The sequence below is a fragment of the Narcine bancroftii genome, chromosome 3 (assembly GCF_036971445.1).
Source record: "Narcine bancroftii isolate sNarBan1 chromosome 3, sNarBan1.hap1, whole genome shotgun sequence".
Lineage (NCBI taxonomy): Eukaryota > Metazoa > Chordata > Chondrichthyes > Torpediniformes > Narcinidae > Narcine > Narcine bancroftii.
In genome coordinates this window covers 197,225,118-197,513,475 of record NC_091471.1, presented here as the reverse complement: position 1 = coordinate 197,513,475, position 288,358 = coordinate 197,225,118, and the positions used below count along the sequence as shown (strand labels likewise).

The 288,358-nt window shown below is 40.4% G+C and overlaps 4 protein-coding genes, 1 long non-coding RNA gene and 2 other non-coding genes across 14 annotated transcripts in view; 5 read left to right on the top strand and 2 right to left on the bottom strand.

Annotated features, from left to right (window-relative positions):
* The window catches only part of ppid (peptidylprolyl isomerase D), a 35,749-nt gene extending 17,631 nt beyond the window's left edge, over positions 1-18,118 (top strand). The window contains exons 5-10 of the mRNA XM_069926239.1: positions 7,315-7,437; positions 9,532-9,638; positions 14,406-14,565; positions 16,366-16,452; positions 16,596-16,638; positions 16,753-18,118. Of these exons, the coding sequence (XP_069782340.1) occupies positions 7,315-7,437; positions 9,532-9,638; positions 14,406-14,565; positions 16,366-16,452; positions 16,596-16,638; positions 16,753-16,841 (609 nt within the window). The 3' untranslated portion in view covers positions 16,842-18,118. The remainder of the gene's footprint in view (positions 1-7,314; positions 7,438-9,531; positions 9,639-14,405; positions 14,566-16,365; positions 16,453-16,595; positions 16,639-16,752) is intronic.
* On the bottom strand, positions 17,364-119,386 carry etfdh (electron transfer flavoprotein dehydrogenase). 3 transcript variants are annotated; one of them, XM_069926237.1, is made up of 13 exons: positions 119,165-119,385; positions 114,650-114,799; positions 94,010-94,239; positions 92,137-92,218; positions 91,037-91,155; positions 88,117-88,194; positions 68,057-68,203; positions 56,402-56,542; positions 55,517-55,660; positions 48,769-48,937; positions 48,385-48,567; positions 45,710-45,931; positions 17,365-17,512 (listed from the first exon to the last, which is right to left on the bottom strand). In XM_069926237.1, exons 1-13 carry the CDS (start codon positions 119,196-119,198, stop codon positions 17,415-17,417), a joined length of 1,797 nt encoding a protein of 598 aa, XP_069782338.1. In that variant the 5' UTR covers positions 119,199-119,385; the 3' UTR covers positions 17,365-17,414. The 3 variants fall into 3 exon arrangements, with proteins under 3 accessions (XP_069782339.1, XP_069782338.1, XP_069782337.1); XM_069926236.1 differs by lacking the exon at positions 17,365-17,512 and adding an exon at positions 40,556-40,837 and having other exon boundaries at positions 119,165-119,383; XM_069926238.1 differs by lacking the exon at positions 45,710-45,931 and having other exon boundaries at positions 17,364-17,512; positions 119,165-119,386.
* Positions 119,387-125,152: 5,766 nt separating this feature from the next.
* Positions 125,153-141,091, top strand: LOC138757996 (uncharacterized). 2 transcript variants are annotated; one of them, XR_011354024.1, is made up of 3 exons: positions 125,153-125,338; positions 128,228-128,397; positions 140,763-141,091. It is a non-coding gene; the product is annotated as an uncharacterized lncRNA (long non-coding RNA). The 2 variants fall into 2 exon arrangements; XR_011354025.1 differs by lacking the exon at positions 140,763-141,091 and adding an exon at positions 131,503-131,668.
* On the bottom strand, positions 133,556-207,218 carry tmem144b (transmembrane protein 144b). Of its 5 annotated transcripts, XM_069926226.1 has the most exons (14): positions 207,130-207,172; positions 205,950-206,007; positions 205,219-205,352; positions 197,213-197,410; positions 195,117-195,239; positions 191,577-191,676; positions 182,004-182,084; positions 180,927-181,008; positions 171,970-172,049; positions 169,602-169,720; positions 163,098-163,217; positions 158,419-158,516; positions 142,485-142,538; positions 133,556-134,466 (listed from the first exon to the last, which is right to left on the bottom strand). In XM_069926226.1, exons 3-14 carry the CDS (start codon positions 205,313-205,315, stop codon positions 134,383-134,385), a joined length of 1,236 nt encoding a protein of 411 aa, XP_069782327.1. In that variant the 5' UTR covers positions 205,316-205,352; positions 205,950-206,007; positions 207,130-207,172; the 3' UTR covers positions 133,556-134,382. The 5 variants fall into 5 exon arrangements, with proteins under 5 accessions (XP_069782327.1, XP_069782326.1, XP_069782328.1 ...); XM_069926225.1 differs by lacking the exon at positions 205,950-206,007 and having other exon boundaries at positions 207,130-207,218; XM_069926227.1 differs by lacking the exons at positions 205,950-206,007; positions 207,130-207,172 and adding an exon at positions 205,441-205,589.
* Positions 207,219-207,466: 248 nt separating this feature from the next.
* Positions 207,467-207,537, top strand: trnag-gcc (transfer RNA glycine (anticodon GCC)). Its single transcript has one exon. It is a non-coding gene; the product is annotated as a tRNA-Gly (tRNA).
* A 3,411-nt stretch (positions 207,538-210,948) lies between these two features.
* On the top strand, positions 210,949-211,020 carry trnad-guc (transfer RNA aspartic acid (anticodon GUC)). The gene has a single exon. It is a non-coding gene; the product is annotated as a tRNA-Asp (tRNA).
* Positions 211,021-212,305: 1,285 nt separating this feature from the next.
* gask1b (golgi associated kinase 1B) lies at positions 212,306-260,089 on the top strand. The gene is made up of 4 exons (XM_069926224.1): positions 212,306-213,360; positions 239,698-239,912; positions 250,341-250,567; positions 259,365-260,089. The coding sequence occupies exons 1-4, from the start codon at positions 212,505-212,507 to the stop codon at positions 259,570-259,572; spliced, it is 1,506 nt and encodes a 501-aa protein (XP_069782325.1). The 5' UTR covers positions 212,306-212,504; the 3' UTR covers positions 259,573-260,089.
* The last annotated feature ends 28,269 nt before the right edge of the window (positions 260,090-288,358 follow it).

Sequence of the window (288,358 nt, the reverse complement as noted above, 5' to 3'; positions counted from 1 at the left end):
AAATTTTTTTTATTTTTCTCACTATGAACCATATTAATCAAAATACACACAAACATTTCCCTCTTGAATATACACAGTGTCATTTTCCCTCCCCTTTCCTCCTTCCCACCCCTTTCCAAACCCATTAAACGTTCAACTTATACAATACAATAAACCCATTAAACAATGTCCTCACACAATGAAAATAAACAAGAAAATTGTGTCATTTACTTTTACACACTGGGTCAGTTCATTTTGTCGTCTTCTCATTCTATCATTTTAGGGGGTGGAGGTCTGCGGTAGGCCCTCTCTGTTGTGTTCCATGTATGGTTCCCAAATTTGTTCGAAAACTGTGACTTTATTTTTTAAATTATATGTTATTTTTTCCAATGGAATACATTTATTCATTTCTATGTACCATTGCTGTACTCTCAGGCTCTCTTCTAATTTCCAAGTTGACATTATCCATTTATTTGCTACAGCTAAGGCTGTCATAAGAGGATGACTAGAGTGAGGTTAGGATCACGCAGGATAGAAAGGGAAATGTATTTCTGGAGGCGGAGGAGGTAGGGGAGGTCCTTGCTTCAATGCTTACTGGGAAGAGGGACTTTGATGAATGTGAAGTCTGCATTGACCAGGAGCATGTTGAGGTTAAGAAGTAGTTTTGGAGATAGGAACCTTTGTCCACTCCACCTAGCTGTGTACAAGGGTGAAATCCTTCTCTGAAGACCTGGGGGACACTCTTGAAAAAAAATTACCAAGGTGGATTTTCCACAGGATCCGGAGTTGTACCTTCTAGGGGATATTGGAGAAGCACAGTTCAGACTTGTGAAGGTCGCCTTGTCAGTAGGCAGGAAATGTATAGTGGTTACGTGGAAATCCAGCTCCCAGCTAAATATCGCAAGATGGAATATGGAAAGGCAGAGTTGCGTTCCCCTGCAGAAAATAACCGACAATTTACAGAAGAGATATGGCACATTAGTTGAAGTGGTACTGAGGTACATAGGTGCACAAGATAAAATTTACAACCCTCTCTTTCCCCCCCCCCCCCCTCCCCACAAAAAGGAAAGAAAGAAACAATCTGTCCCAGCAGGTAAAGGTTTAAGACTATGAAATGAGGAATATGGTACAGACGACGTGTGGTTTTGCCCTCCTATGTTTTTATTTAATATCTGTGGTCCTCTAGTTTCAGGGAAGATAATTATCTTTGCAGATATTTTGGTGGTTTTTGTATGTCTGTATTTTTATATTTTGGTATTTGTATAATTTAAGAGATAGGGAGGCGAGGGTGTAAGAAGTGAAAAATAAGGACTCTAAATCATATTATGCGGAAAGAGAATGCAAAATTTAATTTATTTGATTGGCATGAGTGAAAAATCAAAAATATAATGTTCAAAACAAAAAGTAGTAGTCTTGGAGCTTCTGAAAAATATTAGGATCAACAAGTCTCCAGGGGTAGATGCGATGGACCCCAGGTTACGACAGGAAGCGAGGGGAGAGATTGCTGGGGTGTTGATGATGATTCTTGCATCCTCCCCGGCCACAGGAATGTGCCGTAATATTGGAGGATGGCATGTTTTGTTCAAGAAAGGTACTGGGGATATTCCTGGGAAAAATAGATCAGTGAGTCTTGCATCAATGGTGGACAAGTTATTGGAGGGGATGGTAGGCTCATCTAGAAAGTTATGAGGCATGGGATCCATGGAAATGTGGCTGAATGGATTTGTAATAGGCTTGCCCACTGGAGGTAGAGGGTGTTCATAGATAGAATGTATTCTTCCTGGAACTTGTGATTAGTGGTGTTCTGCAGGGTTCAGTTTTAGAACCCCAGCTCTTTGTGATTTTTATAAATGACTTGAATAAGTGAAGGACTGGGTTAATAAGACTGTAGATGATTAAAAAAAAAATGTTTGATGTGTTTGATAGTGTTGTCGTGGTTGTATACTTACCTGCGTCGGGAATGCTGCCAATCCTTGCTGATGGCTTAAGTGACATGTGGGAGTAATAGTGCCCATGTGCAGGTATGTTATTCAGTAGTATACGAGTGATGGATCTCGGATACAGGAGGAGAATAGTGAGAGAGTCAGAATTACCCATGTAGCAGTGAGCCAATGAGAAGATAAAGGGTGGCGTCCGGAGGCTGCACAAGTTCTGTCTCTTTCAGTGCGCATGCGCTATTGACTGGAGTTGTTGGCACATGTGTGGGGGTTGCGTGCAGTTGAAGTGGTCACTTGCCCACATTGAGTGGTATGGCGGGATAGATGGTGGGTATGTAAGGCTCCATATTTTCTGTTGACCGTGACTGAAGAGACTGGTTGTTACTGATCGTCATATTATCAAGGACATTATCGTTACCACATTACAATGATCATTACCACGTTATGAGTCCTTTTGTGTTCACTAATGAACAATTAACAGTTTATTTGAACACTTAGCCTCCAAATGGCTTTTTTATGGATAGTAGTTGTTACAGAGGGGTTTGGCTGGGGAGTGTTTAGGGACCTGAAAGATGCAATATTGTATCTGAAGAGAAATAAAGAAAGTTGACTCCATTTTTTCCTGAAAGAAACGAATGAGTGTATTCTTTAATTGTGTGTAAACTGGGGCAAATCAGTGCAACAGTGTAGATAATGGGATATAGACAGTATGCAGAATTGGGTGGAGAAGTGGCAGATGGAGTTCATTCTGTAAAAGTGGGAAGTAGAAGGTGGAGTCCAAGATTACTGGCAGGGTTCATAGCAGTGTGGAAGAACAGAGAGATCCAACAAGATTCCAGCACCGAAACATCTTGGCATTTCAAAAGGATTGCTCCCTTCACGATAATAATATACATACCAACAAATAGCCATCCTATATGCTTTTCCATGCAATTGGAGGAGTTGGCACATCTTCCCATTTACCACTTTCATTCCTGCCATTTGTGACCAAAACAGCCTTTACTCGTAAAAAAAAAATTAGCCCCTTTCACACTGGCACCTTATCCTAGTCATGAACAGCCAGAGTGAATGCTCGCGAATCGGCACGCAGACATCAAATCACCTGAGGGATGGGCCCTCTAGGTAGGCTGTATCATCCCCAGGGTCATCTGACGCCTGCCTGCCAATTAGTCCAGTGTAAAAGGGACATGGACTATCCAGGGACAAAGAAGTGATGCGTTGACGTTTTTGTGTGAATGCAGGAACGTGAAGGAAACAAAAGATGAAAAATATATTAAGTTTGTATTCAATTTATGAAATTCTGATCAATGTATTATGATCTTGTATTTAAACAAAATTAACCATGCCTAATTATAACATAATTAAGCATTATGTACAGCACAGTATGAGCCCTAAAGCCCCTGTGGTGTGTCAACCTCTATAAACCTTTATAAATGTATGAAGGAAAGTGGTAGCGGCAATAAAACGCATAGGCTCACAATTTATAAAGACCGTGGAAAGTTGCAGAGAGAGTGTGCGATGACAGACCTGCCCTCCCAGAATTCTGTGCTGCAGAGAAACCCCTCCATGAGTGCTCCTGCATATAGTCCTTTCTCAGCCTAGGTAGGTTGTATCATCCCCAGAGTCAACAGATGCCTGTATGCCATTAGCCCAGTGTGAAAGGGACATGTGCTATCCAGGGATAAAATAGTGACATGTTGATGCCGTTTTTTGCATGAAGTGCAGGAATATGAAGGAAACAAAAGATTAAAATGAAGGTATAAATTTTGCCGACCTGTATAAACTTTTATTAATTTCTAAAGGACCATGGGAAAGTCGCAGCAGGAGAGGGAGAGAGCAATGGCGAATCTGCCCTGCCAGAATTCTGTGCGGCAGATAAACCCCTCCATGAATGTTCCGTGCATACAGCCCTTGCTCTGCCACACAAAATTCTGGGAGGGCAGGCCTGCCATTGCTCTTTCCCATGGACTTTATAAAATGTATGGCTGTGTGTTTTATACCACTTTTCCATGCTTTTTTAGAAAGGTTTATATAGGTCAGCAAAATAGCAGGGGCTGAAGGGCTCATACTATGCTGTACATAATGCTTAATTATGTGATAATTAAATATGGTTAATTTTGTTTAAATACAGGATAATAATGTTACCATTGGAGGATAGACTCCCCCATCCCTGGGAATGCCTTGTTATGAGTGTGAAAGGACACAGAAGTGGTTTATAGTGGTCCAGTGTGAAAGGCAAAAACTGCTTCCTTAACCAGTTCACTGAACAGCCAATCTACTGGTTAGCCAGTGTGAAAAGGGCTAATTGTTTCACAGCCATATCAGAAGGGGCTATTTGTACTGAAAGTCATCTGTCTGTTACTGATCCAGTTTCTTTCCTTCTCCATTAGATCACCTTGGCCTGTATTTGCAACATATATGCTTCTTTGTCAGGCTACTGCTGTTCTATTAACAACCTGTCCTCTCAACATCTCTTGACTATGTAGCATAGATATTATCTACGTCCTATTTCATCCTGTACTTTCCTTTTCTGCAAAATAAATCTTTTTTCTCTTTCCCAGTTCTGAGAAAAAGCCTTTGACCTGAACTATTAGATTTGTTTTATTTTATGAGGCTGCCTGACCTGAGTGTTTCTAGAATTAAAAAAAAATCTTTGTTTCAGTTTTCTAGCATCATCTCTAAAGCAATGTAATAACTAAACTAGATCAATCCACATTGAGTTTCATGATCTCTATTTGGAGAAATTAAGAAAAAGTTTAAAAATGAAAGCTATTTTCAAACAACCCTGGGTGACTCCTTTGCCCCAACCAGCAGTTCTCAACCTTCCCCCCCCCCCCCCCCTTACACTCGCACACCATCTTTGAGTAATCCCTTACTCACCACAGAACACCTATGGCATAGGATACCAATGGGTGCTCTGTGGTGAGTAAAGGATTATTTAAGGTGGTATATGAGTATATGAGTGGGGGGAAAATTCCCCTAAACAGTGTAATTCTAGTTCTAGAAAATTCAGGTACTTCGGCACCTAAGCATACTGGGCACAAGTCTAGATTGATAGCTAGGTGTGATGTGAAGGAGTGCTGTACTTACAGAGGTACTCCTGTTAGAATAGACTTGAAACCTAGATCCTATCTGAAATGGATGTTGAAGATTACATGACAATTTCAAAACAATCTTAACCAATATCCCTCATTCCAGGTGACTGAAACAAATAATCTCATTATTGTATCACCATCCATGGACTTTTGTGGTGAGCATTTAGTTGGCAACAATGAATACAGTTCAAGATTATTTTACATGCGTTAACACACTAGAACAGGGGTGTCAAACTCAAATTCACAGAGGGTCAAAATTAAAAACTTGGACTAAGTCATGGGCCAAACTAAATATTTATTGAAAATTTTCAACAACATCTGCATGTTTTCTCTTCTTTCAACATATGTAATGTTAAACTTTTTCTTATTAAAATAAATGTTTAATAATAGTTTTGGTTAAACTCTTTCCAGAAGAAGCATTAACAAATGAGAAATAAAATATTCAATAAATAATATTTCTCTATAGCCTTGAAGCTCTTTTAAATGTATTTTTTTTCACAAGCCAACAAGTCAAAAAAATAACAACCTGCTTCAATGAAAATCCAATCTTTCAACTATGAACAGTCCAAAGTTAACCAAAGAAAATATTAATCCAAGCTTAGCTTGCTCCACTGTGATTTACTCTGATGCACCTGGGTCTAAACCAGATACTTGGCATCTCTTCTTAAATGCAAGTTCATCAAACTCTGGGGTCAGAGTCTTGAAAGGTCCTGTTTTCTGTCTTTTGTTTGGCCATTTTTCGTAAGGGGTTTATTACATGTGAGTTAGGCAACAGGTCGCAGATGCAAATGAAAGTAAAGAGAGGAGGTGGGGGCGATTAGTGGGCTGACGCCAATGCATTTGCAAAGTATTCTGGGATTTGTAGTATTAGCTGTGCATGTGCTATAATGGCACGGCGGCAAGCGGGCCAGCTCTAATACATATGTGATATGATCTTGCGGTCCAAATATAATTATATCACGGGCCATATTTGGCCCGCGGGCCTGAGTTTGATGTGTGGACTAGAATATCCTGAGAGCACATAAGGCACAATTTAAGTACAACTCTTTTGTTAAGTTATTTTGGTGTACATGCAAGCTTTCAAAGCTTAAGAGAAAAATAACTATGTTAAGTTATCAAAATGAATACATTTTTATAAAAAAAGGAAAGGTTGCAATTTTGGACAAAGTAATATAAAGTAGCACCTGGCCTTTCTTTTGACCAAAATGTCATCATGCCATGTTGGGATTGAAGTTCATTTACTCGCATTGCATCCCTGTTGCATGTTCACCTGTATTTTACTCATGCATCTTGAAATTGTAAGCCTTGATTTAATAAACCTGAAAACTGGAAATTGTGGGTCCAGATCCTAAATTGTTTATATGCATGGTGAACTGCAGGGGTCCTAGCACTGATCTTTGGGAAACACCATTTTCTTGTTTTGCAAGTTTGAACATTTACTTTCTCTCATTTTTGTTGCAACTCTGCAAAAAGCTGTGGTTACAAATTGTCATTTTAGCATTGTCAGAGGGTAAGGAGAGGGTTCAGAATGATCTCATTAAACATTGAGAATTGTACAATGGATAGTGTCTGCTATTGGTTTTTCTAGGGGAACTATCTTCACTTTTAGTAATTAGAATAGAATTCCATAATTGTGTGCTGAAAAGTCAATCCTCTGAGGCCTTCAGTGCATTTTTTTAAAAATCTTCAATTTTCTGTTTAGGAACTAGCTCTTGTTAGTTACTTAATTGAAGTATGTTTGTACAGATGCATAACTTCCAGTAACTGTACAACCCCTGTAATAAACATTGTAGCATCTACTTTGGTAGAGCTACTAAATCAACACACCAAAACCGGGTTCGTCAACATAAGACTGTTTAGTTGAGTTTTACATGCTTCATTTATATCCCTCCCGTCCCGGGCTCCATGGGATGGGCTGGCAGGTTTAAATTAAACACAGTGGGGGCCCTGTGCCCTCTAGAAGGAGGTACAGCAAACCAATATGCCGTTACTCGGCACACAGCACTGCGCATGTGCAGTCCATTAACCAGTGAAGTACTTAGTGGTCTGGCCTGCGGCTCCACATGTTTGCTGAAGAGCTGCGCTAGTGCGGTTCATGATACCGCGCTGTGAGCATGCTCGGCCTGCTACACGGCCGCTACAACATCTTATTTTGTGATGTTCTGCAGGAAACAAAACAATATTTTAGGTTATAATAAAAGTGAATGTTTTCATTTGCCAAATGTTCTTCACACAGTAAAGTTTACATCTGCACAAGGTTTCTTTGCAAGGCTGTTTAACAAAGTTGTATTGCATTTCTACAGCAATGCATAATAATGAACTGTGGAGAACTTAAAGAAGGAGATGATTTAGGTCTAGCTCCTGCTGATGGATCGGGAGATGCATACCCAGACTTTCCAGAGGATATTGATGGAGAAATAAATAATGTAAGTAGTTTTGAGTTCTTTCCAAGTAGATTTGCTAGGAAACTTGTATATTTTCATTTTTTTTCCCCCAATGACTCCAACTCTTTACCTAAAAGAACATTGGAATTCCATTCCATAGGTGGTTCTTCCCCACTGTCTCATCCCCATAGATATCTCTCTATGGAAGTTTAGTCCAGAAGAAAGTATTAATAGGTTAAATTCACATTTGGTCATTCTATTGTTCATTGTTAAGGTTATCAGATAACAACTCTGCATAGTAATCTTAACACCCTACCGTAACCAAAGATCATTAATTGTTCTCCTTCATATTTTGTTTGAAAAAAAAATCAATAATTAAGCAGATTAAATCCACATAGCTCAGTTAAATACTTTTTACTTCTTGAGGGGATCCTGAGCATTCTTCCTGTTGTATTGTTGAAGATCAATGAAATCCATTTCAGTTGCATAAATTTGAGGTTGAATGTATGTTTTTTGCCCTAAAACATCCCATTTAAAATTTTTATTTTTTAAAGAAATTTAGACATATAGCTCAGTAACAGGCTCCTTCAGCCCATGATTCTGTGCCACCCAAATACCCCCAATTAACCTACAATCCAGGTACATTTTTGAATGGGGTGGGCGAACGAACAAACTCTTTACAAACAGTTCCAATTACCGGGACTGTAATAGCATTGCACCAACTGCTTTGCCAACCGTGTCATTGTCATTTCTTGACCAAGGATAGCAAGAAAGGAAATGGCAGGGTTGGCTCCTGATTTTTGCTCTTTGCACGAATCCTTGAGTCAGCTGCGATGTCATGTTGGGAAAAAAAGGAAACCCTTGGTCTTTGTGTGTTAGCGGACATAACTATGTGTTGAAATATAACCAGATTTGTCACTTGATAAAAGTTACCGTGTTATCAATTCAGGATAAATTGATAGCTTTGATGACTACAGCGCACATTTGGTGTACAGATTCATTATGTATAAATAGAGGAACCATTTTGATTTCAATCAAACAAGAGGTTTACCTATGGTCCCTGACATATGTCTGAGTTCCATTCTGATCGACCAATCGGATCTCAAAATGGGCGTATGTTAGACCTTTGTTACTCCAGGCCAACGTGTTCTTAAACTGGAGCCTCAACACTTCAACCAAGGCGTTGCCCGGTGCTGGAAAGACCCATTGTCCACCACCACCAGTCCTGTGGTCACCTCCCCCACCTCAAACATTGGGCCTACCATCACCTTCGTGTCCCAAAAATAGAACACATTCAGTGGCAGTGGAATCTCAGTGCCTTCCCAGCCCATGGCCGCTGCCATGTTGGTCTGTCAAAATAAACAGCCTCAAGATCCCCAGATCCTGGTGCGTAATTTTTATATTTTTTGTTTATTTTTTTTTTAAATTGTGGTTTTTTTTCAGTCATATGTACCGGTTGTAAGTCACATAAGTTCTAAGTAGGGAACCACCTGTACTTCATAATTTAAGGATTGCAGTGTAAAATGACTATTTTAATTTTAACCATACAGTATTCAGATTAAATCTTGCTTTAGGGCAGCATTGAACTGATTTTAAGATTTCATTAATTGATCAATATTGAAAATCGAAACCTTTCTTGTGTCCAGATTTTAGGAATTTATATCAGTAGTTTGATCAGTAGTTTTGGGAATGCCTATATTATTAACTGCAATTTTAGGACTGCATGCAACACTGTAAGATCATTGATACACAGTAGACAGCTGCATGTGACATCTCTACTTTTGAAAATGACTTCGATAATGTTGATTTATATTTTGAATTTTTAACCATGAATAATAATGTAGCGGAACCAGAAGAAAAATAGATGTAAATCCACGTCACTGAGGGAGAGTGTGCTCAAAACTACAGGAGCCTCTGAACTATATTTTCCGTCAACAGCCAGAAGTTGTAGCTTAATCAGGTATTCTGGTTGTGGCCAGCTTTCTCTCTGTTAATGAGGTGACCCAGCAGTTGAGAAGGGATGTAAGAGAAAGAAGGGGGGGAAAAAAACAAAGCAATCATTTGAAATGGTTGGGATAGCACTCTTATTATTTTCATGGAATGACCAAGCATTTTTAATATAAATTATTTAAACAGGTTGACACTGTTTTTCGGATTGCAGAAGACTTGAAAAATCTTGGAAATAATTTCTTTAAATCCCAGAACTGGATCATGGCAGACAAGAAGTACTCCAAGGCTTTAAGGTAGTGATATTGGGCTAGCATGTGCTGACAGATTTGATTATACTTGATTACCATTGGCTGTGATCATACTGAATGTGGCCTGCTGCTCAGAACAGCTGCCTGCAATCCCCACTCACCCAAGCCAGATGAAGAAAGGTGACACTGCCCTTTGCTTACAAATCAGACAGCAGGCTCACGTGGGCCTTGAGTCCTGTGGCTCAGCTTCTCGAATGTCTTGATCTTTGAGGAGGTAAAACTGGGAGAAATTTTTTTCAAGCCTAAATGACTTTTACTGATTTGGTAAATGTCAATTAAGAAACAGTCTTTGCATGTACTGTTACAATCATGGTCTTATTTCTTTGAATTTTGAATCTCAGATTTTAAAAATGTGACATCTTCATCTTAAGTTATCTTGTTTTTTTTTTCTTCTCACAATTCACTTTTCATTTTTATTCATGCTCCAGACTGAATTTGTCTGACTTTAAATTGCACTGCTCGTCTGGTTTAACCTCCAATCCAACAATGGATTTTCTTGAAAAAAAATTATTGGGTGCTATAGTTGCTACACTTTGTGGTATAAAATTCTCAATTGCTTTTATTGACTTCCAAGAATTTGCACAGCAATGAGGCGGTGAAAAATTGTATTCCGAGTTAGGAAGATGTGTGGGTTGGCAGTGAGGAAATGGGATACCCATTGGATATATTCTTTGTTATGCATGAAATTGAGGTTGGTATTGGAGTTGCATGCTGTCAACCAAAGTATCTGGTTAATTAAGGAGCTCACCTGTTAACTCCTGGCTGAGATGTGCTGTTTCCTCGTCCACACCCTGTTGTCTGCAACAACCTTTTGCATAAAACCTTTAAAGTCAAATTGTGCAAGTTTGAACAGCAGAATCTAGTTCATTATGCTTTAAAACAACTGCAACGAGGGAGGGGGGAAATTGTCTCCATTAACCAATAAATTATAAATAGCAAAGTTCTTGAATTTCAAATCATTTTAGATCTGCTGCTAACATGGATTCTCAAATCCATTGAATTCTTTCTTTGACCACCCTCATGTTATGTATGTCAATGCTTTGGAAGCTAGTTCTATGGCATGTGCACTAGAATTTGAGTAAGAGTGCAATTTGAAACTTATTACAGTAGATGTGCATGAGGGGCTCCATTTTTTTAGGCATTGACTTTCTTTACTTTGACAAGACATGATATCAGTTAGTGATATAGTACGCAATCAGCAGTTTGGTGCCCTTGGTATTTCTATCAGATTTCAATGTTAAATATGTGGCTTTGTTATCATACATTGTCACGGGTTGCTGGAAGGTCAGTAAAGCCCAAGTGTAGTACAAGAAGTTATGGAGAAACGCAGCAGGCCACCCAGTGTCCATAGGAAGCAAAGCTGAAGCTCATGTTTGCCTTTTGCATTATTTCAAGTTCATTCTTTGTCAGATATTACTAACATAACTTGATCAGTGAGATCTTTCTTTTAAGAGTAGGGTCTTTGAAGTTTTCCATTTTATCCTGGATTTGGTACAGTGAGTTTGTGTGTAATGTTCATAAGATGGACCAGTAATCCTTTTGATGTTCAGTGTCTTGTTTTTTTTTGGGGAGTTCACTGCATTGGATCTGAACAGTTTCCACCAACAATATCTGTGATATAAACAGAAAATACTGCAAGTACACGACAGCAGTTGTGTCTGCAGGACTTCAAATTTGCCTGGTTTTGAAAGGATACAATGAATGTAATTGTATTAGGCAGACATGTGCAATCTTCATGACTTTTGGAGTGATCTGTGTCTGTCCTATTTCCCCTTTCAAATGTTCCTGCTTAGCCGTTCCAATCAGTAGCCTTTTGTATAGTCTAATGAGAGGTTATTGACTTGAATTAAAACATTAACCATTAACTATCTGATTTGAGTTTTTAATGGGATTTTCTGTTTTCATTTTAGATTTCCTGTATCTGCAGTGCTTTACTATAATCTAAGAAATATATACACCGATGAAGTTGTCATAGTTGGCCATAAAATAGGTGCTAAAATTGGAACAGATACTGAGAGATAATATTAAACCTATCACTGATTACTTCCACAAACGGAACATGCAATTTAGCTTCAGTAAATCTGTATTGTAACTCTTCAATCTCTTCATTTACATTGAAGTTTCATTATCTGACTATCACCCAGAAATTGCTGATTCAGCCATGCCAGTGTGAAATGTGACAATCTTAGCTGTGGCATTTTTCAGATAACTGGAATAAAAAGTGCTGACTGAATTTATTGATGCTTTAAAAAAAAATCTTGCTCATTGATATCCTTCAGAGGAGGTAAGGTGCCTTTCTTGCCTTGTATGGCCTACAGACAACTTCAATTTAACCAATATGGTTGAACTTTAACTCTCCACAGAACCATAGAACAGCACAGAAACAGGCTCAATGGCCCTTCTAGTCTATGCTGACTTACTTTTCTGCCTGGTCGCACTGCTTCCATAGTGCTCCACAACCCTCCCATCCATGTCCCTATCCAAATGCTTCTTGATTGTTAAAATTGAGCCCACATTCACCACTTCAGTTGGTATCTCACTCCACACTCCCACCACTCTGTGTGAAGAAGTGCCCCCCTAAATTTTGCTCCATTCACCCTTAACCCATGTCCTCTGGTTTGTCCCTCACCTACCCTCAGTGGAAAAAGACTATCTACATTACTCTGATCCTAACCCTAATAATTAAAAAAAGTCCTCTATCAAATCTTCCCTCATTCTTCTATGCTCCAGGGAATAAAGTCCTAATCTTTCCCTGTAACACAGTTCCTGAAGTCCCAGCTACACTCTAGTAAAATCTTCTTTGCACCCTTTCAATCTTGTATCTTTCCTGTAGTTCGGTGACCAAAACTGCACACAATCCTGTAAATGTCTTATACAATTTTATCATAACATTCCAACTTCTCTAATCAATAATTTGATTTATTAAGGCCAATATGCCAAACACTTTCTTTACAACCCTATCGACCTGTGATGCCACTTTCAGGGAATTGTGGATTTGTATTCACAGATCCTTCTATTCTATCCCATTCCTCAGTACCCTACCATTTACTGTGTTGTCCTTTTCTGGTTTGTCCTTCTAAAATGCAACACCTCGCATTTGTCTGCATTAAATTGCATCAATTTTCAGCCATCTTTCCAACTGGTGCCGATCTCTGCAAGCTTTGAAACCCTTCCTCGTTGTCCACCACCCCTCCATTCTTTGTATCATTTACAAACTTGCTGATCTAATTTGCCACATTATCATCCAGATCACTGACATTCATGACAAACAAAAATGGTCCCAGCACCAATCCCTGAGGCACACGACTAGTCATAGGCCTCCAGTCTGAGAATCATCCACCCCCACTCTCTGGATTTTCCCATATAGTCAAATGTTGAATCCAGTTTACTACCTCACCATGAATGCTGAGAGTCTGATCCTTCCTGACTAACCTCAAAGACCTTACAAAAGTTCAAGTAGACAACATCCACAGTCTTTTCCTTTATCAGCTTTCCTGGTATTCTCCTCAAAAAAAATCTATCAGATAGGTTAAACTACCCACCACGCATAAAACCGTTGACTATCCCTTATCAGTCCCTGGCTATCCAAATACTTGTATATCCAATCTCTTAGAATACAGAATTTTCAAGGCCTTTCCCTTCAGGGGAAACTTGGGATGGGTAATAAATGCCAGCGATATCCATATTCATAAAAGTGTAATCATCATCTTCAAAAGCACTGAGTATTAGAGTAGGGAATTACAACTTTTCCACTGAGAGTATTTCAGTTTACATATCAGAGTGTGAATACAAGATCATCCCCTTGCTTGTAAAAGTTACACTCCAAAAATCAGTGTACTTGGTAGTTGTCATAACATATCTAACCACTATGACATTGGAGTTCTGACCTTGTTATGCTGAGTTTAACCATGCTAGACATTGTATATAGCTCTTGTCCAAAAGTTAACGCACTGAAAATTTTAACACCATGTAAACAGACTCAGCAGCAGGCATTCAGCACTTTTCACAAATAGGCTTGTCCTTTGTGTACTCTTGGGTTCCAAGCTCGCTGATCTAAAATGATGGATTCTAACTAGCAATGAAAGAAAGCCCATGAAATTCTCTTTTTCTAATAATTGAATCTTGAGGACCTAAGCAGCAGATTCTAGAAGAGATTAAGATGCTCAACCAGATTTACAATGAATTAACTCATGGAAATTTAGATCATATCCTGTGGAATTAGATCACAGCAGCAAATATATCCGTCTCCATTCTGGGGGAAAGTGATGTCAAAACATGGGTGGTTAGTCAAATTCATGTTATCATCACAGAACAGACCAATTAGGATCCTGTGTGAATGTTGGGTCCACCAAGCAGTGATGCACATCAAGAAGACTGCAGCCCCTGCAAATTTTCAAATCAGGGAGATGGAATTTATGCATTGAGCAATAATATCATAGCACTTGTTGTTTCTTGATATCAGGTTGAATGATCATAGTTTCTGTTTTTGCAATATTTTCATTTAACCCATATTCCTGCTGACAGGAAAGGGAATATGTTTTCAGAGATGTAGTGCATGGAAGGCACATTACAGAATAGGTTAAACAGGAAATTAAATGGAGTAATACAGAAAATTGCAGATAAATTTAAAAGCTGGTAGCTTACTAGGGAGGAGGAATGACAATACAAATGGTTCTGACAGGACCCTGTTTTGAATTTGTTAGAATTTCGCAAAATTACAATGATTTTGACCTTGAGATGTTTCCCTTTAAGATATATAAATACATTAAGAGATGAAATTAATCAAGAATCAACAGAGAAGACAGACCTGATTAAAAAACTTGTTCCTGTTGCACTGAGCTGTCGCCTGAACATCGCTGCATGCAAGTTGAAACTCGGTGACTGGGATGGAACAATCGAAAGCTGTGATGAGGTTTGTTTTCACTTTGATCTCTGATCCAAGAGGGTTTTTGATTTGAACATTGCTAGGATTTTTAGTGTGAAATTAACCTTGGATTTGTAGGGGTCATTTCTAAATACGTTTTAGAATAAAATTTTTAAAAATTGCATGAGCTGGAAAAACTAAAATGCATCTCAAGAAAGCTCATGGATAAACTGTTTTCAGCAGACTGAAAACAGAGTTTACTAAACAACATGTCTCCCTCTCTCATTGTGAATTATTCAGAGGTTCCTGTACAGGCAAGGGAATCTCTGGTGCTTTATTATCTTCCAGAGCGACCAGATAATTTAGGGACAGTGGTTTGGAAAGGGAACTTTTGCCCTGAACAGAGAGAAGGATGAATAGAAAGGAATTTATTGTATGAGGAAAAAAATATAGTTTGGGTGAAATTGTTCATTCACTGCTTTTGGTGAGAATAAAAACAGCCTTGATTTGCATGAATACTTTGGACTTCACTTTCCAGAAAATCTGTGGCGACATAAAGTCAGTATCAATTTCTATTCACACTCGAGAACCACAAGGACAGTAATGGTGCAAGATCGTGTCATATGGCGAGCTCTCCACTGGCCACCGTGACAGAGGTGCACCAAAGAAGAGGTACAAGGACTGCCTAAAGAAAGCTCTTGGTGCCTGCCCCATTGACCACTGCCTGTGAGCTGATCTCACCTCAAACAGTGCATCTTGGCGCCTCACAGTTCGGCGGGCAGCAACCTCCTTTGAAGAAGACCGCAGAGCCCACCTCACTGTCAAAAGACAAAGGAGGAAAAACCCAACACCCAACCCCAACCCACCACTTTTCCCTTGCAACCGCTGCAACCGTGTCTGCCTGTCCCGCATCGGACTTGTCAGCCACAAACGAGCCTGCAGCTGACGTGGACATTACCCCTCCATAAATCTTCGACCGCGAAGCCAAGCCAAAGAAAAATAAGTTTTACAGGAATGACCAGTGATGCCCAATCTAAGGGGATGTCTGCCAGTGTAACAGTTGTGGGAAGTAAAGAGGAAAATGGACCAGCTTTTGGTGCTATTGTATTTGCTCAGATACTAATATATTTTGGAATACTCGTCAAATTTAAACATCGTATAAATTTAAAGATCTTAGAAAGGGAAAGTTGGATGCATATATTTTTGTAATAAATAGAAATTGCTTATTAGAACAAAATAATATACAGAAGTTTTGATGATTGAAAGAGAAATCAGGTTTTCATTACCTTTTTAGGTATTTTAAAAGTAGATTTGTTCCATTTTTCTTGATAGTCGACCAAATAGTTGTTCTGAAGTCTGGCACTACACCGATACTGTATGAAGATGTAGTACACAATGGTGCTGGTTAAACTTAGCAGGTCCTGCAGCATCCAAAGGCAGATGATGTTTTAGGGCTAGGCCCTTCATCTAAAATTATTTCTGATGAAAGACTTGGGCTTGAATTGTCAACTGCCTTTGACTTCCCATGTGTGACCTGCTGTGTTTCTCCAGCACTTGTGAACTGCCCTCGACTCCAGCATCAGCAGATTTTTTTTGTCTTCCTTACTTATATGAAGATAATTTCTTGTCTTCTGACTTTTTCCCCCCATTTGCAATGATGGGATGAAAATTTAAATAGCTTCTTATTTTGTCTACCTGAGTCACATTCCTACTGCAGTCAGTTTCTATGGATGAAATGGTATAGGATGGAATTAAATACTTTTAACCTGCCTTGATTTTTGTCACTGCTTAGCTAAAGATATACTAAGTCACAAGGAACAGATGTGATATCTACATTTCCTTTCAAAGGCTCTGACGATTAATCAATCAAACACTAAGGCACTTTACAGAAGGGCTCAGGCTTGGCAAGCAAAGAAGGATTATGACAAGGCAATGGTAAAAGTGCTACCTTAATTGATCGTAATTGGCATAATTTTCTTTAATCTCTTGAACACAGAATTTTACAAAAGACTGTTGAGAAGATTTTTTTTAAGAAGTACCAGTGTAACATTGATTAATTTTTTTTTGTTTTTGTATAGGACGATCTTAAAAAGGCTCAGGAAGTAACACCCGAAGACAAAGGCAAGTGATAAAAATTATTTACAGATTTGTTTCTGGTACCTATAAGAATAACAGAAAATAATTTGGATTTCTCCTTGGCTCACATAGTAAGTGTGCTTTGTTGAATTTTCACAGCTATCAACAACGAAATACTCCGAGTGAAACAAAAGAAAAAGGAAGAGAGGGACAAAGAAAAGGCAACTTATGCAAAAATGTTTGTTTGAAAATTTGCTTTTGTTTTACAGTTCAAAACCTCCCCAGGTGTTTTTGGTCTTAATCTTCTTGAGGCTGGTGTTGTTTGAGTCTGCAGTCTTACAACGTGCATTATGTAAGGAAGACAATGGAAAATAGATGGTGGTTAAACATTTGAGTATTAGCTGCTTGACTTGTAATAGAACTGTTAAAAATATTAAAATAAATTTTGAACACAAAGTCAAAACCACTTTTCATGCCATAGTTGTTCACGTTTAAGGCTCTCTTCACGTTAATTGTATGGAAGAAATAATATGGCAGAATTGTTCTGTCATTAACTTACCATTGTCATTTGAAAGGGCTGAGAGGTTTACAAAGCTTAGTATATTGACTTGAACCCATTAACCAAATAAATACAAATAAACTTGGCTTAAGTTTAAAAATTATATTTTTTTAAATTACCCCAGAATTTGTGTCAGAGTTGATTTGACCTAACTGGATTATAAATCGAATATTAAAGATGACTTGCAATTCAAGTACAGCATTCTAGTTTTAGTGGAGCCCTTTTTATTGAAAAACTGACCACATTTTGTACTGGCAAATGTTCATCTGCTGTCAATTTTACTCTCTTTGAAAATGGCATTTTGTTGAATAGGGATCCAGTTGCCACTCAACTCCCGTAACTTTTCACTTTTTCTTTTCCCTGCAAAAGCATACAAAACATCAACATTTTCTAATAATCACATTAAAACCAGTAGCTATTGTACTTCTCAATATTTCAACAGATTGATTAATCCAGGCATGGCCAACCTTTTAATTTAGCCATACAGCACGGTAACAGGCCATTTCAGCTCATGAGTACATTAACTCATGTAGGTTCATTGGGTGGCATGGACTCTTGGGCCAAAATGGCCTGTTACCATGCTGCTTGTCTAAATTAAAAATTAAAATGTTGGCCACCCCTGAACTAATCATTTTTCATTGGTGCTGCTACATTGTACCTCTGGCAAGTGATAACTAATGTATATCTATATATCCTTCTGACAGGTTGGTATTCTGGCCATCAGTATTTATAAACTCAATAAATTGCATATGAATTGTACTTTCCTTAAATACAATTGAAGCACGTTGAAGTATCTGTGTTTTTGCCTTTTGGTAGAGGTATGCTGTTTAATAATTTAAAAGTTAAAATGAAAATGCTTATTACAAACAGCACATGACAGAACCAAACTTAATGGTTAGCAGCCTTCTAACTTATCTGTTAAATATGTGCATAGAATCTAATAAATTTTGTATTTGAATAAAAATATCCTTAGAATTTTTAATTTTGACATTTGAATAATCCAAGGAAATGATGTTTGATTAAATTTATCCATGTAAACTTTAATGGCACATTCTCAGCATTTGACCGTCTTCCTTTTATCCAGTATTTTTTTCTTCAACCTATACAGTGCACAACAGAGTGAGTTAACAATGAATTTGGTAACCAATATTAGGAGTGGCACTTAGAACCTCATCCTCACACCATAAGACTGACTTCTTTTAGCACCACCTAGTGGGTTTGAAATAATTTTTTTTGTATTACTTCCTATTCATTTCCCACACTTATGTACTAATTCCACCGAGTAGTTTTCAGGGTAGAAAAAGAGCATGAACAATATGCAGCATTAAGAATAATGCTTGTATTTTTATGAATTAATAGGGACCTTGGGATGTGGTTCTGGGAAGGTATGGTGAATCACTATCCTGTTTTGCTTTACATATTTTGGATGGAAAAGACACTCGGGCACAGAATAAAATGATGCTTTGAGTTTTGCCCAGTTAGCCTCAATAATAGTTGGAACTTTTTTCATTTTCTTTTGAACTGACAGCTAATATTGCTCTTTTATCATGAATAGCCACAAGGAAGATTCTTGCCTTTTACTCTAATTTATCTCTTCATTAATAAGACTATGTCGATGGTTACCTAAAGAAATTGACTCACTAATGTCTCTAATATTACCACCCACTTCAAAATATAACCACCTGGTGAGAATCTTTTTGCCCCTTACCTGTGCCCTCTAGTTTCCTACTCTACCTTGCCTTTTCCCCTCATAATTGTGCCAATTACTATAATTTAGTCCTCTACTTGCTATACTCTAAGGAAACTATCCCAGCTTATCTTGTCTCCACATAACCAAGATGTCCAACCCAGGCAATATCCTGGTGAATTCCCCTGTGCACTCTCTCCAGTGCTATAATTTCCAAACTATTGTGCGAGTATCAGAACTGTGCATTGCAAACCTATGCATTGAGATGGTAAAATTAGCAATCTTGTAGTTAGGCATCCTCTTGGAAAGAGTGATCACAGAATGATTAAGTTTCTCATACAAATGGAGGGTACAATAGTTCAGTCAAAAACCAGTTTATTATGCCTAAACAAAGGAAATTACAAAGGAATGAGGAGGAGTTGGCCAGGATAGACTGGGAAAGCAGGCTATATGGAGGGATGGTGGAGGAACAGTGGAAGACTTTCAGGGGATTTTTCAAGGTACTCAACAAAAGTATATTCCAATTGAAACACAGCCAGCCTTGGATAATAAAGGCATCAAATTAAAAGCTCGTGTGTATAAAGTTGCCAGGAGCAGTGGGAAACTGGAAGATTGGGAAAACTTTAAAATGCAATGAAGAACCACAAAGCAAGCGGAAAAGAGTGGGAAGGTAGATGATGAAAAAAGATTAGCACAAAATATAAAAAAGAACAGTAAAAGTTTTTATAATTATATAAAATGGAAAAAGTTGGCTAAAATGAAGGTTGGTTCCTTGGAGGATGAGGAAAGGAGAATTGATCTGGGTAATTAGGAAGTGGCTGAGGCTTTGAATAATGATTTTGTGCTGGTCTTCATGGGGGAGGACACGTCTACCATGCCAAAGACAGATGTTAATGAATGTGATGGGAAGTGAGGACCTAGATGCAATAGCTATCACTAAAGAGCAAACTTGCGGGTCTAAAGATGGATAGGTCCCCTGGTCCTGATGGAATGCATCCCAGGATACTGAAAGAAATATAGTCGAGGCTTTAATTATTTACTAAAATTCTCTGAACTCTAGGTAGGTCCTGGTGGATTGGAAGACGGTGAATGTTTCACCACTATTTAAAAAAAAGGATGTAGACAAAAGGCAGGGATCTATAGGCTAGTTAATTATGATGCTTGAAACTATTATTAAAGAAGAAATAGCAAGGCATCTGGAGCAAAATGGATCCATCAGGCATGGATTCAGCAAACACAGGTCCTGTTTGACAAACTTACTGGAGTTCTTTGAGGATATAATGATCATGGTAGATAGAGGGGAGCAGATGGATTTTGTTTACTTGAATTTCCAGAACGCGTTCAATGAGGTGCTGCATAAAAGACGTATATATAAAATAAGGATGCACAGGTTTGTGGGTGATATATTGGCATGGATAGAGGATTGGTTAATCAATAGAAAGCAGAATGCTGGGATAGAGGGGAGTTTTTCAGGTTGGCAATCAGTAGTGAGCAGTGTGCTGCAGGGATCAGTGCTGGGCCAGCAACTGTTCACAATATATATTAATGTGATCTGGAAGAGGGAACAGTGTAGTGTGTTTAAGTTTGCACTAAATTGAGAGGTAAAGCAAATGCGAGGTTATCCACTTTGGATAGAAAAATGGAAGATCAAATTATTATTTAAATGGCAAATGATTGCAGCATGCTGCTGTGCTGAAGGACTTGTGAAAGAATCTCAAATGTTAGTTTGCAGATACAGCAGTCTATCAAGAAGGCAAATATATTGCTAGAGGGACTGAATTTAGGAACAGATAGGTATGCTGAAACAACAAGGTACTGGTGAGGCTGCATCTGGAGTACTGCATGCAATTCTGGCCTCCTTACATGAGGAAGAATGTACTGGCTTTGGAGGTGATCTAGAGGAGATTCACCAGGTTGATTCGAGAGGTGAGGGGGTTAGCCTATGAGGAGAGATTGAGTTGTCTGGACAGTGCTCGCTTGAATTTAGATGAGAGAATCTTACAGAAAATTATGAAAGATAAGATAGAGATAGGTAAGTTGTTTCCATTGGTTGGGGAGACTCGAACTCTGGGACATAGCCTCAAGATCCAAGGTGGTAGATTCAGGATGGAGATGAGGAGGAACTGCTTTTCCCAGAGGGTGGTGAATCTATGTAATTCACTGCCCATTGAAGCAGTGGAAGCTGCCTCAGTAAATATATTTAAGACAAGGTTGGATGGATTTTTACAAAATAGGGGAATTAAGTGACATGGGGGTAAAAGGCAGGTCGGTGGAGATGAGCCTGTCATTAGATCAGCCATGATTTCATTAAATGGAAGAGCAGGCTCAATGGGCCAGATGGCCTAATCTTGTTCCTATTTCTTATGTTCTAATCAAATGCCTTGTTGAAGTCCATATAAGCAACATATACAGCCCTGTTCGAGCTCACTGCACCTAATCTGACTGTCCATTTAAGTGCATGTATATCTTCTCACTCAGTATACTCTCTAATAACTTACCAACCACAGATGTTAGGCTCACTGGCCTGTTATTCCCAGGATTTTCCCTACAGCCTTTCTAGAATAGAGGCACATCATTTGCCACCCTCGAGTCTTCTGGCACTTAACCTGTATTTAATGACAACTCAAAAATCTCAGCCCGGGTGCCTGCAGTTTCCTCTCTAGCTTCCCCCTCTATCTGTTCATGCCCAGCAGAATTGTCTATCTTCATATGTATCAGGTACTTTGACACCTCAACCGTAATGATGGTTGTTCTCAAGGTACTACCATTGACTGCCCTAAATTCCCCAGTCATCGTGTCTTTCTCCACAGTAAAAACAGTAGAGAAGCATTGGCTGAGGACCTTGCTCATCTGTCGCTTCACACAAAGTTGACCACATTAATTCCTGAGGGGTCCCTATTTTTTCCCTCTCGTTACCTTTTTTCCCATTCTTCTTTGGCTTGGCTTCGCGGACGAAGATTTATGGAGGGGGGTAAATGTCCACGTCAGCTGCAGGCTCGTTTCTGGCTGACAAGTCCGATGCGGGACAGGCAGACACGGTTGCAGCGGTTGCAGGGGAAAATTAGTTGGTTGGTGTTGGGTTTTTCCTCCTTTGCCTTTTGTCAGTGAGGTGGGCTCTGCGGTCTTCTTCAAAGGAGGTTGCTGCCCACCAAACTGTGAGGCGCCAAGATGCACGGTTTGAGGCGATATCAGCCCACTGGCAGTGGTCAATGTGGCAGGCACCAAGAGATTTCTTTAGGCAGTCCTTGTACCTTTTCTTTGGTGCACCTCTGTCTCGGTGGCCAGTGGAGAGCTCGCCATATAACACGATCTTGGGAAGGCGATGGTCCTCCATTCTGGAGACGTGACCCATCCAGCGCAGCTGGATCTTCAGCAGCGTGGACTCGATGCTGTCGACCTCTGCCATCTCGAGTACTTCGACGTTAGGGACGAAAGCGCTCCAATGGATGTTGAGGATGGAGCGGAGACAACGCTGGTGGAAGCGTTCTAGGAGCTGTAGGTGATGCCGGTAGAGGACCCATGATTCGGAGCCGAACAGGAGTGTGGGTATGACAACGGCTCTGTATACGCTTATCTTTGTGAGGTTTTTCAGTTGGTTGTTTTTCCAGACTCTTGTGTAGTCTTCCAAAGGTGTTATTTGCCTTGGCGAGTCTGTTGTCTATCTCGTTATAAAATAGTCATTGTACTACTATTGATAGTCACTTTTACAGCACAGAACATCAGCCCAACTTCATGCTAACCAAGTTGTCTTCTCGTGAGCCCCCTATCCATCTACACCTTCTATGCACCTGCATGAATGCCTTAAATCTTGCAGTTGTGTTATCTACCATTTCCTCTGTCATTTAAACTACATTCCGACCCCCCACACGTGTGTCTCAGGTTCCTTTTAAATCTTTTTCTTCTCACCTACTGTGCCCTTGAATTTTAGACTCTCTTACCCTGCAGGAGAAAAACTGAATATTTTCTGTTTCCTTAACTTCCTACATTCCAGAGAGAAAAGTTCCAGCCTCTGATTATACCTCAGGCCCACCTGCATCCTTTTCAGTGTGTTGACATTTTTTTCAACAGCTGGGTGACCAAACCAATGCTCAATACTCAGAAACATTTTGTACAATTGTAACAATGCCCTGACCGATGAAGGCCACTGAGCCAAAGGCTTTCTTCACCACCCTAACTGAATTTCCACTTTTATGAACTCTGTACTTGCACCCACTTCCCCCAACCTTGTTGATATTTAAGTGGCCTTATTCTTTCTGTAGTTAGTCTTGTCTTAAATAATACTTGTAGAGTCTTTTGTAAGCCTTCTTGTCCATATTTGCCTGAGCCATCTCCTTATTTCCTTTTGAACTGAGTTCTTACATCCCATATACCGGTCAAACAAGTCTCATGATTTCAACTGTCTCTGATTGGCCAGGTGCTTCCCTTGACCAGATCTGCAATATCCTTTTAGTCATCCAGAGTTCCTTCATCTTGCCAGACATGCCCTTCATTCTAACAGGAACATGCTTTCCCTGAACTTTCGCCCTCCCCTGCCCTCTCTAACTCCCTATCACCCATGTTTCCTTCTCCAACTTCCCAACCCTTTCCCTTCCACCTATCAGAGTGCATCTTCCTAAGCCCTCGGCCTCTTCCTCCTTTCACCTTCTACCTTCTTGCATTTTTTTTTCTCCATACCTTCCCTGTCACCTGTGCTTCCCCCTCCTGCCTATTTATTTGAGCATCTGCCCGTTGCTTGGTATTCTTGATGAAGGATTGTGGCCCAAATCTTCAACTATCCTTTGCCTTCACAAATGTTGCACCACCCACTGAGTTCCTCCAGCATTTTATGCACTTCTATAACTGACATATGCCTCCTTCCAGAGCCTCAATATTCTGGTCCTCTAGGGTATCCTAAACTTGTCAGCCTTAGACTTCACTCTTACAAGGACATGCTTTCCCTGAATATTCTCTCTTTCAACAGCTCACTTTTGCCCACAAACAGCCTTGTTTAATCAACATTTGAAAGATCCTAATGCCATGAAAATTTGCCTTGCCCCAATTAAGGACTTTAATTTGTGAATCATTCCTATCTTTCTCCATAACTATTTTTGTGAAATGTGAAAGATAGTGAAGGGATATAATTCTTAATTTGGGTTTGGAATGATTATAGCCATTTTCTAGCAAGCCCAACAAGAAGGAATGCAATTCTACATTTAGTTCGGGAATGAAGCTGATATTTAAGTGGCCTTATTCTTTCTGTAGTTAGTCTTGTCTTAAATAATACTTGTAGAGTCTGGTGGAAAATAAATTTCAGTGAATTTTAAGCTAGTTTCGTTAACCTAGTTTGTTTTTAAATTTTGAGAGAGAGCACAGTAACAGACCCTTCCAGCCAACAAGCTCACCACCCAAATATATCATGTAACTATTAAATTACTAACCTTGAATGTGTTTGAAATGTGGGAGGAAACACAGGGAGAACGTACAAACTCCTTACAGACAGCAGTGAAATTGAACACGATATAAATAATGTTGTGCTAACTGTGCAGCCCAAGACAACAAAGATAAAACAGGAGGTAAAGTCATCAAGTCTAATTTTACCAATTGAGTAATTTAACAAAACAAAGTGGAAACAGCTACTGGAACCTAAAACAGTCTTGAAGTAATGTGAGTTATTTTAAAAGTCCCAACAAAGTAATGGTTAGCATAGAGTGCCTTTACAGTGACAATGATGGGGGCTGGACTGGGGTTCAAATCCCACACTGACTGTAAGGAGTTTGTACATTTTCTTCTTGTCTGAGTGGGTTTTTTCTGGGGACTCCGGTTTCCTCCCACCGTTCAAAATGTACTAGCGGAGTAGGTTACTGGGGTGTAAATTGGGCGGCAGACTTCTGGGCAGAAATGGCCTGCTGTATGTTTAAATTTTAAAAGGGTAGGACTATAAAACCTCGAGCTCCTGGATGACAAACAGCAATGAGGGTAGGGTACAGCAAAAGTAAAACCAGATCTTAATGCAGCAAAAGAGCATAAAATGTACAGGAGCAAAATTAAAAGTTAAATTGGGAATGCTAAAAGAGGATATGAAAAGATATTGGCAAGTAGCATCAAAGTCCAATGATATTTTATAAATATTACAAGAAAGTTAATACAAGGGCAGGCTCTATAAAAGTTGGTTAGGTAACCTGGGTGTTGAGACAGAGAATGATGCTTAATATTTTGTTACTATCTCGTAAGGGGAATGGTGCTGATGTAAAGGAGGAAGCACAGTGGGTTTAGTGTCATTGAAATGGATAATAATTCACCAGGCCCAAATGAAAGATGCCTTTATCTGTTAAAAGGAAGCAGGAGCAAAAATTGCAGTGTGCTGTTACTAAAATATTTGATCCCTTGGGGTAATCAGTGGTGTCAAAAGATTAGAAGATTGACAACATTGTTTATTGAAAAAGAACATGGGGGGGAAAATCAAGAGATCACAGACGAATTAGTTTAATATTGAACTGGAAATAATGAGAGTCCATATTTCGGGACAGTGCAAGGCATTTAGAAAAGCCAAGGTTAATTCATAAATGGAAGGTTATATGTGAATGACACTTTTGAGGTTATTGGCAAAGAGGGTCAGTGAGGGCTTGCTCCTCATCCTGAAGGACAAGATTGAGGAACAACACCCACTGTCTGGATATGTTGCACCCTTCAGGATTAGATTTGAATTCTTCAACTTTAGATAACACTGGACTTTTTTTTTTAAAGGTTTGCTTCCTGAAAAATAATTGGGAATCATGATGGACAACTTCAAGCTGAACACAAAGATAATTGCAGATTTGCTGTATCACGTAGGAAGTTGGAGAAACATTAAATTAACTTTTATTGAATTTGGCATGTTTAATCGCATAGTGCTAACCTGAAAAAGTATGCCCAAAAGTTTTCAGGAAGAAGAATCTTTGTTGTCCAGTGTAATTCACTCTTTCTGTTTATATAAGAATTGGTTACTTCAACCTGGCATCAGGGGAGAAGGGAATGGGTGAGGCAGAGAGAATCTCTTCCAGGATGATACTGGAATGTGACAGATATGGGGGAAATCAAGATTTGCCTGTGTAATATGTAGCTAATGGTAAGAGTGTGCAACATACCCAAAAGGGCATATACCTGTCACATTTCAGTATCATCCTGGAAGAGATTCTCTGCCCCACCCATTCCCTTCTCCCACCTATTCTGTTTCCTGAAACTATTTTTCCGCTGTAATTCTCAGTTCTGATGAAGTGTACTGGACTTACAACAGGAACTGATTCTCTGCACAGATGATGCCTGATCTGGTTAGTGAAAAATGGAAAGGAGGATAACAAATAATAAGTTGGCCTTTGTGGCATGGGGGGGGGGGGGGTTACAACAGTAAAGCTGTTTTACAGAGTTATATACAGAGCTTTGTTGAGACTGGAATAGGTCTGGTGCAGATGTCTGATCTGTTTAAGGAAGGGTATATTTCAATAGATTGCAGCCGGTTGATATCTGGGATAACAGGTTTGTCATGTGAAACAGAGTTTAGGCAGACTGGCTAAAATTGAATTATCTTGAATTCATGAGGCTGTGACAGTGAAACATAGAAATTGCACATAGGGATGACAGAATAGATGTGGCTGATTATTATTTAGATTCTAGAACCAGCGGTTATAATGAGAAATTTCTTGATCCAAGAGAAGTGAATTTTTAGAATTTGCTATTTATGTGGAGGTTCAGTCACTAAATGTATTTAAGTCAAAGATTGGTTAATTTTTGGTACTAATAATATAGAACATCAGGTTAGTGTAGTAAGGTTATACTCTGCTAAAATAAATATCTTGTGCATTGAATTCCAGAGCAGGCTTTATTTCTTATGTTGTTAAATTTTTTTTTTAACTGAGTACTGCCATGGAGTCTTTATGGAATCGGTAGTGTTTTGCTTACAACCCGATTAAAATTTCTTTCCATTTATTGTTGTGGGGATTCTACTTAAAATACCAACCCAGTTTGTGTGGATATCTGAGCATAAAAAAAGTCTCCCTTGTTGTTTATAACATCCCAACAACTACAGTGGTGTAACAAGCAGCCAACATTGATCTTGTTTTGGGATTGATCAGTTAAAAAAATGACCAATGTATGGCAGAGAAATTGGCCCTTATGGTTCACCTCATCCATTGCTAAAACCAGTGCCCATCTATTTGCCCATATCCCTCTACTCTTTTTTCCTATCAAAGTACCTGTTAAAATGCCCTTTAAATGTTATAGGATCTGCCTCCTCTACATCTGGCAGCTTGTTCCAAATATTCACCATCCTCTGTGGAAAAACCTCCCCCGCAAGATCTCCCTCAAACCTGTACTTTCTCATTCTAGATTCCCCTGCTCTGGGGAAAAAGATTCTGACCATCTGATCTGTAGTACTGAATGTTTTTAAAACCTCTATGAAGTCACTCTTCAGCATTAAATAAGAATGATTTAAACTTATCCTATCTCCTTATAACTACAGTTATGTTTCAAGCAACATCCTGATGAATCTCTGATGCACACACTTTCTACCACACCCAGTCATGTGTTCATATTGGAACAAATGAAATAAATGGTATCACTTCATGGATAAGGTAGGTTATTCCACACAGAAATATTGCCCCAATCTTTCATTGGTTGTATTCTATGGAGTGTAGTGCTGGACACAGCCAAGAAAGACTCAGCCACCACACTGAAAGTCGTTAATAACTGTTTATATTCAAATTCAGCACGTGCCCTTTTAAGAGCAGCATGAGCTCAGTCACCTCATGCATTGTGATGTCATAATCGCTGCCCCACCACGTGGCGTTACATGTGGGTCCGCTCCGCCATGAGAGAGTGCGCCGCCACAGGAGTATTTTTTTTGGACATATGGAGACAAAAAAAATCCATTTTAAGAATGAAATCTTGTTTAGTTCTCAATCACCAAGTGAACTCTCAAGCATCTCATCCTTCTGCGATGTATACCAGAATGCCGTACGGAATACCAGCAGCACCTGCAATATTTCAATCGATAATGGATAAGTTGTTGCACAGAATTGTGACAAAGCTGAGCACTTGGCAAACCTGGGAAAAAAAAACCTGACTGAAGGAAGCCAAGGTCAGATGACATCAAAACAAATGTATGTTTATGGTTCCCTAAGTAACATTTGGGATTTACAATCGACAGTCAGAGGGGGAGAACAGAGGATTTTAAACTGAAACTACAATGACCTTGAGCAGCCAAAGTTCATCCACAGTGAAACAAAGGAGACTCCAAAAAATGCAGAAGGACGTTTTGAAGAGTACAAGGAATTAGAAAACTGGGACGAGTCTGCTGAAAGATTCAATTTGTTCTGTACCACCTGGGGAATAAGAGATACAGAGAGCAAATTTAAGAAACAGGTAACATTTCTAAGTGAGGTGGGAAGCAGGACATACAGCCTGATGAAATGCCTAGTGGTGTCGTATACCACTTTGTGGCCCTAGTGGGAGGAAATTTGTCCCCAAGACCAATAGTGATGGCAGAAAGTTAGCAGTTTTGGACTAGAAAGCAGAAACCAGGCAAACCTGCATGTGGCTGAATTGCACAGGTTATTGAAAACCTGTGAGTATGGAATATTCTTAAATGAAGCCTTAAAGGACATGCTGGTCATCGATTTGGCTGACTGCAACACTCAACGACGATTACAGAGTAAACGCCAATTAGACACTGACGCTACGTATGAAATAGCACTGAGTTGGTGGGGTTGGGGGTGGCCATGCAGAAGATCTGAGCAGATATGTTTTGAAAGAGCTCTCCATAAAAAATATTACAAACTGTTTAAAATCTCAAAAATCAGAATTTTGTCAAAAATGGATAAAACTAGTTCTAATCAACCAAGGCAACCAAAAACCGAAACTGACGAAGCAATAGTTCAGCAGAAATATCGAATGACAGCCAAATGAGTGGCACAGGAGGGGCCTTGGGACTGGCTCAACCTAGCAGAGCTTGGGTGGGGGTGGGGGGGGGGGGGGTCAGCCCAAGATATCCTGAATAAGATGGGATCTTTGTGAACTCGCTTTACAACTGTTGAATCAGCAATGACACATGTAGGAAATCCAAAATTACAGAAATTGTGGAAGATTTAACGGAATGAATAAACTCAGCTGGACAAAAGACAGGCTCTAGAAAAAAAAAGCAAAAAACATGGGACACAAACAGAAAAGGAATGATGGACAAATCAATCATATGGAAAATTTTAGGAGATGCAACAATGTAAGAATCATTGGACTGAGAGAAGGAATTGAGGGGAAAGAGCTTCTTTAAAACATACATCCCACAAATGCTGGGACAAAACAAGTTAAATGCAAAGCTGAAAATTGAAAGGGCTCACCGGACCCTTGGACCCAGGAAAACCAGCAAACAGCGATGATGATCAGGCTTGGTAAGACTTAAATTATCAGGAGAGAGATGGGATCTTGGGGACAGCATAGAAAAAATCAAAAAATTACAATGAAAAAGCCTTGCCTTGGTCAAACAAAGAAAAGAATTTGATGAGGTAAAGAGACAATTGTGATCCAAAAACTTAAAATATTCATTGATTTTCCCAATGACGCTGAGGGTTGATGTCCAACAAGGTCATTGACAAATTTTGAAGAATAAAGAAGTGGAAGAATTTTTATGAAAGTTGTTAAGAGATTTGAGTTGCTAGGTAAAAAGATTGAAATGACCATTTCGGAGTGGGACTAACTGAAGGATGTTTCTTTTTCTAGTTTGTAGTTCAGAGCCATTTTGTTTCTGCTGCTAAAAGAAAAATCATTGCAATATGCACGGAGAGCTCTGGAAAGAAAGGAAGGTGGTGAGGAAAATGGCAGGGCGGGACCTCGATTTAAGGGGGAAAATGGCACCAGAGAGGAGCGGTTTTAAAAGATGGCGCAAAAGGGAGGGGTTCTTCTTTAGAAGATTCTGTGGGCTTTTTTATTGTGGGCTTCTGGGTTCTATTGTTTACGTCACTGTCATAGCTAGGGATGTGTGGTTTTCTTAAAAGAAAAATGTTACAGTATTTTTAAAAAATTGGAAAGATTTTATTGTTATACAATATTTGTTTGAAAAATGGTTTTTAATTTTAGTCTTAATATTAAGAGGTTAAACGGGATGGTGAAAAGGAAAAGGATCTTGGCTTTGGTATTTATACAGGAAATTGGCATAGTGACCAAGGATGGAGGGGAAACAAATAGTGTCATGGAACATATGGAGTTTGAGGAAAAGGAGGTGATTGCTGCCTTATAATGAATAAAGGTAGACAAATCTCTGATATTCCCCTGCACTTTGAGGGAGACAAGTGCTGAAATTGCAGGGCCCCTGGCAGATATATTCAAAATGTCTTTAGTCACAGGGGAGGTGCCGGAGGAATGGAGACCAGGTCATGTTGTCCTGCTGTTTAAGAATGGCTGCAAAATTAAACCAGGCAATGATAGCCAGTGAGCCTGACATCAGTAGTATATAAATTATTTGAAGGATTTCTGAGAGAATGTATAGATAATTGAATGGTCATCAGCTGATTAATGACAGTCAACATGTCATGTGCAGTAAGTCATGTTTAAAAAATCTTGTAGAGTTTTGTGAGAAAGTTACCAAGAAGGTTGATGAGGGAAAGGCTGTGTATGTTGTTTATATGGACATTGGCGACTTCAGGGGTTTCTATGAGACACTAAAGGCTGTGTACAGCCCCTCACCCCAAGTCCAAAGCCCTCTGCGCAGCTCAGACGGCGAAGTCCTCCTCAGCGACAAGATCTCCATCCTCAATCGATGGTCAGAACACTTCCAAATCTCTTTTCAGTGCCAACCGCTCAGTCCAAGAATCCGCCCTGCTCCAACTTCCTCAACAGCCCTTGAGACTAGAGCTGGATGAGGTCCTTACCCGGGAAGAGACATATAAGGCAATTGAACAACTGAAAAGTGGCAAAGCAGCAGGTATGGATGGAATCCCCCCCAGAGGTCTGGAAGGCTGGCGGCAAAACTCTGCATACCAAACTGCATGAGTTTTTCTTGCTCTGCTGGGTCCAAGGAAAGCTGCCTCAGGACCGTTGTGATGCCATCATCATCACCCTGTACAAAAACAAAAGCGAGAAATCAGACTGCTCAAACTACAGGGGAATCACGCTGCTCTCCATTGCAGGCAAAATCTTCGCTAGGATTCTCCTTAATAGACTAATACCTAGTGTCGCCGAAAATGTCCTCCCAGAATCACAGTGTGGCTTTCACGCTAACAGAGGAACTACTGACATGGTCTTTGCCCTCAGACAGCTCCAAGAAAAGTGCAGAGAACAAAACAAAGGACTCTATATCATCTTTGTTGACCTCACCAAAGCTTTCGACACCGTGAGCAGGAAAGGGCTTTGGCAAATACTACAGCACCTCTGATGCCCCCCCCCCCCCCAAGTTCCTCAACATGGTTATCCAACTGCACGAAAACCAACAAGGTCGGGTCAGATACAGCAATGAGCTCTCCGAACCCTTCCCCATTGACAATGGCGTGAAGCAAGGCTGCGTCCTCGCACCATCCCTCTTTACTATCTTCTTCAGCATGATTCTGAAACAAGCCATGAAAGACCTCAACAATGAAGACGCTGTTTACATCCGGTACCGCACGGATGGCAGTCTCTTCAATCTGAGGCGCCTGCAAGCTCACACCAAGTCACAAGAGCAAGTTGTCCGTGAACTACTCTTTGCAGACAATGTCGCTTTAGTTGCCTATTCAGAGCCAGCTCTCCAGCACATGACGTCCTGTTTTGCGGAAACTGCCAAAATGTTTGGCCTGGAAGTCAGCCTGAAGAAAACTGAGGTCCTCCATCAGCCAGCTCCCCACCATGACTACCAGCCCCCCCCCCCCCCCCCCCCCACATCTCTATCAGGCACACAGAACTCAAAACGGTCAACCAGTTTACCTACCTCGGCTGTACCATTTCATCTGATGGAAGGATTGACAACGAGATAGACAACAGACTCACCAAGGCAAATAGCGCCTTTGGAAGACTACACAAAAGAGTCTGGAAAAACAACCACCTGAAGAAACACACAAAGATCAGTGTGTACAGAGCCGTTGTCATACCCACGCTCCTGTTTGGCTCCGAATCATGGGTCCTCTACCGGCATCACCTATGGCTCCTAGAACCATCAGTGCTGTCTCCACTCCATCCTCAACATTCATTGGAATGACTTCATCACCAATATCGAAGTACTCAAGCTAGCAGAGTCCACAAGCATAGAATCCATGTTGCTGAAGACCCAGCTGGGCTGGGTGGGTCACGTCTCCAGAATGGAGGACCATCGCCTTCCCAAGATCGTGTTATATGGCGAGCTCTCCACTGGCCACCGAGACAGAGGTGCACCAAAGAAGAAGTACAAGGACTGCTTAAAGAAATCTCTTGGTGCCTGCCACATTGACCACCGCCAGTGGCCTCCAACTGTGCATCTTGGCGCCTCACAGTTCAGCGGGCAGCAACCTCCTTTGAAGAAGACCGCAGAGCCCACTTCACTGACAAAAGACAAAGGAGGAAAAACCCAACACCCAACCCCAACCAACCAATTTTCCCTTGCAACCGCTGCAACCGTGCCTGCCTGTCCCGCATCGGACTTATCAGTCACCAACGAGCCTGCAGCAGACGTGGACATACCCCTCCATAAATGTTTGTCCGCGAAGCCAAGCCAAAGAAAGAAAGTAAGGCCTTTGACAGGGTTCCACATGAGGTTAGTTCAAAAGATTAAGACACTAGGTATACATAGAGAGGTTGCAAACTGGATTTAGTAATTGGCTTGATGGTAAAAAGTGATGGATGGTTGCTTCTCAGGCTGGAGGTCAGTGTTGAGTGGTGTGCCTCAGATCTCTGTTGGAACCATTATTGTTTGTTATCTATATAAATGACCTGGATAATAACTTGGTGAGTTGCATCAGCAAATTTGCTAATGACACAGAGATAGGAGGCATAGTGGACAGTGAGGAAGATTTTCAAAGCTTGCAGAGGGATCTGAACCAGCTTGGAAATTGGGCCAGTAAATGGCTGATGGAATTTAATGCTGATAAGTGTGAAGTGTGGCACTTAGTAACTTTATTTATCATGCGATGAACTGTATCAACAAAAATATGTACAAATGTTTTTCATTAAATATACAGTGACATTTTCTCTCTTTTCTCCCCCATACCCACCCCCCTCTAAAACCAATAACTATTAAACATATAAAATACAAGAAAACAACATCTTTATACAAAAAAAAGCCGTGTCGTCTACTTTTGCGCATTAAATCTAATCATTTTAATCTTATCATTTTAGGAGATGGAGGTCCGAAGCCGGCATTTTCTGTCATATTTCATATATGGTCCCCAAATTTATTTGAACAATGTATATTTGTCTTTTAAATTATACATATTTTTTTCCAATTACTCATTTCCAATTACTATTGTTGTATTTTTAGGTTCTCTTCCATTTTCCAGGTTGTCATTATACATTTTTTTGCTACTACTAGGGCTATCATAATGAATCTTTTTTGGGCTCTATCCAATTTGAGACTTAGTTCTTTACCTCTTATATTATTTAAAGGTTTTTTTTGGTTTATTTATTTTTGTAATTTTGCTTAATATCTGACTTTGTTCTTCCCAGAAAATATTCTTTTGTACATGCCCAAATTGCGTGTATTGTTGTTTCAATTTCTTGTTTACAGCGAAAGCATCTATCTGACATTGTTGTCCCATTCTTTTAATTTCTGAGGGGTGATATATAGCCTGTGTAACCAATTATATTGTATCATACGTAGTCTTGTGTTTATTGTGTTCTTCACAGTTCCTGGACATAGCTCTTCCCATGTTTCGTTCGTTTGTATTTTTCCCAGCTTTGCTAAGGTTTATACCTTATTTCATCATTTTCTTTGCATTGCAGTTAAATGTACATGTTTGTTAAAAATCTTTTAATTATCATTGTATCTGTATATATTCAAAGCTGCTTCCTTCTGATAGTCTCAGTCTGCTTCCCAATTTGTCCTTTAAACAAGGTTTCAACTGATGGTATGCAAACATTGTGCCGTGAGTTCTCTCCTAGTCCAATCCGGTTTTTCTCCCATCTGGTAAAAATCTGATAAGTACCTTAGTTGCACAGCTCTGTAATAGTTTTTGAAGTTTGCTAACTATAACCCACCTTGCTTATATCTCTCTGTTAATTTGTCCAGCGCTACCCTCGACTTTTTTTCCTCCTTCCATAAGAACTTGCTTATTATTTTCCTTAGTCCTACAAAGAATTTCTCTGTCAAGGGAATTGGTAACGTTTGAAATAAGTATTGTATCCATGGAAATATGTTCATTTTAATACAGTTCACCCTCCCTATCAACGTAAGTGGCAATTCTTTCCATTTTCCAAGTCTTCCTGTATTTTCCCTATTAACCTCCATTTATATGTTCTTGGTGGGCTGTCCTCCAGTTCTATTGCTAATAGCAGGGGGGGGAATGATCAGAATGTAGTCTAGCTTTATACTCAGTTTTCCTTAAATTTGGGTCGACAACAAGAACATATCTATCCTTGAGTATGTCCTGTGCCTACTGGAGTAGTATGAATATTCCCTCTCTTTTGGATGTTGCCTCCATATATCAATTGGTTTAATTTCTTGCATCAATTTAAACATGAATTTGGCTACTTTCTTCTTTTTATTTGTTATCTTTCTAGTTTTATCTAACACTGGATCCAATTTAAGGTTGAAAGCCACCCCTCCCCCCCCCCCCAACAGAATGTTTCTCTGCATATCTGCTATCTTCAAAAATATATCTTGCAAAAACTCTTGATCTTCTACATTTGGTGTGTAAATATAGAGCAAATTCCAAAATTCTGAGTATATCTGACACTTTATCATTACATACCTTCCCACTGGGTCTGCTATTTCCTCCTTTATCTTGATTGGTACATTTTTATTAACTAGAATGGCTACACCTCTAGCTTTTGACTTATATGCTGCTGCTATTATGTGTCCTACCCAGTCTCTCTTTAATTTGTAATGTTCCACTTCAGTTAGATGCGTTTCCTGTACAAATGCTATATTTTTTTTCCTTTTCGATTTGTGTTCGTAGCATCTTCCTTTTAATTTGGTTATGTATTCCATTAATGCTTATGGTCATATTGTTCAACATAGCCATCTTATACCTTTGTTTTCACTTCTTTTTCACTTCCTCGGCTCCCCCACCTCCTTTCTTCCATTATTGTTTTTTTAAGTTTTCCTTGTTTTCCTCAATCAACGACAACATGCTTAAAACACAAAGTACCCCAAAAATCCCCACACTAAATAACACAAAGTATGCTTTAACCCCAAATGACATTAAATCCCCCCCCTTAACTTTGAGTTGCCCCTAGTCCCTTGCCAGGCAACCACAACTCCCCTTTCCATTTGGTTTGCGATAATACTCGCAAGTGTCAACCGATCTCGCAGTGACGGTTTTCCCTCCTCCCCAGCCCCCCTGAGAAAGACTATTTATTTTCTATACATATAACAAAGCTCTTTTTTTTCCTCCCTTTCCCTTCTCTTTTTCAACTTTAAACCTCAGTATTTACATAGTCTCTCTCTTACATTACTATGTATTTTTATACATTTTCTTGCCAGTCTTCTTTCTTGTTACTCCTCCTCATTTCTTTTCCTGTCCTGAAAACATTTTGCAAATCCTTGTGCCTTCTTTGGATCCGAGAACAGTCTATTCTGTATCCCAGGGATGAATATGTATTGCTGAGTGTCGCAGCACAAAGTTTAGCCTTTCTTCCACAAAATCGTTTTTGACGTATTAAACTCCTTTAAAAGTTCAAAACTTATGTCTAAGTAAAAAATTAATTTTTGTCCCTTCTATTCCAATGGCTGTTTGTTTTCTCTTACTTTATTCTTTGTCCGCTCCAATATGGACTCTCTTGTGTATCTTAGAAGTTTTTTAAAAATGGATCTTGGCTTTTGGTGTGGTTGCAGTTTCGGTACCTGCGCTCTGTGTGCCCTTTATATTTCTTCTTGTAGGTCTGTTGCTCCCAACATCTTTGGGATCCATCTTTTTATAAATTCCTTCATGTGTGTCCCTTTGCCTTATTTCAGGTGCGCTATTTTTTATATTATTGCACCTACTGTATTTTTCCAACATGTCAATTATCTGAGATAACAAATCTTGTGTCTCCTTGATTTCTGTCTCTTTCTTCCTATTTTCCTCTTAGTTCATTTATTTCCATTTCTACAGCTGTTTCTCATTCTTCCACATTTTCTACTCTTTTCCCTATTTCTGCAATGGCCAACTCTAAACTTTGCATTTTGTCTTCTGTTCTTTCCATTTTTCTTTTAATGACCTCATATGGTCTTCAAAAAAAGGTCTTTATCTATAGTTAGTCTGTCTATTTCGTTTACCACCTTCTTTCCTGTGTGGACTTTGGTCTTCTTCCTTTACTTTTTCTGTGTCTCTCTCTTCTTCCTCTCTTCTATGTCTCTTCTTTCCTCACTGAAGTTTTCTCTTCATCTTTCGGGTGAGCCACTCCTGTCCCGTTGTTGAGTCTCCAACTGTAGGGCCTCTCTTTGCTGGGTCCCCTGCCACAGGACATCCCGTTGCTGGATGCCCTGCCGCTGATCACCCCCTTCCTGCTCCTCATATAGTTGTTCGCCCCTCTTCTGTTCCTCCCAACTCTGGGTGTCACCCAGCTGAGCGCCCCATTACTGGGCCTCCCTCCCGTCGGCATCGTCTTTTGTACGTGCACTGCGCATCTTTGTCTGGCTCTGAGAGCCATTTTTGTAGTCTGCCGGTCAGGAGGTCATCGTCCTCCTGGCACCTACCAGCTTCGGGGGTCGGACGATCCTCTTCATGGTGGCTCCCTGCACCCGTGTGCAGGTAAGGCAATTTTCTTTCTTTTCCGGGGATTTTTTCTTATTTTTGGCTTTCTCTCTTTTTGGCACCAACTCCTGGCTCTTCCTTGTTACTTTATCCTCTTTTTCTTGTGTTTGGCTCTGTTTTTTTTTCAGATTTTTTTTCCTTTTCTCTGGAGAGGGCTGGTTCTACTCGACCGGCCACTATTCCATCACGTGACTTCTTCCCAGGTGTTGCACTTTGGATGAGTAAATCAGGGTAGGACATACTCAGTAAATGGTAAGCTGTTGAAGAGTGCAGAGGAGCAGAGGGACCTGGAAATACATATACATTATTTCTTTATACAAGGAGAGCAGCAGGAACAAAGAAAATAGCACGCTGAGTGTTTCCGCTGTGAGAAAATAAAGTAATCACAGTCTGGATAATTTTCTTACAAAAAGCCAAATATTACCTATGCTCCAAAGAGAAAATAAGCAAAGGAAATCAGGAAGCAAGAAATAAAACACACAAGGTGAGGAACCTCGAGGAGGAGGAGGAGGAAAGATCTGACGGGAGGCGGCGGCCCCAGTCCGGGCACAGGGAGAGCAGCGGCGGCCCCGGCCCCGGTCCGGGCGAAGGGTAGACGGCGGCGGCCCCGATACGGGCAGGAGCAGACGGCGGCGGCCCCGATACGGGCAGGAGCAAGGGGGAGGCGGCGGCCCCAGTCCGGGCACAGGGAGAGCAGCGGCGGCCCCGGCCCCGGTCCGGGCGAAGGGTAGACGGCGGCGGCCCCGATACGGGCAGGAGCAGACGGCGGCGGCCCCGATACGGGCAGGAGCAAGGGGGAGGCGGCGGCCCCAGTCCGGGCACAGGGAGAGCAGCGGCGGCCCCGGCCCCGGTCCGGGCGAAGGGTAGACGGCGGCGGCCCCGATACGGGCAGGAGCAAGGGGGAGACGGCGGCCCCGGCCTCGGTCGAGTGAGGCAGACGGAGGCCCCGGTCCGGGCAGAGAGTGGGAGGCGGCGGCCCCAGTCCAGGCAGTATGGACCGACCTAGGAGGGGAGGCAGGCCCCTCCAGCCCGGGTAAGAAACCTGCATAGGAGAAGGCCACTCCGATATAAAACCTACGACCCAAGGACCTCGCTGCCACGTCCCAGCTTGCTTGGCCACGGCACACGAACCAGTAATGTATGTTAATACTGTGGCAAACCGCAGTTTGGAAATCTTGATTCCCGTTAACATTAACAAGTTTGGATGGAACTAGACACTCGGGCTGCAGTGTCCTTAATGCCAAAGATCTTAAAAACAAGAGTATTACCCAATCTCAAGGTGGGACAATCCAACATGGTGTTGAAAACAAGTCATAGGAGAGAAAAATTAAAAGTACCGGGAAAATGCAAGGTAGATGCAAAATATAAGGGACAGACATCTAAAAGGTTACCCCATTACATCATGGACACAAAGGGACCCGCTTTGTTTGGAAAGACATTGGGGCAATAAAAAAAGATGCTCAGACTGAGTGAGAATAAAAATCAAACTGCAGTAAGTTCTCCAAAAGTACCAGATAGTATTTGGAAATGACCTGGGGAAATTCTGAGGAGTCCAGGCCAGACTGCACTTGAAACTGGAGGCCAACCCTAAATTCTTCAAACCAAGGACAGTTTCTTCTGCAACGAAGGGAATCAAAGCTGAACTCGGCAGACTGGAAAACTAAGGAATTATTGAGAAACTGCAATACAGCGATTGGGCCACCCTGATGGTTCCTGTTAGAAAATCCAGTGGTGAAATTCAAATTTGTGGTGACTATAAGGTCATCATTAATCAAGCTCTGCAAGGACCCCAACGTCCAATTCTCAGAACAGAAGACTTGTTTCAAACATTGAATGGTGTTAAGTTCACAAAATTGGATTTATTACAAGCATATCAGGAAGTTGAATTAGATTCTGAGTTGAGAAAATATGTGGCAATCAATACTCACTTAGGAGTGTTCACATATGACCACAATATTCAAGACTTGCGTTCAGGTCACAGAATTTACAAGGTCTGAGTCTTGGAGAAGCCCAAAGACCAGTGCATGTTGGTTTAAGAACAATCAGGCTCTTGAACATCCCCAACACCACAAAAATATCCGTCTGCATTATTGTAACAACACTTTTTTCTTGCACTATGGTAACTGAAAATTTATTATCAAAGAACAGTACAGCATAGGCCCTCTGGCCTACAATGCTGTGTCGACCCATATAAACCTAACCTACGATCAATCTATTTTTTCTTCCCTTCCCCCCCACAGTTCATAACTCCTTATTTTTCTTGCATCTGTGTGCTTAAGATAGATAACCATATTCATGAACCATCTTTAACACTTATTATCTCTTTAATTTAAGGTATACTTTTTTATGAAGAACCTGTTCAGCTTCAGTAAGCAAACATTTTGGTGAATATGTACATTTTACAATGTTTCTGACCAATTTACGTAGCTTACCTTGTTTGTAGTAATACAGCATACCGAAGTTCAGCCTGATTGTTCAGCCATGAGCCCATGCTGCCAAATTAACTTACAATCCCTGTACATTTTGAAGGGTGGGAGGAAACCCATGCAGACATAGACAGAATGTACAAACTCTGTACAATGACAGATTTAACCTGGCTTGCTGACGCTGTAACAGCGGTGCGCTCACTGTGCCACCGTAGTTTCCAAATAATATAGAAATTAGGCACAAGTATTGTCATTTTGAGATTAAACAACAGAAATAACTAAAAGCAAGTGAGAGTGTAGAAAAACAAGAAGGGCTGATTTGATTTTACTTCTTAAATGAGAGAGGAATACAAAAAAGGGAAAAGCTAAGAAATGGTACAACCACCAGGATTAAGACAGGGGAGGTTGTGGAACAGTGGACAAAAAGTGGAGAAGGCAATAATCAGGAGGGTGAGCAAGAGGCCTCAGAGGAAAACTCAAATGCTATCAGGTTCTCCTAACAGTGTGTGTATCTCGGGGCTGGGGAGTGGGTATTGGAGAGGAAGAGCAGAAAAGGTTATAATCATCCATGGAAGAAATGGACAGTTGACCTTTCCCATCACAACCCTGGTTCAGGACTGTCGGTCTTATTTTGTTTTATATTCCATCATCATCAATAGCTTCTCCATTTTAAACAAATGGGCCAGTACAAAAAATGATATTCCAAAAATATCTTGCGCAAATTATTTTATTACAGAAATTGAATATTTACAAGTTTATATTTACACTCTAAACAACACATCATCTATTAAATTAATTACTTGAAATGATGGTTGTATGTTATCAACTCAAAACACTTATTAAAATCATTACATGGGAGCAGTGTCCAAATTTTGTATTTATAATGTCCATCTTCAAAATATACCATAAAGATATTTATGCTTTGGATTACAATGGTCTTTCTCCTTCAAATTTTAAGCAAAATTAATTTAAAATTAAAATAACTTTGCTAAAAAAAATCATAGCTTGCAATATATTAATGTCACATTGTTTTGTCATCTGGTATATATTTGAAGATAAAAGCACAATTGAATTGTTTAAGTCAATTTTATTCTATTTTACTGCAGTTGATCTTAGTGTTGAAATAATTTTATGGCGGCGCTTCCTTTGAAAGAAATTTTTTCAAGTAATAAGCAGTCCTCAGCATCAAGGACAACAAAGCAATTTCAGCCAACACACTTCAAATTAAACTTCAATTTGTCACTCGTTTAAAAGACTTAATATTTTGAGGTATTGATTAACTGTCATCAAAATTACAACTGAGTCTGGTTGATCACAGATGATTAATTACTAAAGAATACTGGGCATAATTTTCTTTTCATCGGAATGAAATTTCTCCTGAGCTAATAATAGATACCTGTTTATATTGACCCAGTGAAATCAGAATGAACCACATATTAGAAAAATGCAATTCAACTTCAAATTTACATTTGAACAATTAAGATGAAAATTGAGTTCTGAGTTAACAATTCAATTAATATTGTTTGTCACAACAATACTGTAGCTACAGTCTTGGAACAGTTGATTGTTCACATTCCATTATAAGCTGGGCCACCACCTCCTTCCGGTACCACCCAGTTGATATTCTGGCTGGGATCCTTAATATCACATGTCTTGCAGTGAACACAATTCTGAGCATTAATCTGCAACCTCTTTCCATTACCACTTTCCAAAGGGACATACTCATAGACACCTATGAGTGGGAGAAAGAAATTATGCATATCGTAAAAATATGCAATAAATATGGAAGATGAGCAATAAAAATTATAGGCACAAAAATACAGAGAAATCTTCAAGACTGGCTAAAGTACAGATGGAACTGGAAAAATATAAAAAATGAGTTTACTCAGAACTCCCACAGCTTTCTCTTCAACTGCTAAGGATGAAGAGAAATATAACATCAATTATCAAGCAATTTTCAAGAATATGAACAGCAGAAAGAGAAATTATTTTAATTAATGGTAATTATGAAGATAATTGTTTCAGAGTAACTGAAAGAAAAACCAATCGGCCACCTCCTTTGATGGCAGCATCTGATGCTCTGACTGGAAGATAGATGTTCATTTGACCATCTTCCAATTAGAAGCCAATTCACTCGGGCCTCAATGGAGCTTAGTGTTCAATCAGAGTCTCTTTGCTCCAGTATCAACAGCCTATAGAATGCAGGGCAATTTCATGCTTCAGAGAAACTCTGAAATCAGAGCAGGAAGCGGTTTCCATATCTGATTTAAGGGTTGAGGGCACGGACGTGTTGGAGAAACATAAGTTGGCATTGTTAACTAGCCTGGTTAATCACAGATGACTAAGAATTTTAAGCTTTGAGTGGAAATGTCATTCAGAATGGAATTAGGCCATTTAGCCCATCGCATCCATGCTGATCTCTGGGAACTCATCACATTAATCCAATTTTCTAGTGTTTGGTCTGTAGTCTTCATGCCTAGGCAATTCAAGTGCTCATCTAAACTCTTATTAAGTGCTATCAACAACTTCACTCCCACAGACACTGTATTCCATGTAGTCCTCACTCTCTGGGTGAAAATAACTCTCCAGAGATCCCCATTCTGCAACATCATCGAACACTTAGTCATAGTGTTGAAACAGACGCTTCAGCCCAACTTGCTCATACTGATCAAAATATCTCACCCACATTAGTCCCACCTGCCTGGATTTGGCCTTGATCCCTATCAAATGTATTTGTCCAAATTTTTCTTAAATGCTACAATAGTACCTGTCTCATCCACCTTCTGTGTTCCATACACTCATCATCCACTGTGTTTTTAAAAAAAAAGTTACCCTCAGATTTTATTAAGTCTCTCCCCTATCACCCAAGCCCATGTATTTTGATTATTGCTTCCCCTAATCTGGTTCACCCAATCTATTCCTCTCATAATTTTCTATACCTCAATGAGATCACCCCTCATTCCAATAACTCAGACCTGGCAACATCTTCATCAATCTTCTCTGTTCCCTCTCCAGCTTGATAACATCTTTCCAGTGACCAAAACTGAACACAATACTCCAAATGGGGCCTTGCCAACATCTTATACAACTCCAACATGTTCTCCCAACTTCATTTAATACTCTTGACTGATGAAAGCAAATTTGTCGAAAGTTTTTTTGACCACCCTATGAACCTGTGATTACCATCTTTACTATCTACAATACCAGGCACTTTGATGTCATCTGCAAACTTCCTAATCACGCCATGCAAGTTTTCATTTACATCATTGATATAGATGACAAACAGTTATGGTCACAGGCCTCCAGTCAGAAAAACAACCTTTTACCATCACTGTGGCTTCCCCTCTACCACCATCAACTTAGCCCTTAACCACATCTCTATATCCCACTCATCTACCCTGGCCCCCTCTGTCACACCTACCAATACAACAACCTCTGGATACAGCATATAATCCACCACAATTTCCGTCATCTACATGATCCCACGACCAGACACATCTTCCCTTTTCTGCATTCTGTTCTCTCCGTGAATATCTTGTCTACTCATCCTTTCCCACTAATCACCTTGGCACCTTCCACAATGACTGCAGAAAGTGTCACACTTGTGCCCGCACATCCTCCCTCACCACCATTCAGGGCCCCAAACAGTCTGTCCAAGTGAAGCAACACTTCACTTGTGAATTTGTGGGAGTCATCTACTGCATCTGGTGCTCCCGTTGTGGCCTTCTCAACATCAGAGAGAATGGACATAGACTGGAAGATCACATTGCTGAGCATTTTTGCTCTGTCCATATCAATGACAGGAATCTCCCAGTGGCCAATCATTTCAATTCTGCACCCCACTCCTGAGCTGACAAGTCAGTCTGTGGCCTCGTGCACTGTCAAACCACGACCACATGTAAATTGGAGGAGCAACACCTAATATTCCATTTGGGCACTCTCCAACTGGATGGCATTAACATCGACTTCTCTGCTACCACTCCCAATTCTCCCTCTCTTCCCCATCCCTCTATCTCCTTTCCTCCAGCTCTTCATCTCCTTCCCTGTCCATTCACAGAGCCATCCCACCTCCCCCTGTTCTCTCATGCACCTATTACCTCTTGCAAAAGGGCTTGTGCTCCTCCCCCTTACCCCATTCCACCCCACCCCTCCACCATTTTATTCAGGTGCCTGCCTCCATTTTGATTACACACTGATGAAGGGCTCAGGCCCTAAAAACTGGTTATGTATCATCTTTGCTATGTAAAATACGCTGTTTGACCTGCTGAGTTTCTCCATCATCGTGTTTTACTTCAAACATAGCAGCTGCAGACTTTAGTGTTTTATTCTTTTTTAAAAAACTGTCACCCTCTGCTTTCTTCCGTGAAGACAATTTTCTATCCATTCTGCTCTTTCTCTTTGGATCCCATGTGATTTAATCTTTCAGAGCAGCCTACTTGTGAAATCTTATCAAATTTAAATTAAACATTCAGCACGGTAACAGGACCACGAGCACGTGCCACCCAAATTGGCCAACCTAGATCCCTTGTATGTTTTGAAAGGTGGGAGGAAACCCATGCAGACACAGGGAGAGTGTACAAACTCTTCACAGACAGCATCAGATTCGAACCCAGGTCACTGGTACTGTAATAATGTGTTAATTACTCTGCTAACCAGACCACTGAAAACATCTGCAAGTCTACCCAGTCAACCTTTTTGGTCACATCTTCAAAAAACTCAGATTTGTGAGATGCAATCTCCCACTTACAAAACTGTGCTGACTATCCCCTAATCAGTCCTTGTCCATCTAAGTGCATGTCTCCAGTAATTTGCCACTCTCCAGTTTTATGCCCCCTTACCCTGTACTTACTGACGGCTCATAAATCTCATAAGATGAGAAGTTGAATATTGCTTTATTTATCAAGTGGTTATGCAGCTTCACCTTAAATAAAGTTTTAAAGCAATGCGTGCAGATTAAAGCTCTGGAATGGAATACGAATCCACTGACTTCTAACATAAGAGAGCAATTAATTGCATTTTATTTATGTAGATATCATAAAGTTGTATTAGTGAATCAAATATCATGGCAGCTTAAGAATTTGAATTCAATTTTTAAAATCTGAGAAATCACAAAGCTGAAAATGGCCATGAAATTGGTTGCCTATTTATTTGGAAAGGGAATCTTTTGTGTTAATCTGGTCTTAGACAATAGATGATTCAATGAGGTATTCAGGAAATTATTTACTTAAAATATATTGCAAATGGACCTTTAAGCAGTCACTAAAGTTTACCTGTGCCTGAGCAGCCCTTAAAAGAGCTTGCCACGTCCACTAACACAGCAGGACATCTTGTCAGCAACATGCACTGCATAATATTAAGTGTCGAGTTACCATAAATAACAGTATTACGGTTTGGATTAAAAAAAAAATTGAATTATTATTTTATACTTAAATCATTCTATCAGTGGTGCCTCCTTTCCAGGGACAAGTTATTGAATACTCTTTCTTTTCTTTAAACCTTTATTGATTATCACAACTTAAGGTTATTCAAGAGAGTTTTATAGCTTATAAAATATTACGGAGTGATCAATGTAGGAAACCAATGTGGTTGATTTCTAACTTTCCATCCCACTACACAATATCCAATTAAGAATTTCCTTTGCATCAGGATGCTTTGTTTTACCACAACAAATAACATACCACATTCATGTCCTTATAAAACTTTGTAATACAAGCTTCTTTTCAGCCTTTGAAGATTAATTTTGTTTCTAGATGATTTTACAAAATGCAATGACAAAGACTCAACCCTGCATTAAGTATTCAATGTTGAAATAGCTCTTTAGGAGTTCATCACCAGGATATGCAAAGTCTGGTCATGTGGACTAAGAAGGCATGTGGCGAGTAGGAAATATTAATGACAATTCGATAATGGGAAGATCTGTTCCATTATTCCAGAATAATCCTATACTTTTCTTTCCCGGATAATAAAATTATAGCAAGTTATAACCCAGGGTAATGGATTCTAAAACTAATGGCATAGGTTTAAGGTGAGAGGAGATTAGTGGGGTAAATTTTTCCGCACATAGGATGGTGGATATATGGAATAAGGTGTCGCAGGACCTGGGAGAAATGTGTGCAATCACAAGTTTAAAACTCATTTGGTCAGGTACAAGGATAGCAAGGGTTTAGAGGGAGATGGTCGAAGCACAGGCAAATGGGTCCAGTTCAAATAGGTAATTTGGTCAGCATGGACAAGTTGAGCTGAAAAAACTGTTCTTACGCTGTGTAACTCTATAAATCTACAATATATACACTATCAGTTGAATACTGATGACTTAGCAAGACTTGCCATGAAGTTATTAAACAACTTATCCAATCCATTCTTGTTTAAGGGATGGGTTCACCAAAAGCAACTGGGTTTAAATTCATCGAGGTTAATGTCAGCTCCTCTATTCCCTCCTTGATCCCCAAATAGGTAGTGCTGAGGTGTTTATGACTTGAATACAAATACAACCCCCCCTAAACAAAAATCTGCATTAGTTTTTCCATTGGCTGTATGATTACTCCAAACCAGTGAGATATCCCAACATCAGAAGACAATGACAAAACATATTTGTTCACATTACCTGCAGGACAAAATCTTTGCTCTGGTCCATCAAACTCAGCCAAATTCCTGTTTACTGGTACACTGTCATCCAGTAGTGTTAAATGTGCTGGCTGGTCAGCTTCATGATGGGTTCCACTAAGGGCCACAGAGGACAGTAGGTCAAAGCTGATTTTCCCATCTGGTTTGGGGTATTCGATGGGTGTGCAATCCTTGGCTGGCTTTAACTGAGAAAAATCTGCACCTGTAGTTTGATAGAGGAGGTTTTTTTTTTGGCTGTCAAAGCACTGCATCAGCCCTTTGTCCCACTGAAAAAAATTCACAACTTTGTAGCAATGAAGCAGTATCCTAATCGTGAAGTCCTGGCTCAGACCAGGTTTGAATCCGTAGAAGATTGAAAAAAAAATCTGGTTCCTAATGTCAAAGACCCAGTGATGTCTGCAGAACGGATTTCATTTTTTCTGCACTGTTGTGTTATCAGACATCAGTTGATAACAAACCCCAACATACAACAGTTGTTATGTTATCAGGGTAACCGAATACCCAATCAGTTCTTGATTTTTCTTGGAGTCACAAGAGACTGCAGGTGCTGTAATCTGAATCACAAACTGTCAGAGGAACTCAGCAGGTTGAACAGCATCTCTGGAGGAGGAGTGGGGCACTGTTGACTTTCCAGGTCGAGACATTGGCAGTTAGGACTGAGAGATTAATATAAAGAGATGTGCAGATGGAGGCAGAAGGGATGGAGTTGAAGGCAGAGAAGGTAGTTGATTGGTGAAAGCAGATGGAGCCGACATTAGGAAGAGGAAAGGAGAAATGTTGAGACAGCTGCTGGAGGGCGATAAACATTGACAACAACCAGAGGTACTTGGACTCTGATAAGTAAGGAAGAATAATGGGAACAATTAAGGGGGAGATGAAGGGCTCATGGAAGTAGATGGAGGTGACAAATCAGTGGATGAAATATGTGGAAGTAGATGGATGGAGGTAGATGGGGAGCATGGGAAAGGCAACAAAAAATGAGAAGAGTGGAAAGACAGACATTACGCTGGCACTGGAGGGAGTTGAGGATGAACAAGTTGGTGTGGGAATGGGAAAATAAGTTGAAATGGAATGCAGCCTGGAGCTTGGGATGGTCATTGCACAGGTGTTCTGCAAATCTGTCATCTGGTCTGAGGTTGGTCTCTCCGATACAAGGGAAGCCATATTAGGAGCATCATGATGAGTTTGGAGGAGCTACAATCATTCCCTCACCTGAAAGAACTGTACTTTTAAGTCCCAGTGTGATGGTGATGAAGATAAGTGCAGGAATAAGTGGTGCACCACCTGCAATGGTGGGGGGCAGGGAAGGGCGGGTAGGAGGGATAAATGGACCCATGGAGCAGCCTCTGGAAAATAGAAAAATGTAGGGAGAGAAAAGTGGGGCTAGAAGTGGGATCCTGAACCAGATGGTAGTCTTTTATCCTGCAATGGGATGCTATCATCTGCCTTTTCCAATTTCTGAAGGGACTTTTCTCTCCCATCAGTTATCAGCGTCCTCTCCCTCTTTCCCTGCACCTCCTCATTCAACCACAGAAGATACAACACCTGGCCTTCTTCCTTTTCCCTTCCCAATATCCAAATAGTTTCCAAGTTGACATTCATTTCTACAATGTGATATCTTCTTAAATGGAGTAACCAATGGCAGAATAGGTAATTGCTTTGATGAACCCAATTGCTTGTCACTTTTTAAACTCCAGCCCACTTAGTCCTTGGCCTTTTACATCATTCGAAAGCCCAGTGTAAGTTTGGGGAACAAAATTTCATCTGCAGAACAGACACATGCCAATTCTCAGGATACCTTTGGCTTCAGATCACCAATTTGCGGAGTTACTGGCTTAGTCTGATAAAGGGTCAAAAACATGGAATGTTAACTCAAGTTGCTCCTGCTTTCCAAAGGTAGCATGGGCTGTTGGCATTTACAGCATTCTCTTTCATTTTACATTACTGGTAACTACAGTGTCCTGTAAATCGTAGTACCAGGACTTTTCTCTCGTGTCCTTCTTCCTCTCCCTCTATTTACAATTTATCTAGGTGGGTCAGCAGCGACTAACAGTCCTCACCCTGTACCCTCCCTCGACTGTATGAGCACAATTTACTTCATTTAATCCCTATTGGTCTCAATTGTATGACAATTTCCATTCATTCTCTCCACCTTTAACAATTCTGTGCTACTATTATTTTTCTAATTCTGATAAAAGATCATGCATATGAAAGATTAAGTTTATTTCCTTCCCTCTCCACAGTTACTGCCTGACCAACTGAATTTATAGAATATTATTTAAACAATCAAGATTAATTTCAAATTATTGGTAGAGCAGTTGTACATGAACCAAAACAATTGTTTAATTTCTTGAGAGAAAAGCTGCAGATGTTAGAAATCTGAAATGGAGACAGAAAATTCTAAAGAAGTCATCATCTATGGAAAGTGAAGTGGATCATGTTTATTCTAATATTGATTTTCTAGTACCTATGTATTAATTATTACCTTATAGAAATTAATGGTTTCTGCTTCAAGTTTCTTCAGGATGAAGAGGCTGAGAGTTTGTGCCAAGATAAAATGACCAGAGTCAGGTGTAACACTGCCCTTTGCCTTCACCATCTCCACACAAATATCCCAAATGTTCATTTTGTAAGTTTATCCTACTGTTAAATCACCTTTGTGTTTCAGTGTCCAAGGCTCCAATCCTCGAAAGATCCAATAAAATATTCCAGTATAAATCATTCCTCCATAAATACCCAAAGGTCCATGGCAAGAGGGTCGGATATTCCTCACGGAATGTAGTTCCTTCCAAACCCATGAGTTTCTTAGATCCACATCATACTCCGGTACATGAAGGCCTAAGTTCAGGTGAAAATAATATTTTAATTTTGGAAAAGGATACAACTTAAAAATGAACAATGACAAAATATTGTCAACAACACGTCAAGATCTACTTTTATTAAAACATTGTAAATAAAAAGCTATAAATCAATGTTATGTGTCTTGTACAGACAGGGATTGTTATCAAGAAATATGAATCAAAGGCTACTAAAATATACCTTGAGTCACAGGCTTGAGATCATCTTCAAATAATTTCTTAAAGACAGCATCTGCAGCAATCATCCCACTCTTCATAGCAGTATGTGTTCCTTTAATTTTTGGGACATTCATCAATCCTGGACTGCAGCCAATCAGCAGTCCTCCAGGGAAGGAAAGCCTAGGTACAGACTACAGCACAATATTGCTTCAGTTTCTTGCGCAACACATTAACATAAATGATGGGGATCTATGACAGTATTTCCCAGTCATTCATTTCTCCAAGCTGATTTATCAGCTTTGCATGGTTAGAACTAGCAAATAGGACTGTGGCTTGAAGCTGGTGCTGTCTGTAAGGAGTTTATACATTCTCCCAGTGTCCGTGTGGGTTTCCTCCTACCCTTCAAAATGTATGGGGAGTTGTAGATCATTTGGGTCTAATTGGGCGGCATGGGCACATGGGCCAAAAGGGTAATTGAAAATATTAAATTTATAAAATAGTTATATTTCAATGTTCTGATTAACCTTTCTCCATTATTTTCCATGATCTGGAAATAATAGGGTAACAGGATGAGAGGAAAACAGTTAATTATGAATCAAATTTATTGTCATGGAACATGTGCCACAAAATTTGTTGCTTTTGCAGCAGTATGGTTTTATTTTTTATTTCTACAGTAAACCCCCCCCTCCCCCCACGTTATACAGCACAAATGGGGATTGGTTGATGCCAGATAAGTGAATTTGCTAGTTGTTCAAGATTGCACATTGCATGGCTTGGTGAACAGATTGCTAGGAGGTGCCAATTTTAAAATTGAGGTTTTTTTTAACCTATTTATTTTCTGCTTTTTTTTACCAATTGCTTGAATTCCAGACAATGGTGTTTTTACTGTATCAATATACAAATTAATTTAACTGTGTAGTGGGACCTACAGTGAAGAAATTCACAGCCACCACGTTGGATTAATTCAACGACTGTTTTATTCAAATCCCGTGCGCGCCCCTTTAAGGGCAGTCTGAGCTCGGCCATTGTGTGCGTAGTGACGTCATAACGACTGCCCAGGGCGCACGCTGGGCTGAAAACACGAGGTAAGGGAGAACTCCTGATGGCACCATCTTCTCATGGATGCCCCGCCACACGGTGGTACAAGCAGGGCTGATTTGCCACGAGAGAGTGCACTTCCAACACAACCTCCCCCCCCCCCCCCACCCCAGAACCAGTTTGCATGTTCTGCTGCTTGGGCAGACGACCTTGGAGTTTGGGTTTGGCTGTTTGCACTGGCTGAGAGAGGTCCAAGTGTGCTGCCTTCAGGAGGTCTATGATGAATAGTTCATTTTTACCCCCAATGTCCAATGTTTTGCCGGACCGCTGGAGGACTTTGTACGGGCCCTCGTACAGGCGTTGCAAAGGTGCAGTGTTAGGTCCGCGCCGAACAAAATGAATTCCAGAGTCCAGCTCTTTGGGAAGATGGGTTGGTCGGGCGCTGTGATGCGTGGGGGGTGGGGCTGTCGAGGCTAGCTTGCTGCGGAGATCCACCAACAGGTTCGGGTGCTCGGGCGTCGAGCCGGGTTCCGGGGCGAAGAACTCACCGGGCAACGAGAGAGGCACGCTGTACACCAGCTTTGCAGGTAACACCTGTAGATCATCCTTGGGCGCTCTTCTGATGCCTTAGAGGACCCATGGTAGTTCATCCACCCAACCGGAAGCCTGTGAGGTGAGCCATGAGGGCCGACTTCAGGTGGCGGTGAAATTTCTCCACCAGACTGTTTGCTTGTGGATGGTAGGCTGTGGTGTGGTGGAGTTTGACCCCCAGAAGATTCGCCAGTTGAGACCCGAGGGCGGAGGTGAACTGGGTCCACTTCTCTCGCTAGTGATGTGCGCCGGAACTCCGAACCTGGCAATCCAGTGGTCGACTAAAGTCCTGGCGCACATCTCGGCGAAGCTTCCTTGATGGGGATGGCTTCCGGCCATCTCGTGGTCCGGTAGACCACCGTGAGCAGGTAGCGTGCCTCCCTGGACACCGGCAGGGGCCCACGATGTCGATGTGTATATGCTGGAATTTCTTTACCGTCGAGTTGAACTGCTGAACTGGGTCCTGCGTATGCCAGTGTACCTTGGAGGCCTGCCACTGAGTGCAGCTCCTCGCCATCTTGGCCACCTCCTTGAGCCCGAGCCATACGAACCGCTCCGCCACCATACGCACCAAGGGGTGTGCTAGATCGTGGACCATGCTGAAGACCCGTGACCTCCATGGCAGCGGGACTACAGAGCGTGGTGAACCGGTGGAAACGTCGCAGAGCAGTGTGTCCGGGCTGTTCAGCAACTGAATGTCCTGGAGGTAGAGCCCTGAAATGGTGGTCTGAGGGCCTGCGTCTCCACGTCTTCTTTTTGTGCCTGCGCAAGTTGGGTGTAGTCGAGGACGGGAGCAAGGGTGCTGATTGCTGGCTGGGAGAGCACGTCCGCCACGTTGTCTCTACTTGCCCTGTGCTGGATGTTGGTGGTGAACTCCAACACGAAGGAGAGATGGCATTGCTGGTGGGCCGACCACGGATCCTTGGCCATCGCGAGGGCCTGCGTTCGGGGCTTGTGGTCAGTGAATGGCCTGCCCTCCAGGAAGTACCGAAGGCCAGGTACGGTGCCAGGAGCACCTGGTCGAAGGTGCTGTACTTGAGCTCCGGTGGGTGAAGGTGCCTGTTGAAGAAGGCCAGAGTGCGCCACTGTCCATCAACCCACTGCTCAAGCACTCCTCCCATGGTGTGGCTGAGGTGTCTTCTGAGAGCGCTGTATGTGCCTCTGGGCACAAGTGAACCAGTAAGGTGGCGCTGGCCAGAGCATCCTTCGCTGCCACGAAAGCGCCCTCTGCCTCTTTCGACCAGACCAGGACTTTATCATTAGCGGCGATCAATGTGAAAAGCTGCCGCCTGATGTGGGCGGCACTGGGGATGAACCATATCTACGAATTCTTGAAGGCCCTCGACAGTGGTGGGTTTGGGAAACTGCCGAACGGCCACAATTTTTTCTGGCGCTGGGGTGGCTCCTGCTGCCGAGATGGTGTGCCCCAGAAACTGCAGCATCTGCTTGCCGAACTGGCACTTGGCCACGTTGACTGTGAAGCCGAATTCCGCCAGGCGGGTAAACAGGGTGTGGAGGTGGGCCTTGTGCTCCTCGTGGTCATGACTGGCGATAAGGATATTGTTGAGGTAAATAAACACAAAGTCCAGGTCGCTGCCCACTGCATCCATGAAGCACTGAAAAGTCTGGGCCGCGTTCTTAAGCCTGAAGGGCATGCGCAAAAATTCGAAAAGCCCGAATGGGGTGATGATCCCTGTCTTACCAATGTCCTTGGGGTGGACTGGGATTTGATGATAACCCCACATCAGGTCGACTTTTGAGAAGACCTGGGCACCATGGAGGTTGGCCGTAAAGTCCTGGATGAGTATTGGGTACCTGTCCAGAGTGGTCGTGTCGTTCAGGTATCGATAATCCCTGCAGGGTCTCCAGCAACAGAGGATTTGGGGACCATGTGAAGAGGGGATACCCAGGGGTTGTCCAAATGGCAGACGATACTTAACTCCTGCAGACGCGAGAACTCCTCTTTGGCTAGCTGCACCTTCTCAGACGGTAGTCATTGGGCTTTGGCGTGCAGCGGGGGGCCTTGTGTGGAGATGTGATGGTGTACCTCATGCTGGGGTAAGACGGAGTTGAACCGTGGTTGAAGGATGGAGGGGAACTCATCGAGTATCCTGGAGTACTCGACCCTGGGAGCGGCAATTTCAGGCGTCCGTGGGATCGAGGCGAACAAAGTGGAACGTGCAGGCGTTGACCAGTCTTTTGCCTTTCATATCTACTAGTAGGCTGTGCGCCCTGACGAAGTTGGCCCCCAACAGCACGGTAACTACTGAGACTAGCACAAACCTCCAGTGGAATTTCTCCTTCCAGATCTGGATCTGCGCCTTGTGGGTGCTGAAGGTTTTGATGGAACCGTTGGCTGCCCGCAGGGACCAGGAGGTTGGGTGCTCATCTCGAGGGTGGTTGGGGGGAAAAACACTCAACTCCACTCCAGGAAATGCCGGCTGGAGAACTTATCAGTCACATGCAGGAGGCTGTTCGCGTGGCCAGCCGTCGCAGCCATCAATGGTGGCTGGCCGTGTCGTTTTCCTGGTAGGTAAAAGGTTGCCTGCACTTACGAGCTTGTGCCCCCTAGCACTGATGATAGAAACACCAAGTGGAACGGTGCTTTTCTAGCTTGTGCTTGGGGGGAGGCTGTGGCCGGCTGGTTCTTGGACAGGTGACTTGGCTGAAAGCGGCTTCGTTCTCTCTCGTGGTGCGCCAGAGGGTGTTCGCTCGGGCTGCAACTCACCGTGGGTCTGTGAAGTCCTCGTCTGCCACCAGGAGCTAAATGTCCTCAGGCATCTGCTCCAGGAAGATCTGGCTGAATAAGAAGCAGGGCTTGTGATCTTCCGCCAGCATCTTGTCCATTAGGGCTGATGGCGTCCAGTCTCCCAACCCGTCCAGATGCAGGAGTCTGGAGGCCTGCTGTTGTTGGGAGAGACCGAATGTGCCCAGGAAAAGGTTCTTAAGGGTGGGATATTTACCCTCAGCCGGTGGGTTGTGGATGAGATCGTCTACCCTGGCTGCAGTTTCCTCGTCCAGCGCGCTCATGACATGGTGAAACATCGTGGCGTCTGTGGAAATGTTCCTGAGGCGAAATTGCGCCTCTGCCTGCCCAAACCACGTATGTGGGCAGTGGGTCCAGAAGGGGGGCAGTTTGATAGCAATGGCATTGATCTCGGCGGGATCCATGTTCTGAGACCCGAAAACCGTCTGGGCTCGTCGGGGTCACCAATGTCGCAGGAGCTACAGCGATGAAATTCACAGCCACCACGTTGGATGCACTCAACGACTGTTGTATTCAAATCCCTCGTGTGCTTCTCTAAGGGCAGAGTGAGCTCGGCCACCACATATGTGGTGACATCATAACGGCTGCCCAGGGCGCATGCTGGGCAGAAAACATGAGGTAATGGAGAATCCCTGACGGCATCATCTTCTCATGGCTGCCCTGTCACGCGGCGGTACAAGTGGGGCCAGTTCGCCACGAGAGAGTGCGCCGCCACAACTGAATGATTACTGTATATGCTGTCCTATTGGATGATCCTTGAATCTTAAAAAAATCACCTTAAAATCAGGAGTCGTTCTATATGCCTGGTCTAAAATTTGTAGCTCGATGGCAAAATCCCAACACCACTACAGGTACTATCTTCGCGCTGGCTCTGCATTCTTCTGTGGGGTTCATCCGCCCAGTCTGGCATGTGTTGGCTCTGTACAGGCTTTAAATGGCCTGTTTCAGGAGTTGAGTGGTTTATTGTAAAATATCCAAATAAAACTGAAACATTTATATGGTAATTTGTAATTAAAATATTGTGGTTTGTATTTAACAGCATCTATTAGTCACCCATAAGTATCAGATTTGGTGGGGGGTGAGGTGGGTGTCTTATACAAAGGGTATTGCTCAAAACCAACATATTAGGTGGCAATTCCAGAGGTCGTCCTCTACGGTACATCATGAGAAATAATGTGCGAATCGACAAAATCACCTCCTCAACGCTGGCCATCAACAAAGCACTTCAAGTCTGCCTACTTAATCCCCAACTCTATTTCCTGTACAGTCATAACAGGATACCCAGGTTTGGCTCCAACTCAATCTACAAATTTCCTGGTGACACCACTGTTGCTGGCCGAATAACAGGAAATGATGAGTCAGAATACAGTTTAGAGATCAAGAATCTGGTTGGGTGGTGCCAAACAGCAATCTTGGTCTCAACATCATCAAGTCCAAGGAATTTATTGTTGATTTTAGGAAGCGTGGCTGAGGGATCTTGCACCTGTCCACATTGAAGGGACAGAGCCAATATTTCAAAAGACATCTACTGGAGCTAGGACATTGAGGCAATAGCGAAGAAGGCACTCCAACTTTAAGCAGTCTGAGAAGATTTGGCATGCCATCACATACTCTATCAAACCTCTACAGCTGCATTGTGGAATGTACAGTGGCTGGTTTGGGAACTCCATTGGGTAACAAACATGGCTTGGAACATCACAGGCTCAGAAGAGAATGAAGCACGAAAGTCTGCAGATGCTATGATTGTAGAAGAAACACAGAAATGCTACTCTGAAGAAGGGCTCAGGCTCTACACATCAGTTATATATGGATCCTGCAAAACCTGTCAAGTTCCTCCAGCATTTCTGTCTTGCTATGTCACAGGCTCAAACATTTTGTTCATTCAAGGTAGCCAAAATCATGAAGAACACTAATCGCCATGGTCACAACCTCTTCTAACTGATACCTTCAGCCAGAAGGTACAGAAGACTTAAGACTAGCACTTCTAGGTTCAAGAATAGTTTCTTTCCAACAGCTACAAGACACTTGCACCCCTCTCCCCACCTTGTTACACTAATCAGTGTCTGCTTTGAAACGCTAAAAGAATTAGGCTAGTGCAGTCACTTTTTTATGAACTCATAATTGAATATTTATGATCTCTTTTGTATTTTTTGTCTGTTAATTCAATTATGATTTTTTTTCTTCCTTTTTTTGTCTTTAAATGGAGTACTTGTGCAGCTGCAGCAAGAATTATACTGCACATGTACATTGTACAAAGTATATGGCAATAAACTCATTATAATTATAGCAAAGATTAATCTCTTCAATGAAGTACTGTACCTGCATAGGTTAAAATTGCACACAACTCAGGTATTAAATTGGCATTGTGCCATACCTGAAAACCACCTTCATTTAAGGCACGAGCTCCATATGCGATCCTTTTTCCTCCCTCTAGAGTTGGTGATATTGAAGGATGATGTTTCCACCTCTGGAACTCTTTAAATGGATTCAGAAACGGATTTTGATAATCCAAACCTACCTAAGAATAGAACAAATATAAACTATTTCATAATCTTGAAAAATGGAAAATTAAAATGCAAAAGCCCTCAGAAAAATGTGCCAACGGTGCAATAAATCTGACCGCAAAAAAAAAGTTTTATTTATATGCTTTCAGAACAAGGGCAGCCTTTAAACAGTACAAGTAATGACATAAACATGATGGACTTCAGTTCAAGATGATGTAGTTTAAAAATAAAATACCAAGCCCCAGATAGTTCAAGGCACAGATAAAAGAAAATTGTGAAAGTGAAAGAGACCAAACATGTAGTGGGTTACAAAGCTATGCAGCATAGCTTGAAAAGCAAAAGGTGAGGATTTTATATTTGAAGCATTTCAGGTCAACGAGCTCATGGGTAATGTGAATGAGAATAAGGGGACCAGAGTTTTGGAATGGCTCATACTTATGGAGTGTTGGCCAGGACAGCATGGTACCACATGGAACATAAAAGTTAGAAAGTGTAGATGATGACTTCAGGAACAAATAAACACTGACAGAGGTTGAGTTAAGTAATATTACAGAGGCAGTTTTAGTACTAGACAATGTGAGGCTGGAAGCTGAATAGAATTTAAAATCAAATGTCACAACAGATTAATCTGTGCTTACACTTATGTAATGATTCCAGCACGTTAACAAAATTTACAGAAAAAAACAGACAAATCCAACTTTAGTAAATATACTGATAGGCACTGTTACGAATGCAGTCGTAATTAACATACTTACCACAAGGCCTAAAGCCACCAGGGGTTCCCCTTCATTTAAATGATAGAGGAATGAGCCACCATATGTATTCCTATCCAGAGGCCACCCTACAGTGTGTTCCACTCTGCCTGGTCGCCACTTCTTTTCATCAATAACCCAAATCTGCCAGTAAAATACAAACAACAAATTACATTTTACAATGTGAACATTTAATACCCCCATGATAACTGCTTCTGTTAGGAGGTAAAGTTTTGTACAAAAAACTAGAGTCAGACCGAAATAAAACAGAATTATGGAGTTTTATGGCACAGAAAGAGGCCCTTTGGCTAAACCTATGCATGCCAGTCCCATTTGCATTCATTCAGCCCATATCCCTTTAAATCTTTCCTATCCATGTACCTGTTTACATGACATTTGAATGTTACAATTGTCCCTGCTTCTACCACTTCCTCTGGTAGCTCATTCCATATTCCATATACCCACCATTCCCATCTCACTTTAATTCTATGTTCTTTAGTTTTGGGCTCCTCTACTAAGGGGTTGGGGTGGGGGGGGGGGGGGGGGGAGTTATGACTGTTCATCTTATCTATGTCTTTCATGATCTTGTAAACCTACACTTAGTCTCAAACACTCCAGGGAGAAAAGTCCCAAGCTATCCAGCCAGTTCTTATAATTCATCCAACCAGTCCCAGCAACACTGTCATGAATCTTTTCTTCATTCTTTTTAGCTTAATGATATCTTTCCTATAACTGTGTGACCAAAGCAGCACACAACACTCCAAGTGCAATCTCACCAACATCCTGTACAGTTGTAAAATGGCATCTTGCTCTTCTACTCAATACCCTGACCAATGAAAGCAAGCATGCCAAACCCTTCACCACTGTCTTCCTGCAATGCCACTTTCATGGAACTATATACCTGTATCCCCAAGTCATATTGTTCTACAACAATCCTCAGGACCCTATCATTGACAGTGCAAATCCTGCCTTAATTTCACCTACCAATTGCAACACCTCAAACATAACTAATTCCGACTGCCATTCCTTGGCTCACTTACCCATTTCTTCTAGATCCTGTTGTAATTGAAGATAACTTTCTTCACAGTCCACTATACATCAATTTTGGTGGTATCTGCAAACTTATTAACCATGCTCACAACGTGGTCATCCAGGTCATAAATTATAGATGTCAAACAACAGTAGATCGAGCACTGATCTCTGTGGCACACAGTAGTCACAGGCCTCCACTCTGATTAACAATGCTCCACTACCACCCAATCTCCCAGTTTCAAGCTAATTCTGTACCCAGTTGGTCACCTCAAACTGGATCCCATGCAATCTGACCTTCTGGATCAGCCAACTACGCAGGACTTTGTCAAAGGTCTTGCTAAAATTAATTTGGACAATATCTACTGCCCTGCCCTCAGATTTTCTTGGTCTCCTATTCAAAAATCTCAATTGTAATTTCTTATGCACAAACCCATGCTGAATATCACTAAATAGTCATCAAATTTTCAAATGCAAATAGATCCAGTCTCTGAGAATCTCTTCCAGTAAATTACCCATGACTGATACCAACCTCAACAACCTGTAGTTCCATAGCTTGTCTTTGCAGCCATTTTTAAGTCTTCCAGCACCAAACTTGTGCTTAATGATGATGCAAATATCTGTTCATGGTTCCTGAACTTTCTTCCACAGTTTCCCAACCTGTCCAGGGGTCACTTGATTGATCATCCCTGGGGATTTATCTAACTTAATGCATTTGAAACCTCCAGCACCCCAATTTCTGTATAGGGACTTTATTGAGAACATCAGTATTTTACTTTCCCCAATTTCCTTTGCCTCCATATCTTTCTCCACAGTAAATTCAGACGAGAAGTATTCAAAGGACCTCACCCACCTCCTGTGGTTCTGCACACACAGATGATATTAAAGGGGCCCTATTCTTTCCTTAGTTCCTCTTATCGAAACTCTGGATTGTCCTCAAGCTTTTCTGAGGAGCCATCTTATAACCCTTCCTTAATTCCTGCTTTACTGAACGTCTACATCCACTTACTGTTCAAATGATTCAGTTGATTTCAATTGTAATTTTCCATTCCAGGAGATCAGAGATATTATCCTTCTTCAGTAAATGTGGCATCTCCTCCACTACAATCAAGCCAATTCTCGCCATCATTTCCTCCATCGCCCGCACATCTGCCCTCACCCTATCTTCCCAGACAGACTTCTTGGCCTCACCTTTCACCCAATCAACCTCTACAGCCAACATATTATTCTCTGCAATTTCTGCCACTTATAATGGAATCCTGTCACCAGATACATCTTTGCCAACCCCCCTCACCCCCCCCCCCCCAAGTCTCTCTGCTTTCCCAAGGGATCAATCCCATGACTCCCTTATATGCTCATCCTTCTTGGACCGATCCACAAAATGGGCATTCCTGAACCATAGAACACTACAGCACAGAAAACAGGCCATTTAGCCCTTCTAGACTGTACCAAAATATATTCCACTAGTCTCACTGACCTGCACCCAGTCCATAACCCTCCAAACTTCTCCCATCCATGTATCTATCCACTTTATTCTTAAAACTTAAGAGTGAGTCTGCATTTACCACGACAGATGGCAGCTCATTCCACACACCCACCACTCTCTGAGTGAAGAAATTCCCCTTAATGTTTCCTCTTTGCTTTTCCCCCTTCACCCACATCCTCTCGCATTTATCTCTCCTAATCTCAGTGGAAAGAGCCTACTCACATTTACTCTGTCTATATCCTCATATTTTGTAAACCTCTGTCAAATCTCCCCTCATTCTTGTATGCTCCAAGGAATAAAGTCCTAACCTGTTAATCTTTCCCGGTAATTCAACTCCTGAAGACTCAGCTACATCCTAGTAAATCTTCTCTGCACCCTTTCAATTTTAGCGAGTTCTTTCCTGTAGTTAGGAGACCAGAACTGCACACAGTACTCCAAATTTGGCTTCACCAATGTCTTATACAACCTCACCATAACGTCCCAACTCCTGTACTCAATGGTTTGATTTATGAAGGTCAAGATGCCAACAGCTTTCTTTACAACCCTATCTACCTGTGACACCACTTTCGGCAAATGATGTACCTGTGTTCCCAGATCATTTTGTTCGTCCACCCTCCTCACTATCATTTATAGTGTATGTCCTACCTTGGTTTGTCTTTCCAAAATGCAACACCTCATACTTATCTGCTTTAAATGCCACCTGCCATTTTTTTGTCCCATTTTTCCAGTTGGTTCAGATCCCTCTGCAAGTTTTGAAAGCTTTCCTCACTGTCCACAACGCCTCTAATTTTAATTTAATCAGATAACTTGCTGATCCAATTTCCTACATTATCATCCAGATCATTGCTATAGACAACAATGATCCCAGCATTGATCCCAGAAGCACACCACTAATCACAGGCTTCCATCTGAGAAGCAATCATTCACTACTAAACCTTCTGAACTAACCTTCCATGTGGGACCTTGTCAAAGGCCTTACTAAAGTCCATTTAGACAACATCCACAGCTTTTCCTTCATCTACTTCCTTGATAAACTCTAAGATTCGTTAAACACGACCAACCCTGCACAAAGCCATTCTGACTATCCTTAATCAGCCCTTGGCTGTCCAAATAACTATAAATCTGATCTCTCAGTCCTACTTCTGACGTCAGGCTCACCAGCCTGACCAGCCCAGAATTTCCTCCAATTCTCTGGCACCTCACCTGTGGCTAAGGATATTTAAAATATTTCTGCCAGGGCCCTGCAATGTCTACACTAGTCTCTCTCAAAGTCCAAGGAAATATAATTTCAGGCCTGGCGGATTTATCTACCTTTATTTGCTGTAAGGCAGCAAGCACCTCCTCCTCTTTAATGTCTATATGTTCCATGACACTATTGCCTGCTTCCCTTCCTTTTTTATACCTTATGCCAGTTTCCTGAGTAAATACTGAGGCAAAAAAAAACCCATCTCATGAGGTGCCACACATAGATGACCACTTTGCTCTTCTTGGGGATCAATTTTGTCCCTTGTAATATACCTGTAGAAACCCTTCGGGTTTAGCTTCATATTTATTTATGCATCAAATAACCAGACAACACAAAGTGGAAACCTCTAATGAATGCTTTACTGTTAAATTTAACAATATAATGTATAACAGGAGCCCCTAGAAATGGCATATGCCACCAGCCAAGCTTTGTCTCTTTTTTTTAAAACTAGTGCACTTTGTGGGGACGTGCATGTGCAATTGCGTCGTGGCTAGAACAGCGGGAGCAGACAGCACATCCCCTTTCTTGGGCAACCCCCTTCACATACCACAATCCATGTACGTGTCATACATTACAATAATTATAGTTCAGCAGTGAACACTCAGCCCAGTTTAATCCTGATATTTTGGTTTGTGCTTACAAGTGCGCCCGAAGTGAGGAATGTCGTAGCCATTGGTGGAAGTGGATACCTGGGGTGCTTAAGCTTGAAAAGATGTGCTATCAATGGTCTCGGGGTTGAGGCCATCGGTTTTATGGGTTGTTACCGATGAGCTCCGCCAAGCCGATCTCATGTTCCAGATCCTGGTTAATAGTTCCATCAGGAATGATTTTGAATGGGGGTGGCTGGTCTGTAGTTTCATCAGGAATGGTTTGGGATGGGGTGGCTCCCTTATGGGTAGGATGTGTCAACGGTTTCTCTGATACACCCTTCTGATTTCACCAGGTATGACCTGGGCTCCTGGCAGCTCTTTTTGATTATGCCCATATGGTTGTAGCCCCGTAGAGATTGCATCCTTATGACTTCCCTTCTGCTAATAGTATGAGTGGTCAGCCGTTTCTGTCATAGTACCTTTTCTGCATTAGTCTTCTGTCCAGAGGTTGGGATTTAATTTCTCCTTAGCTGAGGCTCCAAGAGTCTCCTTGCCACAGACAGAGTTGTCTGTGTCTGCCTGGACATGAGCCGTTGTGCTGGAGAGCACAATATGATGTTGCCGGGGACGCTCCTTAGATTCCGCAGGTTTAGGAACGCATCCGTATTTTCCCTGTGGGACTTCCCCACGAGTTGCTTCGTGCTCATCATGGCTCCTTCAGCCAACCCATTTGACTATGGGTAGTCCGGGCTGCTAGTGATGTGGTTGAAATCCCATGTTGTTGCAAAGTGTCTGATTTCTCACTGGTGAACTGGGTGCCATTGTCCGATAACAGAGTATGGGGTGCCCCATGCACTGAAAAGTGTCTTTTTAACTTGATAATGACTGCTGAGGAGGTGACATTGGGGAAAAGGTCCATTTCAAACCATCCAGAGTATGAATCGACAAGAACCAAATACTGTTGACCATGCCATTTGAAGATGTCTGTTGCCATGGTTGACCAGGGGAGGTCCAGCACTGCGTGAAGCTGCAGCGACTCTTTCTGTTGGTGTGGCCTGGTGCTATTGCACACTGAACAAGCTTGTACCTCCTTGTCTATGTTCTCGGTCATCCTTAGAGAAAAAAAACAATGTCTCTAGCCCACCTGGGTGCTCTCTGTGCAGGATGTTGACATAAATGTTTTCCAGTGAACTTGAAACTACTGCTCTAAGGCCTTTCATTATGATTCTGTCATTGATAAGTAATTCATCCCAGAATGGAAGTAGGGTTGCAATTCAGGTGGTAGGCTGTCCTGCTTGTTGGGCCAGCCGCCCTTAATAAAAGTGCTCAGGGTCCTTAAAGTTGTATCTTCAGCCGTGTGCTGTCTCAGTTCCTCCAACCGGGAGGAGGAGATGTGCATTACTGTCATTATATCAAACGTGTTCCCTTCCTCAGCTTGTCGAATCATGCATATCCTGGGAGCATGAGACAGCACATCGGCTAAGTGCATTTCTTTTCCGCACTTGTCAACTGAAGTCACGTTGTATTTCTGAACCCTGAACATCATTCTCCGTAATCGTGCAGGGGCTGCATGGATTTTGACCAGAGGTATGTGGTCCGTATCTATGGTCACTGCTTTGCTGTAAATGTAGTTGTTGAATTTTGACCAGGCAAAAACTACTGCCAACAACTCCTTCTCTATTTGAGTATATCTGCTCTTTGTAGTGGTGAGTGACCTGGATGCGTCGGCCACTGGTTTTCCATCCTGCAGGCATGCTGCACCCAGACTGAACTGTGATGCATCACAGGTTAGCATGACTGGTCTTCGTACGTCGCAGTACGATAGAACAGGTGAGCATGACACATGCCTTCTTAATTCATGGAATGCATTCTGTTGTTGCTCTTGCCAGGACCAAACCATGTCTTTATGCGTCAACTGCCTTGGTGGTGTGGTAAGATCACTAGTGTTCAGAATGAACTTGCTCAGACAGTTGACCATGCTCAGGAAACGTTGTAGCGCTGTCACGTCTGTTGGTACTGGCATTTCACTGGTTGCTCTGGTCTTTGAAGGGTCTGCCTTCAGGCCTTCTGCTGTGAAAACATGGGCTACATAACCAACCTGGTTTAGCTGAAACCTGCACTTGTGGGGGTTGAGCTTAAGATTAACCTTCCATAAAAAGGTCACTGTACTTGGAAAAGATTCTGTGCGTCAGATTATCATCTTTGGCCAGACTTATCTGGTGACATCTCTGCTGACTGAAATAAGATCCATGTCCATGAGTGCGCTCAGGTCCAGCAGAGGCAGGACATCTTCTTGGACTACGAAAAAAGTTAGTATGTGCTGTGATAGAGTATATAGAAATGTTTTGGGGAGATAAATTGGGAAAGGTTTGTTAGAGAAAGTCACATGCAAACACTTTAAAACAGATCTTATTTGAAATACTGGAGACACAGTGGCTTCTCACACCTTTTTGGAAGAGCTTTGAAGCATGCTCCAGAGACGTCACTAATGGATTGGGATGAGAGAGAGCAGAGACTCTAACAGTGTCAGCCAGCAGAATTTACTGGAATTGAAACAGGACAAGCTGGCAAGCTTCTGGAAGACAGCCTGGACAAAGCCCTTGTGGTTCATGCAAGAGGAGAGGACTGGCTGTCTAATGTTTCACCTGGAATAAGTGAAACAGAAAGGAACTCTGTGATGACCTGAAAGAAAGTCATCATCTGGAGAACCCCGATGGAGCAAGATTCGTCAGCAAGACACTGAGGTGACTGATGGAAGTACCTCAGTTGTGGATGCCCTGGAACATCACATCTCTCTCTGAAAACGACTAGAACCTTCCTGAGCAGTAACCATTTACCTTTCGAGCACCAAAGCCTGGTGAACTTTATACATGTTAAATTCTATGCACAGTATAAGAACTGCCTGCAACCAGTGAACTTGGGAGGAATGAGAAGTGAGATTGGACTGTGAACCAAATAACTTTTCTGAACTTACACACACACACACATCACATACACGTGTGCTTAGAAAGGGGTTAAGTTGGGTAAAGTAAGTTAATAGTGATAAATTAAAGTGTAATTCTGTTTTCATGTTTAAAGATAATTAAGTTTAAGTAACCATTTGTCTTGGTGAATATCTATTAATGCTGGATTGTGGGGTCCTCTGGGCTCATAACAGTGCAGCTGTTCTTGAACGTAGCACTGTAGTCACACTGTGCCATTGATTCTAATTTTGCTGCCCCTGTATGCTACTAGACTTGTGGACTTAGAGCACAGTATGACCTATTCTGAATTCCTCAGTAGATTAAACGTTCTTCGTGACATGACATTGGATTTGGCTCCAGTGTCAAATTTCACGTCTGTTGCTTTACCATTGATCTTCGTTATTCCTTCTGATTCTTGTTGGGTCTCCTGCCATCTGCAGAGTCAATCCATCAACGTAATACATCATCCAAGTTGGTTTGTCCTTGCTCAGGCTCCAACTGGTTAATCGTCCTTCTGTATCTGGGTCTTGGGGTCAGTGACTGTCTAGCTCTGCAGCATCTGCTGAAATAGTTCAATTTCCGGCAGGCTCTGCACTGCTGGCCAAACTCCGGGCACATATCTTGTCTTGGTGTATGGTCAGTGCTGCAGTTGCCGCACTCCATCCTGGGTGAAAGTGTAGCAGAGCTTGGTTGGCTTCATCTTCTTCTGGCTTCCGGCCACTGCCTGTTCACAGGTCCTGCTTGGACTCCGTCTATGGTTGTGCTTTGCTGCGGGGGGGGGGGGGGGGGGCGGCTTTCTGCTGTTCTCTTCCATGGCTTCGTAAACCAGACATGTAGAGATGGCCTTTCTGACTGTTAGCTCTTTGTCATGCAGCAGTGCTTTTCTCATGCCTTCATCGCAGATGACGCAGACCATCCTGTCTTTAATCAACTCTTCACAGAGCACTCCGAAGTCACAGGTCCTTGCCCTCATTTTTAGGTCGCTGACATACAATTGAATCGACTTGCCAGGCCTCTGGTTTCTGGTATTAAATTTATGCCTTTGCATCATTAAGTTCTTTTGTGGAGTGCACATTTCTCAAAATGTTCTTTTTAAACATTCAGGGTCCTCTCTTGATGCACCAGGGCTGATAACGATACTCCCTTCATGCACCTCGTTTGCATCTATGAATGGCCTTTTCCTTTCGATGGCCTCAGAGCTCGCTAAATTTAGTAAAATGTATGGTTTTACTTGGACAGACATCACTATGCGCTGCTGCGATGAATATATCATATTCTTGTTCGAATACATGACAATTCTCGCCACATTCCCTTCAAACACGAGTGTGTCAGGCCTTCTGAATCTGTCTGCCATTATGGCACAGTTACATGGCGTTTGTTACTCACTTTTCACTTGAAGGCTTCAGGTTCAGACTTCTGACACCATGTTTGTTGATGCTTTGAATAACCAGACACGCAAAGTGGCAACCTCTGCCGAATGTTTTACTGCTAAATTCAACAATACAATGTATAACGGGAGCCCACGGAAATGGCATCCACCACCATCCATATCTTTTTTAACTAGCGCATTTTGCAGGGACTCACACATGTGCAATAGCGTCGTGGTGAGTACAGTGGTTGTAGTGGGTGCAGACAGCCAATTGAAGCAGCTGTCTACACTTCACATTATCTGCCAAAGCAACCTTATGTCTTCTTTTTGTCTTCCTGATTTCCTTCTTCGAGTATTTTCTTGAATTTTCTATACTCCTCTAGTACCTCATTTGCTCCTTGTTGCCTGTACCTGCTAGACCAGATCTTCTTCTTAACCAGATCGCCAATATCCCTTGAAAATCAAGGTTCCCTATGTCTGTTAACTTTACCTTTTAATCCTGACAAGAACATGCAAACTCTGCACTCACAAAATTTTGCTTTTGAAGGCCTTCCACTTGCTTAATCAACAATTCCTTGGCAGAAAACAACATCCAAATCCACTTTCCTTGATCCTTTCTTATTTCCATAAAATTGGCCCTTCTCCAATTAAAATAGGTGGGGGGGATCTAGTGGAGTTGTTTGAGTGAACCGGCGTGGACTTGAAGGGCCGAGATGGCCTGTTTCCTTGCCATAGACTGTTATACGGTTATAACTTGAAGACCAAACCTATCCTTATCCATAATTAACTTGAATTAAATTTGGTCACTGTCACCTGACCAGTCCCTAATAGGAGATCAAGTATTGCATCCTCTCTTGTTGGTATCTCTATATACTGATTAAGAAAATTTTCCTGAACACATTTGACAAACTCTAAACCATCCAGCCCTTTTTACAGTATGGGAATCCCAGTCACTAAGTGGAAAATTAAAATCTCCTACTATCACAACTTTCTGTTTCTTACATCAGTCTGCTATCTCTTTCAATTCTCTCTGACAATTTTGCCTGCGCACATGCAGTACTGAAGTCTTAAAGCAAACTTTTAAAATCAAATGTTGTATGTGACAAACAATAAGAGGGATACGAAACATGTAAGAGCCAAAATGTGTACACAGTGGAACCCCGTTACAATGCAATGGTTTGGGTCCAAAAAACCGTATCGTGAAAAAACCGGGGTCGCACTAAATCTGGGTTTCACTGTATAAACATGATCATTCGCAGGCACTGTCCCCACCAAACAAGGACTATTGTCATCTCCCACCCAACCCAGTATATTTGTACGCTGTTTTTTTTTATTTCTAGGAACAATGCCATTCTCCCTGTTTATCTCTGGCTCGCGATATGCTTTGAGGGTGCCATTGACAGCTTCATTTGATTGGACATGTGGGGGCTGCAGCAAGCGTTGCACTTGATCCAAACTGATGGTCCCTTGACCTTGAGCTGCATTCTCCGGCTCTAAACCTCTCAGGTTCTAAGTTCCCACACCAAGCTCGTGTGCTGGTGGGCATTCTCAGGGTTATCCCTCAACAGTGTCTATGGAGACTTCCCTGGATTCTCCCCAGAGCTGCCTCCCTCTTCCACCTGATGTGGTAGCCTCGGAACAAAGCCTGGATCTTGGCCACAGCCTGCAGCTGCCCAGCAATTTCTCACTAACCTAGGTGACCTCTCCAAGCCACTTGGATGGTGGCAGCTCTAGATCTCTCCTGAAGCTGTCGCCTGGTCCGTAGGCAGCGTCAAGCTCAGTGGGTGATGTGATTCGGACGACCATCCCTACAAGGGATGGAGACTGTTGGCCCGTGCACCAGGACTCCATGGCTGCAGAGCCGTGCAAGGTCAGGCAACTCCTGTGGCAGGGAACCTGGGTGATGTTACCTGTCCTCTCCCGCTGCCTCAGTGTTGTGACAGCCTCAGGAATGGGTAGCAAGGTGTAGAGGTATTGTAACTCGTATCTCACACCACCATTTGCCCATTCTTTGTCGTTAATACATGGGCACTCCCGCTCCTGCCCATAAGCCCAATAACTCATTGTCTCAATGTGTTGTATCCAAATTTGCGTTAAATCGGGGTTCCACTGTACTTACTTTGTTAGTTGGTGTCCTAGGGTCCATAGGCTGGGTGTGTGCTGTGTATCCCTGTTATAGGTTGTCAAATACAACATAACCATGTAAATTTTATATTTTTTCATATATGTGGATGGTTGCAAGTCACCTATGTCGCAAGTTGGGGAGTACCTGTACTTATTGCTGATGGGGACGGCCACAGGGGTGCTCTGCTTTGTCTAATCCCATTCCCTCTCCTGACAGTCACCCAGCATCTGCCTCCTAACTTTTGGGGGAGTGACTGTCATCACCCCCTCTGCTTCTCGAATAATCCAGAGTTCATTCAGCTCCAATTTCCTAACTCAATTGGTCAGGAACTGCAGCTGGATGTACCTTTAACAGGTGTAGTTATCAGGGACAATTATGATGTCCCAGATTTCCCACAATCGGAACAGTCCACTGCCCCAGCTGACTTCATTAACTACTCCTAATTTAATTAAAGGATTAAATTAGCTCACTTGACCTTACCTCAGCTCATTGAAGCCTCTTGAGCCAGAGGCTCAAAGCTCCACTCCTACACTGGGCACCTCTACACTGGTTTCCCCCCTTTTATTTGTCTCTGCCACATCTCAAGGACTCACTCCCACAAATCAACACTGTTTAACCCTTCAGTTTCTCTCCATGCTCTTTTAAATTCCTTCTCTGCATTTTTCTGCCAGGTTTCTCCTTGAAAGTTCTAAATATCTATGCTTAAAAGGACCACTATCAAGGTTTGCTAAAGGTTCTCCAATCTAGCATGATGAGCAGTTTTAACAAATTAATCAAATTCTTATTTCAGGTCTGTAAAAGCTCAAAGTTGCCAATAATACAATGGGAAAGGAATTCAAAGCATACTTACCTCTTTCAAACCTATACCATAGGTCTGTGGTTCACAGTTCTCCCTTAATTTGAAATGTTTATACAATTGCTTCGCAAGATGGCCATGGCAACCCTCACCAAATATTGTCACTTTAGCATGAAGTTCCATTCCTCTTTCAAATGTATCCTTTTAAAAAACAGAAAAAGTATTTAAAGTATTAAAGAAAAATATAGAGAATCTTGGAGTCCAGTTTTTCATTCATTCAATCAATCAATAACATCAACAACTCTACAGAATCTTATCCAAATAAACCACTTTATTTGAAATTTTTGCATTTAAAGCATTTTAATATAACCAAATAGCAAGTTAGATTATTTATAAAAGCTCATAAACTGTAAAAAATTTTTTTTAAATCTCTCAACTTTATGCAGCCACTGTCTCCTAACTCTACCTCCCCTCACCTACCTGGCTTACATCAATCCATCCACACCTGGTTCCACCTATTGCCTGACAGCTCCCAACTCTCCCCACCCCCTCTTTGTGCTTGCTATCTCCTCTCTCCACTCTCAGTCTGGATGCAGAGTCTCAACCTGAAATGCTGACTATCCCTTTCCTGCCTGATCCATTGAGTTCCTCCAGCAGTTTAAAAAAAAACTTATTCTTTAAACCTGCTGTTTTAACAAGACTTCAAAGTAGCATTTATAATGGAAGTGTCACGTGATGCCATAGAGTCAGGAAGCAGGAACCCAACCCTCCAAGGAAATTGATTAAAAAGTTATTTAAGTAAAGTTTGAAAAGTCAACTGTGAAGAAAAACTACATTTAAACACTCCAAGAACATCACCAAAGAAAAACAAATTTATTGTAGGATCCTCTGAAGTTCAGTGAACAGAAGATCAGGAGCAAAGGCCTCTTACACAACAGAGGCTGCGGGCTGGAGTTTGATCTTCCCTCCTTGCATGAGTGGTCCTCCCACTGAGGCAGTTGGAGGCGCCTGTTCAACACTGGGAGATGGCAAAGAAGACCATTGGCGCATGTGCAAAATAGATCAGCCCTCAACTGCAGTTGGCATAATTAGTGCTTTTGCTAGCACTGAGAGATTTCAGCTGTTACAACAGGACTTGGAGGAGGAGGAAGAAGTCATAGCAGACATACAAGACAGTGATAGAGATGGAGAAGAGATAGTGATACAGAAGGAAGTTTTAATATCTGCTAAAGGTAAAAAGCCAAAAGCATCAAAAAGAGAAGTGCATCAGTGAAGACTTAATGAGGGAATTGAAGAATACAAATAAATAAATTTAAAAATATTTTGCCATTGAGAATAATTTGCAAGTTATTATGGGTAACTTGGATGAAAGAGTTAAGACTGTGGAAGATGTAAAGAGTAGGAAAAGTAGAGATTGATACAGATGCGGTGGTTGTTGAGAGGGACAAAATGTGGGGAAAAACTGGATAGACTGGAAAACTTTAGCAGAAGAAACAAAATTGTTGAACTTAAGGTAGTGAAGATCAAGATCCTATACATTTTTTCCCCCAAGATTGGATACTCGAAGTTCTGTGAGCAGAGAAAGTCAAATCAAAAGCCATGTTCTATATTGATTAAGTGTCTAAAACATCAGGACAGGGAAAAGATACTGATCGCAGCAGTGGAAGGAGCAAAAGAAAGAGGTGGTCTGCTTGATTCTGAAGGAAGCAGAGTACTGCAGCTTTATTGAAGCGGAGACGAGAATTTAATCCGGTTAAAAACTCCGTTTGGCAGAAAGGATACAAATTTGTGTTGCATCATCCAGCAACTTTCAAGATAATTCTGCTAAATTATGAAATAAAATTCTTTTCAGACTACAAATGTGCAGCTGAGTTTGTGGAAACATTGCTGAGTATTAGACCAGTGGAGTGGTTAATTCGAGATAATGTATTTTTTCTTATTTTTTTAATATACTCAGATACAACTCCAGCATACAAAGAACGATTAACTATTATATCGTGAACATTCCAGGGGATAATGGGAGTCTGATTTCTATTGTACCGTGTATTTTTGAGGCAACTGCCACAATCTATACAATGGAGGGAGTAATGTTGTGTATTACATTAACAACGCTGGAGGTGGGAGGGGGTGGTGTTATTAACTTCTTTGTATGTCATATATGCTATATTATATATATTCTATTGCTTTTCTTTCCATTTTGTTTGGACTGTTAGAGGGTGTGTGCCATATCATGGAAGATAAAGATTGAGCAACTTATTGGAGACATGTGGGGAGAGGCAAAGGGGGAAGATGTAGACATTGTGATGAACCTCTGTACAGATGAATAATACAGTGAAATATATTTTAATATTAAAAGGCTAAATTGGCTGAAGAGAAAGAGATTATTCTTTTTATTCAAATAAACACAACTCCTATGCTAGGATAATTTATTTGTAGTTTCAGCTCAATTACAAGGCGTAATTATGGACGCTTAATATATATCAAGAATTTTATTAGATCAGTCTCCTTTGATATTGATGATCATGATGCCAGATAATAAATTATTACATTAAAAAAAATCAGTCTATGGATGGTGTTTTAGCTCTTTATTGTTGAAAAGATTAGAATATTGTAATTTTATTAAAAACAAATTCAGATATTTTGAAACCAAATACAATATGCTTTGAAAGTCTATCTAAGAGGATAAATTATGTTATACTTTTAAGATTAAAAAGAATATACAAGTGGAACAATTGGAAAAAGAGATAATTAACAGAAAAAGACCTCCAAATGAAAAGCTCTGAAGAAAAGCATAGACAATTTTTTAAATTAAAAAACTTGAATACATTATAAACATTTCAAATGGAAAAAGTGATAATATGAACTAAACACAAGTTTAGTTGGGTGAAAGAGCTCATAGGTATTTTCTTGGCAGTTGAAAGCAGAAAAGGTTTCAAGAACAATTAATGCGATGAAAACAAAAATGAACATGACAAGAAATGAATGAGGTTTTTAAGACAATTTTATTCTAAATTATATCAATCAGAATCTCAAGGAGATGTCAATAAAATAAAATAATTTTTAACATAAATAAGGATTCCAAGGTTAGATTCAGAAGAACAGGTAGAATTGAAATGCTCCCTTTACTCAGGAGGTAAGGGAAGCATTAAGTTCATTGCAAAATAATAAATTTGTTGATCCATTATGGAGAAATTGGATCAGAAACACATACTCTCTCAGAATCATTCTCAACTGCTAAAGTCTTGGTAAACAGACTGGCAAAATATTTGCCGAAATTGATAAAAATGGTCCAAACAGGCTTTGTGAAAAAATAGACAATCTGCTGATAATGTAAGCAGGTTGCTTAGTACAATTCATTTGGCACAAAAGAAAGGCTATCTAAGTGTTGTTGTGGCATTAGATGCAGAAAAAGCATTCAATAGACTGGAATAGGATTTTTTTATTTAAAGTGCTGGAAAAAATTGGACTAAGTCAAATTTTCACAAATTGGATTAAGACATTATACAATAAGCCTAAAGCCAAAGTGGTTACCAATGGACAAATTTCTACATCGTTCCAGTTGACAAAATTTAGTAGACAAGAATGTCTACTATCTTCAGCTCTATTAATTTTAGCAATAGAACCACTTGCAGAAGCAATCCATCGAGACCCAGACATTAGGGATTTAAGGTCAACCAAGAGGAATATGATTAATTTATTTGCTGATGATTTATTGATATATTTGACCGAACCAGCAACTTCATTACAGAAACTGTACCCTAAACTGGAAGACTATGGGAACATTTCGGGTTCTAAAATAAATTGGTATAAGAGTGAAATTATGCCCTTTACTGAAGACACTCAGTGTCAAAGAGATAGCCCATTTAAATGGTCAGTAAATGGGATAAAATATGTAGGAATATGTAGAGATAATAACTTAAAAAATGTATACAAACTGAATTATTTACTTTTATTTAAAAGGTTGAAGAAGATCTGAATAAGATTTGACAGAAAAGGAACATTTGAAACTTAAAAGTGATTCTGTTGGCCACGTCTTGGTATCTTCTTTTAATTCTAAGCTAAAGGAGTAGCAATTTTGATTAATAAAAAGGTGCCTTTTGTTTTAGAATCTTTTTCTGAAAATGCCGGAAGAGTTTTGAAGGTTAATTGTAAGTTGTTTTCGGAAGCTTGTATTTTGTTGAATTTGTATGCACCAAATGAAGATGATGTACAATTTGTTACAGATTTTTTTTATATTTGAATCAATCAAATCAGGATATGATGGTTGGAGGGGATTTTAATTGTTGTTTGGATCCATTATTGGATAAATCTCCAAAAATTGTTTAAAAAGGTAAGATGGTGAAAAGGATAACTGAGTTGATGGGGGATTTAAATTTAGTTGACATATGGTGAAGAATTCACACAACAGAGAAAGATTATTCTTTTTATTATGCATGTCATGAGTTACTTTCAAGAATAGACCTTTTTTGGGTATCTGCTCATTTACAAGATAGAGTTGATTATGTGGAGTACAAGAGCAGAATTATGTCAGACCATTCATTGTTGATTTCTTGTGAGGTTGTTGAGAAGGTGGGAGTAAATTATCGTTGGAGATTTAATGAGATGTTAAAAAGGCCTGAATTTGTTGTATATTTGAGAGATCAGATGAAGCTTTTATTAAAGAAATGAATGAGGGATCAGTTCAGAGTAGTTTTACGATGTGGTAAGCTTTGAAAACTTATTTGCGAGGTCAAATTATTAGTTATGCAGTTAAAGTGAAAAAGCAGTATAAGGCGGAACTTTTGGAATTAGAAAAAAGAAATTGCAGTATTGGAAAAAACATTTCAGCGTAATGCAACAGAAGAGAATAAGGTACAGTTAGCTAATTTGAAGCTTCGTTATAATACAAAACAAACTTATTATGAGAAAGTTTTTGAGATCAAAGCAGCATTATTACGAGTTAGGGGAGAGGGCGCATAAGGTACTGGCATGGCTGTTGAAGACTAAACTAGTTTCTAGAACAATTAATGCAATTATGGGAAATTTAGGACTTACATAAACTGCAGGAGATTAATGAGGAATTTCGGGTTTTTTTTTACAGGGATTTGTATATATCTGAAGGAACTGTAGATATGGAGCAGATTGATTCTTATCAAATTTGAATTTGTCTTTATTGGAAAATTGTTAGACAGTCCTTTTATGGAGTTTGAACTTAAAGAGGCATGACAATCTATGCCAAGTGTAGAATCACCTGGTGAGGATGGTTTTACGACAGAATTTTATAAAGAATTTCATCTCCTGTTACTTCCGGTGTATACAGATGTACTTAAGCTACAGAAACAGGTTTATTTCCTGAGTAGTTTTCAAGGGCATTGATAATGGTTATAAAGTTAGGTTAGGCAGCAAAAGTAAAAAATCAGAAAGAACAAGGAGGGTGAAAAAAGCAAATCTGAAGGCTTTATATCTTAATGCAAGAAGCATTCCGAACAAGGTAGATGAATTAGCTGTGGAAATTAAGATAAACAAATATGATTTGATTGGGATTACAGAAACATGGCTGCAGGGTGGGCAAGCCTGAGAACTTAACATCCCGGGGTATACGATATTTAGGAGGGATCGGCAAGAAAGAAAAGGGGGTGGGGTAGTATTGATGGTGAGAGAAGGGACCGACACGATTGATAGAAAGGATATCAACTCAGAAGATGCGGAATCTATATGGGTAGAACTGAGGAATAGCAAGGGGCGTAAAACGTTAGTGGGGGTGGTATATAGGCCTCCAAATAGTAGTGTAGAGGTGAGGGAAGGCATTAAAAGAGAAATTAGAAAAGCGTGCAATAAGCAGCTGTCATCATGGAGACTTTAATTTATATATAGATTGGACTAGCCAAATTAGTAAAAATACTGAGGAGGAGGAATTCCTTGAATGTTTACGGGACGGTTATCTAGACCAATATGTCGAGGAACCAACTCGGGAGCAGGCCATTTTAGATTGGGTCTTAGGCAATGATAAGGGGCTAATCAACCATCTTGTTGTACAAGGCCCTTTGGGTAGGAGCGATCACAATACGATCGAATTCTCACTCGACATGGAGAGTGATGAAATTAAAACTGAGACTAAGGTCCTGAATTTAAATAAAGGGAATTATGATGGTATGAGATGGGAGTTGAGTAAGATTGATTGGGTGGTGTTTATGGGGGAGTTGACTGTGGATAGACAATGGAAAGCATTCACAGATCTAATGGAGAAATTTGCAAAAATCGTTTGGCATAAAAATAAACCAAAAAAGGTGACTCAACCGTGGATAACAAGGGAAATTAGAGACAGCATTAGGTCCAAAGAGAGAGCATATCAATTGGCCAAAAAAAGAACCACAACCAAAGACTGGGAGCAGTTCAAGATGCACCAAAGGAGGACAAAGGGATTAATCAAGAGAGCAAAAATAAATTACGAAAGTAAGCTTGCGGCAAATATAAAAACCAACTGCAAAAGCTTTTATAAATACGTCAAGAGGAAAAGATTGGTGAAATCCAGAGTAGGTCCTTTGTAGTCGGAATCAGGGGAATATATAATGGGGAATAAGGAAATGGCAGACCAATTAAATTCTTACTTTAGTTCTGTTTTTACAAGAGAGGATACAAATAACCTCCCAAGGATGTTGGGAAACAGAGACTAATGCAAACATAGAAACATAGAAGATAGGAGCAGGAGTAGGTCATTCGACCCTTCGAGCCTGCTCCGCCAATCAACGAGATCATGGCTGTGATCAAGGGAGGAACTGAAAGAAATCAGTATCTCTAAGGACATGGTCTTGGGGAAATTGATGGGATTGAAGGCAGATAAATCCCAAGGGCCTGATAATCTACATCCTAGGGTACTTAAGGAAGTGGCCATTCAGATAGCAGATGCTTTAAGAATTATTTTCCAGAACTCGATAGACTCAGGATTAGTACCCATGGATTAGAGGGTAGCTAATGTTACCCCACTATTTAAAAAGGGGGGTAGAGAAAAAGCAGGGAATTATCAGTAGTGGGCAAAATGATGGAATCCATTATTAAGGATGTAATAGCGGAGCATATGACTAGCAGAGAAGGGATCGGACAGAGTCAACATGGATTTACAAAAGGTAAATCGTGCTTGACAAATCTATTGGAATTCTTTGAGATGGTGACAGGTAAAATAGATGGGGGAGAGCCAGTGGATGTGGTGTACCTGGACTTCCAAAAGGCCTTCGATAAGGTCCTGCATAAACGATTGGCTTCCAAAATCAAGGCTCATGGGATTGGGGGCAAAGTATTGATATGGATTGAGAACTGGCTGGCAGGTAGAAGACAGAGTTGGGATAAATGGCTCATTTTCTGAGTGGCAGGTGGTGACCAGTGGGGTGCCACAGGGATCTGTACTGGGACCCCAGCTGTTCACAATTTACCCCTGGATGAGGGGATTGGATGTAATATCTCCAAATTTGCAGATGACACTAAGCTAGGAGGGGTTGTGTGCATGGAAGAGGGGGTCAGGAAGCTCCAATGTGATTTGGATAAATTGAGGGACTGGGCAGATACATGCCAAATGCACTACAATGTGGATAAATGTGAGGTTATCCACTTTGGTAATACAAACTGGAGGGCAGATTATTATTTGAATGGCAATAGATTAAGAGATGGGGAAGTGCAGAGAGACCTAGGGGTACTTGTACACCAGTCTCTGAAGGCGAGCATGCAGGTACCACAGGCGGTTAAAAAGGCAAATGGTATGTTGGCCTTCATATCAAGAGGGTTTGAGTATAGGAACAAGGATACCTTATTGCAGCTGTACAGGGCCTTGGTGAGACCCCACCTGGAGTATTGTGTGCAGTTTTGGTCACCTTATCTAAGGAAGGATGTTCTTGCAATGGAGGGAGTGCAGAGGCGATTCACCAGGCTGATACCTGGAATGGCAGGAATGACTTATGAGGAAAGATTGCGCAAATTGGGATTGTATTCGCTGGAGTTTAAAAGATTGAGAGGGGATCTCATAGGGACATATAAAATTCTGGCAGGACTGAACAGAATGGATGCAGATGGGATGTTTCCAATGATGGGAAAATCCAGAACCCGGGGCCATGGTTTGAGGATAATAGGCAAACCATTTAGGACCGAGATGAGGAGGAATTTCTTTACCCAGAGGGTGGTGAATCTGTGGAATTCATTGCCACAGAGGGCAGTAGAGGCAGGTTCATTAAATATATTTAAGAGGGAATTAGATATATTTCTAAGGGTATTAAAGGTTATGGAGAGAAGGCAGGGATGGGGTACAGAACTTTAAGATCAGCCATGATCTCGTTGAATGGCGGAGCAGGCTCGAAGGGTCGAATGACCTACTCCTGCTCCTATCTTCTATGTTTCTATGTTTAGGATAGAGATCCATTAAAGGTAGCACCATATAGACCTATATCTTTATTAAATGTAGATTATAAATTGTAGCAAAAGTTTTAGCAAATAGGTTGGCTAATTTTTTTTTAATTTTTTTTTTATATATAATTGAAATTAGTTCATATAGATCAGGCAGGATTTAAGAACAGGTTTTCAGCTGACAATATTACCAAATTGATCACAATAATCAATGCATCAAGACAGCAACTCAACCAACCATTGCTACTGGTGCTAGACGCAGAAAAGGCCTTCGACCGTGTGGAGTGGGAATTTTTATTTAAAGTGTTGGAAAGATTTCAATTTGGGCCACTCTCTATTGGTTGGGTTAAGGCACTTCTGCTCGGGTGGTGATGAATGGACAGGTTTCGCGGGTCTTTAATTTGTTTAGATCAACTAGACAGGGCTGCCCATTGTCACCAGCCTTATTTGCATTCGTTATAGAACCTTTGGCACAAGCTATTAGACAGAATGAGAATATTAAGGGAATTACTATTTATAAGAGGGAATATAAAAATAATTTATTTGCAGATGATGTGTTCATATATTTGTCTCAACCTAAGAAGTCCTTAGAACTGTTACAAGACTTACTGAAGTGTTATGGATCAATGACAGGTTATGGTAAATTGGGACAAAAGTGAGATATTACCAATATCACATTAGATTATTTGGATTGTATGCAAATACCAAATTTAAATGGTCTGATAAAATTAAGTATTTGGGTGTAATTGTCGATAAGGAGTATCAAAATTTATATGGTCTGAATTACTTACCATTGTTAAATAAGATTAAGTCTGATTTGGATAGATGGAAAGATTTGCCATTAGCATTGATTGGATGGGTAAATTGCATTAAAATGAATATATATCCAAGTATTCAATATTTGTTTCAATCTATTCCCAGTCCTATACTGGGAAAGTTTTTTTAAGGAATCGAATAAAACAGTACATTTGTTTTTGTGGAAAAGTAAGTTAGCTAGAGTATCTTTGTGAAAATTGACATCCTTACTTGAAGGATTGGGATTCAAAGGGGATGGTATTAGTGAAAGACTGTTTCAAAGCAGGTTTATTTCTTTCATTTGACAGACTTAGAGAGAAGTTTGGTATATTACGGAATACATTATTTGCTTATTATCAAGTATGTGATTTATTAATGAAGTGTTATGGGCAAGAGTTAATATTACCTAGTTTGTGGAAATTTGAGAAATTAATTACGGATAAAGGGAAGAAAGGGTTTGTTTCAGAAATGTATATGTTGATACAAGCAAATATGAAAAAGGTAGATGTTTTTAGGGTAAGGGATAAATGGGAGCAAAAGTTATCTATTCCTGAACAACAATGCTCAGATTTGTGTTTGGAGGGTGTTACAAAATTAATTAATGTATGTTATAGTTTAGTTAATTATAATTTTTTTTTTACATCAGCTACATTTAACCCCTGAAAAGTTAAAGAGATATGGTTTTAGTGGGTCTGATTTGTGTTTCTGATGTGGCGATCAGAGTGGTATGCTTATGCATTTGGTCTGGGAATGTATCAAGGTGAAGCCTTTTTGGGAGAAAGTTATTAAATTTTTGCAAGATTTATTCCAAACAGAATTATATGTGGATCCATAGATGTGTCTATTGGGCTATATGAACCCAGTTACAGTGCGTATGGAAATCCCCAAATTGCATTTATTAAATTGGGCTTGGCCATGGGCAGAAAATGTATAGCAGTAACTTGGAAAAATGATGTTAAGTATACAAAGATGGCATAAGAAATTCAATCTTGTTTGAACAGAGAAGATAATGTATAATTTACAAAATAATTACTCTTTTTTTGTTAAAATGTGGTCTTCATATTTGGAATGAAAGCATTTAAATGTAAAGTAGATACTTTATTTATATTTAAAGAAGTAGATTGACAGGTAGATTGACACTTTAACCTACCTTGATTTTGTATAATTTTTATATATACAAGCTCCAAGGGGGGTAGGTATAAGGGGTGGGATAGTTGGGAGGGGGGTGGGGGAGGGTTATAGGGGGTAGATATAGCTTTGCTTTGTGTTTTATGTTTGTATTCCTTTTTATAAACTTTAAATAAAATTTTCAAAAATAAATGAACTGTCCTACCTATAACAGTGGGAAGAGTCAATTGTATCAAAATGAATACATTTCCAAGAGTTCAATATCTCTTTCAAACACTGTCGATACCATTATCTCAGAGGTTCTTAAAAATGTCAGAAAATTTCTTTGGAAGGGTAAGATGTCAAGGATCTCCATAGAAAAATTAACATGCAAATATGAACTGGGAGGTTTACAACTCCCTAATTTAAAAAAAAATTACTATTGAGTAGCTCAGATGAGATTTCTTATTTTCTTTTTTTGAGGAAGGAGATAAACCTGCATGGGTGCAAAAGGAATTGGATAAAATAGAGGAGAGAGAACAGCAGAAGATATAAATGGGATGTGAAATGAGTAACTGGTGAGAAAGAAACCCCTTTGCTAAATCATTTAATCAATACTTGATAAAAAAAATAAAGTGACATTGGAACAAGGGGGTGGGGCTTTTCTCCTTTGACTCATAACAGACTTGTATCTTGTCCAATGGGTGACCAAATCTTGGAAATTTGGTCTCAAAGAGATGACATACTTCGAAGATTGTTATGAGCTGATAAACTGATGTAATTTTAACAATTAAAAAATAAGTATGGAATTCTTAATCTTTGGCTATTTTCAAATAAGAGTGTATCTAAGGGACAAACTGGGCCCAACAATGTTTTTACCCAAACTATAGTGATGAGGAGACTCTGACTTGAAAGAGAAATACAAAGAAATTTACTTTAGCAATGTATCTCTTACTTCAAATGGGGGGTTCCTAAGTCCAGACAGAGATGGGAATCAGATTTAAATGTAAGAATTGGCAAGCAAAATTGGTCTGAATTACATCAGGATAGTATGGCTAATACGATAAATGTAAGATATGGATTAGTACAATATAATTTTTTGTATCAATCATATCTCCCGTCATAGAAAATAAATTAAAATCAGACCGAAGTTTTAGATGTGGTGACGAGGTAAGAATCTTTCTACATTCAACTTGGTTATGTCCCAAAGTGAGACCTTTTTGGGTAGATCTAGGAAATTTCTTAGAGCAGATTACAGGAATTCAATTTCTACAAAACCCAGATTTTTTTTTACTGGGTAATAATACAGGGATAAGACCTAAACTGAAACTATCCAAACATCAAACAGAATTTGTTAAAATTGCATTTGCAGTGGCCAGAAAATGTATAGCAGTTATTTGGAAGTCTGATTCACAACCAGGCATGGCACGTTGGAACGTGGAAATGTATAGCTGTATTTCTCTGGAGAAGATTACCTACAGCTTAAAAAATAATTACAACATATTTTTACAAGTTTGGCACCCTTATTTACAATTTTCAGGTGTAAATCTTTAATTCTGTCCTTCTTAGCCCTCTAGACCTGCGTTGATCTACTCCAAAGAAAATTTAAATAGAATATGAACTTATGATTCGTGCAGTGTGCTGCACTTTTGAGCAGTCCATTCTGCTTTTACTTTCTTTTCTATTTCTTTTTCTTACTTTTCTTTTTCTGTATCTACATATTTTTCTTTGGGGTCTTTCTTGGCTGGTGGGGGGGGGGGGAAATTCGGCTATAAAACCATCATGGAATAAATACTGGATTTACTTTTGTACTTGTATTCTTTTCCTTCGTACTTGACTGCATGTATAGTTAAAATTTTTTAATATATTAAAAAAGGACCTTTATAATAATGTATCAAAGGACAAAATAATTTTCCAAAACTATTCAGATTTTTCTGAAAATTACCATACTTTCTATTTTATCCATCTGCTTTATTTTCTTTTTAAAATATCTTTGAGTTTAATAAAAAAACAACTCATATAGATCAAATATATTTACTAAAGTATGAAAAAAAATTGCTTTCTGATCAATATCAATTCTCAATTGTGCCTCGTTCCATTTTCTTGGAAGGGCTTATTGAAACTTGGAAACATTTTCAGTTCCTGTGAAAGCTAGCGCAATTATATAAAAATGAAAATAAATACCTGGGAAAATGTATAGTTTACTTTCATTGCTAAAATGGTTATTCTCCTGGGGTTTAAAACTTCAGTGGTGAACATTTTGATTCATATATTTAACATATAAAATGCTTCTGTATAAATTTGTTAATAGTTGTACTGGACAGCAAGACAGCATTTAATAAGATTGGGCACACTGAAGTCCATTTTAACCTGCAATCAATAAGAGATCGACAGAGAAAAAAAAAACTTTTGCCTAGCTAACAAAAGATAATAGTTGTTGGAAATTCTCTGCTGCCCGATTATTTTGAACAGCTTCAATGACTTCCTCTCCATGGTGGGTTGTTCGCTGATAATTGCAGTGTTCTGTTCACAACTGCTGCAATAATGCAATATACAAGTGCTGGAAAAAAAATCCACAGTTTTCTCAAGTTCGTCCAGCACATTGGTGTACTGCGCTCGATCCTAGCATCTGTAGTCTTGCTTGAATAATGCTAGCCTACACACTACCTGGAAAAGAGTCAGATTTCACCTATCTTTAGAATTACTCCTTCCAAATGAATAAATTCTATCAGATAAGCACGTTTTGCTGAAGTGTCACCGATACTAAGGAGCTGATTGTACACGTTAGGAAGGTGCAAGATCCATAGGGGGAGAAAAAACAGACATGGAGACGGTGAGTAAATTTAAATTTCTGGGAGTCACCATCTCACATGATCTTTCCTGGACCCAACACATGTTCAGACCTCTACTTCAGAGTTTGCAGATGTTTGGTGGAAGGTATGCTGACAACTTGCATTGTGGCCTGGTATGGAAGCACTAATATCTCCAAGTGGAAAGCCCTGCAAAAGGTAGTGGATAGAGCCCAGTACATCGCAGGCAATCATTGAGGATCCACACCACCCAAGACATGCTCCGTTCTCGCTGTTACCATCAGGAGAAAGGCATACCACAAGACTCATTACAACAGATTCAGGAACAGTTACTACCCCATATCAAACTCCAAAACACTAATTCAGGGACTAATTTAAGGTCTCTTACTTTGCTCATTATTTATTGCTGAATATTTATTTTTCTGTATTTCCACAGTTTATATTCATTTTTAGTATTTCCACACATCTTCTCTAGTATAGTTAGTTACCAATAAGCAAAAATTCTGCCAAAGTGGTGAGAAAAGAATCTCAGGGTTGTATGTGACATCATGTATGCACTGATAATATATTTGAATTTTGAACATGCATGATCCCAATCAACTTATTCTAGCTTTCTACTTGCATTTGTAGGCATTTGTAAATATTTTTAATAATTTGAGTGGAAGCTTATTTGGAGACGTCAAGGAAGTACCAAAAAGCAAGGGAGTGTAGCAGTGCGCTAGTCAAAAGAAGACACACATACGAAGTGTTGACAGGATAAGCTCTGAGTTTTATTAGGGCTCAGGCCCGACTTTTATACTTGTACTGTTCCTGCTGTGGTTGACATCACAACATGCATAACAAAAGCTGGTTTTCCGTGCGTGGGTACTTTCCTGCATAACAATGCCCTTCTTCCCCGCGTGCTGTCCCTGTCTGCTGGCTGTGCAGCAAGGCCAGCACCATTTTGGGTCACTAGCCTTTAAGCTGCCCTTGCCGTTCACCCACTGATTCACTTGTTGGGGCCAGTGCCACTGCGTGGGCTGCTGGCTTTTGGTTGCGCTTGCCGCCTGGAGCACTGGCTCGATTGCCCTGCTGTAGGCAGCCACATGATCCCACCCCCCCAGAACTGGCGGTATTGTCCTTGTTATTGTCCTTGGGGCCTACAGGCAAAGTCTCTGCAGACTTTGGTGGCCTGCCTCTTCGACGTGGTGCTGGTGTCTTGACCTGGTGCGCCAGGTCCAGGTATACAGTCTTCAGCCTATGGTGAAGACCTCCATCTTGGCTCCGACCTTCAGCTTGAAAGTGGCCCCATTGTTGCGGAAGGCCCAGAATGGACCACCACGTGGCCTCTGAAGCAGTGGACGATGTGGACCCCTGTGAATGAAAACATACTCACAGTCCTGCAGGACTTTGGGTATGTTAGCCCTTGCGTGTCCATGCCTGGAAGGCGGAATCGAGGCCAGGTTGCTGACTCTTTCCCTTAGCCTGCTGAGGAACGGTGCAAAGTCATCCTGGTGTCTGCCTGGGGATGGTACTCATTCTTCCGGGACCAGCAGTGGAGCTCTATAGATGAGTTCAGCTGAAGAGGTGTTGAGGTCCTCCATGGATGCCCAACAGTGTCCATGGTAGCTTGTCTACCCAGTTGGGTCCTTGGAGTCTGGTCACGAGCATGGTTTTGAGGTGCCCGTGGAAGCGCTCCACCAACCCATTGGACTGTGGGTGGTAAGCTGCTGCGTGATGCAGCTGGGCACCCCACAGGCTGGTGAGGTCAGACCACAGACTGGAGGTGAACTGGGCCCCTCTGTCGGATGTGATTTGGGATGGTAACCTGAACCGTGGACAAGGTGAAGGCCCTGGCGCACAAGGTTGTGGACGTGTCTGCCAGCAGGACTGCTTCTGGCCACCTGGAAACCTTGGAATACCGGCAAGAGTCCTTCTATGTCCACGCGGATGTGGTCGAACCTTCATTCTGCGGGCTCAAAGTGCTGACCTGGAGTCTTTGTGTGCTGCTGTACCTTGGTTGTTTGACACTGAGTGCACGCCTTCACCCACCCGCTGACCTATTTCCCCAATCCATGCTCCACGTATTTGCTGGCCACCAGCTGGACCGTGTTCCTGATGGATGGGTGAACCAGTCAGTGGATAGAGTAGAAAATCTTCGTCTCCAAGTTGCCAGGACGATGGGTCTGACCTGACTGGTGGCCGTAATTGCACAGGAGGGTGGTGTTATCTGTGCCGACTGGGATGTCCTGGAGCTGCAGTCCCGACACGGCAGTCCTGTCTTGGGACATCTCCTCATCTTTCTGCTGCACCTCTGTGAGGGCCACAAAGTCCACTCCCCTTGATAGTACGTGGATACTTTGTCTGCACAGTGCATCGCCCACCACGTTGTCCTTGCCAGAGACATGCCTCACATCTATGGTGTACTCCAAGATGTAAGACAGATGTCATTGCTGGCGGGCCATCCAGGGATCCGAGATCTTAGCCAAGGTGAAAGTCAGGGGCTTGTGATCTGTGAAAGCCATGAAGGACCTGCCCTCTTGGAAGTACCTGAAGTGGTGGATGGCTAAATGTAGCACCAGTAGCTTGCTGTCGAAAGCATTGTACTTCAGTTCTGGAGGCTGCAGACATTTGCTGAGGAAAGCCAGCGGCTACCAACTTCCTTCAATCTACTACTCCAAAACTCCGCTGATCACCATTCTTGAGGCATCCACCATTAGGATCGTTGGAGCATTTGACCTGGGATGTGCCAGGAGAGCGGTGTCCACCAGGGCTTCCTTGGCCTTCACAAAGGCTTCCACTGACTCCTGTCCAAGGTCATGTCCTTCGCCTTGCCTGCATCCAGGCGAACAAGGGCCACATGATCCTGGCAGCTGAGGGGATGAACCTATGATAGAAATTGATCATCTCCATGAACTCATGTAGTCCCTTGGTCATGTTGGGTCTGGGGAACTTCCAGATGGCTTCCACTTTACTGGGTAGCAGTGTGGCTCCTTCCCTGGTTATCCTGTGGCCCAGGAAGTTGATGGCCTCCAATCCGAACTGGCATTTGACTGGGTTGATCATCAGGTTGAACTTGCTCAGTCGGGTGTAGAGGTTGCAGAGGTGCGCCATATGCTCCTGTTGTTTCCTGCTTGCCACCAGGATGTTGTCCAGTTACATGAAGGTACCATCCAGGTCTCGACCCACTATGTCCATGGGTTTCGACCCACTGTGTCCATGAGTCACTGGAAGGCTTTGCAGCATTCTTTAACCTTAACGGCATTCAGAGGCATTCGAAGAGGCTGAACATGGTGATGATGGTGGTCTTGGGGATATCATCGGGGTGTACCGGGATCTGATGGTATCCCTGCAAAAAGTCCACCTTGAAGAAGATCCTTGCCCTGTGCAGGTTGGCTGCAAAGTCCTGGATGTGCGGCAAGGGGTACCAATCCAGTATTGCAGCCTCATTGAGCAGTCGGTAGTCACTGCATGGACTCCAGCCCCCCCAGTTGCTTTGGATATCATGTGCAGGGGAGAAGCCCATGGGTTGTCTGACCGCCATACAATGCTGAGCTCCTCCAGCTTCCTGAATTCCTCTTTCGCCAGCTGGAGCTTCTCCAGAGGAAGGAGTCTTGCCCTTGCGCGGAGTGGTACACACTGTCCAATCTCTGTATGGAGTCCAGGTGGAGTGATGGGAACCTGGCGTCTTTGAGGGGGAAGATTTGAAAAGTCTTGGTGTGGACCAATCTTCTTCCCTTGTGGTCCACTAGCATGCTGTGGGTGAGCAGGAAATCTGCTCAGAGGAGCGTTTGTTACACTGTGGCCAGCGTGAACACCCACAAGAAGAGACTGCTTCCCAACTGCAGTTGGACATTTTGGGTACCAAAGGTCCAAATCATGCTGTTTGTTGGCAGCCTTCAGCATGGGCCCAACTGCCTGTTCCTGGTGTCCATTAGGAAATGTCATCCGGACTAGCAGTCTTAAATGTAAAGGAGGCTGTCTTGGTGGCCAACCATCATAGTCATTAGTGATGGCTGGTCCCAGCATTTCCTTGAAACATGCATGGCGGACTGCACCGGCAGGCTCTGGTGCCCCATCTCTGGTGGTAGAAACACCACTAGTCGTCTGGATCACTTCCTCTGGGGTGCTGCTGTTCACTTGGCAGCTCTGCACGGGTCTGGCTGTGGAGTTTAGTGATGAGCCCCACAGGCGCCGAGCTCTCTCTTTTCCGTTTCCACAGAATGTCTCCTCATGCTGTGACTTTCCGGATTTTGAAGGGGGGGGGGTGGGGGTGGTCGCTGAAATCCGTGTCAGCTAGAGCAATTGGACGTCCTCCAGCAGTTGCTCTAGGAATGCCTGCTCAAACATGATGCAGGGCTTGTACTTTCCCAGGAAGGCCAGCATCTCATTTATGAGGGCTGTTGGGGGCCTGTCCCCTAGCCTGTCCAGGTGGAGCAGACGTGCCCCTCCCTCATGCCACGAGAGCTCAAAGGTCTCAATCAGCAAGTCCTTGAAGGCCTTCTGATGGGGGCTCCTGATGAAGTTGGCCACCCGGCCTGCTGTGTCCTGGTCCAGGGAGCTCACCACGTGGTAGTACTGGGTGGACTCTGCTGTGATCTGCCACATCTTGATCAGTGCCTCAGCTTGGTCAAACCACATGCATGGTTGATTTGTCCAGAAGGTCAGTAGCTTGAGAGCGACTGTATTGATTGCTGCCTGTCCGCTCACTACTGGGTTTAAATGCAGTCTAAACTGTTGGGGGTCACCAATTGTAGCTGCGTGCTACTCGAAAGAAGACACACGTATAGTGTAGTCAGGCTAAGCTCTAAGTTTTATTAGGACTCAGGCCCAACTTTCATACTTGCACTGTTCCCATTGTGGCCCCACTTGGCTGACATCACAACATACATAACAAAAGTGGGTTTCCCATGTGCGGGTACTTTCCTGCATAACAATGCCCTTCTTCTCTGTACACTGTCCCTGCCTGTTGGCTGCGCAGCAAGGGCAGCGCCATTTGCTGGTCTTTAAGCTGCCCTTGCTGTTCACCCACCGGTTCGCTTGTTGGGGCCAATGTCGCTGCGTGGGGCTGCTGGCCTTTGGTTGCGCTCGCTGCCCAGAGCACTGGCTTGATCACCATGAAGGCAGGCTGACACAGGAGAATGAATACTATGCATGAAACCCTAAATCAGGCAAGTTGAATGGATTAATTCAGCAACAATACCCAAAAAGCTCAACAATCCATGTCAAGATAATCTGTTAACTGGGATCCCTACTAATTTCTAGCATCCATCCTCTATCGATAGGGACTTCCGCTTGCAGTGTACAAATGTCAAGACGGAATTTATTATGTAAATTCCATCCCATAATTTTTCCACCAGGATCACTATACATTTTTACTGAGCGGCTGCAGTCTAAATTGACCACAGCCACTCCGCAAAAATGGGCTCTTAGCTCCTACCATCTTGCTCCTAGCTTCACCTCCCCCCCACCATCTAATTCCAAGCGCAGCAGCAAGGGAGCAGTGCTGCCGAGCCCAGAGTTCACCCGAGTGCCACACCAGCTCGCGGTGAGAAGCAGGCGGTGCCAGCTCAATGTGAGAGCAATGGCTGTCTTCCTTACTGCTCTGCCAGAGCCAGGGATACACATATCTTCTACCATGTATTCTAATTACCACATGAACAGCACAATGTTTACTTCAGCAGCACTTCTCAAACCCACCGCCCACAATGGGAACACCATAATCTTCAAGTTAATACAACCACCCAGCACTGGATGCCAAGTTAAATTTTAATGGGATAAAATTTTGGAATTACTTAATTAATACCACTATTAGGACAACAGTAGTGCAAGCTTTTCACTACTAAGTTCTGAGGACAATTCATGAAAGGCATTAAAAAAAATGGTATTCTGACAGTTGTTATGGGCTCAGAGGGCCCTAAAACCCAGCAGCAATAGAAATTCAATAAGACAAATGATTACTTAAGCAAAAGTTACTTTTAAATTTGTTTAAACATAGGATCAAATTTAACTTATTACTATTAACTTAATCTAAGAACCCCCTTGTAATTTTCAGCACATATGTAATGTATCTAAGTTCAGAAAAGTTCTTTGATTCACAGTCCAATTTCATTTCTCATTCCTCAAGTTTATCAGTATCAGGCAATTCTTATACTGTGCAAAGAATTTAACATTTATGAATCTTCACCAGGCTTTGGTGCTTGAAAGGTAAATGGTTACTGATCAGAAAGGTTCTTGTCGGTCTTCATGGAGAGATTTGTTACTTGTTGGACACAAACTGATTCCTTTCAATCAGCCACTTCAGTGTCTTGCCAAAGAAATTTGCTCCATCAGGGTTTTCTAGATGATAACCTCTTTCCTCCAGGTCACCACAGAGTTCCTTTATTTCCTCCCTTATTTCAAGTGAAACAGTAGACAGCTAGCCATCTCCTCTTGTATAGACCACAAGAGATTTGAACAGACCGAACCAAGAACTCACAACTCGTTTTCAAAATGGGTTTTTCCTACAAGCTTGCCAACTTGTCAGTTCCAGTACCAGGCGCTGCTGCACTGTAGAAATGAATTCTCCGTCTCTCTCGCAGAGAAAACCACATGACCCTCTTAGAACAGCAAACTGCATTCAGATAGACTAAGGCACCAGACCCAGTTCATCTGTTGCTTTCCAAAACAATAATCCACTACTCCACAGCATGTCCAATTAACATCTACTTGTGAAGTCTCTATAGGCATTCTTCAAAGTTTTTGCAAAGGCACTCGGAGCCTGGACTGTCTGGCTTGAGCAGAGCTCCAGCATTTTAAATAGGATCTGTTTTGAAGTGTTTGTATCTGTGTGTGATATAACTAAAAACCCCACAATCTATCTCCTTTAAAACATATCAATATACAATATAAAATATAACAATCTGTCACACAGTATATCCTGCTAAACATTTGCTAAACCTTACAAAATAAAATATTTGGAACAAAAAGGAGAAATTGCACCTTGTAAAAAAATATATTCAAGTTAGAAGATGTTCTATTTTTGAACAATAGCAGACATTAATTTGGTAACCCTACCTTTGGTGAGCCATCTTTATGAATACCCACATCATTAGTGGAAATTCCTTTAACACTTCCATCTTCATGGAATAATATCTAGATTTTTGGAAAAAAAAATTACTAATACAATCATTTTAATCAGTAGAGCATAGAACATGATCAAAAATGATGTTTTTGGTAACATAAAATATAAATAAAAGCAGTACGGTACTCAGACTTCATTCAGTATGAGCTCTGTGAAATTCAAATGTACACCCAAACTTACAATTCTTTAGATTGTCTTAATGTCCACAAATTTATCAATTGCAATTGAAATACACCGTTGACATTTACAGATAGGTTGGGTAACGAACTTCAAAGATTTGTACCTCATCCCTCCCAAGTGAAAACAATCTTAATCTCAGACTCAAGTGGTCAACGTCATAAATTGAAATTTTATCCATGTTGGTGGTAGACTTCCCTTTGAAGGTTTGTAGACTCCAAACATCCATCTTAAGCCCTTTAGAAATATTATGTTTCAATAAGACCACTCATCATAGTTTGAGTCCTTCTGGCAAGCAAATTGTAGTCCCTGCATGGATCAGTAAATTGTAACAATTCATTTTAAGGATATCCTGCAGCAATAAGAGTTTGTATTTCTTTTCTTATTATCAGCATCCTCTAATAAAAGATACTCTAAATACATCATACATTAATGTGATCATCTTTCCGTCACCAATACAATATGCATGATGTAATACAGTAAAAACCTCATCAGAACGCGGGGCAGCCGGCGTGGGACGTTAGGGCAGGGATGTACCGCACCGGGGTGGCTGTCAGGTGCTGGGAATTTGGTCGCTGGTTGACTTTCATCTGCCCCCCACCACCCTTAGCGGTTTGGGGTCCATAGACACCCACGCTACAAGGAATTCTGCGGATTAATGAATTGTGTTCTAACGAGATTTCTCTGTACAATTACAAGATGTGGTAACAGATGTAGGCCGTTCAAGCCACTCAGCATTTATTGTGTGAAATGGCCAACTCCCATAAGAATTTTGTATGTTTCATTCTCCTACATTCCAATGAGTAGGAACCTAACCAGTTAAATTTTCCTCTAAGGAAAACTATCCATACCTAGGATATTACCATAAGCCTTTTCAGAACAGTCTGCTATCCAACAATATTTTTCTTAAATAAGGGACCAAAGTTGTTCACAGCATTCTCGATGTGATCCCACCAAATGGAGTAAGACCTCCCTAATTTTATATTCAAACTTCTTGAAGTAAGGGCCAACATTCCACTAACTTTCCCCAATACCTGCTGCAATTGTCTCCCATGGTCTGTGCACAAGGATCTCTAAATCAGTTTGCTACAGGTTACTTTTTCAGTTTTTGTCTATTTAAATAAAGTCTTTCCTTTTAAAAAAATGAACAAATTCACATTTTCCAACCAATTCCTGTGTTGTCTGCAAATCTGGCTACCAAACATTTGCTTCTTTCCTCTAGATCAGGGGTGTCAAACTCAAATTCACAGAGGGCCAAAATTAAAAACTTGGACTGTCGTGGGCCAAACTAAATATTTATTGAAAATTTTCAACAACATCTGCATGTTTTCTCTTCTTTCAACATATGTAATGTTAAACTTTTTCTTATTAAAATAAATGTTTAATAATAGTTTTGGTTAAACTCTTTCCAGAAGAAGCATTAACAAATGAGAAATAAAATATTCAATAAATAATATTTCTCTATAGCCTTTAAGCTCCTTTTAAATGTTTTTTTTCCCAAGCCAACAAGTCAAAAAAATAACAACTTGCTTCAATGAAAATCCAATCTTTCAACTATGAACAGTCCAAAGTGAACCAAAGAAAATATTAATCCAAGCTTAGCTTGCTACACTGTGATTTACTCTGATGCACCTGGGTCTAAACCAGATACTTGGCATCTCTTCTTAGATGCAAGTTCATCAAACTCTGGGGTCAGAGTTTGCCTCCCACCTGTCTTGAAAGGTCCTGTTTTCTGTCTTTCGTTTGGCCATTTTCCGTAAGGGGTTTATTACATGTGAGTTAGGCGACAGGTCGCAGATGCTAACGAAAGTAAAGAGAGGAGGTGGGGGCGATTAGCGGGCTGACGCCAACGCATTTGCAAAGCATTCTGGGATTTGTAGTATCAGCTGTGCATGCGCTATACTGGTGCGGCGGCCAGCGGGCCAGCTCTAATACATATTTGATATGATCTTGCAGGCCAAATATAATTATATCATGGGCCAAATTTGGCCCGCAGGCCTGAGTTTGACATGTGTGCTCTAGATCATCAATAGAAAGAGTAAATAGATATGATCCCAGCACTTTTACTCAGATTTTTGTGATATCCCATTAGTTATGAAAAAGACCTCATTGCCACCTGTCAGCCAATCATCTATCCCTGCCAGTATATTAGCTCCAACACCATCTTGCAACTAAAACCCTTTTAATGCATTTTGTTTAATGCTTCTGGAAATCCAACTACACCTATTGATTTCTTTCTATCCACTCTGGTCAAAACATCCTTAACAAACTAATAAATTTGTCAGACATCATTTCTATTTCATGAAGTTATGCTACCTCCACCTGATTAGATTACAACTTTCCAGATGTGTCACTATTGCTTCCTTAATAATTGATTCTTACAAATGATAGACCAATTGGTCGAACAGCTGATGATAAAGTAACATTTAATTACTCTGAAAATATCTAATAAAACATCAATTCATTACTACCTTAGATGGGTCTTTGAATGAATGATGAAATTTCAAAATCAAATTAGGGAAATGAATTTGGGATTTTTCATCTATTTTCAGAAAGTTTTGCTTGGACAGTTTAAAAATTCAATGAAGAAAACACATCAACAAATCATTCTTGATGCAAAACTTCTTTAGGCAGACAAATCCAAGAGTAGCATGATAGTAAATAATTGTTCGTCACCTCTGAAGCAGCATACCCTGGATACAATTCCACACCAAGTTCTTCTGCTTGCTCACCTAACCACCTCACCACGTGACCCAAACGGACAATATAATTTCCATGATTTCTCATGGGAAGACCTGCATAGAAACAAATTCTGATAAAAAACATAATTTTAATTTCACATGCATGTGAGGTGGTGCAGTAAACACTATCTGAAAAATGAAATGGCAGCACTGCCACAGCTGCTGTAATGGCCACGCTGCTGCTGGTGCAAACCCACAGAGAGCGAGGAACGAAAATAACACTCCCGTGGGGTCCAACCTCTCAGTCTCATTGCCATTATCTCCATACACACTTTGAAGGGCCTGTTAAAGGAGCTGACAGTAGTTTTATTTAAAATCCCACGACTACAGGGTCTGTGCCCAAGATGGTTTGCAGACTCTAGGGAAGAGGAGGACTGGTGCAGGATACCAGAATATAGACAGAGTCCCCCACCCCCACAACCATCTGAGAAGGATAAGCAGAGGAAATGACCTACAGGACAGTCAATATGGCAGCAGACCAGCGAGGAGTTCTGCAGCTGAAGGATATTGGTGACTCAAGGCAAGGAACCCACGCAGGCTGTGGGCTGCTGGAGACTGCAATCAAGGGACTCGCACCAAACTGAAGGAAACTGGCTAAAGGACTACCAAGTATTGGAAGCAAGATGAGAGAGGGTGCTGAAGGGTTCCTAATTATATTGAACATTTGGATCTGGAGCAGTTTGCCGATGATTTGGACTGGACTCTTTGTGATAGCGGAGGCTGCGGGAGAGCAAGAGGAGAATCCACAGCCACTTGGTGACTTAGGGGATCTCTCTTTTGCTTCTCTTTCTCTGACTTTAAGAAGCGCTTGAGGCAAATTCTGCTGAAGGTGAATCTGTTCTGCCTTATAGCAGACAAAAGGCAATTTTGTGTAATGGGACACTTTTTATTACATGACAATAAATCAAATCTTGAATTGTATGTATTTGAACAAGGAATACGGTATTTGTTTCTGAAATTATTTACATTCAATTTGAAATAAAGATATTATTCTTCAGCTCTGCAAGCTGTAAATCTTATGATTATTTACTATACCTGGTAGCAATGGAACAGGAATTCGGAATTTCTCTGTTAAAATACCAAATACATCTTCCTTTACTGGAGTGTTCAGTGGAGTCTATTAGGTAATGTATAGAAAATAACATTAATGTTTCAATACAATTCTAAATACATAATCACTACATGAAAAAGATTCTTGGGTATTTCACCAGAATCCAATGTCAAGAGATGCTCTAATCATTTGTCATAGAGCATATTCAATTTAATATTGGGATTATTGTCAAGTAATGAAGATTTATATTCACCCAACTGAATTTACTGAGTTTTAAAAAATGGCATTGAAAGGTGAAAACCGAAGACAATTCCAGTATCTGGTTGGTCAACTTCCGAGAACAAATTAGCACGTTAAAAATTTGAGCAAAGCCAAACTGCTGGAGGAACTCAGCAGGTCCAAGTAGAATCTTTTTTTTTTGAGGGGGGTGGGAAGGGAAGGTGGATGAAAGGAATTGTTGAGAGTGGAGAGGGAGGATTGACATTATCAAAGGAGTGAAGAGGAGAGATGAACCAAGGGCAAGGGATGATGGGTAGGAGTCAGGTCAGCAAGGAATGGAGTTAAAGAGAAGTTGGAGGGAATCGATGAATCAGGCAGACTTCATGAAAGGAAAATGTCAGCATTTGGCGTAGTAGAATATCAAATATTCAGAACTGCATCCATTTTCTTCCAAACTGCCAAAAGAAACAACGGATCACCTCATAATATTTAATATTGAATCTCAATTGATTCATGTCACTTTTTTCAATGCTTCTATAGTGTGAATTTAATAAACTGCAGGCAGTTTATCAAAAGCAAACTAACTTGAAGGTGCTCCGAAAGGAATGGGCAAAGCTTGATAGCTATAAATAGTGCATGGAGTTAGGTTATTTCACAACATCCTGACAACAACATTATTGGTACAATGTCGAGATGTGAAGCAGCCAATCTGTACACAGAAGTGTCGCAAACAAAAATGAATCTATTAACTTTAAATTGTTGTAAATAATGATCAGAACAACAAAAATGCCTGATTTTCCTCAAAATGTGGTCTTTTACATCTTTTAAAAGGGATGTGTTAAGGTTCAATTGCTAAAGGTTCAATTATGGAGTTGCATCAAAATTAGAGTTCTATTTGGTTTGAAAATATCGAAGATATGATTGGAAAAGAATGGTTGTGGTATTGTTTACATATTTTAACCACATAGGAACTGTATGCCAACCCTTTTGTTGCAGAGAAACCTTATTTTCATAACAATTATGAATGAATTGCTGCATAGACGATGATTTAAACTGGACAAAGATTTCAGTTCCTGAACACTTCTGATGGATTTTGGGCTTCTGATCTCAAAAAATAATCTTAAAATTTTGCCATAATGTACATCCTATTTTTGTGATTTCCTGTCATATTTTAAGTCTACTACAAGCATTAAAAAGCATAAAGGGCAACATGACAGTCAAAATTCATTTTCTGCATTTGCACTTGGACTCCTCTGCTGATCTTGCTGCAGTCTGCGACTAACTTGGTTATCAGAGCAACAGAAATACACTTATGAAAGGCTGACTATTGTTGGACACTGACGAGAGGCATCAGATGCTGAGTACAAACGAAAATCAGAGACAAGGCCTTTTAGGTCAGTTGAACTAATGCAACATGTCAGCATTATCATTATGTGATTAAACATGCTAAATTCAATAAAAGTTAATTTAATGTTTCTCCAATTTCCTATGTGATACAGCAAATCAGAAATTATATTTGTTTTCAGCTGGATGTTGTCTATCATAATCCCTCATTTTATTTCAGGAAGCAAACCTTTTGAAAAAATATTGTCCAGTGTTATAACAAAGTAGCTCACAGCAAATAAACAATTTTCTCACCCCTCTGTCCTTCCAATCTGGGAATAACTCCTCCAGAGCTTTTGGATCGAGGCATGCTCCTGAAAGGATATGTCCACCAATCTGTGCAGCTTTCTCCACCAAACATACTCTTATTTCCTTGCAATCCTTCTCAGCCAGCTGTTTAAGGTGAATTGCTGCAGATAGGCCAGCGGGACCTCCACCAACTATCACTACATCAGCTTCATCAGTGAATCGTTCCATGTTAACACCTGGGGTGGGGAGGAATGCAATATTATAATATAAAACGGGTTCTAAAAGTTGTCATAGCCTAAAGGTGGCAGTGGGGACAAACTCTCACTGCTATGCATCTCAAACAGCCTCTGACAACTCCTAGCGTTCACATGTGGCATAGTTCTTATGACCGGTGGAATGCTCCGGGCAGATGGGGCTCATTGACCACAGGTGGCAACTCATCTAGAAGAGGGAAAATTCTGATTTCAAACCTCTGCTGCCTTGTGGCTATAGCCGCGCACAGGAAAGGCTTTGCGAGTAAACCCCGAGGAAAAATCCAGAGTCGGAGTCCCAAAAGCAGCTGACTGCTACACCCAGCACCAGCACGGCAACTCCTGCAATGCAGCAGGCACCAAACTGTATAGACTGTCAGGTCAAAAGCAACAATAGGAGGGTGTCCCACTGTATGGACAATGGCGAGATCTCCACATCAACTCTGCTCTGACTTGTGCACTGGACAACCACTGACTACCAGATGCTCAGTACCCATGGTCAACCACAAAAAAAAATACAAAACGTGAACTGGGGACATGCTTTTTCTGCATCAAGCGCAACTACCATTGGTTGGTTGGGATGCTGTCTCGATGCATTGATCAATGTTATCAATCTAAGAATATTATCAGATGCACATCTATTCTTAATAAAAACCTGCTTGATCCATATGCACTAACTGAGATAAATGTTTAGCAAGTCTATTTGTCAATACTTTAACTATTATTTTGTAGTCCTCATTTAATAAAGAAATTGGTCGATACGAAGCTACATTCAACGGATCTCTATCTTTTTTGGAATCACAGTAATTAACGCACTCGAACAAGATTCTGGTAATGACTGTTCATCTGTTATTTGCTGAAGCACATCTATAAATATAGAAGACAAATCCTCATAAAACACCTTATAAAATTCTACCGAAAATCCATCATTACCTGGCGACTTTCCATTTGGCATCTCCTGAATAGCTTTTTTTTTAAAAATCTCAAAGTGTTGGAGAAGTTTAACTTCGGCCCTCTTTTTACTGGTTGGGCTAAAGCATTATATAAAAATCCGATTGCTAGGGTGGTGACAAATGGCCAAACTTCTTTGCCATTTAAATTAACACAATCAAAATGTCAAGGTTGTCCATTGTCACCCGCCTTGTTTGCGTTGGTCATTGAACCATTAGCTCAGGTAATTCAACAGAATGATAATATTAAAGAGTAAGAATTGCAAATGATGAATATAAGATTAATTTATTTGCTGATGATGTATTGATTTATTTGACATATCCAGAACAATCTTCGAAATATTTACAAGAATGTTTAGTTCAGTGTGGGGTGTTATCTGGGTACAAGGTGAACTGGGATAAGAGTGAAACATTGCCAGTTTTGGAGGGGAGTTATGAAGTGTGTAAACACATTATAAAATTAAGATGGTCTGAAAAAATTAAATACCTAGGAGTAATTGTGGATGTGAATTATTAATCTTTATATAAATTATGTACCATTATTGAAAGAGATTAAAATGGATTTGATTAAATGGAAGGATCTTCCATTAACATTAATAGGCCGAGTAAATTGTATCAAAATGAATATTTTCCCCATATTTAGTATTTATTTCAGTCAATTCCATGTTTACTTCCAAAGGGCTTTTTTCAAGATTTGAATACGGCGGTGAGGAAATTTTTATGGAAGGGAAAATTAGCTCGAGTAGCTTTACAGAAGTTGACGTGGAAGTATGCGTTAGGAGGACTTCATTTTCAAAATTATTATGAAGCTGCACTGTTAAAGTTTGTTAGAAGAATGATGGATACTAAACAGCCTCCTAGTTGGGCTAAGGTGGAATTAGCTTGTATTTTTGAACCTGATGCTCATCAGTTTATACATAAATGGAATTTGCGTTTATTGCAGGGATATGATATGCCGGTATTAAATAATTTACTAAGGATATGGATTAATAGAAATGCTGTTATAGGTACGAAGGGTAAATTATCAATTCAAACTCCGTTATATCAAAATCAGCTCATTTCTTTTTCAATGTTTAACAGGTATTTAAAGGCATGGCATTCTGAGGGTATAAAAGTGATTCAGGATTGTTTTGAAGAGGGACAGATCCTTTCTTTTAATGGATTGAGGGAGAAATTTGGAATACAAGTAAATTCTTTGTTTGTGTATTATCAACTTAGAGCTTTGATAAAGGATAATTATGGAAACGATATGAGATTACCTGAGTCAACGAAGTTTGAGTCTTTGATTTCTCTATACCAAGAAGGGGTTTTATTTCAGATATGTATAGGTTATTACAAAAGGGTATGGATAAACCAAATTTGGAGAAATCTAGAAATAAATGGGAAAGTGATTTAACTTATGACATACCTCAGGAGGATTGGGAGGTTACGTGTCATGAAGGGGTAACCAAATTGACTAATGTAAGGTATGGTTTGGTTAATTATAATTTTTTGCATCAGTTAGATTTGACTCCTGAGAAATTGAATTTTTTTTTTAGCAATTCAGATTGTGTTTTAGATATGGGTTGAATACTGGAACTTTTCTTGATGTAGTTTTGGGAAAAAATTAGGGTAATTTTGGAGAAATTATTTAAAATTAAATTACCATTAGACCCAGAGATTTTTCTGTTGGGTTATATGGTTTCTTTGACTGGTTTGGGGTTGGATAAGTTTCAGATAGCTTTTGTTCGTTTAGTGTTATCAGTGGCACGGAAATGTGCAGCAATTACTTGGAACGATAATGTAGAGATTAATATAGCTTGTTGGCATAATGAATTGAGATCTTGTATTTTTAATGGAAAAAATAATAATTTACATGATAATTATTCTTTTTTGTTAAAATGTGGTCACCTTATTTGGAATGTATTTAGAAAATCTTAAAAATGTATTCTTTTTAAATTTGTAATTATTTGAAATGGTTTTTTTTTGGCTCCCCTTGCGGGGGCTGGCTGAGTGGAGGGAGGGGGAGGGGGGGGGGAGGGTTGTTTGTTGATTTGCTTATTGTAATTTTTTTAATGTAATGTTTTCATATTATCTTTAAAAGTTTTAAATAAAGTTTAAAAAAAACTGGGGACATTTGACATTAACTTGGGAAACAAACACTGGAAGCTTGACTAAACCACACATCACTGATTCAGATGCATCAATATTATTGTTAGACGTTTCTGACATAATTACATGGAAATTGCTGCTTTTCAGTGCAATAAAAACAAATTAGTGTGAAACCCCATTATAACGTGCCCCGATTTTACGCAAATTTGGATTATAATGTGATGCTCTTCCTGGGAAAAAAACTTAATTATCAAAATGGAACATTGCTTCTCTCTTAGAAGAAGATGGCTGCAAGATGATCCCAGACCATACACTGTCAAGTAAAGAGGATGCCCATCGACTTGAGGGGTTCAAACAATGTAAAGATCGCATGAGGTTGTTGCTTTGTGTAAACAAGACTGGAACACAGGTTAAAATTGCTCATGATTGGCAAATTTCGCTCACCCTGATGTATCCACCATATCAACATTAAGTTGTTACTGTTCAAATACACGCAAAGCAGCAATGCTTTGATTACCAGTGTCATCTTTGAGGATTGGTTTTACAAAACTTTTGTCACTGCTGCCCGCACTCATTTGTGTAAACAAAAGCTAATACTCAAAGCTCTTCTTTTACTTGACAAATGACCCACACCTGCCAGCCTAATAAGCCGTGACAGAAAGATCCTAGTTTCTTACCTCTCAAAGAATACTAAATCTAAGATACAACCCCTAAACAGGGAATTATCTCTGTGTTCAAGCAGGATTACAGGCGTGAATTAATTCATAGAATTGTGGACAATTCAACATTGCTGGAAGACTATCTGAAAAGCCTAAACGTTAAGGAAGTTTGCCTCTTAGGTGGGAATGTCTGGGCAGGAGCCAGCTCGTCAGGTGTAGAAAAAAATGCTAGGAGAATGGACTGGGTCCAGCCTTTTCATCACGCTAATCCATCAAGGAAGATGAAGATGATGATGATGAGCAAGATTTCTATGGCTCCACAGATGAAGAGATGCATGAGGGTGTTTGAAATGAGCAAAGAAGAATTACACTAGTGGTACTCTGCTAACAACGAATACCCAACATATGAGCACCTGAAAGACTCAGAGATTGTCTGTAACATAACTATAGGACCGGTGGAAGCAAATGCACCAGTTCGCTAACACACGAGGATGATAATGAAGAGCCTCCACCATCACCCCCCAAAAGTGTCTGAAGCCATTGAACACCTCAAGGCTAGCTGCCATTGGCTGGAGACCCAGGAGGTGGACCACATAAAAATCCTCCAGCTAAGAAGCATTCTAGATTTCGCTCACGGCCAGTGACGTGCTCAGTTCAAGCAAGAAACACGATCACTTTTTTAAGAAACAAAATGATGATTGCTAATACACGCATTTTTGAAAACACTGATTTTCTTGAACCTCGATTGAGCACCTCTGCTTTTTTCACTATTACATTTTTTTTGTACCCAAACAATTGCGTTATAACGGGGTTTCACTTTAAAATTGCAACACAGTGTTCTGATAATTATCTGAACAGCAATTCTGAAGTGCAAATGTCATGGAAAATTCAGCAAGTTTGGAAGGTGAAAAGTTTAATACACATTCCAAACCCATTGGATACATTGTCCATCAAGCAGAGAGAATAAAAATTCCTAATCTTAACCACAGATCCCATCCGTCCAGTCATTTTTTTCTGCACGATGCTATACACTGAAATTTTGCAGTTTCTTCATTTTCTTCTTGTTGGAATTAGACTTCAATATTGTCCTTTTCACTAACTTCAAATATAACTGACAAAAAAGCTAAATATTAATTTTATATCACTTCATATTATTATTACTGGACAAGGACAAATTTAATAAAATATTCTCTTTAAGAGAAATATAACATAATATTACAGCACAGTACAGGCCCTTCACCCATGATGTTATGTTGACTCATATATACCCACCAAAAATAAACTAAAGTCTATTTTATAACTCTCTATTTCTCTTTCATACATGTGTCTCAGAGACTCTTAAATGCCCCTATTGTTCCAGCCTCTAGTTCCACCCCAGCAATGCATTCCGGGCATCCATAACACAGTGTAAAATAAACTCACCCCTGATGTCTCACCTGAACTTTCCTCCCTTCACTTTATAAAGATGCCCTCTAGTGTTTACTATTCCCAGCCTGGGGAAAATGTGCTGACTGTCTACATTATCTATGCCTCTCACAATTTGTAGATCTCTATTAAGTCACCTCTCATGGGGGGGCGTGGCAAGATGGCGTAGAGGGCGGACGTGCGGTCCTAATCCTCGCCAGCCAGTTCTTTAAACACCCGTTTTTAAACTTTAATTTAAGTACACAAACATTTTATTTTTATTTCTAAGAACACTATTTGTTAACAATGGTGGCTAATATTAAAAAAACCTAAGACTCAATTACAGAAAAAATTAATTTTTAAAAGTGCTGAAGAACTGAGGCCTACCTGTCCAGTTGGAACCACGGAGTCGTCGTCTGGAACCTCCAAGCCACAGAGAATTCCAGCTAGGTTAAGTATTATGCCGGCTCCGGTCTTGTCTCCACAAGATGGTGCCGGCTTGTTGACGAGTTCAGCCGACGTTGGGCCGCGTGTTTGCGATGTCGGGCGCCCAGGTGACCCAACTGAGAGGAGGGCTCTCGAGTCCACTCTGCCATCGAGGGAGCCGAGGACGTGCAGGATGGCGGTGGAGACCGCCCCTGCGCGACCCCTGGTCTTGCCGGGCATGTGTGGTGCCTCTAGGGTCCGCGATTTGCTGGAACGTGTGTGGTCTGTGGGCGGGGGGCCCGAGTGGCAGCGTCCCAATGTGGTCAGGGTGCCGCCGTCGGGTGTGCAGACCTGCAGCCCCACGGGAAAAGGCCCGACAATAGTGGAGCAAGAAGACTTACCTGCATTGACCAGTTCGCAGGAACAATTGGAGGAGGAGTTTGCAGAAGGTGGGCCTCAAGATGTGGGCCTCAAGATGTGGAACTGGAACCTGGATTGGATTCTATTTTTACTGTCCTGGAAGGGATTGCCTATCATATGGATAACATATCTCAACAAATGACTCAAGTGACAACTAAAATCTCTAATATGTCTGAAGATATGTCTACACCTAAGAGGGATGTCAATAAATGCCTTACATCATCAGTGGATATAGTACAAGAAAATAAAAAAAAATTGAGACAGCTTTTTCTGAATGCAAGGATCAAATTGTGTGTAATAAGGACAAAATAGATAAAGTGGAAGATTCGTTCGTGGATTGGGGAACCCAGAAGAGAGATTTACTGAAAAATATTGATTCATTGGAAAATCAAAGTCGGAGAAATAATGTAAAAATTGTGGGTCTTCCAGAGGATATTGAAGGATCTGATCCAATAAAATTTTTTAAGAACTGGATCCCCGAGATGCTGGGTAAAGTGTTTTTCCTCAGGAGGTTTAGTATTGGAGAGGGCATATAGAGCGTTACAGAAGAAACCGTTACCGGACAACCACCAGGAGCAGTTTTAATTCGGTGCCTGAATTATCAAGATACAGAAATGATTTTGCGGTTGGCGGTACAGAAGGCCGGACAAAGTCAAGCTCCAATGATGAGTCAGAACAATAGAGTTATTTTTTAATGCAGATACGAGTCAAGAAATTATTAGGCATCGACGGGAGTTTAATTCGGCTAAAGATGTGTTATGGCGGAAGGGATATAAATTTGCTTTTCGATACCCTGCTGCATTGAAGGTCTTCTACGGCAATTTTCAATCTCAATTTTTTGAGAATGATCACGATGCATTGGTTTTTGCTAATTCATTACCAGACTTGCGTGGCCAGGGAAGAGTCTCACCGCCATCGCCTAAAAGGAGGGCTAATGGAAATGAACAGAATGGGAAAATGGGAAAGACGGTGGTTTTGACACACAGTCTTATTGACATTGAAGGCCAGAACCAGTCATTGGGAATGGAGTCATTGGGCTGAATATTTTTATAATACTGAATTGTATCATTATATATATTGTATTTCTGGCTGGGGGGTAGTGGATGGCACTGAAATCTTTGATAGTCATCTGCCACTGGTGGGGTTCACCACACCCAGTTTTTTTTTTTTTTAGGGTGTTACTACCTTTAGTTCCCAAAAAAAACCACCCAATTATATTTCTTTTTCTATATAAACTTTCTTTAAAATATTAGGGGAGGGAGAGAGAATTTTGTTTATTAGTAGGGGAGCGATATTTTGTATTAAGTGATTATATTGTTAGCTTGTTAAGATGTCTAGTTTGAAATTTGCAACTTTTAATGTCAGGGACTAAATAATCCAATTAAGCGAAAGCGAGTTCTAGCTTGTATTAAGAAAATGAAAATTGATATTGCTTTTTTACAAGAAACACATTTGACTGAAAAAGAGCATTTGAAATTGAAAAGAGATTGGGTTAGTCATGTGGTTTTTTTTTCTTCATTTAACTCTAAGTCAAAGGGTGTAGTGATTTTAGTTCATAAGAATTTGTCTTTTGAGTTGCACCCTATGGAGGGGAATGCTGGGAGGTTTTAAAAGTGGTTTGTAAAATCTTTAATGAACTTTGGACTCTACTTAATATCTATGCACCTAATGTGGATTAAGTCAAGCTAATGAAAATATTTTTGTTGGGGGAGGGGGGGGTACTTCAACTGTGTTTTGGATCCTTTGATGGATAGATCTCCAAAATGTATAAGGAAATCAAAGATGGCAATACAAATTGGGGCCTTAATGAAAGATTTAAATTTAGTAGATAATTGGAGAAAAGTTAATCCTGCAGAGAAAGATTTTTCTTTTCATTCTTCTCGACATGATTCATTTTCTCGAATAGATTTTTTAAAAATTTACAAGGAAAGGTATTGCAGGCAGAATATAAGAGTAGAGTTATATCAGATCACTCTTTATTTTTTTTTACTATGAAAGTTCATCCTATAGATGGAAATTTAATACAATGTGGTGAAAAAAACCTGAGTTTATTACTTTTGTTAAGGAACAGATTGTTTTTTTCTTAACCGAAAATGCTAATTCAGTTAAAAGTCGTTTTGTGTTATGGGATGCGTTAAAAGCTTACTTAAGAGGGCAGGTAATTAGTTATACTACTAAAGTTAAGAAAGGGTATATGGCTGAAAGCAAATGAGAAGCAAATTGATGATTTGGAGAAGGAATTTCAGAAGAAAGTGACAGAAGACCAGAAAATAGCTTTGACAAGATTGAAGCTGTGTTATAATACATTGAAGACTTATCATTTTGAATGTTTAATTAATTGATGATCTAAGCAATGATATTATGAGTTGGGTGAGAGGGCACATAAAGTACTAGCATGGCAGTTAAAGAAGGAACAGGCTTCACAGGTTATTAATGCTGTTAAAAAGAATTCAACTGTTAACCTATAAACCTCAGGAAATTAATGACCAGCTTTATTCATTTTATAAAAAAATTATATACCTCTGAGGGGAGACAGGACAATAGGTCTATTGATTCCTATTTATCTACATTAACGTTATCAGCATGAGAAGAGGATATTATAGATTTGGAAGCTCAGTTTACAGATTTAGAAATTAAAACTGCTATGTTGGAAATGCTTAATGGCATCTTCTACACCAGGCGATGACGGGTTTTCGGTGGAATTTTATAAAGTTTTTTATGAAGATTTATCTTTGGTGTATTACTCTAGTGTTCTAATTACTGTAATTCCAAAGAAAGATAGAGATCCATTAAAGGTGTTTTTTTCATATAGACCTATTTCTTTACTGAATGTGGATTATAAAATAATAACCAAAATGTTAGCAAATAGACTTGCTAAATATTTGCCTAAATTGATACACGTAGACCAAACAGGTTTTATTAAAAATAGAAATGCATCAGATAATATTCTTTGATTAATTAGTTTGGACAGTGCATATCAACAGCAACCCAACCATCCAATGGTGGTGGCACTTGATGCGGATTAAGCTTTTGACAGGGTCGAATGGGATTTTTTTAATTTAAAGTTTTGGAGAAGTTTAAATTTGACCCTTTTTTTTATTGGTTGGGTTAAAGCTTTATATACGAACCAGACTGCTAGGGTGGTGACAAATGGTTAAGTTTCACCGTCGTTTAAATTGACATGTTCAACCTGACAAGGTTGTCCATTGTCGCCAGCTCTGTTTGCATTGGCTATTGAACCATTAGCTCAATTAATAAGGCAGAACGAACAGATATGAGGGATGAGAGTTATGGAGTATACGATTAATTTGTTTGCAGACGACGTTTTGATATATTTAACAAACCCAGAACAATCATTGCCACATTTATGGGAATGATTATTACAGTATGGAATTTTGTCTGGATAAAGTTAATTGGGATAAAAGTTAAATTTTACCGGTCGGTGAAGGAGAATATTCAGTATATAAAAATATTATTAACTTGAAATGGTCGGATAAAATTAAATATTTAGGAATAATTGTGAACACTGAGTAGCAATCTTTATATAAATTTAATTATGTTCCATTATTGAAAAATATCAAAGCAGATTTAATTAAGTGGATGGACCTTCCGTTAACTCTAATTGGTCGGGTTAATTGCATTAAGATGAAAATTTTTCCTCACATTCAATACTTGTTTCAATCAATACCATGTTTTCTTACAAAGAACTTTTTTCAGGACTTAAATAAAGTCACTAGGGAATTTTTATGGAAAGGTAAATTACCACGGGTAGCATTAAGTAAACTTACTTGGAAGTATGCATTAGGTGGGTTGCAATTACCTCATTTTCAGAACTATTATGAAGCAGCCCAGTTCAAATTCATTAGTGATTTGATGGATTTGGATCGGCCTCAAGTTGGGCTAAAGTCGAGATGGTATGTATTTCTGAAATTGCAGTGCATCAATTTATATTTCGGTGGAATGTAAATTTGTTACAGGAGTATAATATGCCGATATTAAAACATTTATTGATGTTATGGACAAAAAAAATCTATAGGATCAAAAGGTAAATTGTCCATTTTAACACCATCATATAATAATCAGCTTATTCCTTTTTCAATATTTAATAGTCATTTAAAGAGTTGGGATTCTAAGGGTATAAAAACATTACAGGCTTGCTTTGTAGAAAGACAGTTTCTTTCTTTTAATCAATTGAAGGAATGTTTTGATATTGCTGAAAATTCTTTGTCTATTATCAACCGATCTTTGGTGAAAAATATGTATGGTAGAGAGATGATTTTACCTATATTGTCGGAATTTGAGTCTTTGATTTCTTCTATACCAAAAAAGGGCTATATTTCTGTTATGTATCAAGTATGACAAGATAATATGGATAAGCTGGAATGGGAGAAATCTGTTTTAATGGGAAAATGACTTAACTTTTGTTTTTCCTGAAGAATATTGGGAGTGGGGGTGGGGCGGAATACGTGTTATGATGGTGTTACTAGATTGACGAATGCGCGGTATGGAATGGCTAATTATTTTTATTTTTTTTTTTATTTTACATCAGTTATATTTAACTCCTGAGAAATTGAAAAAATATGGTTTTAGTAATTCGAATTCCTGTTTTCTATGCGGTATGTGTGTGGGAACTTTTTTTACATGCTGTTTGGTCCTGTATGTATGTGCAACCATTTTGGGTAGAAGTCAAATTAATTTTGGAAAAATTGTATAATTTTAAGTTACCATTAGAACCATCCATTTTTTTACTGGGTTATATGATTCCTTTAAGGGGATTAGGATTGGATAAATTTCAAATTGCATTTGTATATCTAGCATTGTCCATTGCTCAAAAATGTGTAGCAACTACTTGGAAAGATAATGTGGTGATTAATATAATGCGATGACATAACTATTTGAAAACTTGTATTATTAGGAAAAAAATACACATGTTTTGCATGATAATGACTTTTTTGTTAACAAGTGGCTACCATATTTGGAATATTTCCATTTAGATGTATTTTGAACTAGTATACTGTTAGTTTTTGTTCATATCTTTTTGGCTCTCCTTAAGAGAGCTGGCTGATGGGAGGGGAGGGTGGGTGGGAATTTAATTTGATTTTATTTTAAAATATTTTTTTATTATTAACATATTTTTTGTTTTTTATATATTTATATATACTTATAAAAATGTTGTTATTGACTGTACTTTGTATTATTATTCATGGTTTCTCAAATAAATAACGTTTTAAAAAAGTCACCTCTCATTTTTCTACACTCCAAAGAGAAAGCCCCAACTCTTCTAACCATGCTTCATAAGAGACATTTTCCAATCCAGACAACATCCTGGTACATCTCACAGGAATCCTCGCCACTGCTTCCACATCTTTACTGTAATGAGGTCTTTACTGTAAGTAAGGTCTCACCAGAGATTTACTGAGTTGCGACTCCTGAACTCAATCCCCAAATTAATGGCTGAACCTACAAGTGCAACGATTAAATAGTCATGTTTTACCTGTCTTAATCCCTACTAGAAGGGCAACACATCAAAAGATTGTTCAAATAATAGTACAGATTAACTGAATATACAACTAGAATATGTTCAAATCAGAATAGGTATTTAATATTATAGAAGAATGACCTGATACAATATATCAGTAGTGATATGGAATTTGAACAAGAAGCAGAGCAGGATGGGCAAATTCCAAAAATAATGCTGACTACAGATACACATTGAAACAGGAATGTATTTACAACTTGTGGACAGTGAAGATGTGGTTGTGTGAAAGCTCCAAATCATCCTCAGTCTGAGGATGGAGCAGATCTTATTAATAATTAATAAAACAAAGATGTACAATGGAACCCTGATTTAATGTAACCCGATTTAATGTGAACCCGGATATAAAGTGATCAGCCACCAAATCCCCTTCTTTATCCCCCCATATTTCCGGAATTTAAATGGTTTTCAGATCAAAATGGAATCCACCATTAAAACAAATAAATATTTTTCAATGAAAGATAATCTTCACCCCCTTGACGCAATCAAGAATAAAAGTCAAACCCAAGTTGCACGTGACCTCAGTATACCTAAATTTTGCTTTTCTCAGAATTAAAGCATCGCTTTGGAAAGATGAGGGAGAGGTAGAACTAAAGGCCAAACTGAAAATAGCTAAAGATGTCAGCCTTGATGACTCCCTGTACGAGTAGTTCATTTAAGCACGTTCAGAAGGCCTTCCAATTTCCAGACCTATTCTCAAAGATCAAGCTGAGAAGTTTGACCAGCTGATCAATGGAGAAACCTCACATTTCAAAGCTAGCAATACATGGCTAGACCAGTTTAAACACTATCACGGGATTTCACAAGTGTTAGTGCCTGGAGAAATTCGCTCAGATGACAGTGCCGCTGCCAGCGAATACTTGGCAGAACTAGAATCTCTTGGAAGAAGGTGGCTACCTCGAAGAATAAGTGTATAACTGTGAGAAAACAGGCCTCTGCTACAAGATAATCCCAGACCACACGCTGCCCAGCAAGGTGAAGGGGGTTCAAACAATACAAAGATCGCATGGCATTCTTGCTTTGTGTTAACAAGACTGGGACACAAAAAACACTGATTGGCAAATTTTATTCCCCCTACTGTTTCCACCAGGTCAATGTGAAGTCATTACCGTTCGAGTACATGCATAGTAGAAATGTTTGGATGATCCAGCGTTACCTTTGAGGATTGGTTTTAGAAAACTTTTGTTGCTGCTGTCCATGCTCATTTGAATAAGCAAAAGCTAGAGCTCAAAGCTCTTCTTTTGCTTGACAACTGTCCCACACATCCAACAGCTGCCAACCTAGTAAGCCACAAAGATCAGAGTTTCTTACCTCAAAGAATACTACATCTAAGATCCAGCCCCTAGATCAGAGGATTATCTCTGTGTTCAAGCAGAACATAGGTGTGAATTAATTTGTAGAATTGCAGACAAATCAACAATGCTATAAAATTATATGAAAAGCACGAACATTAAGGAAGTTTGCCACTTAGGTGGGAAGGTCTGGGCAGGAGTCAGCTCAGAGTGTGTGGGGGAAAAATGCTGGAGAAGGTCCAAGTCCAGCCTTTTCATCATGACAATCCACCAAGGAAAATGATGTTGACCAAGATATCTACAGCTTCACAGATGAAGAGGTGGGTGAGGCATGGAGGCTGTTGCAAATTAGCAAGGAGGATTTTCACAACCGGTGTTCTGCCGATGACACAATCCTGACACATGAGCATCTGACGGACTCCGAGATAGTCCATAATGTTACTATAGCATCGGTTCCCAAACCACAGAAGGATGACAATGAGGAGCCTCCACCCCAACCCTAAAAGTGTCTGAAGTCATTGAGCAACGTAGGCTATGTCTGGAGACCCAGGATGTGGATCACATAAAAATCCTCCAGCTCAGAGGCATTTTGGATTTTGCTCGCAGCCAGCATCATGCTGTGTTCAGGAAACAAACATTCAATCGCTTGTTAAAGAAATAAAACGATTGTAAGAAATTTAAAATAGATGATTTCAAATACAGGTATTGTACATGTGTTCTTTTTTTTTGAAAACACTGTTTCTTGTGACCCTGATTTAGTGCAACCCTGCTTTTTTTTGGGTGATTCAATTTTTTTGGACTTGAACCATCACATTATAATGGGGTTCCACTGTAACCTTGAATGATGGGATAATGTAACATACAAGATCAAAATAAAAATGGGTAAAGAATTCTGAGAAATCATAACCTAGAGATCCAATAAACTGCATTCAATAGAATGTAGCAAGTAGATCCTGCTTCACAGTCACTCTGAAGACAATCCATCAAAATTCCAAGGAACCTTGCAACAATCATTGTTAGATACACGATAAAACGAAAGGAGTATCATATCAAGTCAAGTTTACTGTCATCTCATTGTACAAGCACAACCTGACTAAACAGCATTTTCTGGTCCTCGGTGCAAATCACGCAGACATACAACACATACAGAAAATCAATACAAATGCAGGACAAGTATACATTTGTATAATAAATGTTATTTCATGAATACAAGTCTCAGATGGTTAGTGTGAGCATTTCCTTTGGTCAATCAGCATTCTCAATGCCAGTGGGAAGAAGCTGTTCCTCACACTGGTGGTGCCAGACCTGATACTTCTGTATTTCTTTTCCCACAAGAGCAGGTGAAAGATGCTGTGTGCAGGGGCCCTCATTGATTTTGTGCACCCTATTCAGACAATGATCCCAGTAGATCACGTCAATGGGAGGGGAGGAAGATTCCAGTGATCCCCCTCTGCCACTCTTATAATCCTGTGATTAACGTCTCATCTATTTCTCTGCAGTGACCGTAAAACATTGTGATGCAGCTGGCCAGATGTACTCAATAGAGCACCTATAGAAAGTTACATAATAGTGGCCGGTAGTCTTGCCATGTTTTAGTCTTTTCAGGAAGTGTAGTCGCAGTGGCACCTTCCTGAGAAGTGAGGAGATGTGTGTCCATGATAGGTCACTACTTAAGTGAATGCCAAGGAACTTGGTGCTCTCCACTCTCTCTCTCTCTCCAACAGAAATGTTGATGTGCAGTGGAGGGTGGTTGTTCCTGATCCTCCTGAAGTCCACAATCATCTTCTTCATCTTGTCCATGATGAGACTCCGATTGTTACTCTCGCACCATTTCACGAGATTTTTCATCTTATCTGTGTAGTGCTGCCTCGGAGGCTAACTACTGTTGTATAATCTGCAAATTTGATGATGCCATTGGAGAGGAATCTGCCAATGCAGTCGGGGGCCAGAAGCGTGAACAGATTGAGGATGGGGAGGTGCGCCAGTGCTCAGCATATGAGGAGCATTTAACAGCTCTTAGCTTGTACTCGTTGGAATTTAGGAAAATGAGGGGGAATCTTGTTGAACAAAAAGAACTAGGAGCAGAAGTAGGGAATCTAGCCCCTCCAGCCTGCTCTGCCATTCAATGAGATCATGGCTGATCTGATGATAGGCTCATCTTTACCTATCTGCCTTTTCCCCACATTCTTTAATTAGATAGTGAAGAAAGCAACAGATGATATCCAGGTCAGATTAGATCCCCCAAACCCTCATGGTCACCAATGGCTTATACATTCCTCGAGTAGGGGCCTTCCAATTCATGAAGCCTTTCAGATCCTGAAGAGAGCTGCAAGTGCAACACAAGTTCTAATTTCTTTTCCACATTCAATTTTTCACTCAATTCCCAGCATATGTTTGCAATCAGAATAAGCCACTTTGGGTACAGTTAAGACCACAAGACATAGGAGCAGATGTAGGCTATTCAGCCCTTGGAGTTTAGGGATCTAATCTGACCTGGATATCATCTGTTGCTTTCTTCACTATCTAACTAACAGAACATCTGGCCTGGGGCCTCCAGCAGGAGAAAGATAATGAGGAATAAAAGCATGCACCACCAGTGGCATTAAGATGGTCTTTTCTGTATACAGGTAGTCCCTGACTATGACCATCTGCACATATGACCAATTTTTAAAAATTTAAATAGGGATATGGGAGATGCAAGAGCCAAAATGCGCATACTTACCTTGTTTGTCGGCATTCCAGGATCCCAGGCTGGGTGCGGCCATCTTGATTCCTGTGCGTATGCGTGAGAGTTAAGGATGCGATTTCAAGATCATTAGAGTGCTTAACTCTTGCACATGCGCCAACCAAACTCCAATACGTGAATCCTCCGAAGGCCCGTGCATGCGCACAGGAATCAAGATGGCGGCACCAAAGTTCTGGACTCTGGAATGCCAAATAACAAGGCAAGCATGGACCAGAATGTGGAAAGATTTGTCAAGATTGATTGACAAATTTGGGAAGCTTTAAGTTATTATTGTCAAATGTACAATGAAAAAAAGATTCAATTAAAAAGTTTGCTTTAAGACTTTGGTACTCCATGCAAACACAATTCCAAATTACATTCATTCTGAGCTATGACTGATACTTTGGTCCCCATTACAGTCATAAGCTGGGGACTATCTGTATACAGTCAGAGACAACCTAATTAACTTCAGATTATTCTAAAGCAGGGGTCTCAAGCTTGCGGCCCGCGGGCCAACTGCGGCCCTCGGGACGATAGTTTGTGGCCCCGCCTTAATATGAAAGTTTAATGTTAGTGCGGCCCGCGAGTTTGATATGATTGGCACTTTTCAGTGTTGTGTGCGGAGCTGAACGAACCTACCAATCATGGTGGGGTATACTGCTCTCGGGGGCGGGACATCGGATGGGCTTATTGCGAATATAAGCATATTTGTGTGCATTTTCTATTTGTCATTATATGCACGCGGCACATGCGCAACTTCCACGGCCGCTTCACGCGCTTCGGCGTCCAGTCTGAACCCAGAAGTTGTTGCTCAGCGGGACAGAAAAAGAAGCGGAAAAGACGCAGCGGCTAAACACTGAAACTTCAACGCAACAGTGACACCAAGTGGAATTATATATATTATACAGCCCCAAACATGTCTTTTTCAAAGCCTGCAGTGAAGAGAAAGGTTGGTGATGAGCACAGACAATTTCAGGAAAAGTGGGAAGTGCAATATTTCTTTGTTGAGCACAGGGGTATCCCGACGTGTCTTATTTGCACAGAGAAAGTTGCAGTGCACAAAGAATACAATTTGAAATATCATTACCCAGCTAGACATGCTAAGGAGTATGCAAAATACCAAGGAGATGAGAGAGCCAACCGGGTTGCTAATCTTAAAACATGTCTAGTGAGGCAACAAGATTTCTTTAAGAAAGCAACGAAAGAGAATGATGCAGCAGTCGAAGCTAGCTACGTGGTTAGTGAGATGATTGTTAAAGCAGGAAAGCCATTCACAGAAGGTGAATTTGTCAAAAAGTGCATATTATAGGCTGCAAGTATTGTCTGTCCAGAAAAGAAAGGTCAGTTTAGCAACATCAGCCTTTCTGCCAACACCGTGGCGGAGCGCATTTCTGACCTGTCAAGTGACGTTTATGATCAACTGTGTGAGAAAGCAAAATGTTTCAGTGTATACTCAGTCGCTCTTGATGAGACCACAGACATCACCGACAATGCCCAGCTCGCAATCTATGTTCGTGGTGTTGATGACAATTTTGAAGTCACAGAGGAGTTGCTCACAGTAATTCCAATGCATGGCCAGACCACCGCTCAGGAGATATTTTACCAGCTATGTGATGCCATTGAGAATGCTGGTTTGCCATGGAAGAGGTTTGTTGGAATAACAACCGATGGAGCGCATTCAATGACAGGGAGGAAAAATGGACTGGTGGCACTTGTTAAAAAAAAAACTGGAAGAGGAGAGTGTGGCGGAGGCCATTGCTCTGCACTGCATTATCCATCAGCAGGCTCTTTGCAGCAAATGCCTGAAGTTTGACAATGTGATGTCTGTCGTTGTGAAATGCATCAACCAAATCAGATCCAGGAGCTTAAAGCACAGAAGTTTCCGTGCTTTTTTAGAGGAAATGGAGTCAGATTATGGGAATGTGCTCTACTTCACCGAGGTACGTTGGCTCAGCAGGGGAAACATATTGAAGAGGTTTTTTGAGTTGAGAGCGGAAGTGAAAGCCTTCATGGAGAAAGATGGGGTTGCTGTTCCCGTGCTAAGTGATCCCAAATGGCTCATGGACTTAGCTTTTCTTGTTGATACTACACATGAGCTTAATGTACTGAACAAGAAGTTACAAGGCCAGGGGCAACTTGTCAGTGCTGCCTATGACAACGTGAGAGCATTCCCTGCGAAACTTATGTTATGGAAAGCCCAGCTTTCTCAGACAAACCTTTGCCATTTCCCAGCATGCGAGGCACTCATGGATTCAGGCACACCATTCAGTGGTGAGAAGTATGTGGATGTCATTTTGAAGCTACAGGAGGAATTTGATCACAGACTTGCAGACTTCAAGATGCACAGAGCCACATTTCAAATTTTTGCGGACCCCTTCTCCTTTGATGTGCAAGATGCCCCTCCTGTGCTTCATTTACCTGCAGTGCAACTCTGAACTCAAAACCAAGTTCAGGGAGGTGAGTGGAAAAGCAAACAAGCTTGGGCAATTTTTGAGAGAATTGCTCCCCAGTTTCCCTGAGCTTTCCCGAATGTTCAAGCAGACCATGTGTCTTTTTGGGAGCACATACTTGTGCGAAAAGCTCTTCTCTACCTTGAACTTCAATAAGTCCAAGTACAGGTCCAGACTTACTGACGAGCATCTTCAAGCCCTACTGAGGGTCTCAACTGCCTCCTCCCTTAAGCCAAATGTGGCTCGGCTATACAAGAGGAAGCGCTGCCAGATCTCTAGCAGTAAGAAGTAGGCAGAAGAAGACATGTTCATAACAGTTTATGTTCAATGTTCCATTCATGTTCAGAAAGTTAAAGGTTAAAGAACTGTTAATACAGACATTTGAAACTGAATAATAATAATTACATTTCTCCAGTCAGCAACTATGTGGTTTCTTCAGTCTTCTATATCTGCTGTATTATTATTATTTTCATTTTATTTATTTATTACAGATTGATTTTATTTTTTTTCTTATGAATTGTTAATTTATTTATTTTTTCATCTTATTTTGTGTTAAAAAATAAAAATAAAGACATTTGATAACATTGGAATGTTTTTGTAAGAGCTTTTCTTGTGGAAAACCTGATGCGGCCCAGTGGCCCCCGGGTAAATTGAGTTTGAGACCCCTGTTCTAAAGCCTCTACTCTATAACAATCTGAATGATTGGACAGGAATTTTCAGATGTAAATCAATGAAACAATGTTCAAAGTGCCAATCCTGAACATCAGCAAAAGGTCCAGACAGGTTTATGTGGCACTGCCATTCAGGATCGACCACACACTACAGAACGCCTTCATCAAACTTGTCTGAGAGGTGTTCAGCATGAATTATACAAGCTGAACCTCAATGGGAAGGATAATTAACTATCAGGCACCCAGTGCAACCAAATAAACAAAAAGGGACTACATATTCCTAGTACTTCGTGTCTCATGATACTGGTTTATGATCATCTATCATGTGCAACAAGCACAAAAGTCACATTTTGTTTCAATTACATCAGTGGTTTTCATACCTTTTCTTTCCACTCACATATCAGGGTTCGAGGTTAATATTTCTATCACCTGTTTCAATATTGGAAAAGCAAGCTAAATTCTGGATGGCGTTAAACAAGAAAATTTGTACTCGCTGTGTTTTACTGGATTCTGGATGGTAGAGTGATAAAATGTAAAATCTTAAATGCTGAAATGAAACATGACTAAATTTCCTATCATAATTAGTAAGAGATTACTTAACATGGTAAGTGAGTGGGAAAGGAAGGTTGAAAACCACTGCTCTAGATCCAATTGTTACTGAAATCTTTGGCCCATTTCCTTTCGAGTTAATGGAACCGTGACTCAATTAGGTATGATTGAAACAATGGCTTTCAAACTTTTTTTCCCCCCACCCACATACCACCTTAAGCAATTCCTTACTAATCAGAGCATCTATGGCATAGGGATTACTTAAGGTGGTATGTGAGTGGAAAGAAAAAGGTTGAGAAAAAGGTTTATAGCTATGGTGATTTCTATGGGATTGAAGAACTCATGTGACTCTGTTAAAGGTTCTTAAAGATTACAACAGAGGATCATTTCAGTGATTGATATATCAATTCTATGGACACAATGCATCTGGCAATAACAATCCATGAAAATTATTTTCTGTGCCAGTTTGAATATGATTGCTAACATCTCCAGATCTTGACCAGAGAAATCTGATGGAAAATTAAGCTGTGGGTTTTGTGCTATTGAAGTAGTTATGGATAGCTGTGGTATTATATGTATTAGCAGACCTTATGTCCAAAGCAGGAAATCAGACAATACATAGGATTTAGTTTATAAATAGTTACAGCACCTTATAAATTAGTTTAAAATGATTTCTATGACTAAAGAAAACTAGTACCTCCTATCTCTGCGAGAAGGATTTATTGATCAAACTGTCAAGTTTAAGGCTCCAATTTCATTCTGTTCTTGATCAAAGCAAAGGTTACAAATAAACATTCAATAACTATGTTCAATCATTTAAGGCATTGTTTTCCTATATTAACACGTACAGTATAAGCAAACATTCTAATCATATATAATAGCCATCGTTAGCTATTCTGCCACTGTGAGATGTCACATGATAAGAATTCTAAAATGCACGTTGTCTCTCTTCAAAACAAACCAACTTCCAGTGGGGTCTGTCTGAAGCCTTTTGGAGAGGGTGGAGAAAAGCAAAGGCAAGGGTTCGAGGTTAATATTTCTATCACCTGTTTCAATATTGGAAAAGCAAGCTAAATTCTGGATGGCGTTAAACAAGAAAATTTGTACTCGCTGTGTTTTACTGGATTCTGGATGGTAGAGTGATAAAATGTAAAATCTTAAATGCTGAAATGAAACATGACTAAATTTCCCATCATAAAAATCACAACTCCATGACAGTTACCTTCCCAACGTGCATCTTTATCGCGTGGATGAATTGTGTAGTGTGTTGTGATACGGGAAACTGAAGAGGAAGAAACACATCTTGCTGCATGCACAAAGGACCGAAGAGAACCCCTCTGTACTGTGTTGAAAGAACATAGCCACCTATGTACTGCAGAAGGAAAAGACATTAAAATACATACGTTCATGCAATTTGTTGTTTCAAAATATTAGACCCCGCCACACCATTAGCAATTTAAAATCCATCAAAATTCTAAAATAAAACTTTCAACATTGTTAAATGTTGCTAACTTCAAGTAGATATTATCTTGCTATCAATTTACTTATACATATCTGCATACGAACACTAATCACAGTTTTCTGAAGTGGAGGCTCCAAGTCAAACTGCAAGTGTTCACATAACACAAAGTAGACATTTATTCACAACTCCAAGATAATGGTGAGAGTTCACTTACTCAATGAAATGAACTCTAGATATATTTTTCATCAAAAATATTTTAAATCTTTTGGTCAAATGGCACTTTTTATTCCTACAATAAGTTACAGTGGGAACTACAGAATGATCAAACTATGCATTAGTATTTATTTTTAACCTGAAATAGGTTTGTAGGCTCAAGGTCTTTAGCAGACCCTCAGAATTAAGAATGACTTAATTCCACCAGTTTTGTGGATTGAGGTAGCTAATGAGGCCAACAAGGAAACAACCAATTGCGCAAGTTGTTTTTTTTTTGTTTAAGGGGATAACTCACTTCTGCCGCAAGGCCTCTGTGTTCTCCTGATGGATGGACTCAAGGATCTCAATTCTCCTACTCCAGAATGAGTGATCAGGAGCAGGTGGGGATGCTACTTTTCTTCAAGGAGACTTTGAGGACATCTTTGAACCTTTATTCCTATCCACCCGATAATCTCCTTGCTCACCAGAACTCAGAATAGCACATCGGTTTTTAGAATCTGCAGTCGGGCATGTGACTAACGCAGCGTGCCCCATGTAGCCAAAGGAACGTTGCTCGGCCAACAACACCGAGGACATTGATCTTGAAAGGGCAATTCAAGTGAATTTGGATCATTTTAGAAGCAAAGTTGGTGTTGTTTTTTCCAAGTGTATTGAGTGCCTGCAGTGGGTGGTTTAGGTCTTGAAATAGGAAGGCAGAGTTCCCCATGATAATGAGTTTATCATACACATTGTACATATGCACCAAAATTCTTACTTTCGGCAGCTGAATTGGTGAACTTGTAAAGAAAAATGAATTGGATTCAATTAAAAGAAACAATAACTAAACAAATATGCAACGAACCAGGAGTTTTGTGTACTTGTAAGGTTTTTGTCTTCAAATACTCTTTTCCTTATTTGGCCAAAGGCTGAACTTTAAATTATGAATTTCATAATTCATGTTTCCCTTTGCTGAGAGGTGTTTTCCAAGATATGAAAAATTGTCCCTTTTTTTCCATATTCTTGCAGTCAACTATTATTGTCAGGGAGCAGTATAGTACTGCAGTGAAGGTTAATAGACCATTTGTGTTGCAGATGTTGATTGCAAGGGCAATCCTCTTGTATGCTTCAGTGAAAGCACCAGCGATGTCTTAGAAGTTGGCCTCTTGGCATGTGCAAATACAAGTGTTATACCTTATTGGTTAAAGTATGCAATGAGATTTGGCTATCTTCGATCCTCAAGTATAGTCACCATCGGGTGAATAATTTCCCATTAATTCTGAAGATTAGCCTTATTCCCACTGGAAGCAAAATCCAAAACTGTAGCACGGAAAATCTAGTTAAATTTTGTGACAACAAACCAGCCCTATTTGACACATTTTTCCAATTAGAGTATATCTGTTGAAGACCCATTGATCAATATGCCATCATGGAATTTCTGCAAACAGTTAAATTTGAGGGAATCGTTCCAGTCTCCCCTAGATGACAGTCAAATTATTGTGAGGTTGAAAAGGGCCACATATGATGGTATTACTCCTTCCATTTGTTTTTGGAGTTTTGCAGTGGAGATCATGCCCATTATGAATCAGTGAAAAGAAAATTTGCAATTGGATTTGCAGTGCAGCTATTTGACCATTAAGAGACAACTATTGATGAGACTCTGGTAATGGCTTCCTGCAGGGACTGCAAGAAAACCCATCTGCAATTGTCAAAAATTAGACTAACTTTCACCATTTAAGGTTCCATGGAAAATGCCCCTCTTCCTAGCCAGAATCAGTCAGTGAGATTTGTGAATCAATGTAGTTTTACAATTTCAGTAGCAATAGCTTCTGTTCCAAATGCTTTATGTTTGAATTGGAATACAGTCTTCTCCATTTTAGTGTCAGAAGTGGCAATAAGCCTGGCACAAATAAACTGCTGTGGGATGGAGTGAAGGATGCACATCAAGGACAGAATTACAATTGAAAGGTCGTCCAATTACTACCACTTGCAGATGTTGACTACCTCTCTGTCCATGACATCTAGAACATAGGACCACACAGGAATAGATCCTTCAGCTAACAGGTCTGTACACAACATGATGTCCAAATCAAATTAAATCTCTGCTTCTTACACTTTATAGATATCCCTCCATCTCCTTTATATTCATGTATTTTCTCTGTGGATTGTCGCCTTGTGGTGGAACAGCTTGTGTGGTTCTGAGATCCTGAGAGTGATGCCGTTTGGAGCTATTCTCCTCATAGGACCACCCATGGCAGTAAGGTCAAGGGTGAGGTTCCTGACAAAGAACAATCCAACCAAGACCTCATTCCAGGCACCTACCACTCTGAGTGTAAAATATTTGCCCTGCATATTCTACCTTAAACTGCCCCCCCCACCCCTTTAATTAAGACATAGATCCTCTAGAGTGGGATGCTTTTAATCTGGGGAAATTATTCTGAGTGTCCACCCTACCAATCCCTCAATCAAGGTCTCCCATCACCCACCTATACTTCAGAAAAAAACCCAAGCAAATCCAAGGAAAGCATCCACTACCCAACTAGGTACTGAAAACCTATGCTGACATCTTACTCTGACGGCATGTTTCTCTTTCAACCTTTTTTATTGAATTTTAAAGAACAACAGAGAGTACTGGATTTGAACCCAGCGTCACTGGTATTATTATATTGTTGCATCAACTATATTTTAAATGTTATAATTGTAACAACTTCTTACTTCCTCTGGAAACTTGTTCCATGTACCCACCAGCCTCTGGTTTAAAAAGGCATCCATCAAATCCCCTTTTAAATCTCTCCCCTCACCTTAAATCTGTGCTTTCTCATTTTAGATACCCCTACCTTCAGAAAAAAAAGATTTTGACTAGTTACCTTATCATATGGACATCATAATTTTGTACAATCTGCCATTCCTACATCCACTTTCCTGCTTCATCCAGATTCTGTTGTAATCTCAGATAACCTTCACTGTCCATTCTACGAATAATTCTCAGTTCCACTTTCAGTGTCTTTTGCTTCAATGCAAGCTTGAGGGATAATACTTCATCTTCCAACCTACTGCAGGTTTCGGGATTCATGTTCAATAATTTCAGATAAATTTGTTTGTATCCCATGCATACAAAGTATTTTCCTTTGGTAATTTGATAATTCTTTCTCCCCGATATACTGCCTCCACACCAACTTTGTTATCACCTTGTTTCTTGTGTCATCACCACCATCTTTCACCGTTTGGTAACAATTTATCCATCATGTAATTTCTTCTGCCTTCCACTCTTCTCCTTGGATTGCTTCAGTCCCAACAAACCAAATCTAACACCATTTACTTTTTCCCATCTTATCTCCAAATTCTGATGGCAGAATTTAATTCAATTTTTTTTTTAGACATAGCAACAGATGTAGAGGGATTTGCAGACCTATCCATAGGAGACAGTGAAATTGTCTGTTCATACTTACATCATTAAAAAAAACCCTTAAAAAGTAATGATAACAGGGTGGGCAGAACATTGCTTTTCCCCAAAGCCCACTTTGCAAGTCTCAGTACTGATGAAGTCAGGGAGTCATTCAACTCTGGAATTATTTTACTTGAGTATATTTTAAAGTGATTTAAAACCCACCTTAATAAATTAAAACATCTCTTGTTCTTGAACTCGGTGTGAATCAAAGCACACCCAACCCAGCAAATGAGTATTAACTTAAATCACATAATTGATAAGTCTGGTTGTACCATCAACCTTTGACACACTTCCAACTTGAGCTTTCATATATTACACGTGTACGAGTTTTACACAACAACATAATATAAAACAATTGCTTCAGGATTTAAATGTTTTGATCGGTATATGGTTTTTCAATCTATACGATTATTAGATAATAGACATTGATTGGCTTGTTTATTATGGATATTATTACTGACATTGCCTCTATCTCGATTTTGGAAGAGGAATCAGATTTTTAGCCATTTCACTGTTCATGAACTTTTCCTACCAATCTCGAGTTTAGCTTCCTTTATAAACAATATTCCAATCGTGAGCGGCGAGACTTTGCTACCCAGGTGCCGATTTGGTTTTTAAAGAAAGTAGGAGACTCTTACCCCGCGTTGTAAACCTGTGACCTGCACACCACATCCTGGAGATCACCGGAGCCAACTGACTGCCAGCAGCCGACCACGCAAGCAAGCGTCGCTTCCACGTCACCGAGCCCTGGATGGACCCTGCACTTGTCCCAAGGTCTCCGGCGCACCGTTTGGGAAATACAGTCGCTCGCGGAAAGGGTGCGAATCACGTCCTGCGGACCCCGACGGGCTTCAGCGCAGCCGCAAATATGCCTGACGTCAGCGTTCACCCTCCCCATGGTGACGTCACCCTGGCCGCCGTTGCGTCCAGCCGTTGAGTGCATAGTCTCCCGCTTCCCCACAACAACATCCAGATAGCGCTGGCGGCTCCCACTTCCATCCTGCCTGCCTGATTGGGTGTCAGTTTGATAATTACTTATGAAGCACCTCCAAAGTTTGTTTGGAGAAATAGAAACTTATCCCATACAAGAGTCAATCACTGGGGAGGTTCGAGGCCGGTTCCCTGAGAAGCCCCCAGTCCAAATTAAACGGCGACTCACAAGAGCCAGCAAACTAAAGATGGCCATAATAATTGTGTGTGTGAGAGAGCTGATTTTAATTTAATCTGTTTTTAAACGAACACTCTCAGCCTTCGTGATCGGCGCCCCTCCTAACGTTGGTGCAGGCGCGGAGTTGGGCAAGCGGGAGTGGGGTCCTCGTTGGGCGCGCAGTTTGACGGCGGAGCGGGCTGCGGGGAGATGTCGGCCGGCGGCGCGAGCGAGGCGGGGGACGCGCAGCTGCTGCGAGAGCTCGAGGGGCAGATCGACCAGGTTGGGGGATGGCGCCTCGCGGACGATCAGCAAAGAGAGGAGTGGCGAGGCACTGTGTCCACCCTCCCTCCCCCGGGAGCGGCTGGAGCCCCCGTTGCCCTCCCTCCTCCCCCCCCCCCCCCGGGTGCGGCTGGAGCCCCCGTTGCCCTCCCCCCTCCCCCCCACCGGGTGCGGCTGGAGCCCCCGTTGCCCTCCCTCCTTCCCCCCCTCCCCCGGGAGCGGCTGGAGCCCCCGTTGCCCTCCCTCCTTCCCCCCCTCCCCCGGGAGCGGCTGGAGCCCCCGTTGCCCTCCCTCCTTCCCCTCCCTCCCCCGGGAGCGGCTGGAGCCCCCGTTGCCCTTCCCTCCTATGGGAGCGGCTGGACTCCTATTTGCACTCCCCCCCCCCCCCCCCGAAACGGCTGTAAACCCTGTTGCTTTCCATTCCTCCCCCACCAGGATAGCATCTGGTCGAGAAGTCCAGAGCATCCAGATTACTTACACTTTTGAGATTTGCGTCTTTCAAACGGCGAAATTACTGGTGGAGTTCTTTAGAACTGCAAAATGCACCCGATTCTATTCATTTTTTATTTATTTTTTATACTGGTCTTCACATCTTCACTCTTTCCTATAAACCTTGCATATTTGCAAATAGTCTTAAAATGTTGCAAAAGCAATAGTGAGAAAAGTTTGATGCATGCTGATCAGTAGGCTGCTGCCTGGAATGATATGATTTTCAGATTTATTGTCAAAGCAGATATATGACATCACATACAACCTGCCTCCTGCTGGCAAAAAACAAACTAGGTGCTTTCAAACTGCCTTGTAAAATTTGCCCGGTTAGTGCCCCTCTTAAAAGGCAACTTGAAAGGGTCCGACCCGGTTAGTGTCGTCCAAAGTCAACTGGGTCCCTGTCCTACCTTGGAGGTAGTCAGAAAACCCAGTTAAACTTACCCAGGATCCGTCAACTGGCGGTCTGAAAAGCAAAATGGCTGACCCGGTTACTCCTGTGATGTCACAGGGAAACCCCGGCTAAAGTATCTGCGGTGATTGGGGGGAGGGAGGGGTTGCTGCCAGAACCCGGGATGGAGAGCTGAGAGGTTACGGCCATGGGGGGAGAGGAGAGGAGTTGCTACTGCGGAGGAGAGGAGAGGGGTTGCTATCGCGGAGGAGAGGAGAGGGGTTGCTACCGCGGAGGAGGAGAGGGGCCGGCTGCTGCAGGTTGGGGGGAGGCTAACAGCTGGTGGGGGGACGGGGAGACTAGTTTGTGTGATGTGTGACCGCATCATGACGGGGGCGGGATTCCCCCTTAAATCACTGTGTTGGCCATTTACTGGGGCAATCACCCCTCAGCTTAAAAGGTGCTGAAGGCACCTGGGTCCCAGGAGAGCAACCCAGGTGCTGCAGTTTAAAAACACCTACTGACTCAACGTACATACACCTGTAAACATAAAACTGTAAACAAATTGACTGCAATACAGAGAGAAAAAAAAAACAATAAAGTGCACAAGAGTCCTTAAGTGAGTCCCTGATTGATTTTGTTGTTGAGGGGTCTGATGGTGGAGGGGCAGCAGCTGTTCTTGAACCTGGTGATGTGAGTTGTGGCATCTGTCCCTCTTTCCTGATGGCACTAGTGAGAACAAAGCATGTCCTGGATGATGTGGATCCTTGATGATTGCTGCCGCTCCTCCCTGACAGCAGCCTTCCCTATAGATGTTCTCAATGTCCTGGGCTGTGTCCACTTTGCAGGACTTTCCACTCAGGTGTATTTGTTTCCTCATACCAGACCATGATGCAGCCAGTCAGCACACATTCCATCACATCTGTAAAAATTTGCCAAGGTATCCAATGTCATACCAAACCTCCGCAAACTCCTGAGGAAGTGGAGGTGCTGATGTACTTTCTTCACAATGTAATTCATGTGTTGGGTCCAGGAAAAATCCTGAGATAGTGACTTTCAAAAACTTAAATGTGCTCACCCTCTCCACCTCTGATTCCCCCAGTAATGACTGGATTGTAATTCAGATTTTTTTTAAAATAATTTTTACTTTTGTTTTTACTTTGTTTAGACTGCTTTGTATTTAACAAAAGTTTGGGAAATTACATCATCTCTTTCGGCTCAAGTGGAAGACCTGACTGCAAAATGTTCAGCAAATGCTCAATTTCTGAAGGCGTGGAGAGATCTACTCAAGGAGGGGCATGAATCCCTGAAGCCTAAAAATTGATTTGAAAGATGAAAAATATTATCCTTTCTGTTTGATGAAGAAAGAACCTGAAGTCAAAGAAATGGTCGTGAAAAGTAAACTGGAGCCAAAATTACACTGCTACTTAAAGCTGAGTGTTGAGAAGTATATTGGATAAGATGGGAATTAATTATTTGATCCAAAGTATATAGTTTCTTTGTATCTAGAATTAGAAGAAAAAGGAGTTAAATCAAGAACATTATTATTTGGAACAGGTCATTTTTAAAAATTAATGTATTGGCATTGCTCATGAATTAATTTAGTTAAAACTTGATTCTTCTTTATGGTCTTCTGAGCAAAGTATGGAGTAGTTTTTAAATTTCTTTTATGTATGTTCCCTGTGATGAGTTCAGTTTTGGAAATGCAATTGGTGAAGGCTTGCTGAAGCTTCTTTGAATATTATTCTTCTAATGGATCTTCATGCTTTGGTTCTGACTAATAAGAATACATGGGCAATGAACCCTAAAGCTTAGCATTTGGATACAAGTGCCTCTGCCTAGTTGCATAATTGTGACTATGTTGTTTCTTACCATATCTGTTTCACAGCTAATTGGCATGAAAAGCAGTGTTGGTTGTACTGTATATGTTTAGGGAAAGTGCCTTTTAATCGCAGGTTTCTATTACAGTTACCTTGGGAATTGTTACGATTATTTGTTAGAATAAATGTGGAAAAAGTTAAATTGTCTAATCTTACAAGCTTAATGGACAATATATCAGAAAAGAATTTTATTTTGAATTATTAAAAGAAAGGGTACACATTATAACCACAGCCTTTTCTAAAATATATATCTTCTACATATAGTAATGTATTTAATGTTTGTTTAGAATAGGTATTTTATGTGTTTGATTTGCATCTATTAAACAGTAGAACCCTTTTAGAAGAATTATATTTGTTTATTTATACTCTGTACCAACACTGCCAATTTATTAAAATGTTTCATCTTGTGCAATTAATTGAAATGCACAATATAGTTTTAACATTTTGATTTTTGGGACAACTTATTAATGATCTATGTTTTGTCCATTCAACTTTATAAAATCTATTATTTTGCAATAAAGTTGAGTCAACATGTGTAATGAGCTGTTAATGCCACAGGTTTTCTTTTTTGATTTCAAAGACTTGAGAATCAAAGTTTTGAAGGTTCTAACATCAAATTTGTTATTTTCCTGGCCTTCCTTCTAAGTTTATTGATTGCATTTCTATTATGTTTGCTGTATTTTGGCATGTGCTCAGCATTGCCTGAATACACCTGAGATTGTCTGATCTCAGAACCTAAGCAAGCTGAAGCCTGGTCAGTACTTGGAAGGGAGACCACATAGGAACACCAAGTGCTGCAGGTTTCTATGAGGGGCGCTGGACAAAGTGGTGACTCTATCTTTTTATGGTAGTCAAACGTTAAAGAATTTCATGTATGTTACATTCTAAATGTAGTATTACATTACAATAATGAACCTTTACTGTCTGCTCAAACCCAAGTGGCAAAGGAGTTACCTTACTGATTGGAAATGGCCCATGGCCCAACAACTAAGCCTAAGATTTGGTAGAACTTTAAAAGAGGAGGGTGAAGTTCAAGCCCCAAAACTACCCAATGCTTTGACAACTGGAAAAATCCTGCACTCTGCCAGGATTTTTAAATGTTTGGCAAAAAAAAAATGCTTGTTTTTTTTTTAAAAAAGGGTTCAATAGTCTTGATGAAAATCAAAATCCAACATTGAAGTACAATTAGGAAATGCTCTGAGAGCATAAGTGTAGAAGTTTGGAATTTTCACATTTGTGTTTATTTGCCCTGCACTTCCACACTATTACAGAGTTAAAATATGACAGCTCTAAAGGGATTTTCTGGCTTTTTAATATGAACTTCAGACTTACAGGGGAGTCATCCTGATTCATGGCAGATTACAGTGAGATCTCTCTCATGTCACTGTGATTATGATACGTTGAAATATATATGTATTTCAGAGTATATAGTAAAATAGTATATTACAAAGTCCTGTTTTTTTGTGAGTGTTACTTTGGGGGTTGGTGCAGGGTGAAAAACATTCATAGATTTCACATTTTTACAGACTGCATGGCACCATTGAGTCTTGACTATAAACAAAGTAATGCTCTGGCAGAAGAATCAAGAACAATGGTTGTTTATCCAAAGGAAAAAACATGGGAAACTTACACAGAGTCATGATTATGAATCATATGTGTTTGAGACACTTAAAGAAACAGTTTATCTAATAAAACAGTTGGAATGGTTGTGAAATAGACATTTCTGCTAATTCTCTTTGTCAAGGGATTTATTGTTGAACCATTGTGACCATTGTAATGGTCATTTTGATTAACCCATATCTGGGTAAAGGAAGCAGGATCATTTCTGCATTTGAATTGTGACCATTTGATGGTCATTTTGTCTGACCTGTGTCTGGGTTTTGGAAGCATTGTGGAAGTCATAAGTTTTTCCCCTATGCAAGGAAGAGGAGAGTTGTGACAACCATTCGTATGAAAGCACATTTCTCTGGAAGCAATATGACAAGAATTTATGAGTGTTTGGCAATCTGATCACTCAGTATCTCACCTCCTTCATAATTACTTCTGAGCATCAGTTTCAAAGTTTGAGTTTCACCACAGGATTTCTAACACACGCACACACAAACAAACACAGGTATATTTGCATGTTGTTGCAGTTAAGTTTAAATTTAGTTTAAGCTTAATATATTGGTTTTTTTTAAAACATTGTCTTGGTGAATTTTTGTTACTGTTGCTTTGCGATGTAACAAGTACAATAGTTAAATCCATGATATCACATGAAAAGTTATGAAGAGTTTCCAATATTTTCTGTAATGTTACAAAGTATTCTTTTTCTAATATATTATGATTAAAGTGCTTTATTATTATTATGGATTAGGTGCAGAGTAAACAAGGTTTAATATACTGTTGGAAGGGTGGCCTGATGAGTGCTGAAATGTGGCAGGGGCAGTACTGAGGAAGGACTGCACTGCAGGCAGGCAATACTGAGGGAGTTGAATTTTCTGAGGGGCTGCACTTTCAAACTTCCAACTTTTTAATGAATCATTAAACCAAAGAATGCACTATGGACCACAAAGACCATGAGAGGTGCTACTTGTTCATAGATACTCCAAAAGCCAAAACACAGAAGGATATAGACCAAATGCAGGTAAATGGGATTAGTAAAGACGGGCAAAAGGAACAGTATCTGTGCTGTTCTGAATGATGCTGAAATGGCAATTTATACAAGTGTGGTTCAAATCACTTTAATTATGTTAAGGTAAAATTTTGGTAAAGTACATTTGACAACACACCAAAGAGCTGTTCTCATATATCTCGTGTAAAAGGTATTCAAAAAGGCAACTCTTGTCTTACTTACGGTAGACAAAGTTAAAGAATTTCATGTTTGTTACATTCTACATGTAGTATTATGTGATAATAATGGAACCTAAAATGCATGGAAAAGATCTGTTTAAATTATCACAAGACAAAATATAATTCAAATTCAAGACATGAGAGACTGCAGATACTGGAATCAGACAATGTCAGTCAGCTGCAGGAAATTAGTGTAACGAGCAGCATCAGTGGAAGAAAAAGGATGGTTGAAGGTTTGGAATGAATAAACCCAATAATGTATTTTATTGAATTTTAGGGTCATGTTAGATTCTTTACATCATTAAACAGGAGTTATGGTAAAGGCTTTGCACTGATGAAGAAGAACTTTGTTTTCACAGTGATACCAAGTTAGATATTCATTGATTTGATGTAACTGACAATTGCAGGATTTAGTTAGGCTCAAATTGGATTTCCCTTTTGCAGGTGCCATTCTTTATGAAGCGACAGTTCATGTTAATCATGGGAGAGGAAAATTCTTATTGTATGTCATGTAAAAGAATGGGAAAATTAAACATTGGAATTACAAAATGATACAATATTGGAAATGCTTAGAGACTCAAAGAGTTGCAAGAAGCCTGAATGAGGCAAAATAGGACACCGAACAAGCACAAATGCAAACAAAAGTGATAATTTTAACATCCAGGGTGATTGGGAGAAGATAGCAACAAAATACTCTTCCTTTGAGTCCCACTTTGACATCCTACCACAATTTAATTTCCAGCTCTGGACAACTGAATTAATGCATCCTGCACTTCTGACTGTTACAAGCCCAGAGGACCCCAAAACCCAGCAGCAATAGAAATTCACTAAGACAAATGGTTACTTAAACAAAAGTTGCTTTTAATTATCTTTAAACATGAAAACAGGATCAAACTTTAACTTATTATTATTTAACATATTACTATTAACTTAACCTAAATTAACCCCCTTCTAAGTGCATGTGTATGTAATGTGTATATGTTCAGGAAAGTTCTTTGCTTTAATAGTCCAATCATTCACTTCTCACTTCTCCAAGTTCACTGGTATCAGGCAATTCTTATAATGTGCACAGAATTTTAAATTGATGTATTTTCACCAGGCTCTGGTGCTGAAAGGAAAATTGTTACCGCTCAGGAAGGTTCTTTTTGGTTTCAGAGAGAAACTTGTCGCTTATTGGACACACACAAACTGATTTCCTCCAATCAGGCACTTCAGTGTCTTTCTGAAGAAACTTGGCCCATTATGGGTTTTTCAAATGATAACCTCTTCTTCCAGGTCACCACAGAGTTCCTCATGTTTCCCTTATTTCAGGAGAAACACTCTAGCCAGCCATTTCCTCTTGTAAGGACTACAAGGGTTTTGAACAGGCTGAATTCAGAACTCACAACCCGTCTTCAAAATGGGGTTTTCAACAAGCCTGCCAGCTTTCCATGTTGCAGCCTCAAAAGCAACTGCAGAACTGACCTCTCTCTCTCTCTCTCTCTCTGCTTGTAAAAACCAAGCTTTTTCCCAAGATTCCAAACTCAATCCTTGAAAGATCTTTATCATCACTTGAGTCCGGACTTTTCATTTGCACCTGCTTTTGAAAATCTTTCCAAAACAGTTCCATTATCTTTGCAAAAATCACTGGAGTTTGAATGTCTAGCTTCAGCAAAGCTCTTGCATTTTAAATGAGATGTGAGATGTTACTCTGTGAAATTACCTACACTGAACCCCCACAATCTATCTCTTTTAAAGACATATTCATATATAATATATAACCCATAACAATCACAAACTCAAAAGTTTCATCACCTTCACTGACAATTGCAACCTGGCCCCACCTTCACACAGTCCATCACTGACTTCCCTTTTCTAAATCTCTCTACCTCCATTTCAGAGATGGTCTAGTCACAAACATTACAGACACAGCTAACTTGATTACATTTTCTTCCATCCTGCCTCCCTTTGGGACATTATTCTATTCTTCCAATTCTGGTAAAAAATTCTGTAAAGATGCCTTTGAAATGTCCACCTCTTTCCTGACTGTTTCTTACCATCTACCAGAATGGACAGAGGCCTTGATTGCTTCTTATTTATTTCTAGCCCCTTGGCTCTTAGCCCTCTCTTCTGGACAGCACAAGAGCAGAATCCCTTGGTCCTCATCGAGAACCTTGATGCCTCTGGATCATGCAGAAGCCCACCAAGAAGGGCAGAAGGGACACATCACAAACTCCCCACTACCCTGTTTCATATGTGTACTTTCCACACAGACCTCATCAACCACTTCAAACCCCACAACTCCAAACAAGCAAGTCATCCACAGTTCTAAAGGATTGCACATGAATCTTTCATCCAGAAAAACACAGGTAATGCAGATGAAGTAAAACATAAAAGTCTGCAGATGCTGTGATTGAAGTTAAAAACAATGCTGGAGAAATTCAGCAGATGAAACATCGCACTTTATGTAGCATAAAGATACATAAACATCATTTCAGGCCTGAGGCCTTCATTAAAATGTCTTTATCCATCATACCTTGTTGAAGGGTTCAGACCCAAAACATTGGTTATGTATCTTTATCTTTGTTATATAAAATATGCTGTTTGACCAGCATTGTTCTGGCTAGTGGAAGTGGCTTCAGGACAGAGAGGTCGACTGTTTGCTCCTTTATCCTTAATACTCCTGCGTCTATAATTCCAATAGGACCTTTGAAGTTATCATCATCCAGTTATCCCAAGAAAGATGGTGCAGTCTGAGGCTGAGCCAGCTAAACCCAGAGCTTGCCATCCAACTTGAAAACCTGCAACCTCCATCAGAAAGATGAGGTACCAGCCTGTCCTCAAACTCTGAGGAAGCAGTATCTAGGATTGGAGGTAAGTGCTAAGGATAACGAATCAATTATTGAATGGTTTTACTATTGACTAGGTGTATAAAATGGGTTGTCCTTTTGATTGCTCTCTGTAATTATAACCAGAATTCAAGCTGTAAAATTGGGCCACAATGATTTTTGTTTTTTTTTCTTTTTAATGACTCTCGGAAGGTCAGCATTTAGCGAGTGAGCCTTCTTACTCAGTCAATACACTGATTATGGTGAAGGAACTCCCAAAGTGTTGATAGAGGTCAGCTCCACCAAAGCACACAAGGATGGTTATAAAATTAATATATAAACCAATGCATACATTGGAGGTGTTAGAAGGCCAAGGGATTGCTGGCCTTGTTATTCTAGGTAATAAAGTTTGAGACTTTTTACATTCTGGTATGGAAGCCTAAATCAGTGGTTGCCTGCCATTATGCAGATGGTTCACACTGTGGGCATTGTAGACTGCTGTGAGTGTTAATTGATTGGGGAACAGTAGCAAAGCAGCTGCCAGGTAAAATAGTAATTGTTTTCTAAACCCTAATCGGTGGTCTGTAAATGTTGGAGTACAACTATTAAAAAATTGCAGATGTTTTAGCAACCTGTGGTGTTTTACATTCTAACATTATTCAATGCATCAATAGCTCAGTTCAGAATTTTAGCCATCTCCTGTTTTTCAGATTCTTTGTTTCACACAAAATCTATGACTGCTCAGTAATTTTTTCAACATATTTATTATTCAATATTTTAACACATAATTAAGTGTGTTGAATCCACTGAAAGATTGTTATGTTATTGAGCTCATGATAGAACTGTCAAACACCGATCACTAGCATTACCTTTCACATTATAAGATTTGAAAATTTAAAATAGGTGTGTATAGAAAATCATTGTGTTTTGTTTAGTTTCATTTTATTTCTCAAATAAGAACAGCTTATTTTAATTTGAACTATACTCTATTCTAAATAGTCAAGGAGAAAGGATTAGCCTTATCTAACCAACCAATTTTTAAAAAAAAAGTTTCATATTTGCAGAAGGTGCGTGATTAATCCAGAACTTTGTGAACAGTTGCTGACAAACTGAAGTTTTTAAATAGTGACACCCATGATCAATTATGGCAGTACTGAAAAAGAGACTGGGAGCAGATTTGAGACTCCCTCAACAAAGTCAATTTGAAGGATATAACAACAGATACATCTGTTGTTAAGAAATTTATTGCTAACACGTGTATAAAATTACAAGAAACTACAAAGAAAAAAGATATAAATCAAAAATGCGATGGGAGAAAGATTTAAATATACAAATTCAGGAGGAGTTTGGTCAAACTATGTCATGAAAGTGTTACAAATATAGCTATCAAATGGTTCAATAAAATTTTCTTCAATAATATTATACTCCATATAAGATAAATGGACTTAATTCTAATTATTCAAATAAATGTTTTCGATGTGTGAAAAAAATAGGGACTTTTTTTGCATTCAGTGTGGTCTTGTGAAAAAGTGGAAAGGTTTTGGAATGAACTGGGTTTATCATTAGGACCAATTATGAAGATAACAATACCAAAGGATCCAAGAATATTTTTACTTGGAGATATATATGAAAAGGATACAAAATTAAAATTGGATAAAAATCAAGAAAAATTTTAAAGTATTGCAATTGCAACTGCGTAGTGATGTCAGGTAAAGATGATGAAGGATCTTGCAATTAAGGATAAAGATAAATGCCAGCCTTGCTAACATTATCCATGTCTTGTGAACAAACAATAGAGACTCAAGAGAAGACACAATTTTGAGTCTGAGAGCAGATTATGGAGTCATAAAGTTATGCAGCATGGACACTGACATTGAGAAGATTTTCCTTTCACACTAGACACTTTAAAGGCTGATTGGCTGTTAATTCCTGGGACGACTTGCAAATGTGAAAGGGGCTATATTCTCATCAATCCACCCTCCTCCCCCCCCCCCCTGCAATGATTTAACATTTTGCCATCAGCAATTACGGAAAACATTGAAAAATTATAGTTTTCATCAGACTCAGTAATATTTCAGATCCATTTTTTTGTGGATACTGTTTACTTCTTGAATCATTAAAAAATCTCTTCATATACTTAATATCTGTAAAGTATGAAACCCGCACATTTCTGATTGCTAATGTCTATTCTAGAATCCAATTTCTCATCAGTTTTAGGATCCATACTCTCCTGTTCCTGAGTGATCCCACGCAAGTTGTTTTTAATATCCTTATATATTGTAGTGCACTGATTTGTAAATATTTCCTTCCTTCCTCAATTCAATTGCTTGAGTGTACCTGGACAGATACTCAATTTGAGTCAGCAAGACTTTCAACAACCATGAGATTCTATTTTGAAATGTGTTCACTCATCTTTGTACTAGGCACTCACTTATTCAAAGTAGTCCATCGAGCACACTTTACTAAAGTTCATTTAGCTAAATTTTATCCTAATATTACCTCTAAAATGAATAACTGTTGTATCATTTGTTTTGGCTATGTCCTTCTCTCTTTCATTTTTAGCAAGGGGTATTTTGTACTTTATCATTAGTTCTTAATATTAATTTGTCTCCTAGCCGCCATTTTGTTGTTACTTTTGGAGTGAGTAGGCCAATGGATTTAATACTGACTTCCTCACAATCCCATGCAGTAATTTTTGCTTCCCTCAGTGCCATATGGCCATTTTGCTGAGATGGAAAAATGCTGTCCCTCCTACTCATATTAAATGGTTATCGGAAGTGATGGCAGGTCTTCCTCTCGAAAAAAAATTAGGTGCTCTATACTGCAATAGATCTTAACTTTCTTTCTCTTTGGGGTCCTTTTCTCAATTACTTTCAAAATTTGTAGATTATTTATCTCTGCATTTTTTAATGTCCCCATAGTTATTAGTATTAGCAGTGCATTCCTTAGCTTGGCCAGCAACCCTCATTGGGTGGGGTTAGATTATTAGATTAGTTTAAGAATGTATGTTATTTTTTTTCTTTTATGTTTTTCCAAATTATAACATAGGTTCATATGTACCTTGCTTATCAGTACTTGATACTTGTACCTTGCTATCAATTTACATTATTATTGTTACTATATGTACTTTTGTATTTTGCATATATTAAAGACTGAAAAAGAAAGAAGAAATTTAAGTCAGAAAGAAGATCTTCTCTGCACACTTTTAAAAAAGTACAACACAGACAGGCCTCTTTTTAATGAAAATTTTATTTTTGATTTAACAGACTCATGCTTTATGATCAATACCTGCTTTTACAGAGCACTTTGTACTGTCTTTTCTCCCCCCCTCTTCCCTCCTTACCTCATTCTCCCTCCCACCCCAAATTAACAAAAACAAACATACATTAATTACTGAGAATAACAATACATACATATACATTAAAACAACAAAACAAAAAAGACAGAAAAAAGATTCAGGGGAGTGCCAACCGAGCCTCAAAGTTCTTTCCTCCGTCTTGGCATTCCGGGCAACTTTTGCAAATTGAATTTGATATTTGGACAGTCTCAGACTCATGTCCATAATATCCCCCAACAGGAACGCTAGGTTCTGTGGATATTCCACCCCTGTAATTTTCTTCAGAATGTCCCCTAGTTCCACCCAAAAGGGTGTCACCTTGGTGGATAGCCAGGTTGAATGTACTCCACCCACATCTAAAGCACAACTTTGAAATCTCTAACTTTACCTTGTGCAATTTTTGTGGTGTGAGGTATAGCTGAAGCAGGAAATTAAATTCTACCAGCCTACATTGAGCATTAATGACTGCTGTCATGTTGTCCCACACAAGTCAGACCAGCACCACTCCTGGATTGCTGTTCCTAAATCTGACTCCCATCTTCTGCTTTATTTATGGAGACCTGCTTTCGGGCCCTCATTTTGGAACAGGAGATACATAGCAAAATGAATCTACTTGTGATCCCATTTTGAATTAGAGCCTCCATGTCACTACACATCGGCAGGGCCATAGACAGGCCTAAACTGGTCCTAAAAAAATATCGCAGAAGAGGTCCTGTTTGACAGATCGAATTTATTTTTTAATTGCTCAAATGACATGAGTTGCTCCCTCTCATAACAATTCTCAATACACCCGATCCCTTTCTAGCACCAAGTGTCCAGGATCTTGTTACCCATGGTCATAGGTATCAACTTATTTTGGGTTGGGTGTTTTGGGGGACAACCCCACTTTTTTAAACCAATAATCTAGTTTATCTTCTGCCATGTTTGAACTATAAGTTTTAATATTGGGTTGTTTGTTTTTCCCATTATTAATTTAGAATTGCATTTATATATTATCTCTCTTGCTATCTTCTCCCCTGCTGTGTGTAGATCAATTTGAGCCCAAGAAGGTACACCATCCTCAAAGAGTGAGGAACCTTGATGGGGCCACCCAATAATATTTTTTGAAGTCTGGGAGTCTCATTCCTCCCAAACTATAATCCCAAGTCAATTTCTCCATGGAGACTCTAGCCATCTTACTCTTCCAAAGAAACTGCCTAAATGTCTTAAAGAAACTCTGGGACAATGGCATGGGCAAAGATTGAAAAATATATTGTAGCCTTGACTTCATGTTCATTTTAATGGAGTTAACCTTGCCCATCAATGTTATGGGCAATTTATCCTTCTATGCAGGTCCTCCTCAATCTTTCCAAGCAGAGGGACATTTTGTAGGTCATTGTCCACCCTTATCCTCAGATATTTGATCCCCTTTTGTGACCACTTGAACTTATTTTCCCACTGATACTCTTCATAATCCCCTTTTGTAAGTGGCATTATTTCACTTTTATTGTCATTGATTTTGTATCCTGAGATTGTAATCTTCCAGTATAGTCTGTAGCCAAAAGGCCTCATTATTCATTGACATTTCAATTATTTATAGTTCATATTGGCAATGGAGATGCTGGATACCAAATTTTCACTGGTAAACAAATGTTAATTGAATTGTGGGCAGAACACATCTGAATTTCGAATTTGCATTTCTAGTGATGCCCCATTCTGGAGTGGTTTTACTAATAAAGTCTTTCTAGTGGAATGAAATTAAATTCAAAGTAAGATCTGTCTTTGTACCCCTGGTAAAATCCAAATGGAAGCTGGGGACATTTTTGCTTGCATATGACCAGTTCCTCTCATTTGAAAGGCATACAAATAAGCAGCAATTAGAAGAATGTTTTGAAAGGAAATAATCACTATTAATTTTTTTACAGTCTTAAAAATATTTTACATCACAAAAATCACCCAAATTGTTATTAATGAATTAATCATTATAATTGAGGACAATTAACATTAAAAACACCCAACATGCCTCACAAGCTTGTCAAGAGTTTATTAGGAAGCACGAGTAAAAGCTTGATTAATGACTTATTTATGAAGAATGTATGAGCTCAGAGTTAAAGATATTTAGGAAAGGAAAGATATTTAGGGAAGAGTTTAGGTCAATGCTGAGATGCACAAATAGGTTCAGAGGTACTGTATGCCTGGAGGCATGTAGTTCAATATATGCCTCCATTACTCTAATACAACACTAAAGTGTCATCCTGAATTAAGCAGAGCTGGCACCCTAAACCTCTTATTCAGAGTATGTTGAGAAATTTGATAAATAACTAGATAGAATTTTAATATAAACTAATTCCCTTTCTTTCCTGTCACTGAATTGAAGATAATAATGAGGTATGTTGCAAACTGATCCTAATTAAGCATTGTTATGTGTAATTTACAGTAGTTGTGTTCCTAATCTACCATCTCTTGCCAGGACTTATGTATTTCTGAATCAGAAAAACTGTGCTCAGGTCATTTAACATTTTTTTCAATTAATGAAGATTTTTTTCAATTAATGAACAACTAAACAGTAAAAAGCATTATGAAAAATCTGTAAACACTGCCTTTCTCCTTCAGGCTGCTGTTAAAAACTACTGCAATGCATTCCATTGCTGAGAGCAAAAGCAGTTCCTTCATCCAAACTGTTTTATTTTACATTGGCACCAATTCCTGGTTTTATCACACCTTGGAAAAGGCAGTTGTAAGTACTCCTGCTGATAACATGCAGAATGCAAGACCGAGTACAAGATAGTTCCTCTTTCCCTGTGGGAAGGAAAATCATTGCTCAGAATTTAATTCTTACAGATGTGTTGGTACTGACAGAAATGCATATTCTGATGCTAAATGATGATGAAGAAATAACACGTTACATAGAATTTAATAGGATAAACATATCTTTGTGGTCCAAAATGAACAAAACTGATACTGATGGCATCCAAAACAATCAGATAATGCAAATATGGCAGGTACAATAAATGTTACTGTTTTATCTTGTCTTCATTGATCCAAGTGAGATAGATGTGGATGAAAGCCACTTAGAGACTGGAGCCATAGATGCGTCATGCCTTTATTCAACCAATCTCAGTACAGGTGTATAGGCAGGAGGAGTTCATGTGGAAGAGACTCCCCAAGAATCAAAATACATAAGAGTTTTATTCCATTTAGATACAATAACTGATAATGCATGACATTTTTTTTATAGCCCATCAGATGTAGCCATGACCATTTTTGGGGAGGCTAGATAGTCAAATAATTTTGAGACTTCCTAAAGCATTAATGCTGTCAAATAATTTCATTCAATGGTAGGTCTAACATCTGGTGCATTCATACCTAGGCTGGTTACTATCAATGGCTATTCTCATCCATATACTATATCCATGGCTCTCTCTAATACCATAACTTATTGTTCCCCTTTATCCTGATCTCATCAGTGTACAACTTCAGTGGGTCTTTCAAGACATGATTGGATCATGTTGCAGAAAAAGATATATTGCTGACGTTTCGGGTCTGAGGACTTCTTTGAGGAATAAACAGAATGAACCAGAAGCAGGACATCTATGACAAAGGATATACAATCCCTAAAAACCTCCATCCCACATACAGAAGGCCTCAAAGCCCTTCATTTCTTTCTGCACAATAAAACTAACCAGTCCCCGTCCACCATCATCCTCAATAATTTCTCCTTTGACTCATCTCACTTTCTTCAGGTTAAAGAGGTAGCCATGGGTACCCGCATGGGCCCCAGCTATGCCTGCCTTTTTGCTGGCTACATGGAGCAATCCACACTAAAAGCCTACACAGGCAAGGCCAGGGATGTAGGCATGTTTTAATGTTGGGGAAGCAAGAGCACATTAAAAAAGGAGCCACAACCACAGATGGGTGCGCTCGCACGCACACAACGTTTTGCAACCAGGGCACACACACACACACTCTCTATGCACCACACATTAGGATCCTAAGGTGGCACGCTGCCGTCAATCACAAAACACCACCATCCACAAAAAGATGTCGCTGTCTGTTTTATCGCCCTCAAACTCCTTCCCTTTTTTAAAATTATTATTCAAGCACACCACCACCAAATGCATATTTACAACAACGGTGTTACACAATCTACCCCTCTAAGGGAGTGGAGAGAGAATAAAACCCTCTTCAGCTGGGTGTTGCTGCCAAATAGTGAGCATCGCTCTGCCTGAGAACCAATCAGACCATCCTGTGCACCTGCTGCTCCAGCCTCTGCTGCCTTTTCTTCCTGCTCCTGACTGCACTTCCATCCAATCGCGGTGACTCAAGGCTCTGCATAAGCTGGGAGGCGCTCACGAACACTGAAGGCAGAGAGAGAACGGCTGGTTCAAGTCCCGGGGCGCTCTGATCAAAGCTGCTTGTCGACCGAAGAGGGAGAGAGAGAAGGAACTATCCAGCAGTTTGGGGATGAGAAAACATTGCCCAAAGTTTAATCGTAGATTTTCAGGGGTAAAGTTGCAAGCAGATTTTTCGGTGGCGTCAGAGCAGAGTGGGGGAGGGGGGAAGGCACTCCTTGAGCACCCCCCGAGCTACGCCACTGGACAAAGCCCCTCAACTCTTCTTTTGCTAAATCAATGACTACTTTGGTGCTGCCTCATGTACCCATGATGAGCTCGTTGACCATCCATTTTGTTGCCAACCTCCACCCTGACCTCAAATTCACTTGGTCCATGTCTAGCAACACTCCCTTTCTTTGATCTCTCTGTCTCCAGCTCTGAAGACAAACTCTCCTCTAACATCTTCTATAAACCCACCAACTCCTACACCAACCTTGTCTACACCTCTTCTCACCATGTCCCCAGTAAGTATTCTGTTCCATTCTCTCAATTCCTCCGTCTCCATCGCATCTTCACCCAGGATGAGGAATTCCATGCCAGATCATCAGAGATGTCTTCCTTCTTTAAACAACATGGCTTTCCCTTGATCACCATTAACTTGGCACTCATAGAAACATAGAAGATAGGAGCAGGAGTAGGTCATTCGACCCTTCGAGCCTGCTCCGCCATTCAACGAGATCATGGCTGATCTTAAAGTTCAGTACCCCGTCCCCGCCTTCTCTCCATAACCTTTAATACTGAAGAAATATATCTAATTCCCTCTTAAATATATTTAATGAACCTGCCTCTACTGCCCTCTGTGGCAATGAATTCCACAGATTCACCACCCTCTGGGTATAGAAATTCCTCCTCATCTCGGTCCTAAATGGTTTGCCTATTCTCCTCAAACCATGGCCCCGGGTTCTGGATTTTCCCATCATTGGAAACATCCCATCTGCATCCACTCTGTCCAGTCCTGCCAGAATTTTATATGTCTCTATGAGATCCCCTCTCAATCTTCTAAACTCCAGCAAGTACAATCCCAATTTGCGCAATCTTTCCTCATAAGTCATTCCTGCCATTCCAGGTATCAGCCTGGTGAATCGCCTCTGCACTCCCTCCAATGCAAGAACATCCTTCCTTAGATAAGGTGACCAAAACTGCACACAATACTCCAGGTGTGGTCTCACCAAGGCCCTGTACAGTTGCAGTAAGGAATCCTTGTTCCTATACTCAAACTCTCTTGATATGAAGGCCAACATACCATTTGCCTTTTTAACTGCCTGCGGTACCTGCATGCTCGCCTTCAGAGACTGGTGTACAAGTACCCCTAGATCTCTCTGCACTTCCCCATCTCTTAATCTATTGCCATTCAAATAGTAATCTGCCCTCCGGTTTGTATTACCAAAGTGGATAACCTCACATTTATCCACATTGTAGTGCATTTGCCATGTATCTGCCCAGTCCCTCAATTTATCCAAATCACACTGGAGCTTCCTGACCCCCTCATCCATGCTCACAACCCCTCCTAGCTTAGTGTCATCTGCAAATTTGGAGATATTACATCCAATCCCCTCATCCAGATCATTAATGTAAATTGTGAACAGCTGGGGTCCCAGTACAGATCCCTGTGGCACCCCACTGGTCACCGCCTGCCACTCAGAAAACGAGCCATTTATCCCAACTCTCTGTCTTCTACCTGCCAGCCAGTTCTCAATCCACATCAATACTTTGTCCCCAATCCCATGAGCCTTGATTTTGGAATCCAGTCGTTTATGCGGGACCTTATCGAAGGCCTTTTGGAAGTCCAAGTACACCACATCCACTGGCTCTCCCCCATCTATTTTACCTGTCACCATCTCAAAGAATTCCAATAGATATTTCAAGCACGATTTACCTTTTGTAAATCTATGTTGACTCTGTCTGATCCCTTCTCTGCTAGTCATATGCTCCGCTATTACATCCTTAATAATGGATTCCATCATTTCGCCCACTACTGATGTAAGGCTCACCGGACTATAATTCCCCGCTTTTTCTCTACCCCCCTTTTTAAATAGTAGGGTAACATTAGCTACCCTCCAATCCATGGGTACTGATCCTGAGTCTATCGAGTTCTGGAAAATAATTCTTAAAGCATCTGCTATCTGAATGGCCACTTCCTTAAGTACCCTAGGATGTAGATTATCAGGCCCTTGGGATTTATCTGCCTTCAATCCCATCAATTTCCCCAAGACCATGTCCTTAGAGATACTGATTTCTTTCAGTTCCTCCCTTGCATTAGTCTCTATGTTTCCCAACATCCTTGGGAGGTTATTTGTATCCTCTCTTGTAAAAACAGAACTAAAGTAAGAATTTAATTAGTCTGCCATTTCTTTATTCCCTATTATATATTCCCCTGATTCCGACTGCAAAGGACCTACTCTGGATTTCACCAATCTTTTCCTCTTGACATATTTATAAAAGCTTTTGCAGTCGGTTTTTATATTTGCCGCAAGCTTACTTTCGTAATTTATTTTTGCTCTCTTGATTAATCCCTTTGTCCTCCTTTGGTGCATCTTGAACTGCTCCCAGTCTTTGGTTGTGGTTCTTTTTTTGGCAAATTGATATGCTCTCTCTTTGGACCTAATGCTGTCTCTAATTTCCCTTGTTATCCACGGTTGAGTCACCTTTTTTGGTTTATTTTTATGCCAAACGATTTTTGCAATTTCTCCATTGGATCTGTGAATGCTTTCCATTGTCTATCCACAGTCAACTCCCCCATAAACACCACCCAATCAATCTTACTCAACTCCCGACTCATACCATCACAATTCCCTTTATTTAAATTCAGGACCTTAGTCTCGGTTTTAATTTCATCACTCTCCATGTCGAGTGAGAATTCGATCATATTGTGATCGCTCCTAACCAAAGGGCCTCGTACAACAAGATTGTTGATTAGCCCCTTATCATTGCATAATACCCAATCTAAAATGGCCTGCTCCCGAGTTGGTTCCTTGACATATTAGTCTAGATAACCGTCCCGTAAACATTCAAAGAATTCCTCCTCCTCAGTATTTTTACTAATTTGGCTAGTCCAATCTATATGTAAATTAAAGTCTCCCATGATGACAGCTGCTTATTGCACGCTTTTCTAATTTCTCTTTTAATGCCTTCCCTCACCTCTACACTACTATTTGGAGGCCTATATACCACCCCCACTAACGTTTTCCGCCCCTTGCTATTCCTCAGTTCTACCCATATAGATTCCGCATCTTCTGAGTTGATATCCTTTCTGTTAATCGTGTCGGTCCCTTCTCTCACCTCACCTCTACACTACTATTTGAAGGCCTATATACCACCCACATATCCTCCATTACTCGCCTAACTGCCCTGGCCCTCTCTGTACCACACACAAGGACAGGATTCCTCTTGTCCTCACATGCTACCCCACCAGCCTCTGCATCCAACACATTGTCCTCTGCCATTTTTGCCTTCCACTACATGATCCCACCACTAAACACATATTCCTCTCTCCTTGGGACCTACCTCTGTAACCACAGAAGACGCTCCACTTGCACTCACACCTACTCCATCACCACCGTTCGGGGCCCCAAACAGTTCTTCTAAGTGCAGCAACATTTCACTTGTGAATCTGCATGGGTCATCTACTGCATCCAGAGCTCCCGTTGTGGTCTCCTTAACATCGAAGAGACTGGGAAATCGCTTTGTTGGGTGGCATAGTTGACGTAGCGGTTAGTGCAACGTTATTACAGTACCAGCGATCAGAACCAGGGTTCGAATCCTACGCTGTCTATAAGGAGTTTTTGTACGTTCTATATCTACGTAGGTTATCCCTGAGGGCTCTTGTTTCCACCCACCAATTGAAATGTACCAGGGGGTGTAGGTGAATTGGATGTAATTGGGCGGCATGAATTCGTGGGCCAAAAGGGCTTGTTACTGTGCTATATGCTCAAATTTTAAAAAAAATCTTGGCTCTGTCCCACTGCAATAGCATGGATCTCCCAGTGGCTACTTATTTCAATTTCCCATCCTATTCCCTTGTTGACATCTGTCCATAGTCTCCTGCACTGCCAGACTGAGACCACTCAAAAATTGGAGGAACAACACCTCATCTTCCAACTGGGCACCCTCCAACTGGATGGCATTAATATTGACTTTTCTGGCTTTCATTAAAACACTCCACCCCCACTTCTCCCCCAAATCGCCCTTCCTTCTCTGTCTCTACCTTCTGTCTCCTTTTGCACAAACATGATAAATCCTTACCGTGTCCCTTATCATAGCCAATGAACACCTTTTTTTGGTCTGGATTTCTCCCCCATTGTTTGAATTCTGAGATTTCCTGCTTCTGTCTTATTCTGGTTATTTCTTAAAGAGGGGCTCAGGCCCCAAAACATCAGCAATATAGCTTTCTTTCCAATAGACAATGAAAAGACCAACTGCGGTCCTCCAGCATTTCAGCAATCACAGTATCTGCAGACTTTCACGTTTCACTTGGATCCCGTTGGTGTATCCTGTCTCATCTATTTTGATCTGGCTGATGATATATTTTACATTTTTATGTCTTTTACGTGACAACAAAAGGAACCTTGATGTTTCATGCATGTTTGCCCAAATATCCCAGGGTGTCTTATAGTAATGCCACATTATTTAACAAATATATTTTTATGCACAGGCACATTTGATGAATCAATCACCTATATAAATCTTGTGTTTAATTTCCAGGACTACTTATGTCAAAGTGTCTGCCTTTTGCCTCAACATGTCATGATTAATTTCAAGATCTCCTGTGGCATTTGAAACCGCAAATGAACACTACTGAACACTGCTTTCAAGTATCAATAATATTGTGGTTCGGGGATTCAATCTTATAAATTTAATGGAAGTGTTTTGAAACATGACTAATATGCATACCATTGTTATATCCCAAATATTATGGCTCCCTCAAATGAGAGAACTATATATAACAAAGTGCTATAATTTCTACATGAGCAGACTAAATGTATACAATATATATACTATATGTATACAATAACCTTAAATAAAATCTGGAAGGTGCACTTTAATCATATGTGAATTGTTTGATTACAAATGTAAAACTGTGGAGCACAGGGGCAAATAAAGGAAAAAAAGTGTCTTCATTCCAAACATTATGGAGGGCACTGTACCTTCTGACCATGTTTTTCTACTTCCCAATACCCTTTTATATTTTGGTTGAAAAAGTTTTTCTTCAACCCCAAAATAAGCCTTTCACTTAAATCTCAATCATGTTTCTAAACCCTGTCCAACAAGGTAAGTGTGACATTTCCGTTTACACTGTCTTGGCCTCATTATTTATACAGACTCTTAAGAAATAGTAGCAGAAATAGGCAATTCAGCCATCGAGTCTGCCCTGTCATTTAATCATGATCTGCTGGCAAAATTCAGCAGGTTGAGCAACATCAATGGGAGAAAAAGAATGGTTGACATTTCGGACTGAAACCATTCATCAAGACTTGATGAAGGACCGTGGCCCAAAATGTCAACCTTTTGCTCCTACTGATGCTGCCCAGGACTGCAGAGTTCCTCTTGCAGACTGTGGTTAGCTTCAGATTCCATCACTTGCAGTCCTCTGTGTGTCTGCAACTTCCTTCATCATCTCCTTCCAAGCTTTCCAAATGGCAGTGCCACAGAACAGGACTTTGCACTTGTGGCATTAATGACCAGTTCAAAGGCACACAGGGTGTAGAGCTCGTCGAAAGAATCAAAGACTTGTTGATCCAAACCAAGGCTTTTATTAGCAAAAGACAGGAGCTCTTCACAGGTGGCCGTCCAGTCCGGAATGAACCGACCTGGCTAGGGACACAACCCTTTAAGGCCCAGACAATAGGCGTGGCTTAGCTCTCAGCCAATCGCTGTAAGCACAGTCTAGATACAGTAACTATATACACTATGTACATTGGTGATAGATCTGTACTATCACACAGGGTGAGTCAAGAATTTCTTCCCTGCAGCCTCTTTGTCAACTATTGTCACCTTTACTTGTGCTACTGCTGTGTTTGTTTCAAAATGGCCCCTTAAAGGTTGATACAATACAAGCTCTGTTTTACAACATCATTTTCGATGAAAAGCATCGCGGTGCCTTCAGATGCACTTCCCGTTCAATTTCTCAAACCTCTTAACTCGACTACCTAGAAATTAGCTCGCTAGGAGAAAGAGTAATGTTCAGCAGCAGTTTGATAGCTTGGGGACAATTAAGGGTGCTTTACTTTCCAATATATATGTTACTAATTGGACAAATTGTAGGAGATTAAGAGTTTTGTTGCTGATTCCAAAATTAGCAGTATGGTTGATTGTAAGAAACAAGTTCCAGGTTGGAAGTAAAACGTCAATGATTTGGTTACTTTGATCTATGGAAATATCACTCAGCAATTCTAGAGAATAATGTAATAAAGTCTTAGCACTCACTTTTATTTCTTTGAAAATAAGCACTCCCCATAAAGCAGCAATGAAACCTGGAACCTGAGGGGAAAAAAGGACACCATTTATATTTTGATGGACTGAAAACTTGTATTTAAATAAATATGTATTAAATAAATACATAAAATTGTATTTAAAAATACTTATATTTTTTGAAATCAATAAAAAATCTCAAATAGTGTTAGTGAATTCGCGAGATTGTTTTTTTCATCGTGTAACCATTTAAATCTATTCAATAATTGCACTGTTCAATGAGCTACCAAGGTTTGAGTTTCTTTCAGTTTCATATTTAAATGAACAGCCGTTAAAAAAAAAATCAGCTCATCACAATTGCATGCCAAAACAAAGAATGTTCCTGTCAGGAAGCCAAGAGCACATTTCTCTTCTGCATTCTATGACAATACCATGATACAATCTAAGTACGATGGTCCTTGGTTTACAACGTGCAAATTTAAATTCATTATGTCAGGGTTGGGGGGCCAGGTGGCGGGTGAAATGGGGGAAAGGACCAGAATATTCAATTTTCGAAGAGTAGCTATGAAGTATTGAACTGCACGTTTCACAAACATTTCTACGACTGATTCCACCTGCATTGAATTCGTCCATCGTTATTGAATGAAGATCTACCGGGATCAATGCCTGAATCAAAATCAGTGAACCGTTGCGGACTCGAAAGGCCAACATGGCCTGTTTCCGCTCCGTAAATGGTTATGGTTATATATTTCACATGTTTGCAAATTCTATTATAGGTTGTTTTGTAACATAAATGCATGCCCCAAGCACAAAAAAATCAAAACTATTTATTGTCTATTAACTGCTGTGAGAAATTGTACATACATAACATTAAATGCATTTTGTTTTTGTTCTGTTTTAAAATAGATGTTGGCAGTGTCTCATCACTCATTAATATGCAAAGCCCTCCAAAAGTAAGTGTTGGACTTGAAAGTGTATCGAAAGTACCTATTCTAAATGAAGCAACAGTAGACCCATGAATTAAATGGGAACTGTGTCATGGTTTCATACAAGATATGCGTAAAACACAAAAGTCTGCAGATTCTGTGATTGTAGTAAAAACACACTGAAATGCTGGAGGAACTCAGTCTGTCTTTTCTGTCCGCCACAATAGTGTGGATCTCCCAGTGGCCACCCATTTCAATTCCCCATCCCATTCCTTTGCTTACATGCCTGTCCATTGCCTCATTCACTACCGGACTGAGATCATCCATAAACTGGAGGAACAACACCTCATCTTTCGACTGGGTACCCTCCAACCAGATGCCATTAATACTGACCTCTGGTTTTCATTAAACCACACCCTCCTCCCTTTTCCCCTGTTGCTTTTTCCTCTATCTGTCCCTCCATTCTGTTTCCTTTTACACAAACATGATCAATTCTTACCTCTCCCTTATCATATCTAATTAACACATTTCGTTGGTCTGGATGCCATCCCTATTGCTTGAATTCTGAGACTTACTGAAATTTTCTGCTTCCAGCTTATTCCTTGAAGAAGGGCTCAGGCCCGAAACATCAGGGCTTCTATAGACGCTGAAAAGACCGGCTAAGTTTCTCCAGCATTTTAGTGAGTTTTCATATATGATATGCACCCTTGTTTGCAATAGCAGCTCTATATTTCTCTAGAAGATTCCATTTGGACATAGGACAATAAAGTTTCCTAATAGGTTTCATTGAATAGTCAGGTGAAATAGGAAATACAGTATCTGGTCTTCTGGCTAGTCAATTAAGGCATGTAATTTTAGAGATAAAAGCCAAACCCCACTTCCAACATATTACCTTTCATTATTGCTTCATTAGCTTTTTGAATTCACCTTGGTGATTTCATTGTTCAGACTCTAACACAGCAACTACCCGAGATATACTCATAGTGGTGTGGCATTTAACAGGATTGCTGAAATTAGCAAAGTTCCCTGGAATAATTTGTGAGGTCACTGAAAGAAGTCACACAAAGACATTTTTTGTAATGGGGGGGGGGGGGGGGGTCATGGGGGAAGCTAGAGGGACAAGGCAGAATTATGAGAATTTGTTCTGGATTCTGTAGGTACTATCACAGACTTTGAAAGTTATTGTCTTCATAGCTGGTCTAAAGTGCCAAAACCCCTATTTCAATGTAATTTATAGGTAATTAAAGGTGCTCTGCAACAGTGAAGCCTTCAAGCAGACTAAGGAATTAAGTCATTGAACTTAAAAATGTTATTCTGGGGGATGCTATTCCAAATAAATAAAACTAGCTTTGAGATTCACCAATAATTCTCATTTACTTTCGGTTACATCTGCTGAGTACTCTCAGCAATTTGTTCTCATTCCAACTGTATCGCAAACAAAAAAAGCTTCAAATCTTAAATGTATCAACAGTAGTTACAGAAAACATTTTATTTTTGAAGGATGATTTGTGACCTGCTGAGCTTCTCCAGCACATTTGTGTACTGCAAAAGTACACAGAAAGTTGAAGCTTTGACATAGTTATGATTTGATGCATTGTACTGTGAAATCTCCATTATCCAGAATTCAATCAACCGGAAATTCAAATAACCGCCAAAAAAAAAAGCACACAAATAAATAAACCTTCAAATAAATAAGATTTGGAGGATGGACTCAGTGGAAGCACACAAATAAATAAATAAACCTTCAAATAAATAAGATTTGGAGGATGGACTCTATGAAGGAGCGTTGGACACAAGCAGGTTTTCCCATGAACTAGCAATGCCTCTCAATGCGCGTGCATTCTTTTCGCTGTCGTCACTTGTGTGGGGGTGAGCCGGGTTGTCAGTGCAAGGAAGGTGCGTCTAGGGCCTGACTGGGACACTTGCGTTGAAGTGAGTCAGGTTAGTGTGCTGAGGGTCTGACCAGGTCACTTGTGTGGAGAGGAGTTGGGTTGCACTGAAGGTCCGACCGGAACACCAGGATGAAGAGACGGTTGATGCCACTCTCCGCTGGGGTGACACTCCCAGAGTATCTCCCTCTCCTTGCCTTGTAAAAGTCCATATTTTTATTCATATTAGGTATATAAGTAAGGTTTTATCTGGAAACTTAGGGGAAGCGGTTAATTATGACAGAGCATGGTTAGCATTGCAGCAAGCACAACCTTACAGCACCAGCGATTGGGATTCAAATTTAAATAAATTTTTTTGAATTACTTGATTAAAGTGAACTTCACATGATTAAAGACTACAATACTGATTTTTCCCTCCCCCAAATTACTTTACATTTTGCATTGTCTTTTGTCTTTTAAACAGTGTATTCATAATCCAGGTATATTAGTTAGTCTCAGTCAACCAGAAAATTTGCATATCTGACATCTCTGATCTCCATAGATGCTGGATAAAGGGGATTTTTATTGTATTTGGAAAAGCAACAAGGATGAGCCTAGAAAGAAGATTATAATTTAATGCAATAATTAACCATGTATTTGTAAAAACTTTACATGATGATTGTTGTCAGGTTGCTGTCAATAAAAATGGAAATTTTGAGTACTTTGTTCTTTATAGAAATAAATAATGTGCATAATTTGGAACACAAAACCATTTCATAACACATTGCTCATGCTCTTTCCTATATGCAGGGGTCTCATATTCAATTGATTTATATCAATAGCTGCCACAGCAAAAAGCTTAGCCAGGTGGGTTCATAAACTGGCTTTTAAATGCTATTACTGTATATATGCAGAAAGGGTTGCTATTTTCTCTATTAATTATAGAAGACAAATTCAACTTGTGTAACAAAGTTGTACATCAAAATGTAATTACTGTTTCTGTCAAAAGGGAATTTATTTTTAAATGTAGAACCAAACGTAGATTGACGATAACATCTATCCATCAAATTAAGTCTGCCAAACAGGCTTAATCAAACTGAATAAATTGTACTAAAGTTATGATGGATGAAGAGTGGAGTTGGGAACTCAAGATACAACTAAGCAGAGAGGATAGGAAACACCTTGATCTGACTTGGAGGGTGTGCAGCTTAGGTTCTAGCTGAGAGGCCAAAATAGAACTTCAGCAATATTTAAAGTTTTATTTAAGAAGAAGAAATCTCTGAAAATTAAGTGTTGTGGCAACTCACCTATCAGCAAGCAAACTGGCCCCCAAAATGACACTGCTTCAAATGTGGGAAAAAGCCCGCGCAAGGGGTGGAGTTTTGACTTATCTGATGACATCACTTCTGGCCCAAGTGATGGGAATGGGAGTGTATAAAACAAAGGTTAAAAGGCCTGAATAAATCAATTTTGAACTCTGCCCTACAACACGTACATCACTTTCTTTCGTAGCTCAGTGAGTAGTACTTCGCTACATTGGTGACCCCGAAGGTCCCGACGATGTTTGGACCCGAGGATGGAGAACTTTTCTTCGCTACATGCCTGATGTTCGAACAGGCCTTTCTGGAGCAACTACCAGAGGACATCCACATGTTACTGGCTAACGAGGATTTCAGTGACCCACGGGAGGTCATGGCCCACGTGGATGTAATGTGGTGGGCTAAGCAGGAAAGTGGAACAAATCGCCAGGACCCCACACACAACAGCAACACTGATCGAACCCGACAACAGACCGGCAGTCGTCTAGTAGACAAGGGGACGAAGATAAAGTCCAATGGTGTTTCTATCACCAAAGATAGGGTGCAGATGCTCGTCACTGTTGTCCTCCCTTCACGTTCCAGGGAAATGTTGAGGCCAGCCGTTGCTGATGGCTACAGTGGCTGGCCATTGAGACAGCCTCTTGTATGTCTGAGATAGGCATTCCAGCTGACAATTCTTGGTAGATATGGGAGCTGAAGTCAGCGTACTTCCCCCATCAGGGCACAATACCCACAACAGAAAGCCCGGACAGACGTTGAGGGCCACAAACAGCAGCAATATTTGGACATTCGTTACGCACACAGTCTCACTGCAGTTCGGCACCAGTTGGTTCTCATGGACTTTCACATCGGCCACGGTCACGCAGCCACTGCTGGGTGGTGATTTCCTCCAGGCACACAACTTACTGGTTGATTTGGAAGGACGAAGGCTAGACCATGCCAAAACATTCCAGACTTTCTCCCTAGGGGAGGCCAGATTACCGGCCCCACACCTGGACTCCGTTAGGCTCTCGGAGAATGAGTTCACCAGGATGTTGGCAGAATTTCCCTTGATAGTAACATGCAATTCACCTCAGTGCTGCACTGGGTGCAGCACCACATATTGAATGATGGACCACCGCTGATGGAGGAGATGGGAATTGTATGAAAGTCCGATAACTTCTGGGCCTCCCTGTTACATATGGTGCCCAAAGCAGCGGGCGGATGGAGATCGTGTGGTGATTTCTGCCGATTGTATGAGGTTACCACACCAGATTGCTACCCTGTGCCGCATAGACAAAACTTCACATCTAACCTGCACGGAGCTCGCATCATCTCATACGTGGACCTTGTCAGAGGATATCATCAGATCCCAGTCCTCCCGGATGACATTCCAAAGATGGCCTTTTTGAATTCCAAAGGATTCCTTTGGGCTAAACAATGCATCACAGACATTTCAACAGTTAATGGACAAGGTGGGACGTGATCTAGACTTTACCTTTATATACCTGGACCACATACTTATTGCAAGGAACATCTGTCTCACCTGCACAAGCTCTTCACTCGCTTAAGTGAGTTCGGTCTGACCATCAACCTGGCCAAGTGCCAGTTAGGGTTAGGAGCCATTGACTTCCTGGGCCATAGAATCAATCAGCATGGAGCGATGCCACTGCCTGCAAAAGTCGAGGCAATCTGGCAATTGCTAAAACCAACACGGTTAGGGCCTTCAAGAGTTTATTGGGATGATAAACTTTTATCACTGATTTCTACCCACGGCAGCTCACATCATGCATTCGGTTTGCCATGATGTCATGCAAAGCAAAAGACATCACTTGGGATGAGGAATTGTTGGCTGCGTTTAAGGACGTTAAAGATGCCTTGGCTCAGGCCACTCTGCTGATCCACCCAAGGATGGATGTCCCAACGGCCCTAACAGTGGATACATCCAGTACAGCAGTCAGGGGAGTGCTGGAACAACACATAGAAGGGCATTGGAAGCCGTTAGCTTTCTTCAGCAGGCACCTCAGGCCACCTGAACTCAAGTACAGCACATTTGATTGGCATGGTCTAGCCTTCGTCCTTCCAAATCAACCAGTAAGTTGTGTGCCTGGAGGAAATCACCACCCAGCAGTGGCTGCGTGACCGTGGCCGATGTGAAAGTCCATGAGAACCAACTGGTGCCGAACTGCAGTGAGACTGTGTGCGTAACGAATGTCCAAATATTGCTGCTGTTTGTGGCCCTCAACGCCCTCAGCATTTCAGATACTTCCTAGAAGGCAAGGATTTCACAGCCTTTATGAACCACAAATGGTTAACATTTGCCATCACTAAAGTGTCGGACCCCTTGTCAGCTCATCAAAAGAGGCATGTCAAATATTTCAGAATTCACGACAGCCATCGAGCACATCTTGGGGAAGGCCAACATCATAGCAGATGCACTATCCCATCCAGTCCGTGCAGGCCCTGTCCAAAGTGGTGGATTATGATGCACTCACAGAAACTCAACAAGTGGATGACGAAATCCATCGTTACTGGACAGCAGTCTCAGAACTGCACCTGGAAGACATCCTGGTGGGCCCAGGGGAGCAGAAGTTCCTATGCGACATATCTACAGATGAATTCGTCCAATAGTTCCTGCAGTCTGGAAGCAGCAGGTATTTGACACAGTGCATAAGCCAGCACATCCGGATGGTAGCCAGCAGGTTCGTGTGGCACGGCCTTCAGAAGCAGGTCAGCAATTGGGCGAAGACATGCATGCATTGTCAGACGTCCAAGGTCCAGCAGCACACAAAGGCATTCTTTCGAGCCGGCATGATGGAGGTTTGACCACATACATGTGGACATTGTGGGGCCCCTGCTGGTGTCATGTGGGACCCGGTTCCTGCTCACCATGGTGGATCAATTAACAAGATGGCCAGAGGCGGCTGTGGACACAACTCAAGAAACCTGCACCAGGGCCCTAATTGCTACCTGGGTGGCGCGTTTTGGACTACTACAACACCTCACATTTGAACACGGGTGCCAAGTTCACCTCAAGCATACAGTTGACATTGGCCAGCCTGCTGGAAACCCAGCTGCATCACACGACTGCATACCACCTGCAGTCCAACGGGCTGGTGGAAAGGTTCACGGGCATATGAAGTAAGCCCTTATGGTACGCCTGAAAGGACCTAACTGGGTGGACGAGCTGCCTTGGGTCCTGTTGGATGATTTAAATGCCTCATCAGCAGAACTGATCTATGGTGTGCCCCTTGTGGTACCAGGAGAACTCAGCTCTACAATGTGTACATTGCTTTCCTTCATAGAGTGTATGCATTTATGGTCAAAGCTTCGAGAGTCATATCAAATTTTCTTTACAAATATATTAAAAAGGAAATGTGATTATTTAAGGTTTAAAAGAAAATCTTGCTCCTGATTCAGCCATGTTTTAAATGCTACCTATACCCCTCTTCCTCCTGTTAAGGTCACATGGCTTCACCACTCAGGATTAAACTGATTTCTTTCACCAAGACCTTGCTAAGGAAGCAACATTTCTTTTTAAATTCAGTTCAGGTCAACACGCTTCAAAAGCTGGGCCTCTGCACCTCCCTTTGCAACTTGATTGGTAAGAAATCTCCACAATCTCCATCCACCACAGGGATGCATTCTTGGCCCCCTGTTCCTCTCCCTTTATACCTATGACTGTGTGGCTCAGTAAAACAACACCATCTATAAATTCGCTGATGATACCATATTAGTGGATTGTATAAAGAGTGGCAATGAGTCAGCATACAGGAAGGAGATTTAAAACTTGGCTGAATGGTGCACCAACAACAACCTCACACTCAATATCACCAAAACCAAAGAGCTGATTGTTGGGGGATCAGGGGTGGAGAGGGTGAGCAAATTTACACTACCTTGGAGTATCTTTCCTGGACACAACAGACCAATGCCATCGTGAAGAAAACACATCTGCACCTCTACTTCCTCAGGAGTTTGCAGAATGACATCAGAAATCCTGGCAAATTTCTAGATGTGTGGTGAAAAGTATGAATCATGGTCTGATGTGGGGACACCAATACCCATGAATGTAAAGACCTGCAGAAGGTAGTGGACATCGCCCATGACATCACAGGCAAAACCCTCCTCACCATTGAGCACATCTATTGTGACAAGAGTATTTAGAGGTGGTTTTGGAGGAATTGTTAGAGCAGCTTACACACACACATTTTAAAACAGAATATTTGCAGGACTTTTGCAGAATTCTTTTTGCAGAGGAGCAACAAAGTATCAACATACAGCTTGCCTAGGAGAGCATGTGATTTTTGCAGACAGGGACAGAACAGCTTTGCTCTCAGAGGGAGGGAGTGAGAGAGGACACAGAACCCTGAAGGGACAAGTTTTGTCAGCAAGACTGATTGAGAAGGAATCTCTTTCTGAAAACCAGCAAGAACCTTCCTGAGTGATAATCATTTGCCTGTTAAGCACCAAACACTGGTGAACTTTATTAATGCTAATTTCTGGGCACAGTTCAAGAAATGCCTGCAACCAGTGAGATTGGACTGTGATCCAAAGAAATTTTCTAATCTTAAATATACATTACACACACTTGCGCTTGGTATTAGAGGGGGGGATTAAGTGGGTAAGGTAGGTTAAGTAATAAGTTAAAGTTTAATTATGTTTTCTTGTTCAAATATACTTAAAAACTACTTTCGTGCTGTTGGTTTTTGGGTTTCTCTGGAGTCTGCAACATTTTATAGGGGCTCGTCCTTTAGGATTTGAACATTGCAGTTTTATGATTTATTAGATGATTGGGTTTTTTTTTGCAACCTATTGTGTCTGGAATTTTTGCAAGCTAACTTAAAGTTTGTGCCTTGAAAAACAGCAGCAATGGATGTTGATACATTTTTGTGAGAAACATCACCTGCAGAGCTGCAGAAAATGAGAAAAGAGGAACTGATGGCTATTTCTAAGGCATTGAAAATTGCTGAAGTTAAACATTGGATGAGAAAAGTACAAATACAGAGGATTATAGTGAAATATTATATAAGTAAGGGAAAATTTGTTGAGGAAGACTTAGAAAATTTTCCAGAGAATAGATCTTTTGAATTGCAATTGGAATTGGAGAAATTGAGAGTGCAAGAAGAAAGGGAGAAGTGTAATTTTGAGTTGCAGCGACAACAATGAGGCAGAGGAAGCTGAAAGGCAAAGAGAAGAGGCTAAAAAACACAGAGAAGAGGTGGAAAAACAGAGGAAATGTGTGTTAGAGGTAATTGAAAGGGACAGAAAATTTCAATTAGAGAAGTTAAGAATGGAGATAGAAAAAGGTAAGAGAATTGAGGCTGTAACTCTTGGGGAGAGGTTTTTGGCTAGCAGAGAGGTAAATCTAGTTCCTCCTTTTGATGGAGCTCAAGATGGCCAAAAGAAAAATGGCTTCTAATGCTTCAAGGTGTATTGAAGGGAGAAGCACAAATTGCATACTGTAGCTTGACTGCAGAACAAGTGGCAGATTATGACACTGTTAAACAAGCAGTATTGAAAGCTTATAAATTGGTTCTGGAAGCTTATAAACAAAAATATGGGAGTTTGGTGAAAACATGAAATCAATCTTTTCTGGATTTTGCTCTGAAGAAATCTGTATGCTTTGACAGTTGGTGCACCTCAAAAGGAATAAACAATGATTTTGACAGATTGATAGAATTAATATTAATAGAGGAAATTAAAAGGGTGCCCCAAAGGAGATTAAATTAGACCTGGCTATGTGGCAACAGGCAGCTGGATTAGCAGATGAATTTGCTCTGATTCACAAAAATACATTCCAGAATAATCGGCATTTCCAGAGAATTAATGTGGAACAGATTAATAAACATATTTATAAGGTTAGTTTGGAGCAGGATAGTAGACCTGAAATAATGCCTTGAGAAAATGTTAAAAGATGAAGGAAAGGACAGAACTTCTGCATTTGTATGTCATTTTTGTAAGAAATCTGGTCAAGTAAATTGTCTCGTCTTGAAAAAGAAAAAACAATGTTTTACCAGAAGCATGTATTAAAATAATGAAATTTAAGGAGAGCAGATGTGCCAAACCTGGTAAAGAGGTCATGGATGTTTTCAAGCCTTTTGTGTTAGAGGGCTTTGTCTTAATAAAGGAGGGAGAACCACAGGTTCCAGTTAAAATTCTTAGAGATACTGGGGCTGCTCAGTCATTGTTGTTAGAAAGTGTTTCAACTATGGATCAAAGATCAGACACAGGGGAGACAACTTTGATTAAAGGCGTGGGAGGTGAGGTATAGTCAATATCGCTTCACAAGGTTATGCTAAATTCAGAACTAGTCAAAGGACTTGTTGTAGTAGGAGTAATTCCAAAGTTACCCATGCAAGATGTCTCATTTTTATTGGGGAATGATTTGGCAGAGGATAAAGTTGGGTCAGTTTTAAGATTGACAAATCGGCCTAGTAAGGATGTGGTTAGAGAGGATGGTGAGATATATCCTGCATGTGCGGTAACTGGGTCTGTGACTAAAGAAATGCTGACAGCTAAAGAAAATCCAATTGATAAGAGATTTGCCCAGTGCTTCTGAAGTACTTTTGAAAGAACAGGGTCATTGTGAGAGTGAGGATTTCTCTTTGTCAAGGAAAGAGTTAATTCAGCAACAGAAAATAGATGCAGATCTTGTCATCTTAAGGGAGAAGGAAGTATCTGAACAGGAGACTAAAGAAATGGCTTGTGGATATGACTTGGAGGGTGAATTGTTGTTGAAATCTATGAGAATAAAGGTAGTGGAGAGCAATCTGTATCAGTGGTTTTGACTGTTGACAGAGTGGAAGAAGTGGTGGATCATAAAATTATAGAAACAGAATGTTGTGAGGGTAACCTTAAAGAAACCATGGTTCTTGTGTGCCTGTCTAACTCAACAATTTTGGAAAATTTGGAAGAAAAGTTGGGTATTCTTAAGTTACAAGAGCGGATACAGTTGAAAGAACTACTGTTGAAATACACAAATTCCCTGATGTTCCAAAAAGGACATCAGTGATTTACCATGATGTAGATGTTGGAGAAGCAAATCCCATAAAACAGCACCCATATAGAATAAATATTCAAAAGAGTAAAATCATGGATCAGGAGGTGGAATATATGTTGAGGAATTATATTATTAGACCTTCGAACTCAGATTGAAGTTTTCCTTGTATTCTGGTACCAAAACCAGATGGAATTGTTAGGTTCTGTATAGATTATAGGAAGGTTAATTTAGTAACTAAAACAGGTGTTTATCCTATTCCAAGAATAGATAACTGTATTGATAAAATTGGCAAAGCTAAATTTCTTATTAAATTGGATTTGTTGAAGGATTACTGGTGTGTGCCTTTAACTGAGAGAGGAAAGAATATTTCAGCTTTTGTATAATGTGTTACTTTTTGGCATGAAAAATGCCCCTGCAACATTCCAGAGGATGATTAACTCTGTAATCCAAGGGTTAACGCATACAGATGGTTATATTGCTAACTTGGTCACAAAAAGTGACACATGGGAAGAAAATCGAAGGCAATTGGACAAATTGTTTGCAAGATTATCTAAAGCAAACTTAACTGTTAATTTAGCAGAGTCAATTTGCAAATGCCACGGTAACATACTTGGGTTCTGTAGTCGGCCATGGCAAAGTTGCACCTATTCAAGCTCAGGTGAACAATTTCTGAGTTTACTATTCCCAATGGCAAGAAAGCAGTGAGGTTTTTAGGAATGGCAGAATTACAGGAAGTCTTGCAGAGATTTTGCTGAGGTTGCTCTTCCTTTAACCAATCTTTTGAAGAAAGGGAAAAAAATTGTGTGGACTAAAGATTGTCAGGCAGCTTTAGAAAATTTAAAAGAGATGCTATGCCACTGCCCTGCGTTAAAATCTTCTGATTTCGACAGACCACTTTCTGTAGCAGTGGACGCCAATGAGGGAGCAGCAGGTGCGGTTTTATTGCAAAAACATAATGAAATTGACCATCCAGTTGCCTACTTTTCAAAGAAAATTCAATGTTCATCAAAGGAACTATTCCACTATTGAAAAAGAACTGTTATCTATCATATTTGCTCTGCAGAATTTTGATGTATATCTTGGTACCTCTCATGAACCAATTGTTATATTCACTGACCACAATCCTCTTGCAGTTTTGAATAAAAGCAGAAGGTTGTTAAACTGGAGTTTGATACTACAAGAATATAATAATCTGCAGATTAACCATATTAACATATTAGAGGTGTAAATAATGTGATTGCCGATTGTTTGTCAAGATATTAAAATTGTTCATGTATAAAAATACTTTCAAAATTGAATTACTTTATTATAACATGTTAAAGATTTTGTATGTTATCTCTTTAGTAATTTTAAGACAGTTTAGTTATAACTGAATTTTAATACAAGAGTTAAAATTCCCTTTAAAGGGGGAGGGTGTGACAGTATTTAGAGGTAATTTGGGAGGAATTGTTAGAGCAGCTTGCACACACACATTTTAAAACACAGAATTTTTGCTGGACTTCTGCAGTGCTCTTTGCAGAGGAGCAACATACAGCTTGCCTAGGAGAGCACATGATTTTTGTAGGCAGGGACAGTACAGCTTTGCTCTCAGAGAGGGAGGGAGTAAGAGATAAAGAGACATAGATATCAGTTGCAGAGGGACAAGCTGGCAAACTTTGGAAGACTGGTCAAAGGAGAAGACTGGCAGTCTGAAAGGTGACCTGAAAGAAAGAGGATCATCTGGAGAACCCTGAAGGGGACAAGTTTCGCCAGTAAGACTGATTGAGAAGGAATCAGTTGCGGATGTCTTGGAAAAGGAATCTCTCTCTGAAAACCAGCAAGATCCCTCCTGAGTGGTAATCATTTGCCTGTTAAGCACCAAACCCTGATGAACTTTATTAATGCTCATTTCTGTGCACAGTACAAGAATTGCCTGCAACCAGTGAGATTAGACTGTGATCCAAAGAACTTTTCTGATCTTAAATATGCATTACACACACCTGCGTTTGATATTGGGGGGGGGGGGGGGATTAAGTCGGTTAGGAAGGTTGATTAAGTTTGTTAAGTAATAAGTTAAAATTTAATTATGTTTTCTTGTTCAAATACAATTAGAAACTACTTTTGTTTAAATAACCCTGTGTTGTAGTGCATATCTACTGGTGTTTTTTGGGGTCCTCTGGACTCCGTAACACTATGGAGAACACTCAACACACACCCTGCCCTTACTGCTACCATCAGGAAAGAGGTATAAGCGCCACAAGACTTGCACCACCAGATTCAGGAACAGCTGCTAATCCTCCACCATCCATGTCCTTAACAATAAACTCAATCAGGGACTCCTTTAAGGTCTCTTACTTTTGCACTTTATTGTTTTTTTTCCTTCTTTTATTGCACAGTTTGTTTACATTTCTTTATTCATTTACGTGAGTACATTGGAAATTATTTCCCGTGTGATTTTGCACTGCCAAGAAGTATCTTATAATATTGTTATTCTAGGCAGACTGGTTAGTAAATTCCGTGACTTAGGATTTTCCAGATCTCTTTGTCTATGGATCAGGGACTTTTTAAATAAACAATTCTCAGACTGTAAAAATAGGCACTCATTATTCTCCTACTCTCATACTTAGCACTGGTTCCCTGTAGGGCTGTATGTTGAGCCCAATGCTGTATTCTCTTTATACCTCTGACTGTGTATCCGAGTATTCCTCTAAATTTGTGGATGACACGACTGTTGGGCTCCTTTCAAGGGGCAAAGTCCACAGACCTTCAGTGTGGTGTTTGGAAAACAATCTGGTATTGAATTCCTTGAAAACGATAGAGCTCATAATGGATTTCAGGAGGAACAGTATGGCCCCAGCTCCATTGTATATTAATGGGTGTGAAAAGGGTTACGACTTTCAAGTTTCTGAGAATGTATTTGGCTGAGGATCTTTCTTGGACTATTAATTCCACCGCTATAGTCAAGAAGGCACATCAACTTCTCCATTTCCTGAGAATCTTTAGTAAAATCAATCTGCAGGAGAAGCAATCATTGTCCTTCTGTCGCTGCTCTATTGAAAGTGTGCTGACTTATTGGATTCCCGTGTGGTTTGCCAGCTGTGCGGCAGCAGGTAAGAGTGGGTTATCAATACGGCCCTGAAGATTATTGGGTGCTTCTTGTCCTCTTTGGAGGATTTATTTCAATCTCGCCGTATTGGGAAGGCAGCCAATATCCTTAAAGATTCTACTGACATGGGCCATCATTTGTTTTACCTATTGCCCTCGGGCAGATGATATAGGTCCATTAAATCACGTACAAACAGACTGAAGAACAGTTTCTATCCCGGAGCCATCTGAGAATTAAGCTCCGCCAATTAGGGTACTTTTAAAAAATTATTTTAATGCTGCTGCTTTTTAAAAAAAATATGCTCTTGTAAGTTGTATTGTGAGTACCGCAGATTGTGTTTTTAATTTTGTTGTTTCTTTCGCATTGACAATAAAGTACTTACTTACTTAATTGGTAATTTTGCCTTACCCGCAGAATCAAATGGCAATGAGGAAGTGTACGGGAGGGAGATGGATCAGCTGATTAAATGGTTTCACACAACCTTGCACTCAACATTAGGAAAACTAAGGAACTGATTGGGAACTGAGGGGGAAATCAGGAGAACATGAACCAGTCCGCAGTAGTTGAAAGAGTTAAGAACTTCAAATTCATGGGTGTCAACATCTCTGGAGGTCTAAGATGGGGCCCTCCATGTCAATGCAATCACGAAGAAGGGTCACCAGCAGCTACAGGAGTTTGAGGAGATTTGGTATGTCACTGAAGGCACTTGCAAATTTCTACAGGTATACCGAGGAGAACATTCTGACTGGTTGCATCACTGCCTCGTATGGCGGAGTCAATGCATAAGACAGGAAAAGACTACAGGGAGTTGTGAACTTGACCAGTGCCATTATGGGCATTAGTCTTCACTTGATTGAGGACATCTACAAGAGGCAGTGTTTCAAGAAAGCAGCCTCTATCATCAAGGACCCTCACCACCCATGACATGCTTTCTTTACACTGCTACCATCAGGAAAAACAAGCACCTAGTGGTACAAAAATGGTTTCATCCCCTCTGCCATCAGATTTCTGAATTGATAATGAACCACAGAACACTACCTTATTTTCTATTCTTTTTGCACTCATTTATTTATTTTTAAAAATGTAATTTATAGTAATATTTTCACCTGTGATGCCGCAAAAAAACAAATTTTGTGACATGTTCGTGACAATAAATTCTGATTTATTCATTTACTGACAAACCTCATTTTTGCTGTGCATTCAACTAACCATGAAAAATTAATCCCCTTGGAATCCCACACAGGTTGGACTGGGCAATGGAGATTATTTCCTTCCTTGAAGGACATTAAGGTTTTGAACAGTAATCTGACTGTTTTCAAATAATTATGGAATAAAATTATTTAAATTATCAGGCGTAACAGTGAGGTTCAAAATCAAGATCTCTGGATCAGTGGAACATAACTCTGCTGTATGTAAGTACAGTAAAAGCCTTGTTAGCTAGAATTCAAGCAACTGTACCCTCAAACAACCAGCAAAAAAAATTGAGGAAAATAAATAGATAAAAAACACACGTTTCAAATTGGTGCACCTCGCTGTTAGTCCACCAATCTATACAATGTGCAATCTCAAGCAACTGGAAAATTCACTTATCAGGCATCTACCAATCCCCATAGGTACTGGCTACCAGAGGCTTTACTATACATACTGTTGTAGATGAGTATTTACTTGTAGGTTAGTTGCCAGCATTGGTGGCTTACAATTTAAAGGCCAAAGTCTTTAAAGAAAAACACATTTCCACAATCTTTGCACATTGAGTAGCTCAATCAACTTACGGCAGTGATTATAGGGAAACTAACAACTGCACTGAGGAAATCGTTCGCCACGAACCAGCAGCAGCTAGCAATGGCCCACATCACACCTGAAATAAATCCTTAAATAAAACATGTTAGTTGTTAGCATTGTCTTAATTTCACAAAATATAAAATATTTAGAAGTAAGCATCTGAAGGTGGCCCTGAACCATCCCCCAGAACAGGTGCTATTCTGAATTCAGTCTTGGGAAGAGATTCCCAGGACAGAGTAAAAGATTCAAGGTTATAAATAAGGCCTCATTGTAGGAATGCAACACAACCACTGAATCTTAGAATATCTGTCCCATGACGGAGAAGTACTTGGGATTGTACGGAGAAACTTAAGGTCATGGCAGAGAATTGGTTGAAGGACCCCACCCACTTGCCCCTTCAAGCACCAGACTTGTTTTTGAACACATTTGTAGCTCCCATATGGGCCATCTCAGAACCCACAAAATCAGGGCAGAAATTAGTCTTCCTCAATCCAAAGGGAATGTTTACACAGGAAGGAGAAGAATAAACAGTTGGATACCTCTAATGGACAAATGTTTATTTTAAATATTTTGTTTTTCTGCCAGGTAAAAATGTAGTCTTTGACTTGATTTGTGCATTATTACATCACATTAACTACCAGGAAACTGGATCGACCATTTGGGATTAAATTGAGTAAAGGTAAAGGTACTTCTAATGCAGTCCTCCCTAAGAAGACCTCCTCGTGAACATCCAGGGATCAACCAAAATTGTCAGAGATTTCCCATGGAGAAAATAAATGCTGCATAGCATTTTAAAGATGTGAATGCACTTGAGAGGGATGAAAGTTGCCTGGATGGAATGAGAAAAGACTGGATAAACTGTTTTATAACTATGGGGAACAAAAGGATTTGGGATATGGAATAAAATTTGCTCTTAGAGAAGTTACGTGAAATAAAGTAAATTAAGAAACAATTTTTTCCATCTTGCATTTCTTAGTGCATGATTTAGTTATGGAAATTTGCAAATTAGACTGTTTTCGAGGAATGCAACCCCCTTGTAACCTGGAGATTGCTTTCAGGCAAGGTGGATGGTGAGAAACTTTTTCTTGTAACAAGTATGCCTGAAACCAGATGGCACAGGTTTAAAGTGAAGAGCAAGAGGGTTAGAGTAAATATGATGGGATTATTTTTATATTATTCAGAGGACCTTTTCAACCTGGAGCACCATGCTTGATAAGGTGGAGGAGACCGATACTCTCAGTTTTAGAAAGTATCTGGTGAGCACTTCAATCACCAAAACAGAGAAGGCAATGGACCAAGAACTGGTAAATGAGATTAGTAAAGATGGCAGCTTGATCAGCAGGTCACGGTGGCCGAAGGGTCTTTTTTGTGCTATGACTCAATTAAACTGAGAATCACAGCTTTCAGCCAATATGCCAGTGTACTCCATCATTATCGTCAGCGATGTCCTCCCCTAACCATAGAAGTACCAGAAATGGCAGCTCCGTGGTACACAGTAAAAACAGGAATGACCTTGGCATTTTTAAAAACTGACACTGAATCCAGCAAATCTCAACATCCTGCAGGATTGACACCACATTCTCTGTATGGTGTCTGACCTGTCCTCACAATGAGCAAACCTTTGTTCACGTTGTATGAATGCACGTTGAAAATTTTTTAATAATTGCAGATACTGAAGTTAGATGTTGGAAATACTCAGCATGTCACAAGATCACAAGAAAAAGGAATAGAAGTAGGCCATTTGGCCACTAAGTTTGCTCTGCAAATCCAACCTGAGCTAAACTGTTCTCACATCTTGTTCCAAGTTCTGGCCTTTTCTCCATATCCCTTGATACCTTGACTAATTAGATATCTATCAATTTCCCCCTTAAACTCCCCTAATGATCCGTCCTCCACAGCTGTATGTGGCAATGAATTCCACAAATCCACAACCCTCTGGCTAAAGAAATTTCTCCTCAACTATGTTTTAAATGGGTACCTTCTAATTCTAAGAATATACCCTTTTGTCCTGGATTCACCCACCAAGGGAAACATCTTATTCACATCTACTCTGTCCAATCCTTTCAGCATTCAAAATGTTTCTATGAGATTCCCTCTCATTCTTCTATACTCCAATGAATAGAATCCAAGAGCCACTAAGCATTCCTCACATGTTAACCCTTGCATTCTAGGAATCATCCTGGTATATCTTCTCTGTACTCTCAGGCAGTATCAGGATGTTATGAGAGATACAGAATTAACTCTTTAAAGTCCGATTAAAGGCTATTGACATTAAACATTAACTCTCTTTCTTTCTCCATATAGTGAGTATTTCCAGTGATTTTTGTTTTAAAATATTGAACTATTTTATTGTTTCACCAAATATATATTTCCCTTCTGGCTTTGAAGTGTGCTAACACATTGAGAGTACCCCAATGTGTTGAAATGTCTGGCTTCTGAAAAAAAAACCAGTTGAGGTCTAACTTAACTTAAAGGGACCTGATTGAATTGGTTCCATCCCACGGAATCTAGTACTGGGAACCTCTCAAATTAGTCTTCTTTAAGTAAAATATTACATGCTGTGATGGCTTTTCCTTTTGTTTTGACAATTGCTCTATCTCCCACTCCACCTTTCTCTTCAACCAGTTTGTCTTATTCTGCAAGGTTTCTCTTCAATCTCCAAGTCATGTTTAATTCTAACCAAAAGATATGGCAAATTGCCAATGTTTAGAAGCAATCTGTTGAGGTTGTCAAGTGTATCAAGTTCCTGAACACCAGCTCCATAGCGAAGAAAACTCAGCAGTGCCTCTACTTCCTGTGAAGGCTGAGGAAAGTTCATCTCTCACCTTCCACCCTCACTACATTCTACAGAGGATATATTGAGAGCATCTTGTGCAACTGCATCACTGCCTAGTTTGGGGGCTGTGCCACCTCAGACCACAAGACCCTGCAGAGGATAGTTGAGCTAGAGGAGATCATTGGCCATGGGGGACATCTACAACACAAGAAAGGCAATAAACATTGTGAAGGAATCCATACACTCCTCACATAAACTGTTTTCCCTTCTGTCATCTGGTATGAGGTACCGTAGTACTCTGGTCCAGAATGGGTGGCAATTTTTTCCCTCAAGCCATTGGGCTCCTGAATTCCCATAACATGTGTGATAATGTACTGTGGACTTCTATTGTATAAGTCTTATTAATATTTTGATATTTCAATCTGTTTATCTTCTATTCCAACTTGTATTTATGTAAATATGCTCCATGGTCCTGGAGAAATGCAGTGTTGTCTTTACCATGCAAGCATGGTATGAACAATAAATAAAGGTGATTTGACAAGCCTTTAAATGACCAAAAGTGGATTAGCTAGACCACTCTTCAGAGACAACAGATACTAAGGAAAGCTCCAAATTGCACTGGCAACCAGAAGTAGTAATCTAGTAACTGGGCCTAAGCACTTCTTGATCTCTAAGTACAACTGAAGAGTTTTTTCATGCTGTTTGATTTTGTGAGTTTATGAGAAATGTTGGGTGGAACCTGAAGTCTAGAAATAGCATCTTATCAGTGTAACATAGCAATTGACCTGCCAACTGTGTGTCACTAATGGAATTGAAGTTCTTATGAGCATAAATCTTTATGGTGCTATCACCTGATACACCCATTGGGCATAGGTGTGCCCATCCTGGATGACAATTTCAACTACCAGAAAAATGCTACTGAAAAAAAAAAATAGCTTTGCAGAACCCAATTTATTTTGGGTTTGTATTTAAAGTCAGTCCTGTTCATGTTTGCTTAGTACTATATAAGTAATGAAACATAGAGAAAGCTTTTATTATGTTGAATATCTTGGTATGTGATTTATAGAAGAAAAAATAATTTTATCACGTTCTAAACTCAACTCTGGATGGGAGCTTTGACTTTTCCCAGATAGATTCAGAAATCAGAGGTGAAGAGGAACTTGTCATGTGAAGTCAGTAGCAAGGAAGGGAAATGCAAGGCTTGTATTAATTTCTAGAGGGAAATAATATAACAACAGAGATGTAACATTAATAAGGCATTGGTCAGACTGTACAGATTATTGTGAGCAGTTTTGGATTCCTTATCTAAGGAAGGATGCATTGGCATTTGACGGTTCAGAGGAGGTTCACTCGAATGATCCCATTAATGAAAGAGTTATCACATGAAGAGTGTTTGATGGCTCTGGGATGGTACTCACTGGAGTTTAGAAGAATGAGTGCCATCTCATTAAAATCTATCGAAAACTGAAAGGTGCAGATAGAGTGGTTGTGGAGACCTTTGGTGGGAAGTCTAGGACCAGAGGGCACAGCCTCGGAATATAAAAACAACCCTTCAGAACAGAGATAAGGAGGAATTACTTTACCCAGAGAGTGGTAAAACTGGAATTTATTGCTGCAGACAGCAGTGGAGGCCAAGTCATTAAGTATATTTAAGACAGAGGTGGTTAGGTTCTTGATTAGGAAGGGAATCATGGTTTTCAAGGAGAAGGCATGAGAATGGAGATAAAAGGGATAGGATATCTATCATGAAGGAATGGTGGGGCGGACCTGATGGGCTGGATAGCTCATCTTTGTCATATGATCAAAATAATGCTGCATTATAACAGGTTTCATTAAAGCAGAATACATGGAATTTTCAGTTTTAAAACATCAAGTGAAACAATGATTTCTTACCTGGCAGTATTGCCTTTGGGTAAACTTTTGGTTTGTTCTTCATTATTGCACAATAAAGCAGAAAGTAGACAGTACTTGTAAGAAATATGCCACTAAAATGTGCAAATACGTAGTCCAAATCTGGAAGCAAAACAAATTTTACAATTATCTTTACTAAATTGTTGACAACTTAGACTTTCAATTTACATCTTGGTTGTCAACTGTTATAATGTAAGTGGCCCGTGACTCAGCCTGACACAGGAAATGGCTGTCGAATGTGGCTGCTGGCAAAGTATCGTGCGGGCTGAAACACCTGTTTCAATAAGCTGCTGGCCGAGCAGTGAAACTGGCCAATCACCACCAGTGGATCACAGGGTGTCCAATCAGGGCCCGGGCATCCAAGGTAACCAATCGGTACCTTGTCCGCTCATGCCATGCCCTGGTGGTGACACAGCCGAGATGACTATAAAAGCAGAGCTGCCACTGAATAAACTCAGTGTTAAATACACTCTACTGGTGTGCGAGCCATTCTTCTCCTGCGGATTCAAGCTACAGCCTTAGGGCCATAACTGAGAGCTATAACCTAGCTGTAGCCGTAGTGATTTCACTACAACATATTTATTTGAATGTGTTAAAATTAATTCTGGCCTACAGAGGGAAAAGGCCATGCACAGGGGCTTTGCCTTGGACTGGGATCCAGGTTACGCCTAGTGTAGCCAAGAAAAGGATCATTGATGATGGTTTAAAGAAAACTGATTCACGATTTCAATTGAAAGAGCAACCCAATATCCTTTAGCTTTTGTCAAAAATGAGCCACCCATGATCACAGTTTGCCACATGGTAAATGAAAAAATGCAAACTTCTTTCAAAATTCACTATTGTTAACTTGCAATCCTAAGCCAGTTTGAAGCTGAATAGTAAGGTTCTCAATGATGAGGAGCCTTCTACACCAAAACGCTACTATATTGCAGAAAGATTAAAGGATATGGAGGGGCAGAACAAGAACTGCCCTGAAAATGACTCAGTTGTCTGACAAAGTCGCTAATGTTTCAGAATGTATTGGGGAAAATAATCACTTAAGCACAGTTTGAAGCAATTAAAAAAAAACTTCAGCAAATTTGTTCAAAAAAATAAATTACTGATACATAGGGTTCTCTCTCATACCCATTCACATGAATGAATGAAAACACTTGTTACGTCACCTGTTCTGTGGCCAGATTCCTCAGCATGAAGTGCTGGAGCTTTGTATTCCACTGCTCACTCCATGAGGATTTTCACATCAAGTACAAGCCTGATGAAAGTTGGTAGTGCAATGAAAAAGTATGGACTTTGCAGAAATCCTAAACTGGCTGTTGTTCATGTATGGGAAGAGTAGCAGTTCTGTTTCTCCACAAAATCTTGCCAAATACAACACTTGGCTTATTTTTCTTAATAAATGCTGCATATGTAATTTCAGTTTATGAAAATCAAAGTATTCATAATAATCTACGCCATCTATACAAATTAAATTATCAGTCATTAATGAAGAAATTACAAGACGACTTAGAACATTGGAAAGATTTACCACTAACACTGATAGGAATGGTAAATTGCATTAAAATGAATATCTTCCCAAGGATACAATACCTATTCCAATCGTTACTAATTCACCTAACAGAGAAATTCTTGAAGGAGCTAAAGAAAATAATAAGGAAATTCTTATGGAACGGGGGGAAACCGAGGATAGAGCTAGATAAATTAACAGAATGGTACAAACAAGGGGGCTTACAGCTACCAGACTTTAAGAATTATTATAGAGCAGCACAATTAAGATACCTATCAGATTTTTATCAAACAAGAGAAAAAACCAGATTGGACCAGATTAGAGCTAGATAAAATAGGGGAGAAGGTACCTGAACATATACTATATAAGTGGGATGAAAAGCTGGTGCAACATGGGAATTCACCAGTACTGCACCATCTGCTCAAAATATGGAAGAAGATTCACATAGGAAGGTAAAAAAACAAATTATCAACTACCAAAATTAATATTGACACTAAATCAACTAATCCCCTTCACAATAGATAACCTTTCCTTTAGAGAATGGGAGAGAAAAGGGATCAAAAGAATAGAAAATTGTTTTTTTGGGAAATAAATTATTATCTTTTGAACAAATGAAGTGCAAATATCGTATAATTCCTGGTACAATGTTTGCATACCACCAACTGAAAACCTACTTGAAGGACAAATTAGGAAGCAGGCTGAGGTAACCAGAAGGAAGCAATTTTGATATTGTGATTTCAGACACAATGATAATTAAAAGATTTGTAACAAACATGTACATCAAACTGCAAGAGAAAGAGAACGAGGAAACAAGCTGTAAACCCAAACAAAAATGGGAACAAGATCTAAACACAAAGATAAAGAATGAAACAAAGAATGAGCTATGCTCCGGAACTATGAGAAATACAATAAACACGAGGTTACGCATGATACAATATAATTGGTTACACAGGCTATACACCACGCCCCAAAAGTTAAATAAATGGGACCCAACAGTATCAGATAGATGTTTTTGCTGTAAGAAGGAAACGGGAACAACAGTACATGCAATTTGGGCATGTGAGAAAGTGGAAAAGTTTTGGGAAGATTAAATCAAGTATTAAATAAAATCACAAAAAGCAACATACCAAAAAATCCATCGAACTTGGATTCGATTTGGATGGAGCACAAAAAAGATTTATTATGATAGCCTTAGCTGTAGCAAAAAAATGTATTATGTCAACCTGGAAATCAGAAGATAGCCTGAGAATACAGCAATAGTACATAGAAATGAATAAATGTATTCCATTAGGAAAAATAACATATAATTTAAGAAATAACATCACAGTATTTGAACAAATTTGGGAACCGGACATGGAACACAACAGAGAAGTCCTACCGTGGACCTCCACCACCTAAAATGACAGAAGAAGACGAAATGAATTGACCCAGTATGTAAAAGTAGATGACACAATTTTCTTGTTTATTTTCATTGTGTGATGACATTGTTTAATGGGTTTAATGTATCATATAAGTTGAACATTGAGTGGGTGGGGAGGGGAGGGGTGAAGGAGGGAGGGAAGGGAGGGGGAAAAGGGGAGAAAATGACAGTGTTTATTCAAGAGGGAAATGTTTGTGTGTATTTTGGTCAGTATGGTTCATAGTGTGAAAAATAAAAATAAAAATGTAAAAATAGAAAATCAAAGTATTCCAGCATTGAATCTGTGGAATTCTCTGGGTAGCAGTAAAATCTGCCTCATTAAATATATTTTAGACACAGATTTTTGCATAGTTGGGGAATTAATGGTTATGGATGGAAGAAATGCGACTAAGTGGAGCTGAGTTCAGGCAAGATCGCTATGATCTTATTAAATGGTGCAGCAGGCTTGTGAGCCAGATGGCCAACTTCTGCTCCATATCTTACATTCTTATTGAAAATTGCATGAAACATTGTGTCCCAGAATTTTGCAGGATCTTGTGCTGATGCTCAGCCATTATATCCGAAACCATGTCAGTGGTTCCTCTGTTTGCGCGAAAGCCGCACTGTGATTCTGGGAGAATATTCTCAGCGACACTAGGTATTATTCTATTTAGTAGAATCCTAGCGAAGATTTTGCCTGCAATGGAGAGCAACGTGATTCCCCTGTAGTTTGAGCAGTCTGATTTCTCGCCTTTGTTTTTGTACAGGGTGATGATGGTGGCATCACGAAGATCCTGAGGCAGTTTACCTTGGTCCCAACAAAGCTTGAAAAACTCATGCAGTTTGGCATGCAGAGTTTTGCCGCCAGCCTTCCAGACTTCTGGGGGGATTTGCCCTCAGACAGCTCCAAGAAAAGTGCAGAGAACAAAACAAAGGACTCTACATCACCTTTGTTGACCTCACCAAAGCCTTCGACACCGTGAGCAGGAAAGGGCTTTGGCAAATACTAGAGCGCATCGGATGTCCCCCAAAGTTCCTCAACATGATTATCCAACTGCACGAAAACCAACAAGGTCGGGTCAGATATAGCAATGAGCTCTCTGAACCCTTCTCCATTAACAATGGCGTGAAGCAAGGCTGTGTTCTCGCACCAACCCTCTTTTCAATCTTCTTCAGCATGATGCTGAACCAAGCCATGAAAGACCCCAACAATGAAGACGCTGTTTACATCCGGTACCGCACGGATGGCAGTCTCTTCAATCTGAGGCGCCTGCAAGCTCACACCAAGACACAAGAGAAACTTGTCCGTGAACTACTCTTTGCAGATGATGCCGCTTTAGTTGCCCATTCAGAGCCAGCTCTTCAGCGCTTGACGTCCTGCTTTGCGGAAACTGCCAAAATGTTTGGCCTGGAAGTCAGCCTGAAGAAAACTGAGGTCCTCCATCAGCCAGCTCCCCACCATGACTACCAGCCCCCCCACATCTCCATCGGGCACACAAAACTCAAAACGGTCAACCAGTTTACCTATCTCGGCTGCACCATTTCATCAGATGCAAGGATCGACAATGAGATAGACAACAGACTCGCCAAGGCAAATAGCGCCTTTGGAAGACTACACAAAAGAGTCTGGAAAAACAACCAACTGAAAAACCTCACAAAGATAAGCGTATACAGAGCCGTTGTCATACCCACACTCCTGTTCGGCTCCGAATCATGGGTCCTCTACCGGCACCACCTACGGCTCCTAGAACGCTTCCACCAGCGTTGTCTCCGCTCCATCCTCAACATCCATTGGAGCGCTCACACCCCTAACGTCGAGGTACTCGAGATGGCAGAGGTCGACAGCATCGAGTCCACGCTGCTGAAGATCCAGCTGCGCTGGATGGGTCACGTCTCCAGAATGGAGGACCATCGCCTTCCCAAGATCGTATTATATGGCGAGCTCTCCACTGGCCACCGTGACAGAGGTGCACCAAAGAAAAGGTACAAGGACTGCCTAAAGAAATCTCTTGGTGCCTGCCACATTGACCACCGCCAGTGGGCTGATAACGCCTCAAACCGTGCATCTTGGCGCCTCACAGTTTGGCGGGCAGCAGCCTCCTTTGAAGAAGACCGCAGAGCCCACCTCACTGACAAAAGGCAAAGGAGGAAAAACCCAACACCCAACCCCAACCAACCAATTTTCCCTTGCAACCGCTGCAATCGTGTCTGCCTGTCCCGCATCGGACTGGTCAGCCACAAACGAGCCTGCAGCTGACGTGTACTTTTTACCCCCTCCATAAATCTTCGTCCGCGAAGCCAAGCCAAAGATATCCGAAAGATCATTACAGAAACTGTTTGCAGCATTTATTTTCCTAACATTGTCAAATTTATAGTAAGTGAGAGATCAAAACAGCCCTCGAGGACAGTGATTCTCAATCTTTTTCTTTCCACTAATATACCACTTTAAGTATTCCCTATGCCATAGTTGCTTTGTGATTAGTAAGGGATTGCTTAAGGTGGCATGTGGGTTATTTTGGAGTCCAGAGGACCCCAAAAACCAGCAGCAATAGATATGCATCACAACACAAAGGGGTACTTAAACAAAAGTAGTTTTTAAGTATACTTGGAACAAAAAAACAGAATTAAACTTTAACTTATTACTTAACCTACTTATTTAACCTACCTAACCTACTTAATTCCTCCCCCCCACCCCCCCGCTAATACTAAGTGCAGGTGTGTGTAATGTACATTTAAGATTAGAAAAGTTATTTGGATCACTGTCTAATCTCACTGGTTGCAGGCAATTCTTGTACTGTGCACAGAAGTCAGCGCTAACAAAGTTCACCAGTCTTTGGTGTTTAACAGGCAAATGGTTACCACTCAGGAGGGTTCTTGCTGGTTTTCAGAGAGATTTCTCTTCCAGGACATCTGCAACTGATTCCTTCTCAATCAGTCTTGCTGACGAAACTTGTCCCCTTCAGGGTTCTCCAGATGATCCTCCTTCTTTCAGGTCACCTTTCAGACACCCAGCCTTCTTTAACCAGACAGTCTTCCAAACGTTTGCCAGCTTTTCCTTCTGGAACTGATTTCTGTCTCCTTTTTCTCTGTTTCATACCCTCCCTCTCTGAGAGCCAAACTGTTCTCTGCTACCTGCAAAAATCACATGCTCTCCCAGGCAAGCTGCTTAATGTTGCTACTTTGTTGCTTTCCGCAAGAAGCACTCTGCAAAAGTCCTGTGTTTTAAAATGTGCGTGTGCTACCTGCTCAACAATTCCTCCCAAACCCCCTCTAAATATTCTGCCACAGCGGAAAGAAAAAGTTTGAAAACCACTGTTTTAATTGTACCTAATTGACTTGTTATGTGCATGGTTTCACAACTCCAAAGGAAATGGACCAATGACAATTTTTCTCAAGCAAAATATTTCAGTAACAATTGGGTCTAGAGCAGTGATTCTTAACCTTCAAGTGGTATGTGAGTGGAAAGAAAAAGGCTGAGAACCACTCCTCTGGGGCCAATGAATTTAATAGTTTTTGACACTTACAAATTCAGGATACACATATTTAATGCTCTTGCAAATTAAATGTATATCTGTATTCTTACCAAACTGGCTTGCATTTTTATATTTGGTTTCATTCTTTAGGGCATGATTCTTGATATAAATCACTGGTACAAAGTTAGAACCATACAGTAACCCAGCGATGACTGCAAGGCATGAACCCCTAGAGAAATGGGGAGGCAAAACAAATTGAGATTATAAATTACAGCATATTATACATCATATACATCTCTTCAATCATTAAGTTTGAAGTTTATTTGTCACATTACACCTCGCACAGTGAGAATGGTCAAACAGCTATGCAAAATAGAAGAATGAGAATACAATTTATAGAGTATAGAATTACAATGCAAAAAATAGTAATTGGAACCAAGCAAAGGCAGCATGATAGCACTGTTGTGGTGCTCATTCAAGAGCCTGACAACTGTTGTGGTGCTCATTCAGGAGCCTGACAACTGTGGGAATCTCTTTTTGAATCTTGGTGAGTGATTTCACATTCTTTAGCCTTCTCTCTGATGGGAGGCGGGAGAGTGTGTGTGTCCAGAGTGAGATAGGTCCTTCAGTATGTTGGCTTCCTTTCCAAAAGAGATATAGGTGGAGTTCATGAAGGGGAGGGAAGTTTGTATGATATTCTTTGCTGCATTCATTACCTTCTGCAGTTTCTTCTGACAATGAGCAGAGCAACTCCCAAACTATGCTATGTTGCAATCAGCAACATTTTGGAGGGAGTTTCTTCAATAGAACTACATCTTGATGAAGAGGATTTTGAATTGGCATGTCATTCACTTGAAGAAAAAAACATTAAGAGAAAGAAGTCACTGGTGAGAGTAGCAAGTAAACTTTATGCCAAGAGATCAATGCAAGAGGCTTGTAAAAAAAAGATATTGTAATAACTGTGAATACATTTAATTTTCGTATAGACTGCACAAATCAAATTGGCAAAGACAGTTGAGAAAAAGTGAACAGAATGATTTTAAGACAGTTTCTTCTTTAATCGAATTGTGAAACAATTAACCAACTTCTGCATGTTTGGTCATGTATAATGAGAATTAAATAATGATTTCATTGCAGATAATCCACTGAAAAACTGGTCACATTGGTTTGAGAATGTAAAACGTGGGTCTGAAATGAGCCTTTTAAGCTTGTACAAGGACAATTCTATTGGTATAATTTTTTTCCAGGTTGTAGCTGTAACTGGCGAGATGACCCATAGATTAGTATTTCAGCCTCAATTGTTCACAATCCAAATTGATAGAGTTAAGGACCTAATGAACTGTAAACTAATATGCTGATGCTACAAAGTTAGCTGTAAAAGCAAATTGTAAAGAAAATAGTTGTTAAGAGAGATGGCAAAAGATGGAGCAAAATATGGGGATAAGTTATTCACTACAGAAGAAAGAAGATGAACGATCAGATAGAAAGATAATGGGGTAGTGCTATATTGAGAAATCTGTGACAGTTCATTAATGAAGCAGAGCTAGTTAACATGCAGAAATAACAGTATGATTGGAAAGGAAATGAATATTTGCTTCTTCTGCCAGGGAAATTAGATTATGAAAATAGGGATGTCTCTACAATTATACCTACCATTGGTCTGTTCACCACTGGAGTAGAGAGATGGCTTTAGTCTCCTTATCTAGGTAGGAATATATTTTAGAGGCAGTTGAGAAAAAGTTCACCAGGTTGATTTCTGGGATGAAAAAATTGCTTGGGCATGTGGGTCTTTTTTTTGGTGGGGGGGGGGGGGGCGCGGAGTTCAGAAGAGTTGCAATAATCTCATTGAAACACAAGGTTCTGAGAAGCTTGTCAGGGTAGCTGTTGAGAGGAGCTTCCATTTCCAGGGAAAATCTAGAATTAGGGAGCATAGATTAAGAATAAGGAAGAAATAGAAGAATTTATCCTCAATGTCCCAGAGAATTCTGAAAGCCGACTCACTGAATATACAATGCAAATATACATTCTGGACAAAAGGTGGTATGAAAATAAAGATAAGATTTGCTTTTATACCATTGAATGGCAAAGTAGGTTTATGAGAGCATAAGGACTCCATCTGACTTAAGTCTTATGTTCTTATCTAAAGAATTTGGATATGCTTCTTCATAATTGTGAACTCATATTCCAAAATGTATTTCCTGTGTCTGAAGCTCTCCATTCAGAAGAGACGTTAGTATGAATAATGTAATGATGTCTAATAAAAGTAGAACAATAATTTCCAACATAGCCGATATTTAAAAAAAGTTTAAAATAATGTTTTGAATTTGTTTAATTTTTAGTGCACTATGTGCTTCCATGCTGCACACTTGAAGGCTATGATACATAATATTAAATCATTAGTTCAAAGCTGTATTTGTCTAAAGAGCTGCAAACAATAGGTATTGGTTTTTTGATGGACTGCACACCAACAATACTTACACAAGTCTTTTTTTTAGTGGACTAAGTTTGTCAACCCAGGATGCATCTGTCAGCATGGTTTCTTCATCAGCATTTATATTCTATATTTAACAAAAAAAATTGTTAGGCTTGCTAAAAGTAATATTGAAATAACAACCTAACTCCTTAAAAATGAAAAGTGCAAATGGAAATTTAAAAAATTTTAGTCAAATAAGAACCTTTCATGTACAGTACATTGGTCTTTAAAAACATTTTAAAAGCAGTTGAAGATTTATACAGTAAAGATAACTTTGCCAATTTTCAACAATTGTCAAGTAAATTCAATCTACCCAATCATAATTTATTCAAATATTTTCAGATTAGACACAAGGTCCATAGCAGTTATACAGTCGATCCCCAAATTCCAACAGAATCCCCATTTGAAAAGCACTTGCTTAGTGAAGCTCTGTACACTACAAAGGGTCTGACATCGTCTATTTATATTGTTTTAACAGTAGCTTGTCAATCTATTCTTAGAGTGATATTAAAAACAAATGGGAATCAGATCTTAAATGCAATTACGATGATGCAGATTGGTGGTAATATCTTTCAAATGTCTCAAACTGTATTAATTTCAACGAAACAGAGACAAATACAGTTTAATATTTTTAATAGGACCTACTACACTCCACATAGACTGCACAAAATATACCATAACCCCTCTCCCAATTGTCAGAGGTGTAAAACTTGTGACAGAGATTTACTTCATATGCTTTGAAATTGCTCTTATCTGCAAGACTTTTGGAAATATGTTGTTAGAATAACCACTGATATTATAAAAACTGAAATTTCATTTGACCCTAGGGTCTGGACTTTGGGAGATCTTCAAGGTCTTGATGTGAACCACTCTTAAAAAATATTTTATACTGCTTGTGGCCACAGCTGGGAAAATGAATCCTACAAAACTGTAAATCTGAATTTCCTCCTTCACAGAGGCAATGGTTAAATGAATTAACATCCTATAGTACACTTGAAAAGATCTTGTATTAGTGTGAGGAGGAAACCTGCAACATATGAAAAAATATGGGGCACTTTTTTGGCCTTATTACCATCAATACATCTTCTCAGCTACTGAATTAGTATGGATACCTGACCTTCTGTGCTCCAACTATCTGCTTAAAGTATTAATACAGTATAAACAGTATATACATTAGGACCTCATACCTTACTTGATCTAATTTTATTTTTTCTATTTTTCAATTGTGAACATGGGAGAAATTTCTATCAAAGCAGGGTTGCGGTTCTGAGTTGGAAAGGAGCATTTTGTTTGTTCGTTTGCTTGTTTTTTTTGTTTCTTTTTTTGCTTATGTGTATCTGTTTATAAAAATATGGCTATTTTGCTTCAATAAAAGTATCTTAAAAATATATTTTTTAAGAGGATGAGCATGTAGTAGATAATAGAGTGTGCGCGATAATGCATGGAACATTTGCATAACTGAAAAGCTATTAATGGTTTTTCAAATACTATATTTATGTAAATTCAGTAAAGCTCTTTAATATTATTTTCATAACGGAACATGATAAAACACATTGAAGTATGATGCAGGGTAACAATATTTGCCTCCACAACTTGCCATTTTCACACTGCATACAAGGAATCTATCTTAATTAATTTCCTGATTGCGGGTGCACGTGGGTTGTTAAGAACTCTGTATCCTTCAGAGGATAAAGGTTTGGAAATCTTAAAAACCTTCACACTAGTATTTCAAACCACAGCTTTTCTTTAAGAGGAACAGCAGACAGAATTCATTTGTAAAAAAACAAGCAGCTGGAGCATGTCAGGCAGCATCTGTGGAAACAAAGGGATGTTTGATGTTTTGGATCGAGACATTACATCAGGACTCTGTAGATTCATTAGGCATCTAGACAGATGGCCAAATCAATTTTCCCCAGAATGTAACCCGGATTTTTTAATACACACCCACCCACCCACCCACAGTGCTACTATATACCAGCAGGTTGTAAAAATCAAATAAATATGCTCCACTGAAACTGACATTGCATGGTGAAATGCAAGCAAACCTAAATAATGTTGCACTGTGAATGTGTCACCTGAAGATCTCTAAATTAATGGGACTTCAGCAAACAATTTTAAAGTAATTCACAACATTTTTTTTCTGCACAGTTGCAAGATAACGAAGGAGTATCCAGGGTAAATTAATACCTTAGGTTCTTTATCAATACAGAGATTATTTGGATTGTTATGAACCATGCATAACGAGCAGCAATAGACAATGAACAGAACAGTGTTTAATTTTAAACCACTAATTTTATGTCTTACACTTAAGCTATAGTCTTAAACTATTCTTAACACTAAGAGTGTGTGCACGCAAGATATACACAAATCATTACAGTCCAGGCCAAAACTGAGTAAGTTACTTCAAAGTTCAATCTTTCAAATTCAGTGTTGAAGCTAGGTCATTGAAATTAATGTTGAACTGATGGGAAGACTGGAGTTGTGATTGCTACAGACTCACGAATTCTTTCTGCGTTGCCTTTGAAGAAATGTCTTCAAAGACTTGAACTGGGTGACATCCATGAAGCTTCCAAGACCATGGTCTCTCCAAGTAACTTCACTGCTAGTCACATTTAAAATGAAGCAGCTTCCAAGTGACCTCCACTGTTAGTCACAATCATTTTGCTTCCCAAAATGAACCTCCTGGGACAGGTCAATCCACCAAAAGGCACAGTCATTCACAAAGCATGCTTTGCTCTTAATTCCACAAAAAAAAATGGCTGGCCACAAGAGCTTCTTTCAAAAAGTTGCTTTCAAAAAGCTGCTTTCTCTTCAGCAGTCAGAATGGTTCTTCCTTTGCAAAATCACAATGTCTTTGCAAATGTATCAAATTCTGGGATAGACTGTAACAAACCTTCCTTCAGTTCTTCCAATGATTCAAATTATCACTGGGCTGTGACTTACGTGGTGCTTGTGTGAAATGTTAACTGTGACCATTCAGTCCCTCCTGTCTAAAATGGGAGCTCGTAATAGGATATAACTCGAGTCTCAAGATTAATCTAATCCAGCCATTCTCAACCTTTTTATTGACTGTGGCCCCTTTCTAACTCTGCTCAAAGTTTGCGGGCTGCTTCCCTGTGAAGCAATCAAGTTTAGTTGGTTTCTTCCATATTTCTTTCCTACCTACTACATAAATAGCACAACAAATATTTATGTTACATGAAGTGAAAAGAAAACAAGGTTTTTACTCTGAGTATAACTGTGGCTCGTGATTCCAGAACAAAGAGACAGATAGGAAATTATTATTATTGAACATGTTGGAAAGAAAACATGAACATATTTATTACAAAAAAATGTAGTAAAAAGATTCTGAGAGTACAATGAGTCATTGGGGAACCTTAAGCATAAACTCAAGGATGTGAAAATTTAATAATAAGAACTTGAAAAAAATTCTTATAAAATGAAAACTTTAGTGAGATCCTTGAGCTTGCTGTTCCTGTGCAAGTTTTTTTAATGTCAGGTTCCAAATTTGACAATGATAGTCGAAGGTCACCTCTTCTTGTGATATCAAGTCCATTCTTGGATTTTGTCAAGAAGACTACTTTGCTGAATCCACATTCAATTAAGAATATTGAGGGAAAAGCAATTAAAAATATTAGTCTTTCCCATAGCTTTGGAAATCTATTTGACACATCACTCTCAACTTAAAAATCTTTTTGAAATTGATAGATCTTGCATGGTGTAATTATATTATTCTGAAGATCAATCAACCTCTCGAATTTCTGCATCAACTTCGGTGGGTTGTTCCTCAATAGATGTGATATTGAGGTTTAACAGATGAATAATTTTTTTTCTTGCCGATCTGCGTGTATTTTCTTTATGTGTTTCACATAAACAGTTATGACATTGTCCTTCAGTGCCTTGGTTGTTACAATTCAAATTTGGAAATTGTAAAAATTCCTGATGTTCGATATTGCTCCAATAGACTTCAAGCTTTTTAAGGAAAGAAACATTGGCTTCCTGACTATCAATGAGGTTGTTTGTGTTTACACTGCAAGGTCTTGTTCAATAAATTGAGCTTGTCAAATATATCTGCCAGATAAAATATGCTCACCAACAAATTTTTCCTCCATGCTTGTTATGAGAATGGAAAGAATCATGTCCAGGAGTACAACAAAACGACAAAGACAATTTTCTGTGGAGAACCACCTCATCTCCGAATACAGTAGCAATGCCTGGAAATGTTCATCATTTTTTCCCCACACAGTTGCTGGAATAGATATTCTTGAAGGGGATGTGATTTTATGGTTAAGTCTTTATGAGAATTGAAAGTGAAGCATTTAAAGGTCCTCTTAAGTGTTTAGCCACTGTGTTCCCTTTGAATGATGCAATGAACACTTAAGACTGAAGCTATAACATTTTCCAGGCGTGTGATGAACCCTATGCATCCTCCAACCAATAAAGTGGCACCATCAGTTGCAAAGGCAACAATGTTCTTGAATGGAGTACTGTTCTCGTTTATGCAATTCTTAACTTCTTTCAAAATAGTTAGACCCTTAGTGACTGATTTAATCCTTTTGGCAAACAACATCTCTTCCATCAGTTCATTTCCATTCCAAAATCTGGGAGAAGATCATCCTCTTGCAGAGTGGATTCATCAAAACGTAAAGAGAACTTCTTGGATTGTACTGAAATGACTAATTATTTTTCACTGTCCCTTGCCATCTCATCAATTCTTCTCAAAACAATGGAATTACTCAAAGGAATTGTCTGAATATTTTATTTGGCATTTAAATTCATGACATTAGATATTATTATCGGAATCAATTCACTTATCTTGTATGATGCAAGAAGACCCTTTTTTAATTCTTTTTTTTGGAAACTTTATTTATTAATTTTAACATATGAAGAAAGTAAGTAATTCACGTACAGAAAAAATACAAAATAAAGCAATACAAGTACAAAGTAACATAGTTAATACAATACCAATCTCGGCATCTCCCCCTAACAACTAAAAACTAAGACTAAAAAAACAACTATTTTTAACCCCTAAACCCCCCAGGATAAAGAGTGAAGAATTAATACTATTAGTATAATAAAAAAAATAAAAAATATATATCTTAAAAAAAAGATCGATATTTATAAAAAAACACAAAATATTAATTAAGTATTAATCATTAATCCAAAAATTTATTATATAAAAATATATGAAAAAACTAAAAGAACTTAAATGAAAAAAACCCAACTAATAATAAAAACTAAAAAAAAGGAAAATAAAAGAAAAAAAAGAAAGAAAAAAAAAGAAAACACATATATATAGAAAAAATATATAATTTAAAAAAAGTTTTTTTTAAAGAAAAAAAAATGATTAATTCAAACGTATTTAAATTGTATATAATCAATAAATGGGGTCGACTTTAACTCATAGTAAGACATCTTATCTTGTATAGAAAAAGATATTCTTTCCATAACCAAACAAAACTTCATCTCTGAATACCACCTATCTAAAGACAATACATTTCTATTCTTCCAAGTAATCGCTATACATTTCTTGGCCACTGCCAGCGCTAAGTAAATAAAAGAGATCTGGTAATTATCTAATTCTAAATCAATCAACGGTTGCATATTCCCTAATAAAAATATATCAGGGTCTAATACAATATGAAGATTATATAGATTATTAAATACAGATTGAATACCTTTCCAAAATTGTTGTAACCGATCACACAACCAAACAGCATATAAAAAAGTACCAGAAACCTGATCACAACGAAAACAAAGATCTGACTTACTAAAACCAAATTTTTTAAATTTTTCGGGTGTTAAATATAATTGATGTATAAAACTATAATTAATCATCGCCAATCTAGCATTAATCAATTTTCGAACACTATTACGGCAGATTTCTGACCAATCTTCTTCAGTTATTGTTAAACTTAAATCTTTTTCCCATTTCATTTTATCTTTATCCCAATCTATTTTACTTTCACTTTCCAACAAAATACGATACAAACCTGATATATAACCCTTTTTTGGAAATGAGAGCACATATTTCTCAAAATCAGTTTCAGACAGTAAATTCATTTGACGATCGCATACATGTTTTACAAAAGATCTTAACTGATAATACACAACCCTTGTTGTGTATAATAATAACCACTTATATCAAATCTCTTTTGCAATTCTACAAAAGAACAAAAATGACCTTCTAAAAAACAGTCAGATAAATTATGTATTCCTTTCTCCTCCCATTGTTTCAAAATAGTATTAGATACCGTGAAAGGAACAAGTTGATTATTATATAATGGTAATCTTCCCGACCACTTATTTTTCAATCCCATTTTATGTAATTTACTTGTCCATAAATTCATTAAATGTTTCAATATTGGTACATCATAAGTTCGTAACAAATTTTTATTCCATCGAAATAAAAATTCATTTGAAAATTTTTCAGAAATAACTGCCAATTCTATCTGTGCCCAACTAGGCGTATCTTGTGTGCCCATTAATGCGCTAAGAAATCTAAATTGAGCTGCTTCATAATAAAATTGAAAGTTAGGTAGCCGTAACCCTCCAAATTGAAAATCCCACGTCAATTTTTTCAACACCACCCTAGGAAATTTTCCTTTCCACAAAAAAATCCCTAATTACTTTATATAAATCCTTAAAATTTTTTTTTTTGTAAACAACAAGGAATTGATTGAAATAAATATTGTATACAAGGAAAAATATTCATTTTTATAGTATTAATTCTTCCTAATAAACCCAAAGGTAAATCTTTCCATTTAACTAAATCTGCCTTAATCTTCTTCATTAAAGGAAGATAATTAGTGAATATAAATTTTGGTAGTCAGTATTAACATTAATTCCCAAATATTTAATTTGTTTCGTCCACTTCAAATTCGTAATATTTCTAAACATTGAATAATCATCTTTACTAATTGATAAAATTTCACTTTTAGTCCAATTAACCTTATAACCAGATAATTGACCATAAATCTCTAAGGAATCTTGAAGTGCTGGCAGAGAAACATCAGGATCCACCAAATACAGCAAAACGTCATACGCAAATAAATTTATTTTATAATCTTCATTCAAGACTCTCATACCTTTGATACTATCATTCTGACGTATTAATTGTGCTGGAGGTTCAATAACTAAAGCAAACAAGGCGGGTGATAATGGACATCCTTGTCTAGTAGATCTTGTTAAATTAAAGGATTCTGAAAGCAAACCATTAGTAACAACTCTAGCTTTCGGACCATTATACAGAGCCCTAATACCCTTTTTTTCCGTAATCATCTATTTGAGCATTGGCTTTTTCTCAAAGGGTTCTGAAGTAATCTAAGGGTTAATCTTTCTTCTTTTTATGTACAATCTCTAAATGTTGTTTCAGCTTGCTTGGCCTCATGCTTTTGTTTGAAAATGTATTCAAACAAATCAAAAGCATAGGCAAAGAAAGATTTTGCAGAAATGTAATGTAACCACATGATAAGTATTTCACCAAATACTGCCAACATTTTTTTGCCAAGAAACTCATGGGAAAAATTATTTCTGAAAGTAACTAAAATTAATAATGAAACATGAAAGTACTTCTTACAATGGTTAGCTCAAAATTAGTCTTAAATTTTATGGAAAATAATGAACAATGCATACTTTCTTTAATAAAAGCAAGCTGAAGGAGACATACATTCACTCTCTGTCACAAAAGCTTGATGCAAGATGAGGGCGCTAGCAGACAAAAGTAACAAAGAGCAAAAATTTTCAGCCTACATGCTTTTTTTCCTGGAATTGAAGGCTTTAAAACAAAAGAGGAAAACTACATGGAAGGCAATCGATAGCCAAAGCTGGTTCCTAGTCAGTTAAACACAATCACATTGATGCAAGGCACCCTCTGAAAACATTGTTAATTTTCCACATTTATCTAGATCATTCTGGGGCATCTTCAAGGAACCCTCTGAAAAGATTGTTAATTTTCCACATTTATCTAGGTCATTCAGGGGCGTCTTCAAGGAACCTTCTGAAAACATTGTTAATTTTCCACATTTATCTAGCTCATTCTGGGCTGTCTTCAAGGAACCTTCTGAAAGCATTGTTAATTTTCCACATTTATCTAGATCATTCTGGGGCGTCTTCAAGGAACACTCTGAAAACATTGTTAACTTTCCACATTTATCTAGGTCATTCAGGAGCGTCTTCAAGGAACCCTCTGAAAACATTGTTAATTTTCCACATTTATCTAGCTCATTCTGGGCTGTCTTCAAGGAACCTTCTGAAAGCATTGTTAATTTTCCACATTTATCTAGATCATTCTGGGGCATCTTCAAGGAACCCTCTGAAAACATTGTTAATTTTCCACATTTATCTAGGTCATTCAGGAGCGTCTTCAAGGAACCCTCTGAAAACATTGTTAATTTTCCACATTTATCTAGATCATTCTGGGGCGTCTTCAAGGAACCCTCTGAAAACATTGTTAATTTTCCACATTTATCTAGGTCATTCAGGAGCGTCTTCAAGGAACCCTCTGAAAACATTGTTAATTTTCCACATTTATCTAGATCATTCTGGGGCATCTTCAAGGAACCCTCTGAAAACATTGTTAACTTTCCACATTTAACTAGATCATTCTGGGGTGTCTTCAAGGAACCATCTGAAAACATTGTTAATTTTCCACATTTATCTAGGTCATTCAGGGGCGTCTTCATATGCCTCCAACCTTGAAAACAAAAATTACACATTGCATGGCAACTATACAGCAAAGCTGTAGAAATGTTTAATCCATTCAGTTTGCTTGCGCCTCCCCCCCACCCCCCATTAAGTATTTCAGTCTGTGGCCTCCTTAAATGCGCTGTGGCTCTTGGTGGTGGGGAAGGGAAGGGTCTCATTGAGAATGGCTGATTGAAACCAACATGATTTCTTTTCAGGTGAAAATACTGAGGGCTAAATTTCTCTAAAAACTCTTCCTCATAGAACTGTTACTTACACTGTCAATCAATAGTGGCACTGTTGATTCGGATGTATTTGGAGCACTTACATCAGATTTGACAAAAAAATATATGATGGCACTAAAACAGAAAAGACGTAAATTAGTGTTTTACTGAAAAAAATGTCAGATTTCAAAATTCTAAATGTTTTAAAAATAATTTACAAGTGTGCAACTAATTTGGACTGTATTGGTTTTCTTTAAACAGAATCTTTTAAATCATTTATCTAAGAATAATGTAGGAATCGTAATAATTAGTTTCAAAATTACAAATCTACTGGTGTGCACCGCTTAATGTGTGAACGGGCAATGCCTGACCATATTAACAGGTTATAATGGAGTTCAGTCAGAAATCCCGAAATGAGAATGTGAGAACGGGACATAGCAGACATAACTGGAACTGAAGAAGAGGCAAGGGTAAAGGAGAAGAAGAGGTTCACAGTTAAGGGGTTAGCCAAATTATTTGAAAACTTTAACAGCTTGCTGAAGAGTGCTCAAGCGATGGACCCAAATACTGAATGCTTTTCACTGATAGAAGGGAATGCTCATACAGTGTTTTCTGCATGTAAATAAATTAATGAAGAAAAAGCAAACGAGGCAAACAACTCCGGACATATTCCTGAAGGAGCCAACACCTCTGCAAGAAGAGCCTCAGCCAGGTCCTTCAGGCATTACAGGGTGACCGTTCATCAATGGAGGTTATTTGACCTGAAACTCATCCAGTGGAACACTATGGGAAAGTTGAGAACAGTGATATGGATGATCTTGACCCTCTTTGTTAAATGGCCTATGATATAGGCTAATAAAGTGTTTACCCAAGTTTAAAGTGAAAAAAAAATTAAACAGTTTAATTTATCGTAAGATCAGTATCCCATATAGTTTTGCTAAGTATATACAGTAATATGGAGATCGCACAATGTCCACATTGCATAACACCCAGTTTCATACAACGTATCGTGGATGTTAAGCTGCACATAGCTGTATTTTCAAGTGCAAAACAGATGGTACAAAGTCAGGGAGTGAATACAAACTGCAACAGTTATTCTTATTTAACTGGAGCTGGTTGGCCAGGTTTACCTTAAGAAAGACAGAGCTGCACCAGTGTAGTTTAAATAAGGCTTTGCTACCTCTTCAGGGTCCATACCAAACCAACCAAATCTGAAATGTTAAAACAATGAACAGTGCAGTTAGTACATTTGGTGACTGAGAGTTTGAACTGCAGCTATTGAAAACCTAATCAATTTATCACCCTAAAACTGAAGCCAAGGTTTGTCGCATTATCCTGGAAACACAGAAAATGTACACATTTGCTCTAACTCGATATATGTTGAAAAAACTCATAAAAGTGGAGAGACTTTGTTGCATACCTTGTTAGTTACTGTAAGATGGTATGCCAGATGGAAAGCTGCGCCAAAAATAAGGTGAGCAAAATGTCTGTTGCCTTGATACATGTGGTGATAATATTATTCCAAACATTATTACATTATCAGTTATAATTTTTCAAATGTGACACGTGAGACACATGCAATGGGCATTGACCTGGGCTTTCAGAAAGCATTTGGGAAGTTTTTTTTAAATTAAAAAATATAAATTATTGAAAACTGAAGCTATTAAAAAATTGAAAAATATCTTTTGGAGCATAGAAATGGATGAATTGTCTTTTAACAATTATCTACAGTGGAGGAAATAAATGAGAAAGTAAGAATGGTATGCCACGTGTTTTTGTGCATTCAAAAGCAGCATACGTCTGGATGGTACTGTTGTTGGCACCTGTGAGGGCCCTTCTTTACTGAACACGTGTCTGGGCCGGAGGAGGGAAACACGCTAACTTCCGCCCCACCGTTGACCAAGAACCAATGGCCTGAGTGTGGATCCCAGAGGAAAAGGAGGTTGTTCTTGTGGCCGGCCCTTGCAGCCAATACCGATGGCTGGCCTTGGTGTTTCCTGGATGTGTGTGGGGGGGGGATGGCAGCAGCAGGTTGCAGCTCCCCATCTCTGATGGTAATAGCACCACTGCTCTCTGTCTGTGTTGCATCCAGTTGAGTCTGACACTGCCACCGCTATCCAGAGTGGGCAGGGTCCGTGCCCTTTGCCGAGGTACCGCTACTTGCCAACCAAAAGCCTACCATGCTGCTTAACGTGCCACAACACATCAGCATGGGCTGCTATGTGACAGGGGCCGTTAAAGTCTTCATCTGCAATCAGCAAACAGATGTCTTCTGAAGTGGCTGATTGAAGTACATCAGTTGTGGATGTCCTGGAACAGCAAATCTCTCTCTGAAAACTGACAAAAACCTTCCTGAGTGGTAACTATTTACCTTTCAAGTTCCAAAGTCTGGTGAACTTTATAAATGTTAAATTCTGTGCACAATATAAGAATTGCCTGCAACTAGTGAACATGGAGGAATGAGAAGTGAGATTGGACTGTGAATCAAAGAACTTTTCTAAACTTACACACACATTACATACATGTGCTCTTCGAATTAGAAGGGGTTAAGTTAATAGTGATAAGTTAAAGCATGATTCTGTTTTCATGTTTAAAGACAATTAAAAGCAACTTTTGTTTAAGTAACTATTTGTCTTGGTAAATATCTATTGCTTCTGGGTTTTGGGGTCGTAACAGTCTGGAGACTTTTGTGCTTCACAAATGAAAAATCACATATTATTTTAGTATCCATTATTTTAGGGAAACAAATTTGGAAGTTTCACTTGATTGCTTACATTTTTTTTTACTCTAACTTTTTCCAGAGAAAATAATCTTTTTTTTTCTCAACACCACTTGGTGGGATGGGGGCGTGGCAAGATGGCGTAAGGATCAGACATGTCTTCCAGTCCTCTCCTGACTCTATCTTATTGTTTTATCTAGAAATGCCCTTTAAAATTCTTTAAAAGTTTAGATAATTTCAGTGCTGTTAATTTAACTTATGATGGTACAATTGGTGGAAAAGAGCAAAAAAAGAAACGACAACAGATCATCAAAAAACTACATTTTCCAAAAGTTCAAGTTTTGAAGCCTACCTACAGGAAAGACACTGGGACTCAGCGTGAAATGGATCCCAGGAGAGAGGTACAGTGTTCGGATGTAGAGCTCTATGTTACATCGGTAGAGCCCCCTAAAGAGGGCGCCAAACAGCCTTTAGAACAAAGAGTTACTCAAAGGCATTTGTCAACTGTAGAGGTGGCGCTGCAAACTGCATCTTTTGAAATAGAAGAACCTATACAACTTGATGTACTGGGAGAACTTAACACATTATGGACTGGGGAAAATCCCGGCCAGCATCCTCCAGTCATTGCTGGAGAGGCTGTGGCTGGGGTTTCCACACGCAGTCATACTATAAGGAAGGCAACCAGAATGAAGGAAGGAACAGAAGATCCTTTGGTTATGCAGAAGAAGCAGGAATCTGTTGAGCCAAAATCTCTTCCAATTGAAAAGATTTTTGTGAATCTTGAATCTAAATAATCTTATACAATGCAGGGATTATCCAAGATTATGACTGAACTTGGTACTAGGTTTAATACTCTGGTGAAAATACATTCTCAACAGATGGCTGAGTTTGGAGCTTTTAAGCTAAAAGTGAGAGATAAATTTAATTCATGTGAAGAAGATATAGACGAAATACGGGATCAAGTTTTTGATGTGACCAAAATGGTCGAAGACTTACAAACTCAAAATAAAAATTTGGTGAAAAAGATTGATTATTTGGAAAACCAATCCAGATGGAACAATATAAAGATTATTGGATTGCCGGAAGGTATGGAGGGACCAGACCCAAGAAAATTTTTTACTGAATGGATTCCGCAGGTGCGGAAGGTATAATACTGAAATGTGCTCACAGAGCCTTGCGTAGAAGATCTATTTCAGGTCAAAGCCCAAGACCTGTTTTGGTTCGTTGCTTGAATTATTACGACAGAGAAATAATTTTACGAGTGGCTATTAGAAATGCACAACAGAGAAAATCACCCTTGATGATTCAAAATAATCGAGTTTTCTTCTATGCGGATTTGAGTCAAGAAGTTATGTTCCAACGACGGGAATTCAATCCTGCTAAACAGTTGCTGTGGAAGAAAGGTTACCAAGGCAACCTTTAGATATCCAGCTGTTTTGAAGGTTTTTCAAGATGGTTGCCAATCAAAGTTCTTTGATTCTCCAAAGGAAGCTATAGCATTTGCTCAAGAGCTGCCAATTACTCAGTTTCAACAGAGACATAGTCCGCCGCGATCTCTAAGGAGACAAGAGATGGAAGAAAAGAGCCGTGCTCCAAGAAGGAATGGTTGTAATAGTGACTCGGCAGTTGGAGCTGATTAAAAGAAGAGTTGTTCTTTTTTTTTCTAATGTTCTTTTTTTTAAAAAAAGGGATATTAAATAATGATGATGTTAGTTTAAGATGAAGTGAGAGTTGGGGGAGAGAACTGGATAGGCACTATTTCCTGAAAGTCATCTGCTACGTGTGAGTTATCTCACACCCATTTTTTTTTTGGGAGTTACCGCATTGCGCGGTTTAGACGGGAGGGGGTATTTTTAACCTCCTACCCGTTTTTTTTCCCTTTTTTTTGTATTAATAGATTAAAGAGTGAAGGGTTTTTTTTTGTTTAAAAAAAAAGCATAAGTATTTGATTGTTTAAAAAACAAAAATTGATGTGGTTTTTTTTGTAAAGTTTATTCAGTAGATAAGGAATATTTGAAATTTAAATGTGAATGGGATGGATAAGTTTTTTTTATATTTTTTCTTTAACTTTAAGGTGAAAGGAGTGGTAATTCTGGTGTATATTATTTTGCTATTTTAGTTATAGAACAAAGGGAATAATGGTGAAAGTTATAAATTGAATTGTACAATTCTTAATGAGGCTTGAATTTTGTTTGAAGTTTATGCTCCATTTGTTGAAGATATATATTTCGTTGTAGATGTGTTTTTATTATTTGGATATCTGAATTTTAACGTAATGATTGGGGATATTTAAATGTGGTATTGGAGCTTTTATTGGATAACTATTCAAGTGTAAAAGGGAAAAATGGTGGAAGAGTACTAAAATTGAATTGTACAATGCTTAATGAGGTTTGAATTTTGTTTTAAGATGGTGGTTTATGTGACTAATATGATGATAGATGTGAAGTTAGTTGATATTTGGTGAAGGTTTATTTCTATAGAGAAAGTTTTTTTTTCATCTTTTTTTCCATGCTACAATTTTTTTTAAGAATATTATTGTTTAAGAATTTTTGATAGATAATGTTACTAACTTTACTAATTTTTTTATATTAAGTTTGAGTTAAATATATGTTTCATCTTAATTCCGTTTGTTAAATATATGCATTCAAGTTTGATTTAAATATGTTTTTTAAGTCTGATATCTTAGTATTAATTACTTTTCTTTTTGTTAGCATTTTAATCGGTTATGTTTTTGTTTTTTTTTGTAAGTGGGTTTTTCTTTTTCTCACATATATTATTAACTTTATTAATCACTTTATTTTGGGGCGGAAGGGGGGGTTGGACTAATTTGAGTTGGGTTATTAATGTGTAATAATTATTGGGGAGGGTATAGTTTATTTAGATTACTGATACTGTATTGTAATTTTATTATTTTATTCTTAATATTTTTTAATGTAATCCTATATGTTATTCATGTTATAAAATCTTAAATAAAGTTTAAAAAAAAACACCACTTGGTGGCACTGCAGTCATAACCAGTATCAGGTAACAACAATTTCAAAACAATTATATATAGTTACTAATCTGCAACAGCCCTTCTTAAAATATTAATCTTTACACACTCACCAATCCTTCCCTCAGCTCTTTCACATAGATGTTGCTTTGAGAAATTTATAAAGTATCGGCAATATCAAAATGAGCAATAACACTGGACAACAAATATTTTTCTTCCTGAACACTCTTGGACGTATTTTGGGTTGGTGAGCATGGAAATCACCTTAATTTTTCATATCATGTACTGTTTTTTTAGATATAATCTATTTTTGGGATTTCCTGTTATACTGTTTTTTCCTGTCTACTTCAAGCATAAAAAACTACTAAGTGTAACCTGTCATTGAAAATTCATTTTCTGCATTTGCACTTGGACTTTTCCCTGCAGTCAGTGACGAACATGGTGAAACATTTCATCAGGTCATCCCGAACATGAAAAAGCAATTATTAAGGCAACTGGAATCTATCAATGCTGGCCAACTATTATTAGACACTGACCCGAGATGCATCAGATGCCGAGTCTAAATGAAAATCAACGGAAAAACATCTTTAGTACAAACACAAAATGCTGGAGAAGCTCAGCAGGTCAAACAGTGTCCTTTATTTAGCAAAGGTAAAAAAAAAAGACATAACTGGCATTTGTGAAAAATTTTTAGGTCGGTTGAACTAATGCAACGTGTCGGCATCATGCAATTAAACACGCTAAATTCAATAAAAGTTAATGTTTCTCTAACTTCCTAAGTGATACAGCAAATCTAAAATGATCTTTGTGTTCACCTTGACATTGTCTAACGTAATCCACAATTTTTTTCAGGAAGCAAACTTTATGAAAAAAATTGTTGTCCAGTGTAATTGTTGTTGACCTTGTGCACCTGAGCTGCCAATTTCAAGGATTATGTCCCCATACTCTGAGGTCTCTGTGTTGCACAACTCTGGAGGAATCTACCATTTACAGAGTTAAATTCCATTTTTCACTCTCTGGTTATTGTAAACTTAGATATTCTACCTCACTGTCCACAATACCACAAATTGTGGTGTTAACTAATCACATTAACTACATCACCATCCAAATCATTAATATAGATGACAAACAATAGTGCACCCAGCAGTAATCCCTGCACCACAGCATTGGTCAAAGGCCTCCATTCAAAAAAAAAATTCTTCCACTAAGATAGCTTTGAATCAAATGGGCCAGCTCACATGGAATCCATGCGATTTAAACACTCCAGACTAACCTCCCATGCAGTATAAATATGTTCAAAAGCCTTTATCTCTATTAGTCCTATCATTCTAGAAATCAAATAAGTCATGAGAGGGAAAGTGTAAGCAGCATGGGAAGGTGGGGGCCAGGGAGGGAAGGCGGGGGCCAGAGAGGGAGGTACGAGATGTCTGGTAGAAACAATGGAAGTAAGAACAAGTTGGGGGAGGTGAGCAGGTGGCAGGGAAATGGAATTCAGAGACAGAAGATTGTTTTTTGCCAGGAAGGGTTGGGATGTCACATCAGGTCAAAGCAATAATATCGGGAATATAATCAAGGTGGGTAAGAGAAAAGGATGAGAAAATGGAGCTTAGGAGAGGTGGCCAGAGAGATTCAGAGTCCATTACTGCCCAAATTAATTCAAATTATAAAATACATACCACTTAACATCACTGAGCATGCCTGTAGACTCTGTTCTAATGCTTGTCATGTGTACAAGAGGAGTGAAAATAATTTTGTGAAATTTGTGACCTGATTCCAAAGAACCAAGGAAAAGAACCACAGCTTATCTAAACTTTACTTAAAGTTAAAATATGTTAAAATTTCCAAATCCTCCAAATTTCCTCATGAAACAACTATGCATCTTTCCAGTGTAATCTCATCAATGTGATGGTCAGAATTGTAAGCAGTATTCAAGCTGAGATGAAGTAGTATGGCATATGGTTAGCACATAAATTCTTGATGTTCTATTCTATGCCCTATTCATTTGATTTTACTTTATTAATTACTTGCTTGAATTACATATTTTATGTTTAAAACAATCTCCATAATATTTAAATCTACATAGTATTTAAATAGCTCTTTTTTAAAAGCCTATAATAGATGGCAAGCAAAGATTTCAGAAGATTCCATAGCCTGCACCAAAGGACATTTTGTCTGAGACATGCTCGCATTATGGAGCTTGCTCTTGTCTTATCCATTGGTTGTGGAGGTCAAGGAGCCTGGCCCAGGATAATTACACAAGAGTATAGGAAATAGGTGCAGGTACAGGTCATTCAACCTTTTGAGCACTAACTCTGCAATTTAATAAGATCATGGCTAATCTCAGCTCCACCGTTTCCCTCATAATCCTTAATTTACCTACTTTGCAAAAATTTATCTTTCTGCATTTTAAATTTATTTCATGAGGTAGGCTCCACTGCTTCCCTGGGCAGAGATTTTCAGATTTATCTGTCTCTGTGAAAAGCATTTCCTCCTCATCTCCATTCTAAACTTACTCTCTCAAATCTTGAGGCGATGTCTCATAGTTACAGTCTCAATTACAAATGGAAACAATTTTTCAGCCTTCATCTTTATTTATCCCTTTCATAATTTTATAGGTTTTTATAAAGATCCCTTCTCATTCTTCTAGTTCCTAGGATTACAGTCCCAGGTGACTCAATCGCTCCTTACAAGCTAACCCTCTCATTTCTAGAATCAATTCGGGGAACCTCCTCTTCATCACCTCTAAAGCCAGTATATATTTCAAGTAAGGAGACCAGAACTGTACACAGTACTCCAGGTGCGGCCTCACCAGTACCCTATACAGTTGCAGCAGAATCTCCATATTTTCAAAATTCAATCCCGTTAGCAATGAAGGCCAATAAACCATTTGCCTTCTTGATTATCTGTTGCATATGTAAACCAGCTTTTTGAAATTCATGCACAAGCACTCCCAACTCTCTCTGAACAAAAGTATGCTGCAATCTTTCATTATTTAAACAATAATCTGATCAACTATATTTTCCACCAAAGTAGATGTCCTTACATTTACCAAGACTGTACCCTCCATTTGCCATGTACCCTTGCTCAGTCACTTAACCTATCTACATCTCTCTGCACTTTGCAGACTCTCCACATCCTCTGCCCACTTTGCTTTACCCACTCAGTTTAGTGTCCTCAGTAAACTTGCAGAAATTACACTTAGTCCACTCTTCCAAATCATTAATATACATTATGAACAGTTGCAGGCCCAGCACTGACCCCTGCAACACTCCACTCATCATTGATTGCACACCACAGAAACATCCATTTATCCCAACACACTGCCTTCTCTTCGAGAACAATCCTCTATCTATACTAATTCATTACTCCCAAACTCTACACCTCAATGTTTCATGGATGTCTTTTATGTGGCACCTTACAAACAACATCTTGAAATCTAAGTATCTAATATCAACCTGTTCCCCTCTATCCACTGCGTGCATTATATCCCCAAAGAACTCCAGTGAATTTGTCAAACATGCCCTGTCCTTTCTGATTTCATGCAGTGACTGTATGATGGAATAATTTCTTTCACTGATAGCTTCAAGCATTTACCAGAGTACTGACATAAAGCTAACTGGCCTGTAGTTACTATACAACATGGATTTCCAGTATCTTCTGTCTACGTCCTTTTGTAAACATTGGAATTGCATTTGCTGTCTTCCCATCTGCCGGACCTATCCAGAGAATCTCTGTAAATACCACCAATACATTCTCTATAATTTCTGCCATTTCTTTCTTCACCCTGGGATGACCCACTTGTTTGGTCAGCATTCTTTAGTAATAGTGACTGTATGAAGTCCTCACTTCCCATTGCATCCTTAATGCCATTCTTTGGCTTGTCAGACACATCTTCTGCCGTGAAGGCTGCCACAAAACAGTTCAAAGCCTCGGCCATTTCTGCATTATCCATTATTAAATTCCCCTTTTCATCTTCCAAGGGAATACATTTACTTTAGCCCCCATGAGAATGCCGAATAACCAAAAGAAGTGCTCACACTATCAGAGACTCTCATTTGTACAAAACAATAATTAATAGATAAAATATTTGTCCTGCATACGTATTATCTGTCTACATGTGTATGTTGTGTGTCTGTATTTTTGCACCAAGGACTGGAAAACACTGTTTTGTCGGGCTGTACTTCTAGTCAGATGCCAATAAACTTGACTTGATTCCACTTTATACATTTACAAAATTTTTTACTATCTGCTTTTATATTTTATAGATGCTGATCGCAGCCATTTTTCAAGATCTTCCTATGTGGCTGCTCAATATATAGAACTGTAGTAAAGATGCAAGTTCCTTGAATAAAATTGAATCTACAGAGAACTTTAAAAGTGACCATGTTACACAAAATGCTGGAGAAATTCACCTGGTCACGCAGCAATACCACCCCCACCACCCCCCCACCCCGTCACTCTCCTTCCTTCAGCTCTCTGTCTCCCTTCACTCAGAACTATTCTTTATCCTATTTGGAGAACTACTACAGCCCTCTCCTGCTATCACTTTTCAGCTTCTTTCCATTCTACCCTCCCACCTGTTTCCACATATTACCTTTATCTGTGAGCCTGCGATACAACCCCCCCCCCCCCCCCCCATTATTCCCCCTCTCCTCCCACCAAGCACCTTTTTATTCAGCCATCTGGCTGCTTTTCAGGACTTCTGAAGAAGGGCTCAGGCTGAAATATTGACTGACTTTTACTTTCTGTGATTGCTGGGTGACCTGATTATTTTCTTCAACATTTTTCTGTACTGCACGAGACCCTAGCAGCTGCAGATTTTCTTGTTTAGCTCCTATGATATCAAGGTGCTAGATTGAATGAGCAGAAGTTGGAAAGTATCGTCTCTCTCTCTCTCATCATAAAAATTCTTATCCTGCAATTTCACTCTCCAAACCAAAATAAACAAGTGATCACAGGAATAAGATATTGCAGTTGACTATTTGGACTTACCTGGAACTTGCCCATCCCATCAGGAGATTAAATGCTGCCCAGATTAAAACTCCAAGGCCTAAACCAATAGTTTTCAGAATCGGAACCACAGTTATGTTCCCTAAAAACACAACGAATCATATTATATTTTAAAATCAGCCTCGTATTTTATATACTCACACACCATTTTTGTATGATAAATATAAAACTGCGTTCTGCAATTTATTGGGTTAGACAGTTCACCTGTTATTCATACCTCGAATCACAATCCCTGCACTTTGCAAACCTTTCACCGGTATTGCATGTTAATGTCCTCCTTTCCTGTTTTGGAAATTTAACTGTTTAGAAAGTGGTCACATTTATCCCATGATATTATGCCTAAATTCTGAAAAACCTCACAAAGATAAGCGTATACAGAGCCGTTGTCATACCCACACTCCTGTTCGGCTCCAAATCATGGGTCCTCTACCGGCACCACCTACGGCTCCTAGAACGCTTCCATCAGCGTTGTCTCCGCTCCATCCTCAACATCCATTGGAGCGCTTTCATCCCTAACGTCGAAGTACTCGAGATGGCAGAGGTCGACAGCATCGAGTCCACGCTGCTGAAGATCCAGCTGCGCTGGATGGGTCACGTCTCCAGAATGGAGGACCATCGCCTTCCCAAGATCGTGTTATATGGCGAGCTCTCCACTGGCCACCGTGACAGAGGTGCACCAAAGAAAAGGTACAAGGACTGCCTAAAGAAATCTCTTGGTGCTTGCCACATTGACCACCGCCAGTGGGCTGATAACGCCTCAAACCGTGCATCTTGGCGCCTCACAGTTTGGCGGGCAGCAACCTCCTTTGAAGAAGACCGCAGAGCCCACCTCACTGACAAAAGGCAAAGGAGGAAAAACCCAACACCCAACCCCAACCAACCAATTTTCCCCTGCAACCGCTGCAACCGTGTCTGCCTGTCCCGCATCGGACTTGTCAGCCACAAACGAGCCTGCAGCTGACGTGGACTTTTACCCCCTCCATAAATCTTCGTCCGCGAAGCCAAGGCAAAGAAGAATCTAGTCAAGTCATATTAAACATTTTATGTGGGCTACACTGATTGAGTCTGAAGTAAGACGCTGAGTTGTGTTCTAGCTGTGAGCCGTCTCATTTATCACAATAGGAAATTATAAAAAATCTGATCCTGCCCACATTAATTAATTTGGTGGAGGTAAAAGTATCTGATATATATATAGTTAGTTATTTCTATTGTTTAATATATTGGTGTAGCATAGAAGGATAATGTGCAAAATAACTGCTTCAGATTTCTTACTGTTACAATAATTAGTGAGATAAACGAAGTGGAAGTTGACTACTAAAATATTATTGCATGCTTAACTATTTTGATTAAAAGAATGTTCAGTTTTAAAATTGTTTATGCCAAATGCAAAATCAACTTCAATGACAATCACATAGCACATAGTTGGAGGTTCTGTATATGAATGGGAATTATTACACATTCAATTGAAAATAATTGACAAACTATTGATTGATAAACTGAGTTGCCTATGAAATTAGCTAACTCATAATTTATGGCAAAACTAAATGAATGCCCAACTATTGAAAACTCTGACTAAATAACTGTTTAGGGACAGATTTCATAACTGCAGTTTTTTTTTACTATAAATGCTTCTCCTGCCAGAAAGTCAGGTAAAATCATCTGATTGCACAAGTACAACCAACAAAGATCATCAATATCCACTGGCTTGGCTTAGCTGTTAAGATTGGTCAGTGATTTGAACCCTGAGATTCTGCAAGAGGCTTCAAAATTCCATCTCAGCATCAGCAAAAGGAAGACGGGTAAAAAATATTTCTTGAAACGGTTGATTTTTCTGATCAAAACATTCAAACTATATAATTGATCTGTTTTTGGGCATTAATTTCATTGCTTTATTTGTCAAACATTTTTAGTATTTCTGGTATTTCATTTTGATGGTCTTTTGTTTACAAAAAATTCATCTTAAAATTGGAAAAACAATAATTCATCACACATTATAATTTAAATTAAAACTTTTAAAATCAGGACAGAAGTAATAAAAAGTTGTACTTATTACATCTGGACAAGTAGAATGGGATTACACTAGAAATTGGAAAAAAACTATTTTGCTATTCAAATGAAAATGAGATTAAGGTAGGAAGCCTGTGCCTACTTTGCATGCTCTCCATTTTTTTTATAATTGCCTATAAAGAAATTGATGATCATTTGTCCATTTTAACTGCAAAACTTGAAAATAAAACAACAAATTCAAAGACCCCTTAGCAAAATTAAAGCCTATGAGATTAAAGAGATGGTGCAGTATGGAAATTAAATTTATTTACGAGCAGAGATGGTTTAAAAAAAAGCTGGTTTTCAAATGTCCTGAAGGCCAATATCACAATTACTCCTAATTTTTACACATAAAATGAATTTTGCGAAGTGAAGCAAACTTTAGGATTTATAGAAGATACAAAATTAAAACATACAACCAATGAGAAGAATTGTAACTGACTTCAGATGAATGTAGACAGACTGATAAAATTTAACATAGAAATTTATGAAGATCATCGCAGAATAGCTATAATGTAAGAAGAGGTCTTTTAGCAAACTGAGTCCCCTGGACTCGTAGCTATCCACACCATATTCTTACCATAATTTACATTGAGGACATTTAAATATGCCAGTTAAATTAACTTTTTAAACTTTAAAAAATATTTTGCATGTGGAACTTGAAAGTTCAAGTTGATAACATCATAGTGGAAGAAACAGGACAAGAAACTGCATCTCCTCAACCAGACTAAAGGATTGTGAAATAAATAGTGGGTGAATACCTTGCCATGTCAAGTAAACAAAAAGGAAAAATGTAAAGAAACTTTGGATCATGAAAGAGGTAGATGTTGGAAAGAACCAACAAATGAACTACAGTACAATTCCAATTATCTGAAATCAGATTTCTTCAAAATCATCATTTATCCAAAACAATTAAAAAATTTTGGATAAATGAGGATATCGAAAACAAATCAGAAACCTTCATTTATCCAAAATATTTTTTGGAGCCAAACTGAGCTCACATTTAAAAAAAAAATCACACAACATGAAATTTGAATGATAATTGTTCTAGTTCCAGGTAACTCCCTCCCCTCTCTCTTTCCATTTATTCTTTACATTCCCCTATTGACTTATCTCTCCAGCATTCCTTCTCAAACTGGATGCCACTGTCTCCCAGCCACAAGCAGTCGGAAGAATCCTTCGTTCCGACATCAAGGAGAGTGGCCTCCTGGGCAGGAGCGAGACCTCATGTATAAAAAATGCTGTAATTTCCACATGGTCAAGCCAAAATGTATACAAATGACCTTGAATAAAATCTGGAATGTGTACTTTAATTACAGGTGAAATGTTTGATTACAAATTTAAAACTGTGGAGCACAGGGGAAAATAAAGGATAAAAATGTCTTTGTCCCAAACATTATGGAGGGCACTGTATACATAGGCGTTTGGATTAGCAAGTGCAACATTTTTTTTTACAATGAAAAAAATAACCCTTACCAGTCGCCCATACAAAACCTCCTACCATAGCAAGAGGCCAGAATTTAGGGCACTTCAATATTAAGTTCACGAGCAGAGAAACAATCCATATTCCTGCACATAGAATCCACTGGAAAAACAACCCTAAAAAAAGCAATCACAAATGGAGAAGGTGTATAAGGTTGTTGAGCTTCATGCACAATAGGTATGTGTGAATATGATGCATTGGCAATAATTAATATTCCTGAATACAAGGTCTTCAGAACAAAAAGGAATGAATAAGGGAGGCAGCATTGTTTAAGGAACATATTATGTCAGAAGAACCTCCTTAGGCAAAGTTTTCTGCCCATTGAACCAGGATATATTTCTATAGATTGCAGATGCTGGAATCTGAAGCTAAATACAATTTGATGGAGGAAACTTTACAAACCAAGCAGCGTCAGTGGAAGAAACATTTTCTCCAGTGACGCTGCTCAACCCGCAGAGTTCCTCCAGCTGATTGTGTCTTGCTATTGGTAAATGAGGCCTGGAAGTGGACCAAGTTTCAGTGGAAAACATTTGCAGTTATCTTACCATAAGATTTAGATTAGCAATGGAGAAACAAACTTCCTATTTTGAGGCGAGCTCATTTTATTGCAATTTTCTCACATTTTAACCAAAGACTGGCAAGTAAGAGAACAATGTGAGACTCTTAAAATGGAAACATTTTAACTGCAGGCTAGATAAATTCCATCAAGGACCGAGATTAGAAAATCAAAGCCTCAATGACTTTGGATAGAATACCATGAAACAAAAAAAAACAGGTGCACAATGGAAGGGAAACCAGACTGAATATTTTTAATTGAAAGGGAGGTGAAAAGGAAAATAGATATGCAAAGTCAGAATATGAAAATGGAATGGCAGTCAAAATAAAAGGAAATGCAAAAACCTTCTTCAGACATAAGAAATGTAAGTGGGTGGAAAGAGAATGAATAGTTTGGATGAAGTCAAGACCCAAAATAAAATCAATGCATAGAGGGAGAGGAAATTACTTTAAATCAGCCTTTAGCAAGAAGATTCTCCAAAAATCTCAGTACAGCACAAACATATATAGTAGAGATAGTGCACAAGATAAAATCAGAAAGCAATACATCAGCTGGAATGCATTCTAAGCTGCTTAGGCAGCTGGTAGTGAAGATTGCAGCACGATACGTCAAAATGTTCCAATCCTTCCTGGATGCTCGAGACATGTCAAAAGACTGGAAAATACAACACTTTTGTTTGTTTGAGGAGTGTATGGCATGCAATGACAGGGCAGCTTTTATATTAAAAAAAATATTTGATATATAAAAAAAAATAGGTTCTTCCAGGAGCAGTAAATAAAAGATAATTGCACAGATGTTAAAATAAAAGGCAAATTGCACTCATAAACCATATAAAGGCACAGAGAAGTTGGAGAAAATACAGCTATAAAATGTATAAAACAGAAAAGCATATTCTTGCAGTTATCTACCACTGTGAGTGTGGAGCTCAGTCATTAATTTAACTCAAAGCTGAACTCAATTGATCACAGGAATCAAGGAACATAGGAATAGAGCAGGAAATGGCGCTAAGAGAGGAAAACAATCATGATCTTGGTAATTAATAGAGCAGGCATGAAGGGCAGATTGTCTTCTAATTCTTATCTTCTCAATGTGGAAATTCAGAGTGGATTTGACATTTCACAATAAAGGCTGGCGAGCCAAATCATAGCACCATGGATTAAAAAAAGGCTCAGGGTAGAAAGCAGGGAGGGAGTTAAATTACTGGATGGATTTCTGGGATGAAGAGTTTCCACTGTATCGAGTGATGAATTAAGACATAGATTTTGAATGAAAATGAACTCATGGAGACATACAAGATTCTGAGAAGTGGCGACAGGTTATGTTGAAATACTTTAGCTGAACAACAGATGTGAAGATTTCACGTAATCACTGCATAGGATATTGGTAGCAAACATTATTATAATAATTTAGATTCTTTAATGCTACATTTTAATTTGAGGTCAGTTTTCAAACTATTTTCAATGTTAACTGAGCAAACATTAGCAATAGATAGCATGGCATTTGAGGTAATGCAAAACTTAGTGGCATAATTACCATCGCCAGTATCAAATTTCTTTACAGGAACAAAATTGCTTCCAAACAGAACAACTGAAACAGCACAAGCAGCAAATCCAAATGCCAAATGGCTTCCATTTTCTCCAGATCTTTGGTTTGAGCTGCTGTGCCTTCCCACGATAAAGGAAAGCTGATCCCAAAGGTGAACAGCTGTGAGATTGGGGCTTTTCCAATCATCTGCAAAAAAACACAAATCCCACAGGATAAGGAAATGCATGCACGGCATCACTGACTCTAAACTCTGCAAAATTAAATTGTCCCAAATGTCATCGTCTTATAGATTTCACAGCTGAACAATGTTGGTGATATCTCAGATTACAATATACCATTGGGCAAGAACATTTCTGTCTTCAAAGGAACTCTGATCCAATTCCTTTCTTGGATGCTATCAGAAATACATTTTTAAGAATAAATTTAAGATACTTGCTTGCATGTTATTGTTACTTTTGGAAAAGGTACATAATTTACGAAAATCCAAACATCAGAAAGAGAAGTGAAATCTAAATTGGTTTAGAATTAGCAATTTGATCAAACTGAAATCCTCAGGGCAAGGTGAAGAAATAGAACAGTACAACATAGGATCAGCACTCAGCCCACGGTATGTGTTGACCATGATGTCTGTTTAAAATAATCCCACCTGCTTGCACATAGTCTACATCCCTCTAAATATCACTTCAGCATAGCTATCAAACCTGCTTCCACTAACTCGGGTATCTACCATTCTCTGTGCAAAACAAGTGACTTGATATATTCTTTAAACTTCCCTCCCCTCACCATAAATCTATGTCCAATGTGAAAAAGACTTTGACTATCAATCCCCATCTATGCTTCTCATAATTTTACATACTTTTATCAGGCAACTCCTCAGTCTCTGATGCTAGTGAGAAAACAACCTAAATTTGTCCAACCTCACCTTATAGCTAATACTCTCTAATCCAGGCAAAATCCTAGTGACCCTTTCTGCAGCCTCCCCAAAGCCTCCACACCCTTCCTGTAATGCAGCAACCAGAATGGCACGCTATACTCCAATTGTGGACTAACAAAACGTTTATACAGCTACAACATGACTTTGTTACCTTTATGCTCAATGCCCGAATTGATGAAGGTAAGCATGCCATATGGAGTTATCTTCTTAACCACGCTATCCACAAGTTGTCACTTTCAAGGAGTTATGGGCTTGCACTCCAAATCTCTCTATATATCATTGCTTCGATGGGCATTGCCATTTACAGTACACTTTTCATTTATATTTCAACTCGCTAAGTGTAGGCTTCATCTACTATTTCTCTGCCCAAATTTCCCACTTGTCTATATCCTATATCTTATTTGTATCCTTTGACAACCTTCTGCACTATTCACAACCCTGTCAATTTTGGTGTCATCTGCAAAGTTCCTAATCACCCAACCTACATTTTCATCCAAATCATTTGTACATATCACAAAAAGCAGAGGTCCTAAAATTAGTCCTTGCAGAATATTATGAGCCAGACTTCCAGTCAGACCAGCACCCATCACCATTACGCTCTGTTTTCTATGGACGAGGCAATTTTGAATCCAATTGATTAGGACTGCATAGATCCCTTAATTGCTGAGGAACTTCTAATGACAAGTTGCTAAAGCAATCAGATGGATGTACACAATTCTATAGCATTAATTTGAAATGATTTGGTCAGCATATTTCATTTCAACCAATAGCACAGTACAAGTAAAAATACAATGCTGGAGAAACTCAGCAGGTTAAGCAGTGTCCTTTATATCTTTGGCTTGGCTTCGCAGACGAAGATTTACGGAGGGGTAATGTCCATGTCAGCTGCAGGCTCGTTGGTGGCTGACAAGTCACAAAGATAAAAATACATGACCGACATTTGGGCTTGAGCCCTTCATCAAGGTATAGGAAAATGTCGGTAGGTGTCCGAACAAAAGAGTGGGGGGAGGGAAGGAAGGGGTGGTCACAAGGCAGGAGGTGAAGGGAAGGATGGGCAAGCAGAGTTCAAGGGGTGGAGGGATGGCTAGGTGAAAGGAGGGGGAAAGGGAGGGAGGAAAACTGGAAAGGGGAAGGGAAGGGGGGAGGGAGGAAAACTGGAAAGGGGAAGGGAAGGGGGGAGGGAGGAAAGAGGAGAGCAGATTAGCAGAAACCAGAAAATTCGACGTTAATGCCATTTGGTTGGAGTGCCCAAATGGAAAATCAGGTGTTGTTCCTCCAATTTGTGGGTGGTCTTGGTGGAAAAGTGCATAAGGCGATGGACAGACATGCAAGGGTGGGAGTGTGACACAGAACTGAAATGGTTGGATACTGGAAACCTTGATGAAGGGCTCAAGCCCAAAATGTCGGTTATGTATTTTTACCTTTGCTATGTCACGGACACTGCGGAGTTTCTCCAGCTTTTACTTCAATCATGGTGTCCGCAGATTTTTGTGTTTTACTTCCTTCAACACTACAGGTAGATTATCTATTCATTTATTTAATTTCTGCAAGTAGACCCAGCTGTACATTGACTATCAAGTCTCCCACAGTAAAACAATGACATAAGATGGCAAGATCTATGACAAGTCATTGGTCAACCACCCTCGAAACTACCTCCATTATACCAAGAACATGGTTGTACCTTCTCCTCTCTTTCCTATACTATAGTAGCTATAAACAGCAGTCTTAAATACAATCAGCATTCACAACCACTTGAGTTGAAAATTCCAGATTCACAAGCTCTGAGTAATTTGAGTAGCAAATTCACCAACAGTGTGGTTTACATCAACAGTAAAGTTTAAAATAGGATCTATAGATTTTGATTATGGCTACACTAATTCCTGTGCTGCCACTAACACTGTGGCACATTCTAAGAGCATACGTAACACAGTTACACATATTAGTTCAAATTTAATATCATCTGACTGCACATATACAACCTTACAAAACAGCGTTTCTCCAGATCACAATGCGCGCACACACACATACAGTACATAATAATCATATACAGTAAAATCCCTGTTATCTGGAATTCAAACAACCAGCAAATGGCAAAAAAAATTGCAGAAAATAAATGGGTAAAAATATGGGTTTAAAATTGGTGCACCTCATTGTTAATTCTCCATTCACACAACGCAAAGTTTCAAGCAACCGGAAAATTTACTTATCTGGCATCTACCAATCCCCATAGGCGCTGGATACCAGGGTTTTACTCGATATATACAAAGTTATAATTTAAAATAAATATATAAATATTTTGGATTGATCTACTCAATTAGATGATACTGTTCATCAATCTCACAGCCTGTGGGAAGAAGCAATTTCCAAGCCTGGTGGTACTGATTTTGATGCTCTGTCAAGCCAAGTTTATTTGACTTTGATGCTCCTGTACTTCCTTCTTGATGGTAGTGAGTCAAAAATACTGCGTGCTGGATGGAATGGGTCATCAATAATTCTTTTAGCTCTATTTAAACAATGTTCCCAGGAAATGTCCTCAATGGAGGAAAGAGAAACCCCACTGATCTTCTCAGCCATTTTCATGATCCTCTGTATTGTCTTCTGGTCCAATGCCTTGCAGCTACCATACCAGACAATGGTGCAACTTGACAGAACACTCAATTGTGCTCCTTAGAATATTGTCAAGATGGGGGCCAGTACCCTTGCCCTCCTCAACCTCCTTAGGAACTGTAGGCAGTACTACACTTTCCTGATTAATGAGGTGTTGTTGTGGGTCGATAGGTTTGTAGCAGGCCGAGCAACTGCACGACTGGTATAAGGTGGCGCGGACTCCACTTCACTGTCAAGAAGGAGCCCATGACTAGCGTCACATGCGGGCTAAGGAGCCCTCCACTTCTGTGTTGTGGCCCACCGGCCGGAGAGTGACACCGCGACGTGATGACGTCACTTCCAGAAGCCGGCAAGTACGTCACCAGAAGTGGGCGGTCCAACACGAAGACGCGGCGAATTCAAACCTTAAAATTATTCTTTGGTTCACCCTCATGCTGTGTGGACGTCTCTTTATTCAGTAGCGTTGCTGCAGCAGTTGCTACAGGTTGTCCTTCATATGCACACCAAGGAACTTTATGTAGGTGAAAAAGGCTGTGAGGATAGAATTCACAGATTCACCAAACTGGCAATACAAGACCTAGCGAGTTCTGTGTGATTAGGGATAGGAGACCTATTGGAACAGGAATGGAGAGGTGACTGGAGCTGGACCACGGAGGACCTTCCATGGAAAAATCAGCCACCAGCCCTGTCCTACAGGCAATTTAAACCTACATAGGGCAGGATGGGACAGCCAAGCAGTTGGACCCCATGGAGAAACAATGAAAGATTACAGCCCCACTCTTTGCTCTTTCTAAGTCTGCATCAGTGGTAACACTGTCTTTACAGCAAAGTTGCCAGCATTCCAATTTGAGCAGTAAAAAATCTGAAGGTCGGCAAACAATGAGATGATGGAGGATCGGAGTGGGTCAGATATCATCTGTGGGTAGGAATGAACAGTCAAAGTTCAGGTTAGGACACTTGTTTCAGATGTTTTGGAATTTTAAAGATATTGGATAACAATCACAATTCCTAGTACATAATTTTATTATTAATGGATAAACACTGTAGTTCCATTGAAAAATAAAAGAACAGCTTATTCTACACAACCAGATTATTCTCCTATAGGAGGAGTAGTATGGCATGCAAAAACTAATTTCTGTTCTGCATAAGCAGACACATCTCTCACATTCACATACTTCTTCAGCAGATCACAGATCTGACTCTGAAACAAAGGGTGACGACAACAGGAATCAAACATGGGATCTGTCAAGTGGTCAGTCCTGGGTCTGAAGTTAATGCAAGAATGGTGCTTTCCAACTGTCAGCAGAGCCATTGCACCACTGTCTATCCAGCCACTCTGCAGATCAGGTCATTGATACTTCCCATCTCCCACCAGAACCTCTCAGGCAGCTGTTCGGCACAGTCAACCATCCCAGACTACTCCTTCCATTAGTCTTGGACAACATTTCATGAGTCAAGGCATCCACACTGACAATGTGAGTAGATGTCCAGCAAATATACTGCACCTACAGATGAGCACTGAGACATATTAGGGCACTAAATCCACGCAAAAGTTATCAAATAGAAAATACACCAGGATGTGTTACCATAGAGACAAATATAATCATTCTCTATTTTTATATTAATTAATTTCATTTATCCAGCTGGATGGGTCACGTCTCCAGAATGGAGGACCATCGCCTTCCCAAGATCGTGTTATATGGCGAGCTCTCCACTGGCCACCGTGACAGAGGTGCACCAAAGAAAAGGTACAAGGACTGCCTAAAGAAATCTCTTGGTGCCTGCCACATTGACCACCGCCAGTGGGCTGATATCGCCTCAAACCGTGCATCTTGGCGCCTCACAGTTTGGCGGGCAGCAACCTCCTTTGAAGAAGACCGCAGAGCCCACCTCACTGACAAAAGGCAAAGGAGGAAAAACCCAACACCCAACCCCAACCAACCAATTTTCCCCTGCAACCGCTGCAACCGTGTCTGCCTGTCCCGCATCGGACTTGTCAGCCACAAACGAGCCTGCAGCTGACGTGGACTTTTTACCCCCTCCATAAATCTTCGTCCGCGAAGCCAAGCCAAAGAATTTCATTTATAAATAATCAATGTAAATATTATAATTTAAACTGCCAAATGAGAATGAAACCCTTGACTTCCATCTGATAAAGTAAGTAACAAAATACTCCAGATTTTGGAGAGTGGGGTCCATTGTTAACACTTGTTCCTCTGATTTTCTATTGCCCCAAACGAACAAACTTTAGATCTGGAAGGCTGAGAGAATACTGGCATTGATCAGTGAAGCAAAACATGGCACTTAGGCTGCATCTGATAATATTCAATCACATAGTTCAGCCCCATTGAAAGAAGGCCAACTGCTCCAGTCCTCAGTCAATCTGCTCCAGGTGTCTTAGTACCAATGGACATTGGAATATGCATCCAATAATTAATCAGAGAGGCTTTGCACCAAAAAGGAGATGGAGTGTGGTCCAGCCGGATCTGAAGGGCAGTTAGGCAGAAGATGGAATCTGGTCTGAATGACCTAGTACCGAGTGAGAGCTAAAGGTTGGGCCCAATCTGCTGTGTGGCTCAGAACCTGGTGAAAGATAGATGCCTACCTCTCTTTTAACGTGTCAACAGATGCTGAATGAACCACCAAGGTAACTGAACAACTCATAACTGAAGGGATTACTTTAAAAGATTGACATAGAATTATTATGCTGCTTTAACACACAACCTATTTCCATTGTTTTGATACTTCAGTGGTCTAGCACATCCATGGGAATATTTGTAAATGATATTTTGACATTTGTAATTTTTAAAAAATATTTTATTTTTGATTTTTTTCCCCAAAATATACATAGTAACATTTTAAATTACAATATATTAAACTTCTTACAAACACAATAAATAAAACAAAAAAAAGGTCTCTCCCTCCTCCCTCCGTTGAAGGAATACAGATCTATTCACTGTCAGAGCTTACATAGATAGGATAGAATTGGGGAAACTACATTTTTAATAGTTACTTTTATAACTTTTTTTCCCCTTTTTATTACTCGATCTGGGTCCCCATGTGGTCCCCATGTATTGTTGCCAGACCTTTACAAATTCTTGAAGTGATATGCAATTTTTTTTCCTTAGGTATACAGCTGTTCATTTCCACAGTCCATCGTGCTATGAGTAGAGGGGAGTCGGACATCTAAGTGATGGTGATACATTTTTCCACTAACGTCAGTTATAAATAAGATTTGATCAATTTGTTGCTTATTTCCATGAAATTACCGAGTAGATAATAGCTCCAGGTCGCCAGCGAAGGTCACTTCTGTTATCCTGGTTAATTTTTCTGCAATTTCTTGCCAAAAGGACCTCAGCTTCACGCATGACCATGTGGCATATAGAAAAGTTCCTGTCTCAGTCCCACATCTGAAACACATCTCTGAAATTTCAGCTTTTGGTCTGTAAATTCTGTGGGGTAAGATATAATTGGTGTAAAAAATTATACTGAACCAATCTATATCTTGCGTCTATAATTGACATCATGCTGTCCTTACTCCAATCTGTCCAGTTTCTTTCTGAAATCACCACACCCGAGTCTGACTCCCTTGACCTCCACGACCCTGGTTTTGCATTTTCGCTCTGCAGGGCATGGTACATTTTTGTTATAAGTTTGGATGTATTCCCCACCCAGGCCGTTCATTCAACTTCACTAATTTCAGGTGGGGTCTACATTTGTAATTGATAAGAAAAATTAAAAATGCAATTCAACAGACATTGATGAAATGTTATGGCAGTATACTTTTTAAAAAAAAATACAAAGCTTCAGTTCAAATTTACACCAAATATATGACCCCTGCGCTGGCAGGAAGATACACGAGTGAAAATGGTTGATACCACCCAAGTCCATGCCAAGTTGGAGCAAAAATACAAATCCATCATATAATGACTGCTTAAATTAAATTAGTAGTCATGGTCACAATTTGGCTATGGACCATTACCTTTCTCACAATTGAGAAGTTGAGTTAGTAGAAGCCAGCAAACAAGGCCCAGCAAACAAGCAAAACCAACACCTCCACTGAAACAAGAGGAAATATGCCATATAATCATTCTTCAGCCCAGTCTGCTGCACACTAATGACTATACCAGAGGAGAGATGAAACCTTGACTCAGGTTCCTAAGACTGGTCTTTATCAGGTGGAAGATGAAACCAGCATCCAGTGGGCACTACGTGGCACAGTAAAAGGCACAAAGTGGTATGCTCCAAATCAGTCAGCTACATGAAGAGATGGAACATGGGCCACTCTCAATCTGCACTGAATGACTCAGTTAGATCTAGCCTGTGGTGAATGGTTCTAATCCAGGAGGGAGAATAAGTTTGCTCTCAGTGTCCTGTTATCAAAATTTCTGTAGTATCAGTATTCAACATCTATTAAACAAGTTGCACTAGTTATGTTCATTCTCTTACTTACCTGAAAAGATAACACCATTTTCTTGACAACTGATGACTGGTATTATGAAGGTGATGCCCATGCCATATACAACTGTCCAAAATGCCCAGTTGCCCATTTAGTCAGATTTGTGCCACACAATATAAAAAAAATTCCTGAAACCAAAGGAAACATTTTATTAAAATGGATATTTACAAAATACTTTAAGTTTATAAAGGAAAATATACATCGACTTGATGCTACCTTGTTACGATGCTTAATTGATATTTGCTTAGGTATGTTTATTTTCCTTCCCTGTAATTCCATGCATCTAATCAGACTGCAGTGAAGTTCTAAGTTGGATCTGGAAGTCAAATCTCGCTTGCAATGAAGTTCTAGGACTGCAGAGAAACTATTCTGGTGGAATCTAAAGCTAAACACAATCTGTTGGAGGACATCGGCAGGTCAAGTAGCATCAGGAGGGAAAAAAAATGGTTGACATTTTGAATCAAAACCCTTTTTGTTTGCTTTCAACGAAGAGTTAAAAAGAATATAATCTTCATTATAGCTATAAAGTAATACTCTTTCAAAGTAGTAAGTACACTACTTTTAACGTCCAGCTAGTGTTGACGAGATTCTGTTGTTAAATGATGCCATGGTGACAATGTAACAATGAATACTGCATTTTGCTCCAGGTCAGGACTATCTTTCTATTTAATTTTGAGTCATTATTATTTTAATGTAAGCGATTTATACAACTTGTGACAACTTACTTTTGCTCCTATGTCTGTAAGTCATTTTGAAGTGCAACAGAAGCACAGGAAAACAATCCTAAATGAGTCCAGCGAATAAAAGGAAGAATATTAGGAGAAAGTATGAAATCATTGGATGGGAGCACAAATCTGGATTTCCACATTTCCTGAAGTTAAAGAGGTTCTCGAGAAATGGAGGGACTGACAACAAAAGTAAATGCACTGATGCCAATCCCTTATTGGTGCGTGGGTGGGACAGGGAAAAAGAATGGGTGGAGTTAAAACAAGAGATTGGGGCAACACCTGAGGGGATTCTAGGCTGGTTTTTGGGGAACACCATGATACTGGCCGGGATATTGTTCTGTGAAATTGTGGTATCACTTTTGAATTTGTAAAAGGAAACTTGTAACACAAAACATTCCATGGTGCTTTTTTAGAATAAAATACTTGAACAAAACCAAGACAGCAAGATAATATGATGGGTGAATTAAAGTTTGTACAATAATAATGGTAAGTTTCAGGAAGAATCCGAATTTAGGAATAAATACAAGGAAAGATTGAGCTAATTAGGTCTTTATTCCTTGGAACGTAGAAGGCTGAGAAGGGATTTGATAGAGGTGTTTAAGATAATGAGAGGGATAGATAGAGTTGATGTGGAAAGGCTTTTCCCATTGAGAGTAGGAGAGATGGATACAAGAGGTCATGGGTTGAGAGTTGATGGACAAAGGTTTAGGATTAACATGAGGGGGAACTTCTTTACTCAGAGAGTGGTTACTGTGTGGAATGGGCGTCCAGGAAAGGTGGTGGGGGCAGGGTCAATTTTGTCATTTAAGAAAGAGTTGGATAAGTATATGGATGGGAGGGGATGGAGGGATATGGGCAGGGTGCTGGTAAGTGGGATTAGAGGAGGGTACTTGGATCAGTGCGGACTAGAAGGGCCAAATTGGCCTGTTTCTGGGCTGTAATTGTTATATGTTATGTTAAGAGCTCGTGGGTGAGATTTTGGGGAAAAGAGTACGAAATCCCAATTGTGGGCACTAAACATTTGTATCTTTGCCACAATGAGTTCCAGCATCATTTTTGTGTATTAACCCTGAACTCGAGGGTGTTTCCGGAACTGGAAACACTCTCCTCTCACACAAAGTCCTGGTTTTGTCAGGTGAAACCCGCACCATCTCCCTATCGTTCCAGGGATACTCACCTGGTCCGTCTTCCGAGGCAGCCGGGCTTGTCGTCTCACGTGATCAGCGGGCTCCTTCACGTCATCAGCGGGCTCCTTCACGTGACCGACGCTGCCAGCATCGCGCCGTTCCCATGTTCACAGTAGAACTTCAAGGTTTGGGATCTATTTCTTCGGATGTTCTCTTTAGCATTTGTTACAGTGCCTTCTCTGCACATTCACGCTATTCGCACTCACCCCATTGCAAGTTTCGATTGTTTTTCACTTTCCCGGACATCATATGACAGAATTCCACGCACTTCATTATTTGGTTTTTGATCTCAAGCTCCACTATCGCAAATACTGCTTATCTTCGTATGCATTGGTGGTTCAGTGGTAGAATTCTCGCCTGCCACGCGGGAGGCCCGGGTTCGATTCCCGGCCAATGCAACTTTTCTTCGTCTCCCTCTCAAGTTGGAAATGTTCAAATGTGAGGCAACGAAAATGAAAATTTATTGATGGAAAAGTTTCATGAGTTGCTTATTTTATTTCCTGGAGGCCAACTAGAGGGGAAGGGAGTGTTCACATTTTCAAGGATGCTTTTAGGACTTTAAAAAAAAATTATTTGCATCAAGCAAAGTGCTCGAGGAACTCAATGACTGAAGCACAGGAGAATGGGTGGGAGATAGGAATTGCCCACATTTCGGTTCGACATCCTGCATCAGGACTCAGAGTGGAATAGGAAGACAGCCGGTTCAAGGAGTGGTGAGATGGGGACCAGTTGGTGATAGGTGGAACAAGAAAGGTTGAATGGTTTTCTGTTTGCCCTTCAGTTTAACGCCAAGGTGAATTGCAGCTTTGCGGCATGAGAGATGAAACGTTGGGCATCTCCCACCGAGTTGTGGAAGACCTGATCTATTATTGATCAAAATGTGGAAGAAGCATTCGGTAGAACATGGGAGTCCAGTGCAAAGGATAAAAGAAGTTTTAACACCTAAACCACCTGTTAGCACACTCCATCAAGCACTTTATACCCTTTATATGGTAGAATCTATTGTCCTATGTTGGCCTCATCAGCCTTGTCAAAGAATTGGAAGTGGAAGAGAAATAATTATCGATGATTCAAAGAGATTACCTGCATAGAGCAGAAGAATAAGTATCGGAGATATTCATGACTGATTTCTCATGAGTAACAATGACCACAGCCTCATCTTTCTTTGCCAACGACTGCTCCATTCAAAAATCTACTGAAGGTTAATCTTGCAAATCTAGAATATTGCAAATGAATGAAAAAAAACCAGATGTATTCATATTACATAAAGGAATTAAAAATCTGTCCTCACCAACTTACCAAGATATTCACAGATATCTTCAATTACTCACTCCAGCAGGGCATGGAACCCACCTGTTTAAAACAGATGTCAATCATATCAGTGCCCAAAAAGAGTGTAGTAACCTGCCTTAATGACTATCGATCTGTAGTCCTTACGTCAACAGTGAAGGGTTTTGAAAGGCTGGTAATGAAGCATATTTTCTCCTCTCTGAGGGGTGACATGGATACATTCCAGGTCTACAGCAGATACCATCTCACTGGTTCTACACATACATGGACAGCAAAGATGCATATATCAGGATGCTCTTTATCAACTACAGTTCAGCATTCAACACCATCATCCCTTCAAAACTCATCAGCAAACTCCAAGACCTGGGAATTAACACCCCACTGTGTAATTGGATCATAGATTTTCTCACCTCCAGACTACAATTGGTAAGAAATTCTCCTCCACAACCTCCATCAATACCAGAGCACCACAGGGCTGTGTTCTTAGCCCCCTGCTCTACTCACTTTACACCTACGATTATATGACTAGTATGACAATAACACCATCTACAAATTTGCCCACAGTATAACGGTGGTGGCATATATGAAGGATGGTGATGAGTTTGCATATGGGATGGAGATTGAAAACTTGGCTGAATGGTGCACCAACAACAAACATGGACTCATTGCACCAAAACTAAGGAGCTGATTGTTGACTTCAGGAAAGGAAAGCCAGAGGTATACATTGAGGGGTCAGAAGTGGAGAGGTGGGCAAATTTAAGTTATTGGGAGTCACTATCTCGGAGGATCTTTCCTGACCCAACACACTAATGGCATGGTGAAGAAAGCAAGTTAGCGCCTCTACTTCCTCAGGAGTTTGCGGAGGTTTGGTATGACATCAGAAACCTTGGAAAATTTCTACAGAGATGTGGTCGAAAGTTTGCTGAGTGGCTGCATCACAGTCTAGTTTAGGAACACCATTTCCCCAGAGTGTAAAGCCCTCCAAAAGGTAGTGGACAGAGCCCAGGACGTCACAGGCAAAACCCTCCCGGCTATTGAATACATCTGTCGTCAGAGACCAGCAGCATTCACAACCCAGCACATGCTCTGTTCTCACTGCTGCCATCAGAAAAGAGGTATAAGTGCCACAAGACTAACACCACCAGATTCAGGAACAGCTGCTACCCCTCCACCAACAGACTTCTCAATGACAAACTCAGTCAGAAGCCCTTTTCACACTTGCAAGTGATCCCAGGAATTAACTGCCAATCAGTCTTTAGAGTGCCTGGTGTGAAAGCAAAATCAGCCCAATGCCGATGCCAGATGACATCATCTCACACTGGGGATTGATGGCCTTGACTCCTGGTACAATTTCCAGCACCTGCGATGCCAGCGTTGCAATCAGCTAAGTGTGAAATGGGCAATTGCATTGTGGGATTGAAATAACCCAAGTTTTTGCATGAGTGCAGGAACGTGAAGGAAGAAAAGATTAAAATGAAGATATAAACTTTGCCATGGAAAAGTCACGGTGGGGGGGGGGGGGCGAGAGAGTGAGAGAGGAAATAAATAACAATAGCGGACAATTTTTAAACCAGGTGAGAAAATTGGTAATGCTATAGTGCTCAATTTATACAGTGTGGGGAAAAAGCAGTGGTGGATTTGACTTCCCAGAATGTCATGCGGCAGAGAAACCCCTCTATGAATGCTCTATGCATACAACTGGGCATACAGGCCTTTCTCTGCCGCATGACATTCTGTGGGGGTGGTGGGGGGGGGGGCAGGTCCGCCATTACTTTTCCCCACAGCATTTATAAATTGTGTGCTATAGCGCTACCAACTTCCCCACACTGTTTAAATTGTGCGCTATAGTGCTACAAACATTCCCACGCTGTATAAATTGCTGGCACTTTCCCACGGTCCCTTGTAAAGTTTTATATAGGTCGGCACAACAACAGGGCTGAAGGGCTCATACTGTGCTGTACATAAGGTTTAATTATGTTATAATTAGGCATGATTAATTTTATTCAAATATAAAATTATAATACATTGATCAGGATTTAGGGCAGATCCACCATCACTGGTAGAAGTAGAACAGTCCTAACCCCAGGGATGGCTCCTTGGAAGTGTGAAAGCATTGAGGGTCCCAGTTGGGAGTGGTCTAGTGTGAAAAGAGAAACCCCCATTCCTATCCCAGGACACTGAACAGCCAATTTAGTGGAACACAGGCGTGAAAGGGGTTAATGATTACCTTGGCTTTTATAAGCAAGTTTGCCTGGGATCCTTGTTTGTACATTCTTCTCACTGAGTTGCTTTAGGCAATTTGAATTTCAGTGTGAAAGGTGCACAGTTTATTTTTTTTGCACTACCTATTAGTGATAATTCTGCTGTGACTGGAGGAAAGGGGAATCTCAGGGTGGTATGTGATGTCATGTGTGTACTCACAATAAATCTGAAATGTGAAAGAAAACCAAACAAAAAACTCCCTATGATATAACAACTAATTTATCTAAATAACCTATTTGCAACACCTTTGCTGTCAGTCCTCGGTAGTATAGTGGTTAGTATCCCCGCCTGTCACGCGGGAGACCGGGGTTCAATTCCCCGCCGGGGAGAAATGTTTTTTCAATCCTCTTTATCTCTAAATTATGCAACGTGGTGCGTCCTAATTCAGTGTAATTTCTTGGCCGTAAAGTGACTTTAAACGACTCGTGCTGCTCAAAATTAACTCGATAAGCGAGGAAGCAAGGGGAGCAACCATAATATGCGGCGCCATTGAGCTTCGTGACTGATGTTGAGAAACTGTTGCTAATTGTACTGGGAAGTGCGAGGGCCTCTTTCACAATGGGTGCGATCTCACCCGGGATTCCGGCAATTAAGCCTGCTTATCGCGGTTTTATGTGTAAAAGGGGTACTAATTTATCCCAATGGCGAGATTTTGTGATGTGTTTATTCAGCTCACAGGTCAATCTTAACTAAAATTAGTGATTATTTTTTTCTTTTTAAAGATGATTCTACCTTTTCTGGCAATTTTAGTGGTTCTGTTGCACCGAATCCCTCTAGGTCAGTCCTCGAGTTCAAACATGGCACAAGAACCTTCAATGTATTTGCCTAAGTTCGTGTCCGTCAACATGCATGGATTGGAAAAGATGAAACATTTTAATTATTAGGCAACTCTTTACTTCAATAATATTTCCGTTGCTTACGGTTTATATGCGATATTGGTTTATTAATGATATTTTAGTAAAGAAGCTCATTTGGATGCCTCAAGGGGGCAATTCTGGGCTTGTGATGTCAATTTGAAACAATTCTCACTGTCATTTCCCGCTGTCTTTCCCAATTGTACGAAAGCGCTTGAGGGTTCAGAGCTGGAAGAGGAGAAATTCTCATACCGTAACGCTGGTTGGCTGCTCTGACGCCCTCTCCCAAAATCCGGTCTCAATCTACGGTGCCTGTCCCTTCATTTCCTGGCCCTCAACTGGTCATGCAAAATTAACCATTTGACCCCCTCGAATAAAAATTCCACCCAGGAATTATTTGATGCTTGCAAATAGTCACCAACGAGGTTTTAGCAGCGAAGAAGCATCCATATCAGGTTGCCCTCGGTCTGGTAAAATTAGACGATTTTTTTTTATTTCTGGACAGGCGAGCGATTAGTGAGACAATTCGGCTCGCGTGTGATCAGTGAATCTTTTTAATATGTAAAGGAACACACCGTGCATAATTTTCCGCGATAGGCTTATTCAGAGGCTGAATTCTTTGGAGGGAGTTTAGAACGAAAGAAGTGACCGTTGTATCCAACCCCGCGACTTTCCAATGCAAATAAAACGCCCTTTCCCAGTTTGTGTGGAGCAGTTATCCCCCCCCCGCCCCCGTTTCCTTTTGTGAGAGCAGTTTGCTCCATTCATTCCCTGCGAATCGTTCATCCCATTTACAGATAGGCGTGAGCCAGCGGGCGTCCAATCGTTCCGTATTTGCCTGTCAGATTGCTGGGAGCGGGTACATTGGAGGACGGATGAGGAGAATGCTGGCTACCTGATCTTTGGAAACTTCGCTTGTCGCCTTCAGCTCCCGTCCATCATGTTGGGAAGGCGAAAGGATGACTTTTTTAAAACCTGGCAAACTTTGTTTCTCGCTGGTTGTCCCTTGTGTTTGGATGGCAAGTGGGAGACGTCCCAAGACCAAGAGGAATTTGGTGATCGCCGCGGCGTGCTTGCTTTATGCATTTTTAATAATGCAGGGCAATTTCTTATTACAGGACCGGATCTCTGACTATGGGGACAAGAGTGACGCCGCGTCCGTTAGCCGGCTCCCCAGTAGCCTTCAAGCCGGGGAAAGTGAGCAGGAGACGGTTACATTTAACCAAAACGTGGTGTACATAACCATTAGATCAAAAAGGATCAAACCGGCCAACATCAGGGGAACAGTGAGGCCCAAGCTCAGGAAGAAACGGACCGCTAAACCCGCACAAGCGGTGCAGGAAAACGATCCCAGCCGGGACAACGAGGCAAAAGACCAAAGATTTAGGGGAACCGAGGACTCAGTAAATTTACCTTTCGCCAAAGTGAGGAGTTATCAGATTGCAGGTGAGAGGAAATCCAACCAAGAAGGAAGCAGAGGGAGTAATATTCGGATTTACAGCGATAGCGCTCCTTTCTGGTTCAGTCAGGAGGACGTCGATGCGATGCGTTTCCTAGCCGATTCCAACATCCGACAGATTCACAAGGTCCCCCCAAAGGGACGCCGAGCTCTGCTTTTATTTGAAGGAGTTGGAGATCTCCACTCACTGAACCGCGCTGCCCAGGACATGCCCGAAGCAACCGTGTGCCGACAGCGGTGCGGGCTTCTCAAGAGAGCAGTGGATGTCAGTGAAGTGTTCGCTTTCCACCTGGACCGCATCTTGGGGCTGAACAGGAGTCTGCCCGCTGTGGTCAGAAGAGTTCGTTTCGCGAAAGGTAAGGAGGCGAGCTGGGTTACTTGAGCCAGTAGCGCCAGGCTAGCGAGCCCTGCAAGGCTGGACGCGGAGGGGGAGCTCATCGCTGGAGTTTGGGTTAAAGCAAGGAATAGGCAGACGCTGGAGAACTGGAATAATACACCAAAGTGCCGGAGGAGCTCAGCGGGCCACACATCAGCAATTCACGCCAATGCCTCCATGTCCCGCTGAGCTCTTCCCTCACTTTTGTGCATTGCTGGAGTTTGGGGGAATCCTGGTGAAGTTGTCAACAGGCTGCCGGGGATGGCGCGCCTCGTCGGAGCAATTACATCAAACCTTCTCGTTTATGAATATGACAGTGCCCCTTTTTCAGAATATTTTGTCAACTTCGCCAGGTGGATTCCGAAATGAAGGGGTTATCTTCTGAGGAGAGATTAAGTCGTCTGGGACTAATTCGAGTTTAAAAGAATGGAAGGGGGTGGGCATGGCATGTGATCTTATAGAGGCATATACAATTATGAAGGGAATATACTGTATACTTAAGAAGTAGGGAGGTTTCCACTGGCAGGTGAGACCAGAACTGGGAGGGCATGGCCTTAAGATATGGGGGAGTAGATTTAAAACAGAGGAAATGCTTCTCCCAGAGAGTAGTGAATCTGCAGAATTCTCTGTCCAAAGAAGCAATTGAGGCTATCTCATAGAAGGTATTCAAAAACAGGCAGATTTTTGAATAGGGTTATGTGTAACAGGTGGGTAAGTGAAGCTAAGTCCACGGCGGATCAGATAGACTACTTCTGCTCCCATTTCTTTTGTTTCTTAATCTCTTTAAAGTCATTGATTGGGATCCACATGCTCGGCTAGTCCAGAAGATTAGAATACATGAGATCCAGGGAGAGTCAGCAAATTGGATACACATTTGGGACTTGATGGTAGTGAAGGGTTGCTTTTCAGATTGGACATCTATAACCAGTGACGTGACTCAAAGATCACTAATGGGCTGTTTATTGATTGTCATATATTCCTGATTTGGAAGCGAATGTAGGTGACATAGGCTTGTTCAGGGGAGAAACAGGCCTTTTAGCCCAACTCATCATGTGGACTGAGATACCAATTAATACTAACTTCATTACAGGTACTCCCCAACTTGCGACCTATACAACTTATGTCCATCCACACATATGACCGATTTAAAAAAAATCAAATGTACACTTTTTTTTTAAAGCTATAACAGGGATACAGGATGTGTTATAGCCAAAATATGCATACTTCCTTTGTTAGTCAGTGCCCTGGGTCCAAAGGCTGTGCACGTGCATGAGTCTTCAGTTGACACATGTGCAGTGGGTTCACTTATTGGAGTTCGGTTGACGCATAACAATATTGAATTTGCGCCCTTAGTTCTTGCATATGTGCCAACCGAATTCCAATATGCAAACCCACCACACATGAGCCAAACAAAGACTCACGCATGTGCACAGGGATCAAGATGGCCGCACTAAACCTACGCACCCCAGGATCCCGGGACACTGACTAACATTGTAAGTTTGAATGTGGAAAGATTCACCAAGGTTGATCGAAAAATTCAGGAAGCTTTAAGTTGTTATTGTCAAATCTGCGATGAAAAAAAGATTTGGTTAAAAAGTTTGCTTTAAGATTTCAGTATTCCATGCGTGTGGTCAAAATTCTGACATACGTCCATTTCGAGATACAATGGATCATTCGGTTCCAATTAGAGTTGTAAATCAGGGAATACCTATTTATCTAAGATAATCCCATACCCACCTCTGAAAACTCTTCCTTCCTCCTTAACAGTGGCTTGCTCACTACAATAGTGGAAAGAATCCTTGGCATCACCCAGACCTTTTCATGGGCAAAGAAAGATAAAGGTTCCCCTTACCATTAATCCTGCCAGCCTTTGCATTCAGAAAGTCATCCTTTGCGATTTCTGCCTGCTCAAACAAGACTTCACCGCCAAACACATATTTCCCTCCCTCCTCTTTAAGCATTTTATAAGGATTCTTCTATGACCCCATGGTCCACTCTTCCATTCCTGCCCGCTGTTCTCTATCATGTGGCACTTTCCTGTGCACTTGCCAGAGGTGCAACACCTGTCCCTTTCTCCTTTTCATTTTCCCCCCAAAAGTCTTTCCAGATGAAGCAGCAATCCATTTGCAGTATGATTAGCAAGTCTGTAGGTGATATCAAAATTGGCAGCATAGTGGAGAGTAAAGAAGGATATTTAAAGAAACAATAGGATCAAGATTGACTGGGAAAGAGAGCAACGGCTAATGGAATTAACTCAAAAAGTTGTGAAGAGATGCATTTTGGGAAGTTTGTCAACTTTATTGTCATCTGATTGTCCTCGTGGCTATTCCTCGAGGTTGAGATGATGGCCTTCATTCCGTTGATCCATTGAGTGAAGACGCCTGTATGTGTATTTGTTTAATGTGTATTTGATTTGCGCTCCAAGAAGCACATGATACTTCACAAATCAGCCAACTAATTCCAATGGCATGGAAACCATGACAATTGGAGCTGATGGATTTGTTACATCCTTCGCCTCCTTCACAGCCATTGAGTTCAGAGTGACTTCGTCTGACAATTCCACCGTTGAAGACTTGATTGGATTGTCCGTTGTCAGGGGTCTCACCCTCGACCTTACCATGGGTGATCCTATCAGGAGCATAGCTCCAGATGGCATCACTGTCGGGATCTCAGAACCACACAAGCTTCTCCACCACGACCAAGTGACAATCCATGGAGAAGTTGCCCAAGTACAACCTGACTAAACAGTACTCTCTGGCCCTCAATGCAAAAATAAGCACAGGGGCACCCACAGGGAATGGGAGAGTCCAGGGGAGGGTTATTGAACAGTGAGACCTTGGGGTCAAGTACACATTTCCAAGAAAATGTTGACAGGTACAAAGAATGGTGAGGAAGGCTTATGGCAGGGGTGGTCAAACGTAAGAGTCACATATGATAAACTTCAGATTTTGAGAGCCACAATATTACATATTTTTGAAATATTTTTTGAAATATTGAAACAATATTATACATTTTTACTCTTACATGCACATTTTGTTATTAAAAAATATTAAGAATTGCATGTACGTAATAATATTTATTCATGTATGCAGTTTTTAAACTGTTAATTTGTATTAGTTTTAATAATCCAAAGTTTCTCGTATACATGCCAATATTTTGTTTATATTGGTAAGTCCACTTTTGGGGCCTTGGGAGCTCAGATGGGAGGCAGCTGGCCATGGCCAGGTGTTAAGTTCGAAGTGTATAGAACTCAGATGAGTTGTCAGCCAGGGCCTGGGTGAGAGTCTGTGGCTGGGGCATCGGGCATTCAGATGGGAGGGCAGGACCAGGTGTTGCCTCCATGTTTGGGGCTTTGGGAGCTTAGGTGAGAGGGTGGCCAAGTGACAGGAGCAGGTGGCTGGGGACGGGTGATTAGTCTTTGTTCAAGGCCTAGGTGAGAGTCCATGGATGGGGCCTGAGGAGATCTGGTGGGAGGGCTGCCAGGGCCTAGGTGAGAGTATGTGATTGGGGTGTCAGAATCTCGGATAGGGAGGTGGCCTGGGTCTAGTTGAGAGACATTGGGAGCTCCGATGGGCGGGTGGCTAGGGCCAAGGTAAGAATGGTTGTGGTGTCAAGAGCTCCCGAGGCAGATGGCCTGGATCACATTTATATTCTGCAACAAACTATTATGCAATTGCAAGCCATGAGTACTAAATTACCATTGTGAGCACTGGCTTGAACAATTCCTGTTTCAGCCAACGTATTTCTGAGAGCTGCACATTTTATGTTAAGGAGTCACATGGGACTTGTGAGTGATAGTTTGACCACGCCTGGCTTTTGGTAACCTTGCTTTCATTGGCCAGGGTATTAAGTGTAAGAGTTTGCAAATTACATTACATTTATACAAGTTGTTGATAAGGCCACATGGAGTAGCCTGTGTAGTTCTGGTTATTAGGCCTTAGGAAGGATGTGATTAAACAAGAGTGGATGCACAAACGATTCACAGGAATGCTGCTTAGAGTGCAGGGATTGAATTATAAAGGTAAACTGGATAAGGTGGGGTTGTTTTCCCTGGAGTGAAGGAAGAAGAGGGTATATACAATAATGAATGGTCACCATCTTTTTCTCAGGGTATAAGAGTATAAAACTAAAGGGCAGAGGGTAAAGGTGAGAGGGGAAAGTTTTATAAGGGGTCTGGCAAGCATGTAATTCACACGAAGGATGGTAGGTATGTGGAACTTGCTGAGTCAAGTGATAAACTTAAATCATGGTCGGTTCAAGCGAGTAACTAATATATTGTTGACTGCAGGTGTGGGTTTAATGTTACACGGAATCAACTAAGTTGAATTTGCTGGTGGCTTTGTCATTTTCTTGGGAGTACAGAGATTTGCACATGTGTGATTTTGGATGTGAAACTATTTATCAATCCTAATAAATAATCATTACAAATTAAAGTTTACGTATTAATCAAGAATAAACAATTACAATGTTAGAAGTCATTTGGACAGAATATGGAAAGGAAAGATTGAGAGGGATATGGGGCTAACCCAGGCAAATGGGTTAAGCCTCTTGGTCAATGTGGATGAGTTGGGCCAGAGTTTGTTTTTCTGCTGCATTATTATGTACTCCATGACAGCTCTGATTCCATATTTACATCAAAAATGGTTTTGTTTTAACAATAAATGAACTCCTATTTCTGGGTCGAAAGCAGATAAAGCTGGAAAAACTCATCTGTGGAAAGAGAAAAAGAATCACCATTTCTGGTCAATACATTCTGGTCGAAGACTTTAGTTGTACCATTGTCCTCATCTACGAAGGAGTTTGGACCTGATACATTAAATATGTTTCTCTTTCTACAGATGCTGACTGACCTGTTGATTGTTTCTAGTATTATACTTCCTGTTATTATTTCAGACATTTGGGACTGGGCATTGATGTTCAGGAAATGCACGTATACTGTTCCAGTTGTTGTCATTTCAGTAAATTAAGAATGTGAATGAAATCATCTGAATACTTAGGATTTAAACGAGAAGATTAAATTTCAAATGTTTCAGATCCTTTATCATTAAAGACTGCCTGAGCACTTTCAAAACCAAATAATTTGAAGCAGCTTAGCCAAGTGTAACTCCAATCCCTTGATATTTGGAGTTTGTTGACAGTAATTTGTTTGAACACCAGAATAAAGCAGAACATGGTGGTTACTGAACCTTCATATTTTGTTTACTGACCAATTATTCAAGGCAATCCAACAGACATGCAGGGACTCAACCCTGCTGAGGGAAGGGGCAAAGTGCAAATCCAACTGGATTTTATTAAAATGCATGGAAGACGATAAACTAACGCACAGAGAACGATATCTCGACAATCTAAGGAAAGGGAAATGTTAAGGAAAATAAATAAATACAAAGCTTAAAGAATTGGGGAAATAGGAGGGTTGAAAAGTATCCACAAATGGAATTAAAAAAGATCTGGAGAGTGAAAAAAAAGATGCAAAAAGGTAGTTGTGATTAAAAATTGGACTATTCGAGTCAAGTGATCAACACATTCCATGATAAACTTAAATCATGGTCGGTTCAAGCGAGAAACTAATATATTGTTGACTGCAGGTGTGGGTTTAATGTTACACGGAATCAACTAATTTGAATTTGCTGGTGGCTTTGTCATTTTCTTGGGAGTACAGAGATTTCCACATGCGTGATTTTGTATGTGAAACTATTTATCAATCCTAATAAATAATCATTACAAATTAAAGTTTACGTATTAATCAAGAATAATTTTGTACTTGTTCCAATTTTACTGAAACTTATAGAAAATCCACAATAATTTGACTGCTTTATCAAGACCATAAATTTCAGTTCAAATGGGAAGATCTTGCACCTAATTCATCTGTATAATACATAATAAATGGTGCCGAAAGGGACTTTAAAAAAAACTCTTTTAAGGCAAAAGTTGTCCACAATCAAAATAAGCATACTGAACTTGAGATTTGTTTTAACATTCACAACAAAATATGAAAAATATGAGCAGCTATTCAACTCTGAACAAATATATTGGATTCAGGCTGATTTAATTAAAAAAAAATTAGACATACAGCACAGTAACAGGCCATTTGGGCCCATAAGCCTGTGCTCCCAATCACTGGCACTGTAAAGGTGTTGCACGAACGACTGTTATGATATTGGTGTTTAAGAATTGTTGCAAACATAGCATTTGTCAATTGTGGGACCATGAACAAGATTGAAATTGCTTGATCAAAAAAGTAGAAAAGCTGTATTTTCTTTTCAGCAGTAAAATGGGAAACTCAGGATCAATTTTGGCAGGTAATAGGTGCATAGGTTTTAGGCATCAAATTGGGTTGAGGCTCCAAGCAGGCCTTGAATGACAAAGGAAGTTCTTTCAGTAATGACGCCTGTGATGATTTATTGTTATGAAATAGGTCTGACAATGCAGATTTCAGATTTAGTGTCAGATTCAGATCAGATTTAGATTTATTTTCCTGTGAGCGAGGCAGAAATACTGGTTATTGGCAGTGCAACAAAAACTGACTCAATGTACACGTATAAACAAATAAAGAAATGTAAACAAACTGACTGTGTAATACAGAGAAAAAAAGTCAATAAACTGCAAAAGTTAAAGTCCTTAAATAAGTCCATTATTGAGTTTGTTGTTGAGAAGTCTGATAGTGGTGAACCTGCTGGTGTGAGTCTTATGGTATCTAAACCTCTTTCCTGATGGTAGCAGTGAGAACAGAGTTTGCACTGGGTGGTGATTGCTGCTGGTCTCTGATGGCAGAGCGCTCCATAGATGTTCTCGATAGTCGGGTGGGTTTTGCATGGGATGTGAGGTGTTCTTACCAATCATCACTTATAGTGGTCTGGAAGTGAGGAAATCCATGATACATTTACACTGTGGTGTGTTGAATCCCAGGTGATGCAGTTTGCTGATCAATTTTGAGGAGATGAAGCTGTTAGATGCTGAACTATAGTCAATAAGGAGATCCTGATGTATGCATTTTGCTGTCCAGATGTTCAAGGGCTTTGTGTAGAGCCAGTGAGATGACATTCGCTATAAACCTGTTGCTAAGATAGGTGAATTGGAATAGATCCATGGTGCCACTCAGACAGGAGCTGATATGCTTCAACAGCAGCCTTTTGAAACTTTTCATCACGGTTAATGTGAGGGCCACTGGTTGAGAGTCATTTAGGCAGGTTACTACACTCTGCGTGGGCACTGGTACGATTGATGCCTGATTGAAACAGGTGGGTATCACAGCTAATTGTTTGCCTAAATGTAGAATTGTCCATTGTCCGATAAGAACGTAAGATATAGGAACAGGAGTAGACCATGTGACCCGATGTGCCTATTTTGCCATTCAATAAGATCACAGCTGATATAATTGTGAGTTTAGCTCCATTTACCCACATGTTCCACATAACCTTTAATTCACCTATTCTTCAAAAATGTACTTGTGTCTTAAATGTATTCAACAAGGTCTACTTTTTCCTTGGGGAGAGAAATCCACAGATTCACTCTTCTCTGGGGGAAGCTATTTTTTCTCATCATTGTTTTAAATCTACTCCCCTGAATCCTGAGGCTATGTCTCATCATTAAAGTTGCATCTACCAGTGGAAGCAACCTTTCTTCTTCTATCATATCTATTTCTTTCAATTTTTTATATCTCTCTAGGATTCTCCTCAGATTCTAACCACCATTGAGTATAGTCCCACGCCACTCAATCTCTCTTAAAATAAGCCATTTGTTTCCTAAATCAACCTGGTAAACCACCTGAGCACTGCATCCAAAGCTACTATATTGTTTCTTTTTTTTTATTTTTCACACCATAAATCACATTAGCCATGATATACACTATTTCTTTTTCACACATATACAGTGACTTTTTCTCCCCCCCCCTCCTCCCAACCCCCCCCTCCCTCCTCCCAACCCCCCCCTCCCTCCTCCCAACCCCCCCCTCCCTCCTCCCAACCCCCCCCTCCCTCCTCCCAACCCCCCCCTCCCTCCTCCCAACCCCCCCCTCCCTCCTCCCAACCCCCCCCTCCCTCCTCCCAACCCCCCCCCCCCCCTCTCATCCATTTTAGGTATACAATCTAGGTTGCATTAAGCCAGTCAGACAATGTTGTCATTCAACAGACCATAAGTGGTTACAGTACTCCAGGTGTGGCCCCATGCAGTTGCAGCAAAACTTTCTCATTCTTAAATTCAATCCCTCTAGCAATGAAAGCCAAGATCCCGTTTGGCTTCTAGATTACCTACTGCACCTAATTTTTTTGATTCACACACCAACACTCCCAGACCTCTCTGCACAACAGCATGCTGCAATGTTTAACCATTTACATATTAGTCCAATCCACTATTTTTGTTTCCCGTCAAAAAAAAACTACCCACCAAATTAACATATATATCTGCACTCAGCAGGCCCTTTTGGAAAGTAATTCAGAGGGCTATCCCTTCATGCAGGTTAGCTCCTGGATTGTAAAGCTTGGTTGTCAATCAGTTTCAGGGCCTAGATTTGGCGACTCATTACATTGCACTGCTGAGTGTGTGTGTTCTGGGAATAACTTTCTGCTGATGCTTGACTGTTGTCCCACCGTGGAAATATTTACTTCATGTCTGTTTTAGCTTTGGAGCTTGCACATGAATATGAGAATGAAGGGAATTGCATAGAGGCAGAAATGTATAAGGAAGACCCACCTTAACTTCCAAGGAGGCTTTCTTTGATGTTAGGGGATTGCAGCTTCTTGTCCTGACTGACCACCTAATCAGGGTCAATGGGTATCATCTGAAGTAAACCTTGAGGTGTTAATGATACTAAACATATCATTGTGTGGCTACAAATAAACCAGAGATTATGCTAACAATGAACAGTGCCCTGACATGGAGAATGGAGTATAGTGCAGACTACTGAAACATAAAGCAGAAATCTATGCCTTGAAGTTAACATGAAGCAATTTTAATTTATAAAGCACATTTAATCATAAAACAATCAGAGCACAAAAAGATGGGATTATTCAATAGTTCTGTAGTTAGATAAACAATTCAATTACCTCTTCATCAGGATTGGAAGAAGTTAAAGATATATTGATCACAAAATTCAATTCATTGATGGACATTGATGTTCATGTACTTTGCAGAATTGGTACCATGTGATGCTAATCAAAGCTGGTGTAGAATATAGTGCAGCACAGTCCAGGCCCTTCAGCCCACAATGTTGTACTGCCCTATGTAAATCTATTCCACGATCAAGTTAACTCTTCTTCCCTCACAGTTCATAACACCCCCCCCCCTATTTTTCCTTGCATTTATGTGTCTTTTAAATATCCCCATTGAATCAGCCTCAATCACTACCCTTGCAGTGTATTTCAGGAACCACCACTCTGTGTGGAAAAACCCACCTATGACATCTCCCTAAACTTTCCTCCACTCACTTTAAACAGATGGCCTCTGGTATTGTCCATTGCCAATTCTGAATCCATGCACCCAAGTTTCTGTTGGATCCCATGCCACATGCCTTTCTGGATCTGCCCAATCTTCCCCTCTAAAGGCTATTTGTAATAAGATTCTGGTTCTCCAAATGCTTATAAATTATGTCTCTAAGCATCCTCTCCAATAGTTTGCCTATTGCTGACGTTAGATGATCTAGTCTATAATTCGCAGGATTTTCCCTATTCCCTTTCTTGAACCACATTTATCGTCCTCAAATCTTCTGGTACCAATAATGCGGACAGTAAAAACACAAAATGCTGGAGAAACTCAGCTGGTCAAACAGTGTCCTTTATGCAACAAAGGTAAAAATACATAACTCTCCTTTTGGGCTAGAGCACTTCATCAAGGTATGAGAGAATGTCGGCAGGCGTCCAAACAAAAAGCTAGGGAGGGGGAAGGGGGATGGCAAAGGCAGGAAATGATAGGTGGAGAAAGGAGGGAGGGGACAGCAGCAATGAGGGGGAGGAGAGTGGAGGGGAAGGGAGGGGAGAACTAGAAAGACTGGAAAAAGGGAGGGGAAAGAAAAGCCAAGCAACTTAGCAGAAAACAGAGAAGTCAATGTCAATGGCATCTGGCTGGAGAGTGCTCAGACAGAAAATAAGGTGCTGTTCCTCCAATCTGTGGGTGGTCAGGGTAGCAGTGTGGCACTGGAACTCAGAATTGAAATAGTTGGCTACTGAGAAGTCTCTGTTGTGGTGGATGGAGTAGAGGAGCTGAGCGAAGCGATGTCCAAAACTAATGTGGACAGGCACGGCTCATAGATTATTTGCAATGCTCCAGCAATCACTCCCTTCACTTCCTGCAATAATCTGCCATATATCCTATTTTTGAGAAGTTCCAACACCACCTGGTTCTTAACCTTAACATGCTCCAACACATTAGCCTGCTCTATGCTGTCCTTACATTCAACAAGGTCCTTCTTCTTGGTGAACACAGAAGCAATGTTAGAGCAGCCCTTATCTCCTCAAGGCACATATTTCCCTCTTTATCCTTGGGTAGTCCTACCTTCACTCTCCTCACCTTCCCATTTGTCATGCATGTGTAGAATGCCTTGAGGTTGTCTTTAATCAAACTTGCCAAAGGTTTTTTTGTGACCCCTTCTAGCTTTCCTTGGTTCCTTCTTAAGTTCTTTCCTGACTACCTTATAATTTGCAAGCACCTTGCCTGTTGTTTTTTTTTCTCGCTTCCTAAACCTCAAGCAAGCTTCCTTCTTCCTCTGAACCAAAGGTTCTTCATCTCTTGTCAACCATGGTTCTTTTTACCCTACCACCCTTTCCTTGTCACAGTGGGACAAATCTATCCAGAACCCCATGCTATAACAACCTCCACATTTCTGTTGTGCATTTTCCTGAAATCATCTGTTTCTAGATAATGCTCCCAAGTTCCTGCCTAATACCATTGTAATGAATCCTTCCCCAGTTAAATACTTTCCAATATCATCTGCTCCTTTCCTTGCCCAATGCTACGCTAAAGGTCAAGGAGTTGGGGTTATGAAATCAAAGCTGCCAAATTTCACCCTGGCAAAGCAGCCAACACTATAAAGGTAGAGAACCCGATTTCAACAGAAACCTCCCCACATATCCTCATCAATAGGTAATCTTGATTACTTGTTGGATGGTTGATAATATTGTTTATATTAAGAACTTGGGAGTCAGTTCTGGTGCATTTTGCTGCTTTGAAGTCAGCTGATGTGACAGAAAGAAAGAATAGGAGTCTCAGAAAAATCTGTCTGTTTTGGCCAGAGTGTATCATGATAAGGTGGGGAAGGAGAGTGAATGTAGAGGAAGAAGAAGTCTGGAAAAGGATGAGGGGTAGGGAAAGAAGGTGCTTTAAATGGAAGCCATGTACTATACAGCAATTTTCCCAGGTTCTTCTATCAATGGCTGTTAAGTGCAGGTTTGAGAATTCTGGGTCCTTCCATGCTGGAACAAGGCAGATCTGCAATAATTCACAGCGTGCAGTGAACTGTTTCATTTGGGAGGTTGCATGTGTTTCCTGCAGAATCTGAGGAATTTACCTTCCTCGTTCCTGACAGCTGGCCACATGAGCATGAAGGAAAATGAACGAGACTTTATACACAAACACAATGTGCAGATGCATTGAAATTCTTGCTTGTTGCAGCTGCATATGTATGTAAAATTCACTAACAGTAAGTATAAATTAAATCACCACATGAAAGAAAAAAAGATGGTCAAGATAAAAGGATATATAAATATTCAGAGTTGCATTTGGTGTAAAAAAATGTGCTTTTATGATAGAGCAGACAGATTGTGATAGTCTTGGAGTAGTTATGGTCAGGGTAGTATGGAGAGGTTCAAGAGCCTTCATTATTATTTTATCTTTTATCTGAAGGAATCCCTGTAATAGAGGGTGACATTAACCAAAATTACTTTGAAGTTGTCATTTGTGAATTCTGATTTACAACCACAAGGGGTTTTAGTCCCTGAGCATTGCACTAATCAGGCATTCCACTGCACAGTGACTGGTATCCAAGAAGCAGCCATGATAATTTCATTCTATGATAGTCTGCTGGGACCATATTTGAGTTCCTATGTGCAAACCAAAAGTTCCTAACTGAGAAACAAGGGTCATCCCACTTAACAAATCCAGAGCATGTGTGATCCATGCAATGAAAAATGGAATCTATGGAAAAGATAATACTGCACCACCTGAAATCTAACAGAGGAGGACATGGCAAGCTTAAGCAATGCTTCTGTTGGCTTAACCATCCTGAAGAGCTTTTCCATTAAACAACAAAGATCTCCTTTGTGGCCTCTTGCATGCTGCATAATGCTGCCAACAACTCCGTCAGATAGGGAAGAAAAGGAAAGAGAAAGAGGATGAATTGGATCAAGCAGGATTGAAGAGACAAAATGCTGAACAAGTAAGCTTTTAATAATTTGCCCAATGTGTTAATTTCTAGCAGTGGGCCTCAAATTTGACCTATTTTGTTTACATATTTTATTGCAAAAGGATTAAATTTGCTCTCATTCTTTCATATTATCCAGTTTCAAGTGGAGTACTTGACCAGTCAATCAGAATTCAGCATGCAAACTCACTTAGTCATGTTGTTGGTGTTCAGAACACTGCCACATGCACACTCCCACAAAGTTTACTGTTGCAGAACTCTTGATGAAGAAAAGATTGAAAGTCTGTTTGAGCTGTGTGCAGCTAAATTTATCTTTTAGAGTTGAACAGAAGCAGCTGAGTCAAAAATGCCACAGTGGCATTAGCAGAAAAAATGCTTTGGTTCCAATTGATGCTGGAATCAAACTGTTCACAAGGGCCAAATGATCTTCATAAGATATACCCAGTCAGGATAATAAACCCCATCAACATAAAAGTGCATCTGAATTGGTTCCAGTGCTAACTTTAGGAACTGATGTGTCAAATTTAAACAAGTCTAACAAGGAAACCGGACCTTTCTTGAGTTTGGAATATGTCACTCATCCTTCAGCATGGAACATGCCAATTTCTATATTGTGAATCTGTTTGACAAAGGGCTTGTCTACTTCTCAATTAATGCAATAATTTCAACAGCAAAAGCTAAAAGATTAAGCATGTAAGTAGTTTTTGTGATATCTTCTACCTCTTTGGATACAGACTGCCTTGTTTCAATCCATGATGGTTTACACTTTGCTGAAAGGTTTTCACTTACTCTACAAAAAAAATTGCAAATGGTATTTTGAGAAAACCAGCAGCCCTTAGCTTTGCCTCAGAATGCACCATCTTGCCATGTGTCTAAACTGACTTTTTGACAGAGAACACCCATGACACTGGTGATGTCAGAAGACATTGGAGCTGAAAAATAGGCTATTCAGCCCATTGAGTCTGTCTCACCATTCAATCATGAGCTGATCCATTTCCCATTCAGCCACACACTCGGCCTTCTCCCCACTTGATGCCCTGGCTAATCAAGAACCAAATCAATTTCTACCTTAACTACATCCAATGGCTTGGCCTCCACTACTGCTGGTAGCAAGAGATTCCAGATTCACCACCCGTTGGCATAAGACATTTCTCCTCATCTCTGTTTTCTGTCCCGAAGTTGTACACACTTATCCTGGACCCTCCCATTATGAGAAACAACCTCTCAACATTCAAAAATTTCAGTGAGATTTCCTCCTTGTTTTCCTAAATTCCAATGAGTACAGACCTAGAGCTGTCAAACGTTCCTCATATGATATCTCTAATTTGACAGAGTAATTCCCAAGAGCAGTCTCTCTTACATTTACAAACAGATCCCATGGACACTTCAGCGAGATTGTGCCTGATCCCACTTGCAATGGCCAAAACCTCTCCATCTCTGCCTTGTGACCAAGAACATATATTCTATTCCTGTTGAAATGAATGCCAGCATTGCATTTGCCTTCTTCACCACTGACTCAACCTGCAAGTTTATCTTCTGGGTATCATGCATCTGAGATTTTTCAGTTTTTTCCCCAAAATTGGCACGGTTAGCATAGTGGCTAACACAACACTGTTACAGCATCAATGATTGGGACCGGGGTTCGTATCCTATGCTGTCTGTAAGGAGTTTGTACGTTTTTCCTGTGTCTGTGTGGGCTTTCCCTGGGGGGTTCCTGTTTCCTCCCACCCTTCAAAATGTATTGGGAGTTGTAGGTCAATTGTGTGGCACGGGCTTGTGGGCTGAAAGGGCCTGTTACTATGCTGTATGTTTAAATTAAAATCAAATTAAAATGTGGAAAATTGTCTTCTGGTTTACATTTTTTCTACCAAACATTTGCCACTTTTCTGCCCCTTCTAATCTGTCCAAGTCCTTCTGCAGCCTTCCTGTTTCCTCAAAACTACCTGATCTTCCACCTAGCTTTGAATTATCTGCAAACTTTGCCATAAAGCCAAGTTATAATGCTGAGATGATAAATGCTGGCTTCTCGAGAGAAGTTCATGCACTGGACCCACTGGCATTCTCCTGAGTGTTGGTTCATCAGTCTTGTAATTTGGTGGAGGAAGGATTCCTGGTACTGTGAAGTGCTAAAGCTCCTTTGAAAAATAGTAGACAGTAGACTGAGGCTACTCCATTCATGATCAATGTCTGTTCATGCTGCAATGGATTCTGAGACAATAGAAGTCAAAAAATATTTAATTGAAGAATGAGGAAATGTAGTTCGCCACCACCATACTGCTGAAAAGGATGACCTCTGCATTGGTCCTTAGAAGTGGACTCCTCCATGTTCATTTAAATTTCTTGTATGCTTTCCAGGAGGTCTACTAATATACATGTATTTCATAATGTATATTCTCCAGCTTCCTCCTGTCGGCAGCCTATCAAGTTTCTTATTTCAATCAATTATGGCATAACACATCACTTTGCATCAATTTTCTGTTCCTAATGTGTGTTGCCTCTAAGTTATTATTGGATTTCAAGAGCTTTTGTCTGCATTACTGTACAGTAAAAGTATGAACCCAGTTGCGAAGCAGAATACTTGACGACCAGTTGGTTAGAACAGTTGTATGATAATTGCCTATAATCCTTGAATATGTGCAGTGAACTGGAATTCACTGTCTGTGTATTGTTCTGATGGCTGGCTCCTCTCTTGGCTCCACCCTCACCTATCCCAATATAAACCCTGGCTTTCCCACCTTACCTCAGATTTACCTGAGGACTATTGTCTCTACCAGCCATTGATGGTAAGCTATTAAAGCGTGTTTGTACTCCTCCCTTGTCACTGAGTGCAATCAGTCGCATTACAATATGCAAGATGAATTTTGAAAGGAATCTCCAATTCCCTACAGTAAAACTTTAGTATGCAGAATAGGTGGTACTTAATATAAATCAAGACTGAGATCAAGAAGTAAGTATAACAATCAGTAGCTCACAAGGACAGCTTCCTTCCCTCTGCCATCAGATTCCTGAATGAACAATGAACCATAGACACTATCTTTTTTTTGTGTCTTTTTCTTTTTCTTACACTATTTTTATTTATTTTGCCAGATGGTTTATATAAATATTTGCACTGGGATGCTGCCCCAAAACAGCGAATCACATGACATAAATTCTGATTCTTATACTGACTCAAGAATGATGGTGCCATTCTTATGTGAAGGGTGAACGATCAAGGGTTAGTTATTCTGCTGCTTTGCCTAATAAGTGCAATGTGTTTCCTGCAGTCCTTGGGCCAATCCATGTTTTTTCCTGAGTGTCAACTCCCCAATAATTCGAAAAGTAAAAGATTAATGCATCTAGAACTCTCTGTCCTGACACAGACAACAGAGCCAAGCTGGGATTTCTAACAAGCATTTTAAATGACATGGAAATCAGTTAATGAAAAATACTACTTTAAAGCAGAGCAGAACAGAAGGATAGATGTTTCAACTAATAACTTCCAAATGTCATCAGGAGGTTCCTTCTCACACTAAATCATAACAGACATCTGAGCAGAGAGACAGAGATGATAATTCTTCAAAATAGATGGACAAAGGGAAGGGTTAGCGCAATGAAATTTTTGGTGAATATTTTAAAGTGGTCAGAATAGTTTTCCACTTCCGCAGGTACATTGTGACCTTGTAAAATATGGAGCAGAAACGTTGCATGAACAGCTGACAACGTGAAGAACCACTAACCCTGATCTTCCAAATTCATATTGAAATGGTTTCTATTTTGAAGCAGGATAACCGAAAACTTGTGGCATGAAAAGCAATTAGAGCATATTTACATTCTATGTTCAAAGGGTATCTACATACCTAGCTCATTAAGACAGAATCAGAAAACACGGACACAGGCAATTTTAAATCCTATATTTTGTCATGAGTCAATGGTAATTAGTCATCTCATGATAAAACATCCTCTGTAAACCGAGTTTGATAGTGATTTCTATGTTTGAAATTAGAGTCTTTAACCTAAATAATATCAATTACATCGGTAAGAGGAGCAAGTTAACTGGAATGGTTAGGTAAATTAGATGAGAAGGCATGGTGATAGTGAGCAATTTAAAGAAACGTTTGAAAGTTCTCAACAAAGTTACAGTGGAAAAATAAAACCTTCTTGAATTTGGTATCCTCATGCAAATAAAGTAGATTCTGCCTGGTATCACACAAAAGAACAAATGTCATTTTGCAAAGAGTAGGATGCCTCAGGATTTTTTTTTAAAGCAAAGGAGAACATGATGAAATGACGCTTGAAGGGAAAAATTGAATACAAGGCTGAACTAGCAGGAAGTTTAAAAAAACACAGATGTAACGCTTCTGCATATGTGTAAGAGGGGAGCTCAATAAAAATAAGCATGGGTTCTTTAATGGCTGAGACAGGAAAAATTGTGATAACAATGAAGGAAATAGCTGAGACATTAAACAAATATTTTGTTTATGTCTACAGTAAAAGAGCCAAAGAACATTCTAGAAATAGCAGAGAACTAACTCATATGAATAAAAAAATGAAGGCAATGAAAATAAATAAAAAAAGATGAGGAAGAATTGGAGCATAATCCCATGGGTTTGATAGCCTGCAGCCAGGCTTCTCAAAGGATTGATTCAGATTAACTGGAAGTAATTCAGTAGATGCATTGGTTAGCACCTACTGATGTTCCCTAAGTTCTGGAACAATACCAGCAGATTTTTAGAAACTGCAATGGAATTCAAGAAGGAGGCAGAGAGTAAGGGCAGAACTTTTGGCCATTTAGCCAATCATTGGGTGGCAAAAGTCATCAACTTAAATTAATGGAAACATGGTGTAATGATATGGTTTATGGTATGTACTAGCCAGTACAGACACGGGCTGGCCCACCCTCATGATGATATCCTCTCCTAGGCTCCTCCTTGGACTCCTCCCCTGTGACCCAGGCCATAAAGGTTGAGTCACCTCTCCCTTCCCTGCATTTCCCTAGCTTGGACCCGGGCCAACAAGTCTTATGTGAAATAAAGCCTATCATTCCCCTCAGTTTTTGTCCTTGTGATCATTGGGGCAACTGGTGGTGCCCAACACATGGCAGAACAATTGTTTTGCTTGACATGCTGAATTCATACAGCAGATTGTTCAATTTCGCTCTAGATTCCAACATTTGCAATCCATTTTGCTGGGGGAATAAAATTTAGGGTTTAGGTTATGGACAACTTTATCACTCCATAATAAATCTTGGGAATTCTTCACCTTTGAGAGTCATTAATTTCTGGAATCTCTGGAAACCAAGTGATAGAGGGACGAAAGCAATGAAGGGCATCAACCATGATCTTTCCAAATGTAGTATAATTCACAAGTTACTCCATTATCTATTTCTCTTATTCTTATAATTTTAGGTCATGTTGTGTCACTTTTACTCTAAGGAAGGCTCGCTGACCTGAAACGTTGACTGCTTTTTCTTCCCACAGATACTGCTTGATTGGTGGAGTCTATCATTTTTGACTTTGTTTCAGATTCTGCCAGCTGGAGTGTTTTTTTTTGTTTTCCATTTTCGTTTTGATTTAAAAGTTGCAAATTCTCTGTTCTGCTTATGCACCGTCTCATCTCAGTATGGTAATGTCATCACTGTATTATCACTTTTATGAAGTTCCAACAATTGCCTTTTATTAACCATGGGATTCGATTAAAAATCATTACAAGAAAGAGGTTTAGATGTGGAAGGATCAACTATGACTTCGACAAAATATGTCTTTATTGCACTTCCTTGGACAATGAAACAAATGGGACGTCGAACATCATCGTGAGAGGGATTGAATCCAAGGGCAACGAGGTTCAGCCTCATCTGGGTACTGATGAGGCCACACTTGGAGTACCATGTGCAGTTCTGGTTTCCTTACCTGAGAAAGGATATATGGCTTTGGATGAGGCAGAGTGGAGAGTCACCAGACTGATTTCAGAAATGAAAAGGTTAGCTTATGAGGAAAGATTAAGAAAGACCCATGAAATTACTGGCACGGAATGTTTAGTGACCTGATATTTGTGGAGGGAAAATTCTATATTGATTAAGTTGAATGGAATTGACTGACAGCATTACTACTTTAAAATAACAATTTCACAATGTAAAATAAGAGTTTAATATTTTACGATTTCTGAATCGACGATATGCTGTGAGAATTCCTGCCAGATTCTAATGAACCACCTTAAGTGATGCAAATGAAGATATGTGGACCTCTGTCACAAATGTTGGAGCCTGGATAAAAGAAGTCTGTTGATATTGTGATTATGAAACTCCCTTCATAACAAAAATGGTATTAGCAATCCTTTACTAATCACAGAGGGCCTATGGCATAGGGGATACTTAAAAAGGTCTGTGAGTGGAAAGAAAAAGGTTGAAAACCACTGGTCTTAGTCTTTCTGCTCAGCCCTGGTGGCAAAGAGTGAACAGGTGTGAAACATGGTCACGAAGCCTATGCCTGAATGCGCCAATGGAAAGGCATGGGAAGAATCTGTAACAAGCAATGAGTAAGCTCTCCTGTGCCACTTATCAAAGGCGGCAACTCCCTGCCCTGCCAGGGAACCAGAGTGGGTTTTTGGCCTGCTCCAGATTTTCTCCTAAAATGCAAGTTGGGCTAAATGATCTTTCCCTCACAATAAGATTTTTGCAATCAAAAATACATTTTCCAAATTTTCATGTTCAGTCAAAATCCACAATCCCAACCTTACTCTGAACTCCCATTCTTTATGCCTGCTCCACTCTGAAAGCCAACCCCATTCCATCCATAATAAAGAGCAATTATTGATTCAAAATTAATTTGAAGTTGCCACCACAAGAAGAACAATGTAATATCTCTTAAACCTCACCTAAAAGATGTAGGTTACAATTAAATAATACATACTGAACTGAATGCAATTAGCCTTGGAGTGTGCATTGCTTGTATAGCTTAGGGTGGTAATACCATACAGAATTTTGAATTTTTCAAAAGCTGTTCCATGCCTCAGGATATAATTTCAAAATACTACAGCAATTTGATGATACAGACATGTTCAAACACATCTAGTATTGCAGGTAAAAGCTTACAAAAATTTTCACTAAATTAATTGTTCCATAGAAAGAAGGGAGGAACTTCTTCTTTGTTACTGACTTGAAATCAACTTTGTCAAGATTTATTTCACATTCAGAACATAAGAAACAGGAGCAAGAGTGGGCCATCTGGCCTGGAGAGCTTGCTCCACCATTCAATAAGATTATGCCTGATCTGGTCGCTGCTCATCTCCACTTACCTGCCTACTCCTCATTATCCTTGATTCCCCTATTCTTTAAAAATCGATCTATCTGTGTCTTAAATACATTTAATGGGGCAGCCTCTTTTGTTTCCTTGGGCAGAGAATTCTGCAGATTCACTCACCTCTAGGAGAACATAAGAAATAGGGACAGGAGCAGGCCATCAGGCCCAATGAGCCTGCTCTGCCATTGAATGAGATTGTGGCTGATCTGATGATAGGCTCATCTCCATTTGCCTGCCTTATCCCCATATTCCTTCATTCCCCTACTATGTAAAAATCTATCTAACCTTGCCTTACTGGTGGCGACGAGCATCAAATCGCACAAAGCAGAGTGCATGTAAAACGCAAGTTTTAATCGACTAATATATACAGCTAAGTCTTGAGGTCTTGCCTCTATGCAAGCCTAGACCAGAATAAGGGGGGGATGGGTCTCCACTGGTTTATATATAACATAACATAACATAACAATTACAGCACGGAAACAGGCCATTAGGCCCTTCTAGTCCGCACCAAACCAAACACCCCTTTCTAGTCCCACCTCCCTGCACAATGCCCATAACCACCAGGCGGTTCAGCCCCCCATAAAAAATTGGGACTCCCCCCACCCCGTCTCTTTCCATGCTTTCGTAAGTCCAATATCTGACAAGGTTTCCTCTTCCTTCTGGACCTTTGGGGAGCCAGGGCAGGGGAGGAGAGGGGTAACAGAGCCTGAGGGTCCTGGCCCTGGGCAAGGGTATATTGTGGGGGGTAGGGCTTTCCGCCCGTGTACTGGTCATTGGGGGTGTGCTCGTCCGTTGCTCGTCGTGCTGCTTCGTAGAGGTCCGTGACCCACGTCATCTGTAGTGCATTCCTGCCGGTCTGCCGGGCCCTGTGGCTCTCCTGTATCATCTGCTGTCCCGTCCTGCCAATCCGTAGAGGTCTGCAGCTCTCCTGTGCCACCCACACTTCCTGTCGGTGCGAATTCCCTGGTGGCCACTGAGATTTCCTGTCCATCCCCGAACGCGACGTATGTGTAGTGAGGGTTCGCATGCCTCACTTCCACGGGCTCCACCAGAGGGTCCGTCCTGTGGTATCTGCAGTGCTTCTGGAGGCGGCGCCGGTCCTGGTGTCATCAGCTATCTAGGCAGCACCGTGCCTGTCGTGGCTTTCCTCGAGAAAGAAAACATACGGTCATGATGTGTCATGTTAGTGGCAGTACACAATAGTGAGTGTATGGAATGCAGGGCCTCCGGTAACACATCTTGCCACCGATAGGTCCTTTGCTTTTATGGTCAGCAGGACCGTTTTCCAGATGGTGACCTGTCCATTCCCCCTGATGTTATAGCTTGTAGTGCAACTGGTCGCAATGCCCTTATCTCTCAGGTACTGCTGGACCTCGGCGCGCATAAAGGCAGCATCCCTATCCATGTGTATGTAGCTGGGGTACCCGTACAAGCTGAAGATGGACTGCAGGCACTTTATTATTGTGGCTGCAGAGATGTCGGGACATGGAATAGCAAAGGGGAAGTGTGAGTATTCATCAATGGCATTGAAGAAATAAACATTCCTATCGTAGGAAGGGAGTGGGCCTTTAAAGTTGAGGTTGAGACACTCAAAAGGCCTGTTAGCTTTTATTAGTGTGGGGTTTGTGCTCCACACAAATGGGGCAGCCCCTGCTTACCATCCGTACCTCTTCTACTGAGAATGGGAGGTTTTGGGCCCTTATAAAGTGGAAAAGCCTAACAACTCCTGGGTGGCCCAGCTCATTGTGCAAGCTTTGCAGTTGGGACATATGGTTAAGCGCCGCACAGGTGCCTCTGGACAATGCGTCTGGGGGCTCGTTGAGCCTCCCTGGGCAGTATAGAATGTCACAGCTATACGTAGACAATTCTATCCTCCAGCGCAAGATCTTATCACTTTTTATCTTCTCCCTGTTCTGCTTATCGAACATGAACACCACGGATCATTGATCTGTGACAAGGATGAAGCGTTTACAGGTGAGAAAGTTTCTCCAGTGCCTCACTGCTTCCACAATGGCTTGGGCCTCTTTCTCCACTGCTGAGCGTCTCACCTCGGACCCCTGCAGGGTCCAGGAGAAAATACAACATTCTGATGACTAGGGAGATAGAAAGGAAAACAAAAGTTTATAAAACTGAAATAGAGATTCTAACATATTGAAAAAAGGTGAAGTCCTGAAAATCTGCTGTTCCTACAGTCCCACAAGTTCCTTCAATCCCTCAAGTCCCTACAGTTTCTCAAGCCTGTATCATCTTTCAGTAAAATTGACTCCTATTTGATCATTAGTCTCTTTGCAATTTTCATCTCTACTTAGATATTCTTATGTCCAAAAATATATTTCAGCACTAAATACTGTATATTTTATAACTGTGGATAGATTTCTGGGTTGGAGAGTCCAAGATTTTCTATCTTTTGAGAGAAGCTCTTCCTATCTATGTCTTAAATGGATGTCCCTTTATCTTGAATAATGTACCATGGTTCTTGGTACCCCCATCAAGGGAAACATCTCAGTATTATTTGCATTAAGCCTTGTCAGAATCTCTCTGGTTCAACAAGATCCTCTCTCATTCTTCTGAATTCCAGGGTGTGCAGATCCATCTTAAGCAATTTTTCCTCGTAAGAGAATCATGTCATCTAAGAAATCAATCCAATGAACTTATTGGGAAAGTCTTTAAAGCAAGTATATCCTTATGTAAAGATGGAAATCAAAACTCTATGCAGCATTGCAAGTATGTTCTCACTTGTAGTTATAATTCTGTTTTTATATGCACCTCCCTTAAAATTGATGCCAACATTTCTTTTGCCTTCCTAATTATTTGCTGTATCTGCTTACTACCTCTCTGTGTTTCCTGTAGTACTTGCTGTGATTCCTGAAGAAAATGTGATATTTTAACTTTAAATCATAAGATCTATCAGATATCTTACTACTTTACATTAGCATTTACTGGGGAGGGAGGAAATAGCAAGCTGCACAGAAAGAGGAAACTATTATCAATTCAGGCATGGAAACAGTAAGTAGAAACAGAACAAAAGTGATTAATTAAGTAATGACACTGAGGAGTGATGGTTTGCTTACCAGCTATTTAAAGCTGATGGTTAATAATGTAGCGTAAACCTGAATTCTAAAGTTCATTTGATTCATGAATTGCTCTCAGAAAATTGTACACACCTTTCAAACTATTTAAGAAAAGTGAGGGATGAAAATAGAAAATACTGTAATAATTCATATTTTCTATTTGGCATGATAAGTAGACGTGTGGAAGTTAGATTATGCCAGCCTACCTTGAATGAACTTTTTGAATACTACAGAACATAGGTTGTTTCTGGATGTTGTTTACATAAACTTCCCGAAGGGAATTCATGAAATCCTTTATAAGCAATTTTTGGCCAAGTTTGAAACTTACAAATGTGAAGGCAAATTTTATTGGCACACTTGGGAAATTCTTTTGAAAGGAAGGAACCAGAGGCCAGGGATAATAGAAAGGTATTCTAATGGGCTAGTTGTGACAAGTGGTGAACTGGAAGTGGCTTCTCTATTTATAAATCAATTTGATGATTGAACATGAAGGCATTTTCTGCTTTAATATCAGATTTCAAACATCTGCTGCTCGTTTTTGCTTAGATTACAAAAAAAATTGGCTCTATTGTAAATTGTGTAGAAAGAAGCATTACATTGCAAAATAAAACTATTCATCGATGAATTGATCAGGCAAAAGAGTGGGAAAAAGGTCTTCACCTTCGGTAATACGGAACAAATGGACCAGATCTAGCAACGGATGATAATGAAGATTTGGAGGCTCATGGTTCCATTTTCAGATACAGAAAACAGTCAAAAATTATAATTGAATGCTACTCTTTATAAGTAGAGGTTAAAAAGATGCATAATGCAAAGATCTGGACAGTCCACAGGCAAAGTAATAGAACAGTTCTGTGCAATGTAGATGAGGAAGAATGTATTGGCCTTAGAGGGAATTTAGCATTGACTTATCAGAATTTTGTTGTAACCACTAGGGTTAAGTTAATTGTCTACAAATAAACAAGTGTGCAACAGATGTCATTTTGATCTCCAGATGTTATCCTGAGTTACTACCATGATCAATTTTGGCCCTTTGGTTCTTTGATTGATATATTAGGAAATGTGAAACAACTAAAACATAAAAGGATATCCGTGAAGACATACTTGATGGAACATTTCCAATGCAAGACATGTTTAATGAATGTGCTGTAACTCCCACAGATCGATTTGCTAATGACTTGGCACAGGCAGATGTAGATTCATGATTTTATTCTTTAGATACATTCCCAAATCTTAAGGCAGGTTGTAGCTTGCTGTTTTCTGTCAGTGTGCTTATGGTGGGATAAGTAACTTTTGCTTTTCTATCTTGTTGTATGATACATCATCATATCTTTTTCCACTTGTCTCATGCTGTTTTGCTTCCAAAGCAAAAAAACTGTATTTGAATTTGAAACTAGATCGGAAAATGCTGGGACCCCCATTCAGCAGGTTAAGCGGCAAAAAGAAACAGAGTTAATGTTTCAGGTTAAGAGTTCTTTATCAGAAATGGAAAAAAAAATGAGGAAAACTAGGGCATCTGAATTTAGGGAAAGAGGGGGAGGGTGGAATGAACATAAGTAATGTCTGTGATATAGTATGGAGGCAAGGGGAGGGTGGTTGTCAAGGATAGAAATGTTGTCAAGGATGTAAAACAAGGAGGATATCTGAAATTGTTAAATGTAATATTAAGTCTGGAGGCAGGAGATGAGATTCTGTTTGTTATGTTTACATTAGGCATCATTCAAGCAAGGTAGAAAAATGAACACGGAACAATCAGAGTAAACATGGGAAGGAGAATTAAAGCCACAAACAACTAAAGGCTCAGTTTTGCCTTGCAGACTGAATGGAGTTGTTCTGCAAAAGATTTCTCTGCTGTAAAGTGTCCACCGGATGCAGGACACAGTATTGGAAGGAATGCAAGTGAATCACTGCTGCACCAGGAAGGTTTGTCTGAGTCCCTGTAAGGAAGGAAGGAAATGGAAAAGTAAAGGAGCAGATATTGCATTTTCTGTTGTTCCATGGGATAAGGAATGGCAGAAATTTAAAAAAAAAATTACCGATAAATTACGATAGAAACCCATTGATATCAGTGCTCCTCAATTACACCTAATTAACCTACCAATCACATGTGATTTTGAGGGTGGGAAGAAACTGGAGTACCTGGAGAATATCTATTACTGACAGGACTGGATTTGACACTGGTCACTAGCAGTCACTAATAATGGCTATGTTAAACCATGCTGCCAAATGATTGTTGGGGATGGAAGAATGAAATAGGGAGTCACAGAGAGAACTTACCCTTTGGAATATTTAAGAGGAAGGTAGGGGAAGATAGACCTAAAGGTGGAATCCCCTTGAAGTTGTTTTCTACTGAATGTGGAGATTTTAATGTGGAAGGTGAGGGGAAGGGAATTTCTAACTTTATTCTGGTTGAAAGGAGAAGTGGGGAGCTGGTAAGAACAGAAGTGTAGGAAACAGAGAAGACATTTGAGAGCCCTGTCAACCATGGTAGAGGTAAAACCACCATAATGGGTAAAGGAAAACATATGAAAGGCATTGTTATGAAATGCCTTGTATATAAATAAAGTTTAAAAAAAAATGCCTTGTATCTGAGCAGGTACAATGAAAATGGTAATGCTGGAAGAATAGGATGTAGTCTTTACAAGGAGCAGAGTAGGAGTAGATGATGCAGAAACAGCTACAGAGCCTGTGGACTTACAATTTAAATTTGTCCTATGGAGTTAGAAATATCAAAAAGGAAAAGTATCAGGTGTGGATCATATGAATTTTGAATGATCTATTGTCACGATAAATTGTGAATTATCCCTTAGCATAGGTTAAAAAAATGACAGCACAACCAAAGCTGGTGTAACAGCAGCACTGACCTTGTGGAGGACCATTGCTGGAATCTAAGACACAGGCGGTGAGCTGCTGGTGACTCAAGGCGAGTTACCCACATAGGATGCAGGCTGCTGGCAACTGCAATCAAAGGACTCACATCAGGCTGTGGTCCGATGGAGACTGGCTCGAGAAAGGCTGAAGGGGTACCAGGTATCAGAACCAGGATGGGGAGGGTGAAGGAGGCTTACTGATCATGTCAGAGGTGTGTCTTGAGCTCAGATCACCGTTTTGGACTGAAAGCTGTGTGGCTGTGGAGGTTGTGGGAGCACTGAACATTCAGTGACCCTGGGGGGGGGGGGGGGAATTGTCTTTTTCTTCTCTTTCTCTGACTATAATGGGCACCAGACGATTTTTTCTAATAGCGAATCTGCCATATGGTAATGAAAGGAAATTTTGTGTAAATGTATTGTCACATTTTCTGTTTTATTATACGACAATAAAATAATCTTGAATCTAAAACAAAAAGAATCAGAGGAGTTAATGGACATGTGTGAGTGAGACACTTTGCAGGAGTACAGGGGAAATAAAGAGAGGAATAATGGGACTAATGGTATTGATTAGGGGGCTGGAATGCTCTTGATGGGTCAAATGGCTTCCTTCTCTACCTTTACATGAAAGGATAATATCAACGACCTTTCACGAGAACCCATCAGCATTTCTGATGACAGTTCAACGGCCTGAACTTTTGACTCTGAAGAGATTTTTTTCTGGCTTTATAAGTTTATCTTTTCTCTTTTCAAAAGATGGCTTACCTCGTCCTGTTATTCTCTGGGACAGCTCCTTGCTAATGGGTGATAATGATACTCAGTCTACAGTCAAGCTGGATTGGACGTCTTACCAGCGATTACTAAAATGGAAGTGTTGGGTCCGTGGCAAAGTTCCGAAGCCAGACTGGAAATGTACAGATATTCACCACTATGAATGGTGCAAGCTTGCTCTTTTTGATTTTCTCCTGCAGGTAAGATACAATTTCAGAGTTTTATACAGTCTTTTTATGTTGAATCTCTGCTCCCTTCAGAACTGCCATTGTTTACAGTGGACATGTGTCAGCGATACATTGACCTATGTACCAACTTCATCCTCAGATCCTCATTTAAAATTTTTAATTGTCTGGGCCCAATGATATCACTCTTCAGAAATCATCAATAATATAAAAATGGAAAATCAGACTTTTGAGTCCTTACATTTTGCAGTAGGTCTTCAGGTCTTGCAAAATAACTGATCTCTAAGAAATGCAACACTCAAGCTATACCTAAGCCAGACAAATTGTTCCAAAAAAAAATCTCCTGCTAAACTGCCAAGCACCAACTGACCAAGATGCCAACCATATCAGAAGACATAAGAGCAGAATTAGGCCATTCAGCCCATCAAGTCCACCCCACCTGATTTTAAATCCTTTTCAACCACATTTTACTGCCTTTTTCCAAAAACCTTTGATTCCCTTCCATATCAATAACCTATCTACCTCTGTTTTAAATAGATCCAATGGCTTGGCGTCCACAGCCATCCGCGGCAATGAATTCCACAGATTCACCACCCTCCTCATCACTGTTTTTTTAAAATTTACATTTAAATTTTTAAAATTTGGAGATTCAGCACAGTAGCAGACCATTTTGGCCCACAAGTCTGTGCTGCCCATTTTACACCCAATTGACCTACACCCCTGGTATGTTTTAAATGGGATATGTTCTAATAGGATATTTTTGTATTCTGAGGCTGTGCCCTCTGGACCAGACTTCCCCACCTTAGGAAACATCCTATCCACATCCACTTGATTCTGGTCTTTCAGTAATCGATAGGCTTCAATGAGATTCCCCCTCCCCTCATTCTTCTAAACTCCAGTAAGTATAGTCTCAGAGCTATCAAATGCTCGACCTATGATAACCTTGTAATTCCTGGGATCATTCTCGTGAACCTCCAGCACATCATTCCTTAGAGAAGGAGCCCAAAACTATTCCACTCTCAGCAAAGAAGGGGGTAACAAATTCTCGGAGTTACAGAGCCACAGGGCAATAAAGCTTGAAACAGGCCATTCAGCCCAAAGCATGGAAACAGACTTTTCAGCCCACTGAGTCGCATTGACCATTAACCATCCATCTTCGATAATCCTATGTTAATTCCTTTTTTCAAATTTCTGCACATTTCCTTCAACACCTCCCAGATTCTGCCACTCACCAGCATGTCTTTGTGCTATGGGAGGAAATTGGACCACCATGAGGAAACCCATGCAGTTATAAGGAGAATGTGCAACTGCCATGATAATTCCTGGAGTTAGCACAGCAATCATATGTTACCTGTATAATCCATGGAGATTCTCTCAATATCATCAATCATAATGTACCATAACTTCAATGAAGATCAATTAAAAGTTCAGAGAAACATAATTATCTGCCGGCTGTATCAATGAGGTGGTGCCAAAGCTATGTCAGGAGATCAGGTTACCACTGAGAAAATTCTACTGGCAGCTTGAAAGAAATAGATTCATGATTTTATTCATGAAAATCTTCCTTTGTGACTAAATTTTTAACCTTTTTTTAATCAAATGAATGATTTGTTGCCTAAGATAAATAGAAATATAAAGTCCCAGACTGATTTATCTGAGCATTTTACAACAAACGGAGGACTCATTCATCCCATTGGTCCAATTGGATTCCAAATTACAATGAGAGGGTGGTACAAACCCACTGGAATATTTGCTTTGTTAAACAAGGATTTTTGTCTGTTGTATCTTGAACCTAACTCTATTATCCATATTCTATTCAAACTCTGCTGACTCCCTGATCTATGACATATTCATCTAATGCATGGTACACAGTTTTAGGTGTTATGTGACTGAATTTAATTGGAAAAACTGGCAATTGAATGTAAAATCTGGTGTTTATTGTAACACTACATTTTTTTCTTCTGTACATGTGGTTACTTTGAATATTGATTATTTATATTTTGCATGTATTATTTCCTTTTTATTTAATTTAATCTAAGCTATCGTAGTATTTTTCTCCCTTTATGAAAAACTTGTTTGGTTGGAGCAAGTAAGAATTTCAGTGCATATGTACATTGTTCAGTATATATGACAATAAATTCATTTTCCAACCCTGATCCTGCCACTATAACTGTACATGCACGCATATCTGTTGCAAGCACAGGTCATCTGTGTAAGCCCAATGCATGGAGAATTTGAATTTCTGGAATGGTGTGATTTATCTTGGAGAGGTGGTTGAAGCAAGGACATTATTTACATTTAAGGAAAGACTGGATAATTACATGGAGGGGAGAGGATTGGAGGGGTATGGACCAGGTGCTGGTCAGTGGGACTAGGAGGATGGGGATTCGTTCTGGCATGGACTAGTAGGGCCAAACTGGCCTGTTCTGTGCTGTATATGGTTATATGGTTAAAACTATAGAATCACATTGTGTTCAGCAAAGTGTTGATATTTCAGTTTACTGATGCCTGGGATGAATCCTCCAATTTCTCCCTTTTCACAAATCAGGTAAAAACTAGCAATAAATCAAAACCTTTAGACTTCTAGCTCCAATGCTTTTATTTAATTGGTTATTCTTCTGTTAAACTCGTAGCATTACTCAGCTATTCAGTAAACATTTTGTGCAAAATCCATGTCATCTATTTGACTCCTGCATGGTAAGTTAGTGCATCTACTTAGTACTCTGCTTAAGTGCAATGCAGTTGCCTTTGGCTCCAGGGAGTATGTGATCCAGGCAATTTTAACTTCCCACTGGTTTGAGCAGGTACTGCAGATTAAAATAGCTCATCCAACCTCTTCTATATTTGTATCCCTGAGATTTGAAGGAATGAGAACAAGATAACTTTCTGCATTCCCAAATGGGCAATGAAGTAGATAAAAAAAAGTAAATTGGTTGCATAAGATCTCCTTCCTGACAACTAGCAAATGTGTAATGCAACAAGAAACAGTAAACGTGGCCATTTCAGGCACATTCAGAGTGGAAATCTGTGCAATGTATTCCATTAATGAACATTTCTTGCCTTTCATGGTTCAGCACCCTTTCCTGACCTTTATAGATCAGGAATCCAACTTGCCTTTTTTGGCAAAAAATAAATTCTGATGAGAAGAAATCATATTAAAATTAAAACTCACGGGTATCAGAAATAGGGCTAAAATGACAGGAAACTTTCGGTGGGTAATTAACCCAGTGAGAAACCCTTCGCCATTTCTCGATTAATCAGCTGGATGATTCTTAAACTTGGCATTCTGATCACTTCAGCCAGTGGAACTATTTGTGAAATTGAATTTCTTGATTGTACAACTAAGGAAGGGCCATAATAGACCCTAAATTGGGGAATATGCCAAGCTAGATGATTGGGCTCTCAGTGGGGAAATATTTTGGAAGCAGCGATCATAATTCATTAGGCTTTAGGAGAGTTATGGATAAGGCGTGAGCGCTAATCGAAGCAGTATTATATGCCACTGTGCTCCACAGTTTTAAATTTAAAATCAAATGATTCACATGTAATTAAAGTGCATGTTCCAGATTTTGTACAAGGTGATTTGTGTACATTTTGGTTTGACCATATAGAAATTACAGCACTTTTTATCCATGATCCCCTCAATTCAGGGCACCATAATATTTGGGACATTTGGCTTCACCGGTGTTCGTGATTACTCAGATAGGTTTAATTGCTTCATTGATGCAGATATAAGAGAGCTAGGCTTGCTTCTAAGCCTTTGATCACCCTTGGAGTGTGTGTAGTTGCCACTTTCAATATGAGGACTAAAGTTGTGACAATGAAGTCAAAGAAGCCATGATGAGGCTAAAACTAACAAGACTAAAACAGTAAGAGACATCACACAAACCTTAGGATTAGACAACATCATTTTAAGAAGAAAGAGCATACTGGTGAGCTCAGTAATTACAAAGGACTGGTATTCCAAGGAAGTCGCCCACTGTGATGACAGAAGCATTCTCATCATAATGAAGGAAAATTCCCAAATGTATGTCCAACAATCAGACACATTCTTCAGGAGATAAATCTGGATATGTCCCTGACTACTGTCTGCAGAAGACTTCATGATAAGAAATACAGAGGCTACAATGCAAGATGCAAACCACTAGTTAGCCACAGAAAAGATAGCCAGATTACAGTTTGCCAAGAGTATTCAAAGGACCCTGCAGAATTCTGGGAAAAGGTCTTAAGGGCAGATGACAGATTAAGATTAACCTGTATCAGAGTGTGTGTGTGTGTGTGTGTGTGTGTGTGTGTGTGTGTGTATGTGTGTGTGTGTGTGTGTGTGTGTGTGTGTGTGTGTGTGTGTGTGTGTGTGTGTGTGTGTGTGTGTGTGTGTGTGTGTGTGTGTGTGCATGCAAGGAGAAAGGAGAGAATTTATGTATGGAACCAAAGGAAGTTGGTGAGGTCATTAATGAGTACAGTAAAAATCCTAAAATCTGGAGGGCTCGGAAATTGGGTTGGTCCAGATTTTTTAATTTTCATGATTTTCAGGCAGTACATCTGTGGTGCTTACACAATACATGCACACATGCAATACACACAAAAGCTAAGAGTTGTAAAGAAATCTGGATTCTCGGGTGGTCTAGATTTCTTGCAGATATTGATCTTGAAAGTGAGGGTATTATTGCATTATTTCTACATTAGACTTTATGTATTGAGAATAAATGAAATGCTTCAGTGAACTCTTTCCTTTTGATTTACGATGCCAAGGAGTCAGACATGTATGTATCATAAATGTGAGCTTTTCTTTTTCGATGTGTTGTTAAGGGAGTGAGGTTCTACTGAGTTAAATGTTTGACTGGCGAGAAGAATATTTGAGATAGAGTTGTTTCTCAGACTGTTTTTGAGAATCATAACACAAAGGACTGACTGAAAAAAAAGGTTTTCCAATACAGTCAATTCACAGATTGGTGCATGAAATTTTAAGATGGATAAAAACTGTTGTTCCTTTCCCTACAGCTGCATTTGGAGAGTCTTCACATCAAATTCATGCTATATGAAATCTGCTGTATTATATTTTGGAGGGGTGGGGTGGGGGGTGAAATTAAGCAGGATTCAAAAGAATCAATAATTAGTGGTAAGTTAATTTATTTTGGGTGTGGGAAAAACAGATTTGTCCCAAGGTTAATGTGCATATTGAAGATACACAACTTGAACCTTGAATACAGCTTTCTTTACAGAAAAAAAACTGTGATGTGCATTGGTAATGCATGATAAATGACCATTAACGTTTTATTAAATATTCATATAATCTTCCTCAGATACTTTTTTAATACTTTATTTAAAATAAAACCACTTAGTAAACATATTTCAAACTTAATCCAAATGCATGTGGTTTTTTTTATAAAAAAGGAGTAAAGAAATAAAATAGAAAGAAAAACCTCCTATGAATTCCCCCCGACCCCCTCCCCAAACCCCTACAAATTAAAAAAAAAGAAAAAAGAAGAAAAAAAGAAAAAAAAAGGAGGGACAAGAAAACCACAACAGGAGGACTTCATTTTCTGATACTTTTAAACATATAAATATATATAGAGAGACCATATATATATATGAGATTAATTGAAATTTTCATACCAACAGTTTGTAAATATGGGCTCCATATTTTACAAAATATATCATATTTAGCTCTTAAATTATAAGTAATTTTCTCAAGTTGACTACAACTCCGAACTTCTGCATGCCATCTATCCATTCCCAGATCACTATCGAACTTAAAAGTCATAGCACGTAGTGAGTTGTGCAGTGAGAAGGCAGTGAGAAGAACTGAGACAGCAGGCTATGAGCTCATTAAGCACAGCTGATTTACTTTGAAGTTCATGCTGGAGGCTTTAAGGCCATCTGGAGCCTGCCCCTCGCGCACTGGAACTCACATCATGCTGATGTAAGCACGTACTCAAACTTCCAGTCTGTACCGGAAGAGAAGGTCCCACGATGCCATTTTTGCCGTGGCTGCTTCACTGACTGCGTGTGACAAGTGGGGACAGTTCACCCCTGAAAATATGTGCACCGCCACTCAACCCTCCCCTCCAGAACAGGCTCCAGAGTTCTCGCTGCGTGTCATGTATGAGGTCTTCTGCTTTGGTGGCTGACCCCTGCGTGTTGGCGGCAGGACTTTTACCAGCTGTGACAAGTCCAAGTGTGCCAGTTTGAGGTGATCCAGGGTGAAAAGTTCCTCACTGTCCCCAATGTCAAGAGTGAAAGTAGAGGCATTTCTCTGAAGTACTTTGTAGGGCCTCTCATAGAGGTGCTGGAGGGGTGTCCTGTGACTGCCCCTGTGAATGAACACATCATCTAAACCTGTGGGGTAAGTGGAGGGGGGTGGCAGTGTCGCGATGGCAATAGTGGTGTGAGTGATCCCAGTTTGTCTCTCAGTCTTTCCAGTGCGAATTGGCCCAGGACTGCTAGGGGTTCACCGTAGACCATCTCTGGTGAGGAGTTTTTCAGGTCATCATTTGACTTTGTGCAGGTACTGAGGACCTATGGCAGTTCATCCATCCAGTTTGACCTCTCCAGCCTTGCCATCAGTACAAGGTGGCAATGAAAACCCTCGACTAGTCCATTGGACTGGATGTGGTAGGCAGTGGTGCGGTGTAGCTGGGTGGCCAGGAGTTTGGAGAGTTTGTTCCAAAGGGCGGAAGTGAATTGGGTCTCCCGGTTGTTAGTTATGTGCGCTGGGACTCCAAAGTGGGAGACCCAGATGGAGAGGAAAGCCCTGACGCAAGTGTCAGTGGTGATGTCTCGGATGGGGACAGCCTCCGGCTACCAGGAACATCTGTCCACTATTGTGAGCAGATAGTGCGACCCTTGGTAGACTGGCAAGGAGACTTCTATGTCAAGGTGGACATGATGGAATCTGCGAGTCGGTGCGTCAAACTGTTGGAGGTGGGGTTTGGTGTGCCGCTGGACCTTCGCAGTTTGGCAGTATGTGCAGGTTTTTGCCCACTCACTAACTTGCTTGCACAGCCCATGCCAGATGAAGTGGGAGGATATAATCTGCACCGTTGTTCAGAGGGAGGGATGGGTGAGGCCATGTAGAGTATCGAAAACCATTCATTGCTATTGAGCGAGGACGATTGGTAGGTGGAGACATCACAGAGCAAAGTCACACCATTAGTGTCTGGTGGGACATCCTGGAGCTGCAGACTCGTGGTTGCCGTCCTGAAACTGTGGGTCTCAGGATCGTCCTGCTGGGTTTGAGCCAGGTCCTGGTAGCTGATGCCATGCGACAGGGTGTGAACAGCCGACCTGAAGAGTGGGTCAGTGACAATGTTCTCTTTGCCCAAGAGGGGTCGGATTGAGGTGATGAACTCTGAGATGCAAGATAGTTGCTGCTGCTGGTGTGCGGACAATGGGTTGGAGGTCTTGGAGAATGCAAACGTCAGTAGTTTCACGGTCTGTGTAGACCGTGAAAGACTGCCCCTCCAGGAAGAAGTGGAAAAGGTAGACTGCGAGGTAGAGGGAGAGCAGCTTTCTGTCAAATGCGCTGTACTTCAGTTCAGGCACTCATAGGTGATGGCTGAAAAAGATGAGGGGCCTCCAAGTGTTGTCCACAAACTGTTCCAGGACACTGCCCACTGCTGTGTTGGATGCATCAACAGTGAGGGCTGTGGGCATATCCATGCGTGGGTGGACAAGCATCATTGTGGCAGTCAGGGCCTCTTTGGTTTTTCTGGAAAGTGGCCTGTGCCTTGACAGCCCACTCAAGGTCTTTCTTGGAGTCGACATTTACCTGAAGAGTGGGCGCATGATGCTGACAGTTGCGGGAATTAATCTGTTGTAAAAGTTCACCATGCCCACGAGTTCTTGTAGTCCTTTCAGGGTTGTTGGCCTGGCAAACTGTCAGATAGCCTTCACCTTGTTGGGTAAAGGAGTGGCACCGTTCTTGATGATCCTGTGGCCCAAGAATTCAATTTCATCGAGTCTGAACTGGCACTTTGCTGGGTTGACAGTGAGGCTGTATTTGGCTAGCCGGTCAAAAAGATGGTGGATGTGTGAGATGTGCTCTTCAATTGTCTTGCTCACAACCAAGATATGGTCCAGGTAGTCTCTGCTGACTGCATCCAGGAGGCGCTGGAAGGTCTGGGCTGTGGTTTTTAGGTGGAATGGTATGCGGAGAAACTCAAAGAGGCCAAAGGGGGTGATGATAGTGGGCTTCTAAACATTGTCTGGGTGAATGTGGATCTGGTGGTATCTCTGGATCAGGTTGACCTTAGAGAAGAAGCGTGCGCCATGGAGGTTTGCTGCAAAGTCCTGTATTTGAGAGATCGGGTAGTGGTCTGGCATCATTGTTGAGGTGCATGTAGTCTCTGAAAAGACTCCAGCTGCCATTGGACTGGCAGACAATATCACGTTCCTCTATGAACTTAAACTCTTCCTTGGCGAGGTTGAGCTTGTCGGGAGCCTGGAGGCATCAGGATCAGGAGTGTACAGGTGGGCCTAAAGTTGTGATGTAGTGTTGGACAATGTGCTTCGGCATGGCGGCAGGTAACTGGGGTCACAGAATGGAGGGATAGCTAGCAAGGAGGCGGCTATATTGGCCGTGCGAATTTTCCACAGAGACAAGCTGGTTGGCTGAGGACTACTGTCTGGAAAGTCTCTGAGTGGACCAATGATCAGTCCTGCAGGTCTACTAGTAGGTAGTGTGCTTGCAAGAAGTCTGCTTCCAGAAGAGGCTTATACATGGATGCCAGTGTGAATGACCAACTGAAAGTGGTCTTGCCGAAACGTACAGGGATGCGCCTCTTGCCAAAAGTTTTAATGGCGATGATGTTGGCTGGGCGCAGGGTGGGGCCATAAGGTCTCATGCCTTCTCGAGGGACTTAGGGGAAATGATGCTTATCTCCGCAGCCCAAGATCCTGTCCCAGATGTGGAGTAGGCTGTTCGGCTGGCCAGTCGCCATGGCCACTAACGGTAGCTGGCCCTGTTGTTTCCCTGAAATGAGTACAGTTGGCGGCACCTGCAAGCTCTTGCTCCCCACCGTTGATGGGGCAGGCTTCTCAGTTTGTGGGCGGGGAGAATCTATCTCTTGTGTTGGGCTGACTTTGTGCATTGGCTTGGGCAGTGGCCTTGCTACGCTGTTGACTGTCCCTGAGGGCTCATGTTTGGAGCAGTAAAGGAAAAGTCTGCAACCTTATGTGGGTCGCTGATTGACCAGCAGCAGCTTAATGACTTTGGACATTTGCTCGAGGAATGCCTGCTCGAACATGAGGCAGGGCCTGGTCATCTCATCCATGAGAGTGGACGCTGTTCTGTCCCCCAGGCCATCCAGATGGAGGAGCCTAGTGGCTCCTTCATGTCTTGAAAGCCTGTAAAGTGTTAATGAGGAGGTTCTTTAGAGCCATTTATTTACCTTCTTCTGGCAGTCTCCTGGTCCAGCGAGCTGTTGACATGGAAATATTTTGTTGAATTTGAGGTAATTTGCTCGATCTGGAACTGCCCCTCTACTTGGTCCATCCAAGTGTGGGCCTGTTCATCCAGAATCTGGGCAGCTTTAATGCAACAGCACCTACAGCTGCGGGGTCCATTGTACTGAGTCTTCAGAATGTGGAGACTCGTTGGGGTCACCAGCGTAGAATGCTGTGCGCGAGAGCAGAAGAACTGAGACAACAGGCTGTGAGTTCATTAAGCACAACTGATTTACTTTGAAGTTTGCACCGCAGCATTTAAGGCCATCCAGAGCCTGCCCCTCACATACTGGAATTCACATTATGCTGATATAAGCACGTACCCGTACCTCCGGTCAGTACCGGAAGAAAAGGACCCACGATGCCATTTTTCCACGGCTGCATCACTGACCATGCGTGACAAGTGGGGCTGGTTTGCCGCTGCAAATATGTCCCACCGTCACAACCAATACACTTTCTAGCTATTGCCAAGGCAATTTGAACAAATTTTACTTGATACATATTCAGTTTTAATTTAGGTTTAATCCCTCTAATATCTGCCAGTAAAAATAACATTGGATCCTCTGGGAATCTTACTCCATCTTCCTCAGATACATGTGAGTGTGGTACCATCACTTGCATGTAGATTGCCATTGATTTAAAAAGTTTTTTTTTAGGAATATGTGTTCCTAGCAGATATTGAAGGGGCACTAAACTACTGCCCCTTCAGTGATTCTCCAATCACTATGGCTAGAAAATAATAATTTAGAATTAGCTCATCTGTCACATGCAATATTATCCTCATGTTTACCTTCGAAATACAGTAATATTATTTATGATAGAGAAAGGAAACTGCATTTCCTGTCTTAAGTTCACTTTAAGGGAGGAGTAACACTGGTTACCCATTGAAGTTATTACTGTGTTGTAATGATATACAGGATTACAATGCAATGTTTGTTCTTCTGTTCTGCATTACCAGTATTTTCAGTAGAATTTCAGGGAAGCTTTCTCTTTCAGGTGTACCACCGACTTGACAGAAATTGCTGTGGATTCCGACCTAGAAAGGAGGATACCTGTGCTCAAAATGGCTTGAATATGAGATGTGACAATCAAGGCAACATCAGCTTGTTCCACATATTATACAGAGATCGTGATCCACGGCATTTGGTCTTCATAGACAATAAAGGCTATTTTGATAGAAATGAAGATAACTTGAATTTTAAAGTTTTAGAAGGAATAACTGAGTAAGTATCTTACTTAGAATGGGCAATTGAAGTTATAGCACGGTGTGCCATGTTGAAGCCTCATAGGCACATTTATATATGATAATGTTACATTTATATTGAGGTTATATTATGGGCGAGGCATGCAGTGGAGAGCGACCCACTTACCTCTTTTTCTTAGATCATGATCCATGGGGAAAAACAAACAATGTGAGGAGATGGACACAAGTATTGTGGTCACTGAACAATGAAACTGACAATTAACATTTGTTTGCAGTCACACTCTTTTTGACCTGTGCTCCAGGAGAGCTGCATGGCCCCTTCACTGAACTGCTCTAAAGAAAATTCCTTGTAGATTTTAATCAAACTTTGCTCCAATAGGAACTTTATGAGTTCCCAAATATATTTAATATAGAAAAGTCATCTATCATAATATAATTTGAAGGCATGGAAGAATCAAAAATAATTGCAAGCTATTTAATCTTCTATTTGTATGCAATCGAATCAAGGTCCTGATCACATCTTAGTTTTATTATGACACACATTGTGATAATTGTAAATTATTTTTATGTTCTATGTTCACAGTAAAAGTAAAGGTTCCATTATTGTCACATAATACTACATTTTTAAAATTAGCATACATGAAATTCTTTAACTTTTGTCTGCTGTAAGGCAGACAAAGAGTCACCACTTTGTCCAGTGTCCCTCACAGAAACCTACAGCACCTGGTGTTCCTCAGTGGTCTCTCCTCCAGGTACTGAGCCATCTTGGGCCTGCTTAGCTTCTGCAATCAGACAATCCCAGGTGTATTCAGGCTACTGGCAAAACCTTTTAGCTCCCAACATCTGTAACTGTGGGTATTAACCTCTCAAGAACATGTTTATAGTCACTTTCACACTTGCAAGTAATCCCAGGAATTAATGGCCAATCAGCCTTTAAAGTGCCTATAGTGTGAAAGCAAAATCAGCTCAACGCCTGTGTCAGATGATGTCGTCTCATGCCGGGGATTGACGGCCTCGACCCCTAGTACAATCCCCAGCGTTGCAATCAGGCAAGTGTGAAACTGGCAATTGAAATGTGGGATTGAAATGACCCAAGTTTTTGCATGAGTGCAGGAGCATGAAGGAAGAAAAGATTAAAATGAAGGTATAAACTTTGCTGTGGGAAAGTCGCAGCAGGAGAGAGAGAGAGAGAGAGAGAGAGAGAGAGAGAGAGAGGAATAGCAATAATTGACAATAACTAGCAATAGCAGACAATTTTTTTAAATCATGGGAAAGTTGGTAGCAGTATAGCTCACAATTTATAATGACTGTGGGAAAAAGCAATGGCGGACTTGAATTTCCAGAATGCCATGCAGCAGAGAAACCCCTCCATGAATGTTCCGTGCATGCGCTCTGCATACTGACCTTTCTATGCCGCATGGAATTCTGGGAGAGTAGGTCCGCTATTGCTTTTTCCCACTGTATTTATAAATTGTACGTGATAGCGTTACCAACTTTCCCACACTGTTTAAAAATTGTCCACCATTGCTATTTATTACTAACACTTTCCCATGGTCCCTTATAAAGGTTTATATAGGTTGGTATAACAACAACATGGGCTGAAGGCCTCATACTGTGCTGTACATAAAGCTTAATTATGTTATAATTAGGCATGATTAATTTTGTTCAAATATAAGATCATAATACATTGATCAGGATCGAGGGCAGGTCTACTATTGCTCAATGTGTCATGACGTCACCAGTGGAAGGTAGAACAGTTCTAACCCCGGGGATGGCTCCTTGCAAGTGCGAAAGTGTTCAGTGTCCCAGTTAGAAGTCAAGTGTGAAAAGTGAAACCCCCATTCCTATCCCAGGACACTGAACAGCCAATTTAGTGGGATGCAAGTGTGAAAGGGGTTAATGATTACCTTGGCTTTTATAAGCAAGTTTGCCTGGGATCCCTGCTTGTACATTCTTCTCACTGAGTTGCTTTTGGTGATTTAAATTTCAGTTAGCTGTAACTTCCATAGTATGAATAACTTTTCTTTCTTGCTTTAACCCTTGTTGCTACATGCCACCTCACTCTGACCTCTATGCTTTTTTCCTCTTACACTATTCCCCCAATGTCCACACAAAGCTTAAAAGACAGCATCTCATCTTCCTCACATTTAACAATCCTCAAGACTGTTCATTTAATCCAGCAGCTTCAGGTAACTAGCCTTTCGAGTCAGTGATAGAACTGGTCAGTTATTGTTGTCACATTAACTCAGTTTTTCTCTCTCCTCAGATGCTGCCTGTTCTTTTCAAATATTTCCAACATCCTTTTTTATTTCAGTTTTCCTATAACTGTGAGTTCCTCTCCCTTACAGTTCAAGGATTATTTTCTATCTCTCTCTTTCTCCTTTCTCCTCTCTCACCACATCTAATCAAAATTTTCTTCAGATTGGCTGTGATTTACAGACCTTCACTGCCCTCCCTCAATTAGCACCAGCTCCTTTTGTGTCATTTGGCTCCACCTCAAACCCCACTACTGCAATTTAAAACATGTTTCATTCCTAACATTTCCTAATTCTGATGAGAAGCCCTTGGCCTTTGATTCTCTCTCCACACATGCTCCATGACGTGCTAATTTCCAATATTTTCAGGTTCTATGCTAGATTGTGAGCACCTGCAGCTCTATGTATTTAAAAAAAGTCTTTGTTTTTTGTACTTACCAATGCAATATATATCATTTCCCTCATTTACCCTGCACTATCTTATGGATGAATTGCAAACCAGTCTCAAAATTTTGCCCTCATACTTTGTTTCAACTTTGATTTTGCACAGCAAGTACAGTTTATTCAAAGCCAACATTGAACATTTTGCTAAATCAGGTACTTCAGACATATGGGTTCAAATTATGGAAAATACAATCAGACTTCAGGTGTAGATCAGCACGGACTGCTGGAAGAATCAGCTTCATTGCAGAAATTATCAATATTGTGTTTCTCCTTCATGTAAATGTGGAGGGTCCATTTACTTGTAAATTTATTGGTTATGCTGCATGTATAGCTGCCAGGGATGGAATTGCAATGTCTGTCCCTGCCTTTCTCTTTTTTTAGAATATTTTATTTAAAAATTTTCCAAATATGTAGTAATCAAAGTTAATATGATTATATAACTTACAGAAAAAAACAAATTAAAGTTAGATACATGATGGTATTCACCTCTACCCAAAACCTCCCTCCCAAACCCTTCAAAAACAATTAACATGAAAGATATAGCTATATAAACATTAAAAAATGAATTTTTTAGGATTGCATGGAGAGATGCTGTCTAAGGCAAACATATAAGGATTCTTCATTACAATTCAGAGGAGAATCTCGCAAGTCTAGAGGAATAGAGAGGACATTATTACAAATTAAATCCTAATATTTGGGCAAACGGGCACCAAATTTTCAAAAACATAGTGTATTTCTTTCTCAAGCTAATATGCGATTTGTTTTTTTCGAAAGGGATACAACTTTGAATTTCTGAATGCCATCTTGACATAGCTAAGGATGCATCAGATTTCCAAGTAACTGCAATACATTTCTTCGTCACCACCAGTGCTAGTTTAATAAATTCCAATTGGTATATTGATAATTTTAATTTAGGTCTTGTACTTTCAATATTTCCTAATAAATGTTGATGCCTTTCTCAAGACCCTTACTGGGATGATCTACCTCTTCATTGAGATTGGACTTGCAATATTGTTTATAAATTCCAAGCACGGTATTGATCTCAAGAATTTATAAAATTAAATTAAAGAGCATTACATCAGTCATCAGTATATCATTATTCAAAGATAGAAGCTCTGAACATTGATATAAGTGTGGCATAGCATTAACTTAAATACAAACATGCACATGTACACAAAATGTCATGCTGAAGTTGTTAAGTATTTCTAAAATGGGCTCTCTGTCCATATCAGAACAGAAATAGCTTCTTGAGTTGCCAGCTATGCTCCAAGATTCAGTGTGCCTGCCACAAAGGAAAGTGATTGAATAGCTGGATATAGCAACTGCAGATGGTGGTAATCTGAAAGATATATTAAAAATGTGAGGATGAAGTTTTCAGAGGGGGATCCTTAGGACCACCTTTGACTTGCAGACACGGAAGCAGCCGTTGAAGCTTTCAGCAGTCAGAAAGCATCTGTGGAGAGAGAGCAACACAATTGACATTTCAGGTCAATAAGTCTTCATCAAAACTGAAAAGTGAGAATTAAGTGGATTTTAAGTTGTACAGAAGGGGAGGGAATTCCTGTGATAGAGTGGAAACAAATGTTATCCAGATGACAAAATGCTTGAAATCAGAAATAATATAAAATGCTGGAAATATTCAGCAAATCAGACTGTAAAGGTTAAAACTTTGTGTTTTTGTTTCTTAGTTAACATTGTACCTGTCTCTTAAAGAGAACTATTGTTTGTAGTGTTACCATAGTAACTATGATGTAATATCCACCCATAGGTTGCTCTTTTATTCTACAAGATGTGAAGGAAGTGTGAGCATGAGAAATCTTTCTTTGAATTTTTGTATCTCTTTAAGATTGTGTATCTCTTTAAAAGCTTTTTATATCTCTATATATCTTCTGTATCTCTATCATACAGTAAGTACTTTGTTATTCATCATTATGAAAGTCTTAATGCGAAGCTATACAAAACGTTTATCCGAATTAAAACAACATAAAGTAACAGCCATAGAGTTTGGTTTGTTGGATTAAAGAGATTGAAATTTGGGATATTGCAGCTCACATTTTGGAAGATTATACTTTGAAATGATGATGTATTAGAATAAAGAAAGTGTCGTCTATACAGACGACATTTATTGAGGGAAAAATATTGGAGATGATATTACAGGTGGATTCTGGCTTTTACCTCATCTATTCCCACTATTTATGTTGTCCTTTGGAAGGAAATAGCCACCCACTTGCAGGTATTGCAGCTTGGTACATTGCTCTTCATGCTCATGATGTATTCTTCACTCTGTTCAAGAAACCGCATGCAGATTGGATCATCATTATGCAAAATTTTCCCTTTTGTCCAAAGGTGTGTCTCTGATTGCTGTGTTTTGCACCCCACAGTTCCAGAATGTGTTTTTCTTTCAACCTGTCCTTCCTTTTCAGATGGAACCAAAAAAGCAGTTGTATCATTTGGACAAACTAGGTCTCTACCCAGGCACTTTCTTTGTTCTCTACACTTCCCCTCTTGGCAACTGAAACCACGCTTATTTTCTTCCTGTTCCATTTCTGAAAAGAAATGAGGGTGGGACCATCAAAATGGCAGAATTAATTATTCCTCCTGCATGAGGGAAGAGTAGTAATCTCAGTGACAGATGTACTGACAATGGGGCAGCCTCTCAGTATAAATTGTTCATGAGATGAAAGCAGGAAGATGAAAAACACTGTTGGATTGTGGACGATGTTAACACTGGAGAAGAAAATAATTAAAGGCACAGAGGGAGGTTCTTGATCCAAATTCAATATTTCAATATGATGCTTAAGCCATTAATACTGCATATGGGCAAAAGGGATATACTGTATCTATGCCAAATTATGTTTCTCTTGGGGAAGAAATAATGCAAAGTGGAATGTTTCTCAGTCCTCGTTCAAAATAAAATATCCTATTGAGCACTGTTAACTCTGCAGAATGTCTGGTGAGCAGCAATGATTAACGATCATTCAAGTAGTCCAGATGGTTACGATATATATAAAGCTTCCAGAACACTTTGGATAGATCTTTGTGTAATTAGAATATGAAATCCCTTTGGATGGTCAAATTTAAAAAAAGGAGAATTCAGCTGTAGACTCATGATTGCCAGGGTCACACAGCAGAGTTTGACCATTGCCAGATCTGAAACTCAGTGTGTTTACAGATCACAAACTCCTGCACAGTCATGGAGATTGTATTCATCAATATTTATTATTCAGATGAAATATATCAATTTCGCACATACATTTAAATTTAGAAATAGAGCATGGTAAGAGGCCCTTTCGGCGTACAAGCCCTGTGCCACCCAATTACACTCAGTTGACTTACATCTCTGGTACATTTTGAATGGTGGGAGGAAACCGGTGCATCTAAAGGAAACCCAAGCTAACAAGGGAATGTACAAACTTCTTACAGACAGCACCGAATTCGAACACCGGTCTCTGGCGCTGTAACAGTGCCTTACTGGCGCCTTACTTCAGAATTGAAGGAAGCTTGCAATAAATTAATTTTCATTTTCAATGCAAAGGAAAGAAGGCGTTTATGTGGCACTTTGCAAAGTGTAATCTTGTTAGTTTTGAAGTGTAGTCATCATTATAATGTTGGAAATGCACATAAAGCTGCCACAGACAACATTGTAACAATCTGTGGCTGAAGGGATACAATTTGGCCAGTCTCCCTTCTTTGAATTGTCCCATAGGATATTTCGGAGTCAGAGGAATATGGAGATTATGCAGCAAAGCATTCCTGAGGTGTAGGATTGGCCATGATTTTATTGAAAGAAAGTAAAAGCTCATGTGGCTTGCTTTTTCCCCTATTGCATGCGCTAAACTGAAACGTATTTTGCACATAAACCAAAACTCATGTTCATTTTTAACAGAACTGGGCATTGTCTAGAGCACTAAATCCCAAAGACTTTACCTTTGGGCTTTGGGATGCCCTGCAGCTAAAAAAAGGAGACATCCATTGGATGAATGCAGTGCATTTTCATTACTACTGATGATTCGAGAGGATTAACCAAGGATTCCTGTCAACATCCTTAGTAATCACACACTCTCCTCAACAATCACTAATCCTTCCAGACTTCCTGACCCTCTTCCAGTCTCCAACATATCACTTCCCTCTCCTTCCAGCACATGTAATACCTTATCTACCTCATTTTCTCCATCCTTTCTCTCACTGAGTCTCCGATTTCTCCTCAAACATCCCTCTCTCCTAAGCTCCCTCCAAATTCTCTCCAATTACCCCCAACCACACACATTCTCCCTGAATGTTGTTGGTGGATTCCAACCCTATCCATAGAACTGCCGAGAACCCTGGACCAAATATGCTACTGTGGTGGCCCACAATTGTTGAGATCAGGCCGGCACATTACGCAGCAGCAAAAGCGGTCAGAGATCGCTAAAGCGACTCCCAGGACCACAAACCGGTGGGGGTAGAAGCTGGGGCACCATTAGACCAACAGCCCTAAAATGGCATTGGTCAAGCAGCCCAGCGAACTCAGCAGAAGCAGACTGGGGAAGAAGGGCATTCCTATGCATGGATGTTCCCGCCCACTATTGTTATCCATATGAAAATGGCGGGAACGTGAACAGTATAAAACAGCCTTTCCAGCCCTAATAAAAGAGTGAGCTTAACCTGCCACACTGTGTGGGTGTGTTTCTTTGTAGCGGTCAGCTACACCTCCATTGCCAGTTGTCATTGGCTTTCCCCATTTCCGGGACCATGAGAAGGCTGTAAATACTCAAATAAATAAGAACATCAATAGAATCACATCAAAAAGTTTAAATATACTGGATTTACCCCTCAATTTACTAAGAAACTTACTACTGTATTCCAATGAATGAATACTTGTTTTTATATATTCTCTTCAACAAGACAGTTGAGATATTTATTTAAACTTATTTTCAGTATGTAAAATGAAGATATTCACTGAAAATGCTTTTTTTTTTGCTCAGTGATTTTCAGGCATAACAAAACTGCATAAAGTTAGCACACTTACATATACCAGGTTCACCACCAGATTCAAGAACAGCATCTACCCTCTATCATCAGAATTCTCAGTGACAAAATTAATCAGAAACTCATTTAAGGACTTACTTGTGCACTTTATTGAGTTTTCTTTGCTCTCCCTGTAATGAATGCACAGTCAGTTGTTTACATCTATTACCTGTTAACAGTTCTATTGATTGTTTACATGTTTACGCTGTGTACAGTTTACTTTTTGCACTACTAATTAGTGGTAATTCTGCCATAGCCACAGGAAAAAGGAATCTCAGGGTTGTATGAAATGTCATATATATGTAGTCTAACAAGAATTCTGAAATATAACATGGTAAGTTTTCTATTGCAAAAAAAATCCTTAAAGAATTACATTCTAAAATTACTACACAGTAATGCATTTTATTTTTACGCAACAAATCCGAGCAAAAGAACATCTTAAATTACAAGAAGGGGTGGCACAGTTGGCGGAGCACAAAGCCTTTACAGCACCAGCGATCGGGACTTGGGTTTGAATCCCATGCTGTCTGTAAGGAGTTTGTACGTTCTCCATGTTTCTTCGTGGGTTGTCCCCAAGGGCTCTGGTTTCCTCCCACCATTCAAAACATACCGAGGGTGTAGGTTATTTGGGTCAAAATTGGGCTGCACAAACTTGTGGGCTGAAATGGCCTGTTCCCGTGCTCTATGTCTAAATTTAAAATTTAAATTTAAATTGAATTTAAATAAAAGAACAATTTTGAGTCAAATATCGGTCATTCAATGGATCAATGAATCAAGGGGTCAATGTTGATCAAAGCTAAATCTCGCAGCCAAGAATTTTAAACTCATGTCACTGGAGGCTGTGTATTTAGTATAGATTTGCAACAGTGATTAGTAAGACAGACATGGTTTGAGTGCAAGCAGCAGAAATCTGGGAGAACAGTATGGAAGATTCTGAGGATGCCATGCCTTGACATGATAAACTCCCATGGAAAGCTGTTATGCAGCCTGGTTACAAGATAAAGGAAATTTAAATGCTCAACCTGTAATTCAACATATATGATTTACTTCCATATAATATCTGTTTTGGAAGAAGGTTTGTGATGGGAGCATTTTTTTTTATTTCTACAGATTTCCTGAATCTGCTATATCTATCCTGAAGAATGGACTCCTTCGAGAGAGGCTTCTTCAGTCTTTATTCCTTGACAAGCTTTATTGGGAGAGCCAAGGTGGTCGTCAAGGAATCGAGAATCTGATTGATGTGATTGAAAGGAGGGCAATGATTCTTCTTACTTATATTAATGCACATGGATTCACAGTGCTACCAATGAATGAATAATTGTTTGCACTACTGATTAATGTCCTGTGAAGTATCAAATATTGACAAAAGAGGTTAATTCCTCAATGCTTTATTCCTGACAGGAATTTTCTGTATGGATTCCTTCACATTAAACACTATTATGTATGTTCTTTTAGTTATTAAAAGGTCAGATGAACAATTAAAAAGCAGGAATGATATCCATTAAAAAATATACTTGTCAACAAAAACACTTAAAGAACAGTAATCCAAAGGAGCACATTTTGTGCAAACTATTTCATCATTAAACTGATTTATCAAAGTATGATTAGTTTATAAGAATGCATATTTACTTGTCTAAGAAGATGTGAACTTTTATATTAAGCAAAGACACTTTTAAATATTTATAACTTTTAATTTACCAGGAAGCTGACTACTGTACTTTAATGTAACAGGTGAATGTTTCTATGTAGGTATTTTCAAAGTTATTTTCTGTAATATAAAATGAAGTTACTCACATGTTAGACCAGTCTTTATTAAAATCATTTGGGTTCTTGCATATTGTCACATTCATTTATTTAACCCTCAGCCTATTCTGAGATTGTGATCCATTAAAAGACCCCCTGGAATGACAAGGTGTTCCTCATTGTTGGTGCACAGTGGGCTAGTCTGACTGGAGACCTGACCCAGTAGTCTCAGCATGCAAATAAAGAAGCAAAAACAACTTTTTCCAATTTGGTGGTAGGTTGTGGAAATGCTGAAAATGCCAACATATATTATTCATTCCTGAAAAGCATTTAAGAGTCAGCACATTTTGTTAGGTCTGTCCAGATGGCAGAATTCCTCCTATAAAGGACATTAGTGCACCAGCTGTTTCCATTACTGATTAAAAAATTTCCTTAAAATCACCGAATTGTATTTCATTCCCTGAATTTAAACCCCGCACTTGCCATCATGGGATCTGACCTCAAGTCTCTGAATTAATGATCTAAACTCTTTTATTTTGCAAATCTAAAAAGGCACAGCAAATCCTTTGTAAGTAAAATCTTTGAGCAGTGGGTCTTGAATTTTTCTTTCTTTAACTGCCAATCACCCACAAATGCTTTCTGGATTTCATGAAAGCCTCCATTTTTTTTCTCAATAATAATTACAGTTTTAGCATAAAACTTGTGAATACTTCCAAGTATAATGCCATATCTATATCTATATAGATATATATATTTATACATATAAAACATACAGATAAATATAGATATAATCAAGGTGCACAACGAACAATGCATGGGTTACATCCAGTCATTAAAGATGGCTCTGCCTGTCCCTCATTCACAATCATGTTTCTACACACAGCTAACATAACTGTAGGGTTGACAGCAGACTGTAGGAATTCCCAGAACAGTACCAAGGTTAAAAATGTGTGACCAGTGACCAAACGAGGGGAAGAGTGTAGAGATCAGGAGGAGCACTGTGGACGCTGCAGCTGAAGACCCTAGTTGAGAATTACCGCCATGCTGTTTCTCATACTTCTCAAGGTTGCTTGATGCTGAGTTTGATTCACCTGTGGATGGAAAAACATGATTCAGCATATTTGGTTAGAAAGTGGCTCCTGCTATGTTCCTGATACAAGCATAACATAAGATATCTTCACAATTATACTAGCCTGGCCTTTGTCATTCCAAACACTGAACCTTGTGGCTCAGAGAGTCACAGGGCCCTGGTCAGAGAACTGATTGAGTCTGAGCCTTCTTTGACCCTCTAAGCAGAATATCAGATCTTCCACTCAGAACAGTATAATGGTCAAGTACTTAATGCAAAGATATCAGCATGGTGACATATCCTCAGTGAACAACCTTGGCAGTGAAGGGTGAAATGCAGACCCTAACAATTTAATAGAATGAGCAATTTGATTAGATCAATGGGTGGAAAGAGCAATGGTCAAACCATACTTGTTGCCACACAAAGAGTATGATTACACTGGAGAGGGTGGAGATGATATTTATTTTGGTGTGCCTGGGATGTTATGGGGAGAGTCTGGATATGAATGTGAGATGCTGGAGGATTGGAAGGTAGCTCATGTTATTGTTCCATTGTTTAAAAAGGGCTCTAAAAATAAACCAGGAAATTACAGGCCGGTGAGGCTGATGTGGGTAAATTATTGGAAGGTGTTCTGAGAGATATGATATACAAGTATTTGGACAGCCAAGGGCTGATTAGGGATAGTCAGCATGGCTTTGTGCATGGTTGGTCGTGTTTAACGAATCTTATTGAGTTTTATGAAGAGGTTACCAAGAAGGTAAATGAAAAAAAGGCTGTGGACTTTAGGTAAGTCTTTGACAAGGTCCCACATGGAAGGTTCAGATACTAGGTATCCACAGAGGGGTTGTAAACTGGATTTGAAATTGGATGAATGGGAGATGATTGTTTCTCAGACTGGAGCCCTGTAATGAGTGGTGTGCCTCAGGAATCGGTGTTGCGACCATTGTGGTTTGTTGTCTATATCAATGATTGGGATGAAATTGGATCAGCAAGTTTGCTGATAACACTAAGATAGAAGGTGTGGACAGCAGAGGGATCTGCTTGCAGAGAGATTTGGACCAACTGGAAAAATGGGACAGAAAATGGCAGATGGAATTTAATGCAAACAAGTGTGAGGTGTTGCATTTTGGAAGGACTAATCAATGGAGGACATACATCAAATGGAAGGGCACTGAGAAGTGTGGAGGACAAAGGGATCTGTGAATACAGATACATAATTCTCTGAAAGTGGCATCAGATGTAGACAGAGTTATAAAGAAAACTTTTGGCATCTTAGCCTTCGTAAATCAAAGTATTGAATATAAGAGTTGTAATGTTTTGGTGAGGTTGTACAAGACATTAGTGAGGCCAAATTTTGAATATTGTGTGTATTTCTGGTCACCAAGCTACAGGAAGGATATCAGTAAGATCAAAAGAGAGCAGAGAAGATTTACTAGGATGTTTCTGAGTCTTCAGGAGTTGAGTTACAGGGCAAGATTAAATAGGTTGGGATTTTATTCCTTAGAGTTTAGAAGAATGAGGGGAAATTTGATAGAGGTTTACAAAATTATGAGGGGAATAGTCAGAGTAAATGTGAGTAGGCTCTTTCCACTTAGATTAGGAGAGATAAGTATGAGAGGACATGGTTTTAAGGTGAAAGAGGAAGGGCTTAGGGGGAAGATCACTCAGAAAGTGGTAGAAGTATGAATGAGCTGCCATCTGATGTGGTAAATGCAGGCTTACTTTTAAGTTTTAAATATAAATGGGATAGATACATGGATGAAAGGTTTATGGAATGGATGAGGTCAGTGGGACTAGAGTAATAATGTTTCAGCACAGACTAGAAGGGCCAAATGGCCTGTTTTCTGTACTATAATTTTCTATGGTTTCTATGAAGTAGGACTTAATGAGTTATACAAAATTATGTGAGGCATAAATAGGGTAGGTTTCCCCATGGAAGAAGTATCTTAGACCAGGCTTAAAGTGAAAAATAAGTCATTGAGATGGTATCCTAGGAAATTTAAATAAAACTGTTATCAATAGCAGGGAAATTATTGGAAAAAAATTCTTAGAGGCAGGATTTATATTCACTCGGAGGAGTCAATATGACCTTGCTTAGTGAAATCCTGCTTCAAATCTGATTGAGTCTTTTGAAGAGGTAACTGAGAAATTTGATGAAGGCAAGAGGGAGATATGTTTTACATGGACTTTGGTAGGCTTTTGAATGAGCCCTGCATGCCAATTAAACACAAATTTGTGGCAGCCCCTTGCAGCCCCGTCGGGATGCCTCACAAAATGAAGGACAAATGTGATGATCCAGCAGGCTGCACGAGGCCCACAGCACTGCCCTCCAATTGGCCACAACTAAAGGAGCCTAACTGCCCTATCAAGGAAAGCGGATTGCAAATGCACCAATCAGCACTTGAGGGGGCTTTGACCACGCCCCTCAGCTTGCGAATAAAAGCAGGGCTGTGAGCCCAATAAAGCTCAGTGTTAACTACACTCATCTGGGGTTTGTGTTGTTCTTTCTGGGCTAACCTGCATGCAGCTATAACCTCTTCTGCGCTATAGTCTCCGCAGAGCTATACCTTGTAGCAGCCAGCTATAAGCTTGGAATTGGGAAGGTTAGCAGACATTTATGAATTGATGAGTTCCAAAAGGAGATTAACATGTAGATGGAAATTGTGGGGCTAAGTGGTGTTAGTAAATGCAAAAGAGAACCCGACACCCTTGTCCTGCTTTTGCCAATTTCTTTTTGGGGATTAGGCCACGTCGTGCCCATAGTGCTATATTATCAGTGCATGTAATGGTACATTCCTGGGCAGTTATTGTAGGGGAGGTGGTATGAAAATTATTTGTGGACATGGTAAAGAGCTTCCAAGGGGCTGAATATTAAAATAGTTCCAATGTGCACAGATGAGAAGAGAGTAATGTTAAAGGGTCAGTCCTGGAACTTCAGTTATTCCCACATTCAGCTGGAATGAAGTCCATAGGGTCTCATTGACTGAACTTCTTGGAGAGGTCAGTACTCCACCCAAACACACCTCCTTAAATTGAGCATGAAACCAGATGACCATCCTTTGGACCACCCAAAGGGAAATGGATTTCTGAAATACCCACTGCATCCATTTTTTTTCTCAATCCCTGCTGAAAATGTCAACAGTCTCAGAATCAGAATTTATTGCCTTAAACAAGTTCATTGCTTTGTAAAAGTTCATATAAACCACCTGACAATAATAAATAAAAAATTGTGTGCAAAAAGTCAAAGTAAGGCAGTGTCTTTAGTTCATAAAATTATTGAATATTCAGGAATCTGATGGCAGTGCGGAAGAAGTTGACCTTGTGCAACTAAGCGCTCATCTTTAGGCTCCCTGTACCTTTTTCCCAATGGTAGAAAAGTGAAGAGGGCATGACCTGGGTGGTGGGGATCTTTGAGGATAGAGGCTGCTTTTTTAAGATACTGTCTCATGTAGATGTCCTCAGTAGAATGAAGTCCGGGGCCTGCAATGTCATAGGCCGAGTTAACAGCCTTCTTGAGATTTTTTCTTGTACTGAGTGTTAACACTTGTGTACCAGATAGTGATGCAATCAGCCACACTGCTTCTCATGATATACCTGTAGATGTTTTTGAGAATCTTCAGTAACATATTGGATCTCCTCAAACACCTCACAAAGTATAGCCACTGGCAAGCCTTCTCCGTGATTGCATTAACATGGAGGTCCAGGGCAGATTCTTGGAGATGTTGACACCCAGGAATTTGAAGTTCTTGATCCTCTCCACTACTGAGCCCTCGATGAGGACTGGATTCTGTTCTCCTGACTTCCTCCTGAAGATCACAATCATCTCCTTGGTTTTGCTGACATTGAGCACAAAGTAGTTATCATTGCACCACTCAACGAGGTGATCTATTTCCCTGTATGCTTCTTCATTGGTGTCTGTGAATCTTCCAACAATTGTGGTGTCATCAGCATTGGAATTGTGCCTGGCCACATAGTCATGGGTGTATAACGAGTAGAGCAGTGGGCTGAGCACACATCCTTGGGAAGTGCCTGTGTTGATAATCAGTAGGAGGAGAAGCTGTTTCCAATTTGTTCTGACTGTGGTCTTCCAATGAGAAAGTCAAGGATCTAGAGAGGGGTACAGAGGCCTAGAGTTTGTAGGTTCTTGACCAGCACAGAGGAAATAATGGTATTGAAGGCTGAGGTGTAGTTGATGAATTATTGTTTTGAGGGGATCCAAAGCTGCATGGAGGGCAAATGATATTGAATCTGCTGTGAAGCGATTGTGACGATAGTCATTCAGTAGTTGAGGGGGTCAAGAGCTTCAAATTTCTGGGTGTCAACATCTCCAAGTATCTGTCCTCGAGCCATCATGTTGATGCAATCACAAAGAAGGTGTGCCAGCTGCTTTACTTTGTTAGGCGTCTGAGGAGATTCAGCACGTCACTGGAGACGTGTAAACTTCTACAGGTGTACTGGGGAGAGTATTCTGACCGGTTGCCTGATATGGAGGGACCAACTCTCAAGTCAAGAATAAGCTGAAGAGGGTTGTTAACTCAGCCTGCAACACCACATGTGGAGGTGTCTTAAGAAAGTAGCCTCCATCCTCAAAAACCCCCACCACCCAGGCCATGCCCTCTTCACTCTGCTACCATTGGGAAAAAAAGTACAGGTGCCTAAAGATGGGCACTCAATGGCACAAGGACAACTTCTTCCTTGCTGCTATCAGATTCCTGAATAATCAAAAAATTTATGAACCAAAGACACTGCCGTACTTCTTATGCATTATTATTATCATCATTATTATACGGTGATGAAGTAAGATGGTATAAAATAAATGTACAAGTAAGATGCTGCTGCAAAACACCGAACTTCATGACTTGTTCTTGACAATAAATTCTGATTCTGATTATGAGGAATCTGGAGGCTTCAGGGAAAACCCACGCAAACAAGGGGAGAACATAAAAACTCCATACCAGCAGCATGGGATTCGAACTCCAGTCCCGATCGCTGGCACTGTAACAGCACTGTGCTACGCTAACCGTGCCATAGAAAATGCTGCCATGCACAGCATAGTTGGCGTGGCAGCTAGCGCAACGCCTTTACAGCACCAGCAATTGGGACGAGGGTTCGAATTCTGTGCTGTCTGTAAAGAGTTGGTATGTTCTCCCCAGGCCTGCATGGATTTTCTCTGAGGGTTTCCGGTTTCCTCCCACCGTTCGAAATGTACCAGGGGTGTAAGTTAATAGGCCGTAAATTGGGTGGCACTGACTCATGGGGTGAAATGGCCTGTTACCATGCTGAATGTTTAAATTCTAGAAAGAATTCTAAATTCCTTGCGGGGACAACACCCAGGTTTCTGGGTAAATGCTTTCTACCCCATTATGCTGAATGCCATAGGACCAGTTATTCAAAACTATATATTGCTGAGGTACTGTGGAATTGTGTTCCACCATGATTGGTAAATGTGTGCCCCACCAAGCCTATCATCTGCCATTATCATTATAACAGCCTGTTCAAAGAAGAAGTGCATAGCAAGAGGTGAAACAGGCATACATCAAAATGAAATGCCCCCTGGCAAACAATGCAGGATTACCAGTATGCTAAAGAGTAGAAATTGCATATATCAACAGGACAAAGCAAATCCACAACCAGGTTAACACTCTGCCATCTCTAGTTTTGGATGTGGAATACAGTTTAACAGTTAAAGGAAGAGGGAGCCTCTATAAATATCCCATCTTCATCGATAGTACAACCCAGAACATAATGCAGGAGTTCAAAAACAAAATTGGGACATTGACCACCATCTGCATTCAGAGGTGTCTAGAGGACCCTGTAAGCACTCAGTCAATTTGATTCCCTACAAGTGATTTGAAGAATCATCAAATCTCGCTCTGTCAACATGATGAGGGCCAACACTGATCAAAAACTTAACCAGTTAATTGAAAACAAAAAAAAAAGATTCTCCAAGATCAGGTCAAATTCTTCAGAGACTGAACACCGTTCTGACTTCTTAAGGATTTCCTCCTTAAAGACTGCAAGGGAGGAACCATACATTTGGTGTTGGAAGAGATGTCTATTGTACAATTTATTTCACTTCTTCCAGGTCCATCTGTGTTCACCTTCGATAATAAATATTGACAGGGTTGATTTGCTCTTGTCTGTGTTATTGGAATGCGCATGTCCATGTGACGTCATGTAATAAATTACATTCGATATGTTTATTAGATGCCATCTTGAACAGAATAAAGAGTAGTCACATTTCCTATCATGTGACACTATTCTTTAGGGTAAATACATGTCAGAATTAATGACAAGGATCAAAAGAAAAAATTCTATCCTCAGGATTTTGAGTAAAGAGGATGTTGGAGGTGAGAATTGTTGTGACAAAATGGCGACTGGGACAACGGCAAGTAGCAATGGGATGAAAGCACGTGTTCGTTAGCAGTGAAAAAAATTCATGACAAACACAACAAAAGAGTGAGAATAAACTCTACTTGGATAGTGGATTTACGTTGGTACTGAATATTAAATAGTGAAAATGGCAGAAGAACGTTTTGGAGAATATAGAGAGACTGAAGACTGGTATGATTATGTGGATAGGTTTGATATGTACTGCATTGCCCATGATGTGAGAAATACTGAGACTTGCAATAAAAAACAGGTGTTTTTGAGAGAGGTGGGGAGCAGAACATATGGTTTGATGAAAACTCTATTGGCATCGGTAAAACCACATACTAAGTCTTATAAAGAGTTATGTGACCTTGTCAGAGACTATTTGTCCCCAAAGCCAATAGTGATCATGGAAAGGTACAAATTCTATACAAGAAAGCAAAAGGCAGGCCAAACAGTGAGCCAGTATACTTGGCTGAATTATGTAAGTTGTTGTCCTGGGTAAACTTGTACCTCTCACTTTGTTCATTTTAGATTGGCCACAGCGTTCGAGCTACCGAAAGAAAATAGACACACACGCCGAGAGCACTTCAGTTTATACAAATGTTTATTACAAATTCAAAAGCTGATTTCAAACTACAATATGCAAGTCCTTCCCAATTATACTTATCAACGCCTGGACTGGTCCCAGCTGCCAAAGCGAGGCAACGACTGCACACTTGTAGTAGGTTGTCGGGTCACCAGTAGCAGCTTCTCCACTTACCCCGACCGGGACGTTGGCTTAGACTCTAGAAGTTCTTCTTCTTGTGAGAGATGTTGCCACCTCTCGGAGAGTCTCAAACTTCAGCAGCGGGACCATGGCTTATATTACCCAAAACCTGCTTACCCAAGCACCTATTCCCAGCACAGTAAGAAAGATAAGCAAGCAAGCTAGCATGCCTAGGCTTCTATCGAATAATGTAATTTTCAGCTTATCACTTTGAATACAATGGTTTATTTTGCATCAAGGCTAGGCCTCTGATAGCCTGTAACCAAAACAAGCAGGAAGATTAAATGTTCTTGGTACACAGATGTCCTTTCGTCAGATAACTGCATCTCTGGCCCCTCGGTAGAATTTAGCTTATGTCTGCTGATTCTAAAAAACAAGTAGGTTCTCAGCCTTGCAGAAGCAAAGGCTGCAAAAGTAAAAAAACACGGTTTAAATCTTCCATTACAGTTGTCGGAGGCAATATTTTGGATGAGGTCTTGAGAGACATATTGGTTATCAGTTTGGCTGACTGCCATGCCCAACATCAATTGTTGATAACAAAAAATTTGAACATTAAGTCTGTCAATGAGTTTTGAAATGGCGGATCATCGCATCGATGTTATACATGGTGAGCACGCAGTGAAGACAATGGACCGACGAGAATATTTCTGCTTTTACCACAGCCCTGATAACTGTTATTACAAAAGGGCTAAGTGTTATTTGTATGACAATGTGGGATACATCGAGTCAAAGTTTCCAATACAGAAAGAAAAGAAAGAGAAAGAGGAACACAGGAGGATAAGAAAACAAGACAAGTGTGTATTTATGATACCCTCAGTTACATATTTGGGATTTATGATTGATTGTGAAGGAGTCAGGATGGATGCAGCTGGCACTGAAGCTGTTAGCAGTGCACCCTGCCAATCAAATCAAGCTGAGTTGCAATCGTTCTTAGGTTCAAGCATTATCGAAAGCACATCCCCAACATGACAACGCTGTGTAACCCTCTCAACCAATTGTTGAAAAAAAGGCCAGAAATGGTGTTAGAATGCTGAAACTGACAAAGCTTTCAATCGCTTGAAGAAACTGCTGACCTCAAGGGACAATGTTCTCATTCATTACGACCCAGACAGGGAAGCTGTTGATGCTTCACCTGTTGGTTTAGGTGCAGTATTATCACAAGTCACAGAAAAGGGAAAACAACTAGTTGCTTCCTGCTCTTTGACAGCTTGTGAATGAAACTATGCGCAACTGGAGAAGGAAGGACTGTCCATAATCTTTTGCCTCAGGTGATTTCACCAGTACCTACATGGTTGGAAGTTCATCTTAGTGATGGACAGTAAACCACTGACCTTGATCTTAGGTTCCAAGAAAGGCTTTCCTGTGCTAGCGGCTGCAAGAATTCAATGATGGGCGATGGAGCTCATGGTGTATGATTATGATCTAAAGCATTGTCCTGCAGACAAGAACGGTCATACTGATGCAATATCACACGTACTTCTGCCTGCAACAGAACAGACAGAAATCTCAGGTAGGATAGACAAAAGAGAGGCTGTGGATGTTATCTATTTAGATTTTCAACAGGCTTTTGATAAGGTGCTGCATATTAGGCTGCTAAATAAGATGAGGGCCCATGGAATTACAGGGAAGTTATTAAACTGGATATAAAAGTGGCTGATAGGCAGGAAGCAAAGGGTTAAAATTAAGGTTTCCCATTCTCAATGGCTGCCTGTAACTAGTGGTGTTCCGCAGGGGTCAGTTTTGGGGCCACTGCTGTTTACAATTTATATTAATGTTTTGGATTGTGACATGAATGGTTTTGTGGCCAAATTTGCGGATGACGGCAAGATAGGTGGCGGAGTGGGAAGTGTAGTAGAAACCATAAAGTTGCAGAAGGATATGGACAGATTAGGAAACTGGGCAAAATTATGGCAGATGAGATTTAAAATAGAGAAATGTACAGTTGTACATCTTGGCAGGGGAAATAAACAGGCAGAATACTATTCGGATGGGGTGAAAATTCAGACCTCATATGTACAAAGGGACCTGGGTGACCTCATGCAGGGAAACCCAAAAGTTAATGACCAGGTGAAATTGGTAGTGAAGAAAGCAAATGCTATGTTGGCTTCATTTCAAGAGGAATAGTGTACAAGAGTAAAGAGGTGTTGATGATGCTCTAAGGGGCACTGGTGAGACCTCATTTGGAGTATTGTGTGCAGTTTTGGGCCCCCTATCTTAGAAAGGATGTGATGTTATTGGAGAGGGTGCAGAGGAGATTTACTAGGATGATTCCCGGAATGCAAGGGCTAATATACGAGGAGCATTTGGCAGCTTTTGTATTCATTGGAATGTAGTAGAATGAGAGGAGGTCTCATAGAGGCATTTCGTATTATTAAAGGTTTAGATAGGGTGGATGCGGGTAAGATGTTTCCCTTGGTAGATGAATCGAGGACAAGGGATCATAGTGTAAAAATTAGAGGTTATCCAGATAAAACAGAGATTAGGAAGAAATTCTTTAGCTAGAAGGTCTTTAGCTAGAGGCAGTGAACTCACTGCCGCATAAGGAAGTATGATCACTGGGAGTATTTAAACAAGAAATACACAAGTATCTCATTAGTGAGGGCATCAAGGGATATGGGGAAAAGGCCGGAAATTGCAACTAGTGTAGAGTAGCTTAGTGTAGATTTACGGAACAGACTCGATGGGCCTAGTGGCCTGCTTCTGCTCCTTTGTCTTGTAGTCTTGTGGAAGATCAATTGGACTGTGGAAGCCACAGATATCAACTAGGAACAACTTCAACACTTGCCCATTACAGTTAAAGGCTATCAGTAAAGAGGTAAGAAAAGAGGCCACACTATCGAAGATTTTGCATTTCACCTTGAATGGGTGGCCTGAGGCCGGCAGTATTACCACTGACTTGAAATCTTTTTATACCCGGTGATTCAAATCTTGATTGAAGAGGGTTGCCTGTTGTGGGGACAAGAACGATCATCCCCAAGAAATGGCAAGAGCCATTCTAAAAGAACTCCACACTAAAAATCCAGAAATGGTCCAGATAAGGTTCTGGCATGCATGCATGTCTGGTGGCCATTGATTGACATAGATATTGAACAGTTGGTTCAGAGATGCCACATCTTCCAAGAAATCCAACTGAAAGCATCACAAGCAGAAGTTAACCCATGGAAATGGCCCTCACAACCAAGGCATATATTGATTTCGCTGGTCCATTTATGGTGGGGGGGGGGGGGGGGAAACACTCTGATTATTGTCATTGCATACTCCAAATGGCTGATTGTGTTGAATGTGGTCAACAACAATGGAAAAGACAATTGAGAGCCTATGATGTGGGTTTGGAGGTTATGGATTACCCATAGAACTGGTTTCAGAAAATGGACCTCAATTTGTATCAGATGCTTTCAAGCAGTTCCTGTGAAACAACAATGTGAGGCACATATTATCTGCACCTTACCATCCGAGTACAAATGGGGAAGTGGAGCGCTTCGTTCAGACTTTTAAATGGGCGATGAAAGCAAAGAGTTCATTAAAATCATCATGGAGTCATAAAATCGCAGCATTTTTGTTATCATATAGAACAACACAACACTCCACTCTAAAATGCATGCTGGCAGAACTGATGTTTGGACGCATCTAGAGAATCTGACTTGCTGTGGTGCACCCAAACATCAGACTTTGTATTCAGCAGTCGACATCCCCGAATAAGCCAACAATCAGAGAACAACTATTGGTACAAGATTACAGGGACCATAATGAAACATGGATAAGAGGGGTGCTTCTCAAGAAACTTAAGTCCATGTTCACATTCTGTTCTAGCGGCAACAAGATACGGAAACAACACATCAACTAGTTAAGAGCAATAGAGGATCCCATTTCAGTGCCGATTTCAGACAATACCCCTGATGTTCCACCTTTAGCACAACCCAACTCTGCTGCCCCATGGATAGCCCCACTACCGGTTACTGAAATATCATCCTTAGTGCCTGTACAGGGGCAAGATCCCAGCCAAGCACAGGACACACAGCCAGCCGTGTCAAGTTACCTGTTCCAGAAAAGTTGGAAGTTTATACTCCTGTTCTGTGTTCTTCATCCCTGAGAAGACCCAGGAGAGAAAAACACCCTCCAGCACAAATCAAAGACTATGTGCAGTGACTTAAAGACTTTGTGTGTTTTCCCAGTTTGATGCATTTTCAAGTTAGATTGTTTGGTATGCCTAGTTAAAATAATTAGTTGAAGGGGTGCTTAAGTTTCACTGAAGTGTGTAAGGTAAAACATCATGAGATGGGAATGTGTAGGGAGTTACCCTGTACAAGGCTGTAACAAGAAGGGGAGGTGTCCTTGTACTCCTGTTAGGTAAAACATCATGAGATGGGAATGTACAGGGCTGTAACAAGATGTGAATGCATCCTTGTACTTACAAGATAAGAGAGACATTGATGGATTGAGAGGCAGGAAGCTAGCAGGGAAAGGATAGCAACAGTTTTAGTCATTGGACAAGTAATGATATGATGATGTTCTAAGCACATATCCAAGGGTATAAAAAATCACCATTTTGCTGATAACGGCAGAATGCATTCTCCGACTAACATGGTTGGTCGCAAGTGTTACAATCCGGTAATAAAGAACAAAGAACCCTGATTTCGACTCAGCCTGGTGTTTGTCTCACTCATTCATGAACAAAGCAGACCTAACAATTTGGTGACCCCGACGTGATGGGTGAGTGAACACTGGACGACGGTTTCTGTTTTTTCTGACAATCATCTCAGCCGGCTGATAAAAAGGTCCAGAGAAGCCTGTTTTAACAAAATTCTCTTTTTTTTTTAAAAATCTTTATGATTGTCAGTAAGAACTGGAGATCGGACAAATTAGACGACCACAATTGAAGGTCGCATGCCAGGATTGTAACACGTAAGTGATTACAGACAAGATAAAAGTCCTTAAGGTGTTTGAATGACATTTATTAAGTGCTTCGCAAGAAACTACTAGAGTTTAAAAGTCTTTATTGTGTCGTTGCAAAGTCCAATAGAGTGAGAAGGTGGTCTATAAACAATTGAGGACCTGAGTTTTCTGCCCTAAACTGGTTATTAAGAGGAGAAATCTCCCACGTGAAGGTTGGGCTTTGAAAGAAAACAAAGGTTCAGGCTTATTGGCCTCAATTGTATCTGAGAGACTGACTTATAAATGTCCGGTAGGTATGATAATGTCTGTACACTTGAGAAGTTAAGAATTTATTTCCCCAATTCGCCGTGGTGGAATACCACAGCAGACACTAGAGACCTTGAGACAACAAAAAAGTTCTCAGGGACGCCTGCCTGGTGAACAAGAACGACGACAGAAGGCTGCGACAGCTGTGTCCGGATCAGGTAGGAGATATTAATGAAAAAGTTGACAAACTCCTAAGAGACACCCAGTTTATTCGAAATACTTTTGATAAGTTAAATGAGGGTATTCCCAACATCACCAAGGAGATAAAGTTACGTAAATTCATAGATTGGTACAGGGAAACAGGACAAAAGTATAGCCCAAATATTTGGTTTTCTAGTTGTAATTTAACTTTCAGACCCCTTTGGGAAAACAGAGAGTGGAAAACGAGCAATCAGAGTATACAGGACAATCTGAAGTCAATTGGAGGACAAGACTTAGAGACTGTTCCTTTAAAAGATATTAGTCATCCAGCTTGCAAGGAGACATTTTTTAAAAAAGCAATTTTCGTTGACATAGATCCCCTAAACGGACAAGAACCTAAATTAAAACAGGCATTAGAAAGCGGTCCCGCAGCTATGGCTGTACAGTTGCCTGCTAAGACTTTTGACCAAGTTATTAAGGAAATTAATCAGGAATTAGAGGAGCGAAATACCAGTAATGCGGCATTGGAAAAACAAAAAATGCTCCGAAAATGTGTAGACCGCTGGAGGAAGAGGGGTTGGTTACCCGGGGGCACTGAGATGTTCCTGACAGGTGAGGAAAAACAAAATTTTAAAACGTAGAGGCTTAGATGAGCTGGAAGAAACAAAACACAGAAGGGAAAGGAAAAGTGCCTGTTTCCAGTTTCCAGCCACGAAGTGTCCGGGTTTGCTCTCTCCCTCCCTCTTTTCACCCTCCCCCCTCTCTCTTCTCTCCCCCTCTCTCTCTTCTCCCCCCCCTCCTCTCTCACCCACTCCCCCTCCCAATCCCAATCTGTGGCGGTGCTGCCCTGAAATCCCCAGGTTGGGCAGGGCAGAGAAATACAATTTGGTTTTAATTTTGTGCCCACAATTCCAGCTCCGCATCAAATGGGATCCTGTTTTATCCTCTCTCCCTCCCTCTTTCCTGCACCCCCACCATTGCGGGATCAGGGCAGACATTGTGGGCTGACGTGTAGCTCACTCGAGGTGGGAGGGAAGGAAGGAGTGATAGTTCCCAGTGGTGGGAGACCCAATCTGATCCAGACCAGTGATCACAGGATGAGAACCTTTTAAAACCTTTGAAACGAAAGTGTTAATCTGAAGACTTTTCTCCCAGTGGGGCCAGTGCAAGGCATTTTCTCTCTCTATCTCTTGTGCTCTGTGTATCTGCCTCTCTATCTCTTTCTCTCGCTATGCTCTCTCTCTCTCTCTCTCTCTCTCTCTCTCTCTCTCTCTCTCATAGTCTCTGGATGTATGTGATGTCATGTCTGTACTCTGACAATAAATCATTTATAAGTGAGTCTTATACAATTAAACAAAACGGGACACAGAAAACAAAATCTTTAATCGCGAGTCAGCAAAAAAGAGGGTGAGAGACAAGGAGATGCAGTACCGCGATGTCCTAGCTATATTCAAAGAATTTGGTCTCCCTGATAACCCACCTATTATGGCCCCTGTAGAAATAGCTTGTAGACCCCCGCCCTATGCATATGTGGAGTCACAAGGTGCCCCTGGCACCCCAGATGGGATCCTGGAGTCACGTCCCTTATATCCAGATATTGAGACACTGGGGTGTGACAAGAACCTCGGGAATAGGGACACATCAGACGAGGTACAGGCCCCTTTAATAAAAATAGAAGGGGGAGTAATAGATGTAGAGACCCCTCTGGAGTCCAAGAAAATAGAAAAGGAGTTAGAGATACAGAAATGGAACATGAAAAAGGTTCAGGATAACATTAAAAACTTAAACAGAGATATTAATGTGTTGGGGCAGATCAGTGAGGATCAAAAAGAATTAATGGTAGGTGTATTGAAGGAAGTGGAAAAGATAACTACAACACTGTCAGGAGAAATTAAAGCTGAAGGAATGGTAATAGGAGTAAAGGACGAAAAGTGTAGTACAGATGAGGAAACGAGATACGATCCACCATGGGAGGAAAGTAAAAGGAAAAGACTCGGGAGGGAGAAAAAATAGACATGCCTACCTGGACATAGTTAGGACAAAAGAGAAAGATGTGAAACAACTAAACTATGGCCGAAAAGATTATCTTAGAGATGAACGTGACCAATATACCTTTGACCCTGAGACATTGGAAGCTGATAGGGACAGTGACAGTGACGAAGAAGAGTCAGAACAAGGTGGGATAAATAAATGCATGCCAAGAGTAAAGAAGGAGCAGAAATCCCCAAAATTGAGATATCAATGCCCATTACTGATCACGGGACGGGGAACTCAAAAATATGTACCCTGGTCACGAATGGACTTAGAGAGTTTAATGAAAAAACTACCTCCGTTGAGTAATGGGGCTAGTCCATGGATTTCTTGTTTTGAGCGAGAAACCTGCCAAGAACAATTAGCACTCGCAGATGTCAGAACTATCATAATAAAATTAAAGGCAGAAGGGGCCCTGAAGCAAATAGAGAAAATTGTAAGAAGCAGTAAATTGGGGGATGAAATAGAATTTAACCCACTTCGGAATAAATTTTGGGAAGCACTTAGAGAAACATTTCCTACACCCTATAGTTTGGATGCCTTGGTAACCCTTCAACTAAAGGAAGGAGAGACTGCACACGAGTATTTCACTCGAGCATGGGACTTATGGGAAACAGGGACTGGAGAAAGACCCGACCACAGCCCCTTAGGAAGGGCTCACTTTCGTAATGGGATAATAAACGGACTACCTGCTACGGTTCAAGCAAAATTAAGGGACATTGTGGGATTAGAGACAATGTCAGAGGATTTGTGGAAAAGACACCTGACACATGCAATCAAACGACATCGTCAATCAGAGCATGCTAAGTCAGAAAGTGCGTCCCAGAAGGAGGTGGACAAAACAACCGATAAATTGGTGAGAGCCATAGAACATATAGGGGTTAAATTAGCGGCCCAACAGATAGTCCCACAGGTCATGGGGCCAGTGATAAATCCGGGACCCCAAGTAAGAAATGGTTGGGAAAGACAGCTAGGTACAATGTATAGAGGGGAACATGTAGTATGCTGGTACTGCCAAAATCCTGGACACTACCAGCGGAACTGTCCGGAGGCTGGGAGAGCAAGGGGAAAAAGATTACCCTCTATTAGAGGCTATCGGGGAAGAGGAGGAAACTTAAGAGGACAAGCAAGGGGTAGGGGTGGACACATTGATGGGCCCCAGAGAATCGGGGGGTGGCAGAGTGATCAACAAGTCCAGGCACCTCAGTGTAATGACTATATTGAGGAAGGTGCTGAATTTGATTATTGAAGGTGCCCTGGAGAATCAAAAATCACGCCTCCCTGGGAGCCACCAAAAATTTGGGGGACGGTAAATGGAGAAAAAATTGAATTTATGGTTGACACAGGGGCAGCAGTTAAGACAGTGATTAAAAAACCCCCAGGGAGCACATTTTCGGGCAAAACATTATCTACAATAGGATTCTCCGGGATAAGGGAAACACAGCCCTATACAGATAACATCGACATGACATTTGGACGACAAAGGGTTAAAACGCCTGTCCTGGTTGTGCCAAGTTGCCCCATTAATTTATTAGCAAGGGACATTCTTACCAAACTAGGAATAACCATACAATGTTCTGAGAAGGGCCTTCGGTTAACATACCCAGGGGATACAATAAGAAGGGGAGGACAGTTTATAGTAATGACCCCATCTAACGCTTCAGAAGACTCTGTGGAGGTTAGTATTTTCTGGAGTCGGCTACTGTATGATGAACCAGGCCCAGGGCTGGTTAAACAGTTTTTTGAGTGGAGGGCCAGTATTCCTCGGTATGGGGATTACTATTATCCACTAGATCCTATGCATGTTACATTAAACTACACCATCCACCCGGACCAGGAATATGAGGAGAGGTGGGACTCTCTAAAAGAAGGGAAGACAGAAACGATACATTGTCCATTTATCTTTGAAGGTAAGGAGGGAATAGCTGCTATGGTTGTCATGACAGAAGAACAAATGGAGTGGTTCTGCTTAGGAGTAGAAAGTGTGCCTCATGTGACTTTGGGTATTGCCAAAGATCATCACGCTCGACAGCTGGGTCCGATGGTAAAGGAAGCGATAGGGTGTGAATACAGGCAGACAGAAATCCCGGGATATTCCACCTCAGAGGGAGGAAAATTTGTCAGACTGAATATTGAAGCATGGGACCAGGTTGTGAATGAGAAAGTAGAAAGAGACCGAGCCATAGAAGGAGAAAATATTGATCACAGAGACTCAGACAAATATCTTTCTAATCTGAGTCCACATATATGGACAACGGGGCCCTATGATGTGGGAGTAATAAAAGGAGAGGTATTTCTAGAATTGGCCAACCCCGGGCAGAAACCAATATGGAGAAAACAATACCGCTTGTCGCCCAGTCAGGAGGAGGGTATTAAAGGAACGATAGAAGGGTTAATGGAGTCAGGTGTTTTAAGGGCGGCACCTGACAGTATGTGGAACACGCCCATCATGCCTGTTCCCAAACCGGGTAGAAAAGACTGGAGGATGGTACACGACCTCCGGGAGATTAACTTGGCTACCAAGACCATCGGGAGACCAGTCCCAGACCCATATGTAGCACTTAGGGCTCTGAGTCCGGAGCACGAATACTATACTGTCATTGATCTGGCAAACGCATTCTTCTGCTTGAATTTAGCTGAGGAATGGCAAGACTGGTTAACTTTCACTTACCAAGCACATCGGTACACATACACTAGATTACCTCAGGGTTATAAGGACAGTCCAGGACTGTTCAATCAGGCCCTTAGCGAAATCCTAATGAAATTAAAGCTCCCGGAAGATGTTACACTGATTCAGTATGTAGACGACCTACTATTAGCAGGGAAAACGCCACATGGGTGCCTGACAGGGCAGCCAAACAGGTTACTGGTTATCATGAACATATACAGGGGATGATTTTGAGGTCCCATAACAAAAAAAATGAATCTGAAACTAAGGAGACTTGTAGCAGATTGAATGACTACACAGATGAGTTTTGTGGAGGAAGAGTGCTGTACAACTGGCTCCCCGCTAACTGGGATGGTCGGTGTGCTCTAGTAACCCTTAATGCGCCAGTGCTGATTGTCAAAAGGCAGGAGGGAGACGAGGATTCCCTAGAATTGCGCCACACAGAGAGTTGGCTGTGGAGAAAAAGGAGGAGTGTTGGACTCTTGGGGCCGGGAGGAAGGAACCCTGATGGGGTATGGATTGATGCCATTGGCCAAGCCCGGAATATTCCGGACGAATTTAAATTAGCCGATGAGATTGCAGCTGGGTTTGAAAGCTTTCCTGTTTTTAGTGCAATTTTTCCCATCACTGTAAATAAGAATGTTAATAGGATCAACCTTATTCACTATAATGTCCAGCGCCTTGCAAATTTGACCAGGGACGATGTTGAGGCAATACATCAACAACTGTCAGAAACTTCCCTTATGACACTTCAGAATAGGATAGCGATTGATATGGTCCTGGCAGAGAAGGTGGAGTGTGTGCTATGTTTGGAGATCTATGCTGCACTTCTATCTCTAATAACACAGGGCCAGATGGATCACTCACTAAGGGGTTAACGAAACTTAGGGCATTGGCGAAAGAATTAAAAGCCCAGTCTGGAGTCTCCAATCCTGTTTTATCCTGGTTACAGGGAGTGTTTGGGAGATGGAGCACATTGTTAGGACAACTTTTGCTGGGTTTGTTCATTTCTGTATCAATTTTTATCACTTGTGGCTGTTGTTGTATTCCATGCATTCGAACGCTGGTCACGAGGACCATAGAGAGAGCCTTTGCTGACCGTGATGAACTGCCTCCGAAATATCAAGCTGTGCAGGCTGTGGAGCAAGACTATCTCACATTACAGGAGGCGGAGAAAGTTGCTGAGATCGATCTGGAGTCTGAAGGGGAATGTGATGGGAAGGAGGGATTGTGAATTAGATTGTTACACATATAATTTTAACCTTGCTTGTAACCTAAATATTATAACATTGATTGTAACACAAACATTATTAATCAGATTGTAGAACAAGTATTATGAATTAGATTGTAGACCATATGTTAACTTGGGAATTTACTAATGTACGGGGGGTTAGCTAGTTTTTTGCTTGGGGGCAAATGGGATGAAACTTGTAAACGGGCAATGGGATCGGGGTGACGGATGGGGGGTGTACGCAAAGGAGGGTTGGGGGAGCCCTCGCCCACCAGCCGAACTGCCCTGTGAACAGAACCCGTATAGAGCTTGGCAATAATAGGCGAACTAATGTAACGCGGTGGTAGCATAGTCAGGGCGAGATTGTCCTCTAAAGAGGACAAAGGAGGGATTGTAAGGTAAAACATCATGAGATGGGAATGTGTAGGGAGTTACCCTGTACAAGGCTGTAACAAGAAGGGGAGGTGTCCTTGTACTCCTGTTAGGTAAAACATCATGAGATGGGAATGTACAGGGCTGTAACAAGATGTGAATGCATCCTTGTACTTACAAGATAAGAGAGACATTGATGGATTGAGAGGCAGGAAGCTAGCAGGGAAAGGATAGCAACAGTTTTAGTCATTGGACAAGTAATGATATGATGATGTTCTAAGCACATATCCAAGGGTATAAAAAATCACCATTTTGCTGATAACGGCAGAATGCATTCTCCGACTAACATGGTTGGTCGCAAGTGTTACAATCCCGTAATAAAGAACAAAGAACCCTGATTTCGACTCAGCCTGGTGTTTGTCTCACTCATTCATGAACAAAGCAGACCTAACAAGTGTCCACAAGCGTTAACATATTTAAGTTAAATTGTATAGTTATTTACAAGAAAACACAATTTTATTTTTGTGGGGGAAGAGTGTAATGTCCACATGAGGTCATGTGATAAGTTACATTCTATAAGCATGTTCAGTTAGACACCATCTTGAACAGAATAAAGACTGACGCTATTCTTTAGGGTAAACACACAATAGTTACATTCATTCCCCTCAGGCTGAGTGTCCAGCAGGAATCTGATGATAAGTTGCCCTCAACAGAAAACTCTTTCAGAGTCCAGCATCAGACTTTTTTTTGACCATGTCTCATTCTAGAATGGCTTTGGATTCATTCTTGCCAACCTCTTTCTGTTTCTCTTGATGCCAGTTATTTCTTGTGCACTAATTGTGAGCAAGACTGACCTGCACTTTGCACAAAACAGGCTAAATCTTGGAAATGTGGAGTACAAAAGAATAGAAGTTATACCATATCTTTATAAACCCTGGTTAGGCCTGAGACTGAGTATTGTAAACAGTATTACATGGGCATGTTTTAAGTTGCCCATGATATGGGGAGGGTCCCAAAGAAGTTCAGCGGAAAGTTGAGAGAGATGAGGGACTTCAGTTAAGTCAAAAAAAGTTAAATGAAATGGTGATCTTCCCTTTTGAGCAAAGGCTAAGTCTTTCTTTTTTCTTTGGCTTGGCTTCGCGGACGAAGATTTATGGAGGGGGTAAATGTCCACTTCAGCTGCAGGCTCGTTGGTGGCTGACAAGTCCGATGCGGGACAGGCAGACACGGTTGCAGCGGTTGCAGGGGAAAATTGGTGGGTTGGGGTTGGGTCTTGGGTGTTTCCTCCTTTGTCTTTTGTCAGTGAGGTGGCTCTTCTTCAAAGGAGGTTGCTGCCTGCCGAACTGTGAGGCGCCAAGATGCACGGTTTGAGGCGATATCAGCCCACTGGCGGTGGTCAATGGGGCAGGCACCGAGAGATTTCTTTAAGCAGTCCTTGTACCTCTTCTTTGGTGCACCCCTGTCTCGGTGGCCAGTGGAGAGCTCGCCATAGAACACGATCTTGGGAAGGCAATGGTCCTCCATTCTGGAGGCGTGACCCACCCAGCGCAGTTGGGTCTTCAGCAGCGTGGATTCGATGCTTGGGGACTCTGCCAGCTCGAGTACTTCGATGTTGGTGATGAAGTCATTCCAATGAATGTTGAGGATGGAGTGGAGACAGCGCTGATGGAAGCGTTCTAGGAGCCGTAGGTGATGCCGGTAGAGGACCCATGATTCGGAGCCGAACAGGAGCGTGGGTATGACAACGGCTCTGTACACGCTGATCTTTGTGTGTTTCTTCAGGTGGTTGTTTTTCCAGACTCTTTTGTGTAGTCTTCCAAAGGCGCTATTTGCCTTGGCGAGTCTGTTGTCTATCTCTTTGTCGATCCTTGCATCAGATGAAATGGTGCAGCCGAGGTAGGTAAACTGGTTGACCGTTTTGAGTTCTGTGTGCCCGATGGAGATGTGGGGGGGGGCTGGTGGTCATGGTGGGGAGCTGGCTGATGGAGGACCTCAGTTTTCTTCAGGCTGACTTCCAGGCCAAACATTTTGGCAGTTTCCGCAAAACAGGATGTCATGCGCTGGAGAACTGATCTGAATGGGCAACTAAAGCGGCATCGTCTGCAAAGAGTAGTTCATGGACAAGTTGCTCTTGTGTCTTGGTGTGAGCTTGCAGGCGCCTCAGATTGAAGAGACTGCCATCCGTGCGGTACCGGATGTAAACACTGTCTTCATTGTTGAGGTCTTTCATGGCTTGTTTCAGCATCATGCTGAAGAAGATAGTGAAGAGGGTTGGTGCGAGGACGCAGCCTTGCTTCACGCCATTGTCAATGAAGAAGGGTTCGGAGAGCTCATTGCTGTATCTGACCCGACCTTGTTGGTTTTTGTGCAGTTGGATAACCATGTTGAGGAACTTGGGGGGGCATCCGAGGCGCTCTAGTATTTGCCAAAGCCCTTTCCTGCTCATGGTGTCAAAGGCTTTGGTGAGATCAACAAAAGTGATGTAGAGCCCTTTGTTTTGTTCTCTGCACTTTTCTTGGAGCTGTCTGAGGGCAAAGACCATGCCAGTAGTTCCTCTGTTTGCACGAAAGCCACACTGTGATTCTGGGAGGACGTTTTCGGCGACACTAGGTATTAGTCGATTAAGGAGAATCCTAGCGAAGATTCAATGGAGAGCAGCGTGATTCCCCTGTAGTTTGAGCAGTCTGATTTCTCGCCTTTGTTTTTGTACAGGGTGATGATGATGGCATCACGAAGGTCCTGAGGCAGCTTTCCTTGGTCCCAGCAGAGCTTGAAAAACTCATGCAGTTTGGTATGCAGAGTTTTGCCGCCAGCCTTCCAGACCTCTGGGGGAATTCCATCCATACCTGCTGCTTTGCCACTTTTCACTTGTTCAATTGCCTTATATGTCTCTTCTCGGGTAAAGACCTCATCCAGCTCTAGCCTCAAGGGTTGTTAAGGGAGCTGGAGCAGGGCGGATTCTTGGACTGAGTGGTTGGCACTGAAAAGGGATTGAGGATGGAGATCTTGTCGCTGAGGAGGACTTCGCCGTCTGAGCTGCGCAGAGGGCTTTGGACTTGGGTTGAGGGTTAAGTGATGCGCAATCAATTGCACAAAGACTGAAGCTGCCAAAACTGAAGGCTTTTATTTGCAAGAGATGGACAGCATCCCTGTGTTGGTCACTCACACTGACCCAGACTCGAACTGGGAACAGGCTTGTGGCATGACAGCCTTTATGGGGAAGAAGAAGGAGGAGTCATGAGCTGGCCAATGAAAGCGGGGTCAACCAGGATAGGTCATGTAATTTGCATATAACGAATATGTACAATAGTGGTTTCACCACACTAAGTTAGGACAAATGTGGTTAAACAAGAAAGTCTTTTGTTTCTATGACTGTAGATTAATACACAAATGCGCTAGAGAAACTCAACCAGGTCACACAGCATTCTTTATGTAGCAAAGACACGCAACTAACATTTTGGGCCTGAGTCCTTCATCAAGGTATGACTGATAAACAGGCAGGCACCTGAATAAATTGTTGGGGGAAGGACAGGGGGAGGAGCACAGGACCACAGGTAAGAGGTCGGATGGGTGCATGGTGTAGAGCAGAAAAAAAAAATGTGGGAAATGGTAGGGGGCAGGGATAGCTCTCTGAATAGTGAGGGAAAGTGAGGCTGAAGGAAAGGACGCAGAGAGATAAGGAAAAAAGAGAGCGAGAGAGACAGGGAAGAGCCTAATGGAAACTGGAGAAGTTGATGTTAATGCCATTTGATTGGAGAGTGCCCAGATAGAATATTAGCAAAGAAATGCATCAACCTTTTGGGCCTGATCCCTTACATATGTTTACCATGTAAAGAATGCTGTGTGGCCTGCTGAGTTCCTCCAGCCAACCCTTGTGTATTCAGTTAGGACAAATGTTTTTTTTTTAATTTCTTCCTAAGAACTCTTGAATAAGAACATATTCAGAAATTAGTGAAGAAGCAAGTTTTAAATGCACCATTCTCAATCTTACCTTTGTTTTATTTAAAACTAATCTCATTAGATTGACTTCTTTTTGTACAGAAAGCCATGTTTGATTATAACCCAGTGACTATAAGGCAGAAACGTAGAATAAATGGAAATGCTTCCTCATGTTGCGTTTGTTTCTTAGATTTCTGAATATTCTGTTGCTGGACTCAGCTTCTCCTTTTTCAGTGATTCAACATTGCTAACTGGATGGTTTCATGGCAACAGAATTGCATTCTCAGTGCACATATATAAAGCAAGCTTTAGCTAAATTACTATGAGCAAAATCATTAATAGACCTGTTCTCCTTTGTGGTTAGTATCAAAACCACCGTCACATAAACTTTAGTAAAGAAGCCAACAGTGATTTAGAGCTTGACCTCCAAATGTGTGCGTGCAAAAGCGGAATTTGAATATTGCAACTTGATGACCTTGGCTCAAGAGTGAGTGGCCATTCCAAAGGAGGACCTGGTCATAGGTTACACACACACACACACACACACACACACACACACACACACACACACACACACACACGCACATGCGCACACGCACACACACACACACACACACACGCACACGCATGCACACGCGCACACGCGCACACACACACACACACACACACACACACACACACACACACACACACACACACATGCACACACGCACAGTGTGTTTGCATTTGTTGTCTTTGCAATACCGTTTAATTCGAGACTGCACTGAGATTTGGTCAGTTGTGAACCTGTTAGAGTCCTGCCATCAGACAGCAGGTGTAGAATTAATTTAGACATTCAACATGATAACAGGCCATTTCAGCCTATGAGTCCGTCCTGCCCAATTTACACCTAATTAACCTACTCCCCGGTATGTTTTGAATGGTGGGAGGAAACTAGAGGAAACCAGAGCCCCCGGGGAAAACCCCCACAGACACAGACTCCTTTCAGACAGTGCAGGATATGAACTTCGGTCCTAATCGCTGGTGCTGTAAAGGTGAGGTGTTGCGCTAACTGCTTCACCAATTATGCTGTCCTCTGCCAACCATTCCACCCAATTACTAAGGGCAACCATATTTGAGGTATTCCCTGTGGTCCCTTTCAGTTGAAGGCTTTCATTTATTAAATTTAGACATATAGCGTGGCAACAGGTTTTTCTGGCCCAGGAGTCCATGCCACCCAATTAACCCAATTGACCTACAACCCTGTACGTTTTAAAAGTTCAAAAATGGTCTAATACATTGATCCTTCACTGTTCTTTTTTTCTTGGAAATTGCCTGACAGTGAAGATCTGTGCCTCAATCAATATAAAGTTATGAAGTGTGAGATCTGGACTCAGGGGAAACTGCTAGCCTGGATTGTCCTGGCCTCCTGATTAATTCCTTCCCCACATTTGTCATTCGCCATTCTCATCCTAATTACACTGCTTTGTCATGGATATCTTCGAAACATCCTCGAAAAATTGTAACGTTCTCTCTAACTAATGGCTGTTCCTGGTCCAGGACTGGAAGAAAACCATCTGAGATGGCACTGAGTGTCTTTGTCCGGAGCAGACGTAAACCTGACAAAAATGGCAGAAGGGTTGTAACACCTGTCAACCTTCCCACATGTCCTGTCAATCAGCTTCTGCCCTACCTGAGGAAGAGTATATGGATTCCACCTCAGGACTCTTGGAACTGGAATCATTCTCAACTCCCTTCAACTTAAAGAAGACAACTTGTTGCTATTACTATGCAGCATATCAGCCACGTGCCTCTGCAGAAGGGCCAGCATTGTTGTTTTCCTGCAATACTTGAACCACCTTCTGAAATGGAAGGTGCATTTATGTAGGCTGCAGAAGTCATTGTGGAATGTGACTGGCATAGAAAGAGGACAGCAGGTTCTGCAGTTCCTGGCCTCTGCATGAGTGACCATGATTGAAGTTGTGCAGGATAGGAGATATGAAATCCCAAGCAGTCTTCCAGATAAACAATGCAAAGGCAGTAAATGTAAAAAGCTGCAGTGATCAAAGTCAGAGGAAGTCCGCTGGACGTCATTGAGGTACTGCAAAAGTATATATAGTAAGGCATTTCATCTACATCTGGAAGCTTGCAAAGCTGAGAGGATACATAACCTCAAAACAATGCATAATATGCAAATACAGACTCCTTTGTTTCCCTGGGGAGGAGGTGATACTTAATCACATATGGCCAATGCTGGAGAAAACTGGAGCAAATGATAATACAGACTGAAGGACTTAAATAAGGGAAGACAATGGCATCCTTATTTCTTTCATGCTTCCTCTGTCCCACTTCTGCCTCACCACACATTTTCTCTTCCATAGGTGATAATTGTACATTTGGTGATAATTGCCCTGCTCTTATGTTTTGAGGTTGAGGAGCATGCAGGAGCTCGCTGCAAATCTTGGTTCCAGCTCTGCTGAACAATTTATTGCTCCTTAATGTTAACTGGATAGAAGAAGCTTTGTTTAAGTAGAATGAGGGTCTGCTGTGTTACATTTTGTGTCATAGCCCGGTGCTGATTTTGTGTATTCTGCTGATGTAAGTGGAAAGTGCACCAAAGCCATCAGCAGATAGCCTTGGTCATCCACCACTGACTTGCAGGGGCGTAGCCAGGTTCTAACGTTAGGGGGAGCGAGCATATTAAAAAAAGGCACCATGACACTGTTCTCTGTGCTTGCGTGACCAGACCATGAACGAAATTAATGTGTGTACTAAAGATTAGTTACCGAAAAGGATGTAGTTCAAAGTGTAGAATAAAACCTGAACTAAATATGTAACTTTTGTGACTTGGTTTCACATGTTGTAACATCCCGGCCAAGAAATAACACTTCAGGCATGAGTGTCCGCTCTCCTCCTAACGAGTGTCCTGGGGCGGCTGACTGCTTCTCTGTGACTTACGTTCCACGGCAGGAAGAGACTGTGCTTGCCGTCCACGAGTTGGACCGCATCTCCCAATCCTAGCTCTCCTTGTGGGAAATGTTTGTTTCTCGGGAGTGGGATAGCACTCATTGGCAGAGGATCTGACAGGAGAATCTTTACAAACCAGCACAGGAGGGAATATTTCAAAAAGCCTTGTCCGAATTGAATTGGTAGGGCTTTTAGGACCTGCTGTCTCTGAGTTCCTTTTTACCCTTGAGACCACAATATCGTTAGTTGTGCTTTGAAACTTCCCGACCACTCATGGTCCCAAGAGAGGTGTGTGTTGCCCAATGTGTATGTGTGTGTGTGTGTGTGTGTGTGTGTGTGTGTGTGTGTGTGTGTGTGTGTGTGTGTGTGTGTGTGTGTGTGTGTGTGTGTGTGTGTGTGTGTGTGTGTGTGTGTTTGTGCATGTGTGCGTGAGTGTATGCACAGCCCTGTTCAAGAGAAGTGTGTCCATCATTTTGTCATCTGAACAGTTCTGAATGCAGTGCACGATGTGACTGTTTGTATTTGACTCCGTGCAGTATGTGAATATAGGATTATTATTGTGGGTGGAATGAATCATTGTGCACCTTTCCTATCAAGAGTGCGTTAAATTTAAGTGTGTGGTCGATGGGTGGGGGGGGGAGTGGATATGGATTTGAGGGGTTGAATAGTCTATTCCGTGTTGTGTGACTCTTGGATTCCATGAGTGTTCAAGAAAGCAACTTGCAGATGCGAGAAATCTGAAAGAAAAGCCAACAAATGCTGAAGGTATTCCATTGGTCCTACCGAGCATTTTCCAGCAGTTTGTGTTGCTGCGGTGAAATGTTTTTGATTTTTGAGTGTGTGTGGGCAAAGTCTGTTTACCTGCAAGTGGATTTCCTGCTCATTCCCGGGGGTGAGAGCATGCGTTACAAACTACTCCCCAAGGCCGGCTTCTCGCACGCAGAATGAAGATGGGCTGGGGGAGTTGTTGATGCGCAGAATAAGTGTTCCATCCAGGGGAAACAGCACTTTCCCTGCGATGCGCACTAGTGCAAGCACACCACAGGAGTCCCGCAAGCACACAGCTAAAAAAGGTGCCACCTCCGAAGTATGCGCCCAGGGGAGCGGTCACTCCCCCTGCATCCCCCTAGTTTCACCACTGGGGGCAGCTCAAATACAGAAGATATAGTGGATGGCCACAGAAGGCAGACAATATGATTGCGGCTTTTTTTCCCTGACATCTTAACAAAGTTAAAATCTTCATTTTAACACAATTGACCCTTCCTAGTAATGTTGGGGCAGGTCTTTCCATTTCTGCAAATCCTTTGCTCTATTTGCCACCAAAGGAGAATAATTCAATTTGTACAAATTATTCAAATTATTATCAAATGGATGGGAAAACGTTTGGAATTCATAGGTCGAGAGAAAGATGGAAAGCAGATCTAGCAGTGAACATATCGGAACAATCTTAGGCTGAATGGTGTAAGGATGGGGTAACTTTGATTATTAATGAAAGGTATGGTTTGGAGCAATACAATTTTCTCCATCAATATTTGACTCTGCAAAGATTGCAGAAATCAAAGCCAGAGATATCAGACAGATGTTTCTGATGTGGAATAGAAGAAGGAACATTTTCTACTGCATG

Coding starts and splice junctions, on each gene's coding strand:
- etfdh (XM_069926236.1), bottom strand. CDS start 119,198: ATGTGGTGTGCAGGTCACAGGTTTACAACGCGGG. Junction 94,240..114,649: donor TAAAGATGCACGTTGGGAAG/GTAACTGTCATG, acceptor TCCCCACCCCAG/GTGTTAACATGGAACGATTC. Junction 91,156..92,136: donor TCCTGTTCCATTGCTACCAG/GTATAGTAAATA, acceptor GTTTCTATGCAG/GTCTTCCCATGAGAAATCAT.
- tmem144b (XM_069926225.1), bottom strand. CDS start 205,315: ATGGGCAACTGGGCATTTTGGACAGTTGTATATGGCATGGGCATCACC. Junction 195,240..197,212: donor GAAATTTGATACTGGCGATG/GTAATTATGCCA, acceptor TGCTTTTTTTAG/GGTTGTTTTTCCAGTGGATT. Junction 191,677..195,116: donor AGGTTTTGTATGGGCGACTG/GTAAGGGTTATT, acceptor TTGTGTTTTTAG/GGAACATAACTGTGGTTCCG.
- gask1b (XM_069926224.1), top strand. CDS start 212,505: ATGACTTTTTTAAAACCTGGCAAACTTTGTTTCTCGCTGGTTGTCCCT. Junction 213,361..239,697: donor AAGAGTTCGTTTCGCGAAAG/GTAAGGAGGCGA, acceptor TCTTTTCAAAAG/ATGGCTTACCTCGTCCTGTT. Junction 239,913..250,340: donor TTTTTGATTTTCTCCTGCAG/GTAAGATACAAT, acceptor TTTCTCTTTCAG/GTGTACCACCGACTTGACAG.